General features: G+C 35.0%; 7 protein-coding genes, 1 long non-coding RNA gene and 2 pseudogenes across 35 annotated transcripts; 8 read left to right on the top strand and 2 right to left on the bottom strand.

The window, feature by feature from the left end:
* Positions 1-15,286: 15,286 nt before the first annotated feature.
* LOC138331439 (ran-specific GTPase-activating protein-like) lies at positions 15,287-33,029 on the bottom strand. Of its 2 annotated transcripts, none has more exons than XM_069279072.1 (6): positions 32,828-33,029; positions 31,138-31,247; positions 30,349-30,506; positions 27,584-27,712; positions 24,025-24,090; positions 15,287-17,064 (listed from the first exon to the last, which is right to left on the bottom strand). In XM_069279072.1, exons 1-6 carry the CDS (start codon positions 32,861-32,863, stop codon positions 16,862-16,864), a joined length of 702 nt encoding a protein of 233 aa, XP_069135173.1. In that variant the 5' UTR covers positions 32,864-33,029; the 3' UTR covers positions 15,287-16,861. The 2 variants fall into 2 exon arrangements, with proteins under 2 accessions (XP_069135173.1, XP_069135174.1); XM_069279073.1 differs by having other exon boundaries at positions 32,729-32,862.
* A 1,645-nt stretch (positions 33,030-34,674) lies between these two features.
* Positions 34,675-121,326, top strand: LOC138331437 (tenascin-X-like). 6 transcript variants are annotated; one of them, XM_069279066.1, is made up of 12 exons: positions 68,460-68,716; positions 69,645-69,932; positions 71,661-71,942; positions 79,571-79,858; positions 105,800-106,081; positions 107,011-107,298; positions 109,022-109,303; positions 110,509-110,796; positions 112,970-113,251; positions 114,177-114,464; positions 116,080-116,361; positions 118,847-121,326. In XM_069279066.1, exons 1-12 carry the CDS (start codon positions 68,533-68,535, stop codon positions 119,125-119,127), a joined length of 3,315 nt encoding a protein of 1,104 aa, XP_069135167.1. In that variant the 5' UTR covers positions 68,460-68,532; the 3' UTR covers positions 119,128-121,326. The 6 variants fall into 6 exon arrangements, with proteins under 6 accessions (XP_069135171.1, XP_069135172.1, XP_069135170.1 ...); XM_069279065.1 differs by lacking the exon at positions 79,571-79,858 and adding an exon at positions 72,867-73,154 and having other exon boundaries at positions 68,518-68,716; XM_069279069.1 differs by lacking the exons at positions 68,460-68,716; positions 69,645-69,932; positions 79,571-79,858 and adding exons at positions 35,258-35,374; positions 72,867-73,154.
* Positions 36,113-46,192, top strand: LOC138331019 (uncharacterized). The gene is made up of 7 exons (XM_069278478.1): positions 36,113-36,140; positions 37,421-37,708; positions 40,150-40,181; positions 40,444-40,618; positions 41,187-41,474; positions 42,567-42,848; positions 43,852-46,192. The coding sequence occupies exons 1-7, from the start codon at positions 36,113-36,115 to the stop codon at positions 44,130-44,132; spliced, it is 1,374 nt and encodes a 457-aa protein (XP_069134579.1). The 3' UTR covers positions 44,133-46,192.
* Positions 46,836-58,794, top strand: LOC138331438 (uncharacterized; annotated as a pseudogene).
* LOC138330828 (uncharacterized) lies at positions 95,789-98,463 on the top strand. Its single transcript, XM_069278335.1, has 4 exons — positions 95,789-96,198; positions 96,573-96,659; positions 97,309-97,603; positions 98,022-98,463. The coding sequence occupies exons 1-3, from the start codon at positions 96,079-96,081 to the stop codon at positions 97,468-97,470; spliced, it is 369 nt and encodes a 122-aa protein (XP_069134436.1). The 5' UTR covers positions 95,789-96,078; the 3' UTR covers positions 97,471-97,603; positions 98,022-98,463.
* Positions 97,558-99,730, top strand: LOC138331015 (uncharacterized; annotated as a pseudogene).
* Positions 121,327-124,659: 3,333 nt separating the features above from the next.
* Positions 124,660-193,861, top strand: LOC138331434 (uncharacterized protein DDB_G0284459-like). Of its 19 annotated transcripts, none has more exons than XM_069279051.1 (19): positions 124,660-124,893; positions 125,347-125,427; positions 136,615-138,807; positions 160,339-160,374; positions 161,443-161,487; positions 162,655-162,839; positions 163,152-163,265; positions 164,168-164,236; positions 167,024-167,065; positions 168,603-168,667; positions 171,223-171,321; positions 172,647-172,696; positions 176,084-176,367; positions 187,779-187,929; positions 190,019-190,105; positions 190,766-190,859; positions 191,911-192,038; positions 192,293-192,456; positions 192,944-193,861. In XM_069279051.1, the coding sequence occupies exons 3-19, from the start codon at positions 137,968-137,970 to the stop codon at positions 193,077-193,079; spliced, it is 2,589 nt and encodes an 862-aa protein (XP_069135152.1). In that variant the 5' UTR covers positions 124,660-124,893; positions 125,347-125,427; positions 136,615-137,967; the 3' UTR covers positions 193,080-193,861. The 19 variants fall into 19 exon arrangements, with proteins under 19 accessions (XP_069135152.1, XP_069135146.1, XP_069135155.1 ...); XM_069279045.1 differs by lacking the exon at positions 171,223-171,321 and adding an exon at positions 169,721-169,885 and having other exon boundaries at positions 124,661-124,893; XM_069279050.1 differs by lacking the exon at positions 171,223-171,321 and adding an exon at positions 169,721-169,819 and having other exon boundaries at positions 124,665-124,893.
* Positions 193,862-198,829: 4,968 nt separating this feature from the next.
* On the bottom strand, positions 198,830-203,061 carry LOC138331432 (sex peptide receptor-like). Its single transcript, XM_069279040.1, has 2 exons — positions 202,955-203,061; positions 198,830-200,033 (listed from the first exon to the last, which is right to left on the bottom strand). Exon 2 carries the CDS (start codon positions 199,948-199,950, stop codon positions 198,895-198,897), a length of 1,056 nt encoding a protein of 351 aa, XP_069135141.1. The 5' UTR covers positions 199,951-200,033; positions 202,955-203,061; the 3' UTR covers positions 198,830-198,894.
* On the top strand, positions 201,246-245,392 carry LOC138331433 (uncharacterized). 4 transcript variants are annotated; one of them, XM_069279041.1, is made up of 10 exons: positions 201,246-201,402; positions 221,159-221,358; positions 226,766-226,843; positions 227,183-227,230; positions 231,902-231,937; positions 232,125-232,180; positions 238,630-238,708; positions 239,214-239,339; positions 242,458-242,541; positions 245,184-245,392. In XM_069279041.1, the coding sequence occupies exons 2-10, from the start codon at positions 221,170-221,172 to the stop codon at positions 245,325-245,327; spliced, it is 840 nt and encodes a 279-aa protein (XP_069135142.1). In that variant the 5' UTR covers positions 201,246-201,402; positions 221,159-221,169; the 3' UTR covers positions 245,328-245,392. The 4 variants fall into 4 exon arrangements, with proteins under 4 accessions (XP_069135142.1, XP_069135143.1, XP_069135145.1 ...); XM_069279042.1 differs by lacking the exon at positions 201,246-201,402 and adding an exon at positions 215,979-216,106; XM_069279044.1 differs by lacking the exon at positions 201,246-201,402 and adding an exon at positions 219,794-219,946.
* Positions 245,393-251,151: 5,759 nt separating this feature from the next.
* Positions 251,152-252,662, top strand: LOC138330827 (uncharacterized). The gene is made up of 2 exons (XR_011209601.1): positions 251,152-251,223; positions 252,121-252,662. It is a non-coding gene; the product is annotated as an uncharacterized lncRNA (long non-coding RNA).
* Positions 252,663-277,432: the final 24,770 nt, after the last annotated feature.

Here is a 277,432-nt window from a genome sequence, read left to right as displayed (position 1 = left end):
ATTGAGATATGATATTCAGTCTGTAACATGTAAAAGGCGATAACACTTCAAACTAGACCTTTAATAAAATCACGCGTGAATATAACGTAAAAAAAATCCTATCAATAACTGAAATGCCTATTGACCTCATATTGTGCTCATAGCATGCTTTGACAATGTGTTAGCAAGTAGGTCCAATAAAGTTAGGTTGGCCATCTTTCAATGTTGCTTGTTATGTGTCTGTGAGATAAAACTATAATACGGACAACAGTTCCACTATTACATAGAGGCACAACACAAAGACCGTCTTTAAATGGCCCTTTCTGTTATCAAAACGTTGATCAATCATCCATTTTGTGTAAGCTGAACGGGACGTTCCTCTTTGTCTTGGAGATATTCCTTTCTTTCTCCGCCTACCTGACAATATCGATCGTTCCAATCCTCTTCTGCCATATTGCCGTAGCTTTCCACCATGTCTGTCTAGGTGATAGACGTTATCGTTATACATTTATCTTTATTTGTCTTCCATCGTGAGCACTGCTGCTGTGTCATCAGCAATCTACATCAATGATTTACTGACAAAATTATCGACCTTTTCATCAAATAGTTCCTCCTTTGTAATGGATGAAAGAGAGAGACTAGCGAATCCATCAATGTTATTATCAATATATTCATCCATGTTCATAGCTGATCAAGTCACAGATCTGCAGCCGTCACCTTTCTATTCCCATTTGGCTCTTCCCTAACCCTGCCGGTAGGGCGTTAGAAGTGTACCTACTGCCCTTATTGCATGATCGTAAAAGGAGAGTAAATTTAGGATCTTTTCTTAGGGCGTTAGAATTGTACCTGCTGCCCCTATTGCATGATCGTAAAAGGCGACTAAATTTAGGATCTTATCTTTTCTATTCTTCCTAACTGACTTTATCCTTCCTAATGCCTCCCTTGGCACCGCCTCACTTTTGGCCTTGAGTTGAGCGTTCGCCCCAGTGAGGAAGGCTCTGGGTTCTGTCCCCTGGCCGAGACACACCAAAGTCTGTAAAAGTGGTAGTTTCTGCTCCTGCTTAGCGCTCAGCAAAAAGGGAGTGGGACGACTGGTTCGCCCGTTGTCAGTATAATGTGACCGGGTGGGGTGTGTTGCTTGGTGTCTTCGGCGGCATGCTTCAGTGATATAGCACTATAAAAAGGGCAAAAGTTCCACTATACAAGAAGACACAACATGAATATACCACAGTCTCCCGAAACACGCACCTCGCACAACATACACGCAACACACCGCATACATGGGAGGCCGTCCTTACATGACCATAGCTGTTAATAGGACGTTAATTAATCAAACAAAAGTATCTTTTCTTTTCTCTTCTACATAACTAACTTTATTCTCCCTAACAATTTTGGCTTCTGTGGAGCGTTCGCCCCTGTGAGCAGTCTCTGGGTTCTATCCCCTGGCCGAGGTCTATGAAAGTGATAGTTTTCTAGTTCTATTCCTTAACTACACGATTATGATTGACATATATTTCAACCAAAGCATTCTGGTACTGTCTTTGTAGTAGGTTTCGCCTCAAATCTGTATTGTCTAACACAACCTTTGCTGCCTTCTTGACTGTGAAATTGCCATCAACAGCAGATGTTTCTAAATACTGTCCATGTGCGTCTTCAAATCTGTTAGTGATTTAGAAGGTGTAAATTTCTTTTTTCTCCAAAGTCTGGCTATGGAATTTGTTCATCTTGAAATTCACTATCAATTTCTTTAATGAAATACGCCCTTATTGCAGAAGGCGACTAAATATAGGATATTGGCTCTGATTTTTCTTTCCTAACGCGCACTACAGGTAGGGTATTAGAATTCCTTCTGCCCCTAATGCATTATCGTAAAAGACGACCAAATCTTATTCTTTCTTACTTTCTTCTTTCCACCTCACTTTTGGCCCTTATTTGAGCTCTCGCCCTTGTGAGGAAAGTTCTGTCCGAGACATACTATTAGATTGGTATTTTCTGTCCTAATTTAGCGTTCATCATAAAGGGGATGGTTTGTTTGTTTGTTTGATTAATTAACGTCTTATTAACAGCTATGGTCATGTAAGGATGGCCTCCTATGTATACGGTGTGTTACGTGTATGTTGTACGAGGTGCGTGTTTTGGGAGACTGCGGTATATTCTTGCTATGTCTCTGGTATAGTGAAGTGGGACGACTCGTTATGCATGGTGGATTCCTCTCTGTAACACCCTAATTCTTATTGTGGCAGAAAATCATTGTTTTACCGATCCGGTCCACGACCTACGGTGTATGATTAGTATTTGACACGATGTTTTGAATATTTGTTGAGTAACTCCATGACATTATCTCCATCAAGATTATTATCCTTACCTCTAGACCACAGGGATCTGAGAGTTAGTTCCAGATTATATAATCATGGACCCACCAGAGTGCCCTAAGACCATTTTAGACGTTTAAGAGCTCTAGATAAAAAAAAACCGGTAAAAATCATACTCTACATGGTACTATATACGAGTAGGGTGGCAAGACTTAGGCTCCAAATTTCTAAACCGCTTACCTTTAACGGCTATAAAAACACATTTCTTGTATATCGTCATAAAAACGGTTACTACCGTTGGAAAGAGCGATAATTATCCTTTCGAAATCATCCTACACATCTATACAAAGTGCCGTCATTAAGATTATATAAGCCCCGTTATTACAAACACCTTGAACGGCAGCTAATTAATATCCTTTATCTTTCCTAATGCCTCCCTTGGCACTGCCTAACTTTTGGCCTTGAGCTGAGCGTTCGCCCCTGTGAGGAAGGCTCTGGGTTCTGTCCCCAGGCCGAGACACACCAAAGTCTATAAAAGTGGTAGTTTCTGCTCCTGCTTAGCGCTCAGCATACAGGAAGTGGGACGACTGGTTCGCCCGTTGTCAGTATAATGTGACCGCGTGAGGTAAGTTGCTAGGTGTCTTCGGCGGCATGCTTCAGTGATATAGCACTATGAAAAGGGCAAAAGTTCCACTATACAAGAAGACACAACATGAATATACCACAGTCTCCCAAAACACGCACCTCGCACAACATACACGCAACACACCACATACATGGGGGGGGGGGGGGGGGCGTCCTTACATGACCATAGCTGTTAATAGGACGTTAATTGAATCAAAACAAATAAACAAATCACGGTGGCCGATCTGGATAAAATATGCATGAGCTAGGCCTATGGCTGCAGTCTCCCCTTTTTCGATGTTTCTGCTGCGTAGCTGACGCCACAGATAAACTACGATGCGTCCCGAGAAGAGAGCCTTTATTTAACCAGCCAATGAGATTGCAGCCATAGGCCCTAGGTGACCTATTGCGATAGTCCTTTGTCCGTCGTCGTCCGTTAACATTTGCTTGTGAACGTGATAACTGGAGTAAATATAAAACGAGCTTAATGAAACTTTGTATGTAGACTAACATTGAAAAGATCTCGAACAAAATTGAAAATCAGCATGATTCGACTGTAATTTACAGAGTTATTGCCATATCATTAATATATATTTTCAAACAAATAAACAAATCACGGTGGCCGATCTGGATAAAATATGCATGAGCTAGGCCTATGGCTGCAGTCTCCCCTTTTTCGATGTGTCTGCTGCGTAGCTGACGCCACAGATAAACTACGATGCGTCCCGAGAAGAGAGCCTTTATTTAACCAGCCAATGAGATTGCAGCCATAGGCCCTAGGTGACCTATTGCGATAGTCCTTTGTCCGTCGTCGTCCGTTAGCATTTGCTTGTGAACGTGATAACTGGAGTAAATATAAAACGAACTTAATGAAACTTTGTATGTAGACTAACATTGAAATGATCTCGAACAAAATTGAAAATCAGCATGATTCGACTGTAATTTACAGAGTTATTGCCATATGCACTAATAATTATTATTGGACCTTGTGAACGCAATAACTTGCGTAAATATAAACTGAGTTTAATAGAACTTTGTATGTGGACTAACATTGGATATATCTCGGACAAGATTGAAATTCACATTGATTTGAAAATAATTTACGGAGTTATTGCATCACTAATAACTATTCTTGGCCCTTGTGAACATGATAACTTGAGTAAATATTAACCGAGCTTAATGAAATTTTGTATGCTAATTAACATTGGAAAGATCTCGGAAAATTTTGAAAATCAGCTTGATTCGATTTTAACTTACAGAGTTATTGTACTTTCAATAATAATAATTGAATCTTGTGAACACGATAACTTGAGTAAATATGAGTTTATGTAACTTTGTATGTAAAATAACATTGGAAATATCTCGGACAAGTTTGAAAATGAGCTTGATTCATCATTAATTTAAGGAGTTATTGCCCTTTTCACTAATAATTAAATATTGGACCTTGTGAATACGATAATGCGTTAGTATGCACCAATCTTAATTAAATTAAAAAAATTAAGAGCCGTTTCGGAAAGGTAGTGGGCCATTTTCAATAAACTACATGTACATGTATGTGCAAATATGCCAATTCCTATACACCATATATAATAAGATCCCCGAGTATAAACTTTTCCTTCGTGAAATGTGTACTTGTTAAGGGTACAATATCACATTGATCTGATAATTAGTTACATATATCAATTTAGACCCACCAGAGTGCCCGGAGACCATTTGTAGACGTATGCTAAGTGCAGAATACGAATTACTAAAACGTCTGAAAATGGTCTTTAGACCCCTGTGCACAATATAATGATGTAAATATGACTTGACATATACAATGTACATTTTATGAATTTTACAACTGACAGAAATTGATGTTGATTCATATACGTATTTTGAGTTAAAATTTGATTTTCGAATACCATGTATTTTACTGTACGTTTTATGTTCATTTAAGTACAGGTCCATGTAAGGATCAGGCAGCGGTGATACATGAAAAATTTCAAAATTTCTCATTTTTTCATCAAAGAAACATCTCGTATATATAAATGAAAAACAGGTTATTTTCTTGATAGTCAATCTATTTCACGAGCAACGGTGCATTTGAAATATGGACAAACACACATCACCAGGGATGACGGCTGACCTATTCGAGTAATTTGATTTACATCGATGAGATCATTAATTTGTTAAGTAAGATATATCAATAAATCTTTTAATATCAATGACATCAATAGATAAGGCCAAGTTGTAACATGGTTCTCAATATTTCCCATTGACCTTAATGTTCTATAAATTCCTTTACATCCCATGCTTTCCGTGGGCGGAGCTTAAAAGTGTTCTACAACTGATTAATTTTCAGTTGTAGCACGGTCCTATATATGGAGACTTGGCTTAGTCAAGTTCCAAACGTGTTAGAACTGAAAATTTTACGATTGTAGAACAGTTTCAAGCTCCGCCCACAAAAAGCGAGGAAACGTAGGGATAAGCGACGAGAGTTGAAGACACAAAAAGAAAGTTTTTTTTTTCAAATCTTCTAATCAATTTTTGATATGAACAAAACAAAACGCATAAAAAAGTTCCTTCAACGTTTTCAACGCTGACATTTAACAAGTTGTTGGAAAATTTTCTGCTTGGAAAACTTGAGGAAAAATATAAGTTTTCGAATCACACACTTCTTTTTATATCTAATGTTGATGATATAACCATGGAACACTGACCCTCTGTACATCCATTCCCGCATACGAGCTGGCCAAACAATTTCACCCGGAGATGAAGAGTTTTCATTGTCTGCCTTCAAACGTTTTACTGTGGTTAGTGAAGTTTCCATTTAGTCCAGCATTTTTGCAAATGACTTTCATGAATGTCTTCAGTTTACTTAAACCCACAACTTGAATTCCAAATCGAATGGAATTTTCTTAATTTCCTGGTAGTGGATGACGATAAAAAGGGCCTCGATGTAGATCTACAAAATGCAGCAATATCGTCGACAATAAATTTTAATCAACTGAAAGGGTGCTCTAACAACTGGGGTTAATTCTATTTATAAGATTTACGCATAAACCGAATTTAAAACTCAAAATACCATATTATGAGATGCGACCATAGGAAAAACGATAACAAGCCTGCCCAAATACTGTATATATATATTACTTGTAGTGAAAGCAAGCTAAATAAAACATACATCGTTATAGATATAGAAATGACCATGGTATGCTATAACCAAAAGTGACAACATGTGCATATATATTATGCGGACGAAGTTAGGATACAGGGTTTCGTCGGTAGATTTACTACTATTACATCAAAAATCAGCAAAAGATAATAAATCAGATTGTGAGAGAATAAATCAACGGAAAACAAAAAAGTCTTACCTGGTTGGGTGTCTCGGCCATCTCACAAAATATCTTCCCCGTCATCAGAAAGTTCAAATAAATCCTTACTCTTCACTAATCCATATACTGACCGAGTCTTAATGAATTGACCGAACTACAATAGTGTTTTCAATTAGGAAAGATTCGGTGTCAATTTAACAAGTTGATTGGAAAATGGGAGTATTTCATTGGTTGAAAGAGAATTGACTCGACTTTGTGGAAAACTACTTCTGATTGGTTGGTCCTTAATCTGATCTGTCCAATTAAGTGTAGGCGATGCTAGAGTGCAATAGCACTGTCTAATCGAAAGTAGGCGGGGCCATGTTACAACTCATTTAAAGTCTGTTGGATCTATACAGCTGTCGCCACTCGTTCAGCTCCACCCACCATTCCATCTTAGTTACCCTAATTGTAGTACAGATCACCAACTGTAAATATAACTTATTTGACTTGCATTTTTATAAGTTTCTTTATGTTGAAACGTAAAAAATGTAATTTGGTTGCCATGCCAACCATCAGTGAAAATGAAGATACTTTAATAATCTCAAATTTGCATCTAACTAGTAATTTCTCGCTGTCTGGTTGAACTACCAAACACTATCTCAGCTGGTAATCTCACTTCGCGTCCCATCATTAACTTGATCGGCTTGATGCCGGTAGATTCGTGAGGTGTTGCTCGATATGAAGCTGCCAGACATCCAAGATTTCGGTCCCATTCGTTCTGCTCTCCTTTCAGGTACGCCTTCATCATTCGAATTAGGGTGCGGTTGAATCTTTGAGCTTGTCCGTTGCACTGTGGATGGCGCGGTGAAGTATGTATCTTCTTTATTTTCAATATTCTGCATAATTCTCTGAAAACTGAACTTTCATGATTCCTACTGTGGTCCGAATGCAACGATAATGGGCACCAAAACGACTAATAACTTCGTTCAGAATGACCTCAGCACAGGTTTTGACTGTTTGATCTGGTATAGGTAAAATATCCACCCACTTAGTAAAATAATCTGTTGTTGGTAATGGACCCAGTACATCAGTGGCAATGCGATCTAATGGAACACCAACAGGCAGAGTTCCTAGCTTGGCTTTGAATTTCTTCACAGGATGTTTTGCTTGTCTACATGTGCTATTTCAATAAACCTCTGGAATGTAGCAGGTGAATTACTAGGACCAAATGGCATAGTTTTGAATTCATATATTTCCATACTTGGTAATAAAAGCTGTTATGGGAATATCTTCTTTCTTTACAGGAATCTGGTGATATCCGGCGGTCAATTCAAAAGTTGAAAATAACTTTGCACCAGTGACAGAGTCCAAATAGTCCTTTATCCTTGGCAATGGAAAGGCATCCTTGATAGTGACATTGTTGACTTTACAGTAATCCACGCATGGTCTTACTTTGCCTGACTTCGTTCTCACAAGACAGATAGGAGAACTCCTGGGAGATGATAATTTCTGTATAACATTTTGCTTCTTAAATTGTTTTATAGCCTTTTTCTCTTCACAAGCAAAAGCTTTTGGTACCTTGCGAGGTCGCTATTTAATAGGACGACTGTTTACTGTATCAATACTTTGCTCCACCAAGTTTGTCATTCCCAAGTCAGTATCGTCTCGTGAAAAAATACTGGCATATTTCTGCAGTAATGTTGTTCTTACTTCCCTTTTATGCAGATGCATCGGTATGTCTGTAGAAAAATTGAAATCATCATCACCACCACCCCCCCCCCTCCTATATTTTCTCTCCTTTTACATTTATGTGACCTGCAACTGATTGTTGATCTATATTGCAGCCGGCATCCTTCTGGTCACTTGAAGTAGCAGAATATAGTTTAAATTGGCAGCTGGGACTTACTTAGGCTTGTCAGGTTGTCTATATTATGAACTTTCAGTGGTGCTGAAAGCTTGGCAAATTGGTATGGTCAACTCTTGAATAATGACTAGAATCCCAACAAGTGAAACAGACGCCTCTTTGCTTGTTGCTTCCATACTCCTTTTTCTTTGAGACAGCATCTTTTATATCAACTAGAAGACTTATAAGGGTCTGCGTATCCAATGATGATGTAGTATGATTCCACTGGATTAGCACTTGTCTTTAGACTTCTCCGCAACATCTACACTTCTGATCTTTTGGTTTGATGTACCGCTGTCCGAGTCTTCGCTACTACTGTATGATCTTCCCGGATAAATACACCTGGGTTAGTAGACTCTTCTCGCTGTGACCTTCGTGTTTCGACATAATTTACCACATGGAAGACTGCTTCATCTATATCTACTGGTTCCTTGTGATATTCCACATCAAAGCTGGCATTTTGGTTCAGTAAACCATCAAAACATTTTCGCAAGAGGTCCACTGCTCTAGAGTCTCGTTGTTTGCGAGCCTTGTCGTACAACCTTTTCAAATCTGCAGCATATTCCTCAACGCTCTCTCAAGATTTCTGTTGTCGCCAGGTGAATTACGCCATAAAAGTTTTTTTGTGTCTCAATATTGCGATATCTATTGTTAAGGTCCTTCACTAAAGCATTGTAACTATTTCGGGTCTTCCTGCTAAGTTGTCCTAAAACGGTCTTCCCTTGTAGCCTTGGTAATAATTGGTCCAGTCGTTCCCCCCTCATTCCAATTATTCCTGTCAGCGACAGTTTCAAATCTGTTGTACCAAATCTTCCATGTCTCCTTGTCAGTGAAGGGAGGTAATTTTGTATTTGTGGAATTCGTGCTAATGGAGGAGTCATAAGCTGTGTGTGCTTTTATTGTTACTCTCTTCCTCTGACCTGTCATGGTAATCCGCTTCCTCATCTTCATCTGAACTTGATATGTGTGGCTTTGAGTGTCTGGTACTAGGTCGGCCCCCATGGTTTGCCTTGGCATTCTTGGAGATATCAACGCTCACTGTATTTCTTTTTTGTTGTTGCAAGAACTTCTGCCATGAGTGAAATACTAGCATGTAGTTATTCCATCTTCTCCATTTGTAGTTTCATAGAGGCTGCATTTGCTGTATCATAAGCATGTCCATTTTCAGTATGTGTACCAGTGGAGGAATGGTTGGCTCCTCCGGATTTCGTTGTGGATTTTCTTATTACTGTCGGTGGTCGGACACAACTACGGCCCTGGGTAAACCTACATATGAAATTATTCCTTCAGTACTATCAAGAAGTAGCGGTAACAAACTTCAACTATCAAAATCCAAGGTGATGACCTATAAGCCAATCTGTTGACCTTTAGTACTTTCTGAATAGCGATAAAATAATTGTTGTAAAGGACGGACAGACAGACGGACCACAAGCGATTTGAATGATCTGATGATGGTGGGCTAAAAACTATATATGACTTTAAGGCAAGTAGTATATCAAGATCAGTCATAAAGGTGTAAAATATTGGTATGTTATTCATTGCTCACTCATTACTTTTTCTCTAACATCAATTTTATCCAAACAAGACATAACGGCCATCTCCCACTAGCTCATCGGCTTTAACGATTATGACTTTGGTCTTGTTTTGTTCAGCATTGCTAGCCTTCAGAAATAGGAGGCAATTTGTGATGGTTTCAGCCACTCAGCATGTGAAAATTTCCGATGGCCCATAGCATCGCTCATCGTATTCATAGACCTTGCAACTTCCGTTGAATTGGCTTGTTTCTGCTCCTCTCCCCAATTTCAAACACCATACTTTGATGATCCTTCTTTCTACTGCCAAACCCTTTTGCTTTTCTCTCTTTCTTTAACGCCCGACCCATGCATCATTCGCTCTTGTTTGTGCCATAATAATCACTAATCTGCTGAAAAATTGTGTTATTTTGAACTGTTTAACGGAATTACATGTGTCTGCCCAGTGTCTCTTTTTGCTATCAAATGATGAACTCTTGTGGGTTTTTTTAATGTGTGTTTTTCTGTCAGAATATGCTCATATAAGGAAGAATATTTCTGGAATACCTATGAACAACTTGGTTCCAAACAATAAAACAACGTTGCATTTATCACGCTGCTGTCAGCATCATTATCCAATGAATTGCTGTCCATATGCTGGTCGGTGACACAGGATTACAATGTCGCTAATAGCAGATGGCAAGCAGTCTCCTTGTTTGTTTGTTTTTCATTTGGCAAATTTCAGCAGTGTTTCCCCTTGTAAGACTGATCCATCTCCAATTCCATATGCTTTATGGATTACAACATCTTTTGATACAAACTTCAAATTGCTGATTGTAGAAACATTTTTCCACAGATGTGATGACAAGATTTACTTTGATGAATCAATATCAATTACTGCAACCTGGCAACCCACAACACCTTTGCCTTATTTAGTATAAAACATCCCGATTTTTAAAATAAATTTTCAAATCTCGTATTTTCTGAAAAAAAACACATGACTGTTATACATATTCATCAGTCCATCCACAAAATACAAAACAAATGTATGACAACATCCATTTTCATTGAGTTGGTCCCCTGTGGAAAAAAAGTTGTCGCCCAAAGACACCCAGAGTGAGCGGGGTAACTAGCGTAAGCGCACGTGTGTTTGTTTACGTTTTCCTTCTACTTAATATAAGCAAATCGTGTTGGTAAAAGTATTTGAAACATCTAATTCACACATCGCCGTAAAATGTTGTGTGTATTAACTACTGTAATGTGCGATCATTATTTTCTTTGTAAATCTAGTCTGCTAAGGTCAACCACATTTATTGTTTATGTTCAAATAAAAGGTCACCTGGACGTGACCTCCTATCGGGTTTTCTCAGCTCTTCATAGCGTAAGCGTATTTAAGAGCTGGTTTAAATCAGATTGGCCTGCAACGCTCACCTGAGTTTTTTTTCTTACTAATTATCTTCGAATTATTTACTAAATCTCTTACAATCAGAAATAGCTAAATTGACCAGACGATTAGTTTAATTTTGAATCCTAACCATATAATGGTGCTATCAATATTATATGACAATAATGAGTGCTAGCACATGCTAAGTTTCGGAGAAGAAGTTGTTAATATGAAAATATCCCCCCCCCCCCCGGCCAGCGGTTATGGAGAAGAAGTTGATTGTTTACGGACGGACGCCGCGTCATGGTTTCACAACTCTCGTGTTCCTTAGAGATTGTCAAGACAATGTTTGGAAGAGTTCGAAATGATTCGGCATGTTTCAAGCATATTTTTCTCGTGTACACGATAAAAAGATTTTTTTTACTTTTATATGTATTGTTAACAATAATTCCAATGCTGCAACTTTATAACAACAGATCCCAGAAGGATCTTGGCGCCCACAAAAGAATAATTTATATGTGAAAATGGAAAGAGGGATCTTTTCCCTTCTTTTTAAACTTTAGTATCAAAATCCAAGATTGCGACCAGTCGGCCATATTGAAGACCAATGTCTCCCGAAATGCAATATGCACAACTAGAACCCAAGGGGAACATACACATGAAATTTGAGACAGATTCTGTAATTTCTCGGAAATAGTGGAAGTATCTTCAAATACTAAAATTCAAGATTGCGGCCGGTTCGCCATCTTATTAACCGATCGGTCCCAAAATGCAATATGCTCAACTAGGGCAATCTACATACTGTATATGAAATTTGAGATAGGTCCGTTCAGTCAGTACTTTATGAGAAATAAAGGTAACAATCTTCAACTACCAAACTGTCAAAATCCAAGAAGGCTGCCTGGCGGCCATATTGTTTTTCCGATCGGTCTGAAAATCAGCATGACACTCCAAGGGAACATACTTATGAAATTTAAGACAGATCCCTGACGTATTTTATGAGAAATAGAGGAAACAAACATCAACTGCCAAAATCCAAGATGGCTGCCTGACGCAATATTATTTTTCCGATCAGTCTTAAAATCAGCATGACACTCCGAGTGCCCTTTGGAACCCTACATATGAAATTTGAGATAGATCCCGTCAGTACTCAATCAGAAATAGTGGTAACAAACATCAACTGCCAAAATCCAAGATGGCTGCCTGGCAGCCATATTGTTTTTCCGATCAGTCTCACAATCAGCATGACACTCATAGTTTCTTAGAAAAACCTTTACGTATGAAATTTGAGACAGATCTCTTCAGGACTTTATGAGAAATATAGCCGTAACTAACATCAACTGCCAAAATCCAAGATGACGGCCATACAATGAATTGTTTTTTCCGATAAGTCTGAAAATCAACATGACATTCCTAGGGACCAAGGGTACCATGCATGTTAAATTTGAGAAATATCCGTGCAGTACTTCTCACTTAATAGCAGTAACAAGCATTGTTTACGGACGTATGACGGACCACGGACGAAAGGCGATTTGAATATCCCACAATCTGATGATCATATTCATTATATTTTGCTGTGGAGGATCCGAGTACACAGTAGGGAAAAAAATTTCGTCCACATTGTAGCAACAATGTTGGTAGAATATCAGTTTGTCACAGATGGACCAACCCAATTTAATTTCCAAGTTTTCGTGAATGATCCTCAATACCCCAGGGGTTCCGATCACTTACAATTTCTACACCCCTGAACTATTTCATAGTAAAACTGGAGGCAACAGAACAGAATAGGTAATTTAGTCATTTGGTGTACATCATTAGAGCCATTGACAGTACACTGTGGTTGGCTGTGAGGATTTGATGTTTGGAGTCGCTCTCTAGATCTGTAGTCGAAGGAAATCTTTGCAGGCCTGGTTCAGATGTTTCCGATGAACTGCCTCCGTTTTTACTATGAGATAGTCCAGGGGTGTAGAGATCGTAAGTGATCAGAACCCCAGGAGTATCGAGGATGTAGTGAATGTGGATGAAAAACAAGCCGACAATTAATTAGTTAACACAAAGCAGCGAGTTCAAACTTTTCAATGGTGGTAATGGTGTGAAGTAAGCATAACAAAAATACTAATTTGTCTGGTCGTGTCTTAGATAGATAACAAGAGGCCCAAGAGGCCTTGACGGTCACCTGAGTGCTGATGCAGAAAGAGCATTGCAATGTTGGTTCAAATCTGTAAAATATTTACGAATTAAAATAAACTTTAAAGTTGAACCTTCGTATTAGAAATTTTATTTTTCATTTTGATAGTTAGTGTACTATGTTACAAAACCTTATGCTTAAAATTCCAATTTGCTTTGCCAACGTTAAACAACTAAACCAAACTAGAAGTCAGTCAGTGTCAGTGATTTTAAAAATTTCACTTTTTAATCTATTAAGATTATGTGGTTCCATCAAACCTGTGAATTCAGAAGATTTTTGAAATTTTAGCCAATTTGACCCCGCCCCTCTGGTCCCTGGGAGTCAGCCAGGACCAATATGGATATGGTGTTAAAATGCTATTTCAGGCTAATACTTATAACCCAGTTTGACTCATTTCTATTAAAACTAAGCAAATAATATTTATAAATGTGTTTTTCCTATATAAACTACCGGTATAGTAAATTTGACTCCCTCCCCAGGGGAAAATCTGAGATCCCAGGGCCATGAAATTCACACATTTTGTAAAGGGCCTTAAAGGGACAATTCAGTCCAAGAGAACATTGAAATTTGTACATTCACCGGAAAAAACCCAGTTCTAATGGAAATTAGATCAGTCGATTTTACTGCGATATACCAGAAAAGCCCATGGTGGTGAAATGCTGTGAAATTTTCAAACTCGCTCGCTGTCCTCCATTATAATTGTGGTCGAACATCTTGTATGCCGAACCCTATCCCTTGCTCTTAATGCAATGCAACTTTTGTCTAGAACTGCTCAAATCTCTCTGACAGTAGGTAGTGTGTTTACCTTATTAGGTGAATAATCTTGCCTCAAAATCATTTCATCACCTCCTCAGTGGTTATGTAGTTCATTTGTTTAACGTGCGTGACTTTGGCTCGGGTATGAATACAGCGAACACATTGTACCAGCTTAATCGTAATGATCAACGGTTTGTAATTACAACAGTATCAATCAATATACTAAACATTGACGTGGAATTTGTCAATATTTTATGTTATGTGTTTCTTAAGAAATCTAGAACAATTTATGCCATAGCTTGCTTCTTGGTTATGTAGTAAAAGAATTAAAATTAACCTGAGTGAATTGTCTCTTTAAAACCTTTCATTCTATGAAGAGTATTTGGTTCCATAGAATCTGTGAATCCAGAAGGATTTTTGAAAAGCTTGTCAATTTGACCCCTTTTGGTCCCGCCCCTGGGGGTCGGCCAGGACCAATATGGATATGATGTTAAAATGTGTTCTCAGTCTAATAATTCTGATCCAGTTTGACTCGTTTCCTATGAAAACAAAGCAAATAATGTTCATAGATTTGTTCTTCCTATATAAACTATAGTAAATTTGACCCCCTCGCCAGGGGAAAATCCGAGATTCCAGGGCTATGAAATTCACAATTTTGAAAAGGACCTCAAGACCTTCCAATCTATGAAGAGTTATATATCTGGTTCCATCAAATCTGAATTCAGAAGATTTTTGAAGTTTAGCCTAATTAACCAATTTTGGCCCCGCCCCTAAGGCCCCTGGGGGTCCGCCAGGACCAATATGGATATGGCGATAAAATGCCATCTCAGGCTAAAAATCCAAACCCAGTTTGACTAACTTCCTATGAAAAATAAGCAAATCAAGTTCATAAATGTGTTTTTCCTATATAAACTACAGTAAACTTGACCCCCTCCCCAAGGGGAAATTAAACACGAGACCCCAGGGTCATATAATTCACAAATTTTGTAAAGGACCTCAAGACCTTTCTATCTATGAAGAGTATTTGATTCTACAACATCTGTGAGTGGAGAAGATTTTTGGAATTTTAGTCAATTTCACCCCTCCCACAGCCCCCTGGGGGGCGGGGTGTTCATATAATTCATAATTTTGATTGGCCTTATGCCTTAGAAGGTTTCATTGAAATTACATCAGTGGTTTTTGAGAAGAAGTTGAAAATATAAATTGTTTATGAACACACCACGAATGACTAAAGGCGATATTAGAATAGGTCACTTCAGTTGACCTAAAAATACAGTTTGTCAGCGGTAGAGCATCTTTAAACAAAGAGGTGAAAGAACAAAGGAAGATGTTATCACTTTTTCACATTTTTACTTTCTTAAATATAATGCTTCAACCTCAATTGAAAGACTCGAAAAACAGACATATTTGTTAATTTGACAGTGATTAATTATGTCAATAAACACCATGTTCAAATACTACAAATATCTCATTTTGATATATATAGTTCATTTGCTTCAAAAGTCTATTTCACTGATTGACAGTAGACACTATATTGGCTTACTTACACATGGGTTCAAATCTGTTAAACAATTTTCTATTGATTAACTTGTTATTTCGGTCCACAAGTGTAAGGAGAAGTGTTTATTATGATTTTGGAGAAGATACAAACATACAACAATGTCAAAGATCTTACCGAATTATAGGTAAATAGGTAATTTAATTACCTATCATATACCATAACTTCTATATCTTAAATGGTAAAACTGAAAGCAGACCAGAGTCTATTCCCCCCAATCCAAAATTGGACATTTTATCCCAATTTCTAACTTGATACTTCAGATCTTTATGTATAAATATAAAATTATTAAACACGACAAAACAATATCATTCATATAAGTGATTTCTATTGGGAAAGAATTAAAATAAAGCATGTTATTTGTTTATAAGACTCCCTATATATTCAAGTCACCAGACCCATTTAATTTTTCAACACTAAATAGGCCTCGCAAACTTTCTGATAGATTACCTAACAAAATCACAATCACTTATTTAATTACTTACACTAATATTTTAAAATTAGTGTTTGAATCAGGAACTCTCCTTTAAACCTTCCTAGCTCTGTAAATACATGATTTGATAATATTACATACCGTCGCTTTAATGTTCAATTTCCTCACTACATAAATCAATCAAAATCTAAACACATACTATTCAATGCAGATGGATTTACCATAGCTAAAGACCTCAAGGATAGTAATCCTAGCTACAACTGTGACATTATCATTTCCACAGTCACTCTAGCAGATGACCAAACACACTGCTATCTCTCGCCCAAACTTACACTGGTATCAGTGGTTTCATTATATTTTTCAGGAGAGGAGGTACAATTGCAATTTCAGGGAATACTTTTCTATAATATCTGTATGCTATCCAATGTAATTTAGCCCAAATCAGGCGGTACAACAGCCAGGTTTAATTAACCAGCAAAAGGTACAGGGTACGGCCCTATATTGAAACCCCTGTGGTATGACAACATGGAAACATAAAATGTTATATTGAACTGGTGACAACTAAATTTTAGCAAAACCTTTGTAGTGTGTCTTGTTACTAGTGTGGCATATTTCTATGTGTGCATTAGGTATTCAGTTAATCTGATAATGTTACTACAAACCTGCATAGCATGATAATAAATTAATGTCGGGGTTTTAAACAATTAATTACATTATACATGTAGATTTGAGACTAGTTGGACACATGTACTATCGTTTCCTGATCGTCCTTTGCCACCGGAATGTGCTTTCTTCACACGCACATAAAAGCCAAAAATTGATGCCATATTTCAACATGACAACCAAAAGTTGGCGAAACGAAAATCCAAAAAGCTCATGCTTTTGTCCCAACCACTTGTGACAATTCCAGTATGCTAGGATTCTGCCTTGTTTTCGCTAGTCTCTGACGCTTTACTGCTTTGATCACACTCCGGTTCTGAATTGTCCTCGGTCACTTTGTCCGATTTCACACTCAGTTCTCCGAGTTTCTCAGCTACAGAGTCTGTCTCACTTTCTTTATTTTCTGGCTTTTCGCTGGATGTTGCGGCCTTTTTCTGGTCACTCTCTGGAGCAATACCTGGTGACAGAAATTAAATTGTTAATAGGGCATCAAAAGGGATTAGTATTGGATAGCTGGTCGATTAGATGGTCTTCCACGTATGCATGTGTGATGTGGTGTGCGAAGTGTGCGTGTTTGACTGAATTTCCAACATGAAAACTATAAAAAGCTACCTTTTCATGACTTTTCATGTCAAAACTTTGAATATAAATACTTTTCATTCCACTATATTAACTTTTAATTAAATTTTACATCAATATGCATAATGAAATATCACTCATAGTGCATTATTATCATTATAATGATTTATCGTAATTTGTTTTAAAACAATATTAAAATCCTTATTGCTTTCAACTTTACTTTATTCCACAGACTACAACCCTAAGACAAACAGATTGTTCAAGTCTCACTACAGCCAGGTCTCTTTCAGAAAAGTTTGCCGCAAAGTTTGGTATCATTGAAATCAAACGGTAATTCCAAGTTTTCATCATAAAGAGACAATCTACACTCCATTGATCTAAAATCGGCTGTCACATCACCCCACCTAAATCCATTATCTACATAAAGCCATAAATAATAATCATATGTCTGTTTATAATAGGGACGGTAGGTCAGCATGTTTTGTTTTTGTTTTTTGTAGTGTCTTTCATTCTAAATTAAATAATGGCCGGAACTGAAGATCGAAATAGCAACTTTTAATTTTTTTTCGTAGAAAAGTGGGGAAAAAAAAAAAATTAAATTCTTAAAGTCAGGGGTAAAAAATAATGGTCTGTCGGGTAACCCGAAACACATATTTTTTTGTTTGGCCTAATATATTAACTTCAAATTTGATTTGTTAATGTTTTGTATCAAATTAAATTTCACCTTTATGTTGATCCTTCAGTATTTTATATTGTGAATTTGAGTATCAAATTTCTTTTACAAATCACATTTATAAGACTGAAAGATTCACTATGGAAATAAGCACACTATTCAAAACAATGGTAGAAAAACTAAAGAGTTTATATTTTTTCTTTCCATTATGTAACTCTTTCAAAATGAGACATTTCCCTCTAGGTTTAAAAATAATGTTCAGGAATGATAAACTAGGCCAGTATTCCTAGAAACTTATTTCTAGCCTCTGTCAGAAATTTTGCCGCAGTGTTTGTATCATAGAAATCAAACGGTAATTCCAAGTTTTCATCATACAGAGTTGCCACCATAAATTCATCAAACTGGTCCAACAATGTTTTGTTAATTATTCTTTCAAATCAAAAATCAACACAGGATCTATTTTCTAGATATGTACACTATCTATAAGCTAGTTCATTATTTTTATCTTCAATAAATAGGATCAACCAATATTTACTTGCAAGTAATGTTTCACATTTACTTGCAAGTATTGTTCAGAATGAAAGCTAACAATGACTACTCTAGACAAAACCTATCTATTTATAATTTTGTAAAACATTTTTAATTTTTAATGACACATATTAATGATTTTTCCCACAGTCTACAAGTTTGTTTATTTTTAGCTTAAAATTTTCCTTTTTCTAATTGCTCTAATGTTTGAATGTAAACAGGGTTACCAATATATAATAGAACTGTGTGAAATTCTTGATGGGTCGACTCTTGTCAGAAAGTTTGCCGCAGTGTTTGTATCATAGAAATCAAACGGTAATTCCAAGTTTTCATCATACAGAGTCGCCACCTATAATCAAACTGATCTAACTAGGTTATGATAATTTATATTCTTTTGAGTCACAAATCAACTTTCTAGATATGTACACTATCTATATAGCTAGTTAGTTGGATCTTCAATCAAAAGATCAACCAACATTTACTTGCAAGTTATATTTCAAAATGAAAGCTAAAAATGACTAATATAAACAAAATCTATACATATGTATTAGGCCAAAAAAAATTAATTCTTAGTTTCTCAGGCCCCGCCGCATTGACATTTACCCCCCCCCACACCAACTTTTTTATGCGCCATAACTTAAAAATTAAAATCGAGACCGCCGCATCGAATGCACCCCAAATTTCCATTCGAACTCGCCCGGAAATTTCCATTCGAAAACGCACCCGGAAATTGGCTCCAATTTTAGTATGCACCTTTCATTTCCGGTAAAAAATGGCTGCCGATGTCAGCATTTGCTCACAACGGAATGTTTCCTCCCAGGTTTATGTATTTTCAACTGGTTTTCTTTAGATATAGTGACGATTGAGATATTTAAAAGCTGTTCTTAAAGACTGAGTAAGAATTTACATTTTCTACACTTGTTTTCATTGATTTTCATGTCCTTCAAGTGAGAAACAAGAGATCCCAGAGGGATCTTGGCGCCCACCAAAAAATGATCTATGTCTGACAAACAAAAGAGGGATCTTTTCTCTACTTTTCAAACTTTTCGTACAGCTGTACATATTACTACATATGAAATTTGAGAAAGATCCTTCTAGTACTTTCTGAGAAACAAACTTTATTATCAAATTCCAAGATGGCTACCTGTCGGACATCTTTTTGACTGATCAGTTGAAAATGCAATAGGCACAAATAAGGTCCTAGGGGAACTTACATATAAAATTTGAGACAGATCACTTCAGTACTTTCTGAGCAAAAGTGGTAACAAATTTCAACTATCAAAATCCAAGATGGCGGCCTATCGGCCATCTTGTTCATCAATCGGTCCCAAAATACAATATGCACAACTAGACCCCTAGGGGAACCTGCAAATGCAATTTGAGACAGATCCCTTCAGTACTTTATGAGAAATAGCGGTAACAAACTTCAATTGTCAAAATCCAACATGGAGTCCTGTCGGCCATCTTGTTCACTGATCGGTCCCAAAATGCAATATGCACAACAAGACTCCTAGGGGAACCTACATGTAAAATTTGAGAGCGATCCCTTCAGTACTTTCTGAGAAATAGTGGTAATAAGCTTCAACTATCAAAATCCAAGATGGCGGCCTGTCAGCCATCTTGTTCATCGATCAGTCCGAAAATGTGATATGCACAACTGTACGCCAAGGGGAACCTGTACATGCAATTTGAGACAGATCCCTTCAGTACTTTCTGAGAAATAGCGGTAACAAACTTCATTGTCAAAATACAAGATGGCTTCCTGTTGGCCATCTTTTTAACCGATCGGTACCAAAATGCAATATGCACAACAAGACTCCTAGGGGAACCTACGTGTAAAATTTGAGAGAGATCCCTTCAGTACTTTCCGAGAAATAGCGGTAACAAACTTTAACTATCAAAATCCAAGATGGCTGCCTGGTGGCCATTTTGTTGATCGATTGGTCCCAAAATGCAATATGCACAACTAGACCCCTAGGGGAACCTACATGTAAAATTTGAGAGAGATCCCTTCAGTACTTTCTGAGAAATAGCGGTAACAAACTTTCATTGTCAAAATCCAAGATGGCTTCCTGTTGGCCATCTTGATAACCGATCGGTACCAAAATGCAACATGCATAACCAGGGACCTAGGGGACCATGCACTTGAAATTTGAGACAGATCCCTTCAGTACTTTCTGAGAAATAGTGGTAACAAACTTTGATTGTCAAAATCCAAGATGGCGTCCTGTCGGCCATCTTGTTGACCGATTGGTCCCAAAATGCAATATGCACAACTAGACCCCTAGGGGAACCTACATGTAAAATTTGAGAGAGATCCCTTCAGTACTTTCTGAGAAATAGCGGTAACAAACTTTAACTATCAAAATCCAAGATGGCTGCCTGGTGGCCATTTTGTTGATCGATTGGTCCCAAAATGCAATATGCACAACTAGACCCCTAGGGGAACCTACATGTAAAATTTGAGAGAGATCCCTTCAGTACTTTCTGAGAAATAGCGGTAACAAACTTCATTGTCAAAATCCAAGATGGCTTCCTGTCGGCCATATTGTTAACCGATCGGTACCAAAATGCAATATGCATAACCAGGGACCTAGGGGACCATGCACATGAAATTTGAGACAGATCCCTTCAGTACTTTTTGAGAAATAGTGGTAACAAACTTCAATTGTCAAAATCCAAGATGGCGTCCTGTCGGCCATCTTGTTGACCGATTGGTCCCAAAATGCAATATGCACAACTAGACCCCTAGGGGAACCTACATGTAAAATTTGAGAGCGATCCCTTCAGTACTTTCTGAGAAATAGTGGTAATAAGCTTCAACTATCAAAATCCAAGATGGCGGCCTGTCAGCCATCTTGTTCATCGATCAGTCCGAAAATGTGATATGCACAACTGTATGCCAAGGGGAACCTGTACATGCAATTTGAGACAGATCCCTTCTGTACTTTCTGAGAAATAGCGGTAACAAACTTCATTGTCAAAATACAAGATGGCTTCCTGTTGGCCATCTTTTTAACCGATCGGTACCAAAATGCAACATGCATAACCAGGGACCTAGGGGACCATGCACCTGAAATTTGAGACAGATGCCTTCAGTACTTTCTGAGAAATAGTGGTAACAAACTTCAATTGTCAAAATCCAAGATGGCGTCCTGTCGGCCATCTTGTTGACTGATTGGTCCCAAAATGCAATATGCACAACAAGACTCCTAGGGGAACCTACATGTAAAATTTGAGAGATCCCTTCAGTACTTTCTGAGAAATAGCGGTAACAAACTTTAACTATCAAAATCCAAGATGGCTGCCTGGTGGCCATTTTGTTGATCGATTGGTCCCAAAATGCAATATGCACAACTAGACCCCTAGGGGAACCTACATGTAAAATTTGAGAGAGATCCCTTCAGTACTTTCTGAGAAATAGCGGTAAGTAACTTCATTGTCAAAATCCAAGATGGCTTCCTGTTTGGCCATCTTGATAACCGATCAGTACCAAAATGCAACATGCATAACCAGGGACCTAGGGGACCATGCACTTGAAATTTGAGACAGATCCCTTCAGTACTTTCTGAGAAATAGTGGTAACAAACTTCAATTATCAAAATCCAAGATGGCGTCCTGTCGGCCATCTTGTTGACCGATTGGTCCCAAAATGCAATATGCACAACTAGACCCCTAGGGGAACCTACATGTAAAATTTGAGAGAGATCCCTTCTGTACTTTCTGAGAAATAGCAGTAACAAACTTTAACTATCAAAATCCAAGATGATGATGGTGGGCTAAAAAATAAAATGTTATCTGCCGCATTTGTTTTTCAGAGAAATAAAAAATAAAAAAATATTCCCTCCGCCCGCACTGACTTTTTAAAAAAGTGGCCTGAGAAACTATGAGAAACTAACAATTAATTTTGTTTGGCCTTATTTTGTGAAATTATTTTTATTTTTTTATTGACACATCTATGTGATTTTCCCAACATTCTACAAGCTTATTTTAAGCTTGGAAATTTCCCAAGCTCTAATGTTTAAATGAAAGCAGGGTTTCCAAAATACAATAGAATTGTGTGAAGTTTTTGATGGGTGGACTCTTGTCAGAAAGTTTGCCGCAGTGTTTGTATCATAGAAATCAAACGGTAATTCCAAGTTTTCATCATACAGAGTCGCCACCTATAATCAAACTGATCTAACTAGGTTATGATAATTTATATTCTCTGAAGTCGCAAATCAACTTTCAATCAAGTTTTTACCTTGAATAAATATGACTATAAATCAACATTCAGATGCAGAGGCATGTTCCAAAATGACAACTTACACAACAAAAAACAAAACCTATAGTATATCTAATGTATGCACGTTTTTTTAGACATCATTTATAGTTATATACTTACATTTTATTGTCTAAACAAAGTGCACTAAACACATTTTCATGATTTTTCTAACATTTCATATAGTTTTGTTTATTTATCAATGTTTTGTTTTCTTTCTTGATTACAATGTTTGGATGGAAGTTATATGATTTCAATAAATAGATCGAGACCCTTGATGGGTTGACTGTCAGAAAATTTGCCGCAGTGTTTGTATCATTTGAGATCAAACGGTAATTCCAAGTTTTCATCATACAGAGTCACCATCCATTTCTCAAACTGATCCGACAAGGTCTGGACAAATAGATATTCAATTTTTTTTTTAACAAACTTTCCAACACAAAGTAGGAGTTTCTAGATATGCAGAGCACTATCTTAATTGAATAGGAACAACCACCATTTACTAACTTGACATCTGCTCTTAACAAAAGCAATTTATGTATTCACAATTTTCTGAAATATTATTTAAACATAATTTACTTAATTTTGAAGCACTCAATAAACAATTAACCAAGTTTTGTTTTTTTTTGCGATTTTTTCCACGTTTCTTATTGCTTTTATTGATTATTTTTAGATTCATACATTCCTCATTTTTTTTCTTCAACTATAATGATTGGATTGAAGTAGGGTTTTAAAACAGAATCAACCAAGGTACTTCTGCCTTGAGAAGACAAACTATCCCATTTGCACATACATATATATATATGCAAAAAAAACATGTTCAAAGGTACGTAAATTGGTCAATTGTCAGAAAATTTGCCGCAGTGTTTGTATCATAGAAATCAAACGGTAATTCCAAGTTTTCATCATACAGACAGACCAATTTATCAAACAATTGAAAAATATCAAACAAATTACAACGCCTTAATAATAAGTAGTAGTATTAGAGCTATTCCACAACTAAGAAATTTTCTTGCGATTTTCAATCATAACATGTTCACTAAAATACTGTTTCACAAATTGAATCATCTCAGCCATTAAAATGTTTCTATACAGTTCGTGAGCATACAGAAAAAGCAATTTTTTTTTATTGTTGAGAGTTAAGTTTTAGCTTGTTTAATAGTTGTTTGTACAACTAAGAAATTTTCTTGCGATTTTCAATCATAACATGTTCACTAAAATACTGTTTCACAAATTGAATCATCTCAGCCATTAAAATGTTTCTATACAGTTCGTGAGCATACAGAAAAAGCATAACACAAACAAAACCTATCGTAGTTTATGAATATCTTGAAGGAGACAATTTGCTTTGATTGAATGACATTCAGACAACTTACTTGATTTTCCAAGCTTTGCATTTATGGCCTGACTTTCCTCAAAATTGGATTTAAACTTCTGCGCATCTAAAAAGAACAAACCATGTCATTAATTTATGAGATATCAGAATAAATGACAATTTGAATAGAGCTGGCTGGCCAATCTGTTTACATAATGGATACAATCAATTCACATCACTATACTTACAAGTTATGCCAAGTCTAAGTATCCCTTCAAAACTACTTGTGTAACAAGAGAGAATTTAATTTGATAAGATCTGCAAAATCACTGAATTTGAAGAAAAACAAGAGGCCCATGGGCCTTAACGGTCATCTGAGTACCTTGGCAATAATCATATAGGAAATTAATTAGATATAGTGTCATGGTTGCCATCTTCGATTGGGGATCAACCAGAGATGTAACAACACTTTGTTGGGACCATGTCAGGATCATTTCATGCAAGTCTCAGCAAAATCGCACCGGTATAACTTGAGAAGAAGTTCAAAATGTGTTTTCAAGATGGCGGCTGTGGCGGCCATCTTGGATTTCGGATCGACCCGAAAATAACAACACTTTGTCGGAACCATGTCAGGATCATTTCATGCAAGTTTCAGCCAAATCGCACTTGTAGAACTTGAGAAGAAGTTCAAAATGTGTTTTCAAGATGGCGGCTGTGGCGGCCATCTTGGATTTCGGATCAACCCGAAAATAACAACACTTTGTCGGGACTATGTCAGGATCATTTCATGCAAGTTTCAGCCAAATCGCACCGGTATAACTTGAGAAGTTCAAAATGTTGTTTTCAAGATGGCGGCTGTGGCGGCCATCTTGGATTTCGGATCGACCCGAAAAATAACAACACTTTGTCGGAACCATGTCAGGATCATTTTCATGCAAGTTTCAGCCAAATCGCACTAGTAGAACTTGAGAAGAAGTTCAAAATGTGTTTTCAAGATGGCGGCTGTGGCGGCCATCTTGGATTTTGGATCGACCCGAAAAATAACAACACTTTGTCGGGACTATGTCAGGATCATTTCATGCAAGTTTCAGCCAAATCGCACCGGTATAACTTGAGAAGAAGTTCAAAATGTGTTTTCAAGATGGCGGCTGTGGCGGCCATCTTGGATTTCGGATCGACCCGCAAAATAACAACACTTTGTCGGGACCATGTCAGGATCATTTTTATGCAAGTTTCAGCCAAATCGCACTTGTAGAACTTGAGAAGAAGTTCAAAATGTGTTTTCAAGATGGCGGCTGTGGCGGCCATCTTGAAATTCGGATCGACCCAAAAAATAACAACACTTTGTCGGGACCATGTCAGGATCATTTCATGTAAGTTTCAGCTCAATCCCACTGGTCAAACTTGAGAAGAAGATTGAAATGTGAAAAGTTTACGGACGGCGGACGGCGCACGGCGACGGACGAAGCATGATGACTATAGGTCATCCTGACCCTTCGGGTCAGATGACCTAAAAAACAATTACCGTATTTTCCGGACAATAAACCACCTGTGTATAAGCCGAAGAGGCCTTTTTTACGATTTTTTCAGGTTTTGTACACATATTAGACGCACCATAATATAAGCCGCACCCAAAAGTTAGGCCCATTCACCCACGTAACCATCTGTGTTTCATGTTTCTGATACGATCGATCTCTATTGAAGTACGGTAATGCTAATCAATGTTTATAATCACGAAAACTGACTGTAAACTTACCTTGGTCCTTCGGACCATATAAGCTAATAAAAACTCACTATGGTATAAATATCTTTAGCGAAATGGACTTGGTCATGTTTCTGTTCGTTGTTTATTCTGCCATTACGTAAGCCTACTTGTGTGTAAACAAACATGGCGCCCCTACGAATCCACGCTTACTCTCTCTCATTTTTCAGCATGCCGGTTAAAATACTTTCTTCAGTATGGATATGATTTTATTTTATCTCTATTTTGATATATTTCACGTATTTATCATATTGATGTGTAAAGGATTACTATATTATCAAGGCTTGCATCATTAACCTGAAACAGACTTCGTTTAGAGTGTTCTCGGTCAATTTGCCATCCCATGATGCAATTCACCGAAGCCTTATTTTTGTAAACTTCCGGATATTATTTCGTGGGTTTCCCGCTACAGAGATCAATTAAATGATTTTAATATGACTGTGCAGTGTTTTACACTCGGTATAATGTTCTAAATTACATGTGATTTACGTGTATAAACTTGATTGCTGATTATTTCATTAAAATCAGGGCGACAGGATTCTGGGAAATTCCCCTGTTGACCGACATATGTGAAACACGTGTGCAAGTTTGAGTTCATGCTTACTCTCGCTCATATTTCAGTACGCCGATAAAATACTTTCTTCTGTAACGTTATGCATAGGAATGGATTATATATCTTTTTTGATATATTTTATGTATTAAATATATCTTTGAGAAAAGAGTTACTGTATCAATCGACTTCGTTTAGAGTGTTCTTCCACTGTTTGTAAACTAGGTATCCCATGATGCAATTCACCGAAGCCTTATTTTTGTAAACTTCCAGATTATGACCTCGTGGTGTTTGCCGCTACAGAGATCGATAAAATGGTGTTTTACAGACTATTTGATGCTTATAACATTGCTATAATGTTCTATATAACATGTAAAACACGCGAATAAACTTGATTGCTGATTATTTCATTGAAATCACAGCGACAGGATTCCGAGAAATACACATGTTGACAGAGTGTAACATGTGTACAAGTTTGCAATAGCAGTCATTCAGAAGATCGTTTTCTTGCTGTCCGCGGACATTTCTTGCACACATATAATATTTAAATAATATATCTAACTTATTGATTGATATTTGATGATATTTGACGTTTTAATTATTATTTTCTTGGTAACAATCCTGCAGCAAATCGATAGCGAAATCAGTCCGCCATTTTGTTGTGACTGTAAACAACCACGCTTCAGTTGGCCGATTTTCCGTGAATTAAACAATTTTACGATTGATCACGTATCTGGTACGTTACTATTTTTATCTTTATTATATTTTCATCACATATCGTTTTAACACATTTACAGTGATTTTTTCGATGTATAACTTTACTAAATCGCCATTGTGTTGTGACTGGAAACAACCACGCTTCAGTCGGCCGATTTGCCGTGAATTAAACAATTTTACGAATGAACATGCATCTGATACGTAATTACTTTCATCTTTAATATATTTTCATTGCATATTTTATCTTTTAAAACACTTTTTACAGTGATTTGGTCGATGTATAACTTAACAAAACTGTCGAGTAAAACTAACGATTTTCACATGTGAATCACGACGTAATCATGCAAAAACATGGTCAGATTTTGGTTTTCGTCCATGGATAAGCCGCACTGATGTATAAGCCGCACTACCGATTTTCAGGGAAAAAAGTAGCGGCTTATACTCCGGAAAATACGGTAAGCGTTATTGTGACTTGAATTTTACAAAGCTAAGGGTATATACCCGGGTCAATTTGTCAATACTTTATTTCCATCGATATATTGTCATGATCATCAGTAACTCTTTTACAAAGCTGAGAATATATATTCATACTTTCTGCATTTGCAAATCTAATTGCTAATAACTCTGCTTTGGGTTCCTCGTCAGCGTAGTCGCACGGCGTGCTCCACACCCAGGCTCTATCACTCCCACAGTTTGGCTTCAGCTCCATATGAGGAGACACTGTAAACACATTCCAAACCGAACAGTTTTAAAACCAAAATGAATAAATATTTAACAATTTATGTCAAAAATCAACAACAACAACCCAACATGCAGCTTAAACCCCTTCACTCCTGAGGAGTCATTTAGATTCTTTCAAATTGAAGATGGAAATAGTCCATTTTGAAATTACAGGGGTGAAAGAGTTGACCTTTGCCACAACTTGTGCTACCTCTATAAAAGGGGCATATGATTTTCACATCTTCATGATTTAAGGCATCATAAGTGAAATTGAGGCCTACAAAAAAGAGTATTGGGTCTCATAGGGACAGGGCGCTTATTGGGTTGAATATGCAAAAGCAGATACCCAATGAAATAAGTTTGTTTGTAATAATACTCTCTCTTGGTCAGATTATTTTGCCGCTGATGTTTGTATCATTGTAATCAAACGGTAATTCCAAGTTTTCATCATTGAGAGAGTATTTAAACTGACTTTTTCTGGCTAAATGAAAACAGCCATTTCCAAAAGCAAAATGATTTATTTAAAGACAAATCCAGACGCTTTGAGGTTTAATCATACTCAGTAACCCACGTGATACATATACCAATGTTTTAAGTTAATATAATGCCTTGGTTACCGAGGAAGAGGTTTTGTTTGCTTGTTATAACATTTTATCTGGCAGCCATTTTACTTTTAAGAACCACATGGTTTATTGATGAAGTAAAAGATATGAATTATGAATAGCTTAAAAGCAGAATAATGGGATATTTCTGGAGGATTTTGTCAGGAAAATGTGACACTCAGCATCTGTTTTTCAGTCCGCCCGTCACAATATTATCATCATACAATCCTCTCCAATACTTCCAGCAATATCCTTTGGCCCATATGTGAACCCTTGTCAGTCTGTAAAATTCATGTTAGTTCTACTGGCTCTGATTTATTTTGTCTTGACATGTAGCCTAGATGATTAACCAAATCAGTCGATTGCGAGATGCTACTTGTGTGAAATCAGCGCAATGGATTGTGGAAATATAGTTTGACCGGTAGCAAAGAAAATCTCTACCCACAATTTCTATTACGATTTTCAACAAAATTTGCTACTTTCATTTATAATTAACGTAACATGAGATTACAAAATATGTTTTTGCAACCAATACTATATATGGAAGGTTATTTCTCCGTATACCGATTGTCTATGGGAAATCCAGTCACTCGGGCAGTAAAGAACAATTTAACAGATTTTTTTTTTTTTAAATTCTCAAATCTTATTCTTTATAACAATGATAAAAGATTAAAATGTAAAGATGTTTTCACGAATACAAGATTTTCCTTCAACCATGTGTATTAATCAAAAGGTATATTTATCAGAGTAAATAATGTGACACTCAGCATTGGTTTATCAGTCCGCCCGTCACATTATTGTCATCATTTATATACTCCTTTAGATTTTTATAGTTTTTTTTCAGTTTTTTTTGATTGATGAATATTTATTGCATTTTAAACCAAAGGTTCAGCTACATTTATTTCAAATATCATCTGTAAAACTGTTCTGAACCTCATATACTAGCCGATCAAAGAAAAGTTCACATCTCTCTGGAAAACTAACTTCTGTTTAAAAAATAAATAAATAAGTAATTATATAAACAGTGCATTAAATAAAGCCAGGCTGCAATCAATCAGCAAATTCAACCGATTTCACTATGTTTATACAGGTGCCGTATTCAGTTTCTGGCTTCAAAAGGTTGTGATTGGCACAATCTTAAATTATAAAGCAAGTAGGTGGCTGGCCACCTCTAATAATATTTCAAATGCAATAAATTTATATTTGATTAACTCACCGTAAATTTGTAACTTAACTCACCATAAATTTGTGACTTAACTTACAGTAAATTTGTGACATGGTGTTATCATTTCTTATCTAGTGTCTAGTGCCTTATCAGGAAATCTGAAGTGTGATATGTATTTCAGGTGTGATCAGAAAGTGTGACATTCAACAGAAATTTCAGTCCGCCCGTCACATGAACATCATCACTTCATCTACTGAAATACAAAATCTTCTAACAGGCAAGCAAACATGAAGGCTATCCGAAATTGTATTTAAGATTTCTTGGTTTGTAATTTCATTGAATTTACAAATTTTTTTTTTCAATCATCAGAATTATTGCAAATATTAACTAAGTCACAGATAAAAACCTTCCAGAAAAGCCAGGAAACGTGAAGGGTATTTGATAGATATTCAAGATTGTCTTGACGTAACTTATTGTATTTACTTTAAGGATTAACTTGAATAGATTTTTGATGTTATGGAGATATAACACAAAAATCTCAGTGTACTTGATGAGAGTACACTCAGATTTTTGTGTTATATCTCCATAACATCAAAAAAATATTCAAATTAATCCTTATAATTCAATTAACTAAAGATAATCTCTTCAATAATCAAAATTTATTTTGGGACTCTTGTCTATGAAATCATTATGCCGTCATCTCAAGCAATCAGAAGCAACGTTGCAAACAGCGACGCCATTTTTTCCTTTATGGGCTGATAAAGTAAATTTTTAAGCCAATGAAAATGCTCGTAACAAGCAAAATTGAAATGAATTATATGAATATAATTATTCAAACATAAATTACTGCACATCATGGTTAAACTTACAATAATGGTTACAACAAACTTTGAGTGTTTTGTCTCTCCTCATCAGTATCCGTACCAGGCCTGTGCTTTTGTGTTTGAGTAGCTTCACGTCTCCAGTACCTCTTTCCTTCCATTCTGGAGGTTCCACTGTGTTATCAAACCGGAACAATTTTGCTCGACTGTAGCAATAAAAAGTTTTACCTTCAAACATTTATTAATCTCATCAAATTCTCAGTAAAAGATCAGATTTCTAAAAACAAAGACCACTGACTAAAAAATTTGGGGTTTATCACATTATGCATTCTCAATATTCCAGCCTTTTCCAGGGTTACGACTACTTTCATTATATCCACCATTGGACTATGTAATGCCAAAATTGAAGGCCCTCACCTGTCTCTGTGTACAGTACATTGTATGACTTAAGCTAAGCATCATGCTGTAATCTGCAGGCCTGCAATTAGTCAGGTTTTTTTTCCTGAACTGTCTTCAGTTTCACTACGACATATAGTCCAGGGGTGGATATGATGACAGTGATAGTAACTCCTGTAGTAACGTGGATGCCCATTATGTAACCTTTGTCAAAACATTTTATTTTTTTTTTTTTTTTACTTCATTTCATTTCGAGTAATGGGAATTGTATAGTTCCTTTTATGCTAGCTTTTCAAGATATGTATGTATTTTCTATGAATTAAAGATTGCAAATTAGGTGCAAAAGACAGCGATGAATTGTTTTTCTTTCATTGATTTTTGTTTTACATATAATTACTTTCTAAAAGTTATAAACCTGTTTCATGTCCTTTTTCACTTTACATTTTAAAGGTTTCCTCTTCATCCTCCTCCAACGATTTGATCTCTACTTTTTCTAACTGTACTATAGGCTCAAAGTGAATGTCAGGATTCTCAACCTCTTCATGCTCGTCCTGAAAGCAGAGTATATAGTATTACAGGCAATATTAATGTCAACTATTCTGTTTTAAATTAACTTTGATTCAGAATCCAAGAATGGACGGCAATACCTGCTTGGCATAATCTGTCCTACTGATGAGTAAACAATTTAAATTAATACAGGGGTTTCGAGATCCAAAAATGACATGTTTAAGTACAATTTACTGTAGATTAGTCCCACCATCCAGTGATTATATGACATCATCATTTGATGCAAGTAATAAGCAACATCAAATAGTTACATCATATACAATTACCAGAAGATGGGACTATATCGATTGACAGTAAATTGTCCTTATTTATCCACATCTTTTTGGAATCTCGAAACCCTGTATTGGTTTTCACGCATGTTTAAATTACATTTACATAGTTAGCTGGTCACTGTACAATTTGAATTCAGATTACTGTAAGCACATAGCATTGGAGAATTTATGTCTAGTTTTATATTTATAATCTTTTTTATTTTTTTTTATTTTCAAAAGCTTTATTAACTTTGCTCCAACCAGACACCACCAGGTATGGATTTTAACAGACAGAAATAAACTAGGTGTTCTGTTAAAACATTTGCCCTCCTCAGGTTTATTAATGCAACATTGAACATGTATATTGGTTTAAAATTATTAAGTACTGTATGTACTGTTATGTTATATATCAAGAAAACTGTATAGGACTAAAGAATCAAGTTGCATGTAATTATTCTACCTACTAATTATTTTCTGTTTCTAGATGATATGCATTATAACCAGTAAATTGAGTGATCCACAATCATATACATAAAACAATCAAAATTCTATTCGAATTAGTTGTCGTAAATGAATTATTTTTTTTATAATTTCATTATAAAGTACGGAAAATTCAGTGACAGATAGAATGGCATATTGACCACTATACTATTTGGGAAGGAACATGAGAATGTTATATATATAAAATAGAAAGGTTCTGGAATTAACACCGTCGATATCACTAGACCGCCAGATAATTTGGGCCAAGGGGGGGGGTTAATGCAGGATTAATTGGCAATTTTGTTGTCGGTGGTGACCAAGTTCCGACTTTCCATAAGATCGGACTGTAGATTAAGTTAGTAGCAAGTTCAACATCAGAGATGTTCTGTCTCCGACTCGGTTACGAGAGTAGGAGCACTAAAGTGGAAAGAGGTGTGTGCACACACGTGTAATGATGTTGTGTCTCGCGAGTGTATTTCGTTTGCGGAAGGTGTATTGTAGCCAACGCTTCAAAATTTTTATCAACCACGAAAAGCTCTTACACCGATACTCTAGTAAATCGTGGTTATAGTTGTGCAATACCCATTTAAATGCCTGATATAAATGTATGTGTAGGGTGCATGACGTGCGGTTACATCCAATACCATAATATGATCTATCTGTAAATGTCAGGAAACGAAAACACACCCTTTCACCCAAATGTTTTGTATTTATGTTTTCCTTTAATTACGAACCTTAGAATCTGCCATGGTAAACGATGATTGCGGATTTACTTTCTTGTTTACAAATGCCCAGTCACTGCTCGTTCCCGCTGATTTCTACTTCCACCTTACCTTGGTCGGACATGCACTTCCGTTTTCCGGTAGCATAGTCCGAACTGTCTGGACTCCCAAATATCAAGCGTGTGCCTTCACTTCCATCACATGGATATTACATTTTGCACGACCATTTCTAAAAAGCTCACATATTAAATAATGTTCATCTGAACAACTTATAAAAATATATATAAATCTCTCACAACGAAAGACGATTTCCCTTTCTTACCCCATTCTATAGTGACCTCAGGAATTGACTTCGGACATTTCCGTCAATTAACGGAAAATCTCGAGGTTGGGTTACAGTGAGTACATGTTATACATGATTGTACAATAACATGTCAAGTTAAATGCACATATGTGTTTAAAATGTAACTCGAGTTATTCAATTAATTTATTTTGATGAATCATCTATTCGTAATTATCATTTTATCTGTTCAGTGTTCTTTTTAAAATCAGAGGTCTCTTATATATGATTGTAATACTGAAGTTGGGTAAATTGTGTCATTATTTTAGATACAGTAATGTCATTTATTCATTATTATTTTTTTTAATCAACATAATCACATATGCATTTTGTGTGTGTGTGCGCGTACAGACACAGGTAATATGAATGTCAAAAATGTTGGATGTGAAAATAACATATATATAAGTAACATAACTCCTTACTTTTAAAATCTCATTAGAAAGCATTAATTAAAAAAGTTAAGGAAAAATTGTAGTTACGGATGCGCACCTGATATTTCAGCCTCGCTGAAGTCTCGTTTTGACCTAGATCATAGAAGTTTTGAGTTTTTCAATTAAAATTTATCAATATCTGTAGCAAGTTGTCATTTGCAAATTTTGTCAAAAATTAGACTTCTGATTTTTGTAGATTTTTTATATTGGGAAATTAAGAACGAACTCATTTGCCAGCCGTTTTTGAATTTTTTATACCATTTTCACTTACTGCAACGACATTTTTAGCAGTATTGAGCTATTGTTTGTGGTGAATCTTTAATGGGTTCATTGCAATATTAAAATGATTGATGTGAGAAATGATAGTACACTGCGAGGGTAATTTGAGTATTGCAAAATAAAATACTTTTTAAATTCCACAAAAAAGTAAGCACACGGAAATTATGGCTTTAATTTATCTTGTATATGATCAAAATGGCATGCATGTCCATAAAATTCAATATTTAAATTTTTGTCAAATAGGCATCTTTGTGTGACAATAGCTCAAAAGCCGCGAGCACACACTGTTGACATACAAATGTATGTTCTCTGTTCATTTCCTTTTATGAACTGCGCGATCCTATATCTAAAAAAAAATCTATATTTTTATAAGCAAGTTCAATACTGGAGTGCGATTATCTTGTTTTAATCTTCAAATATCGTTGATGCAACTTTTTTGAGGCATGATAATGTTTAATTTTATATTCACACGAAACCGAAAGTAAAACAGCACATGTGTTCTTGGAAAACCCTGTCTTGTGCGCTTTTATTTAGCGATGCTATGCCGTTCTTCTGTTTGTGTTGTTAGCTCTTTATATTTGTTTCGGATTAATATTTCCAGTTTACACATGGTTATATTTTCTAATATAGTCTTTCTCCTTAAAAGCTATTTAACATTTCAGACGTAAGCAGCAGATCACTGACGGGCCTACTGGTCTGGTACATACATGTACACGTATATATATTGTACATGATAAAATAATCATATGATAAAATAAATATACTTACTGTGTCATATATAACTGGTACTGTTTTATGTTTCAAAATTAATCATGGAGTAAAAGCACACCGTGGTCTGATAAATTCAACTGTGCACTGAGTATTTAGCAGGCCTTTACCATTAAAACACATCACAGTCCAGACGATCAAGTCGCATAAACGAACGGCATTTCTGCCTACAATGACAGAATGAATATTCGGGATGGAGTTTGGTCTTCTGTGAGAGAAGGAATGGATAAATTAAGGGAATATGCGATATATGGACAAGATAAAATATGTGATTTCCGTCAGTACATGACAAAAGCGAAGTGTAGATCTTTGAAAGACGTTATTCTCGGTCGAGAAGAAGCATCGGTTATCCTCAAATGTATGATATCGCTGTTCACTTGCCTCTCGGTTGCTCTCATTTCGTTGGCTTCTATATACTGTTATAATCACGAGGATCTCATCACAAATACAAGTAAGTTGGTTAAAATAGGTCAAATTTATGTCAATGAATTGATGCTATGAAGGGAAGCAACTCCTATAAAACCTACAGGCTGGCGTGATGAAGAGGTACAGTCTATTTTGCATAAATATACTTTCTTTTGCATCATGCATTTTTTCTGGTAAATTAACATTCTTTTTTGGGAGGTGTGTGTGTGTGTGGGGGGGGGGGGGGGGGGGGGGAATGTGCAGTTTCTTTCTTTAAAACAGTGATGATTCAGATTAGGGTTTTTAGGCCCTTTTGCCAGCACTCTTTCAAAATATCCTGAAGTTTTTGACTGTTGTTCACTTGCCTCTCGGTTGCTCTCATTTCGTTGGCTTCTATATACTGTTATAATCACGAGGATCTCATCACAAATACAAGTAAGTTGGTTAAAATAGGTCAAATTTATGTCAATGAATTGATGCTATGAAGGGAAGCAACTCCTATAAAACCTACAGGCTGGCGTGATGAAGAGGTACAGTCTATTTTGCATAAATATACTTTCTTTTGCATCATGCATTTTTTCTGGTAAATTAACATTCTTTTTTGGGAGGTGTGTGTGTGGGGGGGGGGGGGGGGGGGGGGGGGGGGGGGAATGTGCAGTTTCTTTAAAACAGTGATGATCAGTTAAGGGTTTTTTAGGCCTTTTGCCAGCACTCTTTCAAAATATCCTGAAGATTTTTTTGAAAATCCTAAATGATTCCAGTAGAGAATGTCTTCACAAAAAAAAAAAACATCCTAATTTTGTTAGCACTTTTCTCTTGATTTTTAAGATATCCAAAAATCCTATCCATGGCCCGAAACACATATATAACGTATCTGATACATCTTTCTGCCATGGCCCACTAAACTGCGGATATGTCATGTGTTAGCACCTGGTTTGTTATGAATGATATCATTTTGACGTTTTTCTTTTAGAAGAATCAAAACTGATGTTTGTTTCGCTATTTCTTGGGTATTTTTCTCATGTCTTTTTCCGATATGCCAGAAAACCATACATATCACATTAAATCCGTTTTAGTTTCTATAGGTCTAGAAATGAATAATTCGTTACTAAAGGGCTCAATATCTGACTTTTCCCTGGTTCACATGTGATGAATGCATTAGTAAGGTTGAATATGCATGCTTTACAATTACCTGTCACTGGTATTACATGTGATGAATAGAAGAATGATATGGATGAACGCACGTTGTTGCTATTATCAGCATGTTACCTACCTGGTTATTATTATTGCATATTACAGAGTTATCTGCCCTTGCGGGTAGGTAATAATTGTGACGTAATGTGTTTGCGAGCGTAATTTTTTATCCCCAACCATAATTTTTTCCCAACTTTTCTATGAAAAAAAAAAATTAAAAGTCGGGATTTCGATCTTTCGAGTGAAAGACACTAAAAAAAAATCCAAACCTACCGACCCTTTTTTTTCGCCAATGTAACCCTAAACAGACATATTTTTTTGCCTAAGCATTATTTTCAATATCTTTTGGGTTTATGAAGTCATAGACAAGAAAATGGCAGGATATTCTTCAGAGACTGAAAAAGGATGTCCATCTTTTTTTTTGTCTATGAAATATAGACAGTAATAAAAAAATGATATACTACTGCAGATTAATGAGAATTTTCCCTTTTTTTCTGTTGCCCGGATCAAATATTTCCCCAACAAATTTAAGCTCTTTACATTTTTAGATGAGAATAACATAATTAATTTATATACACTTGGATGTTTGTGGTAATATTCTTTTATAAACTTTTTACGTAATTCAGAATAAGCAGGACACAGTAATACAAAATGCATTTCATCTTCTATATCATTTTTGCCACAAACAGTACAAAGTCTTTCACCTCTGGGAACGGTGTTATATTGGCCTGATTCAATATGCAGAGAGTGAGCTTGCATGCGATATTTACTCAATTTTGTTTAGTTTTATAATAGTTGATATTGTGACAAGCCCCTAACCGCGCGTTCCATTTGCAGGTTCGTACCAGTTGTTCCGGTACGGATCTGCTGTATCTTTAATGGGATGCGCTGTACCAGTCGAACAGAACCGGTGCAAGCGCACCTCTTGGATCCAAGATGGCTGACTCGATATTTTTTGTTTGTCATCGAAATGTTTTCTTTGTTGAAAACTAGACCGAGAATATTTATATCCAATGTAATTACACTGATAGTTATTTCAATGTATGCCGAAACTATTTAATTATTACGTTTATATCCATTTTATTGTTGACACCGAAAATACTTGGCTTTTATATTCGAAGCGCATATTTCATAATCGTGCCGCCTTCATGGAAAAAATCCAAATGCGTTCCATTTGGTAGTGCCGTATCAATTTAGAACAACATGTATGAATCCGGTCGAGTGTCCTATGTACGCCTGGCGTATTTTAATATTTTAAAAACCAGAATTCATGTGTTCCATCAACAGATCTTGAGCCCCCACCACCCGGTCCAATAACGCGGTACAACATCGATGTTTTTGAACCACGGGTAGATCTGTGGTGGACGGCTGCGACCGGACTTGTGGAGAAGTATAAAGTGGTATTGAGGAACTGTGAGGCGGAAGTGGTGGCGGAAGTGGTCACAGAGGAAACAGAGTTGTCAATCCCTTTTCCGATTATCAACAATAAGATATCACCTGCCTTTAATGTGGAGGTTTATTCTTTGGCATATGGCGTACATAGTAAACCTCAAACTGAAAGGGTTCATGTGGAAGGTTTGTGGTATACCTGGATTTCGTTATATTAGATCCATTTTCAGAAAATTTTTATTTTTGTTGTAAAAACAATAGAATAATTTAGGTTTGGTTTTTGAACCATTGCCTATTACCATCGTCGGAGACCCACGGGTGATGCTATCACAATCAACTATCGAAATGACCAGAAGCATGTTTAGTTGCAGAACTACATCCTTCTTTCACTCAACAAACTGCATACATTCTTTTTACATGAGAGATCTTCTTAAAAAGGTTCTTTTTTCTGCAGTAACAAGACTTACTTATATAACACTATTGCCATCATTGAAAAGTTTGAGCTTCCTATTGTGCTTCAATATAAAAGTATTAAAAGTAATTAATGGCGTACCGCAAATAAGTATAGGACACTATGGCCAGTATGAAATGAGGGTACTGGTTGCGCAGAAAACAAAAGCAAAGATATTTTTTATTTGTGTAGTATTTTGTCGAATATGAACAGATTGTTATCATTTGTTACAAATAGAACAGAATTTAGTCCTAATACAGTTTTTACCGGTTTGAAGGACTGTTAAAATTTAGTCAAAAGATTTGTTTAAAATATTCGCCAAAAGATTTTTTTTTTTTGTCATCGCATGTGGTTTTTTGTAACAATCCCGTCAGCTTAAAAATCTGAAGACAAGTCCAAGACAGATGTGTTATTGTAAACGTTGAAATGTACGTGAAGGGTGAATTTTCGCTAATTATTGTACTCGAAGGTCGCTTGATCGCGAAAAATAACCCCTTAAGATTGTATACATGTATAAACTTTGTTGTTAAAAGAATGATAGTGTATCTATCGTGAAAATAACAACACAGTGAAGAGTTTTGTAATGCAATTCGCGAAATTAAGCTCTCGCGAAATTATACCACTTTACAGTACTTAAGGATTGCAGATTTAGTCCTCTACAATCGTCTAACTGAAAGAACGGAAGGGAAGTAATTACTCCTGGAATAATTATTCATATGTAGATTATTATCGATCATTCGAGAACTATCATTCCCACACAAGAGAACTCGAAATCTGTGAGAACAAGCGTGAGAAACATCCTTTGCTACCGATTAGTAGACAGCATTCCGATCAGTCACACGGTTATGGCTGTAGACTCCGGAGACACTTTCATTATCATACCGGCTCTGAAACCGTGATAAAAGTTATAAATTAGAATGCGTCCGATCCCTACCCAAAGCCTGTAGACTAGATGAGGAATTTTCTTTCGGAAGGACCATCACTTTTAAATTTAGGTACTGACAGCTCACGTCGTATTATTGATTATGTTGTGTTATTGGATATATTGTAAGTTGTTTACCTAATATGGTCTAAGGGAGACATTTATGGCTCCTAATGTGTATGAGTTTTAAATAAGAAATATAAGTTTTACAGTGTTGATTAAAGATGTAGTACCGAAAGGATGTGGTTGTCTTCTGTAATCACTATAATATAGTGAGTTCCCCATTATAGTGTCCAAACCTTTCAACTGCACAACATGATGGAGAAGTGGAGTTTACACATACTTTAGCTTTTCATCTCAGTTCGCCCTGCGCAGATGGCGAGTCTTGATACTCACGATCGTCGGATCTTGGCTTGCCGGCAGACATAGCTGTGCCCGTGCCATATGCGTTTTGGGCGGGAAGATGAACATGCTTATTGTATTGCATATTGGTGGACTTCATCATTTTTTTTTTGAGCAAATTATTATGAATTCCCAAAATCACCTGGTGGCATTATATCATTGTAATTCTACTGTGGATAAGTATGCTTTTCTTTAATTGAAAATTGATTCTACGTTAAATGTGTGAAACTGGCGATGTGACAGACGTTACGTGCCCATTTATTTAGTTTTCCAAGAAAGGGAATTCCTTCTTCGTGTTTGTTCCATTAAAACATGTATGATTACTGTCCTTACATTTTACATCAGCCCAGCTGCAAGATGGTATATCAGCCCGACCCCGGATCATACGGAGGTGCTGGAAACGATGTCGTAGTATTATATATGTTGAACTTTTATTGATTTTCATGAAGACTTTGAAGTGACAAAAATGTATGTTTATTGTTAAATTTATTTGAAGTTGACTGATTCCATTCTGACATATCTCTCCAAACTGAAAAAAATTTCAACACTTGATGACAATATGAACTTTGATATCTAGATTGTAATTTACAGATGTATACTTTTTTTATCAAGCCATTGATTTATCTAATCATCTATTGACAGTATTGTTTATTGCACAACATCATTGTGTTTCCAAATTTTAGTTGGTTTTACTTAATGTTAAACCGAAGGCATCGGTCAAAAGATAGCGCAACTATTAAAACCCTTCCTCTTACCATACAAACACAAACATAAAAAAGAACCACAGACCTAAAATAGTGAAGACATTTAATACAAAACTTAATTTTTGATGAAATACAAATATTTTTAAAGTGAATAGACGAGCAAAAGGAAGTCTTAAGTTGGTAAAATGGTGTCAATCCCAATATATATTCTGATGAAATCGGAAAATAGAATTTCCCAATTCAAAATCGTCTATGCATGAGAACTAAAATAATTCTATATTTTAGGAATCCTAAAACGTCCTCCCGTCTGGCATGTCTAGTTGAAAATTTCCACGCACTCCTCGCTTCAAAACAGAGCTGGACGAAATTATTTTTTTTAGAACTGCTAAAACACAGGCATATCCATAATTTCAATGGTCAAAACTGATTCAACCTATGACAGAAATTGACCGTCGGTAGTGGTGGCGGAAGTGGTCACAGAGGAAACAGAGCTGTCAATCCCTTTTCCGATAACGCGGTCATCAACAATAAGATATCACCTGCCTTTAATGTGGAGATTTATTCTTTGGCATATGGCGTACATAGTAAACCTCAAACTGAAAGGGTTCATGTGGAAGGTTTGTGATATACCTGGATTTCGTTATATTAGATCCATTTCCAGAATGATTTGTCTTTATGTTGTATAAACAATGGAATATTTTAGGTTAGGAATTTGAAATACTGCCTATCACAATCAACTATCGAAATGACCAGAAGCATGTTTAGTTGCAGAACTACATCCTTCTTTCACTCAACAAACTGCATACATTCTTTTTACATGAGAGATCTTCTTAAAAGGTTCTTTTTTCTGCAGTAACAAGACTTACTTATATAACACTATTGCCATCATTGAAAAGTTTGAGCTTCTTATTGTACTTCAATATAAAAGTATTAAAAGTAATTAATGGCGTACCGCAAATAAGTATAGGACACTATGGCCAGTATGAAATGAGGTACTGGTTGCGCAGAAAACAAAAGCAAAGATATTTCTTATTTGTAATTTTGAGTTAATTAGACATATATATAGAGAGAATAAATATCAATTATTGTCCAAATAATAAATACATTATTGATGCTCTGTCGGCGGTGAGGCATCTTTAAAGAATGGAACGAAGTAAAGTATTCCAGAATGACTTCCATTTGCAGATTTCTATCTGATCATTCAAGAACTTCATGCTACACAAGAGGACTCGAAATCTGTAATACTATCGTGGAATCATCCTTTCTACCGATTAGTAGACAGCTATGAGGTTCAGTGGACAGAGGAACATTCCGATCAGTACACTGTTATGGCTGTAGACTCAGAGACGACTTCAGTTATCATACCGGATCTGACACCCGATACAACGTATAAATTCAGAATGGCGTCCGTCCTACCCAAAGCCTGTATACTCGAGGGGAATTTTCTTTCAACGGACATCACTGTTACTTTAGGTATTGAAAAGCAACGTTTGTTTGTGGTTGTGTTGTGTAAATGGATATACAAAATGCATCGTACATGTAAGTGCTTTTACTTGGTATGGCATAAGGTAGACAATTATAGTTCTTATAATGTATATGAGTTATTCCACTTTATTGTAAATCTCCAATAAGAAATAGTGTGGTAGTTTTATATAAAGACGTGAACCCAAAAAGGTTATTTCTGATCATTAAAATGTAGCGCGTTCTCCTCTTTGGTAAACATATTTCTCAACTGCACTTCAGCTAATAAGTTTCGCGATTTCCATTTCAAAACAAGTTCGCGAAAAAGACTCTCATTAATAAATATGACGTAGACTGGGATTTTGCGGGAAAGTTTCTTTCGAGGGACATTTTACTTTAGGTACTAGTAGGCCAAGTTTAGTTTAATGCTGAAAAGAAGGCAAAATAGTAAAAATGGATATAGCTATGCGTTTTCTATATATATATACTTCACTGTTTTCACTAACACTGGTAAAATGTAGGATGAACAACTGATCATCTATACCATTATATAAAGAGGCATTTTTTCTGCCTACACGGTTAGATAACATAGATCTTAATATTGAATGCTGTACAAACATTGTCCACTGGTTTTAAACTGAACTGTAATACGCACATTCTTGTTTTTTTTTATTCTTGCTTTATCTACGTGCTGCCTGCTGAATCGTTTTGTAGAGTATCGTTACATAACGTCTACTTTGTTTGCCACAATAACGACTCAACTGCAGCACTTCTTTAACATATTGTTAAAATAAAGGACGTAAAAATAAAATATTTTAACTCTCTTGTCTTTCCAGTCTTTCTCAAATGAATATTTCTCTCTGTTTTCTCATTTATTGCCGCACACTCACTGAGATTTCACGTTTTGCTCCGACATAGTCAGGGTTAATATTACGGCAGTGGTAGTAACACTTAAAATATCGATGATGGGTCCAGGGTGGATATAACGACAGTGATAGTAACACCTTGAATATCGAAGATGCACATAAAGAGAACCTATTTTATAGATATTCGTTGTTGATACCGTAAAACATAACAAAAGCTTTTTTTTTTTTTTTTTCGTAGGACCTAGTATGCCTGGTAATGTCGATCAAGTAGCAAGTACCATTACATCGACATCATTCGACTTGCACTGGAAAGCTTCTGAGATACTTGTGGATCACTACATCGTGAAGATTTCCGGGGATTCTTCATTCAGGGCAGAATATAAGACAGAAGACCAAACTCCATCAGTACGGATAGAAAACCTGGAGATGAACACTTTCTACCAGCTGGATATATACGCTGTCAGAGGCAACATGAAAAGTGTGGCTCGAACGGAGGTGCTAAAGACTAAAAACATACAAGGTCTGTTAATTTTGTTAAATTCGTGGGATGGGAGATGGGATGTTAGGATTGTTAATTTCGCGGGGATGGGAGATGGATGTTATTTTTGTCAATTTCGTGGATGATGGGATGGAATGTTATTTTGTTAAATTCGTGGGGTGGGATGTGATGTTAATTTTAAATTCGTAGGATGAGAGATGGGGAGATGTGAATGTTAATTTTGTTAATTTCTTGGGGATGGGTGATGTGAGATGTTAATTTTTTTAATTCGTGGGATGGAGATGGGATGTTAATTTTGTTAATTTCGTGGGATGAGAGGTTGGATGTTAATTTTGTTATTTTCGTGGAGGTGGGAGATGGGATGTTAATTTTGTTGTAATTTCATGGGGATTGGATATGGCATTTTTTTTTTTTGTTTCGTGGGGATGGGAGTTGGGGATGCTAATTTTGTTATTTCGTGGGGGTGGGGGGTTCTAATAATGTCATGTCAGCTCCCATACATTCAATATTTATATTGTTAAGCATCGCGAATAATTGACTCTTCAAAATAACAAGTAATTAAAATTTTCGTTAAAAGTATTTTAATATGATAAAATTCACAAAATTATTGGCCAAGTGTTATATGATTGCAATATGAACATTTATATTAGTAGTAAGATTATTTTCGCTTTTTTTCTGCTAAAAAGTATTGACTGTTTCGAATTTCAAATTTGCAAAATAAAAATAAACTGTTTAACTGTATGAAAACGTTGACATGTGCACGGGTTAATTACCTTTTCTGGAGACTACAAAGAGCCATAACAGGAGTATACCCCAGCCTCCCTCAACATACAGACATTCACATGTACACACTAGCAGCGCATTGCATTCAACAAACAAACAAACCATTAATCTAGCGCTTCTTCGGTCAGGATAGTTACCTACAATATGTTTGATAGTGCAAATAGTATTTTTTCTGTACAGAATATAAAAAAAGTAGTTTTGATAAGTATACAGTAAGAAATAAATATGTTGTAAATTTCAGTCTACTGGGGATGTATGATGACGGCCATTTTGACAGGCGGGTTTGCTGCTGTTGGCGTATCTGCCTTTGCACCTGTCCTTGGCGCTTTCGGATTCGGGGCAGCAGGGATAGGAAAAGGTACCCTGGCAGCATCCTGGATGTCGACCTATGGGGGAAGTGTAGCCTCCGGGGGACTTTTCTCTACTCTACAATCTCTCGGAGTTGTCGGCCTTACGGCCTCGGCTAAAGCAGCAATAATAGCAACCGGGATGGCATTGGGATGTATCGTGGAAGTGGTGTAACATCGATTTATAAGACTCATTCGTATGTGGTTATGAAGGATATGGATATTCTATCCGAGGGTCACAAAATATAGTAAAACGTCAAGTTTGCCGAGGGTTTTTGTGATCCCGAGGGTAGAATATCCCTATCCTCCATATCCACGTATAAAAGAGTATTTTTTTTCTTTCACACCACGTGCTTATTACAACTTCGCCATTAAAAAAGAAAGCTGCGTCTGCAAGGCAATTTTACATACGTGAAAATTGCGTGATATTTTGAACTCAAACTTTATCAAGCACATAGTAATTTTGTTGACCCCGTGACGTCACGAGGCTGTAGTTCAGCCTCAGCCGACATGAGTGACCAGTACTTTACACCCATATGGGAGATAAACCTGTACTACACCGTACGTGTGAGAGAAATGTCCTCTAATTTAGAAACAAGGACCTGTTAATATATGTTATTATTTGGATAGTTCATGATCAGCTTAAGGGCGGTTTTTGTGATAACCCGCGAAATGCGTTTAAAACGCAAAATTAAAAAAAAAATTACTTATTTGATTACGATGAATATGAATCCAATTCCTATAGTTTAGAAAGTGGGTTTCTTAATGCTTCTGGTGGTAACAATGCATATTTTTCATTAAGAATTATTGTGACCGCGATGGATAGATATAAGTAAAGTGCATTTCTTAGGAACTTAATAAAAATATTAAATATTAGTTTCGCTTTATTTACCTTGGGTATAGTTACATATTCAGACTTTCGTGTAGTTAAACAGTATGGCAATATGAACATAATTTTATTTTATGTTTTGGAGACTTCACAAGCAAAAAATTGACATATTTAGAAACATTTCATATTATTCCAGATGAAACGAACAAAATTTTAAGATAAAATTTATTACATAACTACAAAACATACATTTCGAAGAATTTCAATGTCAAAATGTTTTGTAAAAAATCAACGTGATTTATTTTGATAAGTTATCTAAACAATTCATGTCAAAGTTTTTTTTTAATTTCGTGTAGTTGTGAAAAACATATACATATTAACAATCTAATTAAAACCAGCTCATCAAGCGTAAGCGTATTGAAGAGTTGGTTTTAATCAGATTGATATATTAGATATTTAATTATATTAACTACTGGCAAAATGTAAGCAGAAACTATAGTGTTTCAAATCAAGGTGCTATTTTGATTTAAACATATTTTAATGTAATTTTAAGTACAGTTGGATTGGACAACTTTTTTCCAATGCATATTACCCACGTTACAGTGTTGAGTAAGTTTAATCAAAAAAAATTTCGATTATTCAGATTCTCGTTAAAATATACTGTAAAAGTGGAATTATTCGCGACGTGGGCATTTTCGCATATTTTATTTTCATTAAATCTCCGTGAATATATCCAGGCACAAAACATATCACAAAGTTCTAATCTTGACATGTGATATGATTATGTGGATGATAAATGCATAGAGCGCAAATAATCAGATTGAGAAGAGTTTGAAAGCTTCCTTAGCTAAAGTATCCACTCTTTAATAAATCCACGTTTACGGTAAAATTGGAAAAGCTGAAATTAAAAAGTAAATTAGAAGAATCTCACTAATCTCCAGACTTGTGATTTATTTATTGAAAGTACGAATTTTTTCCTTAAGCTTGGGCAATCTACTTGCCTTTGAAGTGTTTATTTTGTAAATCAAAGTCATAATGTTGATTGTATTATGATGAAGGTGCCGGTTTCGTACGTTGTACCTGATCCTACACAATGCTATATATTAGTATATTATGATATTATGTAGGGTATATTCAGTGTTGAATGGAATTTCATATCAATTTAACAGATGTGTACATCTATTTGCGGAGATAAACATTTGCGATTTCCATGCATCGAGCAATTTGCGAATGTATATCGCACGCGAAATAAAGTTGGTGTACAGTAAATATGTTTAAATTTAAGTTTATTTACGTAGTCCCCAGTGTCTCTCTAGAGACTCTTATGACATTCTTGTCTTTATTGTTTGGTTATCAGTTTGTATATATGTTGGTTTGTTTATCAAATAAACAACAAAAGCTCGTTATTTTTCTTGTGCGTTTTATTTCAGAAAACACCTAATGACAATATATTGTAGTGTTACATCCTGATCCACAGCTAAAAGGTCTGTCCAGTTGTCAACCTCTTAGAAGGCTTTGAACCCGTGTACCTGTGTACATTATCTCAATTATTATTACACCAGTAACATTTGACATGCCGTCGCCATTTTGTTGGGGGAAAGCGAGGTAACTCTTGAATACCTGTACATATTTGGGACGCATTTCATACTAATGCAATAGTGCAATAGGACGAAGATATCTAGACAACATTCAATCCAAGATATTTAGACACCAATCACATTCTTTTCGTTTTCTATTACTATGTGCCACATGAAACTGCACATATTCATCTATTACAGTGGCATTTTATAGTGTTATAGTACTGCAGCATGCCGCCGAAGTCACAGAAAAGTCACATAATAATGACAATGGACAAACCTGTCGCCCCTCTTCATTCTGAGCAGTAAGCAGGAGCAGCAATTACCACTTTTATAGATTGTGGTGTGTCACAAAACACAGACATCCACCCACCGCAACACATCACACACATCAAGGGCCGTTATTAAATGACACTGGCTGTTTGTAGAACATTGATCTTATAAACCAAACCATTTAAAGTCGACCTCGTCTATACGTTTTGGGAGGCTGCGGTATATTGGTGAATTTTATGTCGAGTTTTGGGAAGATCATTCTTGGATAATATAAATTAATTATTCTCGAAAAAAACCTTTTTTGCATCGTTTAGACACAACCTCAAGAGACCAATAAGATAAATACACATTACTCATGAGTTCTTTAACAGCAGATATGTTTTAATTACTTATAAAAGGTACGAAAGCAACATTAGATATATTGTACAATTTTCTTCATAAAAGTCATTCTCACCTTTCCTTAATAATTTTTCTTTTAATTAAAAGTCTCATGAGTGTTTTATTGAAATCAAAATAATCTTAAACCAATTTGTAAAACATACATCTAAGTCATCCCTCCTTGTTTGAATGTTCTTCGTGTCAAAACACATCTCTGATATATCATTTTTAGCTTTCTCTTTCAAACAGTGAAAATATCCACGAGCAAAACATAGATCTCTTATATGACATAACAAATGGGCGCTCGGGGTCTTTGACAATTTAATGCTTTGATACCATTATTTCCGAGTCAATACACATACCTGCAATTCAAAATATTTCCGTTTGGTATTTTTATGAAAAATAAACGCACACGGCTGAATAGTAATCAAATATGTGGGAAGTGTTATTGTAGCGGCTGACTGGAGATATTGTTATTAAACTTCGGCTTGTTAGCTTTAAATCCTGCAGCTTTTACAATCAATGTTTTAATTTCAAAAAGATTTTATTCATTTTTTTACATCAAATGGATTGGACGTCAGACTACCCCTATTTAAGTTCTTTCCAATTAAGTTATTAACATATAAACATGCTGTATTCACTAATAGCACATGTTCATACATAGCTAGAATATATTCGCAGAACACACTGACAGCGGTGCATTGAAACTATAACCGCAATAATATGAAGAAAACAATGATGATTTAAAACTTGAATATTACATAATAACTTATTTGTAATATTAACCACCACCCTGTATCATAAGGTAATATGTAGTCCAAAGTATGGTGGGGTTATTGTATTTGTGTTGCAGGTCTTAATCCATGCCTGTAATGGATTTATACTTGTTGGTGTATCATCATATGTAAAATGTACTAATCTAGTTACAATGATACTATAATGATAAGTGCTGTGGAAACTCATCTAAGCACAGCGAGTTAAATATTTTCATTCAAATGTGCATATGCAGCCAAACACTTTCAATATCTTAAAATGACTTTCATTTCGAAACTGCGCAGTGCAAACAAATTCGATATGATTCGACGACAACTCATCAATTTGCCGTTTGTCCGGTGCAGACGCCATAGCTAACGATTTCAAAATTCAATATCGTCATCATTCATATGTACTTTTCCAAGATACATGTCTTTTCTTTAAAGGTTCATACATTTCATTTTCAATAGTATTTTCTGCAAATGCAATGGTCTTTGTGAAGTTGCCAAATGTACTCAGATAAACTATACTATTTGGGAGTGAACAGGAGCTCAAGAAGAAAATTTGTCAAGAAGATATATTCAACAGCCATTGTGGTCGTTATTGCTTGTCTAAAATTTCGTTTTCTTTCAGTCTTCTGGCTACTTACCATACGCAAGTGCGTCGATGGGATATATATTTATCTATCGGACTGCTATAAACGAAAAACGTTCTGTCCCTTTTTTGAAAGTTGCAATAATAATGACTCAAATTTGCTGCCTACATTGCTATGGAAGTTTCTTTTTAACAAATGTTCATCAGCCAAACATCACTGAATGTCTTGCATGTTTTCCTTGTAAAGAATAAGAGGGACACTACTCGATTGCATGATCTTGCTCATACGTTAAGGCCACACAAATGTTCGTGTAGCAACAGCCAAACTGTCTCTCAATGTAAGTATTGATAATAAATTTATCGAAAACAACACAACTGTTTGTAATTGTAAGATTTACTGTAAACCAATTTTGTTTCACGGCTACTAAATTTCGCGGTCTCCATTTAAAAAAAGCAAGTTCGGGAATATTAACGTTCGCGGATTTAAAATTTGAATGTGAATTCCTATCAATACAGTGTAAAAATGATAAAAAATCTGAATTCCCAGAGATATACTTTCATTCGCTAAAGTAATTCGCACGCGAAAGAAAGTTGATTTACAGTAAACAAATCAAATAGAATTGCATACTTGGTCTACAAATTTTACTTTAAATTCGAAAGTAATTACAGATCGGTAAATCTCTTTATGAAATAATCTCGGACCTCTTTAAAAGTGTAGCACAAAGAATGACAGATCGTTGTCAGGAATTCACCCCCGAAGAAATAACAGTAAACAAATTATAACGTACTTAATTTCTATTTATAGAACAATGATGTTTTGAACACATTAGGACCAAGTTGGTCAGTTATACGATTGTGTAATAAGTTAAAGTGGTTGTACGTGTCAAATCAACTGTAAAACATTAAGAGGTCACGAGCTCATGTTGGCGATAATTGATGGATTGGAAAGGCTGGAATTTAAATTCAAGTGATTTTTACCCCTTTTAAAAGTAAAGTATCTATGAGACCTTGGGCTATTGTGATTGGGTTATCAATTATACTCCTTAAGTACGGGGTAATGGCGATTAGACTGATGTATCGATGTTATCTATATAACGCACTATCATTGCACAAGTTTGAAGGTCGAACACTTCACACAACAAGTATAATTTCACCGATATCCAAATCCTTTTAAAATAGATACCAGTGTCCAATTGGCATCGAAATCGAATTGTACCTGCGTAAAGTTTAGATGTGTGCGATGAGAACTTCAAAGTGCCTCCGACCACACAGATTTGTGTGACATGTATGTATGAACGGGATATTTGAATCTAGTTTGACTGCAGGAACCCGCGTGTACTGAAGGTAAGAATTTAATATAATTCACTTTTCACACCTGGGAATAACATTGATTGAACAGGTAAGATTATCAAATATAATGTCTTAAATCTATACAAATCTCTTGTTATTTGATCAATTTTGGATTGATATATTATTTTCAGGATAATTGCTTAAAATCACCATGAATATTTCGAAATCTTGATAATATTATTGTTTTTCTTTTTGTATATTACGAAGTCGGGTTAAGTGATAATATCCATTGTTTATTTCTAAAGTTCAGATTTAATCATTTTATTGTAGAAAAATCGGGTACCTGTTGTACAGTTTATTAATATCCTTTCCGTAAAGTGAACAAATATAAACATATGCTATGTAACATTTAAATAACGGTATTGAATGATACATGTAATATTATAACAAAATAAATAGATGAAGGAAATAATGTTATACATTTAGTAAGAGAACAGCAATCTCAGCATGTATAATTCATAAGTGATTTTAATTGGCTTACCGTCCTATTAATAACCAGGTTCATTTACGGACGTGCCAGCTATTAAAGGTGGAGGAAAACCGGAGTACCCGGGGGAAAACCACCACTTACAGACAAGAGGTATTTCATTTTACTAGTCATACGGTAATAGAACCACTGTCGCTTTTATTTTCTTATGTATATTTTTGGTGTTTAAATTGACGAGAGTATGATACCATCCAGATCTGTCGCACACTGGCAAACAAGGTGAGAACCTAGGGTCATAGGTGTATTGTGTGAAATGAGGCAGTGTTGAGTGATATTAACGGGGGTTGTCTGTTTTCATTTCACACGGCATTGACGGTAATATCTGGGCTATGACAGATGCACAGTTATAAATGTGTGTATATCATCGCTAACATGCTGGGTTTTCAATATAAATCTCAACTCTAGAAAGATTAAAGTACTTTTCACGCAATCAGTTGAGTCAACCAACATAAAGAGTACTTTAAAGCGGCGCGCCTTCACTCTTTTTAAGAACTTTTAAGACAACACCATCCATAAAACGAAAGCTAAAACAAAGACATCTTTATCATAATGTTATCAATCTATTTTGAGTCCTATTAACAGCTAGAGTAATTTAAGGACGGCATCTCCTGTATTGAATCTCTGAGTGGGAAGAGGCAATATTGAGAATAACATACTGATAATGTAATTAAAATATAGATACCGATAGATTTATTTTCTTAATAAATAAATCTTTAAAAGTTGACAAATGCTTAGTATATCCGTGTTTCATATGTCACGAATGTATATTTCAATACGCAAATATTAATGAAAAAATCTATGCAGACCAAGAGAGTTTAAACTAAAGATAAAAAAGATGAATGCTAAAAGAAGGGTTTATGCAAATAAGCGAATTAGTCCAATAACCGATATGTGAATATATTTTAAATCCTCATCACGCCAGAGAGGGAGCATGTCCCACCTCCTATTCGTTCGCTTCTTTATGGAGTGAAAATTTTGTGAATATTTATAATTCAAACATGGACAGACGTTAGTGACATAGTAATACAATTGGGATGCTACAGGTTCCAGTCGAATTTACTAGAATTATATACCTACTGTAAATACATTTTTTGTCAAAAGCTAACCTTACCCGTTTATGTTTGCATTTACGGGAACGCCTAATGTATTTCAAATCCCACATTCTTCAGGTTTATCAATAATATATAGTCCATTGTCGAAAAAAATATCGATAGAAATCATCCCGGTTGACATGTATACACACGAAATACCTAGATGATAGTGCTAGTCAAATTAGCACCGTATACCTGGAGGAAAGGGTAATTAGTCTTGTTAATTAAATGGCGACACACTCCGGATGGTACCGAGAGGAGAATCTCCTCTTTATAATTACTAAAAAGACAGGTGTTCCAGTACTCTGTGTAAATATTGACATTAGGAAAACCAACTTAATTGGCATTCCAATTAGAACTTTACTAACACCGACTCCACGTATTTCCTTAACGCTATACTGCTTTTGGTATGTGTTCTGTTTTCGGACACGGTTCGGATATGCTCTGAATACCACGGATGTAAACATGATCGCCAGCTGATTGGGTAACAACATGGGAAAAACGGAAGGAAGTGCAGTAAACAAGGGAGCTACGAAGCACTGTGCATACGGAACATGCAGTAGCGACTCCAGGTACCCGGATCGACAGTCAATGTGTGATGTTTTTTTCATTCGATTTCCTCAACGCCACAGAGAGTTAGAGAAATGTCGACGATGGGTAAAGGCATGCAGTAGACTTGCATTTGATGAAACGAGGGTGACAAAAGACACGTACATTTGTAGCATCCACTTTGTTGGGGGGAAGACTCGTATAGGGTTCGGGCATTACATCTCGATATTGCACATCAGAAGTTTCTCAATATCGAGATCTAATATTATTGGATTACTAAATATGATGTAAGTAATGCTGATAGCAGAAACATATACAGTGTATAACGTTATATGTTTCTGCTGATACGGCCTAATATTAATACAGATAGTTCTCCTGCGGTAAAATATATACAGTACGGTGCTGTATAATGACACGTATTTATAAATCAATAGCTACTGCAATACTGTACACTGTTTCAGTACCTCATATTATTATTTTTTTTGTTTTGTTAGAAATAAGTTTGCTACCAGAGCCAAGTCATACCGGCTCGTTCATTCTACAAATATAGATTATTTCAGATCTATTTAAACTTACTTATCTTTGTACATAAATACATTGAAAATGTAAATAATAGACTATTTGAAAATATATAAATATAATTTGTAAATAAGCTAGCTATGTAAAGACTGTCGCCATGTAAGTACATGAATTTGTGATCTATATACACGTACAGTACATTATTGTAGATGGAATATTCCGGGGATCCATAGACTGTTAAAATACATTGTACCTATAAAAATGGCTTTTAATTTCAACTTTCAATTGTCATATTTTTATGAAGGTTCAAAAACTTGAAAAGAAGCCAAGACGGCGCATTCAAAGACGGCTGATTCCAGAGTGAGTCATCAAAAGATACTGCTGAAATCCCGCTCTCGCATCAGATTCAAAATTCAGAGGTACATGTCAACTCATTACAGAATTTTTCAGCTCATATACGATATTGAGTGTATCGACATTAATAATATCAGATATAAACACTATCATTTTGAAATGAAAATTAATGACTATATATAAAGATGGTGTCAAATTTCAATAAAACTTATTTAATCATATGTCAAGCAATAAGAATATGATGCCTGCAGTGTATGCATCTGTACATCTGTAATATATTGTTGAAGTGAAGCATCATTATAAGTTGTGTAAAGAAATATCAGTAGTTATTACACTTCATGTGACATTATGAATTACAGTATGTCAATTTTGGTGTGAAATGGAAATCGGTTTCAATACTCCTTATTGATTTCAATATCATGCTGATTTAATCTTTCAGAGACGTGATGGCAAAGAAAATGATGAAGCTGACCATCATCCAGCTAAGAGATCTCGTGTGATCTTCGAAGAAATTTATGATCTTGAGGTATATGTCAACATATTGTGTGTGAAAATCTAGATATAAACAGTATGTCTTTTACTTACAGTAGTTGAATACCAGGTAAATGTGGAATGATTCCACATAGACATACAATATAGTACGGCAGTTTTGAGACCCTAAAATAAGGTTGGTAAAGTACAATTAATCATCGGTTAGTCCCATGTGCACATTTTTGTGACAATGACATCATAAACATATAATTACTGGAAGCTGGGACAAATCGAAGGTAAATCATACATTACCCACGTCATTTTTGGATCTCGAACCTCTCATGTTGAAAAGAATATGTTTTTTATAATAAAGGTCGACCTTGTAATCATTTAATTTGTAGCTAGTTCTTTTCATTATTTATTATTTAAACACATTAAAATGAAACTATTGGCATAAATATTGTTAATTGAGAAAATTATAATGATGAAATAAAAAACAGAAAAAAAATATATGAAATACAATTTATTGATGAAAGGATATTATTATAGTATCCGACTTGGGTACTTTAATATCCCTCGACAACACTATGAGACGAAAGTGCCCTCAAAAGAAGGCAATAATATATAAATAGTACTTCTTTATATGTTGTTCATTGATTTTTTAATACATCTCTAATCTGATAATGTTTTTTACATGAAATGCAGCAACAAAATAGCATAGATGTTGGTTGCCAAACAGAACAATCCACAGCTGCCTCAGATTATGTTGCTGTGAGACTGCAGAACAAAATCCTAGAAAATGAAATCAAGTTGCTGAAGGAAAAGGTTGAGTTCTTAGAATGTGCTAACACTTCTAGAGATCACTAAAAAATGGATGGAAAAGATAGTGGTAATATTGACATCTATCAAGTCGCCAATGAGACATCGTCTCTTGTTAATCATGACCACAGCTACATGGACCACAGCTACATGGACTTGACGACAGACACTATAGATAAAGGTACATTAGACTAGTAAGCAGTTAATTCATAACAGGTACATGTATATCACAATTGTGTGATAGCTGGTATCCATTATAGTACATGACGTAAACATACATAGATTATATTAGCACACAAATTGGAACTGTCTCATTAAAGATGTGATCTTTTTAAACTAAATTTGTAATCTTCAATATGCTAGTATGCAGTTTCAGATGGCATAGTGTCATGCCTATGCTAATTATTAAGGATGTACATGTAAGTCGGTGCATATAAACAAATTATTCTAACAATTTATCTGTGTTTATATTGATATTATTGTGAGCCAATATGCAATGAACTATGATTTTGGCTGTATAATATGTACATGTACAGTGTTTTATGTCAATGGTGGTAATGTTCATAAAAGTTAGCATATCAATGTCTTCTTTTATTTAAGGTAAACCAATCAGTACTGAGGCAATTGGAGTACAGACTGATTTGTGTTGTCAGGACCTAAAGCACATGCCTGACAGGGAATTAAAGGACCCCAAGCTCTGACCATGGACAGTGTGTTGAAGGATGAATCATCTTGTACATTTTATACAGGTAGATATCTTGCATGCATATGTGTAACAACTGGTCAACGGCTGGTTTCACTGTAAAAGCTTGTTACCTCTATTTCTCGGAGAAGTCCACCAATATTTGGTATTTGTTTACTATTTGAAATGGAGTGGGAAAAGAACAGAAAAATGGAGAAAAGATAACTCGTTCCATTGCCAGACATAGATCATTCTTCAGGGATCTCATGTTTTACATACCTGTGACAGCAGATGCATATATGACTACCCTACCCCTCTCTTCCTGTACAATATATACCTATTAGGGAAGCAGATTAATTTTGGCCCATTGAGTCATTGTTTTGTTTAGTTAAAAAATTGAATATCTTATTTTCATTTGATATGTTTTGTTGTTGTTGCCATTTACGTAAACATTTGTAAAAAATTACTTCATATTTTCAGGATTATCATTGGCAGTATTAAGCTTCATCCTTCAACTTATTTCACCTGCAGCAGAGACCCTTAAGTATTGGAGATCATCAGACACAGGAAACAGTGAGGTAAGATAAAAGCTGTTAAATTCATATCATAGAAATCATATTTTACAATACAATGTGGTATTGATTCCATTAGCAACCATAATAATAAATCTCTTCCTGGCTATTTCTTTCCAACTACAAATGTACAATCTGTACAAAAACATTAAGGTCAAAAGACCAATATCCTTTCATTATATATATATCAGTACTGTAATTTCCATGGGCTTCACTCTTGTTTCATCAAGGTCTGGTAGGGATAATTGTAATTTTGTACACCCTAAAATGATTATTCTCAACAATTAAAAATTGCAAATGTTTTAATACTAGTAATTCTTCCATATATCAGCAATACATTTTAAGCATATTATCTTTTCAGCAAAAACAAAGACATGCATCAAGGATATTATCAGTGAAGGAGGAGCTAGTTTTAACACTTCTAAGATGTAGAAGAGGTATAGATGTGCAGATGTTGGGCGATTTATTTGCCATCTCCAGCACCACAGTTAGCAGAATCTTTACAACATGGATAACATTTCTTTACCATCATTTACAATTTATGATTCGATGGCCATCAAAAGAACAAGTTCGTTTAAAATTGCCAAAGTGCTTTAAATATTTTCCAAATACAAGAGTTGTAATTGATTGTACTGAATTTTATGTTCAGAAACCTAGTCTTCCTTCTGCACAGAGAATAACATGGTCAAACTACAAACACCAAAATACATTCAAGCTTCTGGTTGGTATATCACCATCTGGAACAATTACTTTTCTCTCCAAATTATTTACAGGTAGTATTTCAGATAAAAAGATTGTTGAACAAAGTGGTTTTCTAGATAAACTGGAGTATGGGGATGATGTTATGGCGGACAGGGCTTTTTGATTAGGGATTTAGTTACTATGAAGCATGCCACACTGAATATTCCTCCCTTTGCTATGGGTAAGCAGCTGTCACGTAATGCTGTAGCAAAGACCAGACGTATTGCAAGTGCACGCATACATGTTGAGCGAGCGATAGGAAGGTTAAAATCATTTCACATCTTGCGAGGTGTCATTCCCATGAATTTAAGACCTGTACTTGATCAGATTGTGTTTGTTTGTTCTGCTCTATGCAATTTAGATTTAAAACTTGTTAAGTAAACAGTTATATCATCAGTTATGCAATTTCAGATTGTTCCATATTTCATGTTCCAATTAGCTATTTTTTTAAAACATCAAATTACCAGTACAGAATAAGTAATCATGATATAGTTGTTGCATATCAATTTACTCCTTTTCATGTAGAAGTGCTGGTACCATTTCAGTTTTAAAGTATTCACTTAGATTGAAAACCATTGATTGGTAGAACTCTGCGTTGAAATAGACCTCAATGACCTCGATACCTCTGGAAATGTAAATGACAAGATGACACAGTGAGAAGCCACATATCTAGCTGACCTTGAACTTGATGGTAGTACTCTGATTGTTCTGTAAGGGTAAGCGCACCGTTTATTTCTGAACAGCCTTTTTCCAAATTTCTTTGATCTGAAGCCTTTTGTGTACCTTTTGCAAAGCTTTCTTGTAGATTGCTTTAGCCACCTTTTCTTTTTTATGTCGCCAATTTAATGATGGTACAAAGGAGTCTTGCGCAGAATTGCCATCAGTTAGTGATTGTAATAGGGATGGCGCACTTCTGTTGGACCTGGTGTGACATACAACTTTTCTGAAATTTGACGCAGTAATCCTTCCTTTGCGCATTTCAAACCATTTACTATTTTCAGACTGACCCCTTGTGCTTTCTTCAATGGATGCTATATCTTCTTGCGATAACATTAAACTATCTATGAATTCTTGATTGCTACATGTACTACAAGAAGATGATCTGTTCATGTCCTCAATAAACTTAATCACTTTTGATTCCATTGAGAATTCCAAACAATCTTGGTCCAGTGTGGTCAAAGGGTCAATGGTCTCATTTTCGTCGGTTTCCATAGGTTCTGTCAATATATCTAAAACTTGTATGTTCGGATTGATCTACAAAATAAGGAGTATGTGTCTATCTTATATGCTTTGTATTGGTGTATATTTTTTATGCAAAGTAATATGCTGTAAATTGTCAAAATGATACTTTTGTAGAATACTTTTGTTATATAAAATATTACTGTGTAATATAAAATTACAGCACATGTAATGTATATGATGTTTGATATAATTATATAATTTTCCTTTAAATATTTTAAAGAAATTTTGGTTAAAACTTAATCAATTGGAGAGGGGTGTACTACGGGATTTATTGCAAATGATAACTCATTTTCAATGTGTAGAATGAAAGTTGTAGGGTACCTGCATTAACTGTTGGGTAAAGGTTCTAATGTTTTCTTCACCGGGTCCATTCTGATACATAGCCTGTCGGGGGTCAAATGTGTCGCAATACGGCCGGTCTCTGTCAGTGTCAGATTCACTCATTCTGTACCTTATGAATGAAAGTTATCATTCTAATGTTTAACACTTTTCAAATATGTACACCAACAATCTACTTAAAATCTCACAGTAATCTTATTATATTGCTGTTTGAGATTGAACTTGCATTTTTCTTTCAAAACACTTGATGTATGCATTTTGTTTATAATTATAATTGTTTAGACAGTTTAGCTGATAATGTTTGAGAAAAGCTATTTGTTGACCTTGTTGAAATTTATCTCTTGCATGTTCTGAAAATACTTTAAGGCTCATGGATTTTTTTTAGTTTTCATAGAATAATCTTAACACTTTGATTTATTTGAGTCAACAAGATGTAAACAATGTCTTATGTTAGGATTGCCCACCTTGCAGTATGTATTTTGAGTGATTGGGTAGGAACAGGTTCATCATGTTGTCGTGGCCGTCTTTGCCATCTATTTTCACCATCTGTGCAGGATTGTGGTTCAAAGGCCTCAATCTCAAACAAACTTGCTGCGATATGGCGACAAGCCCCGTCCGCACTAAAATTGTGGATTTTGTTTAATGAAACAGACATTATAACTTGAACAACCGAGATATTAGTCGGTTTTCATCCAATGAAAAATTAATTCTATTCTGTTATTTTGTTTTTTTTCTTATTTGCATCAAACCCATGTCATATATTTTTATCATAACAAGTAATTTAATCTAATTGGCCTAGCCTAGCATAGTATTCTTCTGATATTGCGAGAGTATAAATAAATTTGTAATCTTAATAAACATCAGTCTTTAAAAGTAAATTAACTTATGGCACTGAATACTGAAAACACTACAGGAATCCAAAGCATTGCCTACTTTGTGATAATATATGTACTGTAAATTTTAATTTTTATTCCATCTGAGATTAATGAAATACATATCATTTCCCTTACCCTCCAGGACACTGGCAGTAGGCTAAGGCAATATCACCGGTCTTTTCCATCAATATCCAAAGCTCATAACGTGTTTTGTTGAGATATGTTTTGTCCTTTTGTGTTGGTTTTACTTGACATTTAAACAAGCAATATGTGTCATCATTGTGTAGAGGATTGAATTGTACACTTTCTACATAGCCATCATTAAACAGTCTGTAATCCTCATATGACTTGTAGGCTTTTATTTTTCTGCGATCGTAATATGATCTTCTGTGAATGAGGAAATTGAAGATGTCGTAAATAGATAAGCAAGGTATACTAGAGAAATCTTCAGAAAACCCTGACACACTAAAGGGATCTGTAAACCCGAGACCCAGAGCCGTAACCTTATCTGTAACAGTAGGACATTGCTGTAAGTCTACGTCTGTTGGAAGGCCGATTTCTTCGGCTATTTCAGCTAATCTAATTAATTGGACCTTACTGTACCCCGTAACAGATATTGCTCTATCCCGTAGATAATCTCGCAACTGCGGAACTCTCATTAAATTAAAGCGTGCAGTCATTATCAAAGTTATCAAAGCGCCATGAAGAATGTCCGACTGTCACGTGACATAGTAACGTAAACAATATGGCGGATGCATAATAACGCGTTTCGGCAAATGGACTATTTAGCAGGCCTATACCATTAAAACACATCACAGTCCAGACGATCAAGTCGCATAAACGAAAGACATCCATGGTCCACAATGACAGAATGAATATTCGGGATGGAGTTTGGTCTTCTGTGAGAGAAGGAATGGATAAATTAAGGGAATATGCGATATATGGACAAGATCCAATATGTGATTTCCGTCAGTACATGACAAAAGCGAAGTGTAGATCTCTGAAAGACGTTATTCTCGGTCCAGAAGAAGCATCGGTTATCCTCAAATGCATGATATCGCTGTTCACTTGCCACTCGGTTGCTCTCATTTCGTTGGCTTCTATATACTGTTATAATCACGAGGATCTCATCACAAATCCAAGTAAGTTGGTTAAAATAGGTCAAATTTATGTCAATGACTTCTTGTGCGTGAAGGGAAGCAACTCCTATAAAATCTACAGGCTGGCGTGATGTAGAGGTACATAGAAGTTAGCCTTATTACTAAAAAGTCTAAAGTTATTTTATAAATATACTTTCTTTTGCATCATGCATTTTTTCTTGTAAATTAACATTCCTTTTTTTGGGAGGTGGGGGGTGCTGAATGTGCAGTTTCTTTAAAGCAGTGATTCAGATTAGGGTTTTTAGGCCCTTTTGCCAGCACTCTTTCAAAATATCCTAAAGTTTTCGAAAATCCTTAATGATTCCAGTAGAGAATGTTCTAACAAAATTTTCTAAAAACTCCAAAATGTCCTAAAGAGTTTGAAACCAATCCGAAACACTGTTAAAGTCTACATTAGCTTAAATTCTATGTCGTTAGTACATAGAGCGGCTAATATAAGGCCAGTTGGTTTTCAAACACTATTCCACATTTACTCTTGAATTATATAAGCTCCTAGTATCAGCTACAGTATAAAGAATGGTTAGAGTATTCCTGTAAATCCAAATTAATGAACATAATCCGCTATTCAGGAAACTCTTGGTTGGGATTTATAAACCCCAACATGTTTACCAACAGGATGGACATAAATCTTGATTTTTAAGATATCCAAAAATCCTACCATGGCCCGAAACATATATTATATACATTACATATCTGATACATTTTTCTGCTATGGCCCACTAAACTGCGGATATGTCATGTGTTAGCACCTGGTTTGTAATAATGATATCATTGTGACGTTTTTCTTTCAGAAGAAGCAAAACTGATGTTTGCTTCGCTATTTCTTGGGTATTTTTCTCATGTCTTTTTCCGATATGCCAGAAAACTCTAAATATCACATTAAATCCGTTTTAGTTTCTATAGGTCTAGAAATGAATAATTCGTTACTAAAGGGCTCAATATCTGACCTTTCCCTGGTTCACATGTGATGAATGCATTAGTAAGGTTGAATATGCATGCTTTACAATTACCTGTCACTGGTATTGCATGTGATGAATAGAAGAACGCACATTGTTGGTATTATCAGCATGTTACCTACCTGGTTATTCTTATTCCATATTACAGAGTTATCTGCCCTTGCGTGTAGGTAATAATTGTGACGTAATGTGTTTGCGAGCGTAACGTCATATTTTTTCGGAGAAAACGACGTAAAAAGCATATTGTGGACTTCATCATTTGATTTATTTGAGCAAATTATTATGAATTCCAAAATCATCTGGTGGCATTATATCATTGTAATTCTACTGTGGATAAGTATGCTTTCTTTAATTGAAAATTGATTCTACGTTAATGTGTGAAACTGGCGATGTGACAGACGTTACGTGCCCATTTATTTAGTTTCCAAGAAAGGGAATTCCTTCTTCGTGTTTGTTCCATTAAAACATGTATGATTACTGTCCTTACATTTACATCAGCCCAGCTGCAAGATGGTATATCAGCCCGACCCCGGATCATACGGAGGTGCTGGAAACGATGTCGTAGTATTATATATGTTGAACTTTGGTTGATTTTCATGAAGACTTTTGAAGTGATGTTTATTGTTAAATTCATTTGAAGTTGAACTGTTCCATTCTGACATATCTCTCCAAACTGAAAAAAATTTCAACACTTGATGACAATATGAACTTTGATATCTAGATTGTAATTTACAGATGTATACTTTTTTATCTAGCCATTGATTTATTTAATCATCTATTGACAGTATTGTTTATTGCACAACATCATTGTGTTTCCAAATTTTAGTTGGTTTTACTTAATGTTAAACGAAGGTATCGGTCAAAAGATATCGCAACTATAAAGTCCTTCCTCTTAACATACAAACACAAACATAAGAAACAACAGACCTAGAAAATAGTGATAGACATTTAATACAAAACTTACTTTTTCATGAAATAAAAATATTTTAAAGTGAATAGTCGGGCAAATGAAGGCTAAAGTTGGTAAAATGGTATTAATCCAGTATATTTTCTGATGAAATCGAAAAATAGAATTTCCCATCAAAATCGCTCTACATGAGAAGAATTTTTTTTTTCATATTAAAGGAATTCTAAAACGTCCTTCCGGCTGGCTATGTCTGGTTGACATTTCCACGCAGTCTCGCTTTCAAAAGAGCTGGACGAATTGACTTTTAGAACTGCTAAAATACGGGGCTTTTCCATAATTTCAATGGTCAACCTGAACAATACACTGGGATTTCGATTTACATTGGTTATAACCCTTTTGATATAAAAATTTAGTAGTTGGTATCTGTATGACCTGCCCCTAAGTGTCCCACGTACGCTCGGCAGCAAAGTGTATTTTAACATTTTAAAACTAGAATGTATTCCTTCAACAGTGCCCTCACCACCCGGTCCAATAACGCGGTATAACATCGATGTTTTTGAACCACGAGTAGATCTGTGGTGGACGGCATCGACAGGATTTGTGGAGAAGTATGAAGTGGTACTGAAGGACTGTGAGGCGGAAGTGGTGGCGGAAGTGGTCACAGAGGAAACAGAGCTGTCAATCCCTTTTCCGATCATCAACAATAAGATATCACCTGCCTTTAATGTGGAGATTTATTCTTTGGCATATGACGTACATAGTAAACCTCAAACTGAAAGGGTTCATGTGGAAGGTTTGTGGTATACCTGGTTTTCGTTATATTAGATCCATTTTCAGAATAATTTTATTTTTGTTTTATAAACAATAAAATAATTTAGGCTTGGTTTTTGAAACATTGCCTGTCAAAATCAACTATCGAAATGACCAGAAGAATGCTTAGATGCTTAACTATATCTTTCTTTCACTCAACAAACTGCATACATTCTTTTTACATGGGCGACTTTCTTAAACAGTCGTAGTTGTTAAAGATGCTCCACCGCCGATAGAGAATAACAGTTACATATTTACCATTTGGACAATAATTGATATTTAATTGTTATTTGCGCAATTAGTACCTCATTCCTTATATATAGATTATAGTGCCATGGGCTTTCATTAAGGATGCAATTAATGATATCAAATACTTTTATTATTCTGAAGTAAAACAAGAACCTCAAACATTTCAATGATGGTAATAGTGTAAAGTAAGTACACTATGTAACTTGTGTTACTGAAGAAAAATACTCATTCGCCTGCTCCTGTTTTGTTTTTTTTCTTTTTTAAAATACCCATTCGTATTTGGTATAGCACCTTTAATAGGGCGTTAAAAATCGATCAAACTACATATGCGTTTTTTTTTAAATCTGAAGACAATCCAAGACAGATGTGTTATTGTAAACGTGAAAATTTACGCGAAGGGGGAATTTTCGCTGATTACTCGAAGGTCGCTTGATCGCGAAAATAACCCCCTAATATTTTATACATGTATAAACTTTGTTGTTAAAAGTAGGATAGTGTATCTATCGCGAAAATAACAACACCGTGAAAGTTTTGTAATGCAATTCGCGAAATTAAGCTCTCGCGAAATTATCCACGTTTACAGTACTTAAGGATTGCAGTTGTCTTACATCGTCTACTGAAAGAACGGAAGGAAGTCAATTAATCCGGAATAATTTTCATTTGTAGATTATTATCTGATCAATCGAGAACTTCATGCAACACAAGAGGACTCGAAATCTGTGAGACTATCGTGGAAACATCCTTTCTACCGATTAGTAGACAGTTATGAGGTTCAGTGGGCAGAGAGACATTCCGATCAGTACACTGTCATGGCTGTAGACTCGGAGACGACTTCAGTTATCATACCGGATCTGAATCCTGGTAAAACTTATAAATTCAGAATGGCGTCCGTCCTACCCAAAGCCTGTCGACTAGAGGGGAATTTTCTTTCGAAGGACATCACTTTTAAATTAGGTACTGACATCTCACTTCTTTTATTGATTATATTGTGTTATTGGATATATTGTAAGTTGTTTACCTAATATGATCTAAGGGAAACAATTATAGCTCTTAATGTGTATGAATTTATGGTAAGGTAGTTTTACAGTTTTAACAAAAGATGTAGTACCGAAAGGATGTGTCTTCTGTGATCACTAAAATGTATCGAGTTCACCATTATAGTAACCATACTTCACAACAGCACTACATGATGGAGAATCCAAAGCGTTTTAGTGCACTTTACACATAATTTAACTTTTCATCTTATTTCGACTGTGTGGCTGGCGAGTCTTAGTACTCGCGACAGTCGGATCTTGGCTTGCCGGTCAGACATTGCTGTGCCCGTGCCATATGCGTTTTGGTGGGAACATGAACATGCTATTGTATTGCATATTGTGGACTTCATCATTTGATTTATTTGAGCAAATTATTATGAATTCCAAAATCACCTGGTGGCATTATATCATTGTAATTCTACTGTGGATAAGTATGCTTTCTTTAATTGAAAATTGATTCTACGTTAATGTGTGAAACTGGCGATGTGACAGACGTTACGTGCCCATTTATTTAGTTTCCAAGAAAGGGAATTCCTTCTTCGTGTTTGTTCCATTAAAACATGTATGATTACTGTCCTTACATTTACATCAGCCCAGCTGCAAGATGGTATATCAGCCCGACCCCGGATCATACGGAGGTGCTGGAAACGATGTCGTAGTATTATATATGTTGAACTTTGGTTGATTTCATGAAGAATTTTGAAGTGATGTTTATTGTTAAATTCATTTGAAGTTGAACTGTTCCATTCTGACATATCTCTCCAAACTGAAAAAAATTTCAACACTTGATGACAATATGAACTTTGATATCTAGATTGTAATTTACAGATGTATACTTTTTTATCTAGCCATTGATTTATTTAATCATCTATTGACAGTATTGTTTATTGCACAACATCATTGTGTTTCCAAATTTTAGTTGGTTTTACATAATGTTAAACGAAGGTATCGGTCAAAAGATATCGCAACTATAAAGTCCTTCCTCTTAACATACAAACACAAACATAAGAAACAACAGACCTAGAAAATAGTGATAGACATTTAATACAAAACTTACTTTTTCATGAAATAAAAATATTTTAAAGTGAATAGTCGGGCAAATGAAGGCTAAAGTTGGTAAAATGGTATTAATCCAGTATATTTTCTGATGAAATCGAAAAATAGAATTTCCCATCAAAATCGCTCTACATGAGAAGAATTTTTTTTTTCATATTAAAGGAATTCTAAAACGTCCTTCCGGCTGGCTATGTCTGGTTGACATTTCCACGCAGTCTCGCTTTCAAAAGAGCTGGACGAATTGACTTTTAGAACTGCTAAAACACGGGGCTTTTCCATAATTTCAATGGTCAAAACTGAACAACCTATGCAGAAATTGACCGTAGTTTGGTATGTAAATTGTATAAGGACTTTTCGAAGGCCAATGAACACATTAAGACTGGGTTTCTTCGCCCGACTATTCACTTTATTGATGTATATTTTGTCAAACAATACACTGGGATTTCGATTTACATTGGTTATAACCCTTTTGATATAAAAATTTAGTAGTTGGTATCTGTGTGACCTGCCCCTAAGTGTCCCACGTACGCTCGGCAGCAAAGTGTATTTTAACATTTTAAAACTAGAATGTATTCCTTCAACAGTGCCCTCACCACCCGGTCCAATAACGCGGTATAACATCGATGTTTTTGAACCACGAGTAGATCTGTGGTGGACGGCATCGACAGGATTTGTGGAGAAGTATGAAGTGGTACTGAAGGACTGTGAGGCGGAAGTGGTGGCGGAAGTGGTCACAGAGGAAACAGAGCTGTCAATCCCTTTTCCGATCATCAACAATAAGATATCACCTGCCTTTAATGTGGAGATTTATTCTTTGGCATATGACGTACATAGTAAACCTCAAACTGAAAGGGTTCATGTGGAAGGTTTGTGGTATACCTGGTTTTCGTTATATTAGATCCATTTTCAGAATAATTTTATTTTTGTTTTATAAACAATAAAATAATTTAGGTTTGGTTTTTGAAACATTGCCTGTCAAAATCAACTATCGAAATGACCAGAAGAATGCTTAGATGCTTAACTATATCTTTCTTTCACTCAACAAACTGCATACATTCTTTTTACATGGGCGACTTTCTTAAACAGTCGTAGTTGTTAAAGATGCTCCACCGCCGATAGAGAATAACAGTTACATATTTACCATTTGGACAATAATTGATATTTAATTGTTATTTGCGCAATTAGTACCTCATTCCTTATATATAGATTATAGTGCCATGGGCTTTCATTAAGGATGCAATTAATGATATCAAATACTTTTATTATTCTGAAGTAAAACAAGAACCTCAAACATTTCAATGATGGTAATAGTGTAAAGTAAGTACACTATGTAACTTGTGTTACTGAAGAAAAATACTCATTCGCCTGCTCCTGTTTTTTTTTTCTTTTTTAAAATACCCATTCGTATTTGGTATAGCACCTTTAATAGGGCGTTAAAAATCGATCAAACTACATATGCGTTTTTTTTTAAATCTGAAGACAATCCAAGACAGATGTGTTATTGTAAACGTGAAAATTTACGCGAAGGGGGAATTTTCGCTGATTACTCGAAGGTCGCTTGATCGCGAAAATAACCCCCTAATATTTTATACATGTATAAACTTTGTTGTTAAAAGTAGGATAGTGTATCTATCGCGAAAATAACAACACCGTGAAAGTTTTGTAATGCAATTCGCGAAATTAAGCTCTCGCGAAATTATCCACGTTTACAGTACTTAAGGATTGCAGTTGTCTTACATCGTCTACTGAAAGAACGGAAGGAAGTCAATTAATCCGGAATAATTTTCATTTGTAGATTATTATCTGATCAATCGAGAACTTCATGCAACACAAGAGGACTCGAAATCTGTGAGACTATCGTGGAAACATCCTTTCTACCGATTAGTAGACAGTTATGAGGTTCAGTGGGCAGAGAGACATTCCGATCAGTACACTGTCATGGCTGTAGACTCGGAGACGACTTCAGTTATCATACCGGATCTGAATCCTGGTAAAACTTATAAATTCAGAATGGCGTCCGTCCTACCCAAAGCCTGTCGACTAGAGGGGAATTTTCTTTCGAAGGACATCACTTTTAAATTAGGTACTGACATCTCACTTCTTTTATTGATTATATTGTGTTATTGGATATATTGTAAGTTGTTTACCTAATATGGTCTAAGGGAAACAATTATAGCTCTTAATGTGTATGAATTTATGGTAAGGAAGTTTTACAGTTTTAACAAAAGATGTAGTACCGAAAGGATGTGTCTTCTGTGATCACTAAAATGTATCGAGTTCACCATTATAGTAACCATACTTCACAACAGCACTACATGATGGAGAATCCAAAGCGTTTTAGTGCACTTTACACATAATTTAACTTTTCATCTTATTTCGACTGTGTGGCTGGCGAGTCTTAGTACTCGCGACAGTCGGATCTTGGCTTGCCGGTCAGACATTGCTGTGCCCGTGCCATGTGCGTTTTGGTGGGAACATGAACATGCTATTGTATTGCATATTGTGGACTTCATCATTTGATTTATTCGAGCAAATTATTATGAATTCCAAAATCACCTAGTGGCATTATATCATTGTAATTCTACTGTGGATAAGTATGCTTTCTTTAATTGAAAATTGATTCTACGTTAATGTGTGAAACTGGCGATGTGACAGACGTTACGTGCCCATTTATTTAGTTTCCAAGAAAGGGAATTCCTTCTTCGTGTTTGTTCCATTAAAACATGTATGATTACTGTCCTTACATTTACATCAGCCCAGCTGCAAGATGGTATATCAGCCCGACCCCGGATCATACGGAGGTGCTGGAAACGATGTCGTAGTATTATATATGTTGAACTTTGGTTGATTTTCATGAAGACTTTTGAAGTGATGTTTATTGTTAAATTCATTTGAAGTTGAACTGTTCCATTCTGACATATCTCTCCAAACTGAAAAAAATTTCAACACTTGATGACAATATGAACTTTGATATCTAGATTGTAATTTACAGATGTATACTTTTTTTATCAAGCCATTGATTTATCTAATCATCTATTGACAGTATTGTTTATTGCACAACATCATTGGGTTTCCAAATTTTAGTTGGTTTTGCTTAATGTTAAACGAAGGTATCGAAAGATCAAAAGATATCGCAACTATAAAATCCTTCCTCTTAACATACAAACACAAACATAAGAAACAACAGACCTAGAAAATAGTGATAGACATTTAATACAAAACTTATTTTTTTGATGAAATAAAAATATTTTAAAGTGAATAGTCGGGCAAATGAAGGCTAAAGTTGGTAAAATGGTATTAATCCAGTATATTTTCTGATGAAATCGAAAAATAGAATTTCCCATCAAAATCGCTCTACATGAGAAGAATTTTTTTTTTCATATTAAAGGAATTCTAAAACGTCCTTCCGGCTGGCTATGTCTGGTTGACATTTCCACGCAGTCTCGCTTTCAAAAGAGCTGGACGAATTGACTTTTAGAACTGCTAAAACACGGGGCTTTTCCATAATTTCAATGGTCAAAACTGAACAACCTATGCAGAAATTGACCGTAGTTTGGTATGTAAATTGTATAAGGACTTTTCGAAGGCCAATGAACACATTAAGACTGGGTTTCTTCGCCCGACTATTCACTTTATTGATGTATATTTTGTAAACAATACACTGGGATTTCGATTTACATTGGTTATAACCCTTTTGATATAAAAATTTAGTAGTTGGTATCTGTATGACCTGCCCCTAAGTGTCCCACGTACGCTCGGCAGCAAAGTGTATTTTAACATTTTAAAACTAGAATGTATTCCTTCAACAGTGCCCTCACCACCCGGTCCAATAACGCGGTATAACATCGATGTTTTTGAACCACGAGTAGATCTGTGGTGGACGGCATCGACAGGATTTGTGGAGAAGTATGAAAGTGGTACTGAAGGACTGTGAGGCGGAAGTGGTGGCGGAAGTGGTCACAGAGGAAACAGAGCTGTCAATCCCTTTTCCGATCATCAACAATAAGATATCACCTGCCTTTAATGTGGAGATTTATTCTTTGGCATATGACGTACATAGTAAACCTCAAACTGAAAGGGTTCATGTGGAAGGTTTGTGGTATACCTGGTTTTCGTTATATTAGATCCATTTTCAGAATAATTTTATTTTTGTTTTATAAACAATAAAATAATTTAGGTTTGGTTTTTGAAACATTGCCTGTCAAAATCAACTATCGAAATGACCAGAAGAATGCTTAGATGCTTAACTATATCTTTCTTTCACTCAACAAACTGCATACATTCTTTTTACATGGGCGACTTTCTTAAACAGTCGTAGTTGTTAAAGATGCTCCACCGCCGATAGAGAATAACAGTTACATATTTACCATTTGGACAATAATTGATATTTAATTGTTATTTGCGCAATTAGTACCTCATTCCTTATATATAGATTATAGTGCCATGGGCTTTCATTAAGGATGCAATTAATGATATCAAATACTTTTATTATTCTGAAGTAAAACAAGAACCTCAAACATTTCAATGATGGTAATAGTGTAAAGTAAGTACACTATGTAACTTGTGTTACTGAAGAAAAATACTCATTCGCCTGCTCCTGTTTTTTTTTTCTTTTTTAAAATACCCATTCGTATTTGGTATAGCACCTTTAATAGGGCGTTAAAAATCGATCAAACTACATATGCGTTTTTTTAAAATCTGAAGACAATCCAAGACAGATGTGTTATTGTAAACGTGAAAATTTACGCGAAGGGGGAATTTTCGCTGATTACTCGAAGGTCGCTTGATCGCGAAAATAACCCCCTAATATTTTATACATGTATAAACTTTGTTGTTAAAAGTAGGATAGTGTATCTATCGCGAAAATAACAACACCGTGAAAGTTTTGTAATGCAATTCGCGAAATTAAGCTCTCGCGAAATTATCCACGTTTACAGTACTTAAGGATTGCAGTTGTCTTACATCGTCTACTGAAAGAACGGAAGGAAGTCAATTAATCCGGAATAATTTTCATTTGTAGATTATTATCTGATCAATCGAGAACTTCATGCAACACAAGAGGACTCGAAATCTGTGAGACTATCGTGGAAACATCCTTTCTACCGATTAGTAGACAGTTATGAGGTTCAGTGGGCAGAGAGACATTCCGATCAGTACACTGTCATGGCTGTAGACTCGGAGACGACTTCAGTTATCATACCGGATCTGAATCCTGGTAAAACTTATAAATTCAGAATGGCGTCCGTCCTACCCAAAGCCTGTCGACTAGAGGGGAATTTTCTTTCGAAGGACATCACTTTTAAATTAGGTACTGACATCTCACTTCTTTTATTGATTATATTGTGTTATTGGATATATTGTAAGTTGTTTACCTAATATGATCTAAGGGAAACAATTATAGCTCTTAATGTGTATGAATTTATGGTAAGGTAGTTTTACAGTTTTAACAAAAGATGTAGTACCGAAAGGATGTGTCTTCTGTGATCACTAAAATGTATCGAGTTCACCATTATAGTAACCATACTTCACAACAGCACTACATGATGGAGAATCCAAAGCGTTTTAGTGCACTTTACACATAATTTAACTTTTCATCTTATTTCGACTGTGTGGCTGGCGAGTCTTAGTACTCGCGACAGTCGGATCTTGGCTTGCCGGTCAGACATTGCTGTGCCCGTGCCATATGCGTTTTGGTGGGAACATGAACATGCTATTGTATTGCATATTGTGGACTTCATCATTTGATTTATTTGAGCAAATTATTATGAATTCCAAAATCACCTGGTGGCATTATATCATTGTAATTCTACTGTGGATAAGTATGCTTTCTTTAATTGAAAATTGATTCTACGTTAATGTGTGAAACTGGCGATGTGACAGACGTTACGTGCCCATTTATTTAGTTTCCAAGAAAGGGAATTCCTTCTTCGTGTTTGTTCCATTAAAACATGTATGATTACTGTCCTTACATTTACATCAGCCCAGCTGCAAGATGGTATATCAGCCCGACCCCGGATCATACGGAGGTGCTGGAAACGATGTCGTAGTATTATATATGTTGAACTTTGGTTGATTTCATGAAGAATTTTGAAGTGATGTTTATTGTTAAATTCATTTGAAGTTGAACTGTTCCATTCTGACATATCTCTCCAAACTGAAAAAAATTTCAACACTTGATGACAATATGAACTTTGATATCTAGATTGTAATTTACAGATGTATACTTTTTTATCTAGCCATTGATTTATTTAATCATCTATTGACAGTATTGTTTATTGCACAACATCATTGTGTTTCCAAATTTTAGTTGGTTTTACATAATGTTAAACGAAGGTATCGGTCAAAAGATATCGCAACTATAAAGTCCTTCCTCTTAACATACAAACACAAACATAAGAAACAACAGACCTAGAAAATAGTGATAGACATTTAATACAAAACTTACTTTTTCATGAAATAAAAAATATTTTAAAGTGAATAGTCGGGCAAATGAAGGCTAAAGTTGGTAAAATGGTATTAATCCAGTATATTTTCTGATTGAAATCGAAAAATAGAGTTTCCCATCAAAATCGCTCTACATGAGAAGATTTTTTTTTTTTTTCATATTAAAGGAATTCTAAAACGTCCTTCCGGCTGGCTATGTCTGGTTGACATTTCCACGCAGTCTCGCTTTCAAAAGAGCTGGACGAATTGACTTTTAGAACTGCTAAAACACGGGGCTTTTCCATAATTTCAATGGTCAAAACTGAACAACCTATGCAGAAATTGACCGTAGTTTGGTATGTAAATTGTATAAGGACTTTTCGAAGGCCAATGAACGCATTAAGACTGGGTTCTTCGTCGCCCGACTATTCACTTTATTGATGTATATTTTGTCAAACAATACACTGGGATTTCGATTTACATTGGTTATAACCCTTTTGATATAAAAAAATGAGTAGTTGGTATCTGTGTGACCTGCCCCTAAGTGTCCCACGTACGCTCGGCAGCAAAGTGTATTTTAACATTTTAAAACTAGAATGTATTCCTTCAACAGTGCCCTCACCACCCGGTCCAATAACGCGGTATAACATCGATGTTTTTGAACCACGGGTAGATCTGTGGTGGACGGCATCGACAGGATTTGTGGAGAAGTATGAAGTGGTACTGAAGGACTGTGAGGCGGAAGTGGTGGCGGAAGTGGTCACAGAGGAAACAGAGCTGTCAATCCCTTTTCCGATCATCAACAATAAGATATCACCTGCCTTTAATGTGGAGATTTATTCTTTGGCATATGGCGTACATAGTAAACCTCAAACTGAAAGGGTTCATGTGGAAGGTTTGTGGTATACCTGGTTTTCGTTATATTAGATCCATTTTCAGAATAATTTTATTTTTGTTGTATAAACAATAAAATAATTTAGGTTTGGTTTTTGAAACATTGCCTGTCACAATCAAGTATCGAAATGACCAGAAGAATGCTTAGATGCTTAACTATATCTTTCTTTCACTCAACAAACTGCATACATTCTTTTTACATGGGCGACTTTCTTAAACAGTCGTAGTTGTTAAAGATGCTCCACCGCCGATAGAGAATAACAGTTACATATTTACCATTTGGACAATAATTGATATTTAATTGTTATTTGCGCAATTAGTACCTCATTCTTTATATATAGATTATAGTGCCATGGGCTTTCTTTAAGGATGCAATTAATGATATCAAATACTTTTATTATTCTGAAGTAAAACAAGAACCTCAAACATTTCAATGATGGTAATAGTGTAAAGTAAGTACACTATGTAACTTGTGTTACTGAAGAAAAATACTCATTCGCCTGCTCCTGTTTTTTCTTTTTTAAAATACCCATTCGTATTTGGTATAGCACCTTTAATAGGGCGTTAAAAATCGATCAAACTACCTATGCGTTTTTTAAAATCTGAAGACAATCCAAGACAGATGTGTTATTGTAAACGTGAAAATTTACGCGAAGGGGGAATTTTCGCTGATTACTCGAAGGTCGCTTGATCGCGAAAATAACCCCCTAATATTTTATACATGTATAAACTTTGTTGTTAAAAGTAGGATAGTGTATCTATCGCGAAAATAACAACACCGTGAAAGCTTTGTAATGCAATTCGTGAAATTAAGCTCTCTCGAAAATATCGACGTTTATAGTACTTAAGGATTGGAGTTGTCGTTACATCGTCTACTGAAAAAATGGAAGGAAGTCAATTAATCCGGAATAATTTTCATTTGTAGATTATTATCTGATCATTCGAAAACTTCATGCCACACAAGAGGACTCGGAATCTGTGAGACTATCGTGGAAACATCCTTTCTACCGATTAGTAGACAGTTATGAGGTTCAGTGGGAAGAGAGACATTCCGATCACTACACTGTCATGGCTGTAGACTCGGAGACGACTTCAGTTATCATACCGGATCTGAATCCTGGTAAAACTTATAAATTCAGAATGGCGTCCGTCCTACCCAAAGCCTGTCGACTAGAGGGGAATTTTCTTTCGAAGGACATCACTTTTAAATTAGGTACTGACATCTCACTTCTTTTATTGATTATATTGTGTTATTGGATATATTGTAAGTTGTTTACCTAATATGGTCTAAGGGAAACAATTATAGCTCTTAATGTGTATGAATTTATGGTAAGGAAGTTTTACAGTTTTAACAAAAGATGTAGTACCGAAAGGATGTGTCTTCTGTGATCACCTAAAATGTATCGAGTTCACCATTATAGTAACCATACTTCACAACAACACAAGCCCGAACCCAGGATACATAACGGAGGTGCTGGAAACGATGTCGTAGTATTATATATGTTGAACTTTGGTTAAAACGATTTCATGTTGACGATTTTTGAAGTGATGTTTATTGTTAAATTCATTTGAAGTTGAACTGTTCCATTCGACATATCTCTCCCAAACTGAGTGAAAAAAATTTCAAAACTTGATGACAATATGAACTTTGATATCTAGCCAATTGGACTAATTTACAGATGTATAGCTGTTTATATCTAGCCATTGGTTTATTTAATCATCTATTGGGACAGTCCTATTGTTTATTGCACAACTTCATTGTGTTTCCAAAACCTTTAGCTATGGTTTTTTACATAATGCGTTTTTGTTAAACGAAGGTATCGGTTCAAATGTGATAGAAAATTTCCCATACAAAATCGCTGACGTAGCAAGAAAGATAAAAAATTATTTTTTCATAAATGAAAGGAATTCTAAAACGTCCTTCCGGCTGGAGCTGTAAGTCTGGTTGGACATTTCCACGCAGTCTTGCTTTCAAAAGAGCTGGACGAATTGACTTTTAGAACTGCTAAAACACGGGGCTTTTTCCATAATTTCAATGGTCAAAACTGAACAACCTATGCAGAAATTGACCGTAGTTTGGTATGTAAATTGTATAAGGACTTTTCGAAGGCCAATGGGCACATTAAGACTGGGTTTCTTCGCCCGACTATTCACTTTATTGATGTATATTTTGTCAAACAATACACTGGGATTTCGATTTACATTGGTTATAACCCTTTTGATATAAAAATTTAGTAGTTGGTATCTGTGTGACCTGCCCCTAAGTATCCCACGTACGCTCAGCAGCAAAGTGTATTTTAACATTTTAAAACTAGAATGTATTCCTTCAACAGTGCCCTCACCACCGGTCCAATAACGCGGTATAACATCGATGTTTTTTGAACCACGAGTAGATCTGTGGTGGACGGCATCGACAGGATTTGTGGAGAAGTATGAAGTGGTACTGAAGGACTGTGAGGCGGAATGAGTGGTGGCGGAAGTGGTCACAGAGGAAACAGAGCTGTCAATCCCTTTCCGATCATCAACAATAAGATATCACCTGCCTTTAATTGTGGAGATTTATTCTTTGGCATATGGCGTACATAGTAAACCTCAAACTGAAAGGGTTCATGTGAGAAGGTTTGTGGTTATACCTGGTTTTCGTTTATATTAGATCCATTTTCAGAATAATTTTGTTTTTGTTGTATAAACAATAAATAATTTAGGTTTGGTTTTTGAAACATTGCCTGTCACAATCAACTATCGAAATGACCAGAAGAATGCTTAGATGCTTAAACTATATCTTTCTTTCACTCAACAAGACTGCATACATTCTTTTTACATGGGCGACTTTCTTAAACAGTCGTAGTTGTTAAAGATGCTCCACCGCCGATAGAGAATAACAGTTTACATATTTACCATTTGGACAATAATTGATATTTAATTGTTATTTGCGCGCAATTAGTACCATCATTCCTTATATATAGATTTATAGTGCCATGGGCTTTCATTAAGGGGGATGCAAATTAATTCGATATCAAATACTTTTATTATTCTGAAGTAAAACAAGAACCCTCAAACATTTCAATGATGGTAATAGTGTAAAGTAAGTACACTATGTAACTTGTGTTACAGAAGAAAAATACTCATTCGTCTGCTCCTGTTTTTTCTTTTTTTAAAATACCCATTCATATTTGGTATAGCACCTTTAATAGGGCGTTTAAAAAATCGTATCAAACTACCTATGTCGTTTTTTTTTTAAAATCTGAAGACAATCCAAGACAGATGTGTTTTATTGTAAAACGTGAAAATTTACGCGAAGGGGGAATTTTCGCTGATTACTCGAAGGTTCGCTTGATTCGCGAAAAAAATAACCCCCTAATATTTTTATACATGAGTATAAACTTTGTTGTTAAAAGTAGGATAGTGTATCTATCGCGAAAAAAATAACAACACCGTGAAAAGTTTTGTAAATGCAATTCGTGAAATTAAGCTCTCTCGAAAATATCGACGTTTATAGATACTTAAGGATTGGAGTTGTCGTTACATCGTCTACTGAAAAAATGGAAGGAAGTCAATTAATCCGGAATAATATTTCATTTGTAGATTATTATCTGATCATTCGAAAAACTTCATGCCACACAAGAGGACTCGGAATCTGTGAGACTATCGTGGGTGGAAACATCCTTTCTACCGATTAGTAGAGCAGTTATGAGGTTCCAGTGGGCAGAGAGACATTCCGATCAGTACAACTGTCATGGCTTGTAGACTCGGAGACGACTTCAGTTATCATAGCGGATCTGAATCCTGGTAAAAACTTATAAATTCAGAATGGCGTCCGTCCTACCCAAAGCCTGTCGACTAGAGGGGGAAATTTTCTTTCGAAGGACATCACTTTTTAAAATAGGTACTGACATCTCACTTCTTTTATTGATTATATTGTGTTATTGGATATATTGTAAGTTTGTTTACCTAATATGAGTTCTAAGGGAAACAATTATAGCTTCTTAATGTGTATGAATTTATGGTAAGGAATTTTACAGTTTTAACAAAAGATGTATACCGAAAGGATGTGTCTTCCTGTGATCACTAAAATGTATCGAGTTCACCATTATAGTAATTATACTTCACAACCAGCACTACATGATCGGAGAAATCCAAAGCGTTTAAGTGCACTTTTAACCACATAATTTAAACTTTATCAATAGCCTGTTGTGGCTTGCCTCTGGTCAGTCTACAAGACCTTTCAATATGTTAGTATTAAGGATGGGATATTCTACCCGAGGGTCACAATATGTAGTAAAAACCCTAGGATTGCCGAGTGGTTTTGCAACATTTTGTGATTACCCGAGAGAATAATATCCGCTATCCTTCATAATCCACTTATGAAAGAATATTTTTTCTTTTCAACCATCGGGGGGGGGGGTCGGTGTGGGGGGGGGGGGGGGGGTGGGGGGGGGGGGGGGGGGGGGGGGGTGGGGGGGGGGGGGGGGGGGGGGGGGGGGGGGGGGGGGGGGGGGGGGGGGGGGGGGGGACGTTATTAATTGCAAATTTACAGCTATAACCATATCCGGCCATTTTTGAAAATAAAGTCGAATAAATCCACAGACTGGAAGTCATAATTTTCCATTACAGAGAAAAAATACGTGATAAATTACAAACCCCAAATTCCGTGTGTTTGTTATCTTTAATAGTTTTTGTTAATACCTCGTCGTATTATGTTAAAAAAATGTTTAAATTTTAGACCCGGAAATATAGTTTCTGTTGACCGCCTGTGGACGGCACCGAGCTTTATTTGCATGGGTAGCCCATGCAATTACAGCCTCAGGCGACAAAAGATTGAATTGCCCAGGACCTGCCAGTATATCATCCGCAGGGTATTGAAAGCAATTGCTGGGCCCGTACCATGTTGTCGTTTAGGCCGGGGAACATGACATGAAAATGTATTGGCATATAGTGGACTTCATCAATATATGTAAATATGAGCAAATAAATCTGAATTCCTAAATCACCTGGTTGGCATTAATAACCTTGTATTTTTACTACTGTGGAGGATAGTTTGCTTTCTATTAATTGAAAATTTGATTCTCTACGTTAATGTTTGATTGAAACTGGCGATGGTGGTGGGTGACAGAACGGTATACATGCCATTTTTATTTTAGTTTCCAAGAAGGGAATTCACTTCTTCGTGTTTGGTTATATTAAACAACATCGTATGATTTACTGTCCCTTTACATTGTACAGCGGAAGCCCCAAGCGGCAAGATGGTAAAACAGCCCTACCCCGGATTCATACGGAAGGTGCTGGAAACGATGTCGTAGTAGTTGATTGAAGTTGACTTTTGGTGTGATTTTTCCTGAAAGGACTATTGAAGTGAAGTGTGTTTATTGATAAATATTCATTTGAAGTTGAACTGTTTCCATTTCTGACATATCTCTCCCAAGCAGGAAAAAAATTTCAACACTTAGATGTACCAAATGAACTTTGGCTATCAAGATTGAAAATTTTTACAGATTTATTAACTTTTATTTTATATCTAGCCATTTGATTTATTTACATCATCGATTGACAGTATTGTTTATTGTACAACATCATTTGTTTATATCCAAGATTTTTATTTGTTTTAAACTTAATGTTAAACGAAGGTATTGGTCAAAAGATTATCGCAACTATAAAAGTCCTTACCACTTAACATACAAAAACAAAAACCGAAGTAAACCCAACAGCAGAACCTAGAACCACATAAGTGATAGACAATTAATACAAAACATACTTTTTTCCATGAAATAAAAATATTTTAATGGAATATTCTTGCAAAAAAAGGCTAAAGATTGTGGTAAAATTGGATATTAATCCAGTATATTTTCTGATCCGAAAAATGGAAATTTCCCATCAAAATCGCTCTACATGAGAAAAATTTGGGGGGTTGTGGGGGTTCTTATTAAAGGAAATCTAAAAAAACGTCCTCCCCCGGCTGCTTATGTCTTTTGAGCTTTACACGCATACTCGCATTTCAAAAGACTGGCACGAAATTGAACTTTTTAGAACTGCTCAAAACACGGGGCTTTTTTTCCAAAATTTTCAATGGTCAAAACTGAAACAACCTATGCAGAAATTGAACCGTCGATTTAGGTTTGATATTGTAATTTGTATAAGGAAAATTAAGACTTTTTTTTTTTTTTTTTCGGAAGGGCCAATGAACGCCCATATAAGACTACTGTGTTTCTTTCCGCCCGAACGTATTCACATTAATGATGGTAAATTTTGTCAAACAATACACTGGGATTTCGATTTTACATTGGTTATAACCCTTTTGATATAAAAAATTTGAGTAGTTTGGTATCTGTGTGACCTGCCCCTAAGTGATCCCACGTTACGCTCGGAGCAGCAAGTGTATTTTAACATTTTAAAACTAGAATGTAATTCCTTCAACAGTGCCCACACCACCCCCGGTACCCCAATAACGCGGTATAACATCGATGTTTTTGAACCACGGGTAAGATAGTGGTGGGACGGCAGTCGACAGGATTTGTGGAGAAGTATGAAGTGGTACTGAAGGACTGTGAGGCGGAAGTGGTGGCGGAAGTGGTCACAGAGGAAACAGAGCTGTCAATCCCTTTTCCGATCATCAACAATAAGATATCACCTGCCTTTAATGTGGAGATTTATTCTTTGGCATATGGCGTACATAGCAAACCTCAAAAGGAAAAGGTTAAGGTGAAAGGTTTGTGATATACCTGGTTTTCGTTATATTAGATCCATTTTCAGAATAATTTGTCTTTATGTTGTATAAACAATAAAATAATTTAGGTTTGGTTTTTGAAACATTGCCTGTCACAATCAACTATCGAAATGAACAGAAGCATGCTTAGATGCTAACTATATCTTTCTTTCACTCAACAAACTGCAAACATTCTTTTTACATGGGCGACTTTCTTAAACAGTCGTAGTTGTTAAAGATGCTCCACCGCCGATAGAGAATAACAGTTACATATTTACCATTTGGACAATAATTGATATTTAATTGTTATTTGCGCAATTAGTACCTCATTCCTTATATATAGATTATAGTGTCATGAGGTTTCATTAAGGATGCAATTGATTATATCAAATACTTTTATTATTCTGAAGTAAAACAAGAACCTCAAACATTTCAATGATGGTAATAGTATAAAGTAAGTACACTATGTAACTTGTGTTACTGAAGAAAAATACTCATTCGCCTGCTCCTGTTTTTTCTTTTTTAAAATACCCATTCGTATTTGGTATAGCACCTTTAATAGGGCGTTAAAAATCGATCAAACTACCTATGCGTTTTTTAAAATCTGAAGACAATCCAAGACAGATGTGTTATTGTGCACGTGGAAATTTACGCGAAGGGGGAATTTTCGCTGATTACTCGAAGGTCGCTTGATCGCGAAAAAATAACCCCCTAAGATTTTATATATGTATAAACTTTGTTGTTAAAAGTATGATAGTGTATCTATCGCGAAAATAACAACACCGTGAAAGTTTTGTAATGCAATTCGCGAAATTAAGCTCTCTCGAAAATATCGATGTTTACAGTACTTAAGGATTGCAGTTGTCGTTACATCGTCTACTGAAAAAATGGAAGGAAGTCAATTAATCCGGAATAATTTTCATTTGTAGATTATTATCTGATCATTCGAGAACTTCATGCCACACAAGAGGACTCGAAATCTGTGAGACTATCGTGGAAACATCCTTTCTACCGATTAGTAGACAGTTATGAGGTTCAGTGGGCAGAGAGACATTCCGATCAGTACACTGTCATGGCTGTAGACTCGGAGACGACTTCAGTTGTCATACCGGATCTGAATCCTGATAAAACTTACAAATTCAGAATGGCGTCCGTCCTACCCAAAGCCTGTAGACTAGAGGGGAATTTTCTTTCGAAGGACATCACTTTTAAATTAGGTACTGACATCTCACTTCTTTTATTGATTATATTGTGTTATGGGATATATTGTAAGTTGTTTACCTAATATGGTTCTAAGGGAAAACAATTATAGCTCTTAATGTGTATGAATTTATGCGTTTTTCTATTTATATATACTTCACAGTCTTCACTAACACCGGTAAAATGTAAGGCTGGCGAGTCTTAGTGACTTTCAACTAACATCCAGGCGATCAGCTATAGACATTTGCTGTGCCCGTGCATTTTTTCTGCCATGAACACATTTAGATAACATAGATCTTCATATTTGAATGCTGTACAAACTTTATGACCACACCTGGTTTTAAACTGAACTGTAATACGCATAAGTATTCTTTCTTTTTTTGATTCTTGCTTTATCTACGTGCTGCGATGTGAAGTGCTTTGTACATTTATTGTTTCATAGCTTCTGCTTTGTTTTTCCGCGAAAATGACACAACTGTCCTTACATCTTTAATAGCCCAGCTGCAAGATGTATATCAAATCATACGGACGTGAAATATTCGTACAAATATATCATGGGTTACTTTGTGCTCTAGTTCATAATATTTAACCCGAGGTGATGGTAAATTCATTTGACAAATGTTCCATTCTGACATAGGCTCCAAACAGGCCAACACTTGATGACAATATAACTTTGATATCTAGATTAATTTACCGATGGGTAAATATTATGCCTTGAGCACAGTAAATCATCTATTGAATATTTGTTTTATTGCATAATCATCATTTTTTCAAATTTTAGTTTTTTTTAAAATAATACGAAAATCATTGGTCAAAATCATCAAACCGTAACGTACGGAAAAAACTTAAAGTCCTTCCTATTAAAGATTGACGTAACACAAACACGAACGTCACCTTTTGGAAAATAGTTTTTGACTGTTTTACATTATTAGACCTGCTTGCACCTTTTGATGAAATACAAATAGTATCCGTCCTTTAATCGTCGGGCAAATGAAGGCTAAAGTTGGTAAAATGGTATTAATGACGTGTTTTTTCGAGAAATCGAAAAATAGAATTTCCATCAAAATTTAGCGTGAAAGAAATTTTTTTTCGTCAAATAAAAACGTAACTCCCGGCTGGCTATGTCTGGTTGACATTTCCACGCAGTCTCGCTTTCAAAAGAGCTGGACGAATTTTCTTTTAGAACTGCTAAAACACGGCAAGGTTTTCCTAATTTCGTGCAAAAACTGTAACAACCTATGCAGAAATCTCGAACCGTGTTTGGTATAACGTTTATTGGAAGCGTGCAATATAACTTCGAACCGTGCAATATAGACTGGGTTTTCTTTCCCGACTATCGGTCGGTTTAGTTGAAAATATATATTTTTCATATAATACACTGATTTGTTGGTTAAACAAATTTTGTAAAAAATTTTTAAATCTCTTGTCTGCCCCTCCGGTCTTTCGCTCGGCAGCAAAGTGTATTTTAAACATTTTAAAACTTTCTCTCTTTTTTTTCACCACCCGGTCCAATAACGCGGTACTAACACGATGAACCACGGGGGACGTTTTGGTGGACTGACATAGGATTTGTGGATATTAAGTATAAACTCTGGTATATCTGATAACTGTGAGGCGGAAGGGTGGCGGAAGTGGTATATAAACAGTGATAGTAACCTCTTGAATATCGAAGATGCACATATCACCTGCCTTTAAGGTGGTTTTTATTATTCGTTGTAGAAACCGTAAAGAAAGGGTTCATAACAAAACTGGTTTTTTTATTAGATCTTTTCGTAGGACCTAGTAAGCCGGGTAATTGTATAAACGATCAAATAGCAAGTAACATTAAATCGATCATCAATCGACTTCGCAATGGAAAGCTGTTTAGTTGCAGAACTGATATTACTTGTGGATCACTACATTCGTTTTTACATGAAGATTTCTTAAAAGGATTCGTCATTTAGGGCAGAATACAAGACAGAGACCAAAACTCCATAACAGTTCGGATAGAAATTGAAAAGTTTGAGCTTCTTATTGACTTCACTTATAAAAGCTGGATAAAAGTAATTAATGGGGTTTTCGAAAAAAGTATAGGCTCGAACTATGCCATGTATGGAGGTTGCTGCAAAAAAACAAAAACAAACATATTCTGTTTGAATTTTGAGGAATTAGAAAATGGGATGTTAAAATTTGTTAACTTTGTGGGATGAGAGATGGGATTAATTTTGTTAACTTTATCGTGGTGGGCATGGAAAAATGGATGTTAATTTCCAGTTAATTTCCATTTGGATGGGTGATCTGATGTTCAAGAAACTTCATGCTAAATTCGTGGACTCGAAATCTGTGAGACTATCGTGGAAACATGTTAATTTTAGTTAATTTCTTGGGGATGAGGTTCAGTGTGATGTTAATTTTAAATTCGATAGGAATGAGTTAAATGTTAGACTTGCAATAGACGACTTCAGTTTCATGGGGATTGACATGTGATGTATAAATTCAGAATTCGTCCGTCCTACCAAAAGCCTGTTACTTGTTGGGGAATTTTTTTTTCAACGGACATCACTGTTACTTTAGGTATGGAAAAAGCAAATTTGTTTTGTTGTTTTGTGTAAATGGATATACAAAATGTATCGTAAATGTAATGCTTTTTACTTGGTATGGGGATAAGGTAGACAATTAAGTTCTTAAATTGTATATGAGAATTCCACTGTTAATTGTAAATTTCTAAGGGGATAGGTGATGTACATGATGTTAATTTTAAATTCGTAGGAATGAGTGATGGAATGTAAATTTAACTAGCGTTAATTTTTGGGGAAACATTTTCTGAACTGATTCAGTTAATATTTAAATTCGTAGGAAAATGAAAAATGGAATCATTAATTTTGACGTAGTTGGGATTTTGCGGGAAATTTTGATTCGATGGATGTTATTTTACTTAGGTATGTAGGCCAAGTTTAGTTTAATTTCTGAATTTCGAAGGCAAAATAGTAAAAATGGATATATGTATAATTTTTTAATATATATACTTCACTGTTTTCACTAACACTGGTAAAATGTAGGATGAACAACTGATCATGTATACCATTGATATAAAGAGGCATTTTTTTTGTTAATTTCTACACGGATAGAACATGATGTGATGTTATTGAATTTTAAAACATTGTAGGAATGAGTGATGGAATGTAATACGCAATTTTGTTTTTTTTTTCTTGGGGATCTACGTGCTGATGTGAATGTTAATTTTAAATACGTAGGAATGAGAGATGGAATGTTAATTTTGTTGAACGTGGGATTATGGAAAATGGGATGTAAAAATTTTGTTAAATTCGTGGGGATGAGAGATGGAATTTAAAAACCCGAGGTGAATTTTCTTGGGGATTGGTGATGTGATGTTAATTTTAAATTCGTAGGAATGAGAGATGGAATGTTAATTTTGTTAATTTCTTGGGGATGGGTGATGTGATGTTTAATTTTATTAATTATTCGATAGGAATGAAGTGAGTGATGGAATGTTAATTTTTTGTTGATTTCGTGGGGATGGAAAATGGGATGTTAAATTTTGTTAAAAAAATTCGTGGGGATGAGAAATGGAATGTTAATTTTGTTAATTTCTTGGGGATGGGGATGATGTGATGTTAATTTTAAATTCGTAGGAATGAGAAGATGGAATGAGATACTTATAATTTTGTTTAATTTCTTGGGGATGGGTGATGTGATGTGATGTTAATTTTAAATTCGTAGGAATGATGGAATGTTAATTTTGTTATATTTCTTCAGAGGATGGGTGATGTGATGGTGATGTGATGGAATGAATTTTAAATGTCGTAGGAATGATTTCCATAAAGGGAATGTTAATTTTGTTTAATTTCGTGGGGATGGAAAATGGAATGTTAATTTTGTTAATTTCTTGGGGATGGGTGATGTGATGTTAATTTTTTAAATTCGTAGGGATGAGAGATGGAATGTTAATTTTGTTAATTTCGTGGCGGATGGAAGATGGGATGTTAAATTATGTTAAATTCCACGATGGGGAAGGGGGATGCGAAATGTTAATTTTGTTAATTCGTGTGGGATAGAGTAGATGGGATGTTTTGGATTTTGTTACTTTCGAAGGGATGAGAGATGGAATGTTAATTTTGGTTAAGTTTTCTCTGAGGGATGGGTGATGTGAATGTTAATTTTATAAAATAGCCGTGGGAAGCGAGAGATGGGTATGTTTTATTTTGTCAATTTTTCGTGGGGATGGGAGATGTTGATGTTAATTTTGTTAAATTCTTGGGGATGAGAGATTGTGGATGTTAATTTTGTTTATTTTCGTGCGGGTTGGGAGATGGGATGTTACTTTTGTTAATTTCGTGGGGATGAGTGATGGGATGTTAATTTGGTTAATTTCGTGGGGATGAGAGGTTGGATGTTAATTTTGTTATTTTTGTGGAGGTGGGAGATGGGATGTTAATTTTATTAATTTCATGGGGATTGGATATGGCATTTTATTTTTTTAATTTCGTGGGGATGCGAGTTGGGATGCTAATTTTGTTATTTCGTGGGGGTGGGGGGTTCTAATAATGTACATATGTCCAGCTCCCATACATTCAATATTTATATTGTTAAAGCATCGCGAATAATTGACTCTTCAAAATAACAAGTAATTAAAAATTTTCGTTAAAAAGTATTTATCAATGATTGATAAAATTCACAAAAATTATTGGCTAAGTGTTATATGATTGCAATATGAACATTTTAAATTAGAAGTAAGATTATTTTCGCTTTTTCTGCTTATCAGTATTGCCTTTGCTTCGAAAAAGTTTTGCAAATAAAAATAAACTGTTTTACTGTATGAAAAACGTTGACAATGTGCACGGGTTACTTACCTTTTCTGGAGGACTACAAAGTGCCATAACTGGAATATACCCCTGCCTCCCTCAACCATACAGTACATTCACATGTACACTAAGCAGCGCATTGCATTCAACAAACAAACAAACCAATTAATCTAGCGCTTCTTCGGTTCAGGATTAGTTTCCTACAATATGTTTGATAGTGCAAATAGATTTTTTTTGTACAGAATCTATCAAAAAGTAGGTTTCCGATATGTATTACAGTTAAGAAATAAATATGTTGTAAATTTCAGTCTATGTTGGGGATGTATGATGATGACGGCCATTTTGACAGGCGGTGTTGCTGCTGTTGGGCGTATCTGCCTTTGCACCTGTCCTTGGCGCTTTCGGATTCGGGTGCAGCAGGGATAGGAAAAGGTAACCCTGGCAGCATCCTGGATGTCGAACCTATGGGGGACGTGTAGCCTCCGGGGGACTTTTCTCTACTCTACAATCTCTCGGAGTTGTCCCCGGCCTTACGGCCTCGGCTAAAGCAGCAATAATAGCAACCGGGATGGCATTGGGATGTATCGTGGAAGTGGTGTAAACATCGATTTATAATACTCTTTCGTATGTTGGTTATGAAGGATATGGATATTCTAACTCCGAGGGTCACAAAATTTAGTAAAACGTCAAGTTTAGCCGAGGGTTTTACAACATTTTTGTGATCCCGAGGGTAGAGATATCCCTATCCTCCATATCCACGTATAAAAGAGTATTTTTTTTTGCTTTCATACCACGTGCTTATTACAACTTCGCCATTAAAAAAGAAAGCTGCGTCTGCAAGGCAATTTTACATACGTGAAAAATTGGCGTGATATTTTGAACTCAAACTTTATCAAGATCAAGCACAATAGTAATTTTGTTAGACCCCGTGACGTCACGAGGCTTGTAGGTTTCAGCCTCAGCCGACATGAGTGACCAGTACTATATACACCCATATGGGAGATAAACCTGCTACTACAACCGTAACGTATGAGAGGAAATGTCCTACTAATTTAGAACCAAGGGACCTGTTTAATATATGTTATTATTAGGATAGTTCATGATCACGCTTAAGGGCGGTTTTCTTTTGTGATAACCCGCGAAATGGCGCGTTAAAACTGCAAAAATAAAAAAAAAATAGTTTACTTATTTGATTACGTATGATCATATGAGAATCCAATTCCTATAGGTTTTTCAGAAAGTGGGTTTCTTAATGCTTCTGGTGGTAACAATGCATATTGTTTCATTAAAGAATTTATTGTGACTCAGCGATGGATAGATATAAGTAAACTAGAGCATTTCTAGAAACTAAAATAAAAATATTAAATTTAATTGTTTCGCTTTATATTACCTTGGGTATAGTGTTTACATAAATTTAGACTTTTCGTGTAGGTTAAACAGTATGGCAATTATGAACATAATTTTATTTTATGTTTTGGAGACTTCAGAAGCAAAAAAAAAATGACATATTTAGAAAACATTTCATATTATTCCCAGATGAAACGAACAAAATTTTAAGATAAAATTTATTACATAACTACAAAAACATATATTTCGGAAGAATTTCAATGTCAAAATGTTTTGTAAAAAATCAACGTGATTTATTTTGATAAGTTATCTAAACAATTCATGTCAAAGTTTTTTTTTTAATTTCGTGTAGTTGTGATAAACATATACATATTAACAATCTTATTGAAAAAACAGCTCATCAAGCGTAAGCGTATTGAAGAGTACTGGTTTTTGAAACAGATTGATATATTTAGAATATTTAATTATATCAACTATATGAAAAATGTAAGCAGAATACTATAGTGTTTCAAATCAAGGTTATTCTGTTTTAAAATCAGAGGCGCTATTTTGATTTACACATGTTTTAATGTTTTTAAGTACAGTTGGATTGGACAACTTTTTTTCCAATGCTATTACCTCGGCACGGTTACAGTGTTGAGTAGAGTTTTTAAAGCAAAAAGGTTCGAATATTTCAGATTCTCGTTAAAAATATACTGTAAAAGTGGAATTATTCGCGACGTGGGCATTTTTCGCCATATTTTATTTTCATTAAATCTCCGTGAATAACAAATATCCAGGCACAAAACATATCCACAAAGTTCTAATTCTTGACGGACGAGTGATATGGATTATGTGGATGATGAATACAGTGCATAGAGTATAGCGCAAAATAATCAGATTGAGAGAAGAGTTTGAAAGCATTCCTTAGCTAAAGTATCCACTCTTTAATAAACTCCACGTTTTACGGTAAAATTGGAAAAGCTGAAATTTAAAAAGTAAATTAGAAGGAATCTCACTAATCTCCAGCCTTGTGATTTATTTATTGAAAGTACGAATTTTTTTCCTTAAGCTTGGGCAATCTACTTGCCTTTGAAGTGTTTTATTTTGTCTGCGTAATCAAAGTCATAATGTTTGATTGTATTATGATGAAGGTGCCGGTTTAGCGCACGTTACTTATGTACCTGATCACGTACACAATGCTATATATAGTTATGATAATTATCGATTATAATGTAGGGTATACTCAGTTTTGAATGGAATTGTCATATCAATTTAACAAATGTGTACATCTATTTGCGGAGATAAACATTTGCCGATTTTCATGCATCGAGCAATTTGTCGAATGTATATCGCACGCGAAAATAAAGTTGGTGTACCAGTAAATTATGTTTAAATTTTAAGTTTATTTTACGTAGTCCCCCAGTGGGACTCTCTAGAGACTCTTATGACATTCTTGTCTTTATTGATTTGGTTATCAGTTTGTATATATGTTGGTTTGTTTAATCAAATAAACTCAAACAAAAGCTCGTTATTTTTCTTGTGACAGTTTTATTTTCAGAAAACACCTAATGAAAACAGACCTAAGTGTAGTTTAGAAAAAGAATCATTATTATGTTACATCCTGATCCACAGCTAAAAGGTCTGTCCCAGTTGTCAACCTCGGTTAGGAAGGCTTTGAACCCGTGTACCTGTGTACATTATTCAAAGTATTTATTACACCAGTAATGATTTGACAGTGCCGTCGCAAATTTTGTTGGGGGAAATCGAGGTAACTCTTGAATACCTGTACATATTTTGGGACGCATTTCATACTAATGCAAAAGGGACGAAGATATCTAGACATCACATTCAATCCAGGAGATATTTAGACACCAATCACATTCTTATTTTCGTTTTTCTATTACTATGTGCCACATGAAACTGGCACATTATTCATCTCTCACACAGTTAGGCATTTTATAGTGTGATATTAGTACTGCAGCATTTTTTCATGCCATGCCGCCGAAGTCACAGAAAAAAGTCACATAATAATGACAATGGTACCAAACCAGTCGACCCTCTTCATGTTTGAGCAGTAAGCAGGAGCAGCAGCATTAACCACTTTTATAGATTGTGGTGTGTCACAAAACACAGACATCCACCCACCGCAAACACATCACATACATTCAAGGGGGCCGTTATTAAATGACACTGGCTGTTTGTAGAACATTTAATCTTATAAACCATACCATTTAATCTCGTCGACCTAGTCTATACGTTTTGGGAGTAGGCTGCGGTATAAGTGGTGAAATTTTATGTCGAGTTTTGGGAAGATCATTCTTGGATAATAGAAATTAACATTATTAAATCACGAAAAAAAAAGAATTTTTGCATCGTTTTAGACACAACCTCAAGAGACCAATAAGATAAATACCACATTACTCCTGAGTTTCTTAAAAGCTTTTAACAGCAGATATTTTTAATTACTTATACTAAAAGGTTACGAAAGCAATTCATTAGATATATTGTACAATTTTCTTCATAAAAAGTACATTCTCACCTTTCCTTAAAGCAATTTTTTCTTTTAATTAAAAGTCTCATGAGTGTTTTATTGAAATCAAAATAATCTTAAAACCAATTTGTGAAAACATACATCTAAGTCATCCCTCCTTGTTTGAATGTTCTTCGTGTCAAAACACATCTCTCTGATATATCATTTTTTAGCTTTCTCTTTCAAACAGTGAAAATATCCACGCGCAAAACATAGATCTCTTATATGACATAACACATGGGCGCTCGGGGTCTTTGACACTTTAAATGCTTTGATACCATTATTACTGAGGTCAATACACATAACCTACAATTCAAAAATATTTCCGTTTGGTATTTTTATTGAAAAATAAACGCACATATCGGCTGAGATAGTAATCACAATATGTGGTGAATTGTTATTGTAGCGGCTGACTGGAGATATTGTTGTTAAACTTCGGCTTGTTTAGCTTTCAATTCCTGCAACTTTTACAGTCAATGTTTTAATTTCAAAGAATGGATTTTTTTTCCATTTTTGTACATCAAATGGATTGGACGGTCAGACTACGCCTATTTAAGTCCTTTCCAATTAAGTTATTAACATATAAACATTTTGCATTCACTAACAAAACAGCACATGTTCATACATAGATAGATAGAACACTTGCAGCACATGAAACTACTGGCTGCGCAAGACCTCAAAGCATTGCAAGTATCTTATTTTACACGCGAAGAAAACAATGGATGAAGCCAAAACTTGAAATATTGCAAAATAAACTTGATTTGTAATATTAAACCACCACCCTGTATCATAAGGTAATCTGTAGTCCGAAATATGGTGGGGTTATTTTATTTGTGTTAGCAGGCCTGTAGACCTATGCCTGTAATGGAATTTTATACTTGTCGGTGTATCATGCATATGTTAAAACCTGCTAATCTAGTTACAATGATACTATAATGATAATCTGCTGTGGAAAATCCTCTAAGCACATCGAATTTTGTCATGCAAATGTGCATCTTGCAAGCCAAACACTTTCAATATCTTAAAAAATGGATTTTCATTTCGAAACTGCGCAGTGCAAACAAATTCGATATGATTCGACGACAAACTCATCATTTTGCCGTTTGTCCGGTGCAGACGCCATAGCTAAACGATTTCAAAATTCAATATCGTCATCATTCATATGTAACTTTTCCAACATACATGTCTTTTCTTTAAAGGTTCAAACATTTTATTTTCAATAGTATTTTTCTGCAAATGCAATGGTCTTTGTGAAGTTGTCCAAATGTACTCAGAATTAACTATACAACTACAGTAGTTTGGGAGTGAACAGCAGCTCTCAGAAGAAAAATTTGTCAAGAAGAAAACAATATACAGCCATTGTGGTCGTTATTCCTTGTCTGATTTCGTTTTCTTTCAGTCTTCTGGCTCTACTTAGCATACGCAAGTGCGTCGATGGGATATATATTTATCTAATCGGACTGCTATTAAACGAAAAACGTTCTGTTCCTTTTTTGAAAGTTGCAATCAGCTAATGGCTAAAATTTTGCTGCCTACTATTGCTATGGAAGTTTTGTCTTTTTAACAAATGCTTCATCAGCCTGGAAACCCATAATTTTCAGCGGTAGGTGTCTAACCCACCGCTATGGACATTCTGGGTAGTGGCTCCAGGCTAAAATGTTTATACATGCCCCCGCCAAACAACACGACTTCATTCTTCCTTGTAAAGAATAAAAGGGACACTACTCGATTGCATGATCTCTTGCTCATACGTTAAGGCCAAAACAAATGTGCGTGTAACAAACAGCCCCAACTGTCTCTCAAAAGTAAGTATTGATAATAGCAATTTATCGAAAAACAACACAACTGTATTGTAAATGTAAGATTTACTGTAAACCAATTTTGTTTCGCGGGCTACTAAATTTTCGCGGTCTCCATTTAAAAAAAAGACAAGATCGGCGAAGATTAACGTTCGCGGATTAAAATTTTAAATGTGAATTCCTATCAATACAGTTCAAATGTAAAAATGATAAAAAAATCTACTTTACGAATTCCCATCGTCGCTTAGACGATATAAGTTGGCTACGAACCCAGTTTACTTGGATCACACCCAACTCCCTAGAAGATCACACTCCCCAAAGTAACCACACCCTCGCCACGCCGAAAAAAAACAAAGCGCGTATACCACAGCAATTGATTTCCACAGTAATTCCCACAAATCAAATCTCTAGAATTGCCCCCCCCCAGTGTGATCCTTGGTCTACACAATTTTCCTTTTAAATTCGAGAATAAAAGTAATTACAGATAGGTGAAAAAATCTCTTTATGAAAATAATCACGGAAACCTCTGGTAATAAAGTGTCTGTTCAGCACAAAGAGATGACAGGATCGTTGTCAGCGAATTCACCCCCGAGAGAAATAACAGTAAACCAATGATAACGTGTTACTTACTTAATTTCTTATTGTATCGAACCATATGATTGTTTTGAAACACATTAGGGGACAAAGTTGCTCAGTTATACGATTGGTTGCAATAAGTTTGAAGTGGTTGTTAGATGTCACCAATTCAACTGTAAATTTCATTAAAAAGGGGTGGGAGGTCCACGAGCTCATGTTGGCGATAATTGATGGGATTGGAAAGGCTTTGTTTGGAATTTAAAATTCAAGTGATTTTTTACTCCCTTTTAAAACGTAAAAGTATCTGATGTAGACCTTGGGGCACTTGTAAATTGGGAAAGTCGAATTAAAGACTCCTTAAGTACGGGGTAAAATGGCGATTAGACTGATGTATCGATGTTATCTATATAACGCACTATCATTGCAACAAGTTCGTGAAGGTCGAACACTTCACACAACAAGTATAATTTCACAGCGATCATTCCAAATCCTTTTAAAATAGAATACCAGTGTCCAATTGTCAAAAAAAAAATCGAAATCGAATTGTACCTGCGTAAAGATTAGATGTGTGCGAATGAGAACTTCAAAGTGCCTCCGACCACACAGATTTTTGTGACATGTATGTTATGAACGGGATATTTGAATCTAGTTTGGACTGCAGGAAACCCGCGTGTACTGAAGGTAAGAATTTAATATAATTCACTTTTTCACACCTGGGGAATAACATTGATTGAACAGGTAAGAAATTATCAAATAATAATGTCTTAAATCTATACAAATCTCTTGTTATTTGATCAATTTTGGGATTGATATATTATTTTCAGGATAATTGCTTAAAATCACCATGAATATTTCGAAATCTTGATAATATTTATTGTTTTTTTTCTTTTTGTATATTACGAAGGCTCGGGTTAAGTGATAATATCCATTGTTTTATTTCTAAAGTTCAGATTTATCATTTTATTTGTAGAAAAATCGGGTACCCTGTTGTACAGTTTTATTAATATTCCCTTTCCGTAAAGGTGAACAAATATAAACATATGCTATGTAACATTTAAATAACGGTATTGAATGATACATGTAATATTATAACAAAATAAATAGATGAAGGAATTAATGTTATATACATTTAGTAACAGAACAGCAATCTCAGCATGTATAATTCATAAGTGATTTTAATTGGCTTACCGTCCAATTAATTACCAAGGTTCATTTTACGGACGTGCCCAGCTATTAAATGTGGAGGAAAAACCGGAGTACTCCGGGGGGAAAACCACCACTTACAGACAAGAGTATTTTCAATTTACTACTAGACATACACGTAAATAGAACCACTGTCGCTTTTATTTTCTTATGTATATTTTTTGGTGTTTAAAAATTGACGAGAGTATGATTAAACCATCCAGAATCCTGGTCGGTCCCCCCCCCGCACACTGGCAAACAAGGTGAGAACCTATGGTCATAGGTGTATTGTGTGAAATTAGGCAGTGTTTGAGTGATAATAAACGGGGGGTTGTCTGTTTTCACCCCCCACCAAACCACCAACATTTCACATCTTTCCACATTCATTTCACACTGCATTGACGGTAATTATCTGGGCTATGACAGATGCACCAGTTATAAATGTGTGTATATCATCGCTAACTATGCTGGGTTTTCATATTAAATCTCAACTCTAGAAAGATTAAATACTTTTCTCACGCAATCAGCTTGAGTCAACCAACATACAAAGAGTACTTTAAAGCGGCGCGCCTTCACTCTTTTTAAAAAGAGACTTTTATGCATCTACACACTTACAAGTAATACAACTCAACAACCATATTGAATGAATAAGGCCACCCCCACAGGGTGACAGGGTATTTAATCAAATCAACAAAGCATATGATATCAATGAAATACATGACCAAATTCATGTGAATACACATAAAACAATCTTTGCTTCAATAATTAAATAAACCAAAAAGCCAATGTGGGGTTTACAAAGTAAAAACCGCCTACATAGTGAGAATATACAAAACTATAAAACCTTTATAGGGTGTGAAAGGGCGGGAATTCAAAATTAAAAGTTTAAAAGCCAAATTCAACACATCGGTTAAAAAATGTTGAGGAGGAAAATTTCCAAAATATGGGCTGCCTGACGGGGCTTAGGGTTCTGATTGAAATATATTTGGGGTCTGGGACCCCTTTCGGACACATTGACCCATCAAAATGCCCTTCCTCTATCCCCAAGGGGCAATAACTCGTACCGACAAAATGTAAAATCCATGACAAGGGGGCATAACTCGAATTAGTCTAGTATGCTGAATAAAAGGACATTATTTAACAACAAACCAATTAAACAAAATTCTAATAAAATAAAACTTGTATTGGTGTTTCCCGAAAATGCATAAATTAAGCTGAACTACTTTAGCTGCCTTTTAATGCATCTACAACACTTACAATAACAACTCAACAACCATATTTGAATGAATAGGCCACCGCTCACAGAGGGTGACAAGGGGGTATTTATTAAAATCAAACAGGCATAGTATATAATCAATGAAATACATGACAAAATTCATGGTGAAATACACATAAAACTATATTTTTGTGCTTCAAGAATTAAATAAACCAAAAACCAATGTGAGGGTTTACAAAAGTAAAACCAGCCAAGAAGAAAGACATTGAAAAATGTCTTCCCCCACCTTGTTTACATAGTTGAACCGATGAATGTAATTCAAAATTAAAGTTTAAAAGCCAAATTCACAACACTGGTTAAAAATGTTGAGGAGGAAAATTTCAATATGGGCTGCCCTGACGCTTAGGGATCTGATGAAATAATTTGGGGTATGGGGACCCCTTTCGGGACACATTGACCAATCAAATCCCTTGCCCTCTATCCCCCAAGGGCATAACTACGTACCGACAAAATGTAAAATCCATACAAGGGGGCATAAACTCGAATTAGTCTATATGCTGAAGAAAAGGACATTATTAACACAACTCTCCAATTATACAAAAATCTAATAAAATTAAAACTTGTATTGGTGTTTCCGATGCATGAACATTTAAGCTATCCTACTGCTACTTAGGCTGCCTTTTAAGACAACACCAATCCATAAAACGAAAAGCTAAAACAAAAGACATCTTTAAATCATAATGTTATTCAATCTATTTTGAGTCCTATTAACAGCTAGAAGTAATTTAAAGGACGGCAATCTCCTGTATTGAATCATCTGAGATGGGAAGAGGCAATATTGAGAATAACAATACTGTGATAATGTTAATTAAAATATAGATAACCGATAGAATTTATTTTCTTATATAAATAAATCTTTAAAAGTTGACAAATTCTTAGAATATCCGTGTTTCATATGTCACGAATGTAATATTTCAATACGCAAGATAATTAATGAAAAAAATCTATGCAGACCAAGAGAGTTTAAACTAAAGATAAAAAAAATGAATGCTAAAAGAAGGGTTTATGCAAATAAGCGAATTATAGTCCAATAACCTGGTATGTGAAATATATTTTAAAAATAAAAAAAAAAAAAAAAAAAAAAAAGAATAAAGAAAATCCTCATCAACTCCAGAGAGGGAGTCATGTCCCACCTCCCTATTCGTTCGGCTTGCTTCTTATGGAGTGAAAATTTTGTGAATTTTTATAATTCAATACAAAGGACAGACGTTAGTGACTATACGTAATACAAATGGGTATGCTACAGGTTTTCCAGTCGAATTTACTAGAATTAAATACCTACTGTAAATACATTTTTTGTCAAAAGCTAATACCTTACCCCCCCCCCGTTATTGTTTGCATTTACGGGGAACGACCTAATGTATTTTCAATCCCAACATTCTTCAGAGTTTATTCAATAATATATAGTCCATTGTCGAAAAAAATATCGATAGAAAATCATCCGGTTGACATGTATACACAGCGAAATACCTAGAATTGATAGTGCTAGTCAAATTAGCACCGTAAACCTGGAGGAAAGGGTAATTAGTCTTGTTAATTAAATGGCGACAACACTCTTGGATGGTACCGAGAGGAGAATCCTTCCTCTTTATAATTACTAAAAAGACCAGGTGTTTCCTGTACTACTGCGTAAATATTGACATTAGGAAAAACCAACTTAAATTGGGCCATTCCCAATTAGAACTTTACTAACACCGACTTCCACGTATTTCCTTAAAAACGCTATAACTGCTTTTTTGGTATGTGTTCTGTTTTCGGACACGGTTCGGGATTTGCCTCTGGGACTACCAACGGATGTAAACATGAGATCGCCAGCTGATTGGTAACAACATGGGAAAAACGGAAGGAAGTGGCAGTAAAACAAGGGAGCTACGAAGCAACTTTGCTACGTGAACATGCAGTAGCGACTCCAGGTACTCCGGTATCGACAGTCGCAATGTGTGGGATGTTTTTTTCATTCGATTTCCTCAACGCCACAGATATGTTAGAGAAATGTCGACGATGGGTAAAGGCATGGGCAGTAGACTTGCATTTGATGAAACGAGGGTGACAAAATACAACGTACATTGTAGGCATCCACATTTGTTGGGGGGAAGGTGACTCGTAATAGGGTACGGGCTTACATCTCGAAATTTGCCAACACATCAGAAAGTTTCCTCAATACGAGATCTAATATTATTGGATTACTAAATATGATGTAAGTAATGCTGATAGCAGAAACATATACAGTGTATAAACGTTATAATGTATTTTTTCTTCTTCTGCTTGATTACGGCCTAATATTAATACAGATAGTTCTCCTGCGGTAAAATATATACAGTACGGTGCTGTATAATGATACGTATTTATAAATCAATAGTTACTGCAATACTTTACACTGTTTCAGTACCTCATATTATTATTTTTTTTTTGTTTTGTTAGAAATAAGTTTGCTACCAGAGCCAAGTCATACCGGCTCGTTCATTCTACAAATACAGATTATAATAGATCTATTTAAACTTACTTATCTTTATACATAAATACATTGAAAATGTAAATAATATACTATTTAAAAAATTTAATTAGAATTTGTAAATAAGTTAGCTATGTAAAGACTGTCGCCATGAAGGACCATGAATTTGTGATCTATATACACGTACAGTACATTATTGTAGATGGAATATTCCGGGGATCCATAGACTGTTAAAATACATTGTACCTATAAAAATGGCTTTTAATTTCAACTTTCAATTGTCATATTTTTATGAAGGTTCAAAAACTTGAAAAGAAGCCAAGACGGCGCATTCAAAGACGGCTGATTCCAGATGAGTCATCAAAAGATACTGCTGAAATCCCGCTCTCGCATCAGATTCAAAATTCAGAGGTACATGTCAACTCATTACAGAATTTTTCAGCTCATATACGATATTGAGTGTATCGACATTAATAATATCAGATATAAACACTATCATTTTGAAATGAAAATTAATGACTATATATAAAGATGGTGTCAAATTTCAATAAAACTTATTTAATCATATGTCAAGCAATAAGAATATGATGCCTGCAGTGTATGCATCTGTACATCTGTAATATATTGTTGAAGTGAAGCATCATTATAAGTTGTGTAAAGAAATATCAGTAGTTATTACACTTCATGTGACATTATGAATTACAGTATGTCAATTTTGGTGTGAAATGGAAATCGGTTTCAATACTCCTTATTGATTTCAATATCATGCTGATTTAATCTTTCAGAGACGTGATGGCAAAGAAAATGATGAAGCTGACCATCATCCAGCTAAGAGATCTCGTGTGATCTTCGAAGAAATTTATGATCTTGAGGTATATGTCAACATATTGTGTGTGAAAATCTAGATATAAACAGTATGTCTTTTACTTACAGTAGTTGAATACCAGGTAAATGTGGAATGATTCCACATAGACATACAATATAGTACGGCAGTTTTGAGACCCTAAAATAAGGTTGGTAAAGTACAATTAATCATCGGTTAGTCCCATGTGCACATTTTTGTGACAATGACATCATAAACATATAATTACTGGAAGCTGGGACAAATCGAAGGTAAATCATACATTACCCACGTCATTTTTGGATCTCGAACCTCTCATGTTGAAAAGAATATGTTTTTTATAATAAAGGTCGACCTTGTAATCATTTAATTTGTAGCTAGTTCTTTTCATTATTTATTATTTAAACACATTAAAATGAAACTATTGGCATAAATATTGTTAATTGAGAAAATTATAATGATGAAATAAAAAACAGAAAAAAATATATGAAATACAATTTATTGATGAAAGGATATTATTATAGTATCCGACTTGGGTACTTTAATATCCCTCGACAACACTATGAGACGAAAGTGCCCTCAAAAGAAGGCAATAATATATAAATAGTACTTCTTTATATGTTGTTCATTGATTTTTTAATACATCTCTAATCTGATAATGTTTTTTACATGAAATGCAGCAACAAAATAGCATAGATGTTGGTTGCCAAACAGAACAATCCACAGCTGCCTCAGATTATGTTGCTGTGAGACTGCAGAACAAAATCCTAGAAAATGAAATCAAGTTGCTGAAGGAAAAGGTTGAGTTCTTAGAATGTGCTAACACTTCTAGAGATCACTAAAAAATGGATGGAAAAGATAGTGGTAATATTGACATCTATCAAGTCGCCAATGAGACATCGTCTCTTGTTAATCATGACCACAGCTACATGGACCACAGCTACATGGACTTGACGACAGACACTATAGATAAAGGTACATTAGACTAGTAAGCAGTTAATTCATAACAGGTACATGTATATCACAATTGTGTGATAGCTGGTATCCATTATAGTACATGACGTAAACATACATAGATTATATTAGCACACAAATTGGAACTGTCTCATTAAAGATGTGATCTTTTTAAACTAAATTTGTAATCTTCAATATGCTAGTATGCAGTTCAGATGGCATAGTGTCATGCCTATGCTAATTATTAAGGATGTACATGTAAGTCGGTGCATATAAACAAATTATTCTAACAATTTATCTGTGTTTATATTGATATTATTGTGAGCCAATATGCAATGAACTATGATTTTGGCTGTATAATATGTACATGTACAGTGTTTTATGTCAATGGTGGTAATGTTCATAAAAGTTAGCATATCAATGTCTTCTTTTATTTAAGGTAAACCAATCAGTACAGAGGCAATTGGAGTACAGACTGATTTGTGTTGTCAGGACCTAAAGCACATGCCTGACAGGGAATTAAAGGACCCCAAGCTCTGACCATGGACAGTGTGTTGAAGGATGAATCATCTTGTAAATTTTATACAGGTAGATATCTTGCATGCATATGTGTAACAACTGGTCAACGGCTGGTTTCACTGTAAAAGCTTGTTACCTCTATTTCTCGGAGAAGTCCACCAATATTTGGTATTTGTTTACTATTTGAAATGGAGTGGGAAAAGAACAGAAAAATGGAGAAAAGATAACTCGTTCCATTGCCAGACATAGATCATTCTTCAGGGATCTCATGTTTTACATACCTGTGACAGCAGATGCATATATGACTACCCTACCCCTCTCTTCCTGTACAATATATACCTATTAGGGAAGCAGATTAATTTTGGCTCATTGAGTCATTGTTTTGTTTAGTTAAAAAATTGAATATCTTATTTTCATTTGATATGTTTTGTTGTTGTTGCCATTTACGTAAACATTTGTAAAAAATTACTTCATATTTTCAGGATTATCATTGGCAGTTGGTATTAAGGCTTCATCCTTCAACTTATTTCACCTGCAAGGAGAGGACCCTTTGTATTGGAGATTCATCAGACACAGGAAACAGTGAGTAAGATAAAATGCTAATTCATATCATAGAAATCCTATTTTACAATACAATGTGGTATTGATTCCATTAGGATAATTGTAAAAAGACCAATACCAATTCATTATATATATATCAGTACTGTAATTTCCATGGGCTTTTGTAATTTTGTACACCCTAAAATGATTATTCTCAACAATTAAAAATTGCAAATGTTTTAATACTAGTAATTCTTCCATATATCAGCAATACATTAACAGAGACATGCATCAAGGATATTATCAGTGAAGGAGGAGCTAGTTTTAACACTTCTAAGATGTAGAAGAGGTATAGATGTGCAGATGTTGGGCGATTTTATTTGCCATCTCCAGCACCACAGTTAACAGAATCTTTACAACATGGATAACATTTCTTTACCATCATTTACACTTTATGATTCGATGGCCATCAACAGAACAAGTTCGTTTAAAATTGCCAAAGTGCTTTAAATATTTTCCAAATACAAGAGTTGTAATTGATTGTACTGAATTTTATGTTCAGAAACCTAGTCTTCCTTCTGCACAGAGAATAACATGGTCAAACTACAAACACCAAAATACATTCAAGCTTCTGGTTGGTATATCACCATCTGGAACAATTACTTTTCTCTCCAAATTATTTACTGGTAGTATTTCAGATAAAAAGATTGTTGAACAAAGTGGTTTTCTAGATAAACTGGTGTATGGGGATGATGTTATGGCGGAAAGGGGCTTTTTGATTAGGGATTTAGTTACTATGAAGCATGCCACACTGAATATTCCTCCCTTTGCTATGGGTAAGCAGCTGTCACGTAATGCTGTAGCAAAGACCAGACGTATTGTAAGTGCACGCATACATGTTGAGCGAGCTGATAGGAAGGTTAAAATCATTTCACATCTTGCAAGGTGTCATTCCCATGAATTTAAGACCTGTACTTGATCAGATTGTGTTTGTTTGTTCTGCTCTATGCAATTTAATTTAAAACTTGTTAAGTAAACAGTTATATCATCAATTATGCAATTACAGATTGTTCCATGTTTCATTTTCCAATTAGCTATTTTTTTAAAACATCAAATTACCAGTACAAGATAAGTAATCATGATATGGTTGTTGCATATTAAGTTTACTCCTTTTCATGTAGAAGTGCTGGTACCATTTCAGTTTTAAAGTATTCACTTAGATTGAAAACCATTGATTTGTAGAACTCTGCTGCGTTGAAATTTGACCTCAATGACCTCGATACCTCTGGAAGTGTAAATGACAAGATGACACAGTGAGAAGCCACATATCCCTAGCTGACCTTGAACTTGCTGGTAGTACTCTGATTGTTCTGTAAGGGTAAGCGCACCGTTTATTTCTGAGCAGCCTTTTTCCAAAGCTGCTGCTTACTTCACCTCGAGTAATCTTGGTTCATGACCCAATGACTTGCACTGGCATGACACTATGTCATCTGGAACTACATGCAAAGAAAAGGATGCTCTGCACTGACAACTAATCCCGATTCTTTGATCTGAAGCTTTTTGTGTACCTTTTGCAAAGCTTTCTTGTAGATTGCTTTAGCCACCTTTTCTTTTTTATGTCCACAATTTAATGATGGTACAAAGGAGTCTTGCGCTGAATTGCCATCAGTTAGTGTTTGTAAAAGGTATGGCGCATTTCTTTTGGACCTGGTGTGACATACAACTTTTTTGAAATTTGACGCAGTTAATCCTTCCTTTGCGCATTTCAAACCATATACTATTTTCAGACTGACCCATTGTGCTTTCTTCAATGGATGCTATATCTTCTTGCGATAACATTAAACTATCTATGAATTCTTGATTGCTACATGTACTACAAGAAGATGATCTGTTCATGTCCTCAATAAACTTAATCACTTTTGATTCCATTGAGAATTCCAAACAATCTTGGTCCAGTGTGGTCAAAGGGTCAATGGTCTCATTTTCGTCAGTTTCCATAGGTTCTGTCAATATATCTAAAACTTGTATGTTCGGATTGATCTACAAAATAAGGAGTATGTGTCTATCTTATATGCTTTGTATTGGTGTATATTTTTATGCAAAGTAATATGCTGTAAATTGTCAAAATGATACTTTTGTAGAATACTTTTGTTATATAAAATATTACTGTGTAATATAAAATTACAGCACATGGAATGTATATGATGTTTGATATAATTATATAATTTTCCTTTAAATATTTTAAAGAAATTTTGGTTAAAACTTAATCAATTGGAGAGGGGTGTACTACGGGATTTATTGCAAATGATAACTCATTTTCAATGTGTAGAATGAAAGTTGTAGGGTACCTGCATTAACTGTTGGGTAAAGGTTCTAATGTTTTCTTCACCGGGTCCATTCTGATACATAGCCTGTCGGGGGTCAAATGTGTCGCAATACGGCCGGTCTCTGTCAGTGTCAGATTCACTCATTCTGTACCTTATGAATGAAAGTTATCATTCTAATGTTTAACACTTTTCAAATATGTACACCAACAATCTACTTAAAATCTCACAGTAATCTTATTATATTGCTGTTTGAGATTGAATTTGCATTTTTCTTTCAAAACACTTGATGTATGCATTTTGTTTATAATTATAATTGTTTAGACAGTTTAGCTGATAATGTTTGAGAAAAGCTATTTGTTGACCTTGTTGAAATTTATCTCTTGCATGTTCTGAAAATACTTTAAGGCTCATGGATTTTTTTTAGTTTTCATAGAATAATCTTAACACTTTGATTTATTTGAGTCAACAAGATGTAAACAATGTCTTATGTTAGGATTGCCCACCTTGCAGTATGTATTTTGAGTGATTGGATAGGAACAGGTTCATCATGTTGTCTAGGCCGTCTTTGCCATCTATTTTCACCATCTGTGCAGGATTTTGGTTCAAAGGCCTCAATCTCAAACAAACTTGCTGCGATATGGCGACAAGCCCCGTCCGCACAAAAATTGTGGATTTTGTTGAATGAAACAGACATTATAACTTGAACAACCGAGATATTAGTCGGTTTTCATCCAATGAAAAATTAATTCTATTCTGTTATTTTGTTTTTTTTCTTATTTGCATCAAACCCATGTCATATATTTTTATCATAACAAGTAATTTAATCTAATTGGCCTAGCCTAGCATAGTATTCTTCTGATATTGCGAGAGTATAAATAAATTAATTTGTAATCTTAATAAACATCAGTCTTTAAAAGTAAATTAACTTATGTCACTGAATACTGAAAACACTACAGGAATCCAAAGCATTGCCTACTTTGTGATAATATATGTACTGTAAATTTTAATTTTTATTCCATCTGAGATTAATGAAATACATATCATTTCCCTTACCCTCCAGGACACTGGCAGTAGGCTAAGGCAATATCACCGGTCTTTTCCATCAATATCCAAAGCTCATAACGTGTTTTGTTGAGATATGTTTTGTCCTTTTGTGTTGGTTTTACTTGACATTTAAACAAGCAATATGTGTCAGCATTGTGTAGAGGATTGAATTGTACACTTTATACATAGCCATCATTAAACAGTCTGTAATCCTCATATGACTTGTAGGCTTTTATTTTTCTGCGATCGTAATCTGATCTTCTGTGAATGAGGAAATTGAAGATGTCGTAAATAGATAAGCAAGGTATACTAGACAAATCTTCAGAAAATCCTGACACACTAAAGGGATCTGTAAACCCGAGACCCAGAGCCGTAACCTTATCTGTAACAGTAGGACATTGCTGTAAGTCTACGTCTGTTGGAAGGCCGATTTCTTCGGCTATTTCAGCTAATCTAATTAATTGGACCTTACTGTACCCCGTAACAGATATTGCTCTATCCCGTAGATAATCTCGCAACTGCGGAACTCTCATTAAATTAAAGCGTGCAGTCATTATCAAAGTTATCAAAGCGCCATGAAGAATGTCCGACTGTCACGTGACATAGTAACGTAAACAATATGGCGGATGCATAATAACGCGTTTCGGCAAATGGACTATTTAGCAGGCCTATACCATTAAAACACATCACAGTCCAGACGATCAAGTCGCATAAACGAAAGACATCCATGGTCCACAATGACAGAATGAATATTCGGGATGGAGTTTGGTCTTCTGTGAGAGAAGGAATGGATAAATTAAGGGAATAAGCGATATATGGACAGTAGGTTATGACAAGATCAAGATTATTAGTTGTATGATATCGCTGTTCACTTGCCTCTCGGTTGCTCTCATTTCGTTGGCTTCTATATACTGTTATAATCACGAGGATCTCATCACAAATCCAAGTAAGTTGGTTAAAATAGGTCAAATTTATGTCAATGACTTCTTGTGCGTGAAGGGAAGCAACTCCTATAAAATCTACAGGCTGGCGTGATGTAGAGGTACATAGAAGTTAGCCTTATTACTAAAAAGTCTAAAGTTATTTTATAAATATACTTTCTTTTGCATCATGCATTTTTTCTTGTAAATTAACATTCCTTTTTTTGGGAGGTGGGGGGGGGGGTGCTGAATGTGCAGTTTCTTTAAAGCAGTGATTCAGATTAGGGTTTTTAGGCTCTTTTGCCAGCACTCTTTCAAAATATCCTAAAGTTTTCGAAAATCCTTAATGATTCCAGTAGAGAATGTTCTAACAAAATTTTCTAAAAACTCCAAAATGTCCTAAAGAGTTTGAAACCAATCCGAAACACTGTTAAAGTCTACATTAGCTTAAATTCTATGTCGTTAGTACATAGAGCGGCTAATATAAGGCCAGTTGGTTTTCAAACACTATTCCACATTTACTCTTGAATTATATAAGCTCCTAGTATCAGCTACAGTATAAAGAAATGGTTAGAGTATTCCTGTAAATCCAAATTAATGAACATAATCCGCTATTCAGGAAACTCTTGGTTGGGATTTATAAACCCCAACATGTTTACCAACAGGATGGACACAAATCTTGATTTTTAAGATATCCAAAAATCCTACCATGGCCCGAAACATATATTATATACATTACATATCTGATACATTTTTCTGCTATGGCCCACTAAACTGCGGATATGTCATGTGTTAGCACCTGGTTTGTAATAATGATATCATTGTGACGTTTTTCTTTCAGAAGAAGCAAAACTGATGTTTGCTTCGCTATTTCTTGGGTATTTTTCTCATGTCTTTTTCCGATATGCCAGAAAACTCTAAATATCACATTAAATCCGTTTTAGTTTCTATAGGTCTAGAAATGAATAATTCGTTACTAAAGGGCTCAATATCTGACCTTTCCCTGGTTCACATGTGATGAATGCATTAGTAAGGTTGAATATGCATGCTTTACAATTACCTGTCACTGGTATTGCATGTGATGAATAGAAGAACGCACATTGTTGGTATTATCAGCATGTTACCTACCTGGTTATTCTTATTCCATATTACCGAGTTATCTGCCCTTGCGTGTAGGTAATAATTGTGACGTAATGTGTTTGCGAGCGTAACGTCATATTTTTTCGGAGAAAACGACGTAAAAAGCATATTGTGGACTTCATCATTTGATTTATTTGAGCAAATTATTATGAATTCCAAAATCATCTGGTGGCATTATATCATTGTAATTCTAATGTGGATAAGTATGCTTTCTTTAATTGAAAATTAATTCTACATTAATGTATGAAATTGGCGATATGAAAGACATTACGTGCCCATTTATTTAGTTTCCAAGAAAAGGAATTCTTCTTCGTGTTTGTTCTATTGAAACATGTATGATTACTGTCCTTACATTTACATCAGCGCAGCTGCAAGATGGTATATCAGCCCGACCCCGGATCATACGGCGGTGCTGGAAACGATGTCGTCGTATTATTTATATGTTGAACTTTTGTTGATTTTCATGAAGACTTTTGAAGTGATGTTTATTGTTAAATTCATTTAAGCATTGAAGTCACTATTTTTTAATTTCATCGTGGTATGAAAGAAATTTTGTTTGCAAACTGTGTGAATACGCGTAGCGGATTCTCACAAAAGTTTGCAAACAAAATTTATTTCATAACCGATGAAATTAAAAAATAGTGACTTCAATGCATATAATTAATTTTCCAGGCTTATTCCAGGATTATTTTTTCCAAATCGATACGCAACGTCAATGTTTCTATTGTGACGTCACGATAACGTCGGGTTTCCGCGCCATTCTCGGATTTTTTTTTTCATCGTGGAATGAAAAAAAATGAATAGGCCAATCAGAAAGCCAGAAACAAAGAGAAAATTAATTATTTGATGTTGAACTGTTCTATTCTGACATATCTCTCCAAGATGAAAAAAATTTCAACACTTGATGACAATATGAACTTTGATATCTAGATTGTAATTTACAGATGTGTACTTTTTTATCTAGCCATTGATTTATTTAATCATCTATTGACAGCATTGTTTATTGTACAAACATCATTGTGTTTCCAAATTTTAGTTGGTTTTACTTAATGTTAAACGAAGGTATCGGTCAAAAGATATCGCAACTATAAAGTCCTTCCTCTTAACATACAAACACAAACATAAGAAACAACAGACCTAGAAAATAGTGATAGACATTTAATACAAAACTTACTTTTTCATGAAATAAAAATATTTTAAAGTGAATAGTCGGGCAAATGAAGGCTAAAGTTGGTAAAATGGTTTTAATCCAGTATATTTTCTGATGAAATCGAAAAATAGAATTTCCCATCAAAATCGCTCTACATGAGAAGAATTTTTTTTTTCATATTAAAGGAATTCTAAAACGTCCTTCCGGCTGGCTATGTCTGGTTGACATTTCCACGCAGTCTCGCTTTCAAAAGAGCTGGACGAATTGACTTTTAGAACATTTCAATGGTCAAAATGAACAACCTATGCAGAAATTGACCGTAGTTTGGTATGTAAATTGTATAAGGACTTTTCGAAGGCCAATGAATTAAGACTGGGTTTCTTCGCCCGACTATTCACTTTATTGATGTATATTTTGTCAAACAATACACTGGGATTTCGATTTACATTGGTTATAACCCTTTTGATATAAAAATTTAGTAGTTGGTATCTGTGTGACCTGCCCCTAAGTGTCCCACGTACGCTCGGCAGCAAAGTGTATTTTAACATTTTAAAACTAGAATGTATTCCTTCAACAGTGCCCTCACCACCCGGTCCAATAACGCGGTATAACATCGATGTTTTTGAACCACGAGTAGATCTGTGGTGGACGGCATCGACAGGATTTGTGGAGAAGTATGAAGTGGTACTGAAGGACTGTGAGGCGGAAGTGGTGGCGGAAGTGGTCACAGAGGAAACAGAGCTGTCAATCCCTTTTCCGATCATCAACAATAAGATATCACCTGCCTTTAATGTGGAGATTTATTCTTTGGCATATGGCGTACATAGTAAACCTCAAACTGAAAGGGTTCATGTGAAAGGTTTGTGGTATACCTGGTTTTCGTTATATTAGATCCATTTTCAGAATAATTTTATTTTTGTTTTATAAACAATAAAATAATTTAGGTTTGGTTTTTGAAACATTGCCTGTCAAAATCAACTATCGAAATGACCAGAAGAATGCTTAGATGCTTAACTATATCTTTCTTTCACTCAACAAACTGCATACATTCTTTTTACATGGGCGACTTTCTTAAACAGTCGTAGTTGTTAAAGATGCTCCACCGCCGATAGAGAATAACAGTTACATATTTACCATTTGGACAATAATTGATATTTAATTGTTATTTGCGCAATTAGTACCTCATTCTTTATATATAGATTATAGTGCCATGGGCTTTCATTAAGGATGCAATTAATGATATCAAATACTTTTATTATTCTGAAGTAAAACAAGAACCTCAAACATTTCAATGATGGTAATAGTGTAAAGTAAGTACACTATGTAACTTGTGTTACTGAAGAAAAATACTCATTCGCCTGCTCCTGTTTTTTTTTTCTTTTTTAAAATACCCATTCGTATTTGGTATAGCACCTTTAATAGGGCGTTAAAAATCGATCAAACTACCTATGCGTTTTTTTTTAATCTGAAGACAATCCAAGACAGATGTGTTATTGTAAACGTGAAAATTTACGCGAAGGGGGAATTTTCGCTGATTACTCGAAGGTCGCTTGATCGCGAAAATAACCCCCTAATATTTTATACATGTATAAACTTTGTTGTTAAAAGTAGGATAGTGTATCTATCGCGAAAATAACAACACCGTGAAAGTTTTGTAATGCAATTCGTGAAATTAAGCTCTCTCGAAAATATCGACGTTTATAGTACTTAAGGATTGGAGTTGTCGTTACATCGTCTACTGAAAAAATGGAAGGAAGTCAATTAATCCGGAATAATTTTCATTTGTAGATTATTATCTGATCATTCGAGAACTTCATACCACACAAGAGGACTCGAAATCTGTGAGACTATCGTGGAAACATCCTTTCTACCGATTAGTAGACAGTTATGAGGTTCAGTGGGCAGAGAGACATTCCGATCAGTACACTGTCATGGCTGTAGACTCGGAGACGACTTCAGTTATCATACCGGATCTGAATCCTGGTAAAACTTATAAATTCAGAATGGCGTCCGTCCTACCCAAAGCCTGTCGACTAGAGGGGAATTTTCTTTCGAAGGACATCACTTTTAAATTAGGTACTGACATCTCACTTCTTTTTATTGATTATATTGTGTTATTGGATATATTGTAAGTTGTTTACCTAATATGGTCTAAGGGAAACAATTATAGCTCTTAATGTGTATGAATTTATGGTAAGGAAGTTTTACAGTTTTAACAAAAGATGTAGTACCGAAAGGATGTGTCTTCTGTGATCACTAAAATGTATCGAGTTCACCATTATAGTAACCATACTTCACAACAGCACTACATGATGGAGAATCCAAAGCGTTTTAGTGCACTTTACACATAATTTAACTTTTCATCTTATTTCGACTGTGTGGCTGGCGAGTCTTAGTACTCGCGACAGTCGGATCTTGGCTTGCCGGTCAGACATTGCTGTGCCCGTGCCATGTGCGTTTTGGTGGGAACATGAACATGCTATTGTATTGCATATTGTGGACTTCATCATTTGATTTATTTGAGCGAATTATTATGAATTGCAAAATCATCTGGTGGCATTATATCCTTGTATTTCTACTGTGGATAAGTATGCTTTCTTTAATTGAAAATTGATTCTACGTTAATGTGTGAAACTGGCGATGTGACAGACGTTACGTGCCCATTTATTTAGTTTCCAAGAAAGGGAATTCCTTCTTCGTGTTTGTTCCATTAAAACATGTATGATTACTGTCCTTACATTTACATCAGCCCAGCTGCAAGATGGTATATCAGCCCGACCCCGGATCATACGGAGGTGCTGGAAACGATGTCGTAGTATTATATATGTTGAACTTTGGTTGATTTCCATGAAGACTTTTGAAGTGATGTTTATTGTTAAATTCATTTGAAGTTGAACTGTTCCATTCTGACATATCTCTCCAAACTGAAAAAAATTTCAACACTTGATGACAATATGAACTTTGATATCTAGATTGTAATTTACAGATGTATACTTTTTTATCTAGCCATTGATTTATTTAATCATCTATTGACAGTATTGTTTACTGCACAACATCATTGGGTTTCCAAATTTTAGTTGGTTTTACTTAATGTTAAACGAAGGTATCGGTCAAAAGATATCGCAACTATAAAGTCCTTCCTCTTAACATACAAACACAAACATAAGAAACAACAGACCTAGAAAATAGTGATAGACATTTAATACAAAACTTACCTTTTCATGAAATAAAAATATTTTAAAGTGAATAGTCGGGCAAATGAAGGCTAAAGTTGGTAAAATGGTATTAATCACAGTATATTTTCTGATGAAATCGAAAAATAGAATTTCCCATCAAAATCGCTCTACATGAGAAGAATTTTTTTTTTCATATTAAAGGAATTCTAAAACGTCCTTCCGGCTGGCTATGTCTAGTTGACATTTCCACGCAGTCTCGCTTTCAAAAGAGCTGGACGAATTGACTTTTAGAACTGGTAAAACACGTGGCTTTTCCATAATTTCAATGGTCAAAACTGAACAACCTATGCAGAAATTGACCGTAGTTTGGTATGTAAATTGTATAAGGACTTTTCGAAGGCCAATGAACACATTAAGACTGGGTTTCTTCGCCCGACTATTCACTTTATTGATGTATATTTTGTCAAACAATACACTGGGATTTCGATTTACATTGGTTATAACCCTTTTGATATAAAAATTTAGTAGTTGGTATCTGTGTGACCTGCCCCTAAGTGTCCCACGTACGCTCGGCAGCAAAGTGTATTTTAACATTTTAAAACTAGAATGTATTCCTTCAACAGTGACCTCACCACCCGGTCCAATAACGCGGTATAACATCGATGTTTTTGAACCACGAGTAGATCTGTGGTGGACGGCATCGACAGGATTTGTGGAGAAGTATGAAGTGGTACTGAAGGACTGTGAGGCGGAAGTGGTGGCGGAAGTGGTCACAGAGGAAACAGAGCTGTCAATCCCTTTTCCGATCATCAACAATAAGATATCACCTGCCTTTAATGTGGAGGTTTATTCTTTGGCATATGGCGTACATAGCAAACCACAAAAGGGAAAGATTAAGGTGAAAGGTTTGTAATATACCTGGTTTTCGTTATATTAGATCCATTTTCAGAATAAGTTTATTTTTGTTGTATAAACAATAAAATAATTTAGGTTTGGTTTTTGAAACATTGCCTGTCACAATCAACTATCGAAATGAACAGAAGCATGCTTAGATGCTAACTATATCTTTCTTTCACTCAACAAACTGCAAACATTCTTTTTACATGGGCGACTTTCTTAAACAGTCGTAGTTGTTAAAGATGCTCCACCGCCGATAGAGAATAACAGTTACATATTTACCATTTGGACAATAATTGATATTTAATTGTTATTTGCGCAATTAGTACGTCATTCCTTATATATAGATTATAGTGTCATGAGGTTTCATTAAAGATGCTACAAAAAATAATATAAAATAATTTATTTCGCCTTTGGTGCATGCGCAATCAGTACTTCATTCCATATAGGATATAGTGGCACAGGAATTTTTTCGGGATGCAATTAATTATTTTTTTATATTTTTAACGTGAAGTAAAATTAGAAGCTTAAACTTTTCAATGGTGGTAATGGTCTAAAGTAAGTAACTTTTGTAACTGAAAAAAATACTAAATCGTCTGCTCCTGTTTTAATAGTGAAAAAAATAGCATTTGTCACGGTGGAGCATCTTTAAGGATGCAATTGATTATTTCAAATACTTTTATTATTCTGAAGTAAAACAAGAACCTCAAACATTTCAATGATGGTAATTGTATAAAGTAAGTACACTATGTAACTTGTGTTACTGAAGAAAAATACTAATTCATCTGCTCCTGTTTTTGATATATTAAAATAACCATTCGTAGGTGATACAGCACCTTTGATAGGACGTTAAAAATTAGTCAAACTACGCATGTGGTTTTTAAGACCTGAAGACAGTCCAATAAAGATGTGTTATTGTGCACGTGGAAATTTACGCGAAGGGGGAATTTTCGCTGATTACTCGAAGGTCGCTTGATCGCGAAAAAATAACCCCCTAAGATTTTATACATGTATAAACTTTGTTGTTAAAAGTATGATAGTGTATCTATCGCGAAAATAACAACACCGTGAAAGTTTTGTAATGCAATTCGCGAAATTAAGCTCTCTCGAAAATATCGATGTTTACAGTACTTAAGGATTGCAGTTGTCGTTACATCGTCTACTGAAAAAATGGAAGGAAGTCAATTAATCCAGAATAATTGTTCATTTGCAGATTATTATCTGATCATTCGAGAACTTCATACCACACAAGAGGACTCGAAATCTGTGAGACTATCGTGGAAACATCCTTTCTACCGATTAGTAGACAGTTATGAGGTTCAGTGGGCAGAGAGACATTCCGATCAGTACACTGTCATGGCTGTAGACTCGGAGACGACTTCAGTTGTCATACCGGATCTGAATCCTGATAAAACTTACAAATTCAGAATGGCGTCCGTCCTACCCAAAGCCTGTAGACTAGAGGGGAATTTTCTTTCGAAGGACATCACTTTTAAATTAGGTACTGACATCTCACTTCTTTTATTGATTATATTGTGTTATGGGATATATTGTAAGTTGTTTACCTAATATGGTTTAAGGGAGACATTTATAGCTCTTAATGTGTATGATTGTATGCTAAGGAAGTTTTATAGTTTTAACAAAAGATGTAGTACCGAAAGGATGTGTCTTCTGTGATCACTAAAATGTATCGAGTTCACCATTATAGTAACCATACTTCACAACAGCACTACATGATGAAGAATCCAAAGCGTTTTAGTGCACTTTACACATAATTTAACTTTTCATCTTATTTCGCCTGTGTGGCTTGCCGGTCAGTCTATAAGACTCTTTCATATGTGGATATGAAGGATAGGGATATTCTACCCGAGGGTCACAATATGTAGTAAAACCCGAGGCATGCCGAGGGTTTTGCAACATTTTGTGATCCCGAGAGAAGAATATCCCTATCCTTCATATCCACTTATGAAAGAATATTTTTCTTTCATACCTCGACGTTTTATTGCAATTTTACAGCTATAACATCCGGCCATTTTGAAATAAAGTCGAAGAAATCCACGACTGGAAGTCAATTTTCCATACAAGAAAAATTACGTGATAATTCAACCCAAATTCCGTTGTTTGTATCTTTTATAGTAAAACCAGTCGTATTTGTGAAAAAAATGTTTAAATTTTACCGAGGAAATAGAGATTCTGTTGACGCCGTGACGTCACGAGGCTTTATTGCATGGGTAGCCATGCAATACAGCCTCAGGCGACATAAATGTATTGCCCTGGACCAGCCAGTATTACACCCGCAGGTATGAAAGAAATTGCTGTGCCCGTGCCATGTGCGTTTTGGCGGGAACATGAACATGACATTGTATTGCATATTGTGGACTTCATCATTTGATTTATTTGAGCAAATTATTATGAATTCCAAAATCACCTGGTGGCATTATATCCTTGTATTTCTACTGTGGATAAGTATGCTTTCTTTAATTGAAAATTGATTCTACGTTAATGTGTGAAACTGGCGATGTGACAGACGTTACGTGCCCATTTATTTAGTTTCCAAGAAAGGGAATTCCTTCTTCGTGTTTGTTCTATTAAAACATGTATGATTACTGTCCTTACATTTACATCAGCCCAGCTGCAAGATGGTATATCAGCCCGACCCCGGATCATACGGAGGTGCTGGAAACGATGTCGTAGTATTATATATGTTGAACTTTGGTTGATTTTCATGAAGACTTTTGAAGTGATGTTTATTGTTAAATTCATTTGAAGTTGAACTGTTCCATTCTGACATATCTCTCCAAACTGAAAAAAATTTCAACACTTGATGACAATATGAACTTTGATATCTAGATTGTAATTTACAGATGTATACTTTTTTATCTAGCCATTGATTTATTTAATCATCTATTGACAGTATTGTTTACTGCACAACATCATTGGGTTTCCAAATTTTAGTTGGTTTTACTTAATGTTAAACGAAGGTATCGGTCAAAAGATATCGCAACTATAAAGTCCTTCCTCTTAACATACAAACACAAACATAAGAAACAACAGACCTAGAAAATAGTGATAGACATTTAATACAAAACTTACCTTTTCATGAAATAAAAATATTTTAAAGTGAATAGTCGGGCAAATGAAGGCTAAAGTTGGTAAAATGGTATTAATACAGTATATTTTCTGATGAAATCGAAAAATAGAATTTCCCATCAAAATCGCTCTACATGAGAAGAATTTTTTTTCATATTAATGGAATTCTAAAACGTCCTTCCGGCTGGGTATGTCTGGTTGACATTTCCACGCAGTCTCGCTTTCAAAAGAGCTGGACGAATTGACTTTTAGAACTGCTAAAACACGGGGCTTTTCCATAATTTCAATGGTCAAAACTGAACAACCTATGCAGAAATTGACCGTAGTTTGGTATGTAAATTGTATAAGGACTTTTCGAAGGCCAATGAACACATTAAGACTGGGTTTCTTCGCCCGACTATTCACTTTATTGATGTATATTTTGTCAAACAATACACTGGGATTTCGATTTACATTGGTTATAACCCTTTTGATATAAAAATTTAGTAGTTGGTATCTGTGTGACCTGCCCCTAAGTGTCCCACGTACGCTCGGCAGCAAAGTGTATTTTAACATTTTAAAACTAGAATGTATTCCTTCAACAGTGACCTCACCACCCGGTCCAATAACGCGGTATAACATCGATGTTTTTGAACCACGAGTAGATCTGTGGTGGACGGCATCGACAGGATTTGTGGAGAAGTATGAAGTGGTACTGAAGGACTGTGAGGCGGAAGTGGTGGCGGAAGTGGTCACAGAGGAAACAGAGCTGTCAATCCCTTTTCCGATCATCAACAATAAGATATCACCTGCCTTTAATGTGGAGGTTTATTCTTTGGCATATGGCGTACATAGCAAACCACAAAAGGGAAAGATTAAGGTGAAAGGTTTGTAATATACCTGGTTTTCGTTATATTAGATCCATTTTCAGAATAAGTTTATTTTTGTTGTATAAACAATAAAATAATTTAGGTTTGGTTTTTGAAACATTGCCTGTCACAATCAACTATCGAAATGAACAGAAGCATGCTTAGATGCTAACTATATCTTTCTTTCACTCAACAAACTGCAAACATTCTTTTTACATGGGCGACTTTCTTAAACAGTCGTAGTTGTTAAAGATGCTCCACCGCCGATAGAGAATAACAGTTACATATTTACCATTTGGACAATAATTGATATTTAATTGTTATTTGCGCAATTAGTACGTCATTCCTTATATATAGATTATAGTGTGATGAGGTTTCATTAAGGATGCAATTGATTATATCAAATACTTTTATTATTCTGAAGTAAAACAAGAACCTCAAACATTTCAATGATGGTAATAGTATAAAGTAAGTACACTATGTAACTTGTGTTACTGAAGAAAAATACTAATTCATCTGCTCCTGTTTTTGATATATTAAAATAACCATTCGTAGGTGATACAGCACCTTTAATAGGACGTTAAAAATTAGTCAAACTACGCATGTGGTTTTTAAGACCTGAAGACAGTCCAAGAAAGATGTGTTATTGTGCACGTGGAAATTTACGCGAAGGGGGAATTTTCGCTGATTACTCGAAGGTCGCTTGATCGCGAAAAAATAACCCCCTAAGATTTTATATATGTGTAAACTTTGTTGTTAAAAGTATGATAATGTATCTATCGCGAAAATAACAACACCGTGAAAGTTTTGTAATGCAATTCGCGAAATTAAGCTCTCTCGAATATATCGATGTTTACAGTACTTAAGGATTGCAGTTGTCGTTACATCGTCTACTGAAAAAATGGAAGGAAGTCAATTAATCCGGAATAATTTTCATTTGTAGATTATTATCTGACCATTCGAGAACTTCATGCCACACAAGAGGACTCGAAATCTGTGAGACTATCGTGGAAACATCCTTTCTACCGATTAGTAGACAGTTATGAGGTTCAGTGGGCAGAGAGACATTCCGATCAGTACACTGCCATGGCTGTAGACTCGGAGACGACTTCAGTTATCATACCGGATCTGAATCCTGATAAAACTTACAAATTCAGAATGGCGTCCGTCCTACCCAAAGCCTGTAGACTAGAGGGGAATTTTCTTTCGAAGGACATCACTTTTAAATTAGGTACTGACATATCACTTCTTTTATTGATTATATTGTGTTATTGGATATATTGTAAGTTGTTTACCTAATATGGTCTAAGGGAGACAATTATAGCTCTTAATATGTATGAGTTAAAAGTAAGAAATACAAGTTTTGATTAAAAATGTAGTAAATCGAGGGACATTTTACTTTAGGTACTAGCAGGCCGAGTTTAATTTGATGCTGAAAAGAAGGCAAAATAGTAGAAATGGATATAGCTATGCGTTTTCTATATATATACTTCACAGTCTTCACTAACACCGGTAAAATGTAGGATGAACAACTAATCAGCTATACCATTATATAAAGAGGCATTTTTTCTGCCTACACGGTTAGATAACATAGATCTAAATATTGAATGCTGTACAAACTTTGTCCACTGGTTTTAAACTGAACTGTAATACGCACATTCTTGCTTTTTTATTCTTGCTTTATCTACGTGCTGCCTGCTGAAGTGCTTTGTACAGTATTGTTGCATAGCTTCTGCTTTGTTTGCCGCGATAATGACACAACTGCAACACCTCTTTAATATTTTGTTAAAATATAGGACGTGAAATATTATACAAATATTTCATGGGTTACTGTGCTCTAGTTCATAATATTTAACCCGAGGTGATGGTAATCAACAAATGTTATATTGCACGAGGCCAAAGGCCGAGTGCAATATAACATTTGTTGATTACCATCACCGAGGGGTAAATATTATGAACTAGAGCACAGTAACCATGGAATATTTGTTTTATTACATAATCACCAGTTTTTCAGTTGAATATTTTTTTATAAAATGAATACGACAATCACTTAACAAAATCATCAAACCGTACCGTACGGAAAAAACTTAATATCCTATTAAAGATTGACGTATAGCCCACGTACGTCACGTTTTTGGATGTCTTATTGTCTGTTTTCACATTATTAGACCTGCTTGCAGCCTTTTGATCTAATACATTCATAGTGTCCGTCCTTTACTCGGTACAGTAAACGTCTACATGACGTGTTTGATTCGAGATCTATAAATCCAACGCAAAATTGAGCGTGAACCTTTGTGACGTCATAATAACGTAACTCACTGTTACTCGCACATCCTCGGAAGTTTTCTACAAAACTAGACAACAACAGCAAGGTGTTCCTAAAGCCGTGCAATGTAACATCTCGAACCGTGCAATATAACGTTTCCATGGAAGCGTGCAATATAACTTCGAACCGTGCAATATAACAAGGTTTTATTGAACGGTCGGTGTAATAGTTGAAAATATTATATTTCTTCATATATAGATTTGTGTAAACAAATTATGTAATAAAATATTTTAACTCTCTTGTCTTTCCGGTCTTTCTCCAATGAATATTTCTCTCTCTTTTTTTCTCATTTATTGTCGCACACTCACTGAACTTTCACGTTTTGCTCTGACATAGTCTGGGTGGATATTACGACAGTACTAGTAACTCTTAAAATATCGATGATGGGTCAAGGGGTGGATATAACGACAGTGATAGTAACCTCTTGAATATCGAAGATGCACATAAAGAGGAACAGTTTTTATTAATATTCGTTGTCGATACCGTAAAGCATAACAAAACTTTTTTTTTCTTTTCGTAGGACCTAGTAAGCCGGGTAATGTCGATCAAATAGCAAGTACCATTACATCGACATCATTCGACTTGCACTGGAAAGCTTCTGAGATACTTGTGGATCACTACATCGTGAAGATTTCCGGGGATTCGTCATTTAGGGCAGAATACAAGACAGAAGACCAAACTCCATCAGTTCGGATAGAAAACCTGGAGGTGAACACTTTGTACCAGCTGGATATATACGCTGTCAGGGGCAACATGAAAAGTGAGGCTCGAACGGAGGTGCTGAAGACCAAAAACATACAAGGTCTGTTGATTTCGTGGGGATGGAAAATGGGATGTTAATTTTGTTAACTTCGTGGGGATGAGAGATGGGATGTTAATTTTGTTAACTTCGTGGGGATGAGAGATGGGATGTTAATTTTGTTAATTTCTTGGGGATGGGTGATGTGATGTTAATTTTAAATTCGTAGGAATGAGAGATGGAATGTTAATTTTGTTAATTTCTTGGGGATGGGTGATGTGATGTTAATTTTAAATTCGTAGGAATGAGTGATGGAATGTTAATTTTGTTAATTTCTTGGGGATTGGTGATGTGATGTTAATTTTAAATTCGTAGGAATGAGAGATGGAATGTTAATTTTGTTGATTTCGTGGGGATGGAAAATGGGATGTTAATTTTGTTAAATTCGTGGGGATGAGAAATGGAATGTTAATTTTGTTAATTTCTTGGGGATGGGTGATGTGATGTTAATTTTAAATTCGTAGGAATGAGAGATGGAATGTTAATTTTGTTAATTTCTTGGGGATGGGTGATGTGATGTTAATTTTAAATTCGTAGGAATGAGAGATGGAATGTTAATTTTGTTAATTTCTTGGGGATTGGTGATGTGATGTTAATTTTAAATTCGTAGGAATGAGAGATGGAATGTTAATTTTGTTGATTTCGTGGGGATGGAAAATGGAATGTTAATTTTGTTAATTTCTTGGGGATGGGTGATGTGATGTTAATTTTAAATTCGTAGGGATGAGAGATGGAATGTTAATTTTGTTAATTTCTTGGGGATGGGTGATGTGATGTTAATTTTAAATTCGTAGGAATGAGTGATGGAATGTTAATTTTGTTAATTTCTTGGGGATTGGTGATGTGATGTTAATTTTAAATTCGTAGGAATGAGAGATGGAATGTTAATTTTGTTGATTTCGTGGGGATGGAAAATGGGATGTTAATTTTGTTAAATTCGTGGGGATGAGAGATGGAATGTTAATTTTGTTAATTTCTTGGGGATTGGTGATGTGATGTTAATTTTAAATTCGTAGGAATGAGAGATGGAATGTTAATTTTGTTAATTTCTTGGGGATGGGTGATGTGGTGTTAATTTTAAATTCGTAGGAATGAGTGATGGAATGTTAATTTTGTTGATTTCGTGGGGATGGAAAATGGGATGTTAATTTTGTTAAATTCGTGGGGATGAGAAAATGGAATGTTAATTTTGTTAATTTCTTGGGGATGGGTGATGTGATGTAATTTTAAATTCGTAGGAATGAGAGATGAATGTTAATTTTGTTAATTTCTTGGGGATGGGTGATGTGATGTTAATTTTAAATTCGTAGGAATGAGTGATGGAATGTTAATTTTGTTGATTTCGGGGATGGATGTGATGGTAGGAATGAGGGAATGTTAATTTTGTTAATTCGTGGGGATGAGAAATGGAATGTTAATTTTGTTAATTTCTTGGGGATGGGTGATGTGATGTTAATTTTAAATTCGTAGGGATGAGAGATGGAATGTTAATTTTGTTAATTTCTTGGGGATGGGTGATGTGATGTTAATTTTAAATTCGTAGGAATGAGAGATGGAATGTTAATTTTGTTAATTTCTTGGGGATTGGTGATGTGATGTTAATTTTAAATTCGTAGGAATGAGAGATGGAATGTTAATTTTGTTGATTTCGTGGGGATGGAAAATGTGATGTTAATTTTGTTAAATTCGTGGGGATGAGAGATGGAATGTTAATTTTGTTAATTTCTTGGGGATTAGTGATGTGATGTTAATTTTAAATTCGTAGGAATGAGAGATGGAATGTTAATTTTGTTAATTTCGTGGGGATGAGAGATGGGATGTTAATTTTGTTAAATTCGTGGGGATGAGAGGTGGGATGTTAATTTTGTCATTTTCGTGGAGGTGGGAGATGGGATGTTAATTTTGTTAACGTCATGGGGATTGGATATGGCATTTTATTTTTTAATTTCGTGGGGATGGGAGTTGGGATGCTAATTTTGTTATTTCGTGGGGGTGGGGGGTTCCAATAATGTCATGTCAACTCCCATACATTCAATATTTATATTGTTAACCATCGCGAATAATTGACTCTTCAAAATAACAAGTAATTAAAATTTTCGTTAAAAAGTATTTCAATGTGATAAAATTCACAAAATGATTGGCTAAGTGTTATATGATTGCAATATGAACATTTAAATTAGTAGTAAGATTATTTTCGTTTTTTTTATCATCATTCTGCTAAAAAGTGTTGACTTTGGTTCGAATTTAAAGTATGCAAAATAAAAATAAACTGTTTAACTGTATAACAGGAATATACCCCAGCCTCCCTCAACATGCAGACATTCACACAAGCAGCGCATTGCATTTAACAAACAAACAAACCATTAATCTAGCGCTTCTTCGGTCAGGATAGTTACCCTACAATCTGATTGATAGCACTTATAGTATTTTTCTGTACAGTATATCAAAAATAGTTTACTGAAAGAAAGAAATATGTCGTAAATTTCAGTTCGTTGGGGATGTATGATGACGGCCATTATGGCAGGCGGATTTGCTGCTGTTGGCGTATCTGCCTTTGCACCTGCCCTTGGCGCTTTCGGATTCGGCGGTGCAGGAATAGGAAAAGGTACCTGGGCCGCATACTGGATGTCGACCTATGGGGGAAATGTAGCCTCCGGGGGACTTTTCTCTACTCTACAATCTCTCGGAGTTGTCGGCCTTACGGCCTCGGCTAAAGCAGCAATAATAGCAACCGGGATGGCATTGGGATGTATCGTGGAAGTGGTGTAACATCGATTTATAAGACTCTTTCATATGTAGTTATGAAGGATATGGATTTTCTATCCGAGAATAACAAAATGTAGTAAAACGCCAAGTTTGCCGAGAGTTTTACAACATTTTGTGATCCCGAGGATGAAATATACCTTTCCTTCATATCCACGTATAAAAGAGTATTTTTTTTCTCTCATACCATGTGTTTATTACAACTTCGCCATTAAAAAAGAAAGCTGCGACTGCAAGGCAATTTTACATACGTGAAAATTGCGTGATATTTTGAACTCAAACTTTATCAAACAAATAGTAATTTTGTTGACCCCGTGACGTCACGAGGCTGTAGTTCAGCCTCAGCCGACATGTGTGACCAGTACTTTACACCCATATGGGAGATAAACCTGTACTACACCGTACGTGTGAGAGAAATGTCCTCTAATTTAGAAACAAGGACCTGTTAATATATGTTATTATTTGGATAGTTCATGATCAGCTTAAGGGCGGTTTTTGTGATAACCCGCGAAATGCGTTTAAAACGCAAAAATAAAAAAAAAATTACTTATTTGATTACGATGAATATGAATCCAATTCCTATAGTTTAGAAAGTGGGTTTCTTAATGCTTCTGGTGGTAACAATGCATATTTTTCATTAAGAATTATTGTGACCGCGATGGATAGATATAAGTAAAGTGCATTTCTTAGGAACTTAATAAAAATATTAAATATTAGTTTCGCTTTATTTACCTTGGGTATAGTCACATATTTAGACTTTCGTGTAGTTAAACAGTATGGCAATATGAACATAATTTTATTTTATGTTTTGGAGACTTCACAAGCAAAAAAATGACATATTTAGAAACATTTCATATTATTCCTGATGAAACGAACAAAATTTTAAGATAAAATTTATTACATAACTACAAAACATACATTTCGAAGAATTTCAATGTCAAAATGTTTTGTAAAAAATCAACGTGATTTATTTTGATAAGTTATCTAAACAATTCATGTCAAAGTTTTTTTTTTAATTTCGTGTAGTTGTGAAAAACATATACATATTAACAATCTTATGAAAACCAGTTCTTCAAGCGTAAGCGTATTGAAGAGTTGGTTTTAATCAGATTGATATATTAGATATTTAATTATATTAACTACTGGCAAAATGTAAGCAGAAACTATAGTGTTTCAAATCAAGGCGCTATTTTGATTTAAACATATTTTAATGTTATTTTAAGTACAGTAGGATCGGACAATAATTGACTCTTCAAAATAACAAGTAATTAAAATTTTCGTTAAAAAGTATTTCAATGTGATAAAATTCACAAAATGATTGGCTAAGTGTTATATGATTGCAATATGAACATTTAAATTAGTAGTAAGATTATTTTTCCAACGTATATTACCCACGTTACAGTGTTGAGTAAGTTTAATCAAAATTTTTTTTCGATTATTCAGATTCTCGTTAAAAATATACTGTAAAAGTGGAATTATTCGCGACGTGGGAATTTTCGCATATTTTATTTTCATTAAATCTCCGTGAATATATCCAGGCACAAAACATATCACAAAGTTCCAATCTTGACATATGATATGATTATGTGGATGATAAATGCATAGAGCGCAAATAATCAGATTGAGAAGAGTTTGAAAGCTTCCTTAGCTAAAGTATCCACTCTTTAATAAATCCACGTTTACGGTAAAATTGGAAAAGCTAAAATTAAATTAGAAGAATCTCACTAATCTCCAGACTTGTGATTTATTTATTGAAAGTACGAATTTTTTCCTTAAGCTTGGGCAATCTACTTGCCTTTGAAGTGTTTATTTTGTAAATCAAAGTCATAATGTTGATTGTATTATGATGAAGGTGCCGGTTTCGTACGTTGTACCTGATCCTACACAATGCTATATATTAGTATATTATGATATTATGTAGGGTATATTCAGTGTTGAATGGAATTTCATACATATCAATTTAACAGATGTGTACATCTATTTGCGGAGATAAACATTTGCGATTTCCATGCATCGAGCAATTTGCGAATGTATATCGCACGCGAAATAAAGTTGGTGTACAGTAAATGTGTTTAAATTTAAGTTTATTTACGTAGTCCCCAGTGTCTCTCTAGAGACTCTTATGATATTCTTGTTTTTTTTTTGTTTGATTATCAGTTTGTATATATGTTGGTTTGTTTATCAAATAAACAACTAAAGCTCGTTGCTTTTCTTGTTAGTTTTATTTCAGAAAACACCTAATGACAACATATTGTAGTGTTATTTTTAAAAAGATATGAAATAAAAATATCTATACATGCAGATCCACAGCTAAAAAGTCTGTCCAGTGGTCAACCTCTTAGAAGGCTTTGAATCCGTGTACCTGTGTACATTATCTCAATTATTATTACACCAGTAATATTTGACATGCCGTCGCCATTTTGTTGGGGAAAAGCGAGGTAACTCTTGAATCCCTGTACATATTTGGGACGCATTTCATACTAATGCAATAGGGACGAAGATTTCTAGACACCATTCAATCCAAGATATTTAGACACCAATCACACTCTTTTCGTTTTTTATTACTATTTGCCATATGGAACTGCACATATTCATCTGCCACAGTGGTATTTTATAGTGTTATAGTACTGCAGCATGTCACCGAAGACACATAATAGTCACATAATACTGACAACGGACAAACCAGTTGTCCCTCTTCATACTGAGCAGTACGCAGGATCAGCAATTACCACTTTTGTAGATTGTGGTGTGTCACAAAACATACAGACATACACACCGCTACACATCACACACACCAAGGACCGTTATTAAATGACACTGGTTGTTTGTAGAACATTAATCTTATAAACCCAACCATTTAAAGTCGACCTCGTCTATACATTTTGGGAGGCTGCGGTATATTGGTGTTGTACCTCCTTGTTAGGGAACAAAAGTAAATTTTATGTTTTAGGGAGATCATTCTTGGATAATATAAATTAATTATTTACGGAAAAAACTGATTTGCATCGTTTAGACACAACTCAAGAGACCAATAAGATAAAAAACACATTATTCTTTAACAACAGGTATGTTTTGAATAGTTATAAAAGTTACCAAAACAATGTTAGAAATATTGTACAATTGTCTTCGTAAAAGTAATTCTCACCTTTCCTTAATAATTTTTCTTTTAATTAAAAGTCTCATGAGTGTTTTATTGAAATCAAAATAATCTTAAACCAATTTGTAAAACATAAATCTAAGTCATCGCTCCTTGTTTGAATGTTCTTTGTGTCAAAACACATCTCTGATATACAATCTTTAGCTTTCTCTGTCAAACAGTGAAAATATCCACGATCAAAACATAGATCCCTTATTTGACATAACAAATGGGCGCTCGGGGTCTTTGACACTTTAATACTTTGATACCATTATTTCCGAGTCAATACACATACCTACAATTCAAAATATTTCCGTTTGGTATTTTTATGAAAAATAAACGCACACGGCTGAATAGTAATCAAATATGTGTGAAGTGTTATTGTAGCGGCTGACTGGAGATATTGTTGTTAAACTTCGGCTTGTTAGCTTTCAATCCTGCAACTTTTACAGTCAATGTTTTAATTTCAAAAAGATTTTATTCATTTTTGTACATCAAATGGATTTGACGTCAGACTACGCCTATTTAAGTCCTTTCCAATTAAGTTATAAACATATAAACATTCTGCATTCACTAACAGCACATGTTCAAACACCCTGACAGCGGCGCATTGTAACTATAATCGCAATACAAAGTGTATTGCAATATCATATTTACGAAGAAAACAATGATGAACCAAAACTTGAATATTGCAAAATAACTGATTTGTAATATAAACCACCACCCTGTATCATAAGGTAATATGTAGTCCGAAATATGGTGGGGTTATTTTATTTGTGTTACAGGCCTGTAGACCTATGGTATAATGGATTTGTACTTGGTGGTGTATCATCATATGTAAAACCTGCTAATCTAGTTACAATGATACTATAATGATAACTGCTGTGGAAACTCCTCTAAGCACATCGAATTAAACATGTGCATCTGCAGCCAAACACTTTCAATATCTTAAAATGATTTTCATTTCGAAACTGCGCAGTGCAAACAAATTCGATATGATTCGACGACAACTCATCAATTTGCCGTTTGTCCGGTGCAGACGTCATAGCTAACGATTTCAAAATTCAATATCGTCATCATTCATATGTACTTTTCCAAGATACATGTCTTTTCTTTAAAGGTTCATACATTTTATTTTCAATAGTATTTTCTGCACATGCAATGGTCTTTGTGAAGTTGCCAAATGTACTCGGATAAACTATACTATTTGGAAGTGAACAGGAATTCAAGAAGAAAATTTGTCAAGAAGATAAATTTAACAGCCATTGTGGTTGTTATTACTTTTCGAAAATTTCGTTTTCTTTCAGTCTTCTGGCTACTTAGCATACGCAAGTGCGTCGATGGGATACATATTTATCTATCGGAGTGCTATAAACGAAAAACGTTCTGTTCCTTTTTTGAAAGTTGCAACAGTAATGGCTGAAATTTGCTGCCTAGATTGCTATGGAAGTTTCTTTTTAACAAATATTCATCCGCCAAACAACACTGAATATCTTGCATGTTTTCCTTGTAAAGAATAAGAGGGACACTACCACTCGATTGCATGATTTTGCTCATACGTTAAGGCTAAACAAATGTGCGTGTAACAACAGCCCAACTGTCTCTCAAAGTAAGTATTGATAATAGATTTATCGAAAACAACACAACTGCTTGCAAATGTAAGATTTACTGTAAACCATCTCTGTTTCGCGGCTACTAAATTTCGCGATCTCCATTTAAAAAACAAGATCGCGAAGATTAACGTTCGCGGATTTAAAATTTGAATATGAATTGCTATCAATATACTGTAAATATGATAAAAAAAATCTGAATTCTCAGAGATCTACTTTCACGAACTTACTTGGATCGAGAAATTCGCTTAAGTAAATCGCACGCAAAAGAAAGTTGATTTTCAGTAAACAAATCAAATAGAATTGTATACTTGGTCTACAAATTTTCCTTTAAATTCGAAAGTAATTACAGATAGGTAAATCTCTTTATGAAATAATCTCGGACCTCTTTAAAAGTGTAGCACAAAGAATAACAGATCCTTGTCAGGAATTTACCCCCGGAGAAATAACAGTAAACAAATTATAGCGTATTTAATGTCTATTTATAGAACAATGATGTTTTGAACACATTAGGACCAAGTTGGTCAGTTATACGAGTGTGCAATAAGTTAAAGTGGTTGTATGTGTCAAATCAACTGTAAAACATTAAGAGGTCACGAGCTCATGTTGGCGATAATTGATGGATTGGAAAGGCTGGAATTTAAATTCAAGTGATTTTTACCCCTTTTAAAAGTAAAGTATCTATGAGACCTTGGGCTATTGTGATTGGGTTATCAATTATACCCCTTAAGTACGGGGTAATGGCGATTAGACTAATGTATCGATGTTTTCTATATAACGCACTATCATTGCACAAGTTTGAAGGTCGAACACTTCACACAACAAGTATAATTTCACCGAGATCCAAATCCTTTTAAAATATATACCAGTGTCCAATTGGCAACGAAATCGAATTGTACCTGTGTAAAGTTTCGATGTGTGCGATGAGAACTTCAAAGTGCCACAACCACACGTATTTGTATGACATGTGTGTATGAAGGGGATATTTGAATCTAGTTTGACTGCAGGAACCCGCGTGTACTGAAGGTAAGAATTTAATATAATTCACTTTTCACACATGGGAATAACATTGATTGAACAGGTGAGACTATCAAATATCATATGTAAACGTATCTTCTATGATTTGAATGATTTTACATCGATATATTATTTTCGGGATTATTGATAAAAGTCAAAATGTGTATTACGAAATCGTAATAATGTTATTGTTTCGCTTTGTGTAAAGTTCAGATTAAATCATTTTACTGCAGAAAAGTCGGGTACCTGTTGTACAATTTATTAACATCCTTTTCGAAATATAAACAAATATAAACATATGTTATGTAACATTCAAATAACGGTATTGAATGATACATGTAATATTATATAAAAAAAAATTGATGAAGGAAATAATGTTATACACTTAGTAAGAGAACACCAATCTCAGCATGTATAATTTATCAGTGATTTTGATTGGTTTAACCTCCTATTAACAACCAGGTTCATTTACGGACGTACCAGCTATTAGAGGTGGAGGAAAACCGGAGTACCCGGGGGAAAACCACCACTTACAGACAAGAGGTATTTCATTTTACTAGTCATACGGTAATAGAACCACTGTCGCTTTTATTTTTATTTTCTTATACATATTTTTGGTGTTTAAATTGACGAGAGTATGATACCATCCAGATCTGTCGCACACTGGCAAACAAGGTGAGAACCTAGGGTCATAGGTGTATTGTGTGAAATGAGGCAGTGTTGAGTGATATTAACGGGGGTTGTCTGTTTTCATTTCACATGGCATTGACGGTAATATCTGGGTTATGACAGATGTACAGTTATAAATGTGTGTATCATCGCTAACATGCTGGGTTTTCAATATAAATCACAACATTATAAAGATTAATATACTTTTCACACACTCAGTTGAGTCAACCAACATACAGATTACTTTAAAGCGGCGCGCCTTCACTGTTTTTTAAGAACTTTTAAGACAGCACCATACATAAAACGAAAGCTAAAACAAAGACATCTTTATCATAATGTAATCAATTTATTTTGAGTCCTATTAACAGCTAGAGTAATTTAAGGACGGCATCTCCTGAATCATCTCTGAGTGGGAAGAGACAATATTGAGAATAACATACTGATAATGTAATAAAATATAGATACCGATAGATTTATTTTCTTAATAAATAAATCTTTCAAAGTTGACAATTGCTTAGTATATCCGTGTTTCATATGTCACGAATTCATATTTCAATACGCAAATATTTATGAAAAAATCTATGCAGACCAAGAGAGTTTAAACAAAAGATAAAGAAGATGAATGTTAAAAGAAGTGTTTATGCAAATAAGCGAATTAGTCCAATAACCGATATGTGAATATATTTTTAAGTCCTCATCACGCCAAAGAGAGAGCATATCCCACCTCCTATTCGTTCGCTTCTTTATGGAGTGAAAATTTTGTGAATATTTATAATTCAAACATGGACAGACTATAATGACATAGTTATACAATTGAGTTGCTACATGTTCTAGTAGATGTTATTTTTAATGTGTGTACGCGTGTTGAACTCGAATTTACTAGAATTATCTACCTATAGTAAATAAACTTATTTGTCAAAAACTAACCTTACCCGTTTATGTTTGCAAATACATGTATAGTATGATTTAGATTTTTACTGGAACGCCTAATGCATTTCAAATCCCTCATTCGTCATTATCAATGCTATATTGTCCATTGTCAAGAAAAATATCGATAGAAATCATCCCAGTTGACATGTTTACACACGAAATACCTTGATGATAGTGCTAGTCAAATTAACACCGTATACCTGGAGGAAAGGGTAATTAGTCTTGTTAATTAAATGGTGACACACTCCGGATGGTACCGAGAGGAGAATCTCCTCTTTATAATTAGTAAAAAGACAGGTGTTCCAATACTCTGTGTAAATATTGATATTAGGAAAACCAACTTAATTTGCATTCCAATTAGAACTTTACTACCACCGACTCCACGTATTTCCTTAAAGCTTTACTGATTGTGGTATGTCATTAAAAATAAGAAGTCTAAAGTGTCGATAAAATCACGATTTTGTTATTTGGACATTCCTGTTAATACGTCTTATTGAGGATTATACTTATGAAGTATATTTTCATTACTAATCTATGTCACTTAGCTTTTAACCTTCCTTATATGGTTATAACTTAATTAACCCTCAGCACTTCTATGGTCTTTTCTACACGTAACTCTCGGAAAATGATTTTTCATTTCAACCAATTTTATTGAATAAATCAAAAGGATTGGGCAATAGGCTAGGCTATATAAGCCCTTTCCTAGCCAGAAACTATAATCAAATTAAATTATATACATGTATGAAGTTAAATTAATAACATCTTAATTACACAAATTTGGTATGTAACAAAATAATATTATTAATACTATTAATATGCCAAGTTTTATACTCTTATGGGTATATTAGTTTGGGAATAAATTTCATATTGATATTTTTATATATAATATAATTGTACAAGGGAGATAATTCATCAATAGATTGAATAATATCAAAGTAGTAAGATAGTAATTAGTTATGTAATATAACAGAAAAGTAAGCTACTGAAACTTTTTGAAGTTTTCTCAGTTTTAATGGGTACATAATCCAGTGATTTTGCCTGTGTCTGGGACTACAAAAGTCCATAGCCAATTATTGGCAAAAGCCCCTAATACAGGCAAATACTAGATTCGCAACCAATAAAACTGGAAAAAGAGAGTAATGCTTAGTATGATCATGATCGTGATTTAACATAAAAGATTCAGAAGTAAAAGATTTTTTTATTTTTTTTAGAAGTTCTGATCGCCATCACTACCCACCATCGCCATACAGGAGTTTTTCAAATTAACATTCGTAATGCATAACATCACTTGTTGACATTTGTATGTCATTATAGTGACTTCTTCTAATATCCATATGGTACTTTTAACGTTAATGCGTTGTTTCAATGATAGGCCAATGTTATTTTAAGAAACAACTGGTTCTATGTAAAACGCGTGGGGAAACATTCTGGCATTCTGAATACTGATGTTTCTATAGTGATGTACCCAAGTTTAACAACTTTAGCAATTTTAAGGTAAGACCATTGCTATAAGTTCAACTTAAGAAGCCAGAACTGAAACTCATAATACAACCAAATATGAAGTGTTTGAGTGCAAGGGAAACCTTCTTGGTGAAATTGGCGGTTCTGTGACAGAAAAGGGTCGAAGAAATGCCCGAAGTGATGACTGCTAAGTATTTGCTTCATTATGTTTCACGTCACATTAGCAACCGGGGTCATTAAAGGACGGCCACCACTGTATACAAATTGTTGCGAGTGCGGTATGTTTTGGGAGGCTGTGGTATATTCGTGTTGTGTCTATTTGCAATAGGACTACTTGCCTATTTTATAGTGCTAGCAAACTGTACGGATCAAGTAGCTTTCTGGTCAGAGAGTGGTATCATAGGGTACGTCTAACAGTCTGTGTATAACCCGTTATATCAAAGTTAATATCGATCTGGGAAAACATGGACCTGCAAGTTGCATATCTTAATGTGTCTGTGATATCGTTAGATGTTTTGGGTCAAAGACATAAACTGTAATTCTTATTTCCTTCTTGAAGCAATTAATAGCGGCTAGCCGGTGTCTATCGAATAACTATGACTAAGATAACAGAAAATCTCATCAAAATTCTGACTTTGTAAAGTTGGAAAACCACGTATAAAAATAATTCGCTGTCACATTTTGACAAAACGCAGCATTATTTATCAGCTGACATCAGATAACCATTGGCGTCAATGAAGAACAGGTTACAGATATGGAAGGAAGCGTTTCGGAAGGATAAGCGTGAATGTGTGTTAGAAGGGGACAGAGGGAATTAGGTGGAAGGATATACCCTGATTGATGACTATGGGAAAACGTGTCCTACACATGTTGTCGTTATTAATGATAACTGCTGACTCAACTACACGGAAATCTGTACAATTGAGTGCTTTTCCGCCTACCAACGTAGCACAGTAGTTGCCTATATGAAGTACTCAATATTAACTTTTGAGGATTTGCCGTATACAGAATTTAAAGCTATCCAATTAAAAAAAAAAAAAAAAAAAAAAAAAAAAAAAAAAAAAAATAAAAAAAAAAAAAAAAAAAAATAAAAAAAAAAAAAAAAAAAAAAAAAAAAAAAAAAAAAAAAAAAAAAAAAAAAAAAAAAAAAAAAAAAAAAAAAAAAGAAAAAAAAGAAAAAAAAAAAAAAAAAAAAAAAAAAAAAAAAAAAAAAAAGTAAAAAAAAAAAAAAAAAAAAAAAAAAAAAAATTTAAAAAAAAAAAAAAAAAAAAAAAAAAAAAAAAAAGAAAAAAAAAAAAAAAAAAAAAAAAAAAAAAAAAAAAAAAAAAAAAAAAAAAAAAAAAAAAAAAAAAAAAAAAAAAAAAAAAAAAAAAAAAAAAAAAAAAAAAAAAACAGAATTTAAAGCTATCCAATTACTTAGATTTATGTAAACATTTAAAACTTTCACTGACGAACACTCAGTGGGATATGGACTACATCATGAATTTTTAACGAGCGGTTACTTGGCTAGTGCTAATTTCAAAGTTAACGGGATTTGAAATTAAACATTCATACATTGCTCCAAAGTTTTGAATTCGACGGTTAAATCCAATGATGTACTGAAGGTACATGTATTTGTCGGTGACTACTAATCATTGAAACGAGACAAATGCTAAATACCGTAAAATACATTTCTTTTTAAATACAGATATATTTTAGCAGATTATTGATATCTTGTATATACATATAATTATTCTTTAACATATATTCGGATAAAATGTTAATTTTTATTCACTGTCTCTTAATAATTCTTTTATTGAATGGCACTTATTATTGGAATTATGTGATCTATATGCATGGTCTATGATTTCTATTTTTTTTATGTGATTCATGGTATTTTATGTAATAGGGTTTGAGAGTTAATAAAATAATATATAAAAATATATCTAACGTATAGCCGGCTAATTTTGTGGATCGAACTCTTTAAACCGGAAGCCGACAAGTTACGCGAGGAATATTTTCGCGATTTCGCAGTACATGGCTGTGGATGTGAATTTGATCCGCTAAAAAAATGAAAAAAAGTTGATTCACATAGACCATGAAAACCAGATCGCGAAAATCTAAAATAGCGGAAATTTTACTCGCGTAAATAACCAGCTGTGCAATCATAGTATACGGTTTTTACCAAATGATTTTAATATATACTCCCAAAACTTATAAGAATGATTTTTAGACGCTAAGATAGGTCCAAATATGATAGATGTTATGTAAATTGTAACTAATTCTTCGGTATTTATGGAACGAGACACTATCAACTCTGAATTATTTTGTCTGAAATTTAAAGTGTTTTATATAATCGCTGTCTGGCATGACATAACGAGACGATAGGATCGGCTAATTTCACAAATATCTTTTCCGTCTCGTTACTGGACACCCATACACAACATACAACACCCACAACGAGGACACATAAATAGATACCCACCGGTATTTGCTCTACACTTATATATTACAGATAGGGTCTGTCAATACCCAAGTATTATCACACATTACGGAATATACTCCGATACCAGGCAGCCTCGGGGTAAATGATCAGAAAATGGGACATTTAAAATTCTATTTTGGCATATGCTACATCAATAGTTAAAATGACAACAAAGGATTTAGACGGCAACATAATCATTGAAAGCCCACCTACTTTCTGGACATGGGAATGAAATGAGTAGATTCTAATAAAGTCAGATCATCGGAACATCCTGACGACGCTTATTCTAAAAAAAGTATTCTAACTGATAACTATGATTCGCACTTGGACCACGATGTCGCGAGTTCGAATCGTATAATTATTGAAATCCCTGCTCTGTATTTCTGGACACTCGTTATATATAAGATGTATCCTCGAGCAACTACATTATCATCATTATAATACAAACATAGGGTAATTCTGGCGATAATTATCCATTTTTGATAATGTATTTCGAACACGATGTAAAACAAGATTCCAAACCTCTTGTGATTGTAAACAAATCGTCGATCAATATGAAGTGTTTTGTGATTTTGTTTTTTAATTCTATTGTGAATTTTGGTAGTGCATATCCAGGCGATAATTATCGACCAAATAAATAAAGACATTTATTATCCATTATATCCTTTTTGTTATAGCGTAGTATCATTCTGTAACCATAATTGATAAATACTTCCCTTACTCAACAAAGAAAAACAATGCATGTAGGTTTCATACCTAGATTATTTTGTGACAAAAAATAATACTACAGCAGAAGCAAAGTACCTCCGAATGCCTGAAGAGTGAAATCATTTCTGTAAGTCAGGTCCCGATTTCTCGAAACAAAACTGTAGACTTAAGTCTTAAAGTTTTTCTCCTTTTGTAACTTATGTTAAAATTTCTTACTCAAGTTTGTTTCCGACTTAAGTTTGTTTTTTAGAAATCGGAGCTTGGTGTTATTTATTTTTAGAAACTGTTTTTATTCATTAACTCCTCTCTAGTATGACATATTATCGTTCTACAACTGACAAATAATATCCTCACCCAAGAAAGAAATACAATGTGTGTGAACAATTTATTGAATTCCTCTTGGTCATTGATTTACTAGCATTGTCCGCACCTAAATCTCTGTCCCACTAATACGCATACCATAGTGTGGCTATATCGAGTCCATACTAATTCGGCCAGCCCGTGGACACTATACATACAATGGCGATTTTAATTCTATTGTGGATTAAATCCAATCCGTCCTGCGAACTGCTGTAAGTAAACAACTTTCTCAATCAAGTGTTGGTTGGATAGTGAATTTTCAAGTCACAACGCTTGAGTTTTGTCTCGGAGATATTTCTTGGAGTTTTGTCTCAGTAGTGTTACATCACCAGTATCAAGTGTGCCTGTGGGCTGGGATGTACCTGTGATGTTTCTAAGACTACTGACGATTTGATCATATTCAGTACTAGAGTGTTTTATAGCAACGCCATGGCCAGTGTATTTGTGTATACACGTGGTGATTTACATTATAACACAAGGTAACGTTTTTACACATTTGATAAGTCCTAAATATGCTTTAAATATTTTCATAATACTTTTCTGCATTTTATTTGATAAACAAATAGGTGTTTTTTTCACACAAAAAAACAGGTTCTTTTTTATAAATCAAAATGACGCTGTTGAAATAGCATTAATTATTCCTGTTAAAATCGAAGTTATGCAGTTGAAGTAGCATTAATTATTCCTATTAAATCAATGACATGTTGATATCACATGTTCATATTCTCGACATGTTTTCATATTCTCATTTATTTTCGATTTTATCGCCACCATAACAAAATAAACACTGTTTTTTCGTAGCACCACATCACTGCGGATCCTTTAGTACTCACAATAAATACACTGCATATGTAAATTCGAAATAGATGATAAAGGATAGTTAATGAGTAATAGTATTTATTTTCGAAAATCGTTTGTCCCTTGTCCAATATCAAGGTCTATTGCATATAGCTCATTATTGCTAGATATTTAACATACTAAATTGATAAGGATATTAGCCGTGCATAAAACGATGCAACCATCGAGTAAGTGCTTTCAGTTATTTTATGTTACTGTTGTGATTCGGATTACAAGAGATCATACATATACAAATGTTTAAAGAAGCAATTGAATTCACCTTTATTTGGCTCAGCATTGCCATTCTAACAAAACCTTCAAATATTCGTTCTTGAAACTGGAACTGCACAATATCACGTTGTAAAATATGAAATGATAAAATCGATGATTACCGGAGAATTCGCAGGACATGTGCTATATATTCTTCATAAACAGGACTTTGTGTTATTATTGTCAAATATTCAAAATAGGATCAATGCTAAGGATCAATATTTTGTTTAATTTTTATTGAAATATTTAAACTACAAATGCTTACAGACTTATCACTGTTTACTGCTATTGTTGCAATATTTGCATGTGAAGAAAGGAAAGTCTCATTTGTTTAAAAAAACGCACTTTGTATCCGTATGATAAATAGTATGGAATATATTACCGTTGGAAATAAAATGTTCAATATTTTCGTTAAATGCTTTACATAATACAGTAATTTAAAGATTCGTCGAAAACAGATTATTATGTGAACTCGTTGTTACCTGTTGCACCTGAATTACAAAACTAAAATTGTCCCTAATAACATTCCATAGATCGATAAATTGATCCGATATTATCACAAGTAAAACAAGTAGGCTAATTATACACGCCAAATAATACACGTCATTCATACAAGCTGTTTTGAAAATCAGAATACGGAAAACACAAGCTTTTGGCATTAGCCTGTATTCATATCTCCTTTTATGCTTACATGTGTTGTTATTTACGTAATTTACGATGGATCAATTTTCTATACAATCCTAAACAGTCTCCGGCGCGTTCGAATAGCGATACGGTACCAACGTCACATCGCACTCGAGTGATACAGATCAATCAAAGCGGTATCGATTATGAGATCGATAAGTCTTCATCAGATTACATCACTTACGTTTGTGTAAATACATACAGTACACGGTCTATATAGAAATATCGTTTTTATCTGTGAACGTGACGGAATTAGATAATATTGGGGATAAGAGGTGTAAAGAGGGAGATATCACATGTTTGGTTATGAATTGAAAAAAAAAATTCTGAGGAAAAATCATTTAAAACTTCTGCAGAAAAAGAGCTTTCCGTATAGCTTGGCCATGACAATAAGATGTGTGTTGAATATATTGGCTGTCTTTGCACTAAAAGAAACATAAGGACAGACCTTATTTATATAATTACTGAGTATAACACTTGTAAAATTATAACTTTAACAACATGTACATGATAATTCCATTTGAATTATAATCTAGAGAAAACCTAGTTAATAGAATAAATTAGATGTAGTTGGGTCACGTACTCAACAGAATATTGAATGTAGTAAATATATGAGTTAGTAAGTACAAAAGGTTTTTTTAGCTCATTAACCCCTTATAATTTATAATGGACGGTTCTAGCCTTTGCATTGGAAGAACTCATATGTGTTTTAGGGTTGAATTAGTTTAGACGCCACAATTGATTATTTACGATAGTTGTGACTATCTGAAAATTCGTATAAATATATCAGCATAAAGCTATTAATATTTGACGAACATGATGGAAATTAATTGGAAATTGATTTAAGAAATATGTTGTCATATATTATCTAATTATTTGTAATAAAGGCTATCCAAAATAACTATTTTTCAATTGAATTAACAACAACTAGAAATGTGAATTTAAATGTGTATGCTTTTAATGCATGGATGTCAATTTAAATATTGATAATGAGTTCTAATATAAACATCAAAGAAACATTTGAAGTTTATTAAATGCACATGAATGAGATCAAAGAAAAAAGAAGGATAGGCACATGTATAACATGTACGGAATTAATGTTATCAAACAAATAATGTGTTTGAAGTGTGAAATTTTCAAGTGATTTTAATTTTAACACGAAAATCAACAAAATAAAGTATTTTTGTTTTCCAAATCCATTATCATTGTATGAACCATGGTGTTATCAGAAACAAAACAAAAAAAGAAAGAAAAAACAGTATGGTTTATTCTTTCATTTTTTCCAATAGTTACTCAATGTAGCCAAAGCTGTCCATAGATACCACCAAATGAACAAAATACAATAGACAGGGTTCTGTAGAGCTAATATCGCTATGTAGTCTATACCATTATGGACCCCAGGAAAGCCGATTCAATACAATTCCTCTAGTGAAAGTTAGATAGAGATAAAGATGGTAGATTGTCGCTAGTTGACATAATACAATAAGGAAATCCTCTGCATTTTTACATATCCCCAATTTCTAAAACATGTGTAGTAATGTCTAAAGTTCCAACACATTTCCTTAATGTTCACAGATGTAGTTAAGGTGAATGATCTGGAGATAAAGAACGCCGCAATCTCCATCGATCTGCACTCGTGATCCTATATATACGTGCCTGCATCGTGATGTATCCTTTGAAATCATAAGCTTTATGTCTGTCGAGAAAAATCTAAAACAATTTATATTGCGATTGATTTGGAGAACTACAAAGCTCGCAAGACCTGTATTGTTGGTACAGGCACTCCATGAACCGTACTCTTCTTATAATCGAATGCAAGAGTATTTGCACGTGGTGTAAATGTCAACAGATGCTACTGTCATATTTCAATCAGAGAAATGCATTGAACTCATTAGGATAATATCAATATACCGTCTATTCAATGTTCCTGTAAAAATACGTAAAAAAATATGCCTATTTCGCGATCGTCGTATAAAATTCGAAGCAATATAATCGACAATCAAAATTAGAAGCAGGGAAAGAACTTATATAAGCTATGTCTGTTGTTCATTCCTTTTTCAGATACTTTTTTAAATAAAATTTGTTGAAATTGAAATTGATTCCCTAAAATCCATAATGAACTGTTCCACTGTTAAATTAAAGGATAGTTCAAATGCGTCCTCAGGGGTGAATGGGGTCAGAAAATCATAGATACAAGGTTTAGCCTAAGATCTTTGTGAACAATCTCGTTTTCACAAAAACGCTTTACATGCTGAGCTCCCCACTCCGGCAGTTAAGCTTGTTACAAACGTTCCACAGGTCATCAGAGTTGTCTGTCTGAAAAGCAAACCGGACCGTAAGTCGTTCCGGACAGTTCCGTCTTACACTCCTTGCTCCTACTATCTGGTTTTTCTTCGATTACCTGTCATGATCGTGCGGTATATATACTTCATCATTGTTCATATGAAATTCTCACCTGAGTTTGCCTGTTCAGATAGAGATGATAAAGATACTAAATATTATCGATATTAGTGATTTTCCCAAAAAGTATGCAGTTGTTTTTATATATTTCTAATTTGATCTCTCTTGTTTTAGTAACTCCCTGTTTGAACTACATTTATTTGTCTTTAAGGTAATCTCAACTATAACTTGCAGCTACAGTAACTGTAAGCCACACTGTATATGAAAACCTTTGATATTTTATGGTCTCATTTACTAACCTTCCTTTTAAACATTGTTGTATTCATACACTTTAAATTCTTCAAATACGATGAACATATTACAGATATATTCTTCTAAACTAAAACATGTTTCAAAAGATATCCTGTTTGTCTCTTCTTCTGTCCAAATTTCCTCGTGTAATCAGGCATGCGTTTATTGAAATAAATGAAACTAGATGTAGAACTAGCATATATGCCATTTTACTATACTGTTGTAATAATACTACAGGTGAAAATGAGCGACAAAATAATAACAAAGAATGACACCTTTTGGAATTACATAAAATCAGTGATATTTTGTGTTTGAGAGATGGCACTTTTTTAAGATACCGCAAAAATAATCGTCGCGAAAGTGATTTAATTACAATGACCTTACCTTGGATATATATCGCAAAAATGAAATAGCTGTTGAAATTTTCTAAATTATAGTTTAAATGTATTATAAGCGATTATATCCTACTGATCGAACATATATGTTCATTACAGGTATCAGAAATGAATGGAATCTACCGCGTTGTCAATAAGCGGCACTTTAGCTTATAAATGTGTGTGCTCGTATGGGCGTGAAATCATCGATTCCTTAACATTCGTTTATGAGATCAATCTTTGCATTATGTATGTAATATTTTATTTGTTTTTTCGTTGTAGGAGGAAAGCTAACAGGAAATAGCGTTATCAGTTGGGATGATACTTCCCGGACCTACATCATTCTGTCCTTCTATCTATGGACAAAAGTCAATACACAGCTATGTGAAACAGTGATATAAATATAAGTCAGCAAACACAATTTCTAATTTACGGACAATAAATATATGTAATGGGTTAAAATTGACATAGAAGACCTTGACGTAGCCGGATAATTGAACAAGTTCTCGATACTCGTGTGTGGATTTTAACAGAGTTTAATGGGTGTGTGTTATGTATAGGTAATGATGGACACACATTTCAGTGTATATAAAGAGTTAGTAAAACAAACATGAATGTACTCCACAACACGGTGGTAACATGGACGCCAGTTTTTCATCATCATCTACACGACATGCGGACGTGATTTTTACAACTGGAAATTTCAACGCTCTTAATCATTGCCATGATACAACGAGACAAAGTGGACCGAACCAACTACACGACCGAACGCAATAACCAGCCACTTTTGTTTCGCCATGAAATATCCAGCCTTGCTCAAACAAACTCGTCATCCAAGACAAATACGGGCCACATGGGACCACGGACAGGCCTGAGCCCACCAAAGAAAAGATTTAGTGTTTTTTGTCGTAATCCAGTTATTTGTATAAACCTCCGAGTTCACTTCTTATGTACACAGCGTAAATCTTTGAATACAGGTATGTCTTTTTTACCTGTCGTGTATCCAGATTGAGGAGGGGAAATTAACACAATCGAAAGCGATCAACGATCGCTGGATTACGTGAATACTGTTCTTTCTTATGGAGGTAATCCGCGTATCCTTATGTGATGGCCGATGAAATGAGATGTCGAACAATAACATTACAACGATCTTACTGATGAGAAACAGACAGGGATTATTCTTAGATTATCATAATCTGTGTATGACATCTTGTAGACAGCTCAGTCTTAAGACCGGTTATCTTTTCTGAGCTTTTTTGTCAGAAATATTGTATATTATATATCGTAAACGTTTGACCTGTGTATGGTACTCAAGTGATTAAAATTCATATATATGGTAAATGAGCTGTGATATTTCAGAAAGAATTTAGACTAGTTCAAAGACAAGAAAGGAAGGAAGGTGAAGCAAAACTTAGTATCTGCATGCGTAGGAAACCGAGGCACGCCAATGGTTAGTGCTATTACTTAGGAACCCAATGATAAAAGTGGTATCTCCGTCTTTGAATTAAGAAAACAGAAGGGGATGGTGAAATAAAACAGTGAAAACTTCTAATACTCCGAACACAACGAAACTAGTTATTTTTACGTCACGTGTGTAGCAAATCAGAAAAAGAAATACAACGACATTTTTCCAAAATGGCGGCAATCTCAGCAGTGTTGGTAACGGATAGGCAAAGACCTAAAACATCTAAAGCATGTCCTCTTCCGCGAGTGGAAGGGGTGCCCTCTAAGGACAGCCGACTCAACATCCTCCGCCTCAAAAGAAGGGTCGATCAAAAAAGGAAGGAAAAGTCAATTACAATTAATGAAGTTCCCATGATGCTCCTTCCGAAAGCAAGGGTCAGAACTGCATATGACCTCATGCACCTTCGTGGGGACGCATGCGTGATCCCTGATCAGGAATACAATGCTTTAAACTTGTCAACATTACATCCAGACGCAGATTTCATGCGCGTTCGGCACAATTCTTCGAGGATTTCTTTCCGAAGTAAGAGCAGATGTTCGCGGCCATCATCGCGAAGTGATTTAGACAGTGGGTTCGGTTCCCTCCGAAGAGGTGTTACTTTTGATGATCTTAGTCTGAGCCAGTCCACAGTTTATAAATCAACAGATGATTTAGATGTATATTCTGATGAGGAGGGCGTAAAAGAGCCAACGACGTTGTCTCGTGAGGAGACGATGTCATTTTCTTCCTTTCTACCTCCAATTGATTCGGATCTACCGGAACACCTGGACAGTTATGGCGAAGCAATCGCCAGTGTGGAACCTCAACCCGAAAAATTCAAGAAAAATAAGTTCTTAAACTCGTGGCGTAGGAGTCGTTCCCGACCAATCACGCCAGCATGCAACATTGAACCTTGCCATGAGGAATCATGTGTGATTTGTAAAGGATTTATGTCCGAAAGAGAACGAATACAAAAATGTTTTGGTGGTGTCCAGAATTTCTTGGATTGGATATTTTCAAAATGGGGAAAGGTAAGTTTTATCATTCCTTTTTATGTTCATAAAGTGAGAAATACAAAGGTAATGCACATGAATATTTACTAGTATATCGACTTTTACTGCCATAACCTTGACACTTTACCCCGATTTCATAGGGGCCGCGGTGGCCGAGTGGATAAGATGTCCCGACATATTACCACAAGCCCTCCACCTCTGGGATGCGGGTTCGAATCCCATGTGGGGCAGTTGCCAGGTACTGACCGCTGGCCGGTGGTTTTTCTCCGGGTACTCCGGCTTTCCTCCACCAACAAACCTGGCACGTCCTTACATGACCCTGGCTGTTAATAGGACGTAAAACTAAACAAACCAAACCCCGATTTCATTTTTTTTTTTTTGAAAATCGAAAAGGTGTATTCGTTGCACAAATTGATGATTTATTCATGACCTTTATCAAAATTACAATTTACGTAATAACAAATCATAATCGTATAACGTTATTTTTTAATATGAACATTTGATATAAATACATGTATAACTGTAACCAAACAATCGTTAGCCGCTACTGTATTTTACGATTTCCATTTCGAAACAAGTTTGTCAAGATTAACATTCTTGATTAAAAACCAATAGATGGTAATTTCTTTCAATAAGCATGATGTACAGGAAACAACCCTTCTCTATTTTACTCTGATCGCGAAATTTTCAAATCGCACCTGAACATACATTATGTAAGTTGGTATACAGTAAACACATGTAGATACTAACGTAGAATGTACGCACATAGTTTTCCCATATCGTGTATGAAAGAGAAGCAAGCGTATATATTTATTCTTGAAGGGAATATTGTGTAAACCGTAAAAATATTGAATTGCTATGTCAATTTCATTTAAGCTTCGCCATATTTGGACAAGATCGAATTAGCCATTAAGACGATAACTTTAACGGTGGTGTCGATGTTAGTATATAAATTGACTATCGTCGGGAAGGAACTCAGTCGTTTCTGATGTTGACTCGAAGTCGTGCGCCTGACCCTGCGTGTTGATATTGGCAAGAAACACCTTGACATTGTGTTATATTAACACATTTAGATGGTGATTGTTGTTTACATTTGTCCAAAGTCAATATGTTATGGTCAAGTAGTCCAGTCTGGGCCAATTACGTACTGTTCTGATAACAAGGGTACCCAGCGATCTATTCGAGAATTCTCCTTTCAATAATATGAATGGGTTTTAGAAAGAATAGCACTGCTGTTATCTTCGGTGAATGCTCAATAACCAGTTGGCGGAAATAAAGTAGCATTACTTTCTCTATTGTAGTCAATACGGGCTTATTAAAAATGTTCACACCTTATTGACAATACACATGGGACCACAAGATAAGTTCCTCAAAAGCAAGATTTAAGACAATTTCGTATTCGACATATTTATTTGGTAAGAACAAAGGATGAAAAAGCAAAAGAATAATTGATTTTGTTCGTATCAAGCGGTTCTTGGTATCTACGGTGCATACATGTATACTTTTACAATAATATCTTGTGTCTATATTGACCTAATGATAACAATGTGTGGTTTGTATTAGGACTGTTATTATATTAGGTCAGCTAATGTAAATGACTAAATATGCCGATTCTCATCGCTTATCTTAGATACAAACAAACGCATAACCTTTCTCGTATCAATGCATTTAAACATAAACAAAAATAAATCTTAAGGAAGAAATATATCTTGGTAAAAAGAGATATTTACACATTACTCGTATCAATGTTATGCCACCAATTATTAAATTGTTACTAACCTATATCCCTTAGAAAAAATATTGAGAACTATTTTATAAGAGTACCGTCCAACATTAAGAAAGGGCATATAAAGTAGCATAAAGACTAAACCCTATGGACTGATGGTCAGAATAGGCTATGGCAAGCAAATGATTGCTGGATTTCAAACACTTTTCGATGAAGACATAAAATTGATATAAAAATGAAGTAAAAACTAGATACAAATGTAAATCTATGACATATTGTAGATCAACGGATTTTTGTATGTCCTAAAACTTTTCATGGCGATTTCAATCCACGAGGTTCTACTTTTCATGTTATTGATAATACGAAAACATGCTTTTAAGTAGTTCCTCGGTATTCTTATTAGCTTATTGGGAAAATCGTGTAGCAGCTTTCAGAAAGACAGTTGCAAACATTAGCTTGGTAACATAACACTACAATTATCATCATATTCTGAAAATAATATAACGAATTCCATAATATCCAACGTGCTTCAATTGAAATACCAAGAGGATTTCCATAGTTCTGAATGCTCTTTACAAAATATCGAATTCCATTGTTTTCTGTCGGCATAAATCGATTTTTACTTATGAAATATGAAATTTTAATTTTTGCGAATATTTCTTTAGCTCTATAATCGTCACGTGTTTAATTATTTGTGGATCATATTTTAGAATCACGCCACTTTCCATCTATTTCCCCAAAATATTCTTGCAAACATTACTTGCTATGTACATATAGTATTTATGCTGTAAAACACATTTGAATGTTGTGCAGCTAATAATCATGAACATTTGATTAACAAGTCTCCAGTTTCACTTAGTTGATAGCTTGCTGTTAGGAATTGTGTGGTCACTAACTGTTCAAATCACTTGCCAATAGTAAGTAACTGACAGTCATAAATTGGAATTGGAATTAAATCCAAGACCTATATATGCATACGTATTTGCTATACAGTTAATCTGTTTGGGTTAAAGCAACACCGATTCAATACTTTAAAATGGCCAGTGGACCTATTGTGTAGTGTGTGGTCAATGTGATTGGGTTGCGTTCAAACAATGCTCTGGCAAACTATTATAAGTGGTAGCTTATTGGTATACGGGCGTTATGCAATGCTCTCATTGATTGCGAGGTCAAGTATATAATTTCTATGATTGCAACTGATAACTTTTCTTTGTTATATTACATTCATTGTTACCTAATTACTCTTAATTGCTGTCACAATGGCCCGATATCTGCGTAATAAGTGACTTTGATATATTGACGATCTCTCTCTTTGAATAACAAGTCAAGATTTTAAACAGACTTTTACATAGTCCAAACATCAATGGTTCCCTATTCAAAACGAGATATTCAATGTCAACTTAGATTTATATAAGAAGTCGTGGTTCCTTGATGTCTTTCTCGTAAAATTTATATACAATGTTGAAATCAAAGAAATATTATTTAAAAGGCAAAATGGTTAGATAATCTTATCAGATTGTGTAAAACGTTTAAGCGTCAATAACTAATTATTTGGGAAAAAAATGTTTCGAGAGTTTTCACACGAGGTAACTGTAACACATTATACTGTGGAGTATCGGTAAATTAGAATAATTTACGAATGTTTTGATAACTGCATTCATAAATGATTATTATTAAGTGAATTTCATTTTCAAAATTTATAAAGAATTACGATGTGTTTATTAAAATGTCATATGCGTTGCACTAGGACCTTTTCGGCCTCGAAAAAAACCCGACGAAATAATGTTTTCTTTTTGGGTAGGTAGTATGGATTATGTAATGCTATTTGTAACACACCCAGTAAAATTGCCATGTGAAGCGTTTCGATTACTAGTGCATATCTATACTTTAAGTTATATGTACCGTAACTGGGCGAAAATTTAGACATCTTATTTTCCCTTTATTAATTATTGAAAACCATAAGGTTTGATGAATTATGCCGTGAAATTCATTCAAATGGGTTCAGATGCCTTATACATGTTAGTTACAACACAGAAATGATATACTGTAAAATTGTTGGGTTTTATGCCTATATATGTTGAGATGGAAACATTCATACTGAAATCACTTTACGATTGCTAATTACACTGTAAATATGTTAAATGAAATTGTAAACCACAATTTGGATTCATAATCTGACCATAGGTACTCATAGCACTACACTATAGATGTAATAATAAGGATTTTTGGCAGTACTCCTAAAAATTATTTTCAGTTCTCATTTTGAATTTAAAAACAATGCATTGAAAATATTACAATTCTCAAAATAATGGTAACTACTTCTGGTAATGAATAACATATTAAAAGCTTAAAAGCTTATTTGATTAGTGAGTATGGAAATTACGCCATATATGACATCACAATGTACAAGTAATCAAAATGTCACAGACGAAACTTTCACTAGTTATGTAACAATATTATTACCTAGACGAAAAACTTAATACACACTGCAGTTTTTATTCCCGAGTACCATATACAAATAAAGTTATCGAGATATTTTTGTTGTAAAATAGTTATACAAACCTGTAGTAGTAGTTTATATATCCATCTTATAATGTTCATTAAACAACAAAACATTTACAATAATATCAATATATTAAGTCCTGTGTATAAATATTTCTCTTTGATCGCTTTGATAACCTAATATATATGTTTGCCTTGCTTAGTTTAAAACACAAGTACCTGTCATACATTATAGTATGGTTGTTTACCCGTCTATGACATCTGATACGTGTGTCAAAGGGATGGTTATATATCATCAAACACTCTCCTCAAGAAATAAATTACCTATGTAGCACTCACGGGACAGGCTAATATTTGACACGACATTTACTATGTAGAATACAAAAACGAAAGTCATATAAAATATTTTAAGTGATATCAAAATATTTACAAGTGCTTTGAAACTGGGGTATGGATCTCTTACACGATTCTCTGTTATGTTTCCGTCCGAGACTACGGTCGGTAGGTGGTGGGGGAGAGGCATTTAAACTAGGAGTGGTGTAATACCGGACACTTCAAACAGAACTACGGCGAGGTTTTCACACGATTTAAGTTAAAATATGGATGTATTTTCTCGGTTCATGTGTCATAATCTCTTCGACCTACATGTTATACACTCAATAAAACAGTTTGTGTTATTATTTACGGTGTAAATTGTCAGGGTGACAACCACAACAATGATCTATATCTTAGCGCGGAATCATCTGAAGATTATTTATCAGCAGATATATAACTGTGAAATTCACACTATTAACTAACAATGCTTTAATACGTTTAACTGTTAGCAAAACTGATAAACACTTCAGGAGTCGTTGTAACAAGATGGCCAAGTAAAAAATGACCGACATTTCGATATTGGCCGAGGGTAGTTATACGGCACTTCGGCAATCGTCTGCTTACGAAATGGATCACATCTCGTGATAAACGCTTCAGGAGTCGTAGTTACAAGATGGCCAAGTAAAAAATGACTGACATTTTATTTGGCCGACATTTTCTGCTTACGAAATGGCGAGGGTAGTTATACGGCACTTATACGGCATTCGGCAATCGTCTGCTAGAAATGGATCACATCTCGTGATAAACGCTTCAGGAGTCGTAGTTACAAGATGGCCAAGTAAAAAATGACTGACATTTTGATATTGGCCGAGGGTAGATATACGGCACTTCGGCAATCGTCTGCTAACGAAATGGATCACATCTGAGTGTATCAAGAACAAGTGATCAGACATCAACAGCATCTGTGATATACCGTTGGATGCAGCAACCCTTCTCAATTTAATGAAACAATTTACGCAGCAGTCACCATTGGAATAATGCTAATTGATTTTAGTTATATTTATTAAATAATTATAATTTAAAAAACGTTTTTCTTAAAAAAATCGGTTATAAACTGAAATCATATTGGTTAGGGAGTTAACTTCCTTAAATCAATGTCGCTGACTATTTGCTTCTCTATGTGAAATTAAGATAATTTAAGAAATTCTTGAAGCTTATTAGATTGAAAGGGGGGAATAGTTTAGTACATTGAAATAAAATATTATGTAATATATACCGGTCATGCTTTTATCTGTTATCACCAATTATACATTACTGCTTTAGAAATATAGTTCTTCCAGTACACGTGTACTTGGTGAACTCATAGCATACTTTTTCAACAAAATATGGTATATGTTTTATAATTACATATATGGTAGCACTGTAATGGGTCTTTTTATTACTGTACTCTTATATCATTTTATCAGAAATAGAGAATATAAATCATCTTCAAACGTGTAAACGCCAGAAAGTTTTACGTTGTGTAGTACACATTGAAGTGATTGGACGCTTAAAGCAACTTAATTAGTAATCAAAAATAGTTATCAATTATCTTCAAACATTTAAACGCCACAAAGTTTTTTATTCTTGTACTTGTTGTGTAGCGCAGAAGTCGGACAATCTTATTAGTAAAAGGAAAGTAATTTTATCAACAATAATCAGGACCATAGTTTGGTGGTTAATCACACAGTTCTCGCCCCGTTAAATACCAAGACGTTAATTGCAAATTTCCACTACAAAGTCGGTGAAACAGTAATTATCTTAACTTCAGAGAAAGTCACTTCCATATGTTTAATCATTTATATAGCGAACTCAATCAGCATGTAACTTTAATTGTGCTCCAAACAAGCGTTTCCCTGGTGGAATCAACAAAACAGAAACGTTTTAAAGGATTTAAGTGGTTATAATAACAACGGACCATTGTTCTTACAGTACAGGTCACTGAATTTAGATGTATTACATCAATCACGGTATGAAACGGTCAGAAATTTCACAGCTTTTTGTCCGGGGCTTTGATTGTCGCTTTATCACTATTGCTCAAACCAAATATTGACATTGGTTATGTGTGTCTAAGGTGTATTGTGGTGTAGGAGTTGTCTTTCTTGTGCTTTGGATCCAAACCCAAATACTGTATAGCTTGACCAAAACGCATTAGGCCGTTTTCGATTGTACGCTTTGACTGGTTGGACCTAGTTGTTCGTTTATGAATTAAAGACGGATCTGGTGATTTTATATTGTTTTCCGTTGATCCTTGACAAAATCTGCCTTTATTAAAAACTGAAGGTCCGTCAGGATTTATACTTGAAATATTTACTTCAACAAACGGTCAAGTCGGTTATTCCGAATAAACGAAAACAGCATAGCTATTTATTGTAAGTTTTTTATACATGAGTATTCAGAACAGATAATTAGTCGTTTTGGGTATGATAAAGCTCACTTATGTACATCCAATTGTATATTGTTATCTCTCGATAGCTTCATAAGTATTTTTAATTATTATATTTAATTAGACATTAAATGTACCGTTTGATTTGATATTTGTATTGAACTTTGATTAACTATATAATGCTCGTTACCATTAGCCCCCGAATTAGGACTGCATATAAAAGGGTTTTAATTATAGTATTAGTTTTCTACCATAATTAACTACCAGCTAGACTGGTGGGCAAATAATGTGCTCATATAATGACCAGAAATGTGCCGTTTCGGGATAATGTGCATGTACATTTAACATTACCATATATCTACTAATTTTCACGGGATGGTGTTTTCGCTGTATGATGTTTTGCGATAATTGATTCGTGAAATAATCTAAAATTCGTAAACCTTACGTAACCTTGGACGCCAGATCACGAAACGTTTAATCGCTGAAATTTATTATTTTTCACTTTTAGTAAAAATCGCTAACATTTTGACTCGGATAATAACCGACTATGCGGCATTTTATGTTATAGAAATATCTTACCTAAAATAACTATTTGGAAAACAATAAAAGTTTTAGGTGCGCTAGAGGTGTGCCGGTACGGGAGTGTGGTAATAACGAGACCGTTTACTGAGTAAATAGTTCTCGTCTGTATAAATAATTCACTGCAATGATAAACGATAATGTGTGCGATTTGGAAGATTATCCCGCACTCTGTGTAAATCCTTAGGTGACGAATTGGCACAAATCCGTCAATCAACCTACTGGGAATATTCTAGTTGGGATAATTTATATATTATCAAACAAAAGTGATCGATAGCACTGATATCCCCTCTAATCCCCCGCAAACTTGTCACGTAAAAGAAATAGCATTTGATGGGGTCTAGTTCGACTGGCAAGTTATGTCGTCTGCCAAGTTTAAGAATACTTTAAACTGACGTATTTTTTGCGGTGATTTCATTTGCGTTTTCATATACTTTTTTTACACCTATTTCATTTCGCGAATTACAATGTAAATTATTTCTTTACTGTTTACGATGTTTGATTGTCGCGACTTCTTATAGTCTGGTTAAAACGCGTAATTCAAATACGTATTACACGTAACAGTGAAATATGATATAGATTTGAACAATGATTATATAGGCATACAATATTTACGAAATTGTGGTATTTGAAAGTTTGCATGTTGATAATTTCGTTTTACGAATTTACAACCATGAAATGTTTACATGGTTTGAATCCAGTTTACGTTGCAAAGCAATTCACGCATGTTTAATAAATTTATCTGTCGTGTTTAAAGTTCGGATTAAAAAGATAGCATGTATTTCAATGCCATAAAGAACGTTTGGTTTGAATTAGATAATTCTGTTTATTACACTAACTAGTACATTTCAGTGGGCTTGCACTATCTCTGTCGACTTATAATCCTGTTTTATACAGACACAATTAGTCGGATCTTCTGTTACTCCATGAAATATATTATTGGGTAAATAAAAAGACCATGCAATTAGGTTCAAAATATTATATTAATATAGTTTCTCAACTGATTTGGAGTCAGTAAAAGTACAAAAAAACTTGATAAAAAAGTCTACTCGACTTTCCCATGGCAAACCTCGTTTTCGGTTCGAGTCCAAAATGGCGATCACATATTTTCGTCAAATGTTAGCTTAGATATATTATAAATGGAACTAATTGCATTTATCATGATTTTTTTATAAAAACGTTTAAGGAGAAAAAAGTCCGAGATAAAGCGTAGAATAATTAAGAAATTAAGTATCCTTAAATTAACTACCAGTGTGAAAATTAAAAAAAGAAAGATTGGAGATAAAAATTTTGTTAAAACTAATTTTTCATGAAACGCTACATCTAATTATAGAGTTAAATGTATGTTTTCTGTGAAACGTAATGGCAATACTTATGATTTTAACCCGATTTCGTAATTGTACACGTAAATGGTTTTGTCACTTTAAGGTTTCCATTAATCTAATACTGGTCTTAAAATTAAATCAAATTTGTAATCAAATAATTTGAATTGAAAAATTCCATTAACAACTGTAAGTAAAATTGATTGTAAAGCCTGTTCGGCTAGTTTAGTAATTTAAATGTAGAATATACGTTTGTACATTAGCCTAAATTTTACCATTTTTGCTAATTATTACATAAAAAGACAAAAAGTTACACTTAACCCTTCAGCTTCAAACGAATATTACACTCCTTCACGACTTTTCGATGATACTGACAGTCATGGTAAGTGTTTTTGAGCTCTTTTTTATCCCTTCCAATTCACAATAGTTTTAGGAGGATTATATTTTATTTACTGCAAACAACTTTATTTTTCTAGAGATACAAATGTTCGCGTAATTTCGAGAGGAAGCTCAATCGCGAATACGCATGGTTCGCAAATTACTTAATCAAACGTAATTATAGAATGTAAATTCCGTGTTTGCATATTACAGAGTTAGCTCCCTTGCGGGTAGGTATGGATTGTTACGTCATTATTTTGTGAGCCCAATTCACTTCGTCTCTCCGAAAGGTATGACGTTACGCTCGAAAACACATGACGTCACAATCAATAACAACCCTCAAGGGTAGATAACTCTGTGATATGCAAATACAGAATATCTTGATCGCGAATATAAATCATCGCGATTATGTTCAAATGAATGGAAACGCAAAATATGTATACGGAAAAATAAAGTGGTCACAGTATTATGATTTCGACAATGTGTCGCTTCAAATCTTGAACGTTTAAAATGTATCGTTTCTGATGTTCTAATCACCGCATCATTTGCAATCAATCGACGAAGTAAAGAGTGGAAGGAAACTTTCGAAAGTATTCAATATGTATTGTCATAGACCTGTTGGTTGTCTTTCAAAGAACATTTTTAAAGAACCATGCAGGTGAAGCAGAGACATTTATCATATCACGTTATATTAGTAATAATTTATTTAAGCACATTTTAGTTACGTATAAAACAATTTGCCAGCGAAGATTAATTTGAACTCTCCTTATCCTTATGACTAGTTAAATGTATTCTAAATGTGATGTTAAAAATGATTGTTTAATCACATATCTTTTCAATTATATTTCATCATGATATTAAATGTAAATGCACATGTAAATCTGGAAAATACTTATCGAACCACCACACCTGAAATCTAACATAATGATTACAGTATATCATTTGTCACATATGCTACTTAAACCAGTAAATATATCAATATTTAAGTCCGATCGATACAAGTCAATGTATGCTGTGTTTCTTTTTAACAATAGATGCTTATTTGTACTGAAATCTCATTCCAACACGCCAAATCATGGCACTCCAACTAAATGTAAACACATAATTCAAACTCTCCTTCAAAGTTTAAAGATAATACGATTTTGTATAAAGACTCGAATATATTTACCTGTTTAATATAACACACCTGTATTTCTCTTACCTGGCTAATTGGTTTTTATCTGGAGCCATATTTGAGGTCACGAGTTTCAAATAAGCACTTGTACAATTTATGCTAATGGAAACATTGATGTTTAAGAAAGTGGCCAAGCGAGAAATATCAACCTATAAAGTAGTCCCTTACCACTTAAACCAGGATTATATATCAATTCCGAATGAATATCAGGGTAGTTAATGTATAATAATTCCCATGAAGAAAACATGTGGATTATGTATGACCATGATATATAAACAAATGTACGATTTTTATGATAATTCCACCTTGTGATGTCACAGAGGTTTTAATGAGCACAACACATAAGACATGGTGACTCAGACGGAATTCCACAGACAGGGTGGATTTATTAATATTTTGTTTAACCGTTATACCGTCCTGGCTGTAAGTGGCTGTTGATTCAGATGCCAGTGATATATATAAGGCGGTTAGTAACCCTGGATATTAAATAACATCCATGGAATAATACTTCAGACATGGGACAGACCACAGGTCATATATCTTATCAGAAGAGCTAAACAAACACATAGTGAATATACAGGTTTATGACGGGAATAAGAAAGAAAAAAACACGAATTCAATAGTTTGTCATGGGAGAGACCTGATACATCACCATTGACTTTTTAAATATTTACTACCCACGATTGTGTCCGAACGTACTTGTGAAATACCCGCCGGGACGTCGTCAGACTAAGATTTCTACCTGGTTTTAAAACAGAACCCAACGGTTTGTCCCTCTGTTTATATCGGGATAAGATCGATACCGTTAATCACGGATTATATACACGGGCTGTCCTGCATTCACCTCAACAGGTTTAATGTGTGCACGTGGGTTTTAATCCGCACGACGTAAGACCCACATAGGCGTGTTCGACTCCAAGACTTTTTATATACATGTGTTTCATAACAAAAGACGGCATACGTACACCCAGATGATAAATTCATTCAGATTGTGTATACAAATTCCGACCAGTATATTAACTGATATGGATCGCCATTTCACGGATCTTTAACTCTTGGACAGAGACGTCAGTTTGTGGGTGAGCAGACGACAACGAAGGAACGCGGGTACAGAGCGTTGGGATCAATGATTGATCATTAATTTGATTGATATTACTGATTTGTCAGTCCGTGTTGATTGCTGGACCTGTATTGCCAGGTTAAGGTTTGTGTTTAAGACAGAACAGATCAAGGACAAATCGTCCAACCTAGTCCAACTGAACTATGTCGTGGATTTAATAAGTGTAGCCAGTACACAATGGAGGATCGCAAACAATAGAGGTAATTAAACCTCCGTTACTCGGCAGATAGGACTAAGCAAACAAATATGTAACTTTACACTAATTACCAATGCTTGATGGTCTGCCTTGTAGGAAGGGAGACATTTTGTGAAGAAAACAGTGAGTTTGAGACAATGGAGAAGTGATTGAGTTTTGCGAGCAGTGAATGATGATCTTGATTCGCTATGGATACATATATCACCGATTGTTTCTTCTTTGTGTAAGAAAATAGATATTCGTTTTGATGTGTGGATTATTCGAGTAAATCTCAGTGTGTTGTCTTGTGATATTTTCATACATAATCATGGTTATCGAAAAGGAGTACAAGATCTCCAAGGATCTTATCTGGTTAGCAGATGGCTATAAACACAAGCTTAATATCAGTGAGGAAGAAAAGGATACTGTTTTGCCTTGTGATTCCGACAATTTCAACCTCCTGCCTGAGGAGAAGACGAGCAGCTATGCCGGATTGAGGGTGTCAACGCCCGAGAATCTGGCCCAGAACCAGAGACGGGTACATAGTGCTACGTCTGTCCGACTTCAACAAAAGTTTCAGCGACCTGGTACTGCACCACCTTCAAGGTCAGCTCGCACGTGCTGGACCGGAAATGAGAGTAATTCTGGCTCCAGACCTGGAAGTGGTCGTCCACCATCTGCTGCTTCGGTCGGATCGAGACCCCTTTCCGGTCAACGAAGGGCTGGAAGTGCAGGGTCGGTTGCAGCCAGAGCAAGAGCTCTGGCAAAAATGAGACAAGGTTTCACATTGGTGAACAAACTATATGAAAATGGTCAATATAGTAAAAACATTTCCTTGCATCCCGCAAGTCCAGCTCCAGATTATCGGTATTTCGACCGCCATTCGCGTTGTATAGACCACACCCATATGCACGACTCCCTTCTTTGGGAGCGGCCTCAAACTGCGTGTGAACCAGGCAGATATTGCCATGGTATCCGGCGGCCTACATCAGCAGCATCCGCTGGTTACAGAGACCCGGATGTGATGGACCAACCTCAACGTTACATCAATTTCCATAGACCCAAGACTGCTCCTTCCACGGTATGGTCCCATACTACTCTTATATTGTATGATATCATGGGGTGGTTATAAACCATTTACGACAATATCACAGTATCCCCGGCTATAAATTGTACTGTATAACATGAAATGTTCGTGGGTACTTTTTTTCGAGGTTTTCATGTGGAACAAGGAATCCAATAATTTATGAAACATAGTTTCGCTTTTTAATATTCGTGGTTTAAAAGCATCTACGAAAACAACGAACGTTTTAAAACATTCCATGTTTTACAGTATTGAAGTACTATTTTAGAGATAGAAATATGCTTTCGTAAAGAAACATATCTGAAGCCGTTGGGCCAATAACGAGTCCTCAGAAATCAAATTTGTGAAACTATCTACTTGATGACAATAGATAAATCAATGAGTCGAATTATCAGAGAATCAATTTAACTGAAATGTAGAGCTTAGCAATAACATTACGATTTTTGCGACGGTAGATGTATGTTCGAGTTATGCGAGTTCGAGTTTACTGGGAGAATAGAGGAAGAGTTGGCTACGACAACAAAATATTTTGACTTAAACGATGAGTTCGCATTATAAATAACTGGGTAGACTATATGTAAGAGATTAGAAAGTTTAAGATAGACAGGCCCTAGGCAGAGGCGGATCCAGGGACTTTTAGTGGGATTGGGAGGGGGGTCCAAATTCACTATGGATGTTTCCATGAGTGTAATATTGAGGACAATTGTGAAAATACATTATTTATTAAAAAAAAAGAGAAAAAATGGAAGGTGGAGGGGGGAGCGTAAACCACAACTCTGGATTGATCACTACTCTAAGATTCCCTTTAGTTCTTGTATTAGTGTAAAGTATCTATTGTTATTTTAGAGGGATGTGGGAGGGGGTCAAAATTCCCTATGGAGGTTTCCATGAGTGTAATATTGAGAACAAAATACATTATTTGTAAAGAATGAATGGGAGGGAGGGGGGGGGGGGGCTAAAACCACAACTCCTCTTGATTGATCACTGCTCTAATATTCCCTTTAGTTCTTGCTTGTATCTGAGTATCTATTGTTACACTAGTAGTACATAGTTGTACATTTCCTACCAACACTACTTCGTGGTTCCCTACAGCAGCTTTATTTAGAGTATTCTCATGTTTAACCAGTAGTCTTATCAGCAAACTTAAAAAAAAACCAAGCAAATAATCACGGGTCATTGTTGATAACACTACATATAAGAATTAATGGTGGTAGTCGGTGGAAATTTTCCATCCAATACAGTATGGCCAAGGCATGTGCAATCATATACTGGGCCCAGTTTCATGAGCATTCCTTTAGGAATCCCATGATTTAAAATACCCCATAGGAAAGCATTACAGATTTTAAGGAAGGTTCCTTAACTTTTGTTATGCTTTTCTATGGGGAAATTTAAGTTAAAGGATTCTTTAAAGTTAAGCAATTTTCGTGAAACTGGGCTCAATTGATCAACGCTATCCCGTCTTTGCATATTACAGAGTTAGCTCCCATGTGGGTAGGTATCGATTGTAACGTCATTATTTTGTGAGCGCAATTCACGTCGTTTTCTCCGAAACGTATGGCTTTACGCTCGCAAACACATGACGTCACAATCAATACCTACCCGCAAGTGCAGATAACTCTGTAATATGCAAATTCGGAATAACGTTGTTAACATTAAGCTACTGTTAACATTAAGTACTGACCCAAACTTACCAGTTTCAACAGTCAAAGATAATATTTTACTGCAAATCATTTTATTTTAGCGAGAAGCAAATTTTCGCATAATTTCGCGTGTATTTACGAATATGCTAAAAAAACCACCAGGACGCTGAATACTGTATACGCGAAAACGAAAACAAAGTGGTTTCTAGAGTGGTTTCTAGTAGTCAAAATAAATACAGATCTAGATCTAGAATAAAAAATAACCTCAGTGACAGTGAAATTGACTATTCAAATAGGCATTACTTTCATACATAGCGAACCAGGGGAGAAACCTATACATATATGACCCTTTTTGAAACAAACACAACAGAATTATTTCTGAAATGAACATTCCTATTTTGCATTGAGTATTCTACATAAATGAGGCTTCTCGTTATAAAAATGTCACAACCGTTTGTTTACATGCCTAATCGGAACTCGGCATGACTCGTGTTAAAATGGCTTCCTGTACATTTCTCGAGTGTCAAAAACAACTGTTAAAAGTACTAGTAATACCAAAAGCGTGTATTGTGTTGTTACAAACATGGTCGGTAGCCCACACATAAAACATATCAGAGGTAATTATATACCTGTCAAAACCCCTTAGATAAATAGTATCGGGGTTTAAAAAGCGAAGGTTCATGGATTGGTTTCAACACGAAATGGAAAGTGAAGCCTTCAAAAACGTGAACTAGAATTCAATTCGACCAGGTTGTTGGTTAAGCTTTCACTAATATACATATTGTATAGTTGGTTAATTTTCGTGGTCAGGAACTTTCGCGATCTCCTCTCATATTTGATATTAATTAGGGAGGAAAAGTGTTCGCGCTATTATAAATTTCTAACAACTTAAGCAAAGGTGGCAAAATGCTATCATATTATAACTTGTACTGAAGTTGCTTTACAGTATTTCTGTTTTGGGTCAGACAGACGACGATTTGCATAGATTAATTAGAAAGACACATACCTAAGGTACATCATATTTAAGTTCCTTCTGTAAATCAGTAGTATAGTATTACGAGAAACACGACTTCTACATGTATATTGAAAGGTTTTGACAAAGTCCTTAGTGAAGTTTGACAAAACATAAGAAATTACTATAAAAGGCCAAGGTGAACACAGTTGAGGCTATCTAATATGAATGAACATTTTCTCTTTGTTATCTGGGGGCGAGGTGGCCGAATGGTTAAAGATGTCACGATATGTATAAATTGATCCTTGAATAAAATTATTTTTTGGGGAAAAAAAGATGTCACGATATATTACCACAAGTCTTCCACCTCTGAGTCGTGAGTTCGAATCTCATGTGGGGCAGTGGCCAGGTACTGAATGACCACTTGTCGGTGGTTTTTCTTCGGATATTCCATATTTCCTCCACCATCAAACCAGGCGCCTCCTTTACAAGACCCTGGTTATTAATAGGACGTAAAACTAAACAAAGTAAACAAAACTAAACTGTTAATTGCAGATTATAAAATAAAATTATAAAAATAATATAAATAAATATTAAAATAATAAATATAAATATAAAATTGACTTTTTTGAAATGTGTTAATATACTTGTGTGTCATATGTAGCATTGTGATAATGAAGAACTATATCTGTTTTGAAAAATTTAGTTCAAAACAGACCAACGGACACGAATTGATTATAGAACTAAATATCAAATTAAATGAGCCCATGAACAAACAACTCAACACTGACGTTTTAATTATAAAACTTAGCTTGTTATTAAAACTGCAACAGCGACAACATGTGGCTGATCTATCTTTCTTAAAGATACTCCACCGCCGACAGATATTGAACAATAACTGATGTAGAATCGTGTAAATATGTGTCATACTAAAACAAAATGCATATAAAATAATGAAATAATTTATTTTGTTTTTTCATGCATATGCAATCAGTACATCATTTCATATCAGACATAGTGCTATAGATTTTTTCGGGACTCAATTAATTGGGGTTTTTTAAAGTAAAATCCCTTCCCTCCTCGAAATGCAGGGGCCAGGTCAAATGATTCGAGAAATACGGGATATTCGAGTCAACTGAGATTGGTCATTGATAGTAAGGAATAGGCATATGTACTGGTTACAATAATTGACAAACCTTGCATAACGTTTTCATTATTGTTTCCCAGCATTACAAGTATTTATTACCATTGTTTGTTGCAAAGACAACACAGTCCATACTCTTTAAAGGTACTTCGTACTTTCCGTAACTCTAGCTCTCGTTTCAGCCCCCAACTTGTTTTACTACAATACGTTCATTCGAGATTATTCTGTAATCAGCATTCTCCTTCATCTACAACTTTTGTTGTATGCCTGAGTTGGACTCAACTCAACCAAGATCCGGATTGTGAGTTTTCCGAACTATCGGCGTCCGGATTATCGCGGGTCGACTGTATACATTTTCAAATACATTCTCGTAATTATTATCTTGTTCGCTGGCATTTTTGCTATCTTAGTTTTCTGCCAGTTTCAGCAAAAGTACCTTTGATCGAGGGCTCTCTTTTGCAAAAATTAAATCATATTCATGGATTACATATTAGCACCCATTCAAGTGTGTTATAAACATGAATGTGATTATATATACTTATGACTATATATTTGAAAACTTCCTCATTATTCTAATTTGAAACAAGATCCAAACTGTCATATTCGTGAAAAAACGTTATTCTTCTGAATGCCTCTATAATTAATAAAAGGGGCCAACGGACGCAAATTGATAATATATCTGTCGCTCCAGATGTTCGTGTTTACAGGACACAGATGACTTCAAGGGGACAAATACGGCATAAAAGATAGTGAGTTTAGATAGTAATTATTATCTTGTTCGCTGGCATTTTTGCTATCTTAGTTTTCTGCCAGTTTCAGCAAAAGTACCTTTGATCGAGGGCTCTCTTTTGCAAAAATTAAATCATATTCATGGATTACATATTAACACCCATTCAAGTGTGTTATAAACATGAATGTGATTATATATACTTATGACTATATATTTGAAAACTTCCTCATTATTCTAATTTGAAACAAGATCCAAACTGTCATATTCGTGAAAAACGTTATTCTTCTGAATGCCTCTACAATTAAGAAAAGGGGCCAACGGACGCAAATTGATAATATATCTGTCGCTGCAGATGTTCGTGTTTACAAGACACAGATGACTTCAAGGGGACAAATACGGCATAATAGATAGGGAATGGATATTAGAAATGAAACACGTTATGCTGTAAACATGGATACTTTCACGTGAATAGTTGACGTCAGCTTTCCAACTTGTTTTTTCCCCAATTAGTTTTAGATTTCGTGAAAGTACAATGTGCGAAATACTCCCTTCTTAAATGAGCCCACTTCCACGAAATATAAAGACGTGAGCAATATCAAATAATTTGTCTCAACCAATAAATTTCACATTACAATTGTACATAACAACTATGTTTATTAGTTATATATAAGACAAAGTAATAATTTTACTTCCACTTTCATTTTGATAAGTGTTAGCTTAACATTACATATGTACGCACATGAAAAACTGTTCTATGAAGAACTTGGTATTGGTGATTTAACGTACATTGTATGTATCGTCTATTTTTATATAATATTGATACATTCGGACCCAAAATTAACTTCGTATTATGCGAGTTCTTCGAGTTTTCCGAATTCGAATTATCCGATTTCTTTAAACAAAGATAAAGAGGGAATCGTCCGGGACCGTCAAAGTACTTCGTAATAAGCCGGGTTGTCGAATTATCCGAGTTCGTATCAACCAAGTTCCACTGTATATTAGTAACGACGGTAAGGTTAAATTAAAGTTCTCGTCTCGTTGAGAAATTTTTGTCTAAATGGCTGAGACGATTTCAATAGGAGGTATCAAATGTCAGGTAAAATAAATGAAGGTACAGTATCGGCGTGTGGCACAGTGTTGGCAATCTGTGTATCTCTAATGGAGTTTGTTAAATCACATCGGCAGTTAATATAATCTAGTTAAATGATTTATCGTCCCAAACATCTCATTTAGAATATTCGATATTAGTTTTAAAAGGAACATAATGATCCTTAAAAATGAATTAATATCCAGTCCTTTGTAGTACCCATGTCGGTTTGTTCAATAGTCTAGAGGGTATATCTAATTTCACTTCTATTATATAAAATATCTTTCCATTGAAAAATTCAGGAGATCATTTGTCATGTATCATATGTACAGGAGTTTGTGCTTGGCCAGTGTTATATTAGAATATCAGCACCGCACCTGTGGTGTTTTTAGTTTAACATTTTAAAAATTTGATTTTTAATTTTAAGGAGTTTAACTTACTTAATTGACAAACGTCGTTTCTGAATATGATAAAAATCAAATGAAAATAGGAGAGGTACAAGTTATAATATTTAGAAACGCCCTCTTTTAATCTGTATTATACAGTGGTAAATGGTAAGCAATGAAATAAAAACATATTAACAAAAACTATCATTAATGTATTGTGATATACTGAAGTATACGATCTCCATATTAGATGTCGTGTGCCACGAAGAAATGGAAAATTAATAAGTAAGCATAATATAAGTAAACAAGCATATGTATCTGTTGTTGGTGAGGGTTTGTTCAACGTAATATTATTGTTAACGCTGATTATTCTAATGCATTTAAAAAAAATCCATCATCGGCCAAAAGAAAAAATAATTAAGTAAGATTTTCATCTGGGATAAAAAAAATTGGTATTCGAAAAAAACGGTTTCAACATAAAGATGTTTATCTTGTGTGTAATTAACTACACGAATTAGATATTTTGATGGATTATAAACCACTCACCATAGCCTAGTTAGGACAGAACAAAACTATAATCATGTACTTATAACACTAGTACTATGATAAGTAGTTTATTGTGGGCAATATACAGTAGGAACAATGCCAAAATATGTTTACGACTGTAAACCACACAATTAAAGTTAATATTGCTTGTTATGAGGTGGTTATGTTTTTGGATATTTTGATATGGTTCCAAAATTCCCGAGATGTGTTTTTCCATGTGGATAAAAGGGTTCCATAGGTTTAATAATGTGGTATTGTCAGGATGAAACTAAATCTGTGTTGTTGGTTTTTGTTGGCTTAAGACATATGCCGTAATTTCTTAGGTTTTTTCCCGCTACTTGTGTTTTGTGGGTTGTTTTGGTGGCATGGGTGACGGGGAGTGATGATATGTGTTACAAAAGAGAACGTTTGTATCAGACTAATATAAGCGTACTTAATTTAAATCAGTCAAATTTTAGCGCGAATGCGAAAAATTGTAAATTATGAATATTAGGACGAATATCAATTAGCGCAAGGTGGTTCAATATCGAATATATCCTTTTACAATTTAGCGCTACACGTGGATTAACGCTTAAAAGACAACGTGCATAGCGCTAAAATAAACTAACGTAAAATAAGTACATTTATATTATGTAAAATGTAATATTAGTGCAATACTAATAGATGGACTTCTTCAACCTTAAACTCTCCCTAAGAAAGGATTTCAGATATTACGAAGAGATATTAGGTGAAGGACATTAACTTTTGCAATGTGCAAGGAGGATTTTAAGTATTACCTGGTATAAAAGAATAAAGTCAGAAGTGGGCCGAAAAATATAAGATATTGAATTACACACTTCAAGGTGGATTGGTGATGAGGACCAAATAAAGCCGACAAGAGAAAAAGAGGGGATCACAAGGGTTTGGCGGAAGATAGGTCGATATAGCTGCCTTAGAATGTTATAACATTTTATCAGAGGGTTGTTAAAAAAAATAGCAAGCAATGGCCGAGTGTTAGAGGAATGAGCAATTCTTCTATAAAGACGTTTCATCTCAGTAATCTACAAACCCCGTGCCAGATGAAGTGTCATTGTACATGGGTTTAAATCTATAAATGTGTTTGGTAAACACTCAGTTGTTGCCTAAGAGTTCGCGTCTTTATTAAAATCCGGATGATATATTGAGTGCATACTAGCTATGCACATTATTTATGATTTTTCTTCGTTATCCTTTTAATGCTGAATTTCATACCCCGGTTCATATCGGCATTTTGAGAGATTTGTTTAATATCGGGTTGTGATTTGTGTTTTAAAGGATACGTTTTGACAGGTTTTCTATTTAAACCTCTGCACTAAATTCTTGTCTCGACTATTTACTCTGTAAAGCCTTCTTGTGCACATGAAAAGTGCATGCATTGGTTTTAGTGAAACCACTCTTATAAAACATCACGTTTTTGTTATATATATAAATATGAATGGATTAGTGCCCATTTTCATTATTAAATCCTGTCATCATAATTGCCTATACAAGTTTGATAATGGAATTATTGATTAGAGCAAAAGGTACATATCACTTGCACATGCTTAACAAGTGCAGTGTACTTAATTTGGCGCAAGCAAATTTTACTGCGAAATAAGTTTGTTAGCTAAAGTTTAGCGCGACGGTGAATTCACACTATCACCATTATGGATTTATCAACAATGTGTAAAGAAATACAATTATCGCAATATATTTTTACGCAAGATTGCTTGAGCGACAATCTCTAAAAGCAATTTACCCTAAAAATATATAATCTTGCAGTATGAATCGCCCTTGAGGAAATACATATACTATTATGACAAGTTCTTGTAGATGTGGTAGATTTTCGTGGTTTCATATTTCACTATACATACCGAGAGAAGAACGATAATGTTTGTGGAACTGTTCGCGTTCAACTTGTCATCGAATATTCATTGAGGGTCTGTTATTCCTGTAAATCCAATGTACCTTGTAACAATAAATGATATGAAAAACCTGTAGTTATATTCGTTACAAGGAAGAAATGCGCCAGTGATAGTATAGTTGACTATATACCTGGGATCTCAAAAGCTAGAATATTGAATCTTAGAGTACAATAGATAAATGAAACACTGTCTCGAATACACTGAAATGAACTCCCTATTATAGACTGTAGAATGAAAGCGAATATTCTCTGAATAGCCGACTCGTCTGAAAATGAGGTGTAATAAAATACCAATCTCGTGATTTAATGAATGTTATCAGCTTTTCTCTTTCTTTATCAACAGAGAAAGGAACTGAAGAACTTACCTCGGTCCCATTACGTAAGTATGACGTGTTTTGTGTGTTTTTGTATCAGAGTAACTAATTGTAATATATTACACTGTTAAACGTACCTGTATGTCTGTCGGCTTTGACCACGCTCAACTTTATCTACACACTACAACATGCCAACGTTACAATATCATTTTCAAATATGAAGTTGACATCACATAAAAGTAGACTGCTTCCATTTACATTTGGGTTGAGCATCGTTATCTCGAAGTTTGCGAGACCGTTCTAAACTTGGTGTTATTCATATACTTAAACGCTAGTCGAGACTAACAATGTGAAAGCGTTATCTCGAAGTTTGCGAGACTCAAATCAAACTTATTCGAGTATTAAAACGTGTCGAGACTAACAACGTAAACGCAGATTTGAAATTATTCGAGATCGAGATAACGGTTTGATTCTGTATTATATGTAGTGATCTATATGTTATTTAATATCAATAACATCATGTCAGTAATTTCATGTCATAATTCTGTATTTTTTAAACTATGTCATTGTTTTATTTTGTTAACCACTTGTCTGTGCAAACTTTTTAATGTATTTATGCTAACATCGCTAATTAAACATGACTTTACATTAAAACATGGCTTTTTCACTTAATATTTACATTAGATTAGTATCTTCAAATTGCACATGTTCATCATCCACTAATCTCTTATGTTGTTGAAAAAAACTCCTTACATTATGACGTATCAAATATTTATTCATTCACGGGGCAATATCTATTCAATTAATTAATTAATTGGGAAAAATATATTAAACATAATAAAGATATCTTATTACAGAAATTCATTTTTCTAAGTATAGGTATAGACGTTAAATAAAATTTCTAAATAGCGACTTTACGTTATGTTTGCTACCAGCTGTAGAGAGCTGATCTCTAGGATAGCTGGTATTTTAGAGAGCTGGTATTTTTAGAGAGACACTATTTTAGAGAGCTGGTATTTTAGAGCGACACTATCTTAAAGAGCTGGTATTTTAGAGAGACACTATTTTAGAGAGCTGGTATTTTAGAGAGACACTATTTTAGAGACCTTGTATTTTGATTTGTTCTGTTACAGCTGTACGGTCGTGTTCATGGAAACACACCTCTCACTACTTCTTCCGTATGTATGAATACATAAGTTACGCATGCGTAGTTACTCCCTTCTGTTTATTTGCCCATGGTTTCCGGTTCCAATTCTATACTTCGGGTTCTGGTGTTCCTTATTGGTTTCAGGAAAAGTGATAATTACCATAACGTCGTTTTTATATCAATATTTGGTTTTAGTAAACAGTCATCAATATGAAATCGACACCTTATTAATTATACCTTATATAATGTATCCTTAATGTCCAAAAGTGTGTTGAATAAAACTTATCCTGCATGCTCCTTAATATATATATAGAAACACTTGTACAATATCGTATGATTATTGTATGCACTCTTAAACACGGTAGGTGGTTTTGCCTTGGTAACGGCTTTGATATGGGATTTTTTTTAAAAATCTTTTCTATATTTGGTGTGTTAAGAGGATTGTCTCCCTTTCCTTTCCCTTTACCTTTTCCATGCTAATGGATGGCTTCGACGCAATGAACTATTAAATATCCAGACAATACGTAGTCAAATTCTAGTGCGTTCAATTTTGACGCTTTCATGCCAAACGCCAAAATAAGCCAAATATTACCACATCCAAAATATCCCAATTTACGGTACGAGTACGTCCCTTTTGCTTCATTTGTGTGTCTTTCGTTGCTAGTCTTTTAAGAAAGATATCTTCTTTACGCTTGCCATTCTCTCTTCAATATGATTTCGCCTAATTTTTCTCCCAAAGACGTGTGAATATAGCTCCATACAGTCTGTCTGTCGGGACATAGGAAGAGGTTCACAAGTGATTTTTGACTTTTGTTGGCAATAGTGCATTATATATACAGATATAGCGAAATGTGGCAATCTCTGACGAATGCTTTACCATTTCAATTTTCATCTTTGCCTTTTTGAGACTGAACAAAGATCAGTCCATATAATAATCGTATGTGTTTATTTTTTGTTTATCGTCCTTTTTCTCAAAATTCCACTGTTGAGTAATTCTAATAATAACTAGTTTTTTCTTATTCTTGGTAGCTTCCAAACACAAGCAAAGCATTTTCTTTCGTACTGGTTTATTAAAATTTGATTATGCTAATTTTATATTTAAGATATAGTTAAATCCATAGAAAAGCCAAATAAGAATGTTTTCGTTCGAATGCTGTTGATGTTGGCTTGTCAACATTGCTTTGTGATCATTTGACAGATTTTCCGAGGTCGACAGCCAAAGTTTTGTAACATTGTTCAACAAGTCCAACTCCATGCACGTGATTTGCGTTCACCGACGCCGACGCGTCAGATTGACGAGGACTATGATGACTTTGACTACATCCGGAAGTCAATCGACGGGGACATGCTCAGGCGGCGCCGGAAGCATAGTGAAACTACCAGGTGAGGTTCAGGAAAGGGTGTTTTCCTTTACGTTCGAGTGTATTCGTACGAATGTAGACAAGAAATGGTTTACAGGCTTAGGATAACGATTGATGCTGAATTGCATTATGAAGATCATTTTGTGTAATGTATAATTCATATTTCAACTCAACATTCATGCGAATGTTTTGTTGGATTTTTTAATCGAACTTTACATTCATAAGAGAATTATTCTCTTTAGTTTTATAATTTATCAACGTTTTTCAGTTGCTGGTATAATTTAATTGTTACTCCTTATAAGAGTATTTCGATTCATATATGGGTTACATTTAGACCGCAAACAGCGCCGCCGCGAGGGCGTAAGTTGGCTTCTAGTAAATCAAACTCGTCAGGTCTACAATCATCGCCCAAACGAAAGTTATCCACCAGACTGAAACGTCGACGACGGTGAGATAGTCGTTGTCATTTATTTATTTATTTTGTTTTTTAATATTTTCTTCACCTGAAGCTTATAACACAACTAAGGAAATACAGCAAACTTGTCTTATATTTCTTCCTTGTTATTTCTCTCTATCTTGATTTTTTTTTACTTATAGTGTTACAAAATAAAAGAACACAATATACTTTTTTCTATTTATTGTTTAATCCCACGCGTTATATTTCGAGATTACTACATTCACTGATCGAACTTTTAACCAGAGAGTTCGACCTCTAGCTACATAGTAGAGAGAAACAGCTGATATATTCAGGAACCGAATTTAGTACGGCCTAATATAATTGTCTAAAGTCGTTTTACGAATTTGAAAGAAACTTTCGTTCCCAAGTGATGCATGTCATGGCAAGTTGTACCAGTGAAAAGTGCGAAATATAAACTATTTGTCTATTTACATTTAATTTTATCTAATGTTTTTATTGCATTTACGATCCATTTAACAAGTGCGGCTTTTACTTAGAGCGAATGTGTAAACATGACCAGGCCTTTAAAACTGTTGTCCGGATTTCCTTTCTCTGTCTGTACTCACAAATGGTCAAATTATAACCCTATAATTGGTGACATCAGATTAAAATAAACGATAAGCACCACAGGCAGAGAAGAAGAAACATTAGTGAGACACTTAGAAAAGTTACACAAACTGTCAATTGGAGGTAGTGATATGACTTGTGGGTAATTTTGGTACGCGGCCATTGTGAAATATTGAATTCGACCGGAGCACGAAGTATGCACATTGTACATATTCTTATTGTGACAGCTGTGGAAAAAAATATCGCTTGCATTTCCGATATCATTGGACAGAATAACCACCAATTAGATCCATATATTTTATCATGAATGTAATTGGTTCACACAGTGGTACAGAGGAACACAGTAATGATGACGTAGACCTCAGGAAAGTCGAACTTCCGGTTGATGCAGAAGAGTAAGTTCCAGACTCGATTTGGGATGATTTTAAATATCCTGCCGTGCACGTGACACATAACAAAAACTAACAATTAATTCCCCAAGTTAACCATTGACACAGCACCTATAATACTAAGCATAATAACTTCATTGTTTAATATTGTAAATAATGAATTTAATCAAACATTAACATTTGTACTATGATGGCTCTTAGATTTATCCCTCTGTGTGAGAGTAAACTTTCAACGGTTAGATGTTTTGTAACCTTTGACCTTTCTGATAACACCCTGTGAGGCCCACGTTATATTTTTATTAATCCTTATATGACTTTTCCATATATATTTGCAATTTGTCCACTATTTGACATCCTTGTTTTCACACAAGAAAAATTGAACTTTTCTGTTGTTAATTGTCTGGTATTTACCAAAAATTATTTTCAAAAGTTAGTGACGTGAATTTGATTTACGTTGTAAAATGCTAAGAGTGACATCAAAATAGGGTTTGTTTACAACAGCCTTCTGATTTTATATTAAAGAGGTTTGCTTCAGTGTCCTTGCAGCCATTAGATAAACACATCTATCTGAAAGCTATGATATTGGGAAGAAATGGTGTATTGTTGTCAAATGTGTTGTTTTCCAAAGAAAAATTCGCATGAATTTAAATGCAAATCTCATGAATAAAATTTTGAATTTACACTTATATAATGTGTCTTCCATTACACTAGTAAAGTAACTTTTGTTTACTTTCACTTCATGAATGCTTGAAGTAGTGTTTCCGCTTTCACAAGAAGACACCTCACGAATAACGTACACGCGCGCACCGCAGTGTCCTTATACTTGAGGGGGGGGGGGGAGGGTTGGTTGGTGGCTATTGACGGATTGGATTTTCTTATTATAATTAATAATCATAGAGGGGCACTGCACTTATAAGTAATATCATATTAATATCGAATTATGTGTTGCAGTAGTATTTTCTTTTCCTGCAATTCTAAGGATTACATAGATTGACGCCAATACTTAAGGCACAGAAAAGGGTACATACAGATATTGCCATGAATACCTAGGCTGTAAAGCTGTACCATAGTAAAAGACAAAATGACTTTTATTGCGTGAAGTTTTTCAACCTATTTTCACAAATATTTAAATATCACTGTTAGTTTGTACGCTAATGAATCTTATATACCAATGAACTGCAAAGTGGACCTTTAATCCATTTAACTACTTAATTAATCTCAATAACTTTGTTTATGACATCATAACCACTGTTCCCTCCGACTAATCACAAAAACATCCTTGTCTTTTAATGGTGTTATTTGCGTTTTTTTCTACCACATCTTAGATTTATCGCTTTGTAAACATTATTTTCTACCACAAATTAGATTTATCGCTTTGTAAACATTTAATAACTTCGTGTTGCTTTAACTTTAATTTGGTGTTCATTAACCAATGAATACAAATCATCATATATATAAGATGCTTTCCGTATTAAGTTACCCTCATACAAAAAGTGTAGTTTACACACAAATGACTTATATTACGTACAGTGAACTTCGGCTACGTGAAGTGATATTTATAATGTAAGTTTCACCACGACGTACATTGTACATCTTTACGTACTGTGAACCACTTTATTCTCGCCAAATACAACTTTTCGCGTGATCTCGCGAGAATGCTCAATCGCGAATTCATGTTTCGCGAATAATCGTAAAAACGTATGTTAGCACGATCGCCAGCAAGAGGCCCTACTCGCAAATTTATGTATTGGTAAATATTCTGAAAATAACGATGGTGCGAAGTATTGTATACTCGAAAATACAGTCGTTTTCAGTACATCTTTGTGATATACTTACCAGTTCATCGTACGGTTTGTGTTTTCGTATATATTTATGTGTGCACTTTTCATACGTTATTACACGGTGAACATTTACGTGATTCGCTATGGTCTGTTATATATTTATTATTGTCTAATATTGTTATGATTTACATTATTAGTAATTGTACATTTCTATATATTAATTTATTATAATCTCCGTACATTGTTCTTGTGTGTGTTTTTATACAAAATTTTGATATACATACAGTATTTTTACACGTTTTTGAAATGCAATTATCGTACATACATGTATTCTGATTTCAGTTTCCGCGTATTTTTCAGTTATATATACTTTTATTTATTGCTATAATAAAACCATTATATTTCTCTATTCTTTTTTGGTATATTATTTAAAATCTTAAAATCTTACTTCATTTAGTCATTTTGCAACGCGAACTAGAATATAGAATACAATGTGTATAATTTATTAGTTGTTTACAGTGTGAGTAGGTTCAGACATTAAGTACTAGAACGAATATACGTACCCGGCCTACTATACCTTTCGGCCGGACGACATCATTTAATTTTCTGTCTAAAAGTCTTTTGAGCTACAATATTGCATCTAATTAAGTACCTGTAGTTACAAAAAAGTACTACTTCCACGGGTGTTTGAATCTCTCTCTATATATTTCTCTCTATAATATATATGTAATACTATGTCGACACAGTATTATACATGTATACATATACGCAGAGAAAAATATCTATATAGCCAAACGCCTGTGCAAGTAAAACTCAAAATTATACAGTATACAGGGAAAGAGACCACGGTCGACGATTACTGGGTCTCAAGAATAACTAGATGTGATTACGATTTAAAATATTGTTACTTATCATATCTTCTTAGTATAAGTATGCTCCTACATCTGATCAAAAGAATTCAGGATTACGTTGTTGTATCTGTTGTGTTCACTCGTCCATGATCATTTGACAGAGAGGTCCCTGAGAAGGCGGATCCTGAACCCGTGGTCGGGGTGTAAGTCAGAGAGTGCGATTAACATTGATGTTTTTAAACCCACATATATATTCACTTTGATTTTTGAATTTTAATACTATATATAAACATTAATCACGCATATTTTTTTTTATTAATTGACGTTATTTTCAGACTTATCACCCGTTCCGATGATTTTTCTCATGTTTTGTATTTACAGACAGTGTTTTAGGCACTACAAAATGGAATTCTTCGTGGATATTTCTCCATGTGCTCATTAACAATAGCAAAACAGCACTAAAATGTATGCAAACTTCTTTTTGCAACAGAAATCCGCAATTCTTTAATTTGCGAATTAAATTTGCTCTATAAATTAACATTGCAAACAATTAAAAACATTCGTTAAACAAAAATAGTACCTACCATTGCATCTTCCATCACTGCAAATGGAGTACAAGTTTTATATTTAGTCGTACAAAAGAATGGTACATCTTTCGCTATGAACATAGTGGGGAACGTATTGTAAGAACGTCCGTTTTGTAGCCTTCGAACTTGTCTTTTCCCTGTTAAATCACCCATCAACAAACTCCTATATATTTGCTCTAACATACACTTAAAACAGCGATACTAGATTTGCACGACCTTTTTAGTCTATTTATGTGTATCTATGATGTATATTTTACTTCATTAACAACATAATCTAAACACATTAAGCTATGTATATGCGTTTGATGAATAACAAACATGTACTCGATGAAATTTATTTCATCATGATTGCAATTATTTATTAATAATTTGCACGATGAACTTAAAACAAAATAACAATTTGGGATGAAAAATCCAATTGTACACTGTGGTGAGTTTTTTTTTTTCCATTTTAGTGAACTCACAGGGAACTGGCACGATATTTTTAACCAACATTATACATACATATATAATAAGATACTATAATATATATATGTATGTAATATGTATGTATACTGTTGGTTAAAATTTCCGTGCCAGGTCCCAGTGGGTGAACTGTTGAATAGCAAGCCCATGATTGCTATTAGATCTAAAAGATCAACAAAGATAACAACTTGAAGCAGATCATTTGTCAATATATAAAGGATCACTGAAAATAAGATGGCCGTTATTTATAAGTCAGTGTTTTAAACGGTATATCTATGCGATATTTATATATATCCTAGCGTACTTAGCGAGTATCGTCTACGTAGACGACATCGCGATTATTTTACACATATATTTTTTTTTTCTTTTTAAAATTTTGAATTCTGGCCCATCTCTAAAAATTTCCTTTCTTTTATAGTAAACTTTCTTACATACAATCTAAAATGTCATTAAAATAGCATTACGTTATCTGTCATGGTTACTTCCCTTCATTTCTTTGGTGAACGATCGAGAGAGCAAAGCTTGCTTTTTGGCGGGAATATTTCGAATCGCCACCATACGACAAGTTACTGGAGTAGAATTTATATTGCAACGGCGGCTTCTGCATTGGTAGGGAGAAGCTAGAATATATACATGTATATAACGTGTGTTTTTGTTGATAAAGACACATTTACTGTTGTTTATATAGGAAGACATCCGGAACAGAAGGTCGGCCGACGTCGCCAAGTTCTCAAGATGGGGATCCGAAAATAGGTAGGTGGTGTATTTAATATTGAGTCATTTTATAGAATTTATACATAAAAGTCTTCAAGGTTTCTTAATGAGGATTAAGAAAGAAAACGTTTACGTGTAACATATTTAAGTAATATGACAGGATCTCATTTTTGATGTTAAAACCTTTTCCACAGGAAAGCATTACAGTTAAGTTTCTACATTACTTTCCTATGGAGAATAAGTTTAAGTAGGAATTTCTTTAAGTTATAGAATGTTGGTGAAATTGGACCCAGAATATAATCCTAAGAGGAGGAGGATATGACGATGAAAATTGATGATGATGATGATGATGATGACTACATTTGATTTCATTTTCTTTTCTTTTACTTATTAACGAGCAAGTGCAAATTTTGATAAAGACACAGAGAGAGGTTATGAAAAATATCATCATTGCCTATATGTCCCATGGAGAGACCAAATTATATTCATCATGCATCATGAGCCAGAATTTTGCCAAACCACTGTGAAATATGTACACAAAACAAGAAAATAAGGCCAAAATAAATTACAACTCTACTTTTGAAATTTGAAATTTTAATTGCCTAGATGTTACATTATGTAAAAGTCAATGTGCTATATCATTATTAAACAAAATGAAGGGAATAACTTAGCCAATTGTTCCTGCTTGGATTAATTTTATAGTTTCCTAAAAGTTTATCTTTCTGTATGTATACGTTATGTACATTTGTACCTTTTTACAGAGCAAACTGGCATTTTAATTTTAGCCATCTAAGAGTTATTCCCTTTGCTTGATGAAAAACCATTATTGAAAATTATTTTGCCTAAGATTACTTTGTTCCGCTAAAAATACATTGCACGAAAACAAAAAGAATGCTCCAAATACTATTTATTAATAACATGACCCCAAAGGTATCTTCATTACCAACAAGAGCAATTTAGAAAAAGAAACATCTATTTAATTAAATTTAAAAAAGGGACAATGATTTTTCATGATTCTTTCATCAAAGAGTTATTTCCCCTTTCATGTCAAAGCTAGAGAAGACCTGACTGTGAAGTTACTTTACATTACAGACGTAACAATTCTGGGGCTAGAAAAGTCCCCAAGTCCCCCACCCCGGGGGAACTGGTCTCCCATCGTTACCGATATCAACCCTAAGTCTCATCCGGAGAGTAAGTTGGTTCATAACAAGAACAAAAAGCCACGCAACCTTGCACTAGATATGGGCATAGCTACTGGTAGATATCCCTTCACTTTCCTTGTGTGGAGTGACTTTCTGCAGTGGATTTCTGTAATTTTGTATACATATCCATTGTGAAACTCATTAATGCTATTAACAATTTTGGAAGATTTTTTTTCTGTATTTTTTCCCTTTCAAAATAATTACATATATATATTCATAACTTTTTCTCGTCATGTATGGCTATATTTCATATTTTCCAAAAGTCAAATTTTTTACATATTCATTTTTTTCTGTTTCTATTAATTCATCAAAATCACTCTGTTGTCAATCATTATCTTTATAAATTTCCTACTTTTATTATTGTTATCAGTACTCAATTCTGTGTGACAATATACTATATATGGTTTGCTGTGTCTATCTGACTATATAGTGTGGCTGTATCTGTTGCTGTGACATTTAATATTATAATCACAGGGATCTGTAACAATATACCAGTACCTGGTATTCTATTATGGAACTTAGACACACCCCACACCCCTTATCTATATTGTGACAGACCCCTGTGCTTATAACTTGATCAAACTTTTGTAAGGGAGATAGCTGACTATGTATCAGGATTTTTACCAGTCTGAATTGATGTTTTCTTCTGCAGAATTTCTAAAATGAAGAAAACGTCGGTTAGAACATACCATATGTGGCAAATGATCCATGTTTTTTTTTTTAAAAAAGGGATAACTTTGATTATTTGCACAAACTTAATGAAATCTTTCATTACTTCCTAAGCATTCAGTAACATATATAACTATAGATCTCTATTTTATGGTTATTAAAAAGAACCGGACGGTGGAATTTGCTCTCAACATCAAGGGAAACATAAATTATATATGCATGTACCTTTTGTGTCACAAATTATCACAGCCAATCAGTGCCTTTAAAAATTGAAGTAGAAATACGTAGTTATCTCCCCCTAGTTTAGCAATAGTATAGGAAGGTAAATCTATTAGATAAAAATGGTTATGTTAAGACATAAGATTAGTTTTAAAATTGTCTCATCCAGTGCATGCAGAAGAAAATTTTACTGAAAGGAATTAATTACTACCAATTTTAGGATGTGTGGTTTCAATTTCAAACTATATGCTTTTACAATAATGCAAAAAGTCTTGTCTTCCAGATTTAATTATAACATTCAATGTATTCCACCCTGAAAAAAACCTTTTGAATTCTTTCCAGTTCAAAATCTAGTGGAACAGTTCATTTTAAATAGTAGCTATAGGTTAATCACACACACTACTACCAGGTACATACACATGTAGAACTGAATTTCTCAATTCATTCAAGGAAGAATGAAAATTAATATTATTGAGATTTTTTCAATTTTACAACTTTTTACAGATGAAGTTTCTTCATATAGCACATACTGGATTCCACATATCAGTGTTACTTATATAGATACTAGGGGAGGTAACTCTGAGGAATCTAAATCACTGGAAGGTACACCATGCACTTAAATACAAATTATATATATATACAGGGTATATTTGGAAATATATGCACAGATGTAGATAAAAGGTTCATTTATATGTAGTAACTATGTTAGTTTGGGTTTATAGATCAATATTTCCACCTGTAGCTTTTTCATTTTAGAATGATAGTTTTATTTCTGGTTATGGGTGTACATTATATTTTTTTCTTCTTCAATAATGACTTTTCAGACATGCACATTTACTAACTTTATGAACTGTTACATATGTTAGAATAAGTGAAACTTGCATAATGCACAATTTTTTTTACATTTTATAAAATTTTGATGCACTAGTTACCGTATATATGTATAAAACTACTATTTATATTATAATTCTGTAGATTTTAGATTGTAGAGGTACATATGTAGTTTATGGCAGAAATGTTAATTTTATTTACCCATGTAGATCTAATGATAAAATAAATAAAATTTATTGATGTCTCACTATTTCTATTTATTAACCTCACAAACTTTGAAAAAAAAAAAATGTAATGTGAAAATAATTTTAAAACAGAAACCCCGGCCTCATTTGCACCTATATTTGGTTCATTAAAAGTGATTTGTTTAAATTATATCACTTGATATGTGAAATACAACATGGAAGTAAAAATTTTTTCATATAATATACATATATATATTTACTTAACACCACCTGCAGTTTAGGGATATTGGCAAGTTTGTAATTTCTCTGCAGGAATTGATAAATGACCTCCAATGAAAATCATTTTAGATATTTCGATGGATAAATCCAATCAGTTTATCAAATTGACATTATAACCTATCAATTAAATTAAGTTGTGTGGCCAATACCAAGAACTGGCAGGGGAGACAACTCCAAACAGCCAGACAAACTCACTGCTTGCTTGTGAAGTGGCTAATAAATACATCGCCTAATTAATATCATAAAAGCTGGCTTATTAAACTAACAAAGCATTTTTTCACTCAATTAATTGAGAAGAATTGTGATAATTAAGATTTATAATAACTTTTTATTGACATGAAAACTTGATTTCTTAATATTAAAATAAAAAATGTTTTATTAATACGACTTAATACAAAATAAGTAATTTCTGTTATTATCTATAATTTTTGTATGGTTTTAAGCTGATTGGGTTTCCTTTTTTTTCAATTTTGTAGAAGATTGATAATGAAATGAATGGAATGATTGAGATTTTGATAAAATAATGAATAATATTTTTTAATATTTATTGGTACTGGTAGTTACCTGTGTTAATTCATATACCCAGTATCCTTACCAGGTAATAATACTTATATCTCATATGTATCTCTTTAGGTGAGGATTTGTCTAATCTCCTTGACAACCCCGTGTCAGCACAAGAAACGGTATGTATAACTATACACCTAGTAAAGATGAATAGAAACTTTAAAAAAATGAGAAAAAAACTTATAAGAAGATTATTTAAATTTTTGATGATGATTTTGATGATACGGATGATGGTGACGATGATCATGATGGTGATGATGATGATGATGATGATATGATGATGATGATCATGATGGTGTCAATTAAATTATGGTGATTGCGATGATGGTGATGAGACGATGGTGGAGATGATGATGTAACATGATGATGATGATGAGATGATTATGATGATGATGATGATGGTGATGATGAGATGATGATGATGAGATGATTATGATGATGATGATGATGATGATGATGATGATGTGATGATGATGATGAGATGATTATGATGATGATGAAATGATTATGATGGTGATGATGATGATGAGATGATTATGATGGTGATGATGATGATGATGATGATGATGATGATGATGAGATGATTATGATGGTGATGATGATGATGATGAGATGATTATGATGATGATAATGATGATGATGAGATGATTATGATGATGATGATCATGATGGTGTCAATTAAATTATGGTGATTGCGATGATGGTGATGAGACGATGGTGGAGATGATGATGTAACATGATGATGATGATGAGATGATTATGATGATGATGATGATGGTGATGATGAGATGATGATGATGAGATGATTATGATGATGATGATGATGATGATGATGATGATGATGGTGATGATGATGATGAGATGATTATGATGATGATGAGATGATTATGATGGTGGTGATGATGATGATGAGATGATTATGATGGTGATGATGATGATGATGATGATGATGATGATGATGATGATGATGATGATGATGATGATGATGAGATGATTATGATGGTGATGATGATGATGATGAGATGATTATGATGATGATGATGGTAATAATGATGATGATGAGATGACTATGATGGTGATGATGATGATGATGATGGTAATAATGATGATGATTAAATGATTATAATGGTGATGATGATGATGATGATTATGATGGTGATGATGATGATGATGATGATGATGAGATGATTATGATGGTGATGATGGTAATAATGATGATGATGAGATGACTATGATGGTGATGATGATGATGATGATGATAATGATGATGATGATGATGATGATGATGATGATGATGATGATGATGATGATGATGGTGATGATGATGATGATGATGAGATGATTATGATGATGATGATGATGATGAGATGATTATGATGATGATGATGATGATGAGATGATTATGATGATGATGATGAGATGATTATGATGATGATGATGATGATGATGAGATGATTATGATGATGATGATGATGAGATGATTATGATGGTGATGATGATGAGGAGGAGGAGGAGGATGACGTTGATGATGATGATGATGATGAGATGATTATGATGATGATGATGATGAGATGATTATGATGGTGATGATGATGAGGAGGAGGAGGAGGATGATGATGAGGATGATGATGATGATGATGATGAGATGATTATGATGATGATGATGATGAGATGATTATGATGATGATGATGATGATGAGATGATTATGATGGTGATGATGATGATGAGATGATTATAATGGTGATGATGATGATGATGATGATGATGATGATGATGATATAATTATGATGATGATGGTGATGATGATGTTGATGATGATGATGAGATGATTATGATGGTGATGATGATGATGATGATGATGATGATGGTGATGATGATGATGATGATGATGAGATGATTATGATGGTGATGATGATGATGATGATGATGATGATGATGATGATGATGATGATGAGATGATTATGATGGTGATGATGAGGAGGAGGAGGAGGATGACGTTGATGATGATGATGATGATGATGATGATGATGATGATGATGATGATGATGATGATGAATGGTGATGATGATGATGATGATGATGATGATGATGATGATGATGATGATGATGATGATGATGATGATGAGGATGATGATGATGAATGGTGGTGATGATGATGATGATGATGATGATGATGATGATGATGATGAATGGTGGTGATGATGATGATGATGATGATGATGATGATGATGATGATGATGATGATGATGATGATGATGATGATGAGATGATTATGATGATGATGATGATGATGATGATGATGATGATGATGATGATGTGATGATGATGATGATGATGATGATGGTGATGATGATGATTATGATGATGTTGATGATTATGATGGTGATGATGATGATGGGGAAGAGGAGGATGACGTTGATGATGGTGATGATAATGATGCATAAAAATAAATAAAATTTTTGATGAGAAAAAATTACTCTACTTCTTCTGATCAAAATATGATACACATTTAAAATCAGCAGACATTCAACACCAAGAAAGTGACATGTCGTAAATTGACATTTATATTTATAGATTATGTAGGAATTAAGTATAATAACTGATGCAATAAATGTTTTATAATTTTGACATTCCTGTTGTAGATGTTTATTTACTCTCTATAGATCTGACAACTTCGAGGCTAATGGGTAACATAAGACCAATCAATATAATTGGCATATAGCAGATATAATTGATATAATCGGGTAGCCGGTCTTCCCCCGCACCTTACTGTTAAAACATTTCATGCAGGAATATTCAGGCATGAAATTAAATAATAGCCATACAATAGTCAGTGGTAAAAAGACTTTGGTAATTGTACGTCTTAAGCTGAATAATAAAAGTTGGTCTACCGATTTATTCAGGATGAGAACATTGGAACATTAACAAGAATTATTGATTTTAAACGTTTATCTACAAGCATTCGGCTTTTAATTTCCCACACCTAGTTTGTATGAGGGTTATATTGGTATGCCACACAAACAAAGAGTAATCATACATGATCAAATATTGCCCGGCACCAGCAGCATGGCAGCATTGATGGTTTTGTGTGCGGCCATTGTCGGATATGTTTGAATTGTGTGTTATGTCCCTGTAAAGGTTAGCAATGTCCAATACTGTAACTTACGACACCTATTTTGGTAAACAAGATTTTAGAGAACGCGTTCGTTTCAAGAGCACTTACTGAAGTATCCAATGTAACTTCAGATTTGAAATGGAATGATAAAAAGGATTTAGCCTTTGATGTCAGAGGTGGACTGTTATTTCAGATTTCAATTTTTGTAAGCATTCATTCTTTTCTGAGTGGCCATGGTGATTTTCTGCCTCTAAGCCAACAACATCTGATTGATATACATACAGATATCGACACCAGGTAGATGCCTTGACCAGGTCAAATGTTAGCATCATATCTTTTTCAGGGAACTCCAGCCAAAAGGATTAACATTCTATTATTTTGATTTTGTAGAAGACGCCGGATACGCCTGCGAGTACTCTGTTACTACAGACTAACGACACCGATCTCGATGGAACAGGTGGACCACCGGCTCAACCTCCACCGACACCAGAGATCCTAACGCCTAAAGAGCCTACAGAAGAGAAACAGGCGACAAAACGACCCAGATCCTGTCATAAGAAGACGAAAGTGCCGCTTTCTAGGACAAGAAAACCAAAAGAGGAAATGGAGAAGAAAGAAGAGGAACCTCCAAAAGAGGAGACCCCTCCCCCACCCCCACCACCAGCAGAGGAAAGGTAGGAATGTCCTATATATTTATAATTGAATCCTTCCTTCATTCCTTTTGCTCTTTCTTCTTTCTCCAAACTCCTCTGTATACAGGTCTTCCTTCCTTCCTTCCTTCTCCTCTGTTTATTGGTTCTGTTTTCTTCCTTCCTTACTTTTGTTCTATCTTAATCTTTCTTCATCTTTGTCCTCTATATACTGGTTCTGTTTTCTTCCTTTTGTTTGTTCTCTCCTTCGTTCTCCCACCCTGTATGCAGTACAGTATATTGGTTTGTTTTCTTCTTTCCTTTTGTTCTTTCCTTCCTTCTCCTCCTTCTCCTCGATTTTCCTCCTCCTCCTCAATACATGTATACTGGTTTAGTTTTCCTGTTATACTGTGAACGTAATTTGACAGACTGCCAATGTTAAAAACTGCATTTTGTATCAAGAGATGCATGCATGTGCATTGATTTGTATCTGTTATGTTTCATAAGTTCCTGATTGATTTAGTAGGTATTGTTGCATTGCTGTTAAGTTTTATTGCATAGGAGGTGTATTTCATGCATGGAGTTACATGCTATCATAATTGCTTTCATTAACAGCTTATCTTGAAGAACTCTTTTGTATTATGAGGTGTATTGAGGTACATACCCCCGTAGACTTGTATGATAATTTATTGGTTACTCGCATGTTACTGCCCATGTAGCTCTTTTGTGTCAGAGATGTGCAACGCACATGCTTCTGCAAGTTCCTTGATTTCAATAATGGTTGCATATCACAGGGAAGCTCTTTTGTTTCAAGGTATTAAGTTACATGCCCTTTAGGCTTTTATTTCGGGGTATAAAGTTACATGCCCTTTAGGCTTTTATTTCGGGGTATAAAGTTACATGCCCTTTAGGCTTTTATTTCGGGGTATAAAGTTACATGCCCTTTATACTTTTGTTTCGAGGTATTAAGTTACATGCCCTTTAGGCTTTTATTTCGGGGTATAAAGTTACATGCCCTTTAGATAATTATAGTAGACCACGGTATTTCAATTATCGGCTGCGTGTTAGAGTTGATAGGCCTGCGGTAACGATGTAGGAAGACGTTCAAATAGAGAGAAGTCAATAATTAAAAACCACCGATAATTAAAGCGTAGATTTCAAACAAAGGTTTGTTTTCACTGCACGGCTGTTGAATGCTGATGCTGTCATTTAGAGGATATTCTAAGCGCACAGGATAAATATTTGATGTTGCTGTTGCTACTCCTGGAGAACATTGCCACAGAATTTACCTGTAGGTATATACAGGTAGTACATTTTACTCTGGTACATTCCATGACTTATGTTCTGGCAAAAGCTTTAGGACTTTTGGTTTTATTACTGAAAACTTGAACATTAGAAACAATTACAGGTAAGTCAACTTACAGAATTGTTTTTAATATTTTTATTTGTCTGACTTCAGTTTCAAACTTCTGTGTTTGCACAAAAAGGTGAATTTGCCATATTGGTATTTTAAAAAACTGATGGTATGACAGTATTCATTTTATCAATTAATGCTGGTATTTTGCTGTTTGCTGGAATGGTTAGCTTTTTAAAAAAGTATTCTAGTAAAGGTTATAAGTATTGTAATCTTGGGGTATGTTTTACATTTAAAACTCTATCTCTATTTGAAACAATTTTTTTTCTTTATTTGAAGAAGCATTTTCTGATTTTATGCATCTTGTATTAGCTTTAAAGTTGCAATTCAACTCAAAAAGCTCTAAGACTATATATACTGTATGCAAATTTCAAGTATAAATTATATGTTCAAATGTCTGTCATCAATTTAAACTAGATATCCTTAATTGTAAATTCAAATCAACCAGCTTAAGGACATACTTCCATGTTTTATTTCATTAATTTGTACTATATTGGTATATGTAAACTGTTACATAGGTTTAGCAAAGGCGTTCTTGGTTAAGTCGGCTGATGAAGCAGTAAATTCTCTTTTGATCTCTGTGTGGCCCTAGTTACCAGTAGTGAACAGAATGATGAATTAAATATTTATAACTGTGTATTTGCCTGCCTCTCACATTAAATCCCAAAGCTAGCACAAACACACACACACATATATATATATATAACTCGATCCCCCTTTAGCCTATTATATGGTAATTCTCTCTGAATCCAGTAAAATATTTATGAAACTGACAAAGAGTATCGGTGGAATGTAGAGCTGCCATGCGTACTAAAACTTCTTTGCCTTGAATATAATGGGACAGAGTCATGAATATGAGAGGAACGTTTGTTTAGTGTGACAGATACCAGGGGAGATAACTCATTGGTATAAGGGGAGATAATTAATGAATCAAAGGGGTATAACTCCTGGATACCAGGAAGAGGATGTTTTAGAAACAAGGTAAAATAACTCTTAAATAACATGGAGATCAAGTCACTCTTAAATACCACATGGACAATAACGGCATCTCATAAAAATTTACAGCAATCTTTAACTTCTAAAGATTGTTGGAAACTTCTGTGAGTATTGAGATTGACCAGATGGAGTATGTAACTTGTGGAATACAGTAGTGAGACACAGTACATGTAGGTAACCTTTTGTAACACAGGGTATTGGGTTACTGATGGGACAAGGGAAGTAATCAATTGATACAAGGGATGTAACTCTTAGATATTAAGGAAAATGGAAACCTTCAAGCAGGGGAAGTAACTCATGATTTCCACAAAATAAATTAGGTTAAGAGTTACAATCCAATGTAGTTGCAACTCTCATATACATATACAAGAGACACAAGGGAAGTAACTCATTGGTAGGGATCAGTGGGAGGGGGGATAACCCAGGATAGCAGTGAAAAGAGGGGATGATCGATTTATAAATTATGAACCTTATTTCATTGATGGGTACCAATAATTGTGAACTGTGAACTAATTGAGAACTAATGGATACCAGGGGTTTAAGTCATACATGAAGTTAAAAAATGGGGAAAAAAAGATAAATTAACTACAATATCAATAACTCATGGATACCTGGATAAGATGGTAATTACAAATTTCTTTCGTTCATATAATTAAGGTGAAGTTCACACTACATAGTCTTTCTGATCAGTCACAAAATTGAAATTATATCAAAATAAATAGATAAATGAAAAAGATAGATAAAAAAAATAATTAATGAATAAATCATCAATCAATCAATTAAAAAGATATAAGTATAACATGCTCTATAGATATTAAGATGACAAAAGTACAATCTCTTAATGATGGCTTTCACTAGATATCTGACCTCCAGTTCAATTGTATATACATTTTGTACTAGTATATGTATTGGGTGTTAATTGAAGAAACACCTGTTTGTTACCTGTTATTTACAGCACAAACCCAATATCCTTCCTATCAACAAATTTGTATTCGATCTTCACTCCGATATAAATTAGCCAATAAACATGTACCATTTCAACATATTTGTTAAGATCAGCAAATGATTTATAAGGATGGTATGAATATACATTACCCTTAGATTTACCAATGAATATGATGTCCTTTGTTACCGAATTTTAAAGGTTTTTCAGGTCAAGCGTGATTTCATTTAGAATCCTTAATCTGCTGTCTTACAAGGCGAGGACAGAAAGACGCGGATCAATCAACTCTTTTTACCATTAAACTCTATAGGTGGTACTTTACAAATATATCTTGTCCTTTCGTATCAAAAACCTCTCGTTAGTTACCTGTGGGGCAGGTATACCCATTCCACAAGATTGTATGGAACCATTATACACCTTATCTATCTATAACGTCAAGGTCTCGTTTCTTACTCTTTAAAGTTTTTCAAAAGGTTTTTATTTAAGAACTTTGGCCGAGATCCAATATCTCAACAACATTATACTTTTTATTTCATTTCTGTAAGAATTCCAAAGAAAAGAACATCACTTTGTCAGACAAAAATTATGTCTAAAACGTATATCTTTTGTGAATGGGATGTAATTATATAATCACCAGTGTTCAGGATTGAAACAAAAAGATAATTCTACCGATTGTGTGTTCGCTGTGTATTATGATAAGTATATATTAAAGTGAGGGTGCATTCGTTATATTCTTACAGGTAAATTTCTATCGACGGTTTGTTTGTTCAGATCACAGGTGGTTTTGTGTCGTATAATAAACCTAAGTAACTAAGGAGAGTACTGAGGTGTAATAGAAGAGGCATCCCATGTCTATCACCTGTGATTAGTAAGGCAAACAGGCCCAGGTAGATCTTAACGAGAAAACTCTGAAACTCACCTTACAGGTGAGAATCGTCTCAGAATCGTGACTTGCTGTTGGAGAGAGCATTATGGCTATATGTAATGTGATAGTAAAACTTGATTTGGTACTCTGAAAAGGATTACTTAATTCTAATTTGGATTACAAATTTCATTTATTCTCCATGTGACTACTGGATTCTGAAGGTAATCTATCAATGTCAAGCTACCACACATGGGTAAAACAAAATTCTAATTCATGAATTTAATACATTGGTAATCAAATTGATAAAAATATTATAAACTTTAGTGAAACATGCTTCTGAAAGAATTTAGACAGTTTTAAAAACAAACATATACACTTGAATGTTTTGATTTTATTTTTAAGCTATGTATATTGAAATATTTTGCTCCAAGTAGGATTAGGTTTTATTGTATTTGAAATGTTGTTTCAATTTTTTAATCCGTGATTTTTTTTCTTTATTGGAAGCTTAAGAACTCCATATGCTATATGCTTTAAACATGCCTTGCACTTATTATAAGCATGTATGTTTGCAACTTTCTTTTCTGAAACCAAATGTAAATTCATGGCAGAAAATAAAAATGTTGTTCTTAATTCATCATTTCCTGTCATAAAATGATTCCATGTAGATTTCCTTATGCTTTCACACTATGCTTGTACATTGTGGAAAAGAAAATCAGTTTCATTGATATAATTTTAATCAATAGACAGAAATGTATTAGAGGGCAATATAGAGACAGTTGAATGGAGGGAGAAGGAGAGATAGTTGAATGGAGGGAGAAGGAGAGATAGTTGGTGGGATGGAGGAAAGAAGGGAATAGATAGAAGAAGGAAAGAGAGAGATGGAAGGAGGAGGGTTAGAGGGAGGGAAGGGAGCGGGAAGGTCTGAGAGAGAAAAAAGAGGGGATGGGGAGGAAGTAGGGGAAAGGAGAGATGGTTGGAGGGATAAAGGGATGAGGGAGAGAGCAGAGGGAATAGAGGGAGGGTTGGCTGGGAGGGGAAACATACATTTGTTGATTGATTTTATTATTAGATGTGATCATATTCTAATACTAGTCTACAAATCATTAACCTCTTAGTTGATTAAGTTCCAAACCCATTTGGGGTATGTTGCACTTTTATCTTGAGAGTGATGCTTGTGTAGGACAGTTGCCTGACTGTAGGTTGGAGTTTTCTTCTAGGTGTACTCTGGCTTTTCTCCAACCACTACCTACCTCTCTATTCTTATATGACCACAAGATAGCGGTTAAGCTTGGCAAACTAGACTAAAATTTCAAAGACCTATGTAACCAGGGTGTCTGGATTATCTCCCCCTGGTTCTTTTTAACTAATAGATTATCAATGTATATTCCCGATATTCTTATATGATATGTTTGGGTATGTAAGGGATTTGTATGAAGGTAGAGTGATTTGATTTATTTACTGGGATGGTACATAAGTAAATGATATATAGTGTATTAAGGTGATTCAGGTGCAACAGGTGTGAATGTAAATCAGAACTCGTTAAATACAGGTAATAGGATTTGAAATTGATCATATCAATGTAAGATATATCTATCATTTACGATCATATTAAATCATATATTTATTCTTTGAAAACATGATGAAGTAATTTATATGCTTGAATTTTATCCATGCATATATATTAAAGCTTAATGCATTTTCAATATGTCATACCTGTATGATATTGATAGGTTTAATGCAGTCCCTATTATCCCAAGAAATACAAATTCTTTTTCAACATTTTAGTATTTTCCTACAAATGCAAGATGAATTGTGAAATATTTATATACCTAATTCTGAATATCAAGATCTAAATGACTCTTATATACTTATGTATAAATGTTGTGAAAAATTTAATTGTACTTTTGGGGTTTTTTTTTGTCTTTCTTGGGGAGAAGGAGGGAGAATGTTGTTAAATGGAGACTGAAACAATACATTGAAACCTGCTTAGTGACCACATCTGTAGAAAGACCACCACCTATTTATTAAGACCATTATCTTGAAGGGTTTATATGATAACTCTACCTGTGTATAAATACCATCTGGTTAGAGAGACCACTTTTCCCCTTGTCCCAAAGGTGGTTTTACAGTTGGCAGATAACAAAACCATTCTGAGACTTAATATACACTGCAAAATCCTTTTAATTTTATATATGGTCCCATATTGAAAGTGATTAATCACAAAGATTTATCTGTAGGCTGTTGAAAAAGTTTAATTTAGATTTTTTTGTGTTTCATGTGTATAATACTCATCTTATAACTGAAGGATATTATGTTTGCTGTAGCGCCAGTTCAAACGACTTTTCTCATACATTTATACTCCCTGGCTTCTCAGACACTCCTGTTGTCGATGAGATCCTCATACCCCACATGTATATATTAGCTTTGGTATAGGATATTCCCGTTTCTCGATGTGTTATACCACTTAGAGCCGAGAATGACATATTTACCCAACATTGACAAATTCAATAGTACCACGCAACTGTCATTTAGAATCTAGATAAAATTCATAGTAACAGCTCTATAATAGCTAATACGGAGGACGGCGGTGACGTGAGCTTATCATATTGCCTGTCAAGGGAGGTAATTTGCCTTCTCGTTAATGCGCAACACCTCCATGACAGACCATATTATAATCATCGAAAGTTTATTGGCAGTTGTACCTTATCTTATCTGTAAATCCAATGACAATGAATTCTTAGGTTGGATCGCAGTAGTATCTTTAAGGGATTTTTAGGGGATTGGAGTTTTCTTTAGAAGGGATCAAGGATCTGTTTAGAAAGGATTGGAAATGTATAGATTGGGAAAGCCCCCATGATTGATTGATGTGAAGAAATCTTTATTTTGTATGTGATCTGGGTTGGTCTATTTCTCTATGATGATGTAGTGTATATTGGGGGAGCTGTCTAGATGATACTTCACCATCTGCACTTAGGTAGACTTTGTATATCTGGGTACATACATCTGTATAGGGTAAGTCAACCTAATGTACATAGATTTCTTTTTTCTTAAAGCTCCTACAAACTTCAGTGGCAGTTACTGTAAACCAACTTATTGTTGCATTGAATTAATATAATATCATATTTTCATGCTTAGGGGCTGTTTCCCAACAATTTACTGCCATTCATAATACTACTCAGCCTTTGTACCATACCTGTGTATGTAGGTGTTTTAACGAGGTATATCAGCCTCTAACTCACCATACCTGTATATACAGGTGTGTATTGAAGTACATCAGCCTCTATCTCACCATACCTGTATATACAGGTGTGTTAACGAGGTATGTCAGCTTCTGTCTCACCATCTTATACCTGTATATACAGCTGTGTTAAGGTGAGACCTATGTCAGCCTCTGTCTCACCATACCTGTATATACAGGTGTGTTAACGAGGTACATCAGCTTCTGTCTCACCATACCTGTATACAGGTGTGTGTTAACTAGGTACATCAGTCTCTGTCTCACCATACCTGTATATACAGGTGTGTTAACGAGGTATGTCAGCTTCTGTCTCACCATACCTGTATACAGGTGTGTTAACAAGGTATTTCAGCCACTGTCTCACCATACCTGTATATACAGGTGTGTTAACGAGGTACATCAGCCTCTGTCTCACCATACCTGTATACAGGTGTGTTAACTAGGTACATCAGTCTCTGTCTCTCCATACCTGTATATACAGGTGTGTTAATGAGGTATGTCAGCCTCTGTATCACCATATCCTGTTCATTGATCTCCAGCCAGGACGTAGCGACATTAACAATTACACATGTAGTCTTTCTACTTGTATAAACATTCCAGGAATTGGCTCTTTCAGAAACAATCAATTACTCTGCATCGTTCCGTGACTAGACGACACTATATTAAGGCTAGTATGGATTTATTGAGTTTTATACAAAGCATACTGTTAACTATGGGCTAGAATTGAGAAATGACACAACATATGTAATGCTCTAACTGGGAATTATTATTGAATAAAACAAAGTACCATATGAGTGGAAATTACTAAATCTATATAGTTAATGTATCTGAAATTCTTTTATTTTTCCTTTGTCATCCCCCTCTGTGTATAGAATAAGGTCGCAGTAAGGTTATTGTCCATTAGACATGTAACAGGAGAGGAGAAAATGTAGTGGCCAGACCGGGATTCGAACCCAAGACCCTCCGAACACTAGCCAAATGCTCTACCAACTGAGCTACCTGGTCACCGATGATCGACCCAGTCCAATCCCGCTACACTCCTCCCTCCTTTCACGAAGTCTTCACCCTCGAAGACATACGAGACCCTTCAAAACACCACCACCTTGGGTTATTTAGTTGGGCGCCAATTCTGTAACAGGAGAGGAGAAAATGTAGCAGCCAGATCAGGATTTGAACTGAGACCCTCCGAACACTAGTCGAGTGCTCTACCAAATGAGCTACCTGGTCGGTTGATGATCGACCCATTCCAATCCCGCTACAGCCACAAACTGTTGTTTGGGGCTTTTTTTCGTGATATTCTGGCCTAAGCAGACTGTGGCCAAGTGGTAAGATGTCCTGACATATTACCACAACCCCTCTATCTCTGGGTCGTGAGTTCAAATCCCGTATGGGCCAGTAGCCAGATACTGATGACTGATCAATTGGTTTTCCTTGAGTACTCCTGCTTCACTCCATCATCCAACCTGGTACGTCCTTAAATGACCCTGGCTGTTAATAGGACATTACTACAATCAAATCAAATGCTCTTGAGCGTAGAATAAGGTCTCGCTGTGGTAGTGTACAGATCATACTGACTGTAGGTTGAGGCTTTTTCTCCTAGTATTCTGACTTTCCTTCACATAAAGTCTAGCATGACCTTAAAATACTTATGCTATTTGTTAAAAGGCTGTTGCTTCCATAATTACTATACTTATCATATCAATAACATTTTGACATGGATATTGTGTTCTTTTAAAATTTTAATTAGATATATAGACAAACTGGTACCTGTAAGTGATGTAATAGATATATGTATTTATCATATTAGTCTAGAATCACACAATAAAGAAAACTGATGTCTGAAATTGGAACTCTTTTGTGTGGAGATAATCATACTAGAAAAGTAGCATAAACCCTTAAGCTATAAATGTTTATTTTGATCATGACAGTTTTAAAGGACACCACCATATCTGTCGAATACGCGATAAAAGTCAATTATAAAATTTGAATTGGGGATTAGATTAGTTTATATATCAGTACGTATTGTGCCACCTATTTGGTCAAAGTATTACTCACAAATACAGTTATGGGTGGTTATGTATTGGTAAAGGTATAAGTTGTAGAGACATTCCTGAATTTAGCAGGCCAAAGGGGGTACACACATATATATGATCTATTTAGGTCAGTAGGCATATAGCATGGTGTTAGTGGGGACTAAGTAGAAATTCAAATAACTTCTTGTGAGAGTGGAATATGTTATCCCGAGAAACGGCAGCTCAAGGATACGTTCTCATGTCTAACTTTAATACAGACGTCAAAATATGGAGAACTTATATGATAAGTAACTTCGCAACGACCTGACAGAAGTAAGTTTGTTTTTATTTATGAGTTTTTGTTTTATGTTATGTAAACAGATGGTCAGTTAAAGATTTCAGTAGTGAAGGGAAGCTGGAGTGCTTGGAGAAAAAACAGTGACTTACAGTAAATTTACCTGACAATTTGGGGTTCCAAACTCACTTACCTAAAGTAGAAGGTATTGGAATAGAATATTGTACAATTACTGTAAACGATCTATTCAGTACATAAAGCACCTGTTTAGTTGTTTTACATTCTATCAATTGATAGATATGCTATTATGCTGTAAGAGTTTGTTGGTGGTATAAAAAAATTTTTTTTTAAACCCAGAGTTTTAAGAGGAAAACCAACATTCTTCCGTCACTAACTGGCAACCAGAAGGTAGAATGTCAGACACCTAAACCACTTTACTACAAAATGACACCCCTGACCCTCACACATGCCTCTTTCCTTCCCCACCCCCCCCCCCCTACTACATTATGACACCCCTGACCCTCACACATGCCTCTTTCCTTCCCCCACCCCCCCACCCCCCCACCCTTCCCCCACACTCACAATTACTATTTACTCTTCCCTTGTAAAAAGTTGTGTTCAATTTTATGAATACATATAAAAAATATTAATGGTTCTTGTAATGTATCGCCACAAATACTGATAGCAGAAAACTGTGGTCTGACTTTAAAACTTCTACAATAATTGTATGATCAATATGGATTCCAAAAACAGCATGACCATAGCTTGTAATGAAACTACAGGCTGTAATTTACAGTACAGTATAGGCCATTATAGTACAGGCCAGAGTAGGGGGTGATCAGAGATAAGTGATATTAACATTTGTTTTAGGTGAGGTGGTCATCAGGGGGATGTTGTCACTCACCTGTCTTTGTGACTAAATATTATTGGATTTACATCAAAACTTACCATTGATCTCTAAAGATAAAAAGAGACTCATTCACCCCTGAAATTCCATAATGGACTAGCCTCTCTTTGATTCAGAAGAAACTAACTGTGTCATTATAGGGATGAATGAGTTTGTGGAACACTTTTTGGTACTTCTTATCACATTTCTTTTTTTTTAACTATGTCTATATATATATATATATGATGCTTCTTCAGTTATTAATTTACAGGTTGTAATATACAGTACATGCCATTATATGCAGGCCAGAGTATAGGGGGGAGGGGGGGTTGATAAGAGATAAGTGATATTGACATTTGTTTTAGGAAAGGTGGTCATCAGTGGGGTATATTGTCACTCACCTGTCTTTGAAAGTAATCTGATATTACCAGGGATTATATGTTGGTTTTACATCGAAACAGACCCTGCGCTGTTGGGGTGTTAAATGCTGATATATTTGGTCCTTTTTGAAGCTCTGATTTCAATATATATATATAGAAGAAGTCTTAATTATTGCTAGAGGTTGCCCATCATAAAATGGTTTTCTCTAAGATTTGGATTCTGAAAAATTCCTTGCAGACTGTCTTGTTTCACTCATTGAGATTCTCACTTATCATTACAGTTTATTTGACTCCATATTACACATTTAATGTTCTATCTATAGAATCCTTGTGCTGGCTGATTCTTACCATTGATGGTAATGAGTACATATGTACCTTGATTTTTTATTTAGGATAGTGCATTCACAGACTTTTTTTATTTTAACAGTAAAGAAGACAAGAACATTAAGGTGAATATTGCTGTTCCTGACCTCCCTACGTACCAAAAGGAGGAAAAACAACGCAAAACCAAGGAGAAACGGAAATCAGAACGCCATCTGGTGGTCAAACCGAAAGTAGAACCCAAGGATGACCCAGGGGTAGGTAACCCTAATAGTAGTCCGACAAAACTGCATGTTCTCAAAATGTATTTATTCTAGTTTTATATTTTCTTCAAAATTGAAATAGTCAGTTCGCCAGCTGTCATTCAAATCACACGCGTACTGAATGTAAATTTTTATTTTGTGTTGTGTATGCTGCGACATTTTCTCCGACATTGGAAAGGTACACGTACATGTGCGAGCACCAGACGACTTGGCTACATACTGCCTTGCAATCCTTCAATCTTCAAACAGTATATGTTGGATTTGGGTTAAAGTTGATTTTGTTTTACATTCTGTTTGTAACCAACCAAGGTCATTTAAGGACGTGTTTGAAAGGTTAAGGAGACATAGTTCCAGGAGAAAAACCACCGACTGAAAGGTTGTACACCAGGCAACTGCTCCACCAGGTGGTTTCAAACTCACAGCTAAGAGGTGGCGACCATTGACAATTTGTTGGAACACCTCAACCACAGGCTTTTGACTCTATCAACATAAATACACCTCTATTTATTGTGTAATACAATATTATAGAGGTGTCCATATATCTATAGTCAAAAGCCTGTGCGTTAACCACTTGTGTAGCCATGAGAGTGATAAGTATATATTGACAGAAATTTACATTTTTTGTTTGAGAATACACCAGCTATTTAAATTTTGAATTGCAGACATAATAAAAATGAGCTCCCCTTGATGACAAAATTCTCAGTAGGGGTTCACGTTACACAATGTCGCCACCTTGAGGTCGGTGTTTTGTATTGACATTGTCACCCCTAACCCAGACATTGTCCACTGTCGAGGAGTTGGTGTATGGGACATATTAAAGCTTTAAGATCTACAGTAAACAAATCAACCGAAACCATAAAGATATTTATGTTTATTGTAGCCTTACTGGGTCTATAATATTATCACAGAAAGTTGACTGGATATTGACTGGATATTGACTGGATATCAGTATATATATAGATATAGGAAATATCAATGAAGAGTTTGATAAACTCTCCTGATATCAGTATTGAGAATTTGAGGATTCTTATAAATTATTGTGGTTTTATTTACCCTAAAGTCCCCTCTCCCACACAAAAAAAAAAAAAAAAAAAGTAAAAAAGAAGTACAGCGGTATACATAACATGCTGTAAGTATAATTAAATCAATAAATTCAAATCATAAATCAACTGTCAGTATTCATAGCTCTCTTAAATGGAAAATGGAAAACTGATCAACAAATACAGATTATGTAATTAAATTCTGTTTTGATTTAAAAAAAAAAAAAAAAAAAACACACTTCAGATTTGTGTTCTCAAGTTCCATGAGTATGTATATATACAGAAATACATAGATATGTGGAGTCATGAATATGATAAAAAGCTCAATGAAATGAAATTAATTGAATTTGAAATCACCACAATAACCTTCCAGATAAACTTTTGTTGTATATCATGTAGGTAGTGCAATATTATAAGACTCTTTCATATGTGGATATGAAGGATAGGGATATTCTACCCGAGGGTCACAAAATGTAGTAAAACCCGAGGCTTGCCAAGGGTTTTGCTACATTTTGTGATCCCGAGGGTATAATATCCCTATCCTTCATATCCACTTATGAAAGAGTATTTTTCTTTCATACCTTGATGTTTTATTGCAATTTAACAGCTATAATATCCCGCCATTTTGAAATAAATTCGGAGAAATCGACGACTGGAAGTCAATTTTCCATACATGAAAATTAACGTGATATTTTCATAAACATTCCCTTGTTTGCATCTTTTATAGTAAAACCAGTCATATTTGTGAAAAAAGGTTGAAATTTTACAGAGGAAATAGAGATTTTGTTGACGCCGTGACGTCACGAGGCTTTATTGCATGAGTAGCCATGCAATACAGCCTCAGGCGACATGAGTGTATTGCCCTGGACCAGCCAGTATTATACCCGTAGGTATGAAAGAAAATTATGTCTATTTCAATACTCTGTTGAGAAATGAATTATAAGAATTAAATCTTTTAATATTTAATTTTTGAAAGACTTTTAATATTTGATTTTTGAAAGAACTTGTATTTTAAAATTTTAAATTGGTTTGATCTTTTACAGGATGTGTTAGACGAGGAATTAAAGGCACGTATACGTGAATTTGATTGGTCGAATATGGAAATGACTGGTTCCGAGGAATCTCCGAGGGTATGTACATTACTGCCTAGTTATAGTCTCTAGGGCTTCTGAATGACAATGTTAATATTGCCTACTGCAAATAAAAGTTTGTTTAGTTTGTTTCTCAAATTAATCCACACCGGCAGGAACTTAAAAGTTAAACTGTAAATTGTATTTATAAATTTTAATTGTACTATTTAAAATTCAATTAGTGGGCTTCATTCCTTTATTCTCTGATATATACACTAAATAATGAATAGCTAGAGTCCTCTGTATAATATACATGTACTTGGTATCTATAAAAAGGAATTAGAGAAATAATCTCTTGATGTTTAGATTATTCAAAAGCAAAAGGGTAGGGACATGTACACTGTTTTTATGAAAACAGATCAGACTTGATTTATCATGCCACATCATTGAAGTCTTTACCATATTCTTCTTGCATCAAGTGTCAAGTCCATATCATTATGGTTTTTGCCGCTTTGATTTATATTGAATTGTGAGGGTAGAATATATTTTTCGTCAAAATTCCCTTATTATATAACTTTCATGTCCTGTTCCTTAATGTCTGGTTCTGATTTCAAGGGAATTTAAACTTTATATTTATTGTTAATTATTTACTTTGACTTTTACTTTTTCTTTACTTTTATTTACCTTGAGTGCTTATTTAAGATGGACTTTTACTTACAGAAGCAGCAAAAAGCAGCATGGGTTACGGGTCGTTTGGCACTCTCTCAGCAATCTAGTCGGTTTGAGCTCCCTATGGACATGAGAGTGTTAGAAAGTAGGTATCAGGGGCGACAACTCTTAATAATGACCACAGTATATATAATTGGGAATTAAAACCGAAACAAATTTATACCATGATGTATTTGACAGGTCATTTGTACCTATGGACATGAGGGTGTTGGAAAGTTAATTAAGGTTTCAATTAAGAGAGAGGTTATATACATATTTAAACAGGGTTAATATATGAATTGACAGGTAACTTAGCAATCCAGTTGGTTTGAAATACCAATTATGTAATGCCTATGTAGGGTTAAGGAAATATAGTTTCAGGGGAGATAACTTATAAAATATTAAATTGTTGAAAATTTACCTGTAACTTTGACATGTGATTATGAAAAAGTGAAGTGATTTAAACTTATAAATCAATGTATGTGAGTTTCTATTCAAAAAGCAGTTGCCATCCAAGTTGTGAAAAATTATTGTTTAGTCCCTGACATTTGACCGCCCAAACGTCTAACGAAACTGTGACCTAGTATGATAACTGACGTTTGATCCATGTTATTTCTTTCAAATATGCTGATAAAATATTGAAAAATATCAGAAAAACTGACCTTGATCTGTGTCCATCTTGTGATAAAGTGGGTAATGAAGCTGACACACGCGCACTGGTCAGTAGATAATACTGCGCGTGATGAGACCTTGACCCAATTACCTCTTACTTGCCCCTTGACCCTCCTCTCAGAAAAATAGCACGGAATATAACAACGTACAAAATATTAATATGAAACATTAATATTTTTTTTTTAAAACAAACTACTTGCCTGTATAAAATACATTAAAATTGAAATTTTAATTTACCAATACCCAATACACATACAGTCATGTCTATAAAGACCACCCAAGGGACATGCAGAGAAAAATGGTCTTGATAGCCAGGTTGTCTTTATACACAGGTTGAATTGTGTTAAAATGTTATATTTATTCAGGACCCTAGAAAGTGGTCTTATACAGAGGCGTATGGTCATGCACTTAGGCAGGTTTCACTGTACCAGCATGCATAGTGTACAAATATCTGAATATAACAATAGTTTTATTTTTCGTTGTAGCCATGACAACTCAGGACTATATCAGAGAATATTGTAAAATAACAAAGAGGCGACAGAAACTGTATTCCGATGTGTTCAGGAGAAATGCTAAACAGAAGGAGAGGAATGTGTACATCATCCCCTTCAAGGTCAGTATAATGCAGGTGAAGGTCAGGAAATAATTAAAGGTCATGATAGTTCAATGTAATGCAATCATCGTGATGAAGGTCAAGGTCAATACCAAATATTATCACATACATTAAAGTTAAAGTGAGTGCAGTTACACCATGTCTCATTTCATTAATTGTTTAGACGATTGCTAATATGAAGAAACCAGATTGATGTAGCTCCTATTTAAATAACTTGATCTTAACCTAAATTGACATTTACGTTTTGTTCATAGGATCTGAGGAAGGCTTTGATGGATGTTTTGGTCAACACACTGACAGATGACCACTTCACTATGCTGGTTGACCATATGGACTTTACATCAGATGCTGAGATTGATCTGGTGTTATTTTCTGCCTTATCGGCTTTAGCCGAGCGTCTCATGTACCCAGAGTTTGTGTAAGTATATTATGTGTAATAACCCAGAATACCCTTTATAATTGTACTCAGGTAGGACTGTCGGGGTTGATTGCCTCTGAACAGATCTATATAGAGTTCATTTGGTAGGACATTGGGTTCATCTGGAAACCATGTGAACCCTTCCAAGTCAAAGCAGGAGTATATATATACTTGTACCTAGGTCATGAAGAAATCAGAGGAGAATGAGATTAAGGATGTGTCACTTATTTAACAGGAAAGTTAGGTCTAGTGTCACACATAGATGTAGTGCTTGATTAACAGCTTCTTTAAAACAATAACCATGACCTGTTTTAAAGGTCAAAGTAGTCAAATATGTTAAAAAGTTATTCCAGATCAAAGATAATTAAGTTCACTTTCATTTTGGATTGAAGATCAAAGCATCAAGACTTAGGAGCAGATATGAGATATATTTTAGGCAATGAAGAGTTATGTGCCTTGTCAAAAATCAACAACTTATCTGTTACAGAACCCAGGAAACAGTCGACATGCCAGACTATATGAAGGAGAAAATTGAGTGTGCAGACTTTGGGGCTCTCAGATGGAAGATGCAGGGAGTAAATGTCAGTCCAGGCATAAAGAAACTACTGCTGCAACTCAGCTGATGATTGGCCAGTCTTTGGTTGTCATGGCAACAGTACTAATATAGAACTTCCTCATCACTAGGGCAACTAGCTGTGTTACCTTTCACAAACTTATGACATAGCATGTGAATATGCTACTAAAGTTTACTGAACAAAACAGTAGTAACAGCAAGCAAACTCGGGGGTGTATGCTTTCTTTCATGCATTTCCCTTAGAACAGTAAGACTCAGACACTTTGTGCAATGTTCAGGACTTATGCATATGCAAATGGAATGCCATATGTGGAAGAGAGTTAGCACTGAAGGAGGGTTGAATGCTTCATTCAAGTACTGGATATCTCTGCAATTGTGATTAATTTGTCAAACACTACTTTTCAAGAAGTGCTGAACATTTAATCATCAACTGTACTACATTATAAATGTAGCTCTCTGCAATGATGAGACTTAATTAACATCAGTGAGTTTGATATTCATTACACTGTGTTCAGTAATAGATACTGTATAATTGAAATATTATTCAAAGGAACAAATATTAGTTATATATGGAGGATACATGCAGTGTTAAGACTGAATCAATTCCATGCTTCTGACATGTTCGACACCTACCTGGTACACAGGTGCCCGTGCACAACTGGTTACAGTTGTAAGTTACAGTAAATGATGCTAAGACAGAACCTACAACAATGTGAATCTATATGTTATACAGAATATACAGAAGGAAACAAAATTGAAGTGATCTTGTCTTATGATACTTGTAAAACTAGAAAATATTTCCTTCTATATTAAAGATGCTCCACCGTCGACAAAGCACGGATATTTATTTTGTATCAAAGTTAATACAATGCTTAGTTTTTTTTCAGCATATGCCTTTATTCAGTATTCAAAGGAAGAATTTATTTCATTATTGTGGAACCAGAGTTATTCCCCCCTATATGCAATCTCTAAAAACTTTGATAATCTCCCTTTTTCATTTTGTCTCCCTGCACTGAAAACTTGAGAAATAAAAGGCAATCTCGTTAATATTTCAATTTTCATTTGTATTTCAGTATTATTAAACATGAGTATTTTACCTTGGTAGTAATTTCAAGATGATAATTATCTCCTCTTAATTGTGATAATTCAATGTACATGTATTTACTTTTCAGGACAAAATATCGTTTAATATATATCTAGGTTTAAGAATCAAAATTTAAAACTTTAATATATAATACTATCACTGTTTCTGAAATAACATTTTTTCTAAAGAATAAAGCAATTTTGTCATGCTTTACTTTTCTTTAAAAAAATGAAATTGATAATTTTTTTGTACAAAATTTTAAACAAATAAAGCCTACTAAATCATGGGGAAAAAAGATTGAAAATGAGCACAAAAAATGAACAAGTAAATGAATTTTACTGATCTTGTTATAAAATTATACATACAAAGTAGCATAGGATTTTATGAACTCTAGTTAAGGTAAATTAGATGATAATTTAGAAATAATTTATTTATATTTTTATTTTGAACATTATTATTAATATATTGATCCATTGTATACACATTTATATATACATGTATCCATATGAACATTTTATATGGAACATGATTACTTGCAATCTTACACCATTGTATCATTTTATAATTCATTTATTACATGTCTCATACAGAACCATTTTACCAATCTAAGTTATACATTTTTATTTCAGAGTTATATTTCTATCATTGCAAGCCTCTCTGTGATATGTAATGATGCTTTAACAACTAAACTATTGAGATTAAATGTATTATCATAATGTCATCAAGTGTTCTCGACTTTTCTTTATTTTTCACTTTTGTCAGGGGGCCTGTAATGGTTCAGTGGTTAAGGTGTCTTGTATTCTATTGCTTTCTCTCTGAAGATTGGTTATGGTGCAAGTGGTTACTTTAAAGCACTTTGTTTTCATTTTTGTGTATACAATATTTGGTATTTTCCTTTAAAGGACTATACATGATTAAGGCTATTTTTGGCCACCAAATCCGTCAAAATTTCAAACCTGTTATTTAGTGATGAAATTGTTGGATATGAATGTTACGATGTCTGTCTTTATACAACTCGCCCCATCTCTTTGTCCATTGCTTGTGAAGATGTCTAGAATTCTATAACTTACCATCCACCTCTTTGGCCTATTGTCTGTGGTTAAACGTGGTAGTTTCTGTCACTGTTTAACACTAAGTATACAGGGACTGGGACGATTGGTTCACTCATCAGTATAATGTAACTGGGTAGGGTGTGTTGCTTGGTGTCTTCAATGGCATGCTTCACTGATATAGCACCATAAAATTGGCAATAGTTCTGATATACAAGAAAACACAACAAGAATCTCTCATAACACGCGTGTCGTCCTTAGAATGACCCTGGCTGTCAACAGGACGTTAATTAATCAACTAAACAAAGTATATAGTTAAGATGTCTGGCATTCTACCACTGTCCTATTTCTTGGTTCCGTTCCTACGGATAAGATAATTCTGAAAGTATATCCAGCCAGTCGCTTATTAGTTGTGATACAGATTGACTAAGACACTGGGCATTTCACTACCATCATAGCCTTGTACAACGTTCTTTCATAGAGCAATGTATAGACTTCAACATCTGCTAGTGCCTCAAGTGGCATGGTTTGGTGGCTATTATTAGCTGTTTCCAGTTGGTCAAAAGCGACAATGCACAGCCATGTACTAGAATGTACCAGATAATCATGATTTTATTTTAATAGACCACGTATAAAGCTAGTAAACAATGTGATTCAACGTTTGCTTTCAGGAAATATCAAAGGTCAAAACCTCAAGGAAAATAGTTAAATAAATGGCTACGCTTTGTTAAGATAGAGAAAATATTCCCGGTGTCACCCTGTTGTCATACGGGATAAATAAATCAAGTATATTATAACTTTGTACACATGTTTTATTCAACACAATTAAAATATAAATGGATTTAGGATCTATATATAGAAAACTAGATAAAATAAATTACGAGGGACTAAATCATATTTCATAACAAGAATTAAAACTATTGTGTAAAATGTAAAATGTTTCCTATCACAGTTCATAATTAGTCGTTTCAAAACTACAAAAAAAAACTTTTTTTTTTAAATGCTTCATGTAGCAATCAACATTTTTTTAGTGTGTGTTAATTAGACATAATCTTATAAAATGTTTTCTATCACAGTTCATAATTAGTCGTTTAAAAAATTAAAAAAAAAAACATTTTTTTAAATGCTACATGTAGCTATCAGCATTTTTGTGTGTGTGTGTGTGTGTGCGTGTTAATTAGACACAATCTTATAAAATGTTTTCTATCACAGTTCATAATTAGTCGTTTAAAAATTTAAGTAAAAAAACACTTTTTAAAATGCTACATGTAGCTATCAGCACGAAGTGATGACGTAATACATGTGTAATAAACGTACATGTGCACCACCGCTGACGTATGCTCTGTCGGCGGTGGAACATCCTTAAATATTTAAACGTCTTTGTTATCGTAAGCGAAGGTTAATTTGAAATGTACTCGGCTTTTGAGGCTATCATGGAATTACAACAATTAATTTATATAATCATATTTATGTGAGATATATGACACACATACACATAATATCATAACATCATTTTACAAGACAAAAATATACCATCTCTTGAGTTCCCCTAAATACGTAATCATAGAAATAATAAGATATTATGAGGACGTCCATGCTTGAAATTCGTTTTCCGAATTTTGTTAAAGAAAATATGTGTTGGATTTATGTGAACTATAGACATTTTCCTCATAATATCTACTTTACCAAGACGGGCTCTAAACATGTAGGAAACAAATAGCTAACAAAATCATTTTTGATCATAATAAAACTTCATTAGCGAATTCTTGGAGCAGATATACTGATATGTAGTTGTAAAATCCGCTAAATAAACAATAATTGAGATATTTGACTGTTTTATATACATTATTTGCGCGATTATTTATGCTATTTCAAAATGGACTAAACTTAGAGCTGTAGAATTAAAACTTTAATAGTTGTACTAATATAGTATCACATCTCAATTATCTTATTATCAAGGTTTAACTGCATTTAGATATGATTTCACTATCCAAACAATGCCAACTTCGTACAATACATGTTTCTGCACATGTAAATACATATGCTTTCATATTGAGCTAACTTATTCAAAAGTAGCAATAATTAATAAATGCATTATAATATATTACTACCTTCATGAGTAAGAACTTCTTAAAAATATAATTTTGAATGTGAAAAATAAAGAGAAGAAAAAAAATAAGAAAAAAGGAGGGGAAAATACAAGTACCGAAAATGTAGCTTGAACCCCGTGCTCTGCGGAGGTGACGTCACCGAAAAATGGAACACGTATTCAGAACATAACGGAAGCATGTCTCTATTCATGTGATTACCTGAATCTTAAGGATACCGTGTTAGTCCGCACCAAATTAGCACACATACAATAAGAATTTTGCACCAGACCTCTGTTACTACAATCTAATACTGTAAAACACAAGGAACATATGAACACAATGGGGCATTGTTTTAACACTACAAAAATGGATTATATACAAGACTGCTGTAAATTGATAATTACAAATATTTGACATTTGTGTACAATATCTAACACAATGAATGTGATAGCACATGCACAAAAGCTTTGAAAACTGATAATAAATAGTACAATTTACTTTTATGTACAATACCCTAAACAACAAAGTTAAAACATTCTTTCTTTTATCATGATATGACTTCCCTTAACACAGCAACAGCATGAGGAATTTCATAAAACACCTGGCTTGCCGCAAAGGTTGAAAGAGCACACCATTCATTTATATCTTTATAAACAATATTACGTTAGTCTGGTTCCCTGCTGCGAATGCTCCGATAGCTCTGCGCTATTCTAAATAGCGCAGAGCTATCGGAGCATTTGCAGCAGGGAACCAGACTAATATTACGTCAGATCATAGTCTAAAATGACGTTTCAACACCAAACAAATGAAAAATTCATAATGTAAATCTGATTGAAGGTTCACTGAAAGTTACTTTGCGGTAATAAGTACGTTTTTTGTTTGTTTGATTAATTAACGTCCTACTTACAGTAACAGGCAGGGTCATGTAAGGACGACCTCTCATGTGTATGATGTGTAGCGTATATGTAGTGCATGGTGCGTGTTTTGGGAGACTGCGGTACATTCGTATTGTGTCTTCTTGTATAGTGGAACTCTTACCCTTTTTGTAATATTATATCACTGAAGCATGCCGCCGAAGACACCAAGCAACACACCCCACCGATGCCATGAAACATATGACGACATGTGTTATCGGTATGGAGATGTGATGACAAATTAATTGTTAATAGTAAGCTAATAGATTTTAAGAACACAATAACATTTTCAAACTCGTTTTATATTCACAGTTGAGAAATAGAGATGTGTTTAAGGTTTGTTTACTGGGATAGCCTACACTGGGGATTAAAATATATTTAACAATGCAATTTGTATTACACCAGTATAATAAGGAAAATAAGATGCTACCTTATAAAAGAATATATGCTTTCTATATCAAAGCTATGTAAATGTAGTAACTTATTTAGATGACATATTTTGACGGGTAATCTTGTATTTCAAAGGAATGAACATTAAGGGTTTCTTTGGCACTATCTAACGGATTCTATTAAAAGTTTTCAAACGTATAAAAAATTCAATTAGCCTAATATTAACAAATCTTTTTATATTAGTATTTCATTCATTTTCCAATACCTTTTCCAATACCTCTTCCAACTCTTTTTATACATCTCTTCTCAGCATGCGTAATTCTATGGTGTCCCGTATTTACGCCGGTCGCCATTTTCGTACAATTGACAAGAAAGTGGTTCTAAAATCATAATTCATAATGAGGTAGATGTACACATAGAAATAATAACTCAAAAGTGTAAAGAAATGTGTCAAAATAATTGCGTTTCCTTCACCGGAAGTACCATCCCCGGAAGTGACGTCCAACTGAATGAAAATGAGCTTTCCTACCCGTACGATTGCTGATGGTATTTCAACAATAAGACACAAGGTCATTATAACCAGAACGCTGCTTTCTTTGATCGTCTGGTTTATGGCTTGGCGTCTCCCAAGTCTGCTGTTCCTGGACAGATTTTGGCGCCTGGTGTTATTCCTGTAGATAGCTGATATGAGCAGGATATACAGGACTGTAAGCGTCACACAGGGGATGATATGGACAGTCACTGCCATAAACCAATTTGTAAACAATGAGTAAACTTGCCTACCGTCAACAAAACGATACTCCGCCCTGCAAGACAAAGTACTATTCATATCGAAAGCAATATCATTCGATGCCATGTTTTCTTCAAAATCAATTATTTTGAAATCGAAGAATTTGGGAATGTTGACTACTACGCCAGCACATGTTATGATTTTTACCAGCTTTGTCATGTTCTCGATGTTATACCAAGTCACACATGAGAACGGAAATCTAAACACAAGATATCGCTGCATCGACAGGCCAACGAATTGCCACATGGAAATGGTGTGAATAGTATGCGGAAGTACAAATCCTAAAATTCGGAGAGTTCCGCACCACGGTTTGGAGATATTTGTGGGAAAACTTGGACCGGAAAAGTAGTAGAAGAGGACCGGAAGTTGGAGAATTCCGACGAGAGAGTTGCAGCAGGCAATGGCCGAATGCTGTACGCGGGAAGCCGATCCCTTTTTAGGTGGATCGGTATACATCGTGATAACTACCATGATGTTGTTCAGGATGGTCAGTATAACTATGACAGGTGTTGCTATACCATACAGACTTCGAGCCAAAGGCGTGTTGAATGAAGTCGGGACGTCGTAGATGAGCGCCGGTAACCCCATTTCGTTGTCTTCCATTTTGAGTTGTTAGGTCCAAGAGCAGTCTAAGCCTACTTCCGATACGTTACTGTTTTGAGTTAAAATGATCTCCAAGCAGTAACCTGTCAATAAATATTCACAAATAATACACAGATACAAAAAAAATATTAAGCAGTTTATAAAGTCGTCAGTGACGAATAATGCAGACTGACGAATGTTTAGCCTATACACTATGATTCACGGGAATACTTTTGGAATTTGGGCTGAAAAAGGCTCTAGAGTGACTGAATACATATTTCATAGGAATGTTTTTTTATTTTAATTTGAATTTATTTTGGCCTTTTATTTCGGATTATTGATATACTGGCTTTATATCGTTTTTATCTTATCACAGTAATAGCATTTTCCGCGATTTCGCAGGCTATTGGTGAGGTCGCGAAATATAAACTATCAAAAACTAATAAAACTTATACGGCTAAGCAAATGTTAATTAATTCATATATACTTCTAAACTATCATCATCCTAAATGAACAACTTTTAACCATAAAGGATTATAATCAAAAGTAAATTGATTTTTCCAACTAATTCACTTATAAGGATTATACATTTTACAAAAGTAAATTGATGAATTTCCGACATCAAGCTTAGCATCCGCACTTATATTTATATTCTTTCATTTCAATTTACTAAATTAAAACGTACAGTATACTTTACAAAACAAAAAAGGACGAGCAAAATATGAATTATTTCGCTTAAAAAACACAAGACGAGAGTTTAAAGCTTAGACTGGTGTTTGACAGTATCTTTGGTTTGACAATCAAGAACATCAGACCATCATGTATCCGCGAATTTAGTGAAATTAAATATCCTGCGATTTTTTTGTTGGATTGATTATTAACTTCCTAACAGCCAGGGTCATGTAAGAGGACGACCTACCAGTGCATGTTTTGGGAGACTGCGGTATATTCGTGTTGTGCCTTCTTGTAAAGTGGAACTCTCGCCCTTTATGTATGATAACAGAAGTTATCTTTAATATTAAGAAGCTCTTCTGTAGTTATATATCTACCACAGCCGCGGTATCAAAATTATTAATACATCTACTTTATTGTGACAACTGATTATATTTTGAACATTTAGCTGTAAGATTTGTTGTTCCTTTTACTGTTACCTACAATTTGTATGCTTTATTTTTAGTTTATTACATTTTATTTTGCAGTTGATACAGTGAGACTATGATAACTCTGTCTTCCCTCTCTATTCCGATTTTGCATATTACAGGGTTATCTGCACTTGCGAGTAGGTATTGATTGTGACGTCAAGTGTTTGCGAGCGTAACGTCATACGTTTCGGAGAAAACGACGTGAATTGCGCTCACAAAATAATGACGAAACAATCGATACCTACCCGCAAGGGAGCTAACTCTGTTATATGCAAAGACGGACTGGTATTAATGTCATAAAGTAGTCAAACAGCTGTTAAACCATCTACTGGTGAGTACAATTACGTAATCAACGTTAAGGGTAGATACCATCGAAGCATACAATGTAGAGGTCATTAAAGCCAAATATAAACAAATAGTATCAATCATCACGACTTTTGGATGGCGTTTTGAAACTTTTGAAACTCCACAATCGGGTTGCTATATTGGATAAACCTAACCCAATTTTCGATTACAGGATGTTGTTATGTGTGGTTTTAATTGGAGAAAGGGAATCTAACATAACTTGTTAAATTGAACGAGAACAGATAATTGTACATTTACATAAAAAAAAACTTCGGGGTAAATTTTTAAAAAAACTTTTTATCAACTGCGGGTTTTGTTGAAATACCACGTACATGCAATATTTATAATTTATCTAACTCAAGATAGAAACTTTCCAATTATCAGTCTTTTAAGTTGTGAAGCACTACGATACAGACAACATTGTGCTCGACATTTCAAGAAAGAAATACATTCTTGTATTAGTTAATGTTTTCGATTATATGTTTAGGCTATCATTAGATAGTTTGATTTTGACACAGTTAGTGATTTGTTTTCCTTTTACGAACCCAATCCCAACCCCACCCTGAAATGTTGTCAAGGAATCTAACCCCTCTCGGTTTCTCATTTAAAAAATTAAATTCTATGCCAATTGTTTATTTTTGTTTTGATTTTGGAATCTTAAAAATTTTGATGTAAAATTGTTCTTGTGGATTTTCATTAGAAAATACATTAATGCAAGACATACATAAAGTAAAGTAAACATGTACATTCTACATTGAAATTGAAATTTCTACTATTACAAGAGGCAAAATGTAATTCTCTTTCATCTATCTGAAGTGCTTGTGTTTCCGGCGCTTGGCTTAATTGAAACACAATTTAAAACACTATATAATATTAACCGACAATCCTTTCAACAAAATTTACCTAAATTATAATATTAACTTTAATCCATGTTTGTTATAAACATCAACTCTCCGCACTTAATAAAAGCTACACATCGCATACTTGGGAGACCGTCCTTATATGTTTAATAAAAAAACTGCCCAGCTTTTAGATTTCAAAATGTACAACATTATAAGAAAAAAATGAAAACAATAAGTAAATAAAAGAAATAAAAGTCAAACTGGTGGACGTACGAGATTCTGCATATGGTTATTAGAGTTGTCTCCCATTTTACATCAACGAACAATATTTTGTCTAGACAAACATTCGCGGAGCATAAACATATTGTTTATGTACATGTATAAATGTTATGTACGGAGTTATTGCCAGTCTAGTCTGATGTTAAATAACACCTTACAGATAAAATTCATTGAATTCATAACGAAATACATACATATGAAATAAACATTACATCTACACATATGTGTAGCTGGTAAGTCGCCAGACGTTTCAATGATCGATCAACATGGTGTTACAGGTATACCAGACCAACAATAATGGTTTACACTGTAGCGATATTATTTCGTACTCTAAGAAACCTGACATCTATAAGAACAACGACAATCATTTCACATTAACTACTGGAGCAATACGTTTTCAACACAGAAATGGTTTACCTTTGACGTTGAAACGTCCAGGCTTCAGCGGGGAAGGGACCGCCATCTTATAACGGCTGCAGTATTTACCATAATTTATTACAGCCTTCACACTCCCATTGTAGCAGTGCATACTACATATACATTTGTATATATATATCATCGCTATGAAGGCAGTATTACTGATACCAGAACATCCACCGCTAGTCGGAAATCTGTATTATATAAATTGATCGAGAGTATGCCCAATTTTTAACGGAATGGTAATTTTAATATTATATATAGAAATCTAATATACATTATGAATTAGATAGGAATAATTACAACATTTTGTGATCCCGATGGTTTAGTTTATCGGATTAACGTTTATTAACAAACTGGTTTATTTAAGGACAGCCACTCATGCGTGTGTACAATGCGTTGCGATGTGTGGAAGTCTATGTTTTGGGAGGCTGTGGTATATTTGTGTTGTGTCTCCTTGTGATTGTGGAGGCCCCTGTAGGCAGTAAGTTAAATGATCGTAAAAGGCGACGAAATTTAGGTTATTATCTTTTATCATCTTCCTAACGTCTCCCTTGACATTTTCCTACTTTTTGGCCTTCACCTGGCGCTTGCCCCTGCGGGCTCTGTCTTCTGGGCTCACCATATTCTATGAAAATGACAATTTTTGCTCATCCTAAGCGCTTAGTATACTGGGAGAGCGCTGTAAGAAAGAAACTGTAAGAAAGCACTATACAGGACAACAGGTATAACATAATTCATATTTACGTCCTGTTAACAGCCAGGGACATTAAAGGACGGCCTTCTGTAGATACCTTTCCGAAACGGCTTTTAATTTTTAAAATGGGAATGTAAAACAAGATCGATAATTTTGTACAATCTTAAAAATTATTAACTTGTTCACGAAGACTTTTAATAAGAATGCGTTTGAATCGATATTCAGATTTATTGATTATGCTCTTATTTGTGTTAGTCATTGAAAAGATAGAATTGATACAACTGAAACATGAAGATTTACCGTTTTCATATAATAATTTAGAGCATAATACAGCCTCATGTAGCAGGGGAAATTGGTGCGCTGTATGTTCAAGATGATACCAGTACATGCCCATCCCCTTGATTATATTAAAATGGATCGGAAAGCGTCCAAGTTCCGATCGTACAGCGAAGTTCGTACTTTTTTTGTGTACACCAAGGAGAAATTTGCAAAATGCAGAAGCTCGCTTTCCCAATTGTTGTAGATATCATCTAGAGTGGGCGATTTTCTTTTAAATCTTGGTGCATTCGTATCAAAACAGCCCCAAATTTCAGAACCGTATAGCAAAATCGGATTGATTGTATGGTCGAACACATTCAGACTAGTTTTTACTGAAGGATTAAATGATAAAAAGTCTTTACGGAGTTTGAAGTATGCTTTCCGGGCTTTATTACAACATTCTTTTCTGGCTACTGAAAAAGTGCCAGAGGCAGAGAATATTAATCCTAAGTATTTATAAGTGTGGACACATTCAATTGTATTGTTCTGGAATAAAAAGGGTAATTTGATCAGACGACCCGAATGATTGAATACAACCACTTTGGTTTTTTTAATATTCACATTAAGACACCAGTCTGTGCAGTATGAATTTAAAAATCGAGTTTCCTCTGGAGGCCTGCAGCTGAGGCTGAAAGAAGGACAACATACATCTGTGTACATCAGACAATTATGAGGTGAAGACTGAAGGTAGACTGGATCTTGAGAGTCTTCCAAATATTTAGATAGATCATTTAGAAATATTTTGAACAGGTTAGGACTCAAATTATCTCCCTGTCAGACACCTAGTTTACAAGAGAAGGAGTCGGTTAAAATGTTGCCTACCTTCACTCGTGACTTACTATGTATATACATTTTTTTTAATTAGAGTGTAGAAGTTGTTACTGAGACCAAGGTTCAGTAGTTTTAATTTAAGTCCACTATGTATAACGCTGTCAAATGCTTTACGAAAATCAACAAAACATGCATAGATGTGTTGCTTGTTGACTTTCAGTATTTATCGATAATCGTCTTAAGTATGAACATATGGTCAGTTGTCCTGGCCTTTTTTGTGAACCCTATTTGGCAGGGATTAATAGTTTTGTTTTCTTGTAGAAAGTTGTCGAGTCTGTTGTTTAGAATGCTATTGAATAATTTCCCTAGGGAACTAGTGATGGTAATCCCTCTATAATTATTGGGGTCGGTGGTATCGTCTGATTTATAAATGGGCGTTATGTAGCCCTAATACCAAGAGGGTGGATAAAAACCCGTTGAAAGACAAGCGTTAAATATTGCGTGGAGGCTAGGTAGCAACTGACCTTGGCCATACTTCAACATCTCATTTGATATCATGTCAAGACCAGCAGATTTGCTAGATTGAAGTTTTGAAATTGCGGAACTAATTTCTTTAAGTGTAATTGTTTTATCCAGAGTTTCGGACCCTTTAAGGGACTGATTTTCTTTATCGACTACCAGGTTTTCTAGTTCTTGAATCCTTCTTTGGAATGAGAAACAGGGTTTATTTAATTTTTGAAAGTGTTTGGCCCATTGATCCTTGTCAATGGAGGGATCTAAATTAGAGGTCTGATAATTTTCTTTAAGATCATTTATTAAGCTCCAATAAAGCTTAGGGTTAGATGATGACAGTGCATCCAGTTGATTCAGAATATTTTGTTTAGAGGATCTGAATTTCTGTTTCCTAGCTTTGTTATTTTGTTTGAAAAGTTTGTAGTATCGCCCTTTGATAATGGGGTCTTTATGATTTTTAGAGTATAATATACCATTATCTATTACCCTTCTTCTCATTACCCTGAGGTCGTCATCAAACCAATTTTTGCTCTTAGGTTTTTTCTTTTTAGAGGTGGTATGCCTCATACAGGTTGGTTTAAGTGAAGCCTCGGCCGCTGTTATAATACAATTGGTTAATTGAGAAACGGCACAGTCAATACCCTTGTCGCTATCAAGTTTAGTAGATGATGAGGTTGCCAGTCCGTGTAGGGTTTTCCTAATTTCATTGGAAGATATGGCGTTAATAAATTTATCAGGTGAGGTTTTGTCCCACTTGAAACCTGATTTAAAAACTGCATCTTTCTCTTGCGTAGAGCGGTGACTATGATTAGTAAATTTAGCTAGTATCTTCCAGGATAACATACAGTGGCAGTCGGACAGTGTGGCGAAAAAATCTGAGACTTGGAAGGATAATACTTGGTTCAGTATCTTTTCGTCTGCCAGAAGATAATCAACAACACTGGAACCATGAAAGTTAAAACATGTAAATTTTCCAAATGCGTCGCCCAAACATCTGCCATTCACAATTCTTATCTGATTTGTTATACAAAAATCTGATAAATTTTTGCCTCTCTGGTCTAGCACCTCATCACAACTTTTTCTAGTAAATACAGCGTTATCAATTTTATAGGAGTCGTGCAATGGTAAATATTGATCAGAATCGGAAAGAATTACATCTTGTTCACTTGCTGTGCGAGCATTAAAATCACCACATAACATAATATCGCCTCTATCTTTTAGAGAGAGAACGTCATTTTGTATAAGTTCAAAAATATCAATATTATTGTGGGATAGGTATGGGGAGGATGCTGGAGGCATATATGCAACACAGATATATAAATCATTCAAGTAAGATTTGTTCAGTCTGATCCACTGGTATTCTGAACTAGAATTTTCCAAGATGGCAATGTGCTTTTTTAATTCGTGTTTGATGAGTATTCCAATACCCCCATAATATCTACCATTGCTAGATGTGTTGATGATTGATATGTTGTCTCCCTTTGTCTGCTGTTCAGAGTTTTAGTTCATATGTGTTATCTCCCCTTATGTGGAGCTCTCTAATAAATGAGTGAATAAAGTTTTTAAATGAAAAGAAGATCGTGTTTTCTACCTCGCAGCCAAGCGACGACATACATTTAACAATTCCCCGAGTCAACAATGAAATAAGACCATATCACCATGCACGTCATACACACTACACACCGCATGCATGTGAGGCTTCCTTACATGACCCTTGTTGTTAATAGGACGTTAATTAATCAAACAAACAACTAAAAAATACCAGCAAGCAGCATGCTCCATTCGCGAACTTCCTCTGTCCACGTATGATATATTCGGCTTTCTCCGTTCGGTTGAATTTACCGATATTAAACGTTAGATTTATTACTTGTCGGCACTTTATCAATTTTATAATTTAACGAAAGTGTAAATTAGGATATGTAAAAAGTTGCATAATGCTTGACTTCTGATTTCAACGGTGAAATCTTAAGTATTAGTCGCTTTAATAAGAAGTCAACCGGAAACGCCCTTTATCGTGTGACCAAAGCAAAAATGTGTTTACTTAAAATGTAAATAGAGTAGGTGTATTAAGATTATCTCGACGCAACATCTAGTCGAAGCGTTAACTAGAAGTAGAGTTGTCTGGCACTTGGTATATAAAAATAAAATTGTGTTAATCAATAACTCTAATTAGTAAATATGACGTTCTTAATTACATTATTGAAATTAAATTGAAATCCAGAAGAAATGTAAATAACAGTACAGTATATGATTAATCAGAACATTTGTAGTTTAAAGATGCTCCACCGCTGACAAATGGTATTTTTTCACTATCAAAAACACGAGCAGACGATTTAGTATTTTTCTTCAGTTACAAAAGTTACTCACCATCACCACCATTGGAAAGGTTGAGCTTCTAATTTTACTTCAAGTTAAAGTTACAAAAAATAATTAATTGCATCCCGAAAAAATTCCGTGGCACTATATCCTATATGAAATTAAGAACTGATTGCGCATGTACTAAGGGCAAAATGAATTATTTTATATTATTTTTTTTGTGTTAATTAAACATATATTTACACGATTAAACACCAATTATTGTTCAAGTGATTAATATCATTCATAGCCCATATTTTGTGTTATTAAAAAAATATTTTGGCGATTCAACTTACCCGAAATTTTTGGTGGGTACTGATTAAAACATAGCGTTATATGTAATCAGAGTGTTTCGTCTGTTTCCATGACCAATAGGAATAAATACTTAAAAATCGAATATTGGTCCTTCAAGGATAATTTTACACAACTTGAATGGTTTGGGTTGCTGCTGATGATAACTTTTAATATCTTATGTGGTCAGTGTGTACAGTGCGACGGATAGCATGATCGGCGTCATTATGGATGCGTGTTGGTTACGTCTGATAAAAGTGCAGGTAGGGCGTTGGAAATGTGCCTGCTGTTCCTATTGCATGAAAATCTGCCTGCTGCTTTAGGGTATTACCGTTTCTTTTCTTCCTGACTTGACTTTATTCTTCCTAACGTCACCTTTGACACCGCCTCATTTTTGGCCTGGGCTTCTGTTGAGCGATCGCCCCTGTGAGGTAGGCTCTGGTTTTTGTTGCCTGGCCGAGACACATACACCATTGTTTATAAAAGTTGTCGTTTATGCTTTTGTTTAGCGCTTATCATTAAGGGTGTAGGACGACTGGTTCGCCCGTTGTCAGTATAATGTGACCGGATCGGGTATGTTGCTTGGGTCTTCGACGGCATGCTTCAGTGATATAGCACTATAAAAAGTACAAGAGCTCCACTGTACTAGAAGACACAACATACCGCAGTCCTCCAAAACACTCACCTTGCACTTAGCACCACATACACTGAAGACCGTCCTTCTTACATGACCCTGGTTGTTTATAGGACGTTAATAAATCAAACAGACAAAACCGTGGAATAAGTCAGCATTTTTCTTTTACTTTTTCATAAGGATTTATAACAATACTTTTATGTGACATGTTTTCGTCGTGTTTATGTAAGATGGGCTTTACCGAATATGTATACCTATCACTCCAACAATCTCGGACAAGATTAAGAGTTATTAAAAAAAAAATCACCGAAACATGTTATCATAAATATATTAAAAAACATATTCACAATGCATGTAATACTGAAATTCCCGTTGCACAGAAGCTAACGGTTGTATATTTTACATTAAATGATGAAATTTTCTTAGTTTTAGTGCAATTATACCATATGATGTTTTCCTTGACTTGCCATGTTTTAATTAAACCAAACCAAAACAAAGCCATGTTATAAACAATACAAACGAAATATGCTACAGGCAATAGTGTAATGATTTAATAGATACACACAGACGGTCTGATATCACAGCGTTTCCTATCGATCGACACTGTAAACATGACCATATGTACGTGTGTACCAAATATCGCCTCGAGTGTGCACCATTTGTCAGAACACTGATACGATTCCCATTTTCATTTCAGTAATACGTTACCATAACTTTAGTATGCAAATACGCTACCTACACCCATCTTTGTAGCCCCAACAAACATAAGATTTGAGAATCCCGTCTCCCTACCGTACCTCATCTCGTACTCGACGAGAGTAACATAGAGTGGTCTCCCTTCCTCTTTCCTTTATGGCGCTACACAGCTCGGACGGCAATTGCATTGTGTCTATTTCGTTTCGCTGTTAGGTCCATTTATTTGACGTTTTAGTCAAATTTTTTCACACATTCAGTTGTGTGTTTACCCATCTGCCCTGTGTTGTTTTCTTTTTGTACTGTCATTCGTTTTTTGTGCCTTTTTCGGCCGTTTTTTGACTGTTCCACGTGCTTGCCGGTGTTCCGTGCTATCCGTCATTACTGGTGACGTCTCGCTGTTTCCGGTTTGTTTACGTTTGTTTTTTGTTCGGTTTTTCGTCGCTGAGGCTTCGTTGCCGTTGTTATTAGGTAAGATTTGTGTCACCTAACACTGTTTTTTACGTGTTTAGCGTGTGTTGCTTATATTTTACGTTTTTGACGTAATTTTCTTACCTTGTTTACGTAATTGTCGTTGTAATGCCTGGTATGTCCCGCTCGGGTCAGCGTCAGGGGTCTGCTCATGGGTGTTCCCATTTCTATGAGGAACGGGACCCACATGATGCATGTCCCCTATGTCGCCCTTGTCATGAGTCCTCTCCTTGTGAACTTTGTCCAGTTGGAGAGGCTCTTGGCCAGGCCGGCATTACACCAAGGCGATCTTCGTCCTCCCGTAAGAGGGATTCGTCCTCATCTTACGGGAGGAGAAGGAAGCAGGCTTCTAGTTCTGTTTCTGTTCCTGTCTCGGTAGTTCCTGTCTCTACAGGTTCTTCTCGAGATCAGGGGGTGGTCCCTCCTGTCCAGGATGTTCCTGGAGTAGGGGAGGGGCAGCCTGACCCTGACGTTTCTCGGTCTAGGGTCGAATTGGCTGGGAATGCTCGTAAGCTTCCATGCTTGCCTTCGGGTAGGGACTACCAGCCGCCGGTCTCTGACGTTGTCAGCGGCTCCGGCATTCCAGGTGGTGTTGCTGTTGGGGGCGGTCTTGATGCCGGACCTATTCGTCCGAGTTTGGGTTCAGGGACTACAGACTTCCTTTCTGGTTTGTCCGTTTCCACTGGGATTAGTGATGCGCAGCTCTCTAATCCCGGCATCAATTCTGGTCCAACTTTCCCTCCCGTCCAGTTACCTGGTCCCGGTCCTATTAGGTCCGCTCCTGAGTGTGCTGGCTCGGTTTTCCCAGGGGGTCATCCTCAGGGTCCTGGGTTTGTTGGTCAGGTGTCCGATTTTCGGCCTCCTTTTCCCCCTGGCTTAGGGTATACGGGTGCCTGCGGGCAACCATCCTTGGGCCCCCCAAACCAGCCTGCGGATGGTTTTGGGTTTCAGCAGCATCCCGGCAGTTATGGGCCTAGCCCATACATGTCCGGGTTTCCACTTGGAGGGAGTGGTGGTCCAACCTCGTCCTTTGGTCAGGTTGGCCAGCCCCAGTCTCAGGCAGGCCAGTTTGGCCAGTTCTGGGGTCACTCCCAACCCACGGGACCTTTTCCGTATTTTCAGGGATACGGTTTTAACCCCATGGCTATTCCTTCTTGGAACCCTTGGAGTTTGGTCTCTCCCTCGCGGAGACCTGTCAGCGGTTCGGTTGCTCCCCCCCAACCTACTGCTGCTTCGGGTGCCGGTCCTAGAAAGGTTCGCCGGACCTTTAGGACTTCTGCTTCTCGTGCAGTCCCGTTTGTCTCCGAGTCCAAGGGTCGAGCTTCGACCATTAGGTCGAAGCCCTCAGCTTCTGTAGTTAGGAGTTCGGCTCCTAAACGCCACTTGTTGGAGCCTGCTCAGGAGAGTTTTCCTGAGTCTGTCTCTTTTGCTGGCCCTTTTCTCCCCGTTGGGACCTCGGGTCCAGGCAACGAGGAGGATATGGACTGTGAGGTCGTGGGTTCGGCAGAGGATGATGATGTTGTTCATCTCTCCCCTGGCTGCTCCGATATTGACCAATCTGGTTTGTCGGATGCAGATCCTCAGGTTGAAGATTTCCAGGAGGAGGGTGACCTCGAGGCTGCTGAGGTGGATGCCCAGCAGGTTTTGTCTGGGATGCGGGCCCTTAGGGCCGATGTATCTCGGATTCTCGGGGCGGAGGTTTGCCCACCACCTTCCGCATCATCCATCCCGGAGTCCACCACCCTTTTGGGTTCTTTGGTGGCTCCACGGGCATCTGCTCAGTCAGATCGCTCACTGCCAGAAGGCACTATTGTGTCTTCAGCTCTGGCCACTGCCCAGTCTCGAGTTATGGAGAAGAATTCTTCTTCATCTCGCACGCCTGGGTTTGCCGGGTTGCAGCTCAGTGTTGGTGATTTATCAGAGGTTCAGGCCTCTGATTATGCCATTCACGATGGACTGCTGTCCTCTCAGCCAGCTAAGCTGGAGTCTAGAGAATTGGCAGCTTGGCCCGGCAAGTCAGTGGACCAGGTGGTGTTCGGCTCCAAGGAGCACCACAAGATGGAGAGGCTGCTGCGCCTTTCCATTCAAATTCTGTCTTATATAGACTTTCTGACGGTTAGTCTATATAGGGTATCCGATGTGCCTGAGAGTCGGATATCTGAGACAGAGCAGGCCGACATTCAGGACAGAGTTACCTCTGCCCTGAACAGGGCATTGAGAGCCTTTGCGTCTTTACAGGTGTCATTGCTCGCCAATGTCTTGTTGGCTAGGCGTTTTTCTGTGTTGAAAAACCGCCCGGTCGAAGAACCTTGCCGGTCCCGATTGTTGACTGCCCCCTTCTCTGGGTCCACTCTTTTTGGAGGGACTCTTCCTTCTGTTCAGAAGGATTTGAAGGAGGACTCGGTCGCTTCTGCCCTTCTTTTGAAGAGATTGCAGACCGTGAAGGCCAGTACCTCGCAGGGGTCCGTGCCTCCCAAGAAGAAGGCTAGAACTTCAGCTCCTCAGTCTACTGCACAGCCGAAGTCGAAGCCTTACTTCAAGGGCAACAAGGGGAAGGGTAAGAAGGGCAAGAACCCTCCTGGGGGTAAGAAGAAGAGTTCCTGACTCTTTTTCCCCCTCCTTGGCCATTCCAGACGAGGGGTCTGTTCTGGAGGACTCCGCTCCTCCAGTTTTAGATTCCGGTCCTTCTCCCGCAGGATTCAGTTTCGGGTTAGGAAGCGATTCTCCCGCCTGGGAGGGTCTCGATCTTCCTCGTCCCGATCTTCCTGTAGGAGGTCGTCTGTCCTTCTTCCTCCCAGAGTGGAAGGAAATCACAGAGGACACATGGGCCTTGTCTGTGGTCAAGGAGGGGTTGGGCATTCCCCTCTTGCGGGATCCGCCCTTGGCATCAAGACCTATCTTCTTCCCTCCTCCGGGGGATCCAGAAAAGGCACTTGCCATCCAGGAGGAAGTAAGGACCATGCTTTTAAAGGGCGCGGTCGAGGAGGTGCCTATGGTGGAATGCACTCCAGGCTTTTATTCCAGAATGTTTCTGGTTCGGAAAAAGTCCGGAGCTTGGCGTCCCATCATAGATCTAAGTGCCTTCAACAGGCACGTAGATTCTCCTCACTTCAAGATGGAGACTCCACGGAGCATCATAGCTTCGGTGAGAGAGGGGATGTGGGCTACTTCAGTAGATCTGAAGGATGCCTACTTCCACATTCCCATCAAGAAGTCGGCACGGAAATTCCTCCGTTTCACTTGCAACGGGAAGGTTTTTCAGTTCCGGGCCATGCCTTTCGGGCTCACGACAGCTCCTTTGGTTTTCACCAAGCTGCTGCAGGTTGTTGTGGGGTTTCTGCACTCCAGGGGAATAGATGTTCACATCTATTTCGACGATTCCCTCATGCTCCACCTAGTGCGGGAATCTTTGGTGCAGAACACCCGTCTGGTCCTGAAACTTTTGCTCAAAGTCGGCTTCATTCCTTCCAGAGAGAAGTCCGAGGTCTCCCCTTCTCGAGACTTTGTCTTCCTGGGAAACCGTTTCAACACGGTTCAGGGCATTGCCCTTCCACCTTTGGAGAAGTTCGAGAAGGCCAGAGATCTTGCTCTGACCTTCATCAGTTGGTCACACGTCCAGGTGCGTTGGTTTCTCAGTTTTCTGGGTTATCTCAACTCCCTGGCAGATGTAGTCCCCCTTGGGAGACTTCACATCAGACCTCTCCAGATGTTTCTCCTCGCGAACTGGGTTCCTGCCAGCAGGGAATGGGAGGCTTGGCTTCCTCTCAACCAGTCCGTGAAGGAGTTTGCACGGTGGTGGACTCTCAAAGACAATGTTCTACAGGGGGTTCCGTTGTCCAAGCCAGCTCCCACCATGACCTTGTTCACGGACGCGTCCATGACAGGATGGGGGGCTTACCTCGATGGCCATTGCCGGTCGGGGGAATGGTCTGGGGATCAGCTCTCCGAGCACATCAATGTGCTGGAGATGAGGGCTGTTCTGTTGGCTTTGCAGGCTTTTCGAAAGATTCTGCATTCCAAGGTGGTTTGTGTGGCTACGGACAACTCTACAGTTGTCGCGTATCTGGAGAGACAGGGGGGGACAAGGTCCCACGTCCTTTGTGCCCTCGCTATCCGTGTTCTTCTTCTCTGTCAGGAAATGCAGTTGACTATTCTAGTCAAGCATCTTCCAGGCAGGTTGAATGTTCTGGCGGATACTCTCTCCAGGCGCCGCCAGCCGGTTCTGACAGAATGGCAACTAAATCCCTCGATCTTCGAGGGCATTTGTCAGGTGTGGGACAGGCCTCATATAGACCTTTTCGCCACTTCCCTGAACAATCAGCTGCCAACCTTTGTCTCTCCGGTGCCAGACCAATTGGCTTGGGCTGTGGACGCGCTATCTCTGGATTGGGAGGGGATGCAGGCTTATGCATTCCCTCCATTCAACCTGGTGGGCAGGGTTCTACAGAAGTTTCGGACGCATCATTGCTCCCTCCTTCTGATAGCGCCCCTGTGGCCGAGACAACCATGGTTTCCGGAGCTATTGTCGTTTCTGGTGGATATTCCTCTGGTTCTTCCACTCAGATCCAATCTCCTGCGCCAGCCTCGGTCACGGACGATGCATTCACGTCCCGAGATCCTCCACCTTCACGCGTGGAAGCTATCTCAGGAGGCCTCGCTCAGGCAGGCTTTTCTTCGGACGTGTCAGCCCGCATCGCCCGATCAATTAGGTCTTCCTCTTCTGCCGTCTACCAGTCACGCTGGAAGATCTTCTGTGATTGGTGTATCGGCAGGAAGATTGATCCGATCAAGGCTTCTGTCCAGCTGATTGCAGATTTCCTTCTCTATTTATTTAGGGAACGGAATCTCGCCTCTGGTACTATTGCGGGATACCGCACGGCTATTGCCAGTGTACTGTCTTTTCATGATAGGCGAGAGGTAGGTTCTTCCACCTCGTTGTCTGCTTTGATTAGGGGCTTCAGTCTGGACAGGCCTAGGGTACGGCAGTTAGCTCCACAGTGGAACCTAGCTCTTGTGTTAGAGTCACTGAAGGGGGCTCCTTATGAGCCTTTGGGGTCTGTCTCCCTAAAGTTTTTAACTTTTAAGACTGTCTTCCTGCTTGCCCTTGCCTCAGGCCGTAGAAGGAGTGATATCCATGCTTTGTCTGTTCACTCTTCGTGCCTTCGTTGGGCCAGAGATAGCTCTGCCGTTACCCTTCTCACTGATCCTGCCTTTTTGGCAAAGAATCAGGTTCCTGGTTTTTCGCCCGATCCCATTAGGATTCCTTCCTTGACAGTCTCTGTTGAGTCTGAGGAGAATGATCAGTTGCTGTGCCCCTGTCGAGCACTTAGGTTTTACCTTGATAAAACTAGGGGGGGGCGAGGTACTCGATCTCGTCTATTCTTGCCCATTAAACAGGGTCAGCAGGATATCTCCTCCCAATCCATTTCCAGATGGATATGTCAGGTGATCAAGATTGCTTATGAGCTATCTAATGATCTATCTCGGGCGAAATGTAAGGTGAGGGCTCATGAGGTTAGAGCCCTTGCAGCTTCTTTGGCTCTCCTAAATGGGTCCTCATTCCAGGACATCATGTCTGCTGCCTTTTGGCGTGGTCAGTCTACTTTCACTGACTTTTACCTCCGGTCCCTGTCCTCTCATTCTGAGGGACTGTTTTCCTTGGGTCCAGTTGTGGCGGCTCAGTCTGTGACTGTTCCTCCGCCCTAGACATGGTATTTATTTTTGGTTTTAACTGTATGCGGGCAGGCATCACGATGGTACTCCTCTTTTCTCTGGGAGGTATTCCATTTTTTTATCCCTTTCCTTCGGGGGGTTCCTGGAACCCCTTTTTATTCTCCCTACTGGGGCTTGTCTCCTGGATTTGACGTTTGATTGGGCTGCCTGGCTTCGGACTCTCCACTACGGTAAGACGAATTCGCATACTAAAGTTATGGTAACGTATTACTGAAATGAAATTGAGGTTTTTCAATGTAAAACCAATTTTCATGATGTAATACTTACCATAACTTTATGGAGTCCCACCCTTCTGTTTCCTCCCCTTTCCTCCTCAGCCATTTTGCCCCTGTGGCTCCATAAAGGGTTTTTGAGGAAGGGAGACCACTCTATGTTACTCTCGTCGAGTACGAGATGAGGTACGGTAGGGAGACGGGATTCTCAAATCTTATGTTTGTTGGGGCTACAAAGATGGGTGTAGGTAGCGTATTTGCATACTAAAGTTATGGTAAGTATTACATCATGAAAATTGGTTTTACATTGAAAAACCTCATTTTAATGCCATACATTCGGTAATTTAGTTACATATTTCGCCGACATCTATCAATATTACTGTATTCACCGACGATGCATGGATGAGGATGTTAGAATCATAGCTCCATATATGACATGATGGTGATAATACATTGACAATAAGGTAAGGAAATGGCTGGTACTATGTCTGTTACACTGGTGTGGTTGGTCGGTTGATTTATTTACGTCCTATTAACAGCTATGGTGATTTAAGGACGCTAATTCCTGTATGCCATATGGTTTGAATGTCTGTACGTTTTGGGAGGCTGCGATATGTTTGATCTGTGTCTACTAGCAATCGCGGAGACGCTTGCCCATTTCAGCATTGAAGCATATTGTCAGAGGTACAAGACAGCACACCCCATTCCGTCACAATATAGTGACAAGGGACAACACGCCCCATGGTTTAGAATACAAATTCCCCATGTTCAGTTGAAACCGCATTCAAAAAGGTTATGAAAAGTATTGAATATTATTAATAATTATTTTTAATACAAAGACAATAATGAAAATATAAACATATGCTTAATATTTATTCTTGCTATCGCTTCCCTTGACACAGGCTCTTGAGTTGAACCTTTGTAAGGAAGACTCTGGGTTTTGTCCCTTGAACGATACACGCCAGTCTATAAAAATGATGCCTTCCTCTCGACTGGTTTGCCAACATAGTTCAGTGATGGCATACCGTACATTAACACACGTAACATATTGCACAAACGGGAGGCAGTATCTAAATGAATGATGGACTTAGCTGTTAATACGATGTTTATCTTGAGCTACAGTTTGGACAATGTAAATATTTCTTTAGACCAATGTCTCTTTTAGCGTAATAGAAATAGTTCTTTGAGGAGAAATGATCTAATTACTGATATGTAATGTTTAAAAAGCATTTTGCTGTCCGAATAATCTATGGAAATCATAAATAGACTTTTTTCTATGACAGCTATAATATTACAGCTTTATACCAACGAGATTAATATGGAGTTGGGTTGGTAAGCTGGTTGGGTGTAACGTTCAATTAACAGTTAAGATCATTTAGTGAAGAACGAACTCTCCTGTATGAATGACTGTGTGTTTTGGAAGGCTGCGGTATTTACGTTTGCGTCTCTTTGCGATCGTGGAAACTCTTTCCTATTTTATATGGCTATCTCCCCAACATCAGACAACTCACATATTAAATAAACGAAAATGATGCTACAGAAGTTTACTTCACCACTGTTTCGGGTTAAGGTTTTTTTAAAGATGCTCCACCACTGACAAATGGTATTATTTCACTATAAAACAGGAGCAGACGATTTAGTATTTTTCTCCAGTTACAAAAGTTATTTGTTTTACACCATTACCACCATTGAAAAGTTTGAGCTTCTAGTTTTCCTTCAAGTTAAAAATATGAAAAATAATAAATTGCATCCCGAAAAAAAACCGTGACACTATATCCTACATGGAATGAAGTACTGATTGCGCATGCACCAAAGGCGAAATAAATTATTTTACATTATTTTTTGTGTTAATTAGGAATATATATACACGATTAAACATCAATTATTGTTCAAATGATTAACATCATCTATGCTCTGTCGGCGGTGGAGCATCTTTAACATATCTGTTTGTCTAAAACGCCCGTCTTAAATGAGAAGCGAACATATTTTCTCCCGGATTCTTCTGTTTTTCTGTTGGGCTTATAGTCTCGCCCAACGTTTACAGTAACGCAATTGCAACTTTTACCTTTTAATATATGTTTCTAAATCATATTGTTGCGTTTTACTTTTAAGTCTGGTCCTGCCTGTCAGTGGGTAATTAAAATAAAACAAACAAACAATCAAAGCCAAACGTTTATCACAGATAACAAGCTCACACACAGGTTGTTTACTGTTGATTTCCCATACACGTTACAGCACTATAAAAACGGCAAGAGTTCAAGTTCAAGAGTTTCACTAAGCAAGATACACATAACACACCCCATACATGGGAGGCTCTTCTTACATGACCATATCTGTTAATAGGACGTTAATTAATCAAACAAACAAAACAGTAATCTGTTAGGGGGTTGGGAGAGACATTAAACCATTAGGCCAATGATCGAGAAAATGGGTTTCTTTGCTTGCGGACTAGTTGGCTGGGGATATACGTTTTACTAGAAATACATTTAAAGACTTCACGAAAAGTTGGAAAAAAACATTTCTCATTTCTGAAAATAGACTATTCACAATTAGACTTTTAAATTCCTGTATAAACATTGAATTGATGATACGAGTTAGATCCATCCTAAAGATGAAAAATATCTTTGCATTTTGTGTTTCTGAACCTTTGGGGAAATAAGCAATGATCCATTCATAATACAAAAAAAAAAAAAAAAACACAACTCCAATGTACCGCATTGCTTAGTAAAAAAAGGTATTCCAATTGAATTTCCCCAATAAATATTACCATATTTTATTAAAGGGACAATTCACTGTGGCTAATTCTTTTACATAACCAAGAAGCAAAATATGGCATAAATGTATTGTTCTACATTTCTTATAAAACATTTAACACAGTATATTGACAAATTCCACGTCATTTTTAAGTATTTTAATTGATACCGTTGTAATTACAAATCGTTGATCAATACGATTGAGCAGGTACAGTATTTACTCTGTACCCATACCCGAGCCAAAGTCACGCACGTTAAACAAATGAACTACATAACCACTGAGGAGGTAATAGCAGTTCTAGACAAAATTTACATTACTCTACGAGCAAGGGACAGGGTTCGGCATACAATGTGCAATGGCGGACAGCGAGCGAGTTTGAAAGTTTAACACGCATTTCACCACCTTGGGTTTTTCAAGCATATCACAGTAAAACCGACTGATCTAATTTCCATTAGAACTGGGTTTTTTCCGACATATGTACAAATTTTAATGTTCTCTTAGACTGAATTGTCCATTTAAAAGACAAAACACAAATATACCGCAGCATGCCAAAACGTTGATACCCCTACACACTACACATTACATATAATGCGGGGAGGGGGTTATTAGATACCCTGCTGCTGGAGGTTGAGCCTAAAAGACTACCGTTATCTAGCGGCGTTACACAAATTCTTTAAGATGCTCCACCGCTGACAAATGGTATATTTTCACTATCAAAAACAGGAGCAGACGATTTAGTATTTTTCTTCAGTTACAAAAGTTACTTATTAACACCATTACCACAATTGAAAAGTTTGAGCTTCTAATTTTACTTCAAGTCAAAAATATGAAAAATAATAAATTGCATCCCGAAAAAATCCGTACCACTATATAGCTACATTGTATATCCTATATGGAATGAAGTACTGAATGCGCATGCACCAAAGGCAAAATAATTTGTTTTGTGTGTGTGTGTGTGTGTGTGTGTGTGTGTGTGTGTGTGTGTGTGTGTGCTAATTAGACTATTATATACACGATTAAACACCAATTATTGTTCAAATGATGAATATAATTTATGCTCTGTCGGTGGTGGAGCATCTTTAATCTATACAATGTATATACTTTTTATAATTTTGTTATCGTATATCATAAGGTGTATTGACCACTTTCTATAACGTTACCAAGTCGATTTATTTGTAAAAAGAACATCTGTTCAGCTACGTGTGAAATATCAAATTTTGATGACATTTTAATAGTTATAGTCGCGCCAGGGAAATATTTAATTATATATTGATCCTGCATTGATCATTGTTTTCGTGAGGATAAAAATTGATTTCTTTAGAGGAAATCTACACTCCTGTATGTGTACTGAAATTTGCAACAGGTTGGACCACTATTATTCACCCATTAATACTGATATATGTATTAATATCTCAACTAAGACTTGCCTAGGTCTAGGATCTATGTATTACACATCTACTCTCGATAAGGAAGGATTTTTTGTTTCAAAAATGGATGGATTAGTTGTGTTTTAACACATTTAGATATTCCTATATTCGGGATTTATAACGGTTCGTAAAATGTATGCATATTTTACATATTTATTTATTTATTTTGCATTTTGTATGATATTTTTTTTATGTTGTGTTGTGTTGCTTACAGTAGATGTTTTAAGGTTTTTGTACAACACTAGATTTTGTTACTTATCGATTTATTAGTCTTTCATAATGAGTCTTTTTTCGAAGAAAATGGACACGGTCTATAAATAAGACTAGAAATACGTGAACTTTTTCGTTCCGTTTTTTTTCAATTTCTATTTATTTACTTATTTATTTATCGGTTTTTTTTACCCATTTATGCTCTGTCGGCGGTGGAGCATCTTTAATCCGGATATGCGAAAACCCTATAGTAATCATTGTGCCCCATCTGCCGTATTTTTTAACCTGCACCCAATGCTAGCTACTAGTATAAAGATGAGCAATAGGGGTTTGAAAAATCCGCCGATTCCATTTAAACTGAGGACACTGGATATTTTGGTTATGATTTGAAGAGATCTGGAAATTAACAATGGCACGTTAAAGGATCACAATTTGAAAATCATATGACTTCAAAGAAGATTAGTGTTAAATGATGTGTGAGGTCACTTATCATTTCACTGTAGTTAAGAGGGGGAGGGGGATGGGCCCCTTATGATTTTACAAAATTCGATAGTGCAAATGAACAAGAGTGCTGTGTCGGACAGAGAACCGACCCGTTTTAACGTTTTATGAACATCAGAACTGGGGGGGGGGGGTAATGAGATGGCTTCATTTCTTTCAATGCTTGCAATAAAACTTTTAAATGTTCATGATATATATTTTTTCTAACGTGATAAAAAGTTACCTTATCTTAAACCTGTTATATCAGGGTTGATGGAGGGTTTTTTTCAAGCTTGCAATGATAAATATCCAAGACATTTTTTTTAAATCGTGTAAAAAATTAATACTTTTGAAGGAAATTATGTATTACAATTGATTTATCTTGTTGTTGGTCTTTCCCAATGATTCTAGTATTATTGGTATTGTATTTGTCATTATTTCATTTGCAAGTTTTGTGATTAGTGAATTAATGGCTATTACACACAAGCAACTGTACAAATACATACAACATAACATTAATATGAAATTAATTAATTAATGATACCAAAATTTAAAAAAAAATCCATGAAGATTCCAAACCCTTCTAATATGAAAACCTATGTTTTATTTAATGAAACTGCAACATACTTCTACATCTGGTTTCAGATTACTCTATAATGTTGCCTCCCAAAGACATCGGTTGCTATGCAGTCATATGGATTTCCTGTTTCCTGTTTAATACTGTCGGGGTATATACAGTTAACCCGATAGGAAAGATTCTAATGTCGCGTGGAACTTCACATGATGACAGTCTCCATGGTAGTGTTAAAATGGGAGTGTTGGATGATGACTGTGATAATGGCAAGGTAATCATTACGTCTTTAACATATCTGTATGTAAAAAAAACCAAGCAAACTGAATTTTAGTGTGTGTTGAGTTCACTGCCTGATTTCAGCAATGGCGTCAATGTCTGTATATTATATTAACAGCAGTGCATGGAGTGTGACTTCCTTGTATTCTTCTTTTATCATTAATTATCGAGTTTGAGATCAACTACATGAATTTCAATTCTTGCAATCTATAAGTTTTAAATTTGTGGCAGTACTCCCAAAAATAATTTTGTTTACATCTACAGTGCAGTAAATTAGGTACATACGGTCAGACCATGAAGCCAAGTTGTGGTCTAAAATTTCATTTCACATTTTGATGTTTTTTATTAGTAATTGTAAAGTGATTTCTGCAGATATTTTTCATCTACATATGGAATAAAAACCTGGTGTTTTACAATGAAACATTCTGTTTTTAATTCATGTTAATAAGGCATCAAACATGCTTGTCTGTCCATTTGAATGATTTTCACAGAAAATTGATCATATCAAAATTTTCGCCCAGTTATGGCACAGATAACTTTAAGGGCGTGCCGTGTTAAGAATATTGAGAAAAACCGGTATACTCTGAGAAAAATCACCGAACAGCGGACAGCACCTTGCAAATGCTCCTCATTGGATTCGAACCCGACCCGGAGGTGAAGGGCTTGTGACAATATGTCTTAACCACTTGGCCACTGAGACCCTAATCAGAACATAATATATTGTTCAAAATATTAAGATACTGAATTCTAAAAAGAAAAATATTTTGTTTATTTATTTCTTGTTTGCTCACCTGGTCCGAATCCGAAGGACCATAGTGTGTTTATGCCATGCTTCGGCGTCCATCCGTCAACAATCAAATTCTTCATAACCGCTGGCCGAAATTATAAGCAAATTCAACTGACAGCATCCTTATTTGGTGGGGACTCCAAATCGTATAAATACTCGGCTTAACCCATGAGGGCCTGAGGGGCGGGGTCAAAATGGTCTATTTGGGTAAAAAGATAAAATTTTCGTCTATGACAATAAGAATTGAGTATAACTCATTATGCATTGACACCATCCTTATGAGGTGTAAATTTAAAATTTTACCAATGGTGGAGCTGACCCATAGGGGTCTTAGGGGTGGGGCCTAAAGCTGTTAATTTTGCTTTCTGACCCACAGGAGTCTAAAGGGCGGGGCCTAAAGGTGCTAATTTTGCTTTCTGACCCACAGGAGTCTGAGGGGCGGGGGCCTAAAGGTGGAAATTTTGCTTTTTCTCATTGTAAGAGGGTGTGTGGTAATTACTAAATAAAAAAAGTGAGTGACACATACCCTCTGGGCCTCTTGTGTTTTTACGTTTGAAACTACACGATTTTAAATAAATGTTTGTATGAGTTTTATCATAGTTTATATCTATAATAAGCCGAATGCATTTCGGTTGCGATGATTATTAAACCGACAAATGAAATAGAGACGCTAAGTAAAGCATTATGCGTTTAAAAAGTTACTGTTATGCGTGGTTTCCTTAAAAATGAAAATTTCATTATCAAAGTGAAATGACTTCATTCAAACCTAAATGCCACATTATATTTCATGACACAAATACTAATAATGATTATTGAGTTCTGACCGCTATTTGGCAAAACAAACTTAAGTCAAAATCATTTAAATAAAAAAATCACGAAAGTTACATAAGGAGAAAGAAACTTATCTAAATCTGCACTTTTAATTTGACAAATAGTAGTCCATTTTGTGATAATGTCTTTTTCTTCAACAAAAAATCCTAATGACATCTTTTTTGAAACCTTATTTCCTACCCCCTATTGTTTCAGTCTGACGAAGATCGGTTTTAACCAGTTAATTTTACAATACTTGAAATATTTAGTCTATTTTGAGTTTTATTTTAACGACATGGAAACACGTGTTGGTCTCACGATGGAGGTTATTTCAAATGTGTGTATTACTGTTTCATGCACAAATTTCATTTTTTGACTTTTGTCATATTTCGTTTTTCACAATTAATTAACAACACAAAAAAGCTATGAACAATCGGCTTCATTCTCATCTGTCGCCAATACAGATGCTTGTTTCTAAATAGTCATACTACTAGTAAAATACAGTAAATATTACATATAGAAGTATAGCGTTTGGATAACAAATAATAATAAAAATAATTCTGTGTTCCCGTGCGGTTTCACAGCTGTTAGTTTTTAGGTCATCTGACCCGAAGAGTCAGGATGACCTATAGCCATCGTGTTTCGTCCGTCGTCGTCCGCCGTCCGTTGTGCGCCGTGCGTAAACTTTTCACATTTTAAACTTTTTCTCAAGTTCCGCAAGTGGGACTGAGCTGAAACTTGCCTGGAATGATCCTCAGATGGTCCCGACCAAGTGTTGTTATTTTTCGGGACGATCACAGCCGCCATCTTGAAAATACGTTTTGAACTTCTTCTCAAGTTCTACCAGTGCGATTTAGCTGAAACTTACATGAAATGATCCTGACATGGTCCCGACCAAGTGTTGTTATTTTCCGGGTCGATCTGAAATCCAAGATGGCCGCCACAGCCGCCATCTTGAAAACATATTCTGAACTTCTTCTCAAGTTCTAACGGTGCGATTTGACTGAAACTTGCATTAAATGATCCTGATATGGTTCCGAGAAAGTGTTGTTATTTTTCGGGTAGGTCTTAAATCCAAGATGGCCGCCACAATTGCCATCTTGAAAATACGTTTTGAACTTCTTCTCAAGTTCTACCGGCGCGATTTGGGTGAAACTTGCATGAAATGATCCTAATATGGTCCCGACAAAGTGTTGTTATTTTTCGGGTAGGTCTTAAATCCAAGATGGCCGCCACAATTGCCATCTTGAAAATACTTTTGAACTTCTTCTCAAGTTCTACCGGCGCGATTTGGGTGAAACTTGCATGAAGATGGCTACCATGACACTATATCTAATTAATTTCCTATATGATTATTTGCAAGGTAGTCAGATGACCGTAAAGGCCCTTGGGCCTCTCGTTTTAATTGTGTCTTTGTTCTAATGTAGAAACATTGGCCTTTCTAATTCTAGTGTATCCCAAAGACTATTGCTATCAAAGACACAGAACAACACACCGAAATTGCTAACAGTATGATGACGATGGATGAATTATTTCCCCGCAATCTCCCCTTTATGCCGAGAGTGTATTAACAGACCATTACTGGTCCCAGTCAGGTGGAAAAACGTCAGAACTGACCTCATATGTAACGAATATACTTAAGACAATACAGGCACAAAACCACATGGTTTTCCATAGACAATATCATTTGCCGCTAACTTTTTCTAATAAACGTTGAATCGTATGCAGAAGTTTAGTGAAGAGTTTCTAAATCCTATATTGTACAGGATTTTGCTCCCATAAAGAAGACTTTCATTATATTATATGGTTTTATACTTGCTTCTACCATTATTTTATTTTAGTAAAAATTCAATACACACGAATAAGACTATAAATGTTAATCAATGGATTCTACGTACTTTTTAAAAAATGTCTCTTAAAAGATTAATTTGTTTACATGACTTAGCAAGACAATTAATTATTAATATTTTGTGTTACACAACAATGTGCCGATGGCGTAAAGCCGGTATGTTCAGATCTAGCAGAGTTGCATAATGACATGACGACATTCACAATTACCATTTCTAAATGCAGGTAACTTTAAATAAAAAAAATATCATGTTAAGAACGCTTCAAAACCATTAAAATGCATCGTAAAAATCACCACAGCCATTCTAAATCGTAATATATATACCCGGGGGAGACCCTCGGACCCCTTCAAACACCACAATCTCGCGCCTTCGGGCGCTCCCACATTATCAAAATGCGTCATAAAATTCTAAATCGTAATATTTTCCCCGGGGAGATCCCTGGACCCCTCAAATACTAAATTCTCGCGTCTTTGGCTCTCGCAAATTCATCAAAATGCATCGTAAAACTCATCTTAGCCATTCTAAATCGTAATATTTTTTCTCGTAGGAGACTCTCGGACCCCCCAAACACCAAAATATCGCACCTTCGGCGCTCGCATAGCAATTTGCGTTTCCTTTTAGCGACTCCGCGGTCTATAAATGTGTACAAGCTAGGATTCTTCTTAACGATACATGATTTTTTTTATAAAATATATATGGTTGTGTTTTGAATTAAAGAATTAATCTCCTGTGGGTGCGGGGTGAGGAGAGGGGGGGTCCAAATATCTTCCTACGCCACTGAGATACGCTGTAAATGTATCGGCGATTACAAAAAATCAGGCCAATTTTACCGATAAAATATAAGTTGCCTCTTAGTGGCGTTATTACATCTATATCCACTAGCCGGATGGAATTTTCAGCGCCTCCGATTTCGAATTCAAAGATACACTCGGTTATTTCCGTGATAAACAGCCAATGCCGACAGATACAGTTTCTTGATGTGTTTGGCGATATTTTAACGTTGATAAACATTGCCAATATTTCAAATAAAATGTTGTAATTTTGAAAACTTTCTAATTCCAGGTATTAGAACGTTTGTAGGAAGTCCAAAAACCCTACGAAATCTCTGTAAATCTAATGATTTAGTACCTTTAAATAGCGTTTCCATGTCTGGTCATTTGATACTGATTTCGAAGGTCATCTAAAACAGTAGTGAATAGTAAAGGTTTACCTTCTTGCCAAACGTTTACGAGGTAGCTACAATCTTACACAAAATATGGTGTGTTTTTTCAAAAAAATACACTCTTGATCACCCCATCCCCCCGACAAAAGAGTCACGAGGGAATTTACTTACGAGCAGATTCCGAACCATTAACATCTCTATGAAATCTTCTGCCCCAAAGGGTATTTCCAGAAATCTACATTTTATCTGGTTCTGCGATTCGGGGTTACCTATCTTCTGCCCCAAAGGGTATTTCCAGAAATCTACATTTTGTCTGGTTCTGCGATTCGGGGTTACCTATCTTCTGCCCCAAAGGGTATTTCCAGAAATCTACATTTTGTCTGGTTCTGCGATTGGGGTTACCTATCTTCTGCCCCAAAGGTTATTTCCAGAAATCTACATTTTGTCTGGTTCTGCGATTCGGGGTTACCTATCTTCTGCCCCAAAGGGTATTTCCAGAAATCTACATTTTGTCTGGTTCTGCGATTCGAGGTTAGTTATGTTCTTTACCAAACTCCGCATTTTTATTAACACTTTGAATTGAATTACCTAGCATACCCTAGCTAATGAGTAGATAAACAGCAAAGCTCACCAATATATAACGAGCGTTACCTTAAACTTTATGAAAAAATGGGAAAGTATTTGCTTTAAACTCTTTGAATAAATGGGTGACTAAAATGACAAAAGGCATTAAAATGTGACATTTGTGAATAATAAATTTTTGATATAACATCGATTTTGATTTTTGTTGCAGGATAGATTAGACGTTGACCTAGCTGAAATGGGTGAGATAATGAGGACATGCACATATAGACTACCAGTACATCTGTGTGTGAGTAATAGAAAATAACATAAAGTATTAATCCAGTCCTGTATGTATCGAGCATTTTCATTCGATCTCTTTACGTAAAAAGTCGTCAAATTTTGTAATGTTTTCTGTGATTGGCTGATAGAATGGCGTAATGATTTCTTTAAAAAAATCCCCAAATAATTTGAAATTTAAAAAGAAATTTGAATAATAATGATTAACATGAATACATAATTTTGTATTGAAGTTAATGTTAAAATACCACAATTCATTGACCTCAACTGATAGCATTCTAGTACAAAAAGATGAATCTTACTTTTTAAGCGACAATCAATAATAAATTCTATTTTTCCTACGGCATAGCGACGAAAGCAGAAGAAAAGGCCATCCAAAGTGTACGGTTCTTGCGGAGTGAGTACTGAAAACAATTCAGATCACATTTTACAAGCAATACTGTTACAATATTTATCACATTGGTTGTTTGTGCAGCTATGCCATACGACCGTGTCATAAACACCACCAATCGTGTCTGTAATAATACTATTATGACGTCACAATTAGTTATGATGTCATTACAAATACATGATATTTCACAATTGTCTCTGTTGAAGGTAACATCACATCAGACGCATATAACGTTTGTCTTTGATACAAACGAAATTGGAAGATTGAAGTATGTCTCTGTGAATGAAAGTTATATAATAAATATAATCTTACATTCGTGGCCATAGGTAAAATTTATTGGCTTCGTGAATTAATTTGATATGGGTCTTACCTTAAGGCTAATGGCACATTAAAAACTTAAATGATACTTTTTTGTTATTCGACCCCTTTTTAGGTCACCTGAGACGAAGTCTCAAGTGACCTATTCTAATCGCCTTTTGTCCGTCGTCGTGCGTCGTGCGTCGTCCGTCGTGCGTCGTCCGTCGTATGTCCGTAAACAATTTACATTTTCGACTTCTTCTCCAAAACTGCTGAAGCAATTTCAATGAAATTTTGCACAAACCTTCTAAGGCATAAGGCCAATCAAAATTGTGAATTATATGGTCCCCACCCCCCAGGGGGCTGTGGGAGGGGCCAAAAGGGGTAAAATTGAGTAAAATTTCAAAAATCTTCTTCTCTACTCACAGATGTGGTAGAATCAAATACTCTTCATAGATAGAAAGGTCTTAAGATCCTTTACAAAAACTGTGAATTATATGACCCTGGGGTCTCTAGTTTCCCCCTGGGGAGGGGGTTAAGTTTACTATACTTTATATTGAGAAAACACTTTTTTGCGCATTATTTGGTCATTTGTTATAGGAAATGAGTCAAATGTTGTCAGAATTATCAGTATGAGATGGCTATTTAATCGTATTAACAAATTTTCTATGACTGACCCCAGGGGCCTTAGGGGCGGGGTCAAAAGGGGTCAAATAGGCTAAAACTTCAAAAATCTTCTTCTTAAAATCTGGAAATGGTAGAATCAAATACTTTTCATAAATAGAAAGGTCTTAAGCTCCTTTACAAAAAATATGAATTATATGACCCTGGGGTCTCACGTTTCCCCCTGGGGAGGGGGTCAAGTTTACTATAGTTTATATAGGGAAAACACATTTATGAGCATTTTTTGCTCAATTTTCATTGGAAACGAGTCAAACTTGGTTAAAATTATTAGCCTGAGATAGCATTTTAATATCATATCCACATTGGTTCTGGCCGACCCCCTGGGGGCAGAGGGGCGGGGCTAAAAAAAGGGTCAAATAGGCTAAAACTTCAAAAATCTTCTTCTGAAATTCTGGAAATGGTAGAAACAAATACTTTTCATAAATAGAGAAAGGTCTTAAGGTCTTTTACAAAAATTGTGAATTATATGACCATGGGGTCTCACATTACCCCCTGGGGAGGGGGTCAAGTTTACTATAGTTTATATAGGGAAAACACATTTATGAGCATTTTTTGCTCAAATTTCATTTGAAACGAGTCAAACTTGGTTAGAATTATTAGTCTGAGATAGCATTTTAATATCATATCCATATTGGTCCAGGCCGACCCCCTGGGGGCAGAGGGGCGGGGCCAAAAAAGGTCAAATAGGCTAAAACTTCAAAAATATTCTTTTAAAATTCTGGAAATGGTATAATCAAATACACTTTATAGATAAAAAGGTCTTAAAGTTTGTTTATAAAAATTGTAAATTATATGACCCTGGGATCTCCTGTTTCCCCTTGGGGAGGGGGTCAAGTTTACTATAGTTTATATAGGAAAAACACATTAATGAGCATTTTTTGCTGAATTTTCATAGGAAATGAGTAAAACTGGTTAGAATTATTAGCCTGAGATAGCATTTTAATATCATATCCACATTGGTCCTGGCCGACCCCCTGGGGGTAGAGGGGCGGGGCTAAAAAAGGGTCAAATAGGCTAAAACTTCAAAAATCTTCTAAAATTCTGGATATAGTAGAATCAAATAATTATAGATGGAAAGGTCTTCAGGTGTTTTATAAAAAATGTGAATTATATGACCTTGGGGTCTTACGTTACCCCCTGGGAAGGGGTCAAGTTTACTTTAGTTTATATAGGAAAAACATATTTGTGAACATTATTTGCCCAATTTTCGTAGGAAATTAGTCAAACTTGATTAGAATTATTAGCCTAAGATATAGCATTTTAACATCCATATCCGTCCTCGATGACCCCCTGGGGGACCAGAGGGGCAGGACCAAACAGGGTCAAATTGATTAAAATTTCAAAAAATACCTCTAAGTTCACAGGTTTGATGGAAGCAAATACTCTTCATAGTCTAAAAAGGTCAAATTTATAAATCACTGACCAACTTCAAGGCCCAGCAATAGAGCATATAGTGTTTTTATGTCTCTCATTTGTTTTATTATTTGTTTCATTATATATTCTAACTCAGGTGACCGTTAAGGCCCATGGGCCTCTTGTTAATGAAATATGTATTTCTCTGATGTGTTTGATTAAAAATACATTCCTCTGAGATGTCGGTCGCGTTGATGACTCGTTTCGACATAGATCATAAGTCATAATGAGATTTTACAAATACAATTTATCAATATCTGTAGCAAGTTGTCAATTGCAAATTTTCTCCAAAAATACATGTGTATGTTTAGCGGGGGATTTTATAAGAAATGACCAATTTTGCGGCAATTTAAAAAAAATATTTTTTTTTCGCGTTGAGAAGAGCTAGTCTTACCATTTTTAGGCACCTGAGACGAAGTCTCAAGTGACCTACAATAATGTATTCTAATCGCATTTTGTTCGTCGTCGTGCGTTGTATGTCTGTAAACAATTGACATTTTAGACTCCTTCTCCAAAACTGCTGAAGCAATTTCAATGAAAGGGGGCTGTGGGAGGAGCCAAAAGGGGTAAAATTGGCTAAAATTTCAAAAATCTTCTTCTCCACTCACGGATGTGGTAGAATCAAATATTCATATATAGAAAAGTCTCAAGGCCTTCTACTCTACAAAAATTGTTGATTATAACTCTGGGGTCTCAGGTTTCCCCCTGGGAAGGGTTCAAATTTACTCTAGTTTATTTAGGAAAAACACATTTATGAACATTATTTGTTTATTTTTCATAGGAAATTAGTCAAACTGGATTAGATTTATTAGCCTGAAACAGCATTTTAACACCATATCCATAATGATCCTGACCGACCCCCATGTCAAAATGATTAAAATTTTAAAAATCTTCTTCTGAATTCACAGATTTGATGGAACCAAATACTCTTTATAGATTGGAAGGTCTTAAGGCCCTTTACAAAAATTGTGAATTTCATCGCCCTGGGATCTCAGATTTTCCCCTGGGGAGGGGGTCAAATTTACTATAGTTTATATAGGAAAACTCATTTATGAACATTATTTGCTTAGTTTTCATAGGAAATTAGTCAATCTGGTTTAGAATTTAGCAATTTAACGTCATATCCATATTGGTCCTGGCCAACCTCCAGGAGCCAGAGGGACGGGGCCAAAAGGAGTCAAAATGGTTAACATTTCAAAAATCTTTCTTAAGAATTCACAGATTTGATGGAACCAAATACTCTTCATAGATTAAAATGTCAAATTCATAAAATCACTGACGGACCTCAGGGGCCTTATGAGCCAATATATGGTGTTTAAATGTCTGTGTTTCTTTCTGTATCTGAACTCAGGTGACCGTTAATGCCCATGGGCCTCTTATTTACCTTTTTTACTTGTTTTTATTTAAATCAGCATTGCAAAAGTATTTGTAGTTGCATCGTGCTAATATTTGCTGTAAATCTTTAATGGGTTCCTGGTTATTAAAATATTAAGGATAAACGTAACAAATGATACACTTTTGTCATTTTTTTTATATTTAATGATAATTTGAGCACTTTTACTTTTACTGTAAGATGTTGAAAAATAACAAGTTTTTAAAGAGGCAAAAAATATGCACTACGATCAACCTTTTTTCTGATTAAGAAGGAGACATCTTTTCCTTATTGATTTTACATTAATACATACATTAAGGTTTTATACCAGTGCCAAAAATGGCTGAAAATGGTGTCTTTTGCAGCTCAAAATTAAGGGGTAGGGATAGCATATGTTGTTATTCTGAGAAAACAAACGCGTCTTATTATTCATAACTGGTATAACTGGTAAGACCAACGGGAAATAAATTCTGCAAACATCTGTGCATATCAAACACCTCATTAGGAAATTATGGCTTTGAGTGACAAATCGCTCAAAAAAGAGCGCACGGACGAATGTTTTTCTCCCATTTTCTTCGATGGTATGAACTTCTTTTTTCCAAAATTTATTAGAGAAAAAAAGTTTGATACAATTAAATTTTGAGAGGATAAAATCCAGATTCAGTCAGTTTAGATTTTTATACAATTTTAATACCCGGGTATTCTATGATGAAACTATATACATCTAACAAAAATATGAATACTGATAATACAATTTTATTATTAAATGGATATAGAATTATAACTTTCCGTCCTCATAGGTTTGTCATCTTTTGTGTCTTAATGTACAGTAGAATTCCTGTACTATTCGTGTGATTATGCAAATATTTACATAATTATGTATTATCTTTTTGTTTTCCTTCTACTTGGAGACCCCAAAAATGATCTGTACCACACATGCTAATAGGGTATGTATTATTAACGCATATAGTTCTAGCTAATTATGCAAATCAGCAGAAAAAAATCTTTATATTTGCAAATTTGTGATATAAAAGAGTTTTTTACCTGTAATGTAATATCTAAGATGCCATCAAAGATCGTTTAAAATTTCTGTCCTTCTACAAATTAATGCATGTGCGTGTATTTTCGTTGTAGCCACTCCATAAATGCATGAATGAAGTGATTGTTTATAATGACCCCATTCCTACCAGGTAAGTAATATTCTGACACATTATGTGCAATAACCTGGCAAAACTTTTTGACATGTTAGTTTGAAGACAACAACTTGGCTTATTGGTTTGACCTATGTAATCATTGCTCCTGCTTAGCGCTCAGCATAAACGGAGTGGGACGACTAGTTCGCCCTTTGTCAGTATAATGTAACCAGATGGGGTGTATTATTTGGTGTCTTTGGCGGCAAGGCACACGCCCGCATTCCATACACGCAACACTCCGTGTCTTTGGCGGCAAGGCACACGCCCGCATTCCATACACGCAACACTCCGCATACATGGGTACTTGGAAACGTAATAATTTTTGACAGTACTGTCAATATGTTTTCAGCTCTTCTTTGAACTTGCAAAATGAAAACGTTTAAAGTATTGTTATTCTAAATATATTGGTTATTTTTGACGGTAAATTACATATTAAAACATATATTATAAAGCTCTTTTTGATTCGAGAGTATGAAAATTACGGCAAAAATAACTTGAGTGATCCATGCCTCGTTCATGGTTTAATTCACATGAATAAACTGTACTGTACTATATTTCTGTCACACGCGATGACACCAAACAAATTTGAACTTAACACAGATAAATAATCGTTGTCTATAGAAAAATCTTATCAGTCGTAATTGTTTTTGTGTTATGAAGAATGCAGGGTTAGTATCTTAAAATAGGTTTTGGTGATCTTTCACAAAATCTGTAATCGATAAATTCTGGTTTCAGCCCTTACACCAGACTTGGACATTACATGACAGATAGATGTCTGGTTTATAAAGAGCGCAGTAGTACTCGAAAACCTGGAATAAGCCGACACCGTTTGGTATCGGGCCAGGTACTATCCGATTCAAGACAACTTACAAAATATTACCACCGAGAATCGCCACTTACCTTGGTCTTTTCAACAAATGAATAATTTATCTACTCATAATAGCCACCCATTTCATCACGCATGTACGTTCTATTGTGTCAACACAGTAGTTTCTTTTCCGCAACTTTAAATTTCCCTCGTCGTCGTCGCCATTTTCTCGTAGTATGCAAATCATCTTTAATCTCGACGGATTGCTATATTTGGGTAGATATGATATTCATTTGTTGTATAGACTAAGGTTAGTGGTGCTTCTCGGTGGTCAGGTCTGAAAAATCGGACGAGTACAATCTGGTCCGATACCAAACGGTGTCGGCTTATTCCAGGTTTTCGAGTACTACTGCGCTCTGGCCCTAAACCAGACATCTATCTGTCATAATGTCTAAGTCTGGTGTCAGGGCCAGAGTATCTCGGGCTAACAAAATCTGTAATCGATAAATTATAGTTTTCATAGCTATATACCACGTGATACCCGATAACGTTTTTGTGGAACTATTATCTCCAATGGTAATGGACCCACACACACTTTTGCATGTATCGTGTGGTAAATGAATTAGTCCTATTGAGCGGATTGTGGGTACATGTACGTTATGATTTAATAATGATGAAACTCTGTAAACCTCACCGGTTGACTGCCATTTTGCCACTATCTTGAAAGTTATGTATAGCCTAATCTGATTGGTCAGTTGGTTTTAGCTTAGCCAATGAGATTAGGCTATACATAACTTTCAAGATAGTGGCAAAATGGCAGTCAACCTGACCCGGATAATGTTAACGCTGAAAAACGACATAAGGACCACGAGAGGGGGATTTGGACGAACCGTCAAACAAGTAAATACACTTGTTTTCACCTGTTGTTTGTTTATGTCAAAGCCTGTTATTGTAGGCTGCCGTGTGTTCAGTGTAGCGAATAGACATTTTCGTTTGCAAAAATGTTCTCGATCGTGTCCGACTAACAGAAATTCGTCAATTTTTCAAGTTTCGAGGCTGTTTGTGAAAAAAGTAGTTAAGTTCAGTAAGATTTCTTGTTATCATCGTGAAATGTAACATCTTAACTTTCAATTAAGACCAAAGCCGTTGAAATATCTGCTCTGGATATTTTTTACATCACTTTGAACTAAATTACCAATTTTGCGTTACGGAGGAGTTCCTTACCTTTCTCTATATATTAGTCTATAGTGGGTCTTTGACTTATCAGCGTGCTAAATACCTATGGGTATTCCATGTATACGGTGTGTTGCGTGTGTGAAGCGCGTAATCCGTGTTGTTTGGAGGCTGTGGTATATTCGTGCTGTCTCTACTTGTGATAGTGTGTTTTGGGAGGCTGTGGTATATTCGTGCTGTGTCTCCTTGTGATAGTGTGTTGTTGGGAGGCTGTGGAATATTCGTGCTGCGTCTCATTGTGATAGTGTATTTTGGGAGGCTGTGGAATATTCGTGCTGCGTCTCATTGTGATAGTGTATTTTGGGAGGCTGTGGTATATTCGTACTGTGTCTCCTTGTGATAGTGTATTGTTGGGAGGCTGTGGTTTATTTGTATTGTGTCCCTTGTTATAGAGGAACATTTTTATAGTGCTATCTCACTGAAGCATGAAACCGAGGACACCAAACAAGCACACCCAACCCTGGTAGAGTATACTGATGGAGAATGTTGATAATTAGTAGAAAGTTTTAAAAATACATGATTGAGGATGTTGGTAATTAGAAGAAAGTTTGAAAAATACATGATGGAGGATGTTCGTAATTAGTAGAAAGTTTGAAAAATACATAATGGAGGATGTTGGTAATTAGTAGAAAGTTTTAAAAAATACATGATTGAGAATGTTGGTAATTAGTAGAAAGTTTGAAAAATACATGATGGAGGATGTTCGTAATTAGTAGAAAGTTTGAAAAATAGATGTAATATTTTTTTACTAATACTGTAGTATAAACACAGACAAAATACGGAAACAATACTGAACTGAAATAGAACAATTGGAATGGACGTAAAGATTATCTGATCACGCAGAAACCTCCCTGAAGAAAACACCTGCTTTTTAATCTTTCCATTCTTGGATGTGCTAATTACATTACCAGAAAGACAACTAAGTTTGGAATATGGTTTCTTTCCTATTTCGAACAAAGACTTCCCTTTTAAGATGCTCCATCGCCGACAGAGCATACACGATACTCTATTTGAATAACAATTGAGGTATACTCATGTAAATGAATGTCTAATCAACAACAAAATAGTATATAAAATAATTTGCTTTGTTTTTGGTGGATTTGCGATCAGTACATATAGAGCATAGTGCCCTTGACTTTTTTTATCGGGACGCAATTAATTTTTTTAAATATATTTTATCATGAAATTAGAAACTCAAACTTTCCAATGGTAGTATTGGTGTGAAGTAAGTTACTTTTGTGCCTGAAGAAAAGTATTACTTCGTCTACTCCTGCTATTGAAAGTGAAAATATGTTATTGATCAGTTGTGTAGAAAAGTACGAATTCGTCTGCTCCTGTTATTGAAATAGAAACAAAATACCATTAATCAGTGGTAAAAACATCACCCATGGCACTGCATTGGTTTTGGTCTTTGAGATGTAATTTTTTACAAGAGTCTGCAAGTATCTTATTTGATTTTATATCTTCCAATTTAAACTTCTATCTCAGGTAAAGAATGTCGTAGAATGTTGCTGAATAATTTTCAATACCATCCGTTTCTCCGCCTTTGATTCAACAAGCGTAGCTTATCTGAAGTGATGTGAGACACAATGCAATTTTTTTATACCAATTAGCATATTCAGATTGTTCTCATTTAGCAAAATTATGTTCAGTTATGATAGGTAACATACACAAAAAATATGCCATATCATTCGTTATTAGGGCCCCGCATATCCGTCTGTCTATTTGTCCGTCCGTCCCACTGTTTCTTGATACCACTATTTCTCAGAAAGTACTCAAAGTACCTGTCTCACTTTTCATAGGTATGTTCCACAAGTGCACTTCTTGTTCATATTGCATTTTGGGACCAATCGGTCTACAAAATGACCGCCAGACAGCCATCTTGAATTTTGATAGTTGAAGTTTGTTACCGATATTTTCTTAGAAAGTACTGATGGGATCCATCACAACTCTCATAGTTAGGATCCCCTAGGGCCCTTGTTGTGTATATTGCATTTTGGGATCGATCGGTCAACAAGCTGACCACCAGGCAGCCAGATTGGATTTTGATAGTTAAAGTGTATTACCGTTATTTCTCAGAAAGTACTTAAGGTATCTTTTTCAAACTTTGTTTGTAGGTTTCCCTAGGATCCTAGTTGTGCATTTTGCGACCGATCTGTTAGCAAGATAGCCAACAGGCCGCCATCTTTGATTTTGATATTTAAAGTTTAAAAGTAGAGAAAAAAATCCTCTTTCCATTGTCAGTCATACATAATGTATGTCATTCTTTGAAAGGTGCCCTCTGGGATCTCTTATACTATCCTGCCAACAGTCAATTTCAAGTCATATCTTAAAATGTACATTTCATTGACAAGATATTACTTTTAAAGGGACATGAACCTTAAATAAGTTGTTCTGTATGCTTAGATATGGTTTTCAGATGTTTATTGAATATTTTATTACAATGATTGGTTATCTAAAACGACAGGAAAACGTGGGGGAATGCCTATCTCAAAAATGATAAAAAATAGACCGTCATATTCTATTTTTGGGACACAAAACGAAAGCTGGCCGAAAGCGAGGTTATAATGAACAACAAACTTGCTGACATGACAAGGAATATTAGATTTCCACATTTTAAGATTATTTTCTAATTTACGATGGTTGACAAATGAAGTTTAAGCCATATTTGTATAAAACAATTTGTATTTAGCGTAAGAATGATAGGTCAAAAGTCAAACGAGACTTTTCATTCGACAGGGCAACGCGAAGGGAGGTTCCTGACTTATTGCACATATGTACATCACGCAAGTATAAAGTGGGGAGTTGCTCCCGTCTCTTGCATTTCAGTTATCCATTTATATTTACCTACTTTCCAAATCGCGCACGTTACTGACTCTTGACGTACACTGTTTTCTATCGGAATTCGTTTGTTTTCGCTTCACCCACGTTTGTGACCCCCCAATTTGTTTACATGTGCAGTGCATTGTAGGAGGTCACTAAAGTTCAACACTACTATACTATCGTTACAAAATTCGACTGGGCCGGTTCAAAATACAGAAAGATGGAATTTCCATTATAATTTTGTTTGACACATTTGCACAATAACTGATATATATTACTTAGTAATGTATCTGACAAGTCTTAAATATGCATTTTACTCAAATTTACATGGTTTATTTAGGTTCATGTCCCCTTAAGGTTTGGTTTATTACGGTTAACGTCCTATAAAAATCTAAAGTAATTTACGTCCCCATAGGAAATGCGTTGTGTGTGGTTGACTGTACTCTATGTGTGGTATATTACGTAGTATTCATACACAGGTAGGACAGAAAGGTCATGAACTTTACGGTGCAGTGTCTGCATAAAGAAGCTAGTATACATAACGTGATCCATGATATTTGGAACTCAGTCAGTCTGTTTTCATCGATATAATGTTTTTGTTTGATTTTCATACCTACAGGCGAATAAATTTAAGGTATAATTTTTACTCTTCTTCCTATCTCACTTTATTTCCCCAACGGTTCCTCCTTGACACCATCCGCCTCCCTTTTGGCCTTCGGCTGAGCTTGCGCCCTTGTGAAGAAGACTCTGACTTCTGTGCCCTGGGTGAGGCACACCATGGTATATAAAAGTGGTAGTTTCTGCTCCTGCTTACCGGTCAGCGTAAGGATAGTGGCAAGACAGCCCGGTTTGCGTATTGTCAGTATAATTTGACCGGGTGAGGTGTGCTTCTTTGGTGACTACATACTTCAGTGAAATAGCATTATGAAAGGGTAAAGTTCCTCTATTATAAGATACAACATGATTATACCAGTCTTCCAAAACATGTACCTTCACACTTCAGACACGCAAAACACCACATTCACGGGAGGCCGTCCACTTAAATCACCATGGCTGTTAATAGGACGTAAAAAATATGTAAAATACATGTATGGCAATGGCGATACTATCAACCCACAGACAAATAAAGTATTTTTTCTTTAATTTGGTCTATGATACAACATACACCATGCCGTATAAATGCCACATGGTATTTTAAAACATCGGCAAATGGGTAGCTCTCAATACATCGGGCACAGAGACGACCCCCGGCATAAACACAGTAGGGCTCTCAGACGACCCCCGTCATAAACACAGTAGGGCTCTCATGGGTTTATGTCAACACATCAGCATTATAAGAACGAAAGTTGTGCAGAAAATAAATTCATGGATATATGAGTTTATTTCTAAATATCATCCATTTGCGCAACACAGTCCTCTAAAATAGCCGATGAGTGTCCCAGTTTGAGTAGCGTCACGTAAGTACATTTGTTTTCTTAGCGTTTATTGGTCAATTCATTTTAGGAAGCCAATAAATGTAAGAAAACAAAGGTGGTTGTTTTTTCTTGAAGGTTTAACCGTAAACTTCATATTTTTGTTCCAGTGGAGCCCATCGACCAATCTGGCCGGTCTACGGGGAATACTACTACATACCTCCACAAAGATGGTTACATTCACTGGAGGTGAGGCATTTCTGAAATTAAACTGAAAGGACTATGTATGGTTTGGGCCCTATTTGGCTCCCAAATCCCAGATTTATTCGATAAAAGAAATTCAACAAATTTAATCACTTAATGCTAGGTTTGAATGTTTACCAGGGGCCAAAAAGAGACCACAATATGTAATGACTTACGTTATCACAGATATTCCAAAATTACTATTAACATTTATACTGTTTCGCGTTATAATAAGACTAATGAAGGCTTTCGAAACAACACAGAAAGAGAATCAAGCATATGTTGTACTCCGCTCCATGTTTTATTTGATAAACCATTTTGGCCCTTAATGTGTCAACATTATTTTGTCATCTCAATTAAAAAGTAATTTTCAATAGTATTTAATTCTAAGTAAGTTCTAAAAGTTAATAAAAATGATTGTAATAAATATGATAATAAAGCAACAAATTAGTTTAATTAGATGAAAAAGTACATTTAAATGCCATTAATGATACGATCTGATTTGTTGTAGCACGGTGCTGCCGTTTTTCTGTACCACCCATGCGCAGACCTGCATCAGCTCGACATGTTCAAAACTTTAGCTAAGACCTGTCTAAGGCGGCATATCATTACTCCGTACAACCTTACTGACGAACAGGTATCTACTGATATCCCTTTAACGCCTTGGCCTTATTCCGTCTTTGTATATTACTTTGTGAGCACATCTCATCACGTTTTCTCGAAAGACGTGACGTCACAATTAACACTTAATCACAAGGAATAAAAACCCTGTAATGTGTGGATGCAGAAGAGTAAAACAATGAATCCTCATTCACAAAGAGTTTGAATACACCTTGTTTAAAACGTTATTTCCGTATTACAAAACTAAACTAACCCAAATCAGGAGAAGGTTCACTTGTGACAAGGTGCCTAAAATAAAAATGACTGCCCAACTTCCTTAAAACGAATATAGATTGTTTTTTATCTCAAATTTATTGAAAAAAGGTACCGTAATTCCCTGATTATTACTCGCACCGGGGTATAGCCCGCCGTAAGCAAAATGTTAGTATTTACTGAAAATAACACGTTAGTCTATATGTTATAGTGATTTCATTTGGAAATGGGGACATTTACAGACATGTAATGTAATTATTATTGAAATATTATTTGTTTGATAATAGGTTTCAAATGAATGAATATTAGCTCATGTGAAAATACTTTGGTATAGAGGGTAGCTAAGCTTGTTTCCTTTGTGTGCATTTGTATTAGCCTAGAACGTACTGTATAGTTGTTAATGTTCGCGGGTTTAAAATTTCGCGGGTGTAATTTTTCGCGGGTGTAAAATTTCGCGATTTACTGCTTGGAATTTATTCACGGGGGTTTATTTTCGCGAATTATATTTTTTAGCCTTTGAAATCGTCATTCACATGACGTTATGTATAACCAAGATTTTGATAAATGTCTCAAGAGATTAATTGTCGCAATTTTGAATGAACACAAGAATTTAGCGAAATTAAAACCCCGCGAATATTTTTAACTATACAGTACATCTTTTCAAATAGTCATATACTCCGTAGATAACCGCATAAAACTTTTTCTGATGTTAAAAATCGTGTAAACCGCGAGCAATAGTCAGGAAATTACGTATATGGCTAGTTATAATCCATATACATCAAAACCATTTAATTCAATTCGGAAAGAAATGTATGACAACATTCAATACTTATACATCGAAGCTTGATAGCGCATAATAAAAAACGTCACTACCAACTAGCATGTTCTTGTTTAAGAAAACATTTATAGTGTCGCTTGAAGAGAAATATAATATTTTATTGCCGATGACACTTTAGATGTTCCAATGCGTGATAGCTTACGGCCACCATGACAGAAAAATTACAAATTTTGAGAATTTTAGTTCTGGGTTGAAGACCTTGTCAATATAACCCTAACATTTATGACCTCTTCTGACTTACCTATTACGATGTAAAGACAACAGTTTTATGTGACAGGATGTTCCCCTCCTTATTTGGTGACATACCTGTATGTGATGACGTAAATTTTCCTATTGGACCTCACACAGCCCAGTGAACAACAGATCACATTTTACAATATTACATGACGTTACCTCTAAGTCGCTAATGTGTTCTAACACAATCTCACTTTGTAATTTGTAGATGATATGCGTAACTTTATTGGTCGACGCAACTTGTGATCAATATATTAACAATGTAGGTCAACCACATGACGTTATGACCATTTAACAAATTCTGGGTGTTAAGCATATGGCATATAGAGTTTATTTTCAATTGTAGTTAGAATCAATTAACACACGTTATCAGACGACAGCTGTAGATTTGGCATTTTCTTGCACTGTGTTAATATTGTTTATCAAAAGAACAATTTTGGTCAATCAAATGAAGTTAAGGCAATTTATCAATTCAATGTTGTTAGCAGGTGGCAGATATTTCATATTATTAGGATAGATAATCATCTATATTATATATATATATATAAAAACACAACTATAAAACAGTTTTTTCTCCTAGCGCTTTTCGGCTCATGCCGGTCTTCAGGGTTTGATTCAAACCCTGAAGACCGGCATGAGCCGAGAAAGCGCTAGGGAGAAAAAACTGTTTTATAGTTGTGTTTTTTTATGTATATGGAAACCATCACATGGACATTGTTCTTTTTTATTATATATATATATATATATATATATATATTATCAAAAGTACAGCTCCAGATCTTGCTGTTTCATTTTTTATTATTATTACTATATTTCGTCTATTGAAGTCATCAAAATTTATTCCTACTCGATACGAATAAAAAACCTCCTCGAAACTTCATTTATGACATATAATGTACATGTATATCTTATATGCAAAGAGACGGGTGTATATATAATGTTATTCACAGGGAAAATTCTTTATTTAAAAACCATCAGAATCCACATATGCAATGACGCTTTAATTAGGGTCATGCATGTAGGGCGTTAGATTTGTTCTTGCTGCCCCTTTTGCACGACTAAATTTAGGATCTTATTGTTTGTTTCTCTTCTCTCTGTCTGACATTCTTCTTTCTGTCGTCTGTTGACACCGCCTCACCTATAGGACTCGCCCCTGTGAGGCAGGCTCTGGGTTCTGTCCCCTGGGCGAGACACAGCAAAGTCTTTAAAGGTGGTAGTTTCTGCTCAGCATTAACGGAGTGGGACAACTGGTTCATTATTTAATGTTTACTGATTAAATAAACAAAAACCGGATTTTTGATGTATTGACAAGGTTCTTTATGATTGTGAATAATTATTTTGTCTTTGTTCTGATACTAAATACTACTTTTTATTGACCGATTAGTGTTCGTTATACCTCTATGAAGAAAAACATCGCAAATGGCAAGGAGACCCGACGTTATCGTGACGTCGCAATACCAACATCGATGTTAGGAAATCAATTTTGAATCGTACGTTTAAAACGTATTTGATTTTATCAATTAGCCTGAAAAATTTATTATAAGAATTGATGTCACTATTTCAAAAGTTATGGAATTAATGTGTGTGCAAGCTTTTCTGAGAATCTGCTACGAAAATTCAAACACATGTAGTTTGCTAACAAAATTTCTTTTATTCCCCGATGAAATTAATGATAGTGACAGCAAGGCCTAATTATATAGATAAAGTAACATTAAGTTAGAACAGTCGTTTTTTATTTTCACTTTTAACTAAGTATCTGTTTTTATTTTGAGCATACCTTTGTTAAAATGTGACGTTTCTATTTTCATAGCCATTCGCTATACTAACATGGACATGTCGGCTGATGTTGGACAGAGTGGACACAAATATACCTGCGGCAGTTGAATTCATCAGGGTAATTATATATTAAAAAATTGAAACTATTAATATGAGTTACCGATTCACATATTCTTCAATGTTTATCGTGTATAGAAAAATCTCCTCAAGAAATGTAAATATCCGTATTCATGACATGCATGAAATATTTTCTGTCGTAAAACTTCAGGGGTACGTCCTCTAAAAATAAATAGGTCCTTACTTTTTTTGTCATCTGACCCGAAGTGTTAGGATTACATATAGTTATCGTGCTTCGTCGGTCGTCGTGCGCCGTGCGCCGTGGTCCGACCCCTTGGGGCTGAGGGGTGGGGCCCCAAAAGAACAAATTTTCTTAATTTTAGCTTTAAAATCCTACTTCTCCTTCATCCTTCGAAGGATTTCATCTATATTTGGTGTGAAACATCATTTGGGAAGGACAATATTTTTTTTGTATAAATGAGCCTGGTCCGACCCCTAGGGGCTGAGGAGGTGGGGCCCAAAAAGGGCAAATTTTCTTAATTTTAGTTTTAAAATCCGACTCCATCATTCTTGGATGGATTTCATCACTATTTTGGTGTGAAACATCATTTGGGAAGTACAATCATTTTTTTTTATATAAATGAGCTTGGTCTGACTCCTAGGGGCTGAGGGTGACAAGGGTTCATAGACCTCCCCTCGAATTCTCATGGAGAAAATTTCTTATTTTAAGCTTTAAAATGGTGGCCAAAGACAAATTCTACTCCTCCTTCATCCTTGGAAGGAAGGCAACCAAATTTAGTTTGAAATATTGTTGGAAAAGGGTAATCATATTTTATATAGATGAGTCTGGTTTGACCCCTAGGGGTTGAGGATGGGGCCTAAAAAGGAAAAATTTTCTTAATTTAAGCTTTCAAATACTACTCCTCCCTCATCCTTGGATGGATGGCAACCTAATTTGGTTTGAAACTGTTTTGGGAAAGGGCAATCATATTTCATATAAATGAGCCCACTCCCACCACTAGGGCCTCAGAGGGCGTGGCCCAAAAAGGGGAAATTTTCTTAATTTTAGCTTTAAAATCCTACTTTATATTTTATATAAAGTTTTTTTCCAAGATGGCCGCTGGTCCATTTCCTGTTTTAAGGTTTCGGTCTCCGATTTCTATATGGGTTTAAAGGAATGGCGAACAACATGCAAACATTTTCGTAAAGATTTTGGTATTCCAAGATGGCCACTGGCTCGTTTCCTGTTCTTCAGGATTAGGTCTCCGATCTCAATAAAAATTAGTCTATAGGAGTTTTAAGTGATGGCGAACAACATGCAAATATTTTTAAAGATTTTGGTATTCCTAGATGGCCGCTTGGCCAACATCCTATTTTTTATATTTAGGTCTCTGATTTTTATGAAAATTAGTATATAGGGGTATTAAGGGATGCTGATCAATATGATAAAAATTTTGAAAGATTGTCGCTGGGCTAACTTCCTGTTTTCAAATTTTTGTCTGCAATTCATTGAATATAAAAGTACCTCAAAATTTCTTCCAAGATGTTCATAATCTGTTGAACTGCATTCTTGATTTGTTGCAGGTGGTGATGGGGAGGGGGAGGGAAAGGGTCGTTTGGGGGATTATGTAATGGAGTCCATTACAATGAGTACTTGTTTTAGCTTTAAAATCATCCTCCTCCTTAACCCTTGAGTGGATTTCATCCATATTTTGTGTAAAACATCATAGGGGAAAGAATATCATATGTTATATAAACGAGTTAGGTCCGACCCCATGGCACAGAGGAGCGGGGCTCAGAAAGGGGAACTTTGATGAAATTTGGCTTTAAAAGCCTACTTCCCCTTGAGTGGATTAATGCATCCATATTTTGTGTGAAACATCACTTGGGAAGGACAATCAATCATATTTAATATAGACGAGTTGGGTCCGATCCTTGGGGACAGAGGGGCGGGGCTCAGAAGGATGAACTTTAGTTAAGGACAATCATATTTTATAAAGGACATAGGTAAGACCCAAGGGGCTAGAACGGTGGGGGTCCAAAATGGGAGCTTTGCTAAAATTTTGCTTTACAATCTGACTCCTCCTTTATCCTTGAATTGGTTACAACCATATATGGATGAAGGGCTACCAAGTTTGTTCAACAAATGACATTTACCTATTACAGAAATTTACATATTCAACTTAGGAGTTCCTTGTATTGTTTATACCAATTGTTAAGCGCTAACTTATACTGTGACTTTACGATTTTTTCAATAACATAATAGTCGTCCACTGGTGTTTTAACAAACAACAGTTTATAAACGAATAATGAAATGGAAATATACATTTCATGCATATATAAAGAGAGCTTATATCCGTCTTTGAGTAATTAACATTTATAAAAAATTAACTGAAAGTTACAAAGGTTCACGAAACATTAGTAGTAATAAAAGGAATACACTGTGATTCAATTATTATTTTTATAAAAATTTTATGCTATCAATTGTTTACACTTATTATTATATGCATTATTGAGAAACAGTACTAGTACCCCAAAAAGTGTATATATTGTATTAATTTGTTTCCATATTTTACAATCTGTTTTTGTTGTTATTTATTTATTTTTATTATTTAGTTTTTGTTTTTGTTATTTATCGTTTTTGTGGGTTTTTTTTATTAACATAACTCGTTGTGACTAATCTGGGCCCGTTGACTTTTTCAGAACACTGCATTAAACACTTACGAAAGCAAAGTATACCAGGACGGCAAGTACAATTTTCTTTTGAAGAGAACTGCCCAGACAGTCACAGACAGACATGATTCTGAAGTTTGTCCTAGTTACACACCCGAGAGAGACTCCAAATGATGAAATTGGTATATACTGTATATGTGCATATACACAGCATGGAGAACTTAAATAAAAACTACTAAAGGGTCTAGATTATTCGTTATGTTTTACAGCCTTTTCTTCATCCTGTTTAGATACTTACATAATGGCACGTTACTTAATGACTTAAATAAGCTACAGTGAGCAGTATTTTGCATTTAACAATGAAATGCCTACAAAATGATAAAAAAACTAACTTTACTCTAAATGGTCCATACACTACTGTGATGTGCATATGTCTCAAGTGATATGTTCTTATCGCCTTTTGTAACATTTCGACTTCTCCTTTAATAACGCTCGACCTTGCAGGTACGCTTACGTGTAGGGCGTTAGATATGAGATTGGTTCTGAGTTCTGTCACATGACCGAGACACACCAAAGTCTTAAAAAATTGTAGTTTCTTCTCTGCTTAGCCCTCAGCACTAAGAGAGTAGGACGACTGGTTTGCCCGTTGTCAGTATAATGCGACCGGGTGGTCTGTGTTGCTTGGTGTCTGTGGCAGGATTCTTTAGTAATATACATCTAGCACTATTAAAAAGGCAAGTGTTCCACTATACAAGACCAAACCAAATCATCTAAAACTACTGACGCAGATTTAAGTTTTTATATGGCCCTAACCCACAGGCAGATTGTAGAAGGGGGTCAAAAGGAGTCAAAATGACTCAACAAAAAATCTCCTCAACTCACAGATGTAATAGATACTGATTATTGATTATTTATCAATATTTATAAAGTATATGCGTGTATATTCACTGCTTATTTCTATGACAACATTTCAAACATCGAATACTCGTTATATATCAAAAGACCAATGTGATAAAATCACTTCAATTTCATTTTGTATTTAAAAACAACTTGAATCTTTTCGTCATATTTTTGGCAATATATAAAAGTATATGCTCATCCTCGTCTTGACTGTCTTCAGGTTAAATAACCTGATAGGTAGAAGAGGTCAATATAGTGTTCACACGTCTCCGTTTTATTATGTATCATAGCTCAGGTCACCGTTAACGCAAACGTGTTTCTTGTCTGTTTAAGATCATTTAAGGCTCAAAAGTTCCCTTCCTGTCCAGGATGATACAACAGTGTTCCTATCTTCACCATCACAACGTCAAAGGTTATTTCATCTCTCTATTTTCTTAAAAAACTAATTATCAGCGCTAAGTATTTTCGCATAAACGTTCACACAGTATCCAGATTAATTTTTTTCTACATATTCTCAATGTTAGATAGAGTTGGTTTACTTATACCCGCATAAGATATAGGGGTTTCCCATTGCGTGACTGTTGTTTATCTTGTTTATCAAACTCAAGTTAGTTAATTTTTGAGAGAAAAAAAAACCACGAGGTTTATCGAGTCTTTTAAATAATGAAAACAGAGATATTACATAGATATAATAAATAACAGTCAATTCTCTATCCCTCAATTTTAACTCTATATTTTTACTGTGATGAACATTTCTCGTCTTCATTCAGGGAAACTTATAACTATATAACACTCAATGTGTTAAGATATCTTTCCGCCATAAAATATAGTGCCTGAATAGAGAATCAATAGTATATTGTTTAAGACTTTGAATTAGCAACTACATGTTATACAGTGAATATCATGATGTGTAAAAGAAAATATGCAAAGAAAAGTAGTTCAAAGTTGAAAACCATCAACAGATGGTAAAGTTGACAAATCACGGAGTCAGATTTTAGCGGTTTTGTCTAAAAATGAGAAAAACGTGCTAAATTTTAACAGGGTTTGAATTCCGATAAAATCAAACAGATCAAAATTACTTGAATCAAATGACGAGTTCCCTGCACCCGTTTGGTTCCGAGACTATTATAATGGAGGCCAAGATATATACGATTAAGGCTTATGAATGTCCAAATACATGCTGGATGTCTTAAACGTCACAACAATACCATAAGTCCTCATGAGGTGACACAATTCCAATCAATCGATTGGTTTTCAAATAATTTAAAAAGGGATTTATTTGTTCCCGCGAAAGGTGTGTCACATGTTCTCATATCACCTTTCTCCAATGACGTAATATAATCTCGTACTTTAATATCAAGCGGTGCTCAGTATGCTTGATATTACGTTTTCTATGACGTCATTGTCATGCTTAATGAAATCTTAAAAAAAGTTTTGTAGTGATTTAATGTCAGTGACGTCACTACTGTTTAGCACAGCTTCACCTCAACTCAACTCGATCTATTAATTAATCAATGACCTCACCGGCGAATATTTCTTTTCTTTGACGTCAAACCACATAGAGCCATATTAATAATTCACGACATGATATTTACATGTTTTCACACCAAGCTTCCCCATTATCACCTTACAAGAGGATACAAGGCAATTTTTCCCTAGAAAGGATAATGTCTGATTTTTCAATAACGTTGGAATAAATAAAACTAAAATATAACAATCACTAATCAGACTGTAGTTGGTATATGTACTTTGCAGTTTTCTTTGCTTATGTGGAGTTGTTTTTTAGCATAACCATTTTTTCCAGTGATTGAAAAATATTGGAAGATGTCGGGAGATGTTATCCACAAGTCTTCTACGTCTGGAAAATATCTCTACAGTGGTTGAAATTTTTTCCATCAAGATGTTTATGTTCCGTCTTAATTCAAATTGCTGGTGATAAAAATTGACGGGAGGAACGCAAATCATTCATTTTTTGCTCGTTTGTGATGCATTGTGTAGAATCTTCCTAAAACGATCCATGATATTTTTTTCTCATTGTTTGATTCAAAACTGGCAATCGTGTTTAAGAAATATTGTAAAAACCTGAATGGTCTGCTTTCTCTGGGGCGCTTTGCTTTCTTATCATGTTCAGGATACATCAGTAAGAAGTCATTTTACGGACTGTTTTCATTTATTTCATTATTCTTGACTGATTCCGAGAAGTACAATATCAATCTTTATTAATGGATGTATGTCCTCGACGTCACAGCAACTGCTTTATGTCCTAGTTTTATTTACGTTCGTTGCACTTTCTGTATGATCGGGTGGTGTAGTGGTCAAGCCACTCGCCTTTCGCCTACCCGGCCAGGGTTCATCTTTCCGATTACGTGGGTTTTCTCCAGGCATTACTCCCACTCAAAGGCCCCTCGCGCGCTTTCATCCGTGTCATCGAAAGTGATTTGTATAAGTTGTACAACTTGTTTCGCAATCAATGTAAAATAAATGAAATTGATATTATAAACTTTCTGTATTTATATAAGATAGGTTTTATCTTATGCTTATTCCATGTAGTGGAACATAAATGAGGAAAATCGATTTCATACGAAAACAGATCATCGTGCATGTAGCCTTGTACTGTACATTACACGGTTTCATGCATACACGGAAACACACACACAGTTTTTTTAATTTTTATGACACTATTTGCGGGTCAAGTGATCAGGATATACATGGTTTCTTCAAGAATCATTTCTTTATAGTTTTTAGCTTAAAAAATATTTATGTCTATGCAAAACGTCGCATGAAACAGTACGGAACTCGTTTATTTGACTGTCTTTAGGACAATGGTTTCCTATAAACGTGTCATTTTCTCATACCATATTTCTTCTATGGTGTCATATAAACACAGTACGATTTCGTATGACCTCACTATTTTACCTGACATACTTTAAGATCGAGCGGTGCTGATTCTGTTTTATAAGGTCATCTAACCCAAAGGGTCCGAATTTTCTTTTACATTTTTAACTTCTTTCCCAAGTTCTATCAGTACGATTTGGCTGAAACTTACCCGAAGTGATCCTGACATGGTCCCGACAAAGTGCTGTTATTTTTCGGGTCGATCCGAAACCCAAGATGGCCAGCATGACACCATATCTTATTAATTTCCTATATGACTGTTGCCATTGTAGACAGATGACCGTTAAGGCCCTTTGGGCCTCTTGTATCACCTTACTCCTATGACATAGTATAGGCTTGGGATGACCTCGTATTAAATTATATATTTTTATATCAAGCGGTCAAGGATGTTTTTGTTTGATATGACCTTAAAAAACATATTTTGAAATGATTTAAATGGCAATGCCGTCACGGCTACTTAGCACGGCTTCATTTTGCCTCGATCTGTTAATTTATTAATGAAATAACGTACATCTCACCGGCGAATGTTACTTTTCTTTGACGTAATATCAATTACAGCCTTATTAACAAGATAACGTCGGATTTTTCCATTACGTTGAAATCAAACTTGAATAAAACATTAAAGAGTTAGATTGTACTTCGTATAAATTATTTAGAGTTTTCTTTGCTAATGTATATGCTTAATCTCGCATTATTTTACTCATTTGTAAATGTTTAAAATTCTTCTAAAACAATCCTTGACATTTTTATTTATCATTCTTTGATTTGAAACTGGCAACCGTTTATAGAAATATTGTTAAAACTTGAATTGTGAGGCGTTTTTCATTCTTAACATGTTCACGATATACGAAGGATGTTCACAATTAATGGCTTATTGTTCAATAGCTCGATATGCACGTGGTGCATGATAAAAAAACAATAATAGCTGTATATCTTTATTCAATACATACACAACGGTGTATAAATGTTCATGTGAGACTACATGTAAGACAATATTCGCCATTTGAATACACAGTCATTGACAACTGCAGTAAAAATGTTGGTAGAAGCGTCGACAAACAAGATGAAAAACGAACTTACATTAAAGCTCGCTTATTCTTTGAAGAAGTGAAGAATGAAACATCTACTTATTTTGGACCTTCTCTTGCATCTTATGACACAGTTTGGCGCCGAAAAAAGAAATTTGAGTCCTGTGTAGAGTCCATCGTAAATGCACCGAAATCAGGTAGGCCAAAATATGCATCTTGTAAAGAAATAATATCCAAAATGAATGAAAATCATTGAGGGAATTGCCAGATTTACAGTTCGTGATATTTTACGAAAGGTAGGCATATCAAATCAATGGTTAACCATGTTTTAAAGAAACATTTGAAAGCGCAAAAAATTTCTTCCAGGTAGGTTTCACATCTGTTGTTTGACAAGAAAATGGGACAAACACCCAATAATTGCAAAACGTTCTACGAGTACAAAGAAGGTTTTATATGCAATCTTCTGCATTTCTAGCAATGGGGAGTCCTTAGAGGTCATAAAATGAGTACTTTTGGGCTAACTTGAACTGTTCAAATAGATAAGAATGAGGAATAAACCAGAGTTACATACAGTACGAAGATATGAAAGATTAATAGAATCGTTCACTCCCTTTGGGGTGAGACAGAAGAATCTTAACCTGAGGGGTAAGATTCTTAGTTGTCAAAAACACGAGGCTTTGCCGAGTATTTGACAGCTTAAAAATCTTATCCCAAGGAGTTGAGATCTCCTGTCTCATTCCTACGAGGGTGAATGATTCTTTTTCTCTAACCCGGTGACAACTTTGTATCGCTTATAAGTATATCACTTACAATATATGTAAGCAAAGTAGTTTTATCGAAAATGAACACAAAGATTAAAGGCCCTTTGGGAAAAGAAAATGAAAAAAGAAGTCTATTTGAAAGGGGCAACTAGTAGTACTATCGATATGCAATTTTTAAAGAAAAGTGGGCGGTGGGCAGTTTCAATGGATTTTTTAACAATAGCCTGAACACCACCTTTAAAGAAGTTGAAAACATCAATGTCAAAAATGATGAAGTCCAGTTACCATCATTTAACATATGGCGGCAGACAGTAGAGGAAGTTAAATCATTCAGCCAATAGAATCATAAACTGTTAATGAAGCGGATAACTATAGTGCGAACTTATAAACGGTAACTGTTATAACGCACAACAGCTTCTTTGCTCTGAAGCGCGTATCTAGCAAGGCAAGAAGAAATACAAAGAGACCATGACCGCATTTTGCAAGGTAAGGCTTTGGTTTTTTCCAACAATAAAAAACAACTTTTTCTTGAATTTTGTATGCCATTAATATTATACGATAGGAATTAGGGCTGCTAAATATCTATCGCTTTCTTCAATAGTCGACATTGGAAATGGGAATATAGAATTTTTCTTCCACAATGGTGAAAAAAATCAACAATTTACTTCTTTATGTGTTTGGCTTGTGACTGGAATATTTATTTACTATGTATATCTTCGAGACCTAATTTATTTTTTTCATAAATATTAGCCAAAAGAAATAATCACTGTCACAATAATGTGTCACATACATATCAATTTTGTTTAGAATATCGCGTTCCAGAAAGTACCTAGTAATGACGTTAATCTTGACATCATGGATTCTGTAAAAACTATTAGTTTTAGGAACGATCGACACTTTAATGAATATTTTATTATAGCCTTTATCTGCATATGTTCATTAAATTGTTAGTATTTGCTCCTGCTTTGCGCTGAAGAAGTTTTTTTTCTTGAATCATAGTTGAGAATCAAAGAAAATGAACCGAGCTTATAATCGCTCAAGCCTTATTATCAAAAACATGAAATATGAAAACAATGGCGAAACCTTTTATACCATTTCTAGAATACTATATTTCTTCATTTCTCTCGTGTTTTATGCGATATATGTGATACATGTGATGACAGCGCCATTTTCAGGATTTCTCTTATTTCCTTTAACTAACTTTTACAACGCAATTTTATGGAATTTTTCATTCGTTCTATTATTTTTTACAAAAATTACTAATTGTCTAATTTTTACATTATTTTAAGATTCTCTTGTTTCGCATAAATTTTTACAACGCCATTTTAAGGAACGGTTTTCGCGTCTCTGAATTATTATTATATTATAACGTTTGTGTTACAGATGTTCATTTTGATGGTTCTGACGGTCGTTTGTACGACTATCCAAGTGCATTCCCTCCCAGTGCCATCGAGACCACCTAGGAATGAAACTCCAAGTCTGCCTGACATTGAATACAATAACTCTGTCCCTGCACCATGTCCTCAAACCAATACTGAAGAAAACATCCGCCGAAAAAGAATGGTTCTGTGGGTAGCTTTAGACGTTCGCCACTTATTCCCAAAGGGTAAAAAGCATGGACACCACACACGGAAAGAGCAAAAAGAAAATTATACCAAGGACAACATGCCGTTTAGATATGGCAAGAAATAAAAGCAATGTAGACATCAGTTATCCTTATCTATTGGGAAATCTCGAAACGGATTACAAGGATGTCACTGTAGAAAATAATGTCAACTGTAAAATTAATGTCATAATGTATGGTACTATATCAAACGTACACCCTACTACAGAAATCTGAAGAAAATTAAAGAAAATTAAAAACAAAAATAAATTGTGACTTGTATAGCTGTCAAAGGCAAAATAATAAATTACCTTGTATTTAAGTTCTGTTTCTGTTTTTTGTTTTTATTTGTAATATCTAGATATTGTGAAATCGCTTTCTGTGCAGAAGGGTTTTTATCAGTTTAACGTCCTATTAACAGCCAGTGTCATATAAGGACGTGCCAGATTTGATGGTGGAGGAAAGCCGGAGTACCCGGACAAAAACCACCGACCAGCGGTCAGTACCTGGCAACTGATGAAAATTTGAAAATATTTTAACTCTGCGTCTGCAGGGGATATAATCAAGAATTTAATTTTAATAAACATATAGGCATTTTAAGTGCGGAATTCAACACAAGATGGAACCCCCCCCCCCCAGCTAAAGGTTTAGCATCATTGCTACAACTCAGAATACAATTAGTATCAATGTTAAATTGATTTTGCTGGTTGATTTTGATATTATACATTTTGTGAGGGGGGGGAAGCAATAAAGTGATATTGTGTACATTATGTTTTGTGTTTTATTAACAGTTGTACATGATCGTGTATTCTTAATAATTATTTTCCTCTGGTTCTTATCAAATAATATCATATATCACTAATGTAACTTACATTGATATAATTAAAGAGACAATTCAGTGAGGCTAGTTCTGTTACATAATCATGAAGCAAAATATGACATAAATGTATAGTTCTACATTCCTAACATACAATAAGAACAATTCACAAAATTCACGACATTGTTAAGTATTTTGATTGATACCGTTGAAATTCAAAATCGTTGATCAATACATGTAGGTACAACATGTGCTCTGTATCCACATCCGAGTCAAAGTCACGCGCGTTATTAGTAAACAATTGCAATACATAACAACTAAGGAATTGATTATATTTTTTAGGCATGAATATGCATCTAATAAGGTAAACACACTACTGATAGAGCGATTTGAGTAATTCTAGACATTTTTTTTTACTACACTGGCAAGGCCCAGGGTTCGTCATACAAGACATCCGACCACTATCTGTAATGGCGGACAGTAAGCGAGTTTGAACATTTCACATACATTTCACCAAAGTGTGCTTTTCTTTCATATCACAGTAAAATCAACTTATCTTATTTCTATTATTAAGGCTTTGTTTCCGAAATATGCGCACACTTTGATGAACTCTTACACTGAATTGTCCCTTTAAAGATGCTCCACCGCTTACATACAGTATTTTTCTCTATCAAAAACAGAAGCAGACGAATTAGTATTTTTCTTCTGTTACAAAAGTTATTAAATACTTAACGCAATTACCACCATTGAAAAGTTTGAGCTTCTAATTTTACTATTTTTTTTATTATTTTAATATTAGAAATAATTAATTGTGTCCCAAACCAATACCGTGACACAATGTCCTATATGGAATGATGTACTTATTGCACATGCACTAGAAGCAATCAAACTATTTTAAATTACTAAATAACTATTACTATATTACTATTAGGAATAACATTTGATTTTGTCCAGGGTAGGAAGGGATGATGATAAATGGGCATATGTAAATTACGCAATCCCGGGATCAGTTATCATTCGTTCATCAGAATCCTAACAAAGTCAAATGCGCTTCCTTACATTTATTTTTTTTTTCAGTCATATTTCCATTATAACATAATCACCCTCGTGTTTTGGTAGCGTTATAAATTGCTATTATCATTCTGTCATACAGACCCCTTTTACTCTAATGATAATCATAATCTGTATTAACGGAATAAACTCTGTCTAAACTTGGTGTTAGTAGTAATACATATTTTGAGCGCCTGCCCCTGTGATGTAGGCTCTGGGTTCTGTCTCCAGACCAAGACACATCAAAATTTATAAAACTGGTAGTTTCTGCTCCTGCTTAACGCTTAGCATAAACGAAGTGGAACGACTGGTTCGTCCATTGTCAGTTTAATGTGACCGGGTGAGAAGTGTTGCTTGGTGTGTTCGGCGTCATGCTTCAGTGATATATCACTATAAAAAGGGCAACAGATCCAGTATACAAGAAGACATAACACAAATATACTGCAGTCTCCAAAAACACGCACTTCGCACTTCACACTTATAGGACACCCCATACCAAACTTGCTGGTAAAAACGTTAATTCTGAAGGAATTGGAAATATCAACGTCAAAAATGATGAAGTTCATTTACTATGCAGTCTTCAAAACACGCACACCCACACAACATACAAGCTTACCACTGCATACCTGAGAGGCCGTTACATTACCCTGGCTGTTAATAGGGCGTTAATTAAACAAACAAACAAACAAACATGTAACCACAATGTAAACAAACCGAAACAATATGGCCGCTAGATTTCAGCTTTCTGTGGTTGGCTTCGTTAAGGAAAACTAAGCAAAGAAATAATAATTAAAATAAGCTTCCAGTTATATGTCAAACGTACATTTTTTATGAATTAAGTAAAAATATTCAACAAATATTCCAAAATTACTAATGAAATTCTAAGGTTTTTCTTTTTCGTTTGCTAGACAACACAATGGACAAGTCAACAATTCTGAAACTAGGGGAAGTAATTATCAGACTCATGGCATTCTTATTGGCCTTGGAATACGATTGATTATTTTTTTTGCAAACTTTTGTGAGAAAATTGAAATAGTTTGCAAACTACTATCCTACACCGATGAAACCAATAATAGTGAAATCAATGCTTAATCATGTGAATAGTGTCGGATAAATAATTTTTCTGGGGTGGTGTAATATTTTAAACATTAAATATTTCAAATAAACCAGTCTCCCTTGTTTCTTTATTCTTAAAAATTGGAAATATATCCTAATTACCTGACCCCAAGATCATGGAACAGTCTTAAGTTTAGATTTAATCACAGATGATGTCATAAAAATTATATCGCTTTCAGAAAGATATTAATGCAAAAAAACACCTCTGTTGTGGTTTTTAGAATTGAGTTTAATTAGACTCTATTGCAATGTTGTCAATTCACTGTAAAATGACTTCTAAGAGTTGTACGATGGATGTTCGCTTAATTGTTTATTTCTAACTAGGGACTTCAAATCTTAAGTTAGCCCAAATGTACTCATTCCATGCCCTCAAAGTATTCCCCTTGCCTAGAAATGCAAAGTTTCAGCCGATGTATCCACTTCTAGAAGGCGTCACGGTACGCTGATGAATGGTAGATCCAAATGCCTGTCCGGAATGGTAATTCCTCCCTGCTTTAAATGTTTTAAAAGAGAACACACAAGGGGCAAGTTCTGGCGTAAAGTAAAGCAGATACTTTTTTCTATCTTCAATAACGCCGTTATTAATGTAAACATTTGATCATGTATCATATAGAACACGGACGTTTTAAAACCATTAGCAAGGCGTCGTTTCTAATAAAACTTTTTTGAGTTTCTCTGATAATACTTTTTTCAGTTTTTCTGATAATACTTTTTTCAGTTTTTCTGATAATATTTTTTCAGTTTTTCTGATAATACTTTTTCAGTTTTTCTGATAATACCTTTTTCAGTTTCTCTGAGAATACTTTTTTTCAGTTTTTCTGATAAAACTTTTTTCAGTTTCTCTGATAAAACTTTTTTTCAGTTTCTCTGATAATACTTTTTTCAGTTTTTCTGATAATACTTTTTTCAATTTTTCTGATAATACTTTTTTCAGTTTCTCTGATAATACTTTTTTTCATTTTTTTCTGATACTTTTTCAGTTTCGTCAGTACTATGTCTTTGCAGCACTTTCGGATGATGCGTTTGCCCTTTTTCACTGGCACTTTTATTGCAACTCTTTCACCGGAGAAGACGATTGCATATCAAAGCTTCTTTGTATTCAAAAGTCGTTTTGCAATTATTTGGCGTTTGCAGAGATCTTATTGCTAACCTTTCTGACGGGATCAAAACAGTAAACCTAGGTTTCATTACCAATTACGACAATGGCGAGATGCTTTTTTCATATTTTAGGAACTTAAACCCGTTGTCTCATTTGCTCGTCAATCAAAAGATGTGATCCCATTTAGCAGAAATCTTTCAAATGCTTCTTCCAAATATGGTGAACCGTTGATATTGATACACAGCCAATATTTCCTAACCTGAAATTGACCTGAAATCGACCAGAATTTCTGGTTAAAATTTTGACCTGAAATTGACCTGAAAGGAGCAGAAAAGTCAATTTCAGGTTAAAAAAACTAACATGAATTTCACCTGAAATTGACCTGAATTTCACATTAATATTCGCTGAGGTCAAATTCTGGTCAATTTCTGGTCAAATTCATGTGAAATTCTGGTCAATTTCAGGTTAAAAGTCTAACCTGAAATTGACCAGAATTTTCTGAGGTCATTTCCAGGTGAAATTCTTGTCAAATTTATATGAAATTCTGGTCAATTTCAGGTTAGATTTTTTAACCTGAAATTGACTTTTCTGTTCCTTTCAGGTCAATTTGACCAGAAAAAAATCTTGACCAGAAATTGACCTGAATTTCAGGTCAAGTTTTCTTCATGTCATTTTCATGTCAATTTTACTGTCAATGTCATTTCCAGCTAAATGATTCACTTGCATCACGGTATTGTTAGAATTTGTAGCCATTTCTGAGTTTATCAGGCGTTGCAATCACACTGCTGAGGAATGTTTGGTGAGTTTGGTCATTTATATCTTATCTTGTAGGAAACAGATTTTTACAGTTGAAGAATATTAATCAAAATGTGACCATTGAATGGTTTTTCCTTGGCATTTTCAACTTTACTGACCATAAGGAATGAGTGTGACCACCCAAAAGTAGCAGAGGCGGCTTAACTATTTCTAAACCATGAACTTCGTGGATATAAAAGACCGCATCCAGTTCATAGCAAGGAGCTTATGGCCCTAAACATTCCAAATGATCAGATCACGAGGCTACTAGGTTGCAGCATCCGCACATGTTTATAACCTCCTTCGACATGTACAGTCGGGTAATGCTACCATCAGGAGACAACCTAGCGAAGTCTTATGAAAAATTACAGAATAGAAATTAATTATCTGACAAAAAAGTCACATTTTAACAAAAATTCTTCACCATAGCACATTGTTTAAGTTTTATATACATGTACATGTAGAAATACGTACATGTTGTAAATACATTTATCTATTAAAAGAAGAAACGACAATCACAGATTATTTTGCCACTTCATGATAGCTTGAAACGATTCACATTCAAAGAGGTTCGCCTTCTTCAACTCTTTTTTTTCTAGGAACTTCGACTTTGGTGGGTCGATTTTTTCGTAGAGGATCTGCTACACAGCCTAGAACCCTCCTCCCCTCCCTCACCCTCCCCATCCCAAGGAAAACAATGACAAAGTCTGTTTTCTGCTTTATGTAATTTATCTTCCAAAAGTCCTTTACTTAATCTTCTTGCCACTGCAATCCCTGAAATGTAAAAGAGAAACATTTATATTTCAACTGCACATGATCTACAAGTTATTTAGCTGAATCTACGGACATACAGTCAAACTCAAAATAGAACTGCATGTAATATACTGGAAAAAATCACATGACTGTCATATATACTCATCAGTCCATCCACCAAATACAAAAAAAAAAATTCATTTTCATTGAGTTGACCCCCTGTGCGCTTGTGGTGGTAAACAGTACCCATAAGTTGAACTTTTGCCGTCTGGGCCTGAAATAGTCAACTAACGCGTTGTAATTATGACCACATCGAAAAACATAATACGACCTGCGTTATGAAAATTAACGTTTTGTTTATTTTAATTAAGTTGCTCAGAAGGTATAGAGCCTTTTCCTATAAGGATTATGCCTAGAGACACGTACTCATCCGTATTGTGTAACTCTCCCATATGCTACCTTTTACTGTCTTATAAGTGACTGTCTTATATTACAGTCACATATAAGACAGTGAAATGTTACATATAGGACAGTTACAGGTAATTGACCGATCGCCAGGTGTAATATAGTCACGCCTCGTGCTCACAAACGCACGTGTTTCTATTCAATGTCGGAGCAAACAACGTAGCACACACAATACAAAATACAAAGTCACGTGCGGTTTGATTGACAGCTGGCGGTCCGTCACTGGTCTCATAATCCGGGAGATAAAGTACAGAAACAACAATATATGACATCACAACTACATGTATGTTTTAATATTATTTATGTTTTAATAGTTTTGACCGATGAAGAAAATTGTGGAGCTTTTGTTGATTTATCTTTGGCAACATACACAAATAAGGAGATATGTCAGTTGAATATGTATTTTTATGACACACAAATGTCGTGAATAACAAATTATCGTTCAGCCAATAGCATTTCAAACACTCTATCAGGTAAATCGTCATGGATTGGAACAGACGTCTTACTGAAACTATAAAAGACCTTAGTTTTCATGATTATACAGTTTGTGTCTAGTAATGACAAGCAGAGAATCGACAGCATTTCCAAAGGTGAGTTTTCGCAGCTAGTAGTTATCTAGCGGGCCTAGAGGGTTATTTTTTATTTTAACACTCTTGCTATACTGATTAGTTTTCTGAACATCGTGCTTTGTGATAATTTATAATCCATCTGAACTTGTTCACAGTTTCATTAGCGTTTCATTTCATTTCAACCAATATTGGTATGTAACAAAAGAATATTATAATTACTATTAATATGCCAAGTATTATACTCTTATGTATATATAAGTTTGGGAATAAATTTCAATTTGGTATTTTTATATATAATATAATTGTACATAAAAAGACTGAATAATATTATAGTACTAAGATAGTACATTAGCGTTACTTAAGTTGAAATTCTCTATGTTAAAACTTTATAGAAGCTCAAAAAATCTGAAGTAGGACTTTTCATTAATTTCTATGATGTTTTCTTCAATTTCTGATTTCAAATTAAGGAGTTTCTTTATGTTTAGATGTATTGATCATATTAAGCCCTTAATTGTTTCACAATCAATCTAAGATTCTTTTATTAAAAGAAATGCACTCAGAAAATGATTAAAGATGATATTTTTGTAATATGTTTAAATTTCTCCTTTTTCTTTGAAGTTCTCATAGTAAATGTTTTTTTGTTCTTTTTTACAGATGATCCTGTGCGTATTCATGTTGGTCGTTAGTACGACTTTCCAAACATATTCCCTCCCAGTGAAGACATCTACCTCTCCATATTCTATAAAACTTCAGTCTTCTGACAATGAGATCCAGTACACTAGAATGACATCTACCCCTCAAACTAATACTGATATACCAGAGAGCATTCGCCGAAAGAGGATGGTTATGTGGCTAGCTTTGGATGTGAAACATTTATTCTCGGGTGGTAAAAAACATGGCCACCACAAACACAAAGAGAGGAAGCAAAATCCTCTTGAGGATGCGTCTTCCAAAAAGAAACCTTTTAGATACGGAAGGAAGTAAAACAATCAGAACATCTCCAATATTCTCAAAACATTCGCTTGGAGTTGTCTCGCAATGATCCTGGGAACCAGAAAAATGTGTTACACTTTGAAGGTCCCAGAGAAATATGACTGATTAGTGAAATGATTGTGATGTCATGTGTGTCTATAAACTATAAACTATGCTATATAAGACTTCAAATGACTTGGGTTTTTTATTTCAACATCGTGATATTGTGAAGTTCTTGTACAATAACAAACAATAAAAAGGTAACAGAAAAAATGTCTGTCTTTGTCATATTTTAATTACCTGGATAATGTTTCATGTGTGAAACCATTTTGTAATATTCATTTTTTTTCTTTACTTTCTCATACAAATATATATATAAATATAAATAACTATGTAATGTTCGAGCTCAAACGTTAATGAAATAATCCTTATGATAGCAGTGTATTTTTTCAACTCGAGATAGGTTATTGTCTAATATTAACCGTTGTCAGTAATAAGGGAGGGGGGAATGCATTCCCTTATATATTTTTTCATCCTTATAAAAACAAAGAATCTTTACATCTAGAGGGCACAGATTCATTAAAAGTCCTAAACATTAAAGATGCTCCACCGCTGACAAATGGTATTTTTTCACTATCAAAAACAGGAGCAGACGATTTAGTATTTTTCTTAAGTTACAAAAGTTACTTAGTTTACACCATTACCACCATTGAAAAGTTTGAGCGTCTGATTTTATTTCAAGTTTAAAATATGAAAAATAATTAATTGCATCCCGAAAAAATTCCGTGGCACTATATCTTATATGGAATAAAGTAATGATTGCGCATGCACCAAAGGCGAAATGAATTATTTCATGTTATTTTTTGTGTTAATTAGGCATACAATGTACATATACACGATTAAACCCCAATTATTGTTCAAATGATGAATATCTTTTATGCTCTGTCGGCGACGGACTATCTTTAAAATTTCCACAGAGGGTAAGTAATTATATAAACATTGTGAAGTTAAGGAAGGTAACTATATAGTTATTCTTTAATAACTACTCAGAGTAACAAAAAACAAGAGACTAATGCTCTCGTGGGTATCTGCCAATAATGTACTCTAGCAGTTGATTCATTATTTTCACTATGATGTCTTTGTAATTATTTATTAAATTAAAGCTGACAATGCATGCATCAAACACCGAAACAACACTGGACCCCAGTAAGATACATATGGTATATAGGAACAGTGTATACATTTTCAATTCCTAAACGGATTAATCTAGGATCTTCAAATTTTATCAGTGTTCTGTTCACCGTGACCTTCCAAATTTCATTAATATAACTTCGATAGTTTTTTAAGAAACCTTGATCGCCCTACTTCCGGTAAGGAAAAAACTCTAACTGTAGCATAAGGTCTCTGGCTGGTTATCTAGCTTTATCAAGCCAAAAGTGAAGTTTGACAGTTTATTCATAAAATGTTTGACAGACGCAGCGAAATTAAAAATAATATGTATTCAATTTCAATTACCACACTTTTTTTCGGAAATTTCAAGTAAATATTTACATATATGAACTAGTTGATTTTTCGTTTCCTTGTGGGCAAATATGGCTGAGTAGTCAAAGTTGCATTGTAAAATGATAGTAGTTACGTTATTCCGTTATGTGACCTAAAGGGTCAGGAAGACCTGTAGCCATCATGATACGTCCGTTGTTGTCCGCTGTGCCGTGAGTAAACTTTTCATTCAAACGACTTCTTCTCTATAACCGACAGGTCTAGGGTACTGATATTCGGCCTGTGGCATGCTTCGATAAAGGGCTACCAGATACGTTGAAATGAATGGCCTTGACCTTCATTCAATGTCACAGTGGTAAAAAGGCTAAAAATGTTTAAACGAATTCTTATGAATAACTAAGAAGCCTAGACACATGACATTGAGCGTGTAGAATGCTGACACGAAGTGTTCAAATGAATAACCTTGACTATCATTTGAGGTAACGAAGGTTAAATCGGTTACAATATTGAACGACTTATTGTGTACTTCAGCTGTACTATATGCTGTATTGTAGTAGTAATCAAATGACCAATAAGGCCCATGGGGCCTCTTGTTATTTTTCATTATTGGCCAAACGTACAATATTTGATCTCTCCGAGAGCTCATGTCGAAATCTGTGGACCGCAATGCACTATGGGAGAGAGTGAATAAACACAGGATGCTTCGCTGTTTACGTTTCATAGACAAAAACATTAATTCTCTGTCTACCTTTTAAGTATCACAGTTTCAGCTTCAAACAGACGTCATTTAACAAAATGCTTGTCAATGAAATATTATCAATTGGTCTTAATAAATTCCTCGACTGTCGAGGATGTTCCCTAAGGTGTTTGGGGGTGGATGTATTCGAAGTAGTGTATATGATTATTCCTTGTTTATGTTGTTTTACCGGAAAGATATATTTCCATGCATATATTTCAATTATTTGTAGGTCTTTGTCGGTTTTTTTCATACCCTTTTTACTGTTTGACTCTTACATTCACAGGTGAAAATTTTACTGAAGATGTTGACACTTCTCTCATTATTGTCTCAGTTTGTCAAAATATTGAAATGATTGAGGTGGCTGATCTTGTAAAGCTACGCCTTCATGTAGCACAAGACAACATCTTCAGCCAATAAAATTCAATAAATCCAACATGGTTGCCAATAATTGGTAGACCAAATGCGTTTCAACTGTTATAAAAACCGGAGTTCTAAAACAAGAAGCAGTGCGCACGTGTATATCAGCTAGACAGAACAACACTAGGAAAACGCCATAGCAGAATATCTACGGTACGTTTTACATATTGCGTTTCTCAGTTCATAGAACTTTGTATCACATTATGAATTATATTTTTCTTTTGCTTTTTAAATTGTATTTGCAATTAAAACTAAGTGATCTCGTCTTCTAGAATGCTTCAGCTTTTACAAAGGCGAATGTGGTTAGGAATTGTTTAAGCCCTGCCGGTCTCGATGTTAACAAGATGGTTACTTAGTCTGATCGTTGTAAGAAGCTGTCTAGGCTTAAAATATAATTATTCTTCAACGATTATATATGATACTGAGGAATCTCAATACTTCAGGAAATAACAGGGATAGTAACAACTGGAATATAGATGATGGATCTTAGCATAAGCCAACTTCGATAGCCAAGGGTACTCCCAGAAACTTTCAGTGAGAGTATTGTACTGAATATCCTTGTCTAGCGAAGTTTGTTCATAATTTTTTTCATGTTTTGCAAATAGGTTAAAAATATTTTAAGAATGAATAAGTTTTCAATCTCCAAATGAATAACTTTAAGTAAATGACGAAGTATTTTGTATTTTGAACATTTTGTACGTTTTTAACATACAGAAGGTATACTTATTTCTCTGTACTAATTTTGATTTATTTATTTATTCATTTATTTATTTATTTTATTCATTGCGTTACCTTTTACGCCCTTTTATGTTACCACGTTTGGTACACGCTTCCTATCCTGATTCCGTATAGGGTAATACGTACACAATTTATATATATATATTTTTTTTTTACTTTATATTGATCTTTTATGTTCTATCATCTATTTAGCTATTTTTCATTAACTTAAAATCTTTTACTAACTTTATTTTTGGATGTTTATTTCTCAGATGTCTTCATTGGCATATCTGTTGTTTGTCGGCATGATTGTCAGAGCGTATACCGTTCCCTTGGTAACGACGCTTCCACGTACGGAATTAGAATCTTCTACGAATAACGTCGACCAAAAGATTACGATCTCAGCAGACACCTCCGACACCATCATGAAAGAAAACGTCCGTCGGAAGAGAATGGTCATATGGTTAGCATTAGACCTGAAGCATCTATTCTCAGATGGTAAAAAACATGGTCACCATAAACACAAAGAGAGGAAGCAAAATCCTGACGAGGATACATCTTCCGAAAAGAAACCTTTTAGATATGGAAGGAGATAAAAAAAAATGTGGAAACTTTCCATGGCAGATTTCCACAATAAATGAAACGAATCATCCCAGTCAACATGGCAAAAAAACATAATCCAAGGCTTTCAACTGAATTAGATTTATTAAAAATTCTGTGAATTAAATTTTTGATATTGTGAATTTATTTTCATTAAGCAAAAACAATAAATGCATCATTACATCATTCACAAATTGGTTGTTGTTTGTTTTGTCTGATGATTCTACAATGTCATATCCTTTGTCATAGATTCAAAGAAATTTAAAATGTAGCGGTAATATATACTGTATTGTTGCTAATATTCGCGGACGTTTGAATTTCGCTAAATTCGTGTGTCCATCGTAATTCGCGAAATTTGATTGCCTCGCGAAATTTATCAAAATCATGGTTTCAGGTATTAAAGCCTGTCGTAAGAATCACGCTTTAAATGGCTGCAAAGATAATTCGCGAAAATAAACCCTTGCCAAATAAGTTCCAAACGGCAAATCGCGAAAATTAACAGCTATACCGTAAGCTTCTATTGTAAAAATACATGACAACCGCACACAGGTCATTTTCGTTTTTGGATAGGTCTCAACGATCTCGAAAAATAACCAAGGGCAAACTATGTATGGAAAATTGAATAAAAAAACCCTTGAGGCCTCTGAGAAATTGCCAAAATCCAAAATGGTTAACCATGTTGATGTCGCACGTTTCTGATTGGTCACAGAACGCAGTAGGCACGACAACTACATTTTGTTTACCAGGCGGTCAACACTCTTCGAAAATCAACTCTAACGGTTAGTCTATAGACTGAAACTTATAAGCACTTTCTGAGATACAAAATCCTTTATAAGATTTGTAAAATAATCTTGTGTCTCTGCTTTCTTTATTTTGAAACTTCAGTATACAAGAAAAAAGGAGAAATGCATGTTAACGAGGTTGTAGACGCGTATATTGCTTTTTTGTCCGCATATGAGGGTAATTGTTTCAACTTTAATATTTTTTCTCATACCTACACGTGTAATACTAGCTGGTCTAGGACAATGCACTCATATTACCTGAGGCTGTATTGCATGCATGGCTACCCAAGTAATAAAGCCTACTGACGTCACAGCGTCAAAAATTAGTATTTTCTAGGTTCTATTTCAACATTTTTTTTCAGAAGCTAGGTTGGATTTACTTTTAAAGATACAAACAACGGGATTTGCGTTGAAAATATCATGGAATGTAAGGAGAGTTAACTTTAAGTGGTTTTTTTCGAATTTATGTCCAGCCATATTTGGCTTAAATATGAGACACTACTGACACATAGATCTATATAGCTCTGAACATCAAGTACAATGGTGGGCGCAGTGCAGGAGTGATTGGACGATCCCCTACCGACAGTTGGCACAATCATCATCAGTTTACTTATGACAAATTAAATATAATTACATATAATAGTATATATTTATGCATCATAGGCAATACAGTTTACTTAATAAAATAGTACAGGTGAAATTAAAGTAAAATACTAAGAATCGTCTAATTCACGTGTTTGTAATTTTGTAATTGATATTTACTCTAAAAATTATGGTTTGCAGCGTCTTCTTTTCATAAAAAGAAAAATTGTTTTAGCTAAAAGAGGTTGTAGTGAATCCTCAGACATAATAAAAACAGATTGCACCTGATTCTGCATAGTTAAAAAAAATAATCATTTTAGCGAGTATTTTAGCTAATGCTGTTACATAAACACGAAGCAAGCTAAGGCATTCCATATGACAATCTCCACGACATTGTTATTTTTTTCTCCTTTCATTTCTTAGAATAAATAGAAATATATCGTAATCTTATATTTGTGCACTTTAGTTGATTTCTCAAGGTCATATTACGTACTTCAAACAAAATGACTTTTAATTTTCAAAATGTAACTTTAAAACGATCTTGATCATCTTGTAGAGTTCCCGAAGTTATTACCTTACCATTATCACTTCACTAATCAAAACTTCCTAAACAATTTTTAATGAGATGAATTAAACATTAATTTCCATAACACGGATTTCCAAGTACTATGCAGTAGTAGTCAGACCACTACAGCGACAGACGGCAAATCAGCGAAATGTACCTTCGCTATTAACATATATGTAGTTTACCAGGAAATCTGACATTGTTTAGGGTTGAACTTCATTTTAGAACTTTATATAATACTGTAAACCAACTTTCTGTCGCGTGCGATTTATTTTCGCGAAAGGTTTTCTCCGAGAAATAATATCTTAAATTCAAAGATATCTAAATTCAGACTTTACTATTCAGACGTTTACTAATGAAATGACGTTACCATTCAGACGCTTACTATTTTAAAGACTCTACTATTCAGACGTTTACTATTTTAAAGACTCTACTATTCAGACGTTTACTTATGAAACGATATTACTATATTGTCGTTTACTTTTTTAACGACGTTACTATTTAAACGTTTACTAATGTAACGAATTTACTATTCAGACGTTTACTATATTTTTACGAATTTACTATTCAGACGTTTACTATATTTTTACGAATTTACTATTCAGACGTTTACTATATTTTTACGAATTTACTATTCAGACGTTCACTATATTTTTACGAATTTACTATTCAGACGTTTACTATATTTTTACGAATTTACTATTCAGACGTTTACTATATTTTTACGAATTTACTATTCAGACGTTTACTGTATTTTTACGAATTTACTATTCATACGTTTACTATATTTTTACGAATTTACTTTTCAGACGTTTACTATATTTTTACGAATTAACTATTCAGACGTTTACTATATTTTTACGAATTTACTATTCAGACGTTTACTATATTTTTACGAATTTACTATTCAGACGTTTACTATATTTTTACGAATTTACTATTCAGACGTTTGCTATATTTTTACGACTTTACTGTTCAGTTGTTTACTAATGTAAAGACGACAAGCACTTTGGATTTTATTAGACTAATTTGAGAGACACCGCATTTTAACTTAGCAATACAACAATCGCTCCTGTAAGGAAGGTTCTGGGTTCTGTCATTAGACCGAAACACGCCAAAGTCTATAAAAGTGGTAGTTTATGCTCCTGCTTAGCGCTCAACATTAAGGAAGTGGGACGACTGGTTCGCCCGTTGTCAGTATAATATGAAAATATAATATGCGTGGGGTGTGTTTCTTAGTGTCTTTGACAGCATGCGTCAGTGATATAGCACTATACCCCACACAAGTATCAGCTTCCCAAAAAGCTAAGAAGGCTATCATACAGCATTATGTATTAGGAAGCAATTACAGGGACATGGCACGAAAATTTTTAACCAACAGTATACATATATATATATATTATAGTATCAAGGGTATGGACTCGGCGGTCGAGAAAAACGGAACTATTTTTTTAAAACAGTGATTATTTTAATAAATGGGCTATATACACCATTGACGCATATCTTACCTTAAAGAGAAATAATTTATCTTTCCAGTGAGTGCTTGATGAACAAAATTGGCCTAGTATTGACGAAGTCTGGGTTTGATGAATCGAGAAATTTACGAAACATATGCGAGGTAGACATTTCCCTGCCCGGTCGAAATGTCGTCTCGCCTCTAATGGGTACATCAAAAACCAAGCCAATTATAAGCATAATATTTCGATTAAAATATACTTTACTTTAGCGCATACAGTTCCACAATTCCCTAAGTAAGAGCCTAACTTTGTTTCAGCATCTCCAATGTTCGGACAGTTTTTATAAGGAGGTCATGATCCACGCGGTCCCGACAATGTAAACATAACAAGACAAATCACCGAACTTATTTTCTATTCAGTACGTGTAGCGCCGTCTTGTGTGATTTCTGAGAATAATGTCCGACAACCAGAAAAAACATAAGGACTTCTCTGGGTTTATCTCATGATTATTTGTTTGCAATAATTTCTCCACTGGAACCCCTTACACACATGAAATCTATAACAACAAGTAACCAATCAACACACGTATATCGTTTTGGCCAGCCAATCAAAATGAACAGACTATTTATAACCATGTGAAATCCCAACAACATGGCGGGCAAAGCGATCGATTATAATAGCTACCATCCTTGGATGGTAGCAACAAGGGTTCGATCCTCGACCCAATTCTTTCATGATAATTAAGTGCTTATAATGCTAAGTAAACGTATGGATTAGTACTTCTCAAAGCATCTTTTAATTCATTTTTATTTATTTTCATGTTATGGAGATAAGCCTCAAACTCTACAATATGTTGGATAGAGAACTGTATAGAGGCCCGTCAGTGCCGAGATCTGTTCTCTATCCCACATATTGTACAGTTTGAGGCTTATCTCTAACTTAAAACATAGCAAGTCTTTGTGTTAATAAAGTACACTTTTATTTCCAATATAAGCCAGTTTTTTTGCCTTTGGCAATGAGCTAAGAAAACTCTACCAATGTGTATTCAACCATGACATGACAAATCCGATATAGACAATTGCAACACAGAATTACCTTTGCCTGTGTTATATGTGATGAATAGCATTCATGAACAGAATGCATGAAGCATGCTTTTGGGTTGGACAACTATCTGTAAATTCATTTTCATCATGTCCACCGACAGTGATGGAGGGATATTATTTTCTCAATTTAAATGATATACTAAGGTGACTTTTACTAAAATGACATTTCTTTCCAATGTCTGATGTGGCTTTGAAACTAGACTTGCAATTGTTTGAAAGCGTCTTGCTAAGATGATCGCATATAGAAGTGATTTCCAGGCCAGTTCAAAACAGTCGGTGCCCCAAGAACTTTCATTGAATTCAGGGGATTTGAAATTTCGACTTCTCTAGGTACAGTTTTGGATTTATTTATACCATGTGCAATTTCATTCAAAAAGCCAATGGGATTTAGATGAAATTCTGAAATATTGTTGAAACAATATCAAAATAAGTGTAAAACCACAGTGCAGATGATTTGGATATCTAAAATCAAAAGTGGTGTACAAAACAACGTGGTTTCAGAATGTGGAGTTAATGTTGTAGATAAGTGTTAAATGGTGAATTCATAATAAGGAGGAAATTTTATCTGGGATATATACAGAAATTCTTTGAATGTGTTTAATTCCGCATCAATCGAGGATTAAATTCTCTTCATAATCATTGTGTGGGATTTTATTCGTAATTTGGATTTAAAAATTATGGAATATTCCGGCAGGTTGTGTGTTGTGTGTTAACATCATTATGGGATTATGCTCGGAGACATATACTCACCCGTATTGTGTAACTCTCCTATATGCTACCTTTTACTGTCTTATAAGTGACTGTCTTATATTACAGTCACATATAAGACAGTGAAAGGTAACATATAGGACAGTTACAGGTAATTGACCGATCGCCAGGTGTAATATAGTCACGCCTCGTGCTCACAAACGCACGTGTTTCTATTCAATGTCGGAGCAAACATCGTAGCACACACAATACAAAATATAAAGTCACGTGCGGTTTGATTGACAGTCTGATAATCCGGGAGTTAAGTACAGAAACAACAATATATGACATCACAACTATATTTTAATATTATTTATGTTTTAATAGTTTTGACCGATGAAGAAATCTGAAAAGCTTTTGTTGATTTATCTTTCTCGCTTTGGCAACATGCACAAATAAGGAGATTTGTCAGTTGAATATGTATTTTTATGACACACAAATGTCGTGAATAACAAATTATCGTTCAGCCAATAGCACTTCAAACACTTTATCAGGTAAATCGTCATGGATTGGAACAAACACCTTACTGCTACTATAAAAGACCTTAGTTTTCATATGATTATACAGTTTGTGTCTATCAATGACAAGCAGAGAATCGACAGCATTTCCAAAGGTGAGTTTTCACAGCTAGTAGTTATCTAGCTGGCCTAGAGGGTTATAGTGGTTTGAACACTCTAGCTATACTGATAAGTTTTCTAAACATCGTGCTTTGTGATAATTTATAATCCATCTGAACTTGTTCAGTTTCATTAGCGTTTCATTTCATTTCAACCAATATTGGTATGTAACAAATGAATATTATAATAACTATTAATATGCCAAGTATTATACTCTTATGGATATATAAGTTTGGGAATAAATTTCAAATTGGTATTTTTATATATAATATAATTGTACATAAATAGACTGAATAATATTATTGTACTAAGATAGTACATTAGCGTTACTTAAGTTGAAATTATCTATGTTAAAATTTTATAGAAGCTCAAACAATCTGAAGTATGACTTTTCCTTAATTTCTATAATGTTTTCTTCAATTTATGATTTCAAATTAAGTAGTTTCTTTATCTTTAGATATATTGATCATATTAAGCTCTTAATTGTTATCAATTAATAAATCTAAGATTATTTTATTAAAAGATATACACTCAGAAAATGTCTAAGATGAAATTTTTGTAATATGTTTTTTTCTCCTTTTTCCTTGTATTTCTCATAGTAAATGTTTTTTTATTCTATTTTTTTACAGATGATCCTGTGCGTATTCATGTTGGTCGTTAGTACGACTTTCCAAGCATATTCCCTCCCAGTGACGACATCTACCTCTCCATATTCTATAAATCTTCAGTCTTCTGACAATGAGATCCAGTACACTAGAATGACATCTACCCCTCAAACTAATACTGATATACCAGAGAGCATTCGCCGAAAGAGGATGGTTATGTGGCTAGCTTTGGATGTGAAACATTTATTCTCGGGTGGTAAAAAGCATGGCCACCACAAACACAAAGCAGGAAGGAAGCACAAGCATAACAAGGACTCGTCTTCCGAAAAGAAACCTTTTAGATATGGAAGGAAATAGCAAAATCTGGACATCACCACAAAATCATTCGCATGATGGTCTCTTGCGATTCTTCCGGAACGGACGTCACAAAACCGGACTCAATGTGTTCAACTGTGAAGGTCCCAGAGAATTATGGCTGATAAGTGAAACGATGGTGATGCCATGTGTGTCAATATGAACTATCAATCATGTTATATATATGACTTCAAATGACATTTCAACATCGTGATATTGTGAAGTTCTTGTACATAACCCAACAATAAAAAGGTAACACAAAAAATAGATCTATCTGTTTTTGTCATATCTTATTTGCACTTTTGTAATATTCAGTTTTTTTTCTTTACTTTCCATAAACAATAGTATATGTTCACTATGTAAGCGTCAAACGTTAGAAATTCCTATATGAAAGTATGTTTATTTTTCAATCGATGTCGGTTTATTTGTTTATGAGTTCAGTACATAAGGGATAGATTTGCATTCATTATATATTTATTTCACCACTTATAAAAAGTAAATCCTTTACATCTAGTTCATTAAAAAGTCCGAGATAATATAAAGATACTGACAGGTAGTATTTTTTCACTATCAAAACATTTATTACTGACGATATAGATTTCCGTTCAGCAAAGTATTTAGTTTGGTCCATTATAACCAAAGAAAATAAAATACTCGTCTGATTTTATTTCAAGTTTGGCTATGCTAAAAGTGATAACTGATCCGAAACAATTCCGTGGCACTGAACTTATATGAGAATAAATAATGGATTACGCTATGCACCAAAGGCGAAATGAATTATTTCATGTTATTTTTTGTGTTAATTAGGCATACAATGTACATATACACGATTAAACCCCAATTATTGGTCAAATGATGAATATCTTTTATGCTCTGTCGGCGACGGACTATCTTTAAAATTTCCACAGAGGGTAAGTAAACATTGTGAAGTTAAGGAAGGTAACTATATAGTTATTCTTTAATAACTACTCAGAGTAACAAAAAAGACTAATGCTCTTGTGGGTATCTGCCAATAATGTACTCTTGCAGTTGATTCATTATTTTCACTATGATGTCTTTGTAATTATTTATTAAATTAAAGCTGACAATGCATGCATCAAACACCGAAACAACACTGGACCCCAGTAAGATACATATGGTATATAGGAACAGTGTATACATTTTCAATTCCTAAACGGATTAATCTAGGATCTTCAAATTTTATCAGTGTTCTGTTCACCGTGACCTTCCAAATTTCATTTATATAACTTCGATAGTTTTTAAGAAACCTTGATCGCCCTACTTCCGGAATTGTAGCATAAGGTCTCTGGCTGGTTATCTAGCTTTATCCAGCCAAAAGTGAAGTTTGACAGTTTATTCGTAAAATGTTTGACAGACGCAGCGAAATTAAAAATAATATGTATTCAATTTCAATTACCACACTTTTTTTCGGAAATTTCAAGTAAATATTTACATATATGAACTAGTTGATTTTTCGTTTCCTTGTGGGCAAATATGGCTGAGTAGTCAAAGTTGCATTGTAAAATGATAGTAGTTACGTTATTCCGTTATGTGACCTAAAGGGTCAGGAAGACCTGTAGCCATCATGATACGTCCGTTGTTGTCCGCCTGTGACCGTGAGTAAACTTTTCATTCAAACGACTTCTTCTCTATTTACCAGTGACAGGTCTAGGGTTACTGATATTCGGCCTGTGGCATGCTTTCGATAAATCGGCTACCAGATACGTTGAATATGAATGGCTTGACCTTCATTCAATGTCACAGTGGTAAAAAGGCTAAAAATGTTTTAAACGACTTCTTATGAATAACTAAGAAGGCCTAGACACATGACATTGAGCGTGTAGAATGCTTGACACAAAGTGTTCAAATTAAATAACCTTGACTATCATATTTGAGGTAACAAAGTTTTAACTTCGTTACAATATGAACGACTTATTGTGTACTTCAGCTGTACTATAAGCTGTATTGGTAGTAGTGTAATCAAATGACCAAATAAGGCCCCATGGGGGCCTCTCTTTATATTTTCATTATTGGCCAAACGTACAATATTTGATCTCTCCGAGAGCTCATGTCCGAAATCTGTGGACCGCAATGCCACTATGGGGAGAGAGTGAATAAACACAGGATGCTATCCGCTGTTTACGTTCATAGACAAAACATTAATTCTCTGTCTACCTTTTAAAGTATCACAGTTTCAGCTTCAAAACAGTCGTCATTTAAACAAAAGCTTGGATCAAATGAATATTATCAAATGGTCTTAATAAATTCATCGACTGTCGAAGGATGTTCCCAAAGGTGTTTGGGGGTGAATGTATTCGAAGTAGTATTGTATATGATTATTCCTTGTTTATGTTGTTTTACCCGGAAAGAAAAGATATCCATGCATATATTTCCAATTATTTGTAGGGGTCTTTGTCGTTTTTTTGCATCCCCATTGTACTGTTTGACCTCTTACCATTCACAGGTGAAAATTTTACTGAAGATGTTGACATAATCTCTCATATTGTGCTCAGTTTGTAAATTGTATAAAGCTGCAATTCAATAAATCAAAGTGATCTCGTCTTCTAGAATGTTACAGCTTTTACAAAGGCGAGTGTGGTTAGGAATTGTTTTAGCCCTGCCGGTCTCGATGTTAACAAGATGGTTACTTAGTCTGATCGTTGTAAGAAGCTGTCTAGGCTTAAAATATAATTATTCTTCAACGATTATATATGATACTGAGGAACCTCGATACTTCAAGAAATGACAGTGATAGTAACCACTGTAATATCAAGGATGAATACAAGTATAAGCCAACTTCATCAGCCAAGGGTACTTCGTGAAACTTTCAGTGAAAGTATTGTACTGCATATCCCTGGTTAGCGAAGTTAGTACATACATTTTACATGTTTCATATATCGATTACAAATATTTTAACAATGAATTAATTTTCAATCTCCAAATGAACAATTTTAAGTAAATGACGAAGTACTTGTGCTTTGTACACATTACGTTTTTAACATAACAAAAGGTATACTTATTTTTCTGTACAAAATTTTATTTATCTATTTATTTATTCATTTATTTTATTTCATTTATTTATTTACTTCATTCGTTTAGTTTTATGCCCTTTTATGTTACCACGTTTGTTACCCGCTTCCTATCCTGATTCCGTAAAGGTAGGCTTGGGTATAATTCGTAATACGTACATAATTTATAATTTGTTTTTTTTATATTGATCTTTTATGTTCTATCATCTATTTAAGCTATTTTTAATTACCTTAAAATCTTTTACTTACTTTATTTTTGTTTATTCTCAGATGTCTTCATTGGCATATCTGTTGTTTGTCGGCATGATTGTCAGAGCGTATACCGTTCCCTTGGTAATGACGCTTCCACGTACGGAATCTCGTCTACGAATAACGTCGACCAAAAGATTACGATCTCAGCAGACACCTCCGACACTATCATGAAAAGAAAACGTCCGTCGAAAGAGAATGGTCATATGGTTAGCATTAGACCTGAAGCATCTATTCTCAGATGGTAAAAAACATGGTCACCATAAACACAAAGAGAGGAAGCAAAATCCTGACGAGGATACATCTTCCGAAAAGAAACCTTTTAGATATGGAAGGAGATAAAAAAAAATGTGGAAACTTTCCATGGCAGATTTCCACAATAAATGAAACGAATCATCCCAGTCAACATGGCAAAAAAACAAAAACCAAGGCTTTCAACTGAATTAGATTTATTAAAAATTCTGTGAATTAAATTTTTGATATTGTGAATTTATTTTCATTAAGCAAAAATAATAAATGCATTATTACATCATTCACAAATTGGTTGTTGTTTGTTTTGTCTGATGATTCTACAATGTCATATCCTTTGTCATAGATTCAAAGAAATTTAAAATGTAGCGGTAATATATACTGTATTGTTGCTAATATTCGCGGACGTTTGAATTTCGCTAAATTCGTGTGTCCATCGTAATTCGCGAAATTTGATTGCCTCGCGAAATTTATCAAAATCATGGTTTCAGGTATTAAAGCCTGTCATAAGAATCACGCTTTAAATGGCTGCAAAGATAATTCGCGAAAATAAACCCTTGCCAAATAAGTTCCAAACGGCAAATCGCGAAAATTAACAGCTATACCGTAAGCTTCTATTGTAAAAATACATGACAACCGCACACAGGTCATTTTCGTTTTTGGATAGGTCTCAACGATCTCGAAAAATAACCAAGGGCAAACTATGTATGGAAAATTGAATAAAAAAACCCTTGAGGCATCTGAGAAACTGCCAAAATCCAAAATGGTTAACTGTCAACCATGTTGATGTCGCACGTTTCTGATTGGTCACAGAACGCAGTAGGCACGACAACTACATTTTGTTTACCAGGCGGTCAACACTCTTCGAAAATCAACTCTAACGGTTAGTCTATAGACTGAAACTAATAAGCACTTTCTGAGATACAAAATCCTTTATAAGATTTGTAAAATAATCTTGTGTCTCTGCTTTCTTTATTTTGAAACTTCAGTATACAAGAAAAAAGGAGAAATGCATGTTAATGAGGTTGTAGACGCGCATATTGCTTTTCTGTCCGCATATGAGGGTAATTGTTTTAAACTTTAATATTTTTTTCTCATACCTACACGTGTAATACTAGCTGGTCTAGGACAATACACTCATATTACCTGAGGCTGTATTGCATGCATGGCTACCCAAGTAATAAAGCCTACTGACGTCACAGCGTCAAAAATTAGTATTTTCTAGGTTCTATTTCAACATTTTTTTCAGAAGCTAGGTTGGATTTACTTTTAAAGATACAAACAACGGGATTTGCGTTGAAAATATCATGGAATGTAAGGAGAGTTAACTTTAAGTGTTTTTTTTTCGAATTTATGTCCAGCCATATTTGGCTTAAATATGAGACACTACTGACACATAGATCTATATAGCTCTGAATATCAATTACAATGGTGGGCGCAGTGCAGGAGTGATTGGACGATCCCCTACCGACAGTTGGCACAATCATCATCAGTTTACTTATGACAAATTAAATATAATTACATATAATAGTATATATTTATGCATCATAGGCAATACAGTTTACTTAATAAAATAGTACAGGTGAAATTAAAGTAAAATACTAAGAATCGTCTAATTCACGTGTTTGTAATTTTGTAATTGATATTTACTCTAAAAGTTATGGTTTGCAGCGTCTTCTTTTCATAAAAAGAAAAATAGTTTTAGCTAAAAGAGGTTGTAGTGAATCCTCAGACATAATAAAAAACAGATTGCACCTGATTCTGCGTAGTTAAAAAAAAAATAATCATTTTAGCGAGTATTTTAGCTAATGCTGTTACATAAACACGAAGCAAGCTAAGGCATTCCATATGACAATCTCCACGACATTGTTATTTTTTTCTCCTTTCATTTCTTAGAATAAATAGAAATATATCGTAATCTTATATTTGTGCACTTTAGTTGATTTCTCAAGGTCATAATTACGTACTTCAAACAAAATGACTTTTAATTTTCAAAATGTAACTTTAAAACGATCTTGATCATCTTGTAGAGTTTCCCGAAGTTATTACCTTACCATTATCACTTCACTTATCAAAACTTCCTAAACAATTTTTAATGAGACGAATTAAACATTAATTTCCATAACACGGATTTCCAAGTACTATGCAGTAGTAGTCAGACCATCACAGCGACAGACGGCAAATCAGCGAAATGTACCTTCGCTATTAACATATATGTAGTTTACCAGGAAATCTGACATTGTTTAGGGTTGAACTTCATTTTAGAACTTTATATAATACTGTAAACCAACTTTCTGTCGCGTGCGATTTATTTTCGCGAAAGGTTTTCTCCGAGAAATAATATCTTAAATTCAAAGATATCTAAATTCAGACTTTACTATTCAGACGTTTACTAATGAAATGACGTTACCATTCAGACGCTTACTATTTAAAGACTCTACTATTCAGACGTTTACTATTTTAAAGACTCTACTATTCAGACGTTTACTTATGAAACGATATTACTATATTGTCGTTTACTTTTTTAACGACGTTTACTATTTAAACGTTTACTAATGTAACGAATTTACTATTCAGACGTTTACTATATTTTTTTACGAATTTACTATTCAGACGTTTACTATATTTTTACGAATTTACTATTCAGACGTTTACTATATTTTTACGAATTTACTATTCAGACGTTTCACTATATTTTTACGAATTTACTATTCAGACGTTTACTATATTTTTACGAAATTTACTATTCAGACGTTTACTATATTTTACGAATTTACTATTCAGACGTTTACTGTATTTTTACGAATTTACTATTCATACGTTTACTATATTTTTACGAATTTACTTTTCAGACGTTTACTATATTTTTACGAATTAACTATTCAGACGTTTACTATATTTTTACGAATTTACTATTCAGACGTTTACTATATTTTTACGAATTTACTATTCAGACGTTTACTATATTTTTACGAATTTACTATTCAGACGTTTGCTATATTTTTACGACTTTACTGTTCAGTTGTTTACTAATGTAAAGACGACAAGCACTTTGGATTTTATTAGACTAATTTGAGAGACACCGCATTTTAACTTAGCAATACAACAATCGCTCCTGTAAGGAAGGTTCTGGGTTCTGTCATT

This window comes from Argopecten irradians, chromosome 9 (genome assembly GCF_041381155.1).
Source record: "Argopecten irradians isolate NY chromosome 9, Ai_NY, whole genome shotgun sequence".
NCBI classification, from domain to species: Eukaryota; Metazoa; Mollusca; class Bivalvia; order Pectinida; family Pectinidae; genus Argopecten; species Argopecten irradians.
This window is presented reverse-complemented; position numbering and strand designations above follow the sequence as displayed.

What these genes read in the sequence shown, in the direction of transcription:
- LOC138330828 (XM_069278335.1), top strand. Translation starts at nt 96,079, where the DNA reads ATGAAGGTTCAAAAACTTGAAAAGAAGCCAAGACGGCGCATTCAAAGA. An exon ending in ATCAGATTCAAAATTCAGAG is followed by an intron (nt 96,199 to 96,572) that starts GTACATGTCAAC and finishes TTAATCTTTCAG; the next exon opens with AGACGTGATGGCAAAGAAAA. An exon ending in AAGAAATTTATGATCTTGAG is followed by an intron (nt 96,660 to 97,308) that starts GTATATGTCAAC and finishes CATGAAATGCAG; the next exon opens with CAACAAAATAGCATAGATGT.
- LOC138331432 (XM_069279040.1), bottom strand. Translation starts at nt 199,950, where the DNA reads ATGGAAGACAACGAAATGGGGTTACCGGCGCTCATCTACGACGTCCCG.
- LOC138331434 (XM_069279045.1), top strand. Translation starts at nt 137,968, where the DNA reads ATGGCGGCAATCTCAGCAGTGTTGGTAACGGATAGGCAAAGACCTAAA. An exon ending in AAGCATAGTGAAACTACCAG is followed by an intron (nt 162,840 to 163,151) that starts GTGAGGTTCAGG and finishes GGTTACATTTAG; the next exon opens with ACCGCAAACAGCGCCGCCGC. An exon ending in CTTCCGGTTGATGCAGAAGA is followed by an intron (nt 164,237 to 167,023) that starts GTAAGTTCCAGA and finishes ATCATTTGACAG; the next exon opens with AGAGGTCCCTGAGAAGGCGG.
- LOC138331433 (XM_069279041.1), top strand. Translation starts at nt 221,170, where the DNA reads ATGTTGCCTCCCAAAGACATCGGTTGCTATGCAGTCATATGGATTTCC. An exon ending in ATGACTGTGATAATGGCAAG is followed by an intron (nt 221,359 to 226,765) that starts GTAATCATTACG and finishes TTTTTGTTGCAG; the next exon opens with GATAGATTAGACGTTGACCT. An exon ending in GACTACCAGTACATCTGTGT is followed by an intron (nt 226,844 to 227,182) that starts GTGAGTAATAGA and finishes CCTACGGCATAG; the next exon opens with CGACGAAAGCAGAAGAAAAG.
- LOC138331437 (XM_069279066.1), top strand. Translation starts at nt 68,533, where the DNA reads ATGAAAGTGGTACTGAAGGACTGTGAGGCGGAAGTGGTGGCGGAAGTG. An exon ending in TGAAAGGGTTCATGTGGAAG is followed by an intron (nt 71,943 to 79,570) that starts GTTTGTGGTATA and finishes TTTCATTTGTAG; the next exon opens with ATTATTATCTGATCATTCGA. An exon ending in GGGAAAGATTAAGGTGAAAG is followed by an intron (nt 109,304 to 110,508) that starts GTTTGTAATATA and finishes GTTCATTTGCAG; the next exon opens with ATTATTATCTGATCATTCGA.
- LOC138331019 (XM_069278478.1), top strand. Translation starts at nt 36,113, where the DNA reads ATGCATGCTTTACAATTACCTGTCACTG. An exon ending in TGAAAGGGTTCATGTGGAAG is followed by an intron (nt 37,709 to 40,149) that starts GTTTGTGGTATA and finishes ATATTTTTAAAG; the next exon opens with TGAATAGACGAGCAAAAGGA. An exon ending in TGAAAGGGTTCATGTGGAAG is followed by an intron (nt 40,619 to 41,186) that starts GTTTGTGATATA and finishes TTCCATTTGCAG; the next exon opens with ATTTCTATCTGATCATTCAA.
- LOC138331439 (XM_069279072.1), bottom strand. Translation starts at nt 32,863, where the DNA reads ATGCTACCGGAAAACGGAAGTGCATGTCCGACCAAG. An exon ending in TAGATTTGCAAATGCAGAAA is followed by an intron (nt 24,091 to 27,583) that starts GTATGAATATAT and finishes TGTTCTTTTTAG; the next exon opens with ATGCGCAGAAGTTTAAATCC. An exon ending in TGCAAAGCTTGGAAAATCAA is followed by an intron (nt 17,065 to 24,024) that starts GTAAGTTGTCTG and finishes TTCTGTCACCAG; the next exon opens with GTATTGCTCCAGAGAGTGAC.